This window comes from Aricia agestis, chromosome 20 (genome assembly GCF_905147365.1).
Source record: "Aricia agestis chromosome 20, ilAriAges1.1, whole genome shotgun sequence".
Lineage (NCBI taxonomy): Eukaryota > Metazoa > Arthropoda > Insecta > Lepidoptera > Lycaenidae > Aricia > Aricia agestis.
In genome coordinates, this window is record NC_056425.1 from 6198446 (window position 1) to 6486803 (window position 288358).

The following is a 288358-nucleotide window of genomic DNA, read 5'->3' on the forward strand; positions in this document are numbered from 1 at the left end:
GTTGACGCAATCAGTTTCGCTCTTCAACTCTTCCATATTCTCATAGCAGATACTTAAATATTATAATAATAAGTGGCCGGTTTCATTTCATGGTTTCAAAACCATGCCAATGGAGAATGTTACTAGGTATGTCAAATCGCTTAACATTTTTTTAAAGTAAAGCCTATATGTATACACTAGTTTTTGTTGTAATCAAAAATACCTAGTAGTTTTGATTTTTAATAGGCATTCAAAGTTTCAAAAAATATCGAGTCCCGCTAACAGTCCCGTGACCGCTTGTGACGTCATATCACTATTGCGCCGCGCGGGCCCCATACAATAAACGTGATTTTGCTTTTTTTTATCAATAACGGCAACAGGTAGGCACTTGGAATTTTCACCAAGACATTTTTAATAGTATTTAGGTATAACTTCGACGGCAAAGGCGCGCGACCACGAGCGGACTGAGTGCGCCAGACTGAGCCTGGTGTACGATGACGTCACACCGTAACCGGGAGCCCGCGTCGTACAGTTACAACTTGTTTTGCTTATAAATCGGAAAGTAATAAACTTATCGAAGTAATTCTTTCACTAGGTTTTTTTTTTTATTTTTGACAGAGAATATGGACTGCTAATAATCAAAATTAGGTAACATTCTTCATTACGCAGGCGGCAGGAGCCAGGAGTACACAAGAGCACTCTGTATTCCATTTACTCCCATAACCCAGTGGTACGGAATACCGACACGACTGGCGAAAGATCAGGTGCAGGACCGACTTTTTATATACCCAATACCCATCCGACGCATGGATCATCTTACGTCTTGTATTGTAAGACAATCACCTGATCAGCATGCATTGTCCTAACCAATCTTGGAAATAAAATGATTCCAACGCGGAAATCCAACCCACAACATCCGAATCAAGAACTACGCTCGAAACCACTAGACGACGGAGGCGAAAAATATTATAATAGAACAAAAGAAATACTTTGGCGAAAAATATGACGCGTCGCTTCGACTACAGTGTGAGTAGCCTTGTTCAAATCGTGTCACTATCGAGCATAAGGCTGCGTTTCCACCAGAGATGTGTTGCGAGGAATGTGTTTTTAAGATCCAATAGCATCGCCGCGCTGAGCGATGTCATGGCAAGCTCACGTCAATGAAGCGATTCTATTGGTTCTCAAAAACACATTCCTCGCAACACATCTCTGGTGGAAACGCAGCCTAAAGCTATGATTAAATTAAACTCTTATCATAGTGAAAGGAGAGGGGGGGAAATAAGTTATCTTCATATAAAGGCACCGCGCGCGGCTTGTATGTGTGCGCCATAGTATCAATGTGTCGCCACACGACACACAACAAAATCTCGGCGAGTACCAGCCTCTAAAACTGGTAGAGTTTTAAACTCGGCGAGTTTTAGAGTACGAGCCTCTAAAACTCGCCGAGATTTTGTTGTGTGCCGTACGTGGCGACGCATTGATACTATGGCGCACACATACAAGCCGCGCGCGGTGCTTTTGTATGAAGATAACTTACTTCCCCTCCTTTTACTATGCTCTTATCCTGTCTGACTTCATCAGCTACGTTAAAGTTATAAGTAGACAATTAGCAGAGAGACCAGCGTATCAGCCGTACTGAGTGATCGTTAACTTAATCTACACTTAAGATTGCTCTCGCATACATTAACGATTGCTTTGGAATAGAAATAGTATTCTTGGCTAGAAAAAGGACTGACTATCCTTAAAGTTCTTACTCATTAACGCTTTGTGAGTCTGAGTAAGGACTTAAATATTCTAGTCGAAATGTGTTTGTTCGAATTAATAACATTTCACCAATATGCTAAGTAATATTATAAAATATACGAAGTGTGCACGTCTATCTTTTTGACTGTCTGATTACCTCTTTACGCTCAACCGCTAAACCGATTTTAATGAAATTTGGTATTCAGAAGTTTGTTTGAATTCCGGGAAAGAACATGTGATACTTTTATCCGAAAAGTTGTACGGTTTCCAGGCGATAAATGAATTTCTGCACAACGGGGCGGGCGTCGTCTAGTGAGTAATAAAAGCTGTTTCATGGCATTACAAATTGTCACTTTTATCAATTTGTAGCGAATAACATGAGGTTATTATAACATCGGCACAGTATAGCAATATGACATATCCCTATGCTATACTGTGACAGCGGTTACCGCTAGTCCACTACGTCTATGAAAATGGTTCTATAGCTAGCAAAGCAAGAAGATATTAATTCTTTTGTATCGAAGAAGATCTGTAAATGCGTTCTTTTCACCAAATGCCGGTCTTTCAAGAAAAAAAAACGGTCGGCGTTCGCTCTTATGTGTCACTTATAAAAAGTTCACTGAAAAACACTAAAAAAAGTAGCATTGTTATTTTGTTTCGTTACACCCTACATATCGATTTTTACGGAAGGTGTTAGGCCATGTTTAATCTGTTTGGGGTCCCCGTGGACAGAGGTCAGCTTAACGGTTAACCCTATGAGGGTTCAAACGGGTAAAACATAATTGGGATAACTTTTTAATTGGAATGAGATTAAATAAAATTGAATTCATTTTAATTATTCGTATATAAGTTGATATAGACAGTGGGAAGCCATGGTACAGTCTGATAAGAAAGAGAAGATGCTGAACTCTGAAGAGTAATCACAATGTTCGCGTTTGTACATACGTTTGTTTCGTATGCATTTATTACTTTGAGTCCCGGGAAAGGACATAGGATACTTTTTATCCCGGAAAATTGCCGCGCGATAACCGAATTTTGGCGCAACGGAGTTGCAGGCGTCATAACTATCTATAATATTGGAAATGCCTGGCTAAAGGAGAGTCGGCATGGCGCGGCCATGCCGACTGTATGGGCGCCGCAGATAAAGCAGATAAAGCATCGATCGCACAAAAAGTCTGTCGTCTGCGATCTCCCTTACTCATACCAGTAGGTAAACATTAATTACATTACAGTAATAGTATAAAGTTTGTAATGACTATGTCACTAACGCCGAACTTCCGAACTATTAATTCAATCAAGGTGTACCGTACTTATAGTTCGGAGCGTGTATCGACTTACATGTAAACAACTTGCTTGGGAAATATTCGCGGTAAACTTCCCAGAGACTTTCTATGGAAAATTCTTTTGATAAATATTATAATTTTTATTTGTCACTTATATGGAATATGATCAGAAGCATGGCAGTGGTTCTCTAGAGATATTGTTACAGATTTTGCCTGATTTTTTGGAGCTAATAACATTTTATTTTACCTATTATGTTCGAAAAATGAAGGCTTGTTATAACTCGAAAAATGTACGGTCCCCGCCGATTTTTGCGCATATAAATCAAGTAGATGAAATATTTCCATCCATTATGGTTTAGCATCCTTTTGTTACCAAAAGCTCAACGTTTTCTCCGTTGTTTGCTCGCTAAATCCAGCAAAACTTCATGAAAAATAGAACATTTTCGAGCAATCTGAAAGGATAATCTTATAAAAGAATATGAAAAACGTGAGCACAATATTTCTACACTTTTGACTCTTATGACTATGTGCGATGAACCAATTTTTAAGCAGCCGAAATATTATGATCGAGAAAAACTTTAGAACTTTTTTTTCAGTTGAAATAACTTGATTTTTTAACTACCTACTCTTAATTTTGAATAAAACAAAAATCCTTGCTTTTTGTGCGAAGGACGACCTTTACTGCATATCATTATAATATGATAATAATATTATCCTATGTCATAATTCATAATAATATTATGTCCCGCCTCTATAAGAATATTAATACCAAATCACATCTAAATTATTGCTAGCAATTTAAGCGTGTAGACGAAACAGAGAGACACATTTTTTTTATAAATTAAGAAAATTATAAATAAATTAAGATTAGATGGCAGTACTTGTCACAAATGGTTTTTTTTTATTTTAACGGTGTAGGCGACGCACTACACCATAGGCCATAAGTTATGATAATTTATTAGAATTAGTTCTGTGTAAGAAACAGTGTTGACTGTTGAATGTATGGTCTATACTTAAGTTTAATAATAAGCTCTTTGTATTGGTTTTAAAATATTGCTAACACTTTGTGATTTGTATGCTTTCGTTAAATAAAGATTAGGTGCTGAAAGAGCGTTCCCACAGGAAAAGATTCAGGCCCTTAGCCCGACTCCCTGCGGGCCGGGACCCACAGTCGCAACCTAGTCGCAACCAAAGCCGCACGCAAGTCGCACGCGAAGTGACACTCAACTTATTGAACGCTCCGACGCACCATAGATTTTCTAACTCGTGGTTTTACTAAATTCCCTATAATTTCTGGTCCATACGAGCCGGATCTCGAACTAATACAATGCATCGTACAACTAGATCCCGCGCTAAATTGTTAGAAAAATTCGAAAGCGCTTCGGAGCACGTGTTGTCGCGAGAGTGTCACAAACAACCAGAATCGCGTAAAATATCTAAGTCGGACAATGTGAAAAGTGAGTCTAATGTGTCAATATCGTCATCGTCTCTACTGAGGCGAAAACAGTTGGAACTAGCGGCAGCCGAAGAAAGGGCTAAAATAGCCATGGAACTAATCGACAAGAGGCTCGAATGTGACTTAGCCTTGGTCGAGAGTTCCTCCAGATGTAGTGAACCTGCTAGCATCGACGGGAGTCACAACAACGTTGAGAGTTGGCTGGAACGTACTGAACAGCCGTCACCAGTGGCGGTAGCAACGGCAGCGGAGGTGGCGCCGGCACCTAGCGCAAACGCATGCGCACCTAGTCGGGCTACTGCTCCAGACGCCGGAGGAATTATTCAGCTCGCTCACACGTTGAAAGACATCATGATCTCGTCACAACAACATCAAGACGAACGACTACTCTCACGCATATGTACCCCACGAGAATTACCGACATTCAGCGGTGAACGTAACGAATGGCTACACTTCAAAAGCTCCTACGAGGAATCTACACAGGTATGCCATTTCAGCGACTCCGAGAACTTATGGCGACTACGCAGAGCGCTCCGAGGCGAGGCTAAGGAAGCCGTCACCGACTTGCTAATCGGCGGCACCTCGCCAGCTATTGTAATGGAGGCGCTAGAGCTCAGATTTGGACACCCAGACTTAATCGTCCAACAGCTCACTGCACAAATGAGAAAATTATCGCCACTCTCGAATAATTATCACAATGATATTATTAACTTTTCCATGAAAGTTAATAACTGTGTTGCGACGCTGAATACACTCAATCAGCACGATTATCTACGCAGTCCTGAATTACTGACGTCAATCGTCACCAAGCTGCCGAGTGTTTTAATAAGTAAGTGGTCGGACTACGCTTACGACAAGCTAGCTAGCAGCGTACCAAAACTGCAGCTACTGGCCACATTTCTAAAACGAGAAGCTACTGTGGCCTCGACAGTCGGAGTTACTCACCTGCGAGACAACCGGAAACCCGACCCGGCGCCACACGGACGAGCAAAGCCGGACGAGAAACAGAGGCAGCCTATGTACTACAATCGCCCTGTACTCGCGACGGCAACGAAGACCTTTCGACCGACGGCATCGAAAAATTGCCCGTTCTGCTCAAAATCTGCGCATCTACTTGCCGAATGCCGATTTTTCAATAGAGCAATGCGAAAGGACAGATGGAATTTTGTGAAAGCAAAATACCTATGTTTTTGCTGCCTGCAGAAGCGACACGAGAAGACCGCATGTCCCGCACCTCTGTGCGACATCGATAACTGCGGACTGTCGCATCATCGACTTCTATACTTCAAGAAGCCCCCAGTCAACAAGGAGGCTACAGCGAGCACGGCAACCTACGAGCCGCAGACGGCCGACGGCGAGTCGTCATCGTCAGCGTGCAACGAGACCGTGGCTGCTGCTGACCAGCTGGCCGCCGCCCGGCGCGAGTCGAGCGGCCCCGCGAGCCCGGCCGCCGACGTCGCCGACGCCGGTCCCCAAGTAAATAGTGAAGTGCTACTAAAAGTTGTGAAAGTCAATCTCAGTGGCCCAAAGGGCACGGTGAGTGCATTCGCGTTACTAGACGACGGTGCATCCATATCCATAATCGATAAGGACTTGGTGAGTGATTTAGGTCTTATAACTTGTCAGTCTAGCCCCATAAAATTTATTGATGCCTTTGGAATTGAAATATATCAATCTGATGTACCTAAAGTGCCCGCTACTATAGCTGGAGCTTTCGAAAATATAAGTTTTGATGTAACTCTACGTGTTGTTAACAAATTGAATTTGCCTAAGCAAAATTTGTCTTCTATTAAAAATGTTGAATGCAATCATTTGTTAAAAATTAAGGACAAAGTTTGTAACGAATGTGTAGTGCCTCGTCTACTCATAGGTCAGGATAACTACTCTCTTATCGCCCCTCTTGAGATTCTGCACGGTAACAAGCAGGAACCATATGCTACGAGATGCCTCCTAGGCTGGTCCATTCATGGCCGCATTGGTCTCGCTCACACTCCCGTGAACAGCCACACCTCTCATCTCGCTCACTCAGAGGAACACGATAGGAACATTACAGAATTAAATAATTTAATTAAACAATCATTCGAACTAGACTCGATAGGAGTATCGACCTTACGCCGCGAAAATACGGCACACTTAAGAGCAGTGCGTATGTTAGATGAAACTGCACGAAATGTAGGTAATCAATGGGAGGTAGGTTTACCCTTCACGAAAGATAAATTGGAATTTCCCAATACGTATGATTATGCGCGAAAAAGGCTCAATAACTTAGTTAAAAAGTTTAAGTCTGACTCTACGTACGCAGATAAATATCGTAGAGAGATGCGGAGACTATTTGATAACGGCTACGCGCGTGAAATAGCCGACCACGAACCCGCACCCAGTAACACCTGGTACTTGTCGCATTTTGGAGTTAAAAATCCTAATAAACCCAACAAGCTTAGACTAGTGTTCGATTGCGCAGGTAAAGTTAACGGTGTCTGCCTAAATGATTTCCTTCTTACGGGACCCGATTCGTACAATTCCCTACTAGGCATTATGTTACGTTTCCGCGAACACCGAATCGCTCTAACTGCAGATATTAAAGATTTCTTTGTTCAAATTAAAATACGACCCGAAGATCAAAATGTTTTTCGCTTTCTTTGGCAGGAGAGCCCCGATGATCGTATAAAAATTTGCGTAATGCAAACTTTGCTATTTGGAGCTACATGCTCACCATTTGTCGCACAATACATAAAAAATAAAAATGCGATCAAATATATTGAAGAATGCCCCGAGGCAGTTCGTGTAATATTGAACGACCACTACATGGACGATTGTTTGCATTCTTGCGACAGCGAAGGCGACGCTGTTAAATTAATTCGCGAAATAACCGAGATCCACAAGTCAGGTGGTTTCGAGATAACTCGCTGGTCTAGCAACAGCACACGGGTGCTGCAGACCGTACCGCGCGCGGCGCTCGCGCCCGCCGCTATCGAGTTACAAAACGGAGCTACGAACACAGCTGAGCGTACTCTCGGTTTGATGTGGCATCCGAGCGACGATATGTTCAGTTTCAAATTAGCTTTAAGTAGAATTTCGCCAAACGTATTAGATGGCACCGAAGTACCCACTAAAGCTCAAATGTTAAGTATTATAATGTCCGTTTATGACGTTCACGGTTTTCTTTCCCCGTTCATAATAAAGGGTAAAATAATTTTTCAAAATGTACATCGTAGCGGAGTCGAATGGAATTGCCGCGTTCGACCCGAGGAGCATAATTTATGGCTCAACTGGCTGAAAGATTTGAAGTGCCTGCCCTCACTTCGAATTCCACGATATTACGGCAACGCACACAAGTGGACCCATTGTTACTCAGACGAACAGATGTTTACGCACTTCAACAATACAACAAAAAATTAGTGCGACATAGTTGAAAAACAAATGCATATTTTTTGCGATGCTTCTTCTAAAGCTTACGCTGCTGTAATTTATTGGCGCTTGACACGTGCCGACGGACGTGTACTAGTTAGTTTTGTAGCTAGTAAATCTAGAGTAAGCCCATTGAAGCCGATATCTATTCCACGGCTGGAACTACAGGCCGCCCTTCTAGGCGCACGGCTCGCAGGAGCTATACAACGCGAGCACAAGGACGTTCAGCCCGCGAAACGTTACTTCTGGACGGACAGTAGCACGGTCCTCCAGTGGATTCGAAGCGATCCTCGTAGTTACAAACCTTATGTAGCCCATCGTTTAGGTGAAATAGACGAACTTACTAAATCGTGCGAATGGCGTCACGTGCCCACCGCGAGCAACGTCGCCGACGTGGCCACCCGTGATGACGCGCCCCCAATGGAGTATTCGAGTGCCTGGTTTCAAGGCCCTTTGTTTTTGAGGCTACCTGAAGGTCAATGGCCCAAGGACCGTAAGTTTAAACAGATGTTAGATGACGCGAAATGTGAGGAACGAGTTGTACATTTGGTTGCAGTAGATAACTCGACTATACCATTGCCTAATGAGAGTAACATTTCGAATTGGCTTACTCTCGTACGCGCGACTGCTAGAGTTTTGTTGTTCATTAGAAGATGTCAGCGTAAACAATGCTCACTCGACACTCTTCTAATGAAGGAGGCAGAAGACCTACTGATAAAGAAATGTCAAAACGATAGTTTTGCAGTTGACTTAAACTTATTGAAACAAAATAAGCCCCTGACACGCGATAGTCGCTTGTTGCAATTAACCCCTTACGTAGACGAGACCGGTCTCATGCGTGTAGGCGGTAGGGTGGAGGCTGTCGCTGGTGTCGAGCTTAACTCGCGAAGACCAGTCATTCTAGAGGGAAAACATAGAATCACTCGCTTACTAGTAGAACATTTTCATAGACAAGCACTACATGGTGCAAATGAGCTCGTCGTGAACAATTTGAGACAGCGCTACTGGATTTTAAAGCTCAGACCGACGGTTCGTACTGTAGCATCTCATTGTTTATTCTGTAGGTATAGGCGCGCGATTCCGCAGCCTCAGCGTATGAGCGACCTACCGGAAGCTAGGCTACAACATAATAGACGTCCCTTTAGTTACAGCGGAGTAGATTTTTTTGGACCACTCGAGGTCACTGTAGGTCGAACGAGACAAAAACGTTACTGCATGTTGTTTACCTGTTTAACTATTCGGGCCGTACACATAGAGATGACGGAGAATTTATCGACTGACTCCACAATAATGGCTCTGAGACGAATGGCTGCACGTCGAGGTATGCCACAGGTAATTATGTCGGATAGCGGCACAAACCTTCGCGGTGCCGACGCGGAGCTGAAACGTAGCTTATCTGAGCTGGATCAGGAGGCTATACGGGAGGCAGGATCCATCCGCGGTGTAGAGTGGAGGTTCATACCCCCTGGGGCCCCAGAGATGGGAGGAGCATGGGAGCGCATGATCCGAACGGTTAAGTCCTCTCTAAAGATAATTTTAAAAGAGCGCGCACCCCACACTGAAACTCTTCTAACAGTTTTAGCTGAAGTAGAATCGTTAGTGAATAGTCGACCCCTAACATATGTTTCGAATGATCCGCAATATCCCGAGGCTCTGACGCCCAACCATTTTTTGATCGGTTCCTCATCATCATTACCACAATTCGGTAAATACGATAATTCGGATTTAAATTTGAAAAAACGCTGGCGAGTAGCACAGCGACTCACTGATATGTTTTGGGCACGCTGGATTAAAGAATATTTGCCAACTTTGTTACCACGTCAAAAGTGGACTACTGAGTCCAGACAGTTACAGGTTAACGATTACGTCATCATAGTCGAACCCAATATAGAATGTAACTGCTGGCGACATGGGGTTGTGAGCGCGACCCACGCGGGCCGCGACGGACGAGTCCGCATTGTTGATGTGCGTACACGCACCGGTGTGCTGCGCAGACCTGTGACGCGCGTCGCCTTACTGGCACCACAGGACAGTAGTGCCAACTAGTTAGCACTAAGGAGGCAGATTGTAGGCGACGCACTACACCATAGGCCATAAGTTATGATAATTTATTAGAATTAGTTCTGTGTAAGAAACAGTGTTGACTGTTGAATGTATGGTCTATACTTAAGTTTAATAATAAGCTCTTTGTATTGGTTTTAAAATATTGCTAACACTTTGTGATTTGTATGCTTTCGTTAAATAAAGATTAGGTGCTGAAAGAGCGTTCCCACAGGAAAAGATTCAGGCCCTTAGCCCGACTCCCTGCGGGCCGGGACCCACAGTCGCAACCTAGTCGCAACCAAAGCCGCACGCAAGTCGCACGCGAAGTGACACTCAACTTATTGAACGCTCCGACGCACCATAGATTTTCTAACTCGTGGTTTTATTAAATCCCCTATAAACGGGATTATTATCTTTACCCGCGGCTTCGCCCGTGTGGCATTCTGAGTGAAAAATAATAATAATACATAAAATATAGACTATGTCACTGAGGAACGCACCAGCTTTCTATCGGTGATAATTTTTTTGAAATCGGACCAGTAGTTTCAGAGATTACCTCCTACAAACAAAAAAAACTTTACCTTTATTAATTTATTAGTGTAGGTTTCAATATTCCATGCATATTCCAAGTTGAGTCCTCTCAGGCTGCGGTTGCGTCAAGTTGCGTCAAGTGGAACATAATGTGGGGGAAATATGCGGACCGCCAAATATTTGATCGAGCGGAGTTTGCGCCTCGAACTGGGGTAAACAACTACCTATACCTATAGTATGATCCTTCATAAACAAGATCAGGAGCCCGATTCTCATGCCCCGAAGGATATTTCGAATGGCATGGCGCGAGTGAGACTGCAGTCTGCAAAGAGCCAAGCCATGAGAATCATGGGAGGTAACAATAGGCAGTCGATCAGAAATGAGAAAATTCGTATACGAAATTTCTGGTCGACAGCAGAAACAATTTATTCCTGTTGCATTGCTGTTGTAACACTGATCAGACAGTTATTTGTTTATTCGAATTGTGTCATTTTGTGATAAGCTATACGTTACTGGAATAGAAAAAATGCCAAATGAAAATGAAAAATGAATTAAAAATCAACCTTCTAACTTTAGCATAAGCGAGCGATAATTTCTTCGTTTTATGATCAACGCAAATTATGCACATAACAAGTACCGAGTAAAAGAAGCAAATTACTTTAAGAATGGCCTATAAAAAGGATTGCAAACATTTATTTTATGCTAACGACTCGTTTTTAGGGTTCCGTAGTCAATAAGGAACCCTTATAGTTTCGATCTGTCCGTCCGTCCGTCCGTCTGTCTGTCCGCGGTTTTGCTCGGAGACTATAGGACCTACAAAGCTGTTATTCGGCATGAATGCACATAATACTAAAGACGCCAACAACTTATAACATTTTTTAGAAAAAAATTAAGGTACGGCACATCAAGCGGGGATGATTTCTTTTTCGAATCCACCCCACCATGTGGGGTGTCGTTGGATACGTTGTTTAAAAATATTATGAGTGTTCAAAGATTATTTTCCGATTTAGGGATCCACTTGTGAAATATGAAGTTTTATAGTAGAAAAAGTCCAGTGTCCCAGGAGCGTCTTTCCCTTAGGTGCAGTGTGTGCGTTGCACACGGGCGCCGCAGTTCTAGGGGCGCCGAGCGCAGCTCGCAGGGAAATAGTTATTAAATGATTATTAAAAAAAACACAATCTTGTGTTACCTATGTTTTTCTTAATTGTCACTCTTTCCTTCCTTAAAATACTTTATACCCGTGTATAGGGCCCTCGCTTTTAATGAACTTCCCTGTCAAATGTTATCTTTTTTTAATATAATGTTGTTGAACATTGAATGTTTGTTAAGATGTCGTAATAAGAATGAAAAAACTCAATATTTGGACATTTCTATGAAGTACATTTTTATAGATACGAGTATGTTAACATGGGTACTTTTTGGGGTTTAGAATGTTAATAGAGCCAGTCAAGGGCACATCATGGTAGGTATTCAAAACCGAAAAAATCTTCAAATTTAATCTACTTACAAACAATATAGTTTGTTATGTATTGGATAAATTTGGCAGGTAACTTGTTGTTCTGTTATAGTTCGTCTGGTGGTTTCAAGATAAATGATCCGTACTAACGGACTCCTCACCCTTAAGCGGCCAGACAAACTGTACTTGTATAGTTTGTACCCATTTCATTTTGACGGCGCGCTTGCTAGAGGTCCCTAGGGTAATGTTTGCACACGGGCGTCATATGGGCTAGAGACGGCCCTGCAGTGTTCCCCCCCTTCTACCAGCTAAACGGTTGCTTCTGAAAATGTGAAAAATTCACGGGAGTAGATATATGCTGAATTTAAAAGGAAAACTATCACGGCTAAGAAGACTTCATTAGTTATTGAATAATAGACGATCAACTGAAAAAATTGTATTCGGAGAAGTATAAAGGAACTTTTCGTTCAAATTCCTGTAAACGTAACTGAGATGACGTTGTTCGTAGTGTAAAACACGTTATAATTAATGTGCATTGATTGACCATTAAAAATATTATATCAAAAACTAGCGGTACTACGGAACCCTATATTGCGCGCGGCCCGACACACACTTGGCCGGTTTTACATTTCACATTGACGAATTTCATTACAGAGGGTTCAGGGATCGAATATCCCTACAGTAAGCTTTATGTCTCACCGATCAGTTACATGTTGTTAAGGGCCCCATATACCGGAAGGTAGGTCGAATTGATCGCTGGCTGACCTAACTTGACTTTTAGCCTTAAAGGCCACACTTATCGACTTCAATTAATGATGGTTAAACTTCATGTAAATGAATTTGAGAGATAGTGTATGGAACAGGGGACTAATGCCCGTTTTCACCAACATCACCTAAGGCCAATATAAGGGGCACCTAACGTCAGTTTTGTTTTCACCGATGTGTGACACCTAAACCATTATAATAGGGGATCAATTGACAACCCCGTCAAGGCCCCATAAGCTCACCGGTGACACAATAAAATAACAATAGATTTCCAAGAATCCACGATCAAAGGATTATTAATTAATAATTATTATGTCAAAATCCTCTTTCAATTGCAGTTAATGCGGGGTTTACACGCGTGACTATAGCCTATAGGGCCCATAGTCACCCGTATAGACCCCGCATCTGTGTTCTGGACATGGAACTGAGACTGATCACTGAGAACACTTTGTAAGATAATGTTATGTCTATGTTTAGCAATAACCAACTATTCTTCTCTTTTATTATGGCTGACTCATGGCCGACTTGATAAGTAGCCATTGATGTCAGAATGGCCAATAACTTACCCTCACCAGTCACGAGTCACGACTGATGTTCCGTTTCTGAGAATTTCTGCCAGGAGTTTATCTATTCACTAGCGTTATTGATTGGTTAATTTTTTGAAGCTAGTATACAAGAGCACTCTCTATTCCTTCACTCTCATAACCCAGTGGGACGGAAGACCGACACGACTGGCGAGAGATCAGGCGCAGGACCGATTTTTTACATGCCCATCCGACGCATGGATTATCTTACTTGTCAGACAATCAGGTCCTAACCAAACTTGGAAATAACATGTTTCCAACGTGGGAATCGAACCTACGACCTCCGAGTGAAGAGCCGCGCTCTATACCACTAGACCACGGAGGCAATAACTACATAGGTCGTTGCACCACAAATTTAATAACTGTATCACGAATTTCGTTTAATTATCACACAATATACAATCGAAATCGGTTCAGAGACAATGTAGAATTGCGCTGGGGAGTGGGGACAATAAAATTATACCAATTGTCTCCTTAAGACAATTGGAACGTTCGAGCGTAATTCTCAAACTTTAGGAGTGAGACTTCCAAACAGACGGAATAATTTAAAACATGTTGAAACACTCAAATAAAAGGAGAGAATGTTAAAAGGAAAGAATAGGATGAGTAACATAATGGGCAACATTTCATATCGTTTGGTATCAAAAATCCATACTAATACTATAAATTCGAAAGTGTGTTTGTCTGTTACCTCTTCACGCCCAAACCGCTGAACTGATTTTACAAAAATTTGATATGGAGGTACTTTGATTCCCGCGCGAGAAACGAATTTTGGCGATTGATCAATTAATTTTACTAGCTCCTTTTTCTCTCTCTTTATTTTACCCCCATTGGAGTGTAATTTGAAAATATCTTTTCTTAGTAGTTATGTACAATGTACTATCAGAGAAGTTGATTCCTATGCAAATCAGGGACCTAAGTAGTTTGGATGCGTTACGTCAAACCCAGCTGACAGATCACAATTAACATTGAATTGACATATTCGACCAAATAACGTTGGTCTGTCAATTGCATAGGAATCAACTTCCTCGATGGTACATATTATGTAGATACATTTTTGGCATGGCCTATTAATGTGGAAAATCTCGCTTAATATGCTTGATTAGATTTGTGTTGGTCTTGGCAGTGACCATAAAGTAAATATACCTAACGGAATAGAGAAACAAAGGCCTGAGCAAGCGAGATGTCACTATCAGTAACACTGCATGATAAAAAGAGACGTGTGATACATGACAGCAGCACTCTTTTTTTGACGTCCAGTTGGCACGTGCCGCACGTTGACAATTTAATCTCATAGAAATCATGTTCAATCATGCTTGTGTAAGTGTATACGTACACATATTTTTACACACAGGTGAAACCAATTTCGGTTTCGTTTGACAGCTCGAGATGGTTGCTCTATTCCGCTAGATATAACTTTATGGGAGTGTGTCACACAGAGCACCGACAAAGCATTTGGATTTTTTAAATATAATTTAGTTATTGCGGACAAAAATGGCTTTTTAATAACCTCTCCAAGTCGAAAACCGGGAAGCAATGACCTAGAAGTTCTGTGTCATTGCCCTTTAACAGATTTTGTTGTTGTCGAAACAATACAATGAATCCGAATAGTTTTCATATAATAAAATATTATATTAAATTATATAAATACGTACTTAATAAGGATTATATATTAAACGAGCTTTTGCCCGCGGCTTCGCTCGCGTTAACAACTATTATTTTATACAAACTTTCATCCCCTATTTTAACTCCTTGGGGTACAAATAATCAAATTCTTAGCGGATGCCTACGTCATAACATCTACCTGCATGCCAAATTTCAGCCCGATCCGTCCAGTGGTTTGGGCTGTGCGTTGATAGATCACCATGTCAGTCAGTCACCTTTGAGTTTTATATATATATGAGCTTTTGCCCGCGGCTTCGCTCGCGTTAAGAAGTATTATTATATACAAACTGTCATCCCCTATTTGAACCCCTTGGGGTTGGAATTTATTAAAATCCTTTCTTAGCGGATGCCTACGTCATAACATCTACCTGCATGCAAAATTTCAGCCCCATCCGTCCAGTGGTTTGGGCTGTGCGTTGATAGATCACCATGTGATGTCAGTCAGTCACCTTTGAGTTTTATATATCTATAAGTATATATAGATTTTAACAGTGCAACTTTTATTAGGTAGTGAAAAGTTCTTGAAACGCGTTATTCACTTTTTTGGGATGGGTAATTAAATGTTAAACTCTTGTCATTTTAAGCTATCGCATGGCTTATATCGCGGAATTTGAAAGCGACGACCGAATCAAGAAATTCCGTAACGAAAAAACCTAACACACCCCACTACGCCCGGCAAAACTTTGCGGCGTTGCCAGACTCCGGCACGGTGTTTGTGTGCATGCGACTATGCGAATTATAATTGCCTATTAAGTTTATAAAGAATGCTATGCAATGCTTTACCGCGGCAGTCCTTGAGTGCTACACGTATTTTTTTATTACTTTGGAACAGTTTACAGTCACAAAATACACATCATACATTTGCCTGCTTACTTAATTCTACTGACAAAGTTAAGATGTTATCCACAATTAATTTTCCTCTAACAAATTCCATTATTTATTTAATTAATAATTTCCAAGCATAATAAAACTTTTAATGCAGTTCCTCAAGTTTGCGAATATAATAAAACTCAAAATTAACTCTACAAAGCTTGTTTAAGCTCTGAGCAAAAGCTCTCCTTTGAAGAAAGTCGTACGTCACTTATTTTCAGCAATTTTGAATGTGACTTTGCTGTTCACCAGGGTTGCCAGATTGGGCGACAAGTAGCCAATTGGGCTATTTTGCGGTCCTCCGCGGCTACAAAAAATTTGGAATGGCGACTTATCGCCTGTTGGGCGACACTGTTAGGGTTAGGGTGTCTAATACTTTAGTAATTAGGGTGTTTAATACTTTAGTTAGGGTGTTTATGTGTCAATTAAACAAAGTTAACTGTCAAACAGCTCTGAAAGAGATTTTTTTTCTGAATTTCTCAATACAAAAGTTTAAAAAAGCAACTCTTTTGTACTGCCACTTCACAGATAACTCTATACAGGGGACTATATTAGGTATCACTTTGTTTTGTTACGTTCTGTATAAAGCCTTGCCCGTCTACTCTACCTCATGTGTTGTCTATCGCAATTCCAAGAAATATTTGCTTCAAGTATATTGCTGATGGATTTACCCTAAATACATAATATAAAATCGAAATTTTGTTTATATTGATAAGTGCAAAATGCGAATTAACATAATACGTCCTAAAAACCTTTAAACATGAATAAACAGACGAACAATGGGAGTAAAAACAAATTGTTCAAAAACGAGGACATAATATTACGTATTTTGAACCTTAACTGTGGGGCATAAGGTCGATATCCCACAGTACACAACAGTAATCCGGCACAGGCAGTCTTAATACAGCCTTAAGCCGTTTGCACAGTACGAAGATTAAGGTCCCGACATAGTACAATCCACACAAATTAAGAGGACAACTCGCTAGAGTGATACAATCAAACTACGATACAAACAAGTAAGTAATTATTGCTTTTTAGTGCTCCGTACCCAAAGGGCAAAACGGGACCTCATAGTTCGTCGTTTTCTAAACCCATCCTCATCTTTCTCTACACTCCAATCATCAAGGGCAGGGAGGGGCAGCTGCCCCCCCCCCACCCCTTGAGATTCTAAAAAAGTTGCCAAAATTAAATATAATGCAAACAACGACCACTATAATATTAAAATCTAGTAATAGATGTATATTATAAATGCGAAAGTGTCTGTCTGTCCGTCATTCTGTCTGTTACCTCTTCACGCCCAAACCGATTTAGCTGAAGTTTGGCATGTAGATACTTTGAGTCCCGAGAAAGGACATAGGATAGTTTTTATCCCGGAAAAATGTACGGTTCCCGCGCGATAAACGAGTTTTGGCGCAACGGAGTTGCGAGCGTCATCTAGTAAATTATCATTACCAAAATCTTTATCTTATCTTATATCTTTAAACGAGCAATTCTCGTATAAGTATATATATATATATCAAAGACCAAATTTTTTTCACTTTTGTATGGGGAAACTCGTGACGCTCGGGCCCTTGCCGCTACTTTCACAGTGAAATCTCTACAGGGAACACGTACACACCCTAAAGTATTATCACTTGTTTTTGTTACACCCTGTATATATATATATATATATATATATATATATATATATATATATATATATATATATATATATATATATATATATATATAATTGAAATCTCGGAATCGGCTCCATGAACATTTTCATGAACTTTAGTATATAGGGGGTTTCGGCGATAAATCGATCTAGCTAGGAATCATTTTTAGAAAATGTAATTTTATTCGTGTTTTATCGAATAACGAGTAAAGCTCGGTCAAATAGCTAGCCCCTTATGTGCTGAAAACTAGTCGGGTAAGCAAAAAACTTTTCGGCGAAAAACTTATTTTCCTTCGTTCCATTTTTCTTACTTCGAACGAGTGCTTCTGTAAAAATGTAAGAAGCAAAATAAATAATCCTAAATACTACAAGTTACCAAACGTCTCTTGTTATTCCAAACGATCTGAACGTTTGAGTTTCCATAACAAATCATATGATTAACTTGAATATCTTATGCGCTTCCCATAAAATATACGAGCAGGCCCATTATCATAAAGGATCAACTCCATTTAACCGACATTTAGTAGGTATTTTTTATCGGTTCTTAGGATCTAATCATGGGCGTACCCAGGATTTTAGCTAGGGGGGGGCAGCATACCTGTTTTGAGAAGATGGTCGGTCTGGCATATTGAAACAAAAAATCATAAAAATTGACTTTTATTAATCTGATTGAAAATATATTTTAATCTTCCAGAGGGGGGGGGGGGGGGGGGAATGGTGCCTGCCTGTTACGTCTTCATGCCCAAACAGATAATATTTTTTTATTGATTAAATTATAAAAATTGCAAAAATAAGGTATGGAGATTTGGCACCTACTTTGAATACCGGGAAAAGATATAGATGTTTTTATGAACAAACAAAATATTCTTTATTGTGCACAAAGATACAAATTAAGGAATACAAGAAAAAGACAAAATTTTTAGGTGTCTCAATGGCGGCCTTATTACTAGGTATCTCTTCCAGGCAAAGGTGAGATTCATACGTGGGAGAGCCATGCTTCGGCACGAATGGGCCGGCTCGACCGAAGAAATACCACGTTCTCAGAGAAAACCAGCGTGAAAAAAAAAGAAGAAAAAAAAAGAGATTGCAGTAAAGAAGAGAAACGTGCATATGTTACAAACAAATGAATACAAAAAAAATTAAATGTATGTTTTTATCTTGGAAAATGTACGGGTTCTCGCGCGATAAACTAATCTTCTAAAATTTATATAAGAATAAGAATCATTTATTCAATTTATCGCAACAAAAACACTACCATTATAAAATACACAGAAGAATAACAAAAGAAGAACTTAGAAATAAAATAAAAAATAAAATATTCTAAAAGAAGTAATAAAAATCTCTAAAATTTTGTACAGTTTCAAAATGTATTCAAAGATCTTTACGTCGCGACGATGTAAAGATCTTTGAATACATTTTGATATATAAGAGTGTGTCTACATTGTAACGACGCGTCGTTACAATGTAGACAAATTCTTATTACTTCAGAGGTTATTATTGTTTCCTGAAAATCGAATGAGGGTGTGAGACGCTTGAAGGATATATTGTTATACAAAACCGATGTTTGCTGTGAATGTCGTGACATATCCGGCACGTCCTAGAAATTTTATTTCTTTTCGCAATAGCAGAATGTATTTTTATTTTTTGTGTTGCCTCTACTTAAATACTATCAGTCATCGGCCTCATCGCACTGTTGTACTGTGTTCCTTCGTTTTTAAAAAAACATCTCTTTAAATCTTATATCTTATACGTGGGAGAGCCATGCTTCGGCACGAATGGGCCGGGTCCGGACCGGAGAAATACCACGTTCTCAGAGAAAACCAGCGTGAAACAGCGCTTGCGCTGTGTTTCGCCGAGTGAGTGAGTTTACCGGAGGCCCAATTCCCTACCCTATTCCCTTCCCACTGACCTCCATTATACAAGTACGCTGGACTGATGATACTCTTTGAAATGACAGCTATTTTTTGTGCCTATTTGAAGCGGAATCAGCTCCCCCATTATTAGGGATAGGAACTAAATTTGACGTAAAAATGACGTTTGAAAGTCGCCATCATGTCGCCATATTGGCGCTGATAGCAGTAGTGGGAGTATTTGGAACTAATACTAGTGATGTACAACTGTCTTTTCTATTATCGATGAAATGTTTCCAGATTCAGATAGTGTCGACCATTAGGACAGAAATATTAAATTGAATAATACAAACGCTACATATTTGTATTACAGATTACAGACTTCCTCTCCGTAATTTAGATAGGCGTAATAAATTAACAAAGATTTCATACGTAGATAACGTGAAGTAGCAGTACCTATCTATAATCCATTTATTTTTACCAGTTATCACTACGAAAAACTAAAAACAAAACTGAAGATAAGCTTCTAACGAAAACTTTGTTGTATTGTATTTTCTAATTTAATTTCTAATATTATCAAAGTAGTGCTACAGTGTATAAAAAAATACAATGTAACAAAGCGGAATAAGTGTTCTGTGTGATTAGACCCTAACTAATCTCATCATATAATATTATAAAGCGTAAGAGTTTGTTTGTTTGAATGCTCTAATCTCAGGAACTGCTGGTCCAATTTGAACAATTATTTCAGTGTTAGACAGCCCATTTTATATATTGTTACGGAACATGGTATACGGACACGTAGTGCCATCTAGCGACAAACCAGCAAAACTTACCGAGGGAACACAGGCAACAGAAATCCCCTACTCAATACTGGATGGCGTTAGGTGCGCTAGTACATACTAGAATAGACTGTGCTCGAACTTTCTAGAAGTGTCTTGTTTACGTGTTTACCGGTTTATTTGTTTACGTGTTTATGTTTATTGTGGTACATGCTCGAGCCTCCTAGAAAGTTCCCACGGTTGTTTACTTGTTTACGTGAATCGGAAACTTTCTGGAATTCGTCTCGCCATATAAAAAGAGCCGCAGGCAGGCCCGGCTAGTCAGTTCGTTTTGAGCTTTCATCAAGGCGATTTCGGAGCGACAACAAGTGATCAATAGTGAGTGAACCAGTGAAACCTGCGACTTGGCTACGACCTTGGACAGTGATAGTGCTTAGTGATTGGACCTAGTGTGTGCTTGTGTGATTTGGACTTAGCGCTAAGTGTTGTGAACTAGTGTTTAGTGCAGTGTTAATAAAGTCTTCAAGAGAGTCACCAGGTCTTTCTCTCCAAATCCTCGAACCCTTGCACGTAACAATATTTTATCACGCTGAGACTAATAGGAGCTAAGAAATAGAGGAAAATGTGGAAAGAGCAAGGGAATGTATAACGTGAAGGATTATATAGGCTATTTTTTGTGGACCAATTTGTCTGTGTAATTAGATATTTACGTGGGAGAAGCCGCGCAGAAAGTCTAGTAATAATATAAAAGTTCCCTATTTATTTATGGATCTAGCAAGCCAATTTTTATTGATTTACTTATCTCATTTGATTTTTGGCGCTGATTGCAAAAGTGCGAGGGAAATTAAATAATTGGATAATGCGATCCATAAATGAATATGGAACGTTTGAATACATTTTTTATTGTGGTGGAGTAGGTAAGGTATTTACCTATTAATAATAAAAATATATGTGCGATACTTTAACATTTAAATATTTTATTACTTACCGTTACACAGTTACAGTCTGTCAAGAAAGAGTAGACGCTGAAATAAATTTTCCAAACATAATCACGATCAAATGGTAGTTTTGCGCCTTGTATTTTCACAGAGAACGTTTGTACACTTCAAATAGTAACGGCAAGCGGTAGTAGCAATTTTCGGATGCCAACCAGGCTTTTTAATTTTTTTCAACCATAATTCCAGTCTTCCTTCGTCAGACGGAAACCTGTCAATTATTTTAGCATAGCATAGCATGATATGTATTTGATAATAAAAATCGGTTATCGGAGATTTCAATACAATTATTATAGATATCGATAAGTTTTATCGACAGAAAACTCCAGCACTATTGAATTTTATTGTTTATCAAAAATCGGTAAAACAAAGGTAAATATGTGGTGAATACGGTATAATAAGATTAGTGCCACATTTTTAAGTGCCTATATTATCAATAAAAGTTTAATATCGTAGAAATGAGCTGTAAAAATCACTTACTTGTGAAATGTAACCCCACATCCCTTTTTGTACCGTGTTTTACATAACATCAAAATATACTAGTAATCTGTGCATAACATACACCCTTTCATAGTTTAACTATGAACTACCACCACTTATTTATATATTACTTAATCGCGTAAAACCTTTTAAAATACTTTAAAAACACGAAAACAATTCGAACGATTAAGCCATAGAGAATTAAAATACATACATGGTTATCAATGGTTACGTCAAATGGTAGTTCTCTGCCCTAATAATGGAGGCGCTGATTCCGCTTCAAATGGCACAAAAAAAAGTGGGTATCATAGATCCAGCGTACTTGTTTAATGGAGATCAGTGTCCCTTCCCTACCCTCCTCTATTCCCTTCCCTTCCCTTCCCAACCCTACCCTCCCCTATTACCCTATTCCCTCTTAAAAGGCCGGCAACGCACCTGCAGCTCTTCTGATGCAGCGAGTGTCCATGGGCGACGGAAGTTGCTTTCCATGAAAAAAAAAATATTGCATATAATTATTACTTATATTGCATAATAAAACAATAACGTTAGATGCTACTTACTCCTACAGCTTACTGTGATACCTAATAAAAAACTATACTTACTGTGTACCTTTTATGTTACCGTTAATTTACGCTACACTGTAGGTATATTATAATAATTAATCAGGCTAAGTCCGGATCGCTAAATTAAACTAGTGTACCTACGGTACTACAGTTTGTGGTTGCAGTGCAGTATGGCGTATATGCACCGTAGCGCCAGAGAAAAGAAAACACTGACTAATTTAGGGTGGATTGCACCAGAGTAGTTATAGTTAAGGTTAGGGTTATCGTCAAATATGGCATCCATTAATATGCACTTTTACTAGGGATTTGACAGTTCATTTGACATTTTGTTATGGTTAAAGTTATAGTAAAAGTAAGCAACCCACCCTTAGGTTGGGTTGCACACTTCAAAAATCTGTGGGTTGCATCAACTAACTTTAACTATAATTGTAACTTTAACTACAATGCAAAATGTCAAATCTTTGGTTAAAGTAAAAAATGGAAGCCATCAAGACGCCATACTTAACCATAACCATAGAGCTCGACAAGGTTTTAAATGCACGTGGCGAAAAAAGGAACTAACGCTGTCATCATACAAAAACGCCATTTATGAGAGTTCTCCTCATGTTCTTTTACCAGCACCGCCCCCGCCCACGTTCATTTATAACCTTGTTGGACCAGCTGTCATCTGTCAATTTCTCCGGTCAAAGAGATGGTATGGAATAATCAAACATAAAAAAGTTTAAATTCTCTTTATTATAAACCATGGCAATAAAAATGGCGGATACATATCCCGAGTCCAAGAGAACATTGTCATAAATTCATTATAAAATAATCAAACATTCATATTGTCGAAAAATCCTAAAATTTCCATTGGAACGATATCCGCGCACTAAAATACTTAGTACTTACAATATACTCTCATCTTATTTACAACAATAAAAATAAACGTACAACTAAACAGTGTGTTAAGGCCGCTACATACGGTGAGGCCGATCGTTGCGGCGAAACTGTCGCAGGGCGACCCTTTTAAAAATGCTTACGATAGTTTCGATAGCGAAGTTATATGTCAAATTTGTATGGGATTTGACATAACGCATCGCTTAATGTCATGGCATATGCGATGCGTTATGTCAAGACTCAAGTCCCATACATTTCTTAAATCTAATTTCGCTATCGAAATTAGCAAATGCATTTTGACTAAGCACTCTAGGATCCTATTCCAATGGCTCGAACGTCGATTCGAGCGCAGACTGTCTTTACACACATGAGTGTTACAGCGATCGTCGTGACTTTCAAGGCATTTTAATTAAATATAACATTTTCGACACTTTATTATTATATACAAGCATTTCGTTTTAGACTGTATTCAAAACTGGTAACTATTGTTTTGTATTATTTTTATATCGACATGCAATTGACATAATATTTTACAACATCAAATTGACAAAACAGGAATCTTTAAGATGTTTTTGTTATCATATTTTAATGATTATAGAAAGCTAAGTGCGAGTTCTTAAATCTTATCCCTTCTCTCAGGACGTTAAAAAGAATTTGTGGCATCGAAACAGCGCCCCTAGTGGCAAACATTGGTAACTAATTCGATGTCAATTGTCATACAAATTATACAACAAGTAATAAGAACCACACTCAACGCACAGATATGGGATACATACGGCAAGGTGGAGTACCTAAGGTTGAGAGCATAATGGCCTTTATTGACATGATGATAGAAGTTATTTTGCTTTGAACCTTAGTTTCTCCACCTTTTACCATCGTACCAATATTGTTTTTTTTTTAGATGATTTTTTCTATATTGCACCTGTCTCGTTCTTATTTAAGTAAACTTTTCTATCTAAAATCTTAGTAACAATAAAACACTGCGCAAGTAGGACAACACTACATTACTTTAGATGGGAAGAACAAAGACAGGTGATGTACTTTTTTCTCTCGAGAATACAGATAGAACTTTTAATAAGTTATTTTTGTAAACATGCCTATACTATACAGTGCAACTAGTGACAATTGGTATAAAAACGATTGCATTATCATAAAAAATGGCTAGAACAAAGTCAAGGAGTGTCAATAAGCCAAAACTACTACCCTATAGACTATTGCTACAAAAATTGCTTCAAAAATTGCAAATTCGTATAAGCACCGGTCCGGTCACAAAACACAGAGAAAGTACAATGATTTATTGCTCATTTCTTTCTGTCTTGCAAGAGAATATTGCTGTCTTTTTCCCACGGTTACAATATAGACCGAGAGAGCATTAAGTTTCGTGTGCGAGTGAAATAGACAAAAGATAGATCAATGTTCCTCCTCCGTCTTCCGCGACCGTATATTTATATATACGTCAATTTGATTTTTAAATCGAACTCTTCGGTTCTACAACTATTCAACATAAAGTAGCCTTAGAAATGAGCTACGTTTAAAGTTACGGTAAAATTAATAAGTGTCAATTCTAAGACCACGTATACAGAATAGTACCATCATCATTTAGCACCTTACTTCTCAATCAGTCTATTCAATATTTAAATAACTTTCCTTTAAACATAATATTATGTTAGTCCGAGCAAAATGTATCCTTCTTTTGTCTCTTATCTGTTACTTAAAAACGTAATTTTCTGAAGTCTTCGAGGCGATAAGAAACACATTCTTTCTCATTCTAGTAAACGAGCATTATATGTAAAATAAAAGGATGGAAATACATTTCTTTACCAAACTGACTTCACAGACTAAGGTCAAACACATCCTTAGTAAAACACATTCCATCTTAATATATATATTTCTTGTGTGCGTGTGTATGTGACTGAACTCCTCCTAAACGACTGGACCAATTTTGATGAAATTTTTTGTGTGTGTTCGTGGAGATTCGAGAATGGTTTAGATTTACAGTTTGGTCTACTGGAAAATGTTTTTTCAATTAATTTCTTATTTATAAGGAGTTGTTGATTTTGGAATGTTTTACATTAGATCCGGCGGACGGCGCTATCATCGCATTCAATATTATTCTATTTCAATTTTAGTTTGTCCTGACAGATGGTGCTACGATTAATTTGAAAAAATTTTTGTTATTCAATTCATGTGCTGATTAAAATATTAAATAAATAACACATAGGCTACAATTTTAACCGACTTTCAAAATGGGGGAGGTGTTATGTTCGTTTTCTTATATTCAACGATTACTCCGCCGTTTGTAAACCGATTTTCAAAATTTTTCTTTTGGTATATAGGGTATCATCCCAATTTGGTATTATATTCAGAAAAGTGGTGATCTGATGAAGGATCCATAAGTAATCGAGGGAACTCCTCAAAACTTATAGGGAAACATATGGTGACTTCGGTTTCGTGAGAAGTATTCTAAGCATATGCTACCAACAAGTAAGATTTTGCACCGAGATATACCTGGTATACCGTGGTTCGGAAGGTGCTGAGAGAATTCCTGATTCTTTATAGATACAAGTTTGGGAGTTTCGGCGTTGTTTTAAGAACAGAAAGCATATGCTACTATGCAAATTACATTCTTCATCATCATCATCATCATCATCATCACTACCATATTATACCATTTCATAGTCTTTTAGATCGAGACTCGAGTTTGTCAAGCGATAATTAAAAAAAATCTATATCTACCTAATATTATAAACCTGAAGAGTATGTTTGCTTGAACGCGTCAATCTCAGAAACTACAGGTCCGATTTAAAAACTTATCTCAGTGTTAGATAGATCATTTATCGAGTAAGACTCATCATTTATCGAGAAGGTTATATTATATTATTACTCTAAGACTAATACGACAGAAGAAACTCAGGAAAATGTGGGAAAAACGGGGGAAATATTTTTTATGGGAAAATGTACCTACGGATTCTGTAAAATTTCTAATTTACGCGGGCGAAGCCGCGCGGGACATCTAGTTATATATAAAATACTTAAATATAAGCAATACAATATACCAATGTCAACATATTATTACACTAACTTATAGCGAATATAAAATATAAACCGTATAACTATTTTTCATAAAAAATTAATAAACAATTTTATAATATCTTTGGTTTTATGATAACGTAACGTATCCGGTCATTCTTTCAAGACAATTGTTTTGATAATGTTTCGTGAGAACTTATTGCACAATTAAGACAATTGATAATACCTTAAAAAGGCTTAAATTGCTTCAAATTTTCATATTTAAAAACAGCACCTCTCTGCAATTGGTTAAAAGCAGTTAAATTCAGCATACAATTTTTTTTTTTTAGAATGAATTAGAATACGTTACGTTACGAATTAACGCTTAACAATAAAAGCGATTAAACATGGGCAAGTAAGACTCTGAGGTATGTTATGCCTGCTACAGAGAACAACGATGGAACTGCACAGTTTAGCCACAGTAGGCTAATAGTACTATATTTTCATACTAGTCTGTTCCGATCGGTACATGATGGCAAACATGAGGGTTTATACATCTAATGTAACTTCATAAAATATTAGGAGTAACGGCTGTACAGAACAAACTGTGCAGTTTTACCGTTATCGTCTGTAGCAGGCATTATAAATAACAATTAGAAAACAAGCTCCATATTAACAAAAGCGATTTCGTTAAAAATTCGCTTTCATTTACTATTTTAAAACTTTGTACTTTATAAATAATAATATAGAGCTATTGTGACAACACATCTTTTGTCATTTCATCAAGATATTTCATTTTCATTTAAAATATTACATTGTTAATTATTATCAAAATTATTTAATCATTTTCACATACCTCAGATGAAAAAAAATATTAATTTATAAAACTTCATAATCTCTATAACTTAAACTAAATAAAATTATACTTAAAACTAAACATTGCAGAGGTATAAAATTAAAGATCTATCACTGACCGAGTCGAATTCTAAGGCATCGATTCCCACACGATTCTGAAAATCATGGTAATACATCATCGAACGTTAAGAGATTCTTAACTTCATTCTCAACGTTCGATGATGGATTACCCTGATTGTTACAATTGACTTCGATCGACTACGCACCTTTATAAGTAGGTGATTGCCAACGCGAAGGTGCATTAAGGTCACAGCACACATATCAACTCGGAAAGGGATCGTCACCGTATCGCCTCGGCGTCAACCAGGCGTCAACCTAACGTATGCACGTATTACCAAAGCATATCAGTAGCGCCTGTACGTCAACTCTTCGATACTTGGACGGCCAGGGAATGCTAAGCGACAAACAATACGGGTTCCGTAAGGGTCGCTCGGCTGGTGATCTCTTGGCATACCTGACTCATCGTTGGGCTCAGGCAATTGAGTCGAAAGGAGAGGCATTGGCTGTTAGTTTGGACATTGCGAAGGCCTTTGATCGGGTTTGGCATAAAGCGCTGCTATCAAAGCTTCCATCATACGGGCTGCCCGAGAAATTATGTAAGTGGGTCACTAGATTCTTAGCAGACAGAAGCATAAAGGTCGTAGTTGACGGCGAATGCTCGGAAACTCAGTCTGTTAATGCTCTATTCATACTGCATATCAATGACATGTTACAAACCAACGGCATTCATTGCTATGCGGATGATAGTACAGGTGATGCTGTATATACCGGCTCCCCTAATATTTCTCGGCAAAATGTCACTGAGAGTCGAAACGAACTTGTGTCTAAGGTGGAGAATTCATTGGAGAAGGTCTCTGAATGGGGTGGACGTAACTTAGTCCAATTCAACCCCACCAAGACACAAGTCTGCGCGTTCACCACTTCACACAGTCACCAATGGTCGTTTATCCTCGTTTCGAGGGCACATCTTTAACCATCTCCCCTAGCATTGAGATACTTGGCGTCAACATATCGAGCGAAGTCCAGTTCCGATATCATCTTGAGGGTAAGGCCAAATTAGCCTCGAAGAAGCTTGGTGTTCTTAACAGAGCGAGACAGTACTTCAGTCCGGACCAACGCCTACAACTCTACAAGGCGCAGGTTCGGCCTCTTATGGAATATTGTTCTCATCTCTGGGCAGGGGCGCCAAAATACCAACTGCTCCCTCTGGATCGTATCCAACGACGAAGGGCTGCTCTAATTGTTGACTGCCATAGTGTTTCAAACAGCTTGGACCCCCTGGAATTACGCCGAGATGTAGCTTCACTCTGCATCCTCTATCGGTTGTATCACGGGGAGTGCTCTGAGGAATTGTTCGGAATCATACCACCTGCAACTTTTCGCCATCGTCCCACGCGAAAAACATACCATCCTCATCACCTTGATGAGTGGCAGTCTTCCACAGTGCGTTTTTCGCGCAACTTTCTGCCACGCACTGTAAAACTCTGGAACGAACTGTCACCAGCAGTATTTCCGGACCGATACGACCTGCAAACCTTCAAGAAAAGAGCGTATTCCCTCTTAAAAGGCCGGCAACGCACCTGCAGCTCTTCTGATGTTGCGAGTGTCCATGGGCGACGGTAGTTGCTTACCATCAGGTGACCCGTTTGCTCGTTTGCCCCCTTATTTAATAAAATTAAAAAAAACTCGGCTACGGCTAGGTGACGCCTCGCTTACGGCTCGCCGACCGCTGTCCCCTTCCGAGGCGAGGCGATTACGTTACGGTTCCGCTTAGTGTGCGTTGCAGTAGCCGTTTAATATTGTTATACAAACAATATTAAACGGCTCGAGGCGATACGGTGCCGATCCCTTTCCGAGTTTACGGGTGCTGTGACCTTTATACCAAAGAAATCAAATCCGCCCATAGACCGTTTCCAGACACATACGATTGCACTAAAACAAATATTTACAACAGCTACAGCACAAAATAAGGCAAATGCATCGAGGAACCACCGACTCTCGCAAATATCTCAAATATAATTAACACTCGTTTATTTTCATAATAATAGTTATAATATTTTTATCTAAATGTTAATGTAAATCGACCTAATGGATGCGCTATTATACTCCTTTATTGTGCGGTGAATAATAATATGACATTTAGGGCCTGTTTCACCACTTTCAGATAAAATGCCTAATAGGCTATTCACAACTTTTTTGACGGATTCTCCATACTTGATCTGTCAAGTTAATTGGTGGATAGCCTTATCAGGAAGTGGTGAAACAGGCCCTTAAATAAGTCGCATTACTCTTCATAGCCTCGCTCACATTTACGTCAGAAATAGTTTAAAAACAAGCCAACATGTATGGCCTTAGCCAAGGACACAAACTTAGACTTACGGCCTTAAACAAAGACACAAGCCAACAGATATGGCGATGAAAACATAAATATGCCAGAAAACCGATATGTTACTCTCCATACTGCAGTTCTATAAAAGTGTAGCGAGATAACATTTCAAGAGTGATATTTGCAACGTGTTTTAATAGCCTACAAATGTTCATGTAACTTCTATATGTATTCAACTTCAGTTAAACAAACATTAAACTTATTTTATTTCAAAACAGACGTCAGATACGAGTTTTAATTTTAAAAACTTTTTTCACATAATATACACATTTGCGTGCCTTTAAAGATAGAAAATTTACCATAACGAACAATTGACAATGTCAATTTTTTAGTAAGAGCAACGAGAAGCATAGCATCGAGCATGCAATCAACAGAGTGGTAATGTGTAAGAAAAGTTACGTCAAAACACTGCGCTGCATTATAATTGGGCGATACTATATTGCGTCTGTGCCGCACGATTCGGCACAACAGTGAATGATTATTTACAGGTTTTATATCTCGGCATTTTTGTCTGTCACATGACATTTCCAATGTGCCATACAAAGGCAAGATGACCGAGGAGTTTAGGTAGTAATAGAAACGGGTGTAAGTATTTTGTACAAAAATGGCTCACATTTACTATTTTTAATTAAACGCTCGATGTATAACTAGATATTTTAAATTCAATATTTATTCATTTTAAAATGAGCACTTTCACTTAACACCATCAAGTAATCAATGTGTAAATATTTAATTACCATAAATATAATTTAAATAGAAACTACGATGAAACTTGATTAAAAAAGCGTAAATCTAAATTACTTTGAGCCTTATGCAATGCTTATCCAATCTTGCAACAAACAAAGTTTGCATCATTGGTCCAATATTTAAAATTGAGTAAAAACATTCGATTCGAATAGTCAAAAATCTAAGTGTGATTAATAAGCCACGAAATACATACACAATATAATAAGTTAATAACAAACAACTATAAAGCGACATTTTTTAAATCTAAATTGAAAATTACTTCATTCGTCACTTTTAGTCCCACTATATTTCAACTTTCATCACAAAATACGTTTAAAACGCATTATGCTAGAGTACAAAATGTTCATATTAAAGTTAGGTAAAAGTCAGTGTCACTTATATTGAGACTTTATGATGTAAGTCAACAAGAAAACACGAACTGCCGCACTTAGGCCGGTATAAATAGTCAGTACTTTAGATGCGACCCGGTCTCAAGACGCGGTTCGGCTGTGTGATTGGTCCAAATTTTGACAGCCAACCAATCACAGAGCCTGAACCGTGTCTTGAGACCGAGACGCATCTTGAGTACTGACTATTTATACCGGCCTTAGAGACTTACTTAACTGTAAATAAATGAAGACTTTGATATAAGCCCCATACCTCTCAAACTCATTTAGATACACTTAAGTAATTAATATTCTTCTCTGAATGCGGCAGTAAGCATGCATACGTAAAACAGAAATATGCAGATCAAATCTCTCGCCCATAGGTGTGATACTTAGCATCAAATCGCCTAGCCGTTTCATATTTAAAACAGTCACGTCACATGCTATAGCATGTTCTACAACTTTCCTGGGTATAATCCAGCTCTGGATTAATGTATAGGCAGTATAGGCCATGGCCTATGAACCGCAGCGTCCTATGACGTCCCAGGGGGGGGGCGGCAGCGTCCTAGCATGGCGGCAGGGTTCGTACATAGGGGCGACAAAATTACAGTAGCCTATACTCATAAAAAATATAAATCCAGCCCTGGTATAATCCCTTGTTCTTGGTTAACCCTGGTTCCTGGTTATCCTCGGTTCCCTCACTTGTACTCGTCCAGGAACCGCTTGCACATGTGCACTAGGTCGATGAACTTGGGCCGCATGTTGGGGTCTAGCGCCCAGCAGTCTTTCATCAGATGTCTGAAGATCTCCGACGGGCAGCCTTCGGGTATTTGGAAGCTGAAATAGGGAATATAAAAATAACTTTGCATTCTTAAAGGTGAATGTCGTATTTAAGGGGTTGTGAACGAAGTATATAATAGAAATGTTAACTGTGTTAATGTTTGTGTGTGGTAAGTAAATGCGTGTTCGTACGTTCTCTGATACGTACGTCTGACGTAAAGTTGTGTGCGTACATACAAGTAGCGTAAGTAGTCCGCAGTCTACTTTTGGATCTCTGTACTAATTGAAAGTACAGCGAACATCTGCAGTATATCTGAATTCTCAAAAATCTGAATTCTGAATCAATATATCTGAATCCCAGCGGTGGCTCAGCACTGCATCAATTTGTACATGTCCACTGTCCAGAATACACTAAAAACTTGTTAACATTTTTCAATCAAGGCCATCAGTATTTGACGTCGGCTGCTACATAAAATCAGCATTTATTACTATAAAAATTAGGTCCAACTCACCATGCGGCTCGCTCGCGGGGCCGCTCGACGTCGAAGCGCGGCACCTCGTGGCGGGCGCGCGTGAATATCTCCCAGGCGGTCACGCCGTACGACCACACGTCGCTCTTGCTGGAGAAGTGCCACGGCTCCACAGCAGACTCCGGCGCGTACCTACACAGGAAGAAATTAATTAACCGCTCTCATACTTCTACTGGCCTTAGCGTCTACAGTTTTGGAACAGCAAAGTATGCTTTTTTGGACGCGCTGTAACGATTAAAAAAATATCGATGTTTTAACCGAGGGTACACGTCTGTACTCGAGTCAGTCATAGGACCAACATTATATTATGCGTATCTGATACATCAAACTAAACTTAAAAACATTTTGTTGCTTTATCATTGTTCCGACGACCTCCGATCCAAAAGCCAAGGTTAGCCACCAAAATATTCTACATACCAATTAATAGGCAACAATCGTTCAGTCTTGATTCTATAAGCGTTCTCCTCCTTAGGTATGATCCTCGCGAGGCCAAAGTCCGATATCTTCACGTGGTACTTGTTTACCACTAGGATGTTGCGAGTCGCCAAGTCTCGGTGTACCACGTTCTTGGCCGATACATGGTCCATGCCCTGGAAATTTATCAGTAGTATAGTATAACGTTAGGACAAAGATTGTATTTTTTAAGCAGATATACAAATATATCGTATCCTATCCAATGACCAGATAAATAACAACCACATAATTATTGTCTGTCAAAAAAGTGAAGAAATTAAAAAGTGGCAACTTCGTAGTGTCATCCCTTTCAAATCAATCTAAGAAAAAAGAGATGACACTACGATGTTGCCACTTTTTAATTTCTTCACTTTTTTGACAGACTATACATACTCTATTTTCAGTATTCACGCTAATAACAGCAACGGTTTTTTTTATTTGAAATGACGTTTTATCTATTTTTTTACTAACCGCAGCAACGTCTTTGGCGTACTCGAGCAACTCTTACAATGATTTTTTTCGTAATTACGTTTTTTTTTAACTCACCGTAGCAATGTCTTTGGCGTACTTCAGCAGGTGCGATATCCTCAACTTGTCTCCCTGGAACTTGAGGTAGTAGTTGAGTGAACCCTCCTCAAGGTACTCCATGACGATCAGCACGTCCGAGCCGTGGTCCCACGAGTAGCCCAGGATCTCGACTATGTTCACATGTTGTAGGGACTGTGGGGTAGATTGAATTGATATATAAGTTATTTTGTCCGTAAAATATTGATTTAATAAAAGTTGTGTTATCCCGAAAAAGTTGCCAGATTCGTTTAATCCAGACCCGCTGAGCACCAGACATTTTTTGCTTAATATGTTTGTATGCAGTACCTACTTAGCAACACTCTCTTTATAGTCGGGGCATTTTAATAGGTCACATTTGACAGTTCATCAAAATTGCACTACGTAACCTTGTAGCGACGTGCATAAAAAATAAATATTTTCGTTTTGTTATAACTGCACAATTGATTTACTCTTTTCAATTACGATTACATATTTATTGTAAATGTTTCGTCTCGTAGGGAACGATATGGAATTTCCAAAAGAAACTCGAAAAATGAATTTAGAAGATATAATCTGAATTATTACAATATTTAACTTGTGTTGAAGCGAAAGTCGCAGTTAAAAAAATGACAAAACGAAATAGTTTTCTACCATCAATTCTACAATAATTATACACGTAAAAATATCTTAAATAATCAAACGCCCGATAGATAAAAATAGCAAACTAACTATCGGGCGTGAACAGTAAATATGACCAATACGAATTATTTAACGATTTGCTTTTACTGATAAACCATTCTAAACGTAATAAACAAATTCTGATCTCAATAATTGTACGTCGTTACAATGTACTCTAGGGATGTAACTCAAATATCGAAAGCGAATAAGTAGAATCAGATGGATTGATTTCTTGTAACGAAAATTAATAACCACGTTGTAAAAAGTAACACATATTTATGGTTGGTTCAGCGATTTGGGTTTGAATGTGTAACAGACAGACAGATAGACCGACACACACACACCATCGCATTTATAATATTAGTATGGGATTTTGACATAAACTTCATACGTTTTCTTTATTAAATTAATATTAGGAAATCGTTACAATTCTTTGAAAGCGGATATTTGTTGTTTAATAAATAAAGGAGATAATGTATAACAGAAACTACACACCTTCATGATTTCCAATTCGTTTTTAAAGTCCTCGTACAAACTGCCGTTTCTCTCGGAAGCCTGTCGCGTGAGTTTCTTGACGGCCACCTCCTTCCTCTGAGATTCCTGGTTGTCGCACTCCATCCACCCTTTGAACACGTGGCCGTAGTTGCCCTGTACAATGTTTTTCAAATAAATAAATATATATATATATATATATATATATATATATATATATATATATATATATATATATATATATATATATATATATATATATATATGGGATGGGTGTTCATTTTCTGATAACAAATATGTATTTTTTTTTAATTTTTTTTTTATTTTTTTTAATTTTTTATTCTTTATTTTTTTATAATTAAAACCCTTTAAACATGATAATAAACCACATATAAAAATATTTTAAAATATTTTTTTAAATTTTATTATTTTTACCCCAATAAGCATTTGCAAGCGCGCGGTCAACGTTCTCGTGTTCCGAGTAGGTACAAACCCGAGAACGTTGACCGCGTTAATCAGCTGTTAGCTCCGGCCTACGCACGCTAAGTCGAAAGGTCGTATGCGACGAATGACGATACACTACGAGTTACGACAGAACACACAGAAACCCTAATGTATGTGGTGTCTTTTCAATTTCAAACCCATGAAGGTCACCATGACGTGGAACTTAGAACTCTGACCTCTGACCTCTCATCTAAGCTACTTGCAGTGTTAAGAGTTTAATGGTAGCTCATGTAGAAAACTGTAAGTAACTGTCTGTGCATGTGTAACAACTTACGACAGTATGGCAAACTTCTAAGATTATTAGACTCGTTAAAAAGTTCATCGTAAGTAACGAAACCTATGCGGATGAACTGTTTATCCGCAATCGTCACTTATCAATCGAAATAACAGATGATACACGAAAAAACCTCATACATAAAACTGGCAATTAACTTACGTGAAAAATGTTGAGTTCAAGTGTTCTTACTTCTTTATGCATTTTGAAAATAGTCCTTAATACCAAGCAATAAGACCAGTCACCACCAAGAACGTCAAAAAAACTTCTCGTTAACGAAATGTATCACACCACAAAGTATTTTATTACAACTGAAATAATAATCAATTATTAACACTTTACACAATACTACCACGTTTTGATACTTGAAGTAATTATTAAAAAATCAAACTTATCTCCTAACAACTCTAACAACCTATTACCTCAATGCTCAAATGGCTACTAAATTAAAAAACCTATTTTAATTTTTGAAATAATGTTCGTCGTGTATCGACTTTCGGAAGTAGTCAAAAGACACCGAACGGCGGCGGCTTGCTTTGATCGCGGCGCCGACAAAGCGCGCCGCTCTGCAGGTGCCCGACGCACGTGTCGCTAATCCATTTCAAGGACAATCTAAGTGTTGTACCCTATAAATTCAATACTATTTAGTCGATATTTAAATTACCATTAAATAATAAAAATTATAACTATTATTTAGTAGATCTCATCTCATTTTTTAAATTCGATACCTACATTATCGTGATAAAGTGATTGTTATACCGTGGTACGCGTTATGCGCGTCTAAAATACTTTAATACCTAATTAATTAAATAACTTTTAATTATTGTCGCTTTTCTTAATATTGAGTAGGTATTTGTTTATTTTTAGTTTGACAGTAATCAATACGTACTCGTATGTAAAACAATTAATACGATTTATCGATAAAAAAATTATCGATTACTCAAAATATTCACATTGCACAGGGATACATCCCTATTATTTTACAAAGTTTTTTCTTCAATTTTGTTCAGTCGGCTGTCTAACACGCGCCGTGCTGGTGTAGGTACTGTGACGTTTTTGTTTAAGTTTTGTAATTTTACGTTTAGATGTTGTCATATTATTGCTTGTTTTGTGTATTGTTAACTATTTTTTTTATGTTTGTAATTAATAACGGGCCGTGACAAGATACGTCCGATGAATGTGCGATGCTTTAAGGAACAGGTGAACATCGTCGTCGATAGACGATAGTGTGGTTTAAACCACACTATCGTGCAATAAAAAGTGTTAAAAGAATTGGAATGTCTCCTGTAATTACTTTTGTTAAGTGTTGAATAACTCTGCAATCTACATCGAGTTAGATGGATCATGGAGCACAGTTCGAACTGCATTTCATAAAAGCAGACAGCTGATCACAGGTCAGTGAACATGTTATCACGTATGTTTTCCATTGATAGGTATTGATAGGTGCAGTAGGTAACTGTGTATGTATTTTTACAGATGTGTAAATCGGATGATGATCGGATGTGAATTATGATTTCTTTTCCTTTTTGGCCGGAAGTAAAAACTGAGTATTTTTGAGTAAAAACCTGAGAAACGGTAATTAATAAATTGTAACATTTTGTTAAATCGTGAAAACTATTGTAATTTAATAATCATTACAATATTGGTGGTTTATTCACTACCTACGGGCTAGGGTATAGGGTACACCACGATCAGCTGTTTTGTCTTAACTCATGACTAGCGCAGAGCCGCGCGCGCGGTCTTCGGTGCGGGCGGCGCGGGGGGGCCGGCTCGGCCCGGGGTTTCATTCATCGGCGGCGGGCGATATTATCGCGCATTAACTGCACGCATTATACATTGCGTGTTGAAAATTTTGACTATTTTAAAAACTGGCAATTACATGAAAATTTCTTGCACCAATGGATATATCTCATGCCCTATAATAACCCCACGAAGTTATCGGAAGCGGTCTTTTGACACCCTGTATATATATATATAAAAACAGATTTCCAATTGTGTTAGTAACGCTAAAACTCGAAAACGGCTGAACGGATTGGGCTAATTTTAGTCTCAAAATATTCGTAGAAGTAGGAAGGTTTTAAAGTGACACGAAGTTCACCGGGACAGCTAGTATAATATATAATAATATAATACACATTGTTCAATTGTCATAAACTAAATCTCATTTATAATCGTACTAGACGTCCCTCTTAATTCTGTTACGCTGAAATTAGTTTATCACGCGGGAACATAGTACGCTTTATGGTGGTGTAATAAAGTCTGCATTTTCAAATTCGCCGTGTTCTGTGTCAATTCAATTCAATTCAATTCAATTCGTTTATTTGCTATAAAAGTGGTGAATACAGTAGGTGGTAATGATTATTTTCTTAAGATCTAACACTTTTAGCTATGTATAAAATAGCATGCAAATATATATTTAAATTATAATCATGTACAAAAATATGTTTTACACTAAAAATATTCAAATCAATTTTATACATATGTCGAAAAGATATTGTAGAAATAGAATAATATCGAACACCTAACTTTTAAAAGTTCCTCTAGGTGTTCCGCGGTCGGTACGCTCGAGGTGCACGCAATGCATACGCAGCGCGCTCGTACTCTGTCAGCAGTGACTAAACTGAGGTGTACTCACGCTGCCGATCTTCTTAGTGACGGTGACGAGGTAGGTTTTGCCTTGCGACACGATGCTCTCCATGAGGCGCGGCGCGCTGCAGCTCAGCTCGTCGTCGCTGCCGCGCCGCTCGCCGCGGTCGGTACGCTCGACGGACGCGCGCCCCGAGCGCAGAGCGTACGCGAGCGCGCTCATGCTCTCGAGCGACCGGGAGCTCTTGTTGTCCGCGAACTGGTGGAAAGGTGAATCAGAATTGAATGTAATGTAACATAATGTGTCTACAACTACGTGAGATACGAGGGCTGCTATTTATGTATCCGGAACTGGCCACTTACAACAACAATATTTAAAAAGTAATTACAACATTTGAAAATAGAACTCTTTGGTTGAAGAATACATTTTGTTTCATGTGACTGTCAATTATTTTTCCATTGTGGCGTCATTTTGAAAATTGCGTGTCTTCATTTGCCATGGATTTAACGCGTGAACATTTTCGTGCAATGATTTACTACGATTTTCGGCGTGGGCTAAATCAACAACAGTGCTTTATTCAACTCACCGCAACTTTTGGAGATGAAGCACCATCAAAAACCACTGTTTATCACTGGTACAGTGAGTTTAATCGTGGGCGGTCTATGCTCACGGATGAAAATAAAGAAGGTCGCCCAAAAACAGCTGTTGTCCCACAAAATATAGATGCTGTGCGGGAACTAATAATGCGTGATCGTCATGTTACATATCGCGAGATAGAGGCGTCCTTAGGCATAAGTATGACGAGCATACATAAGATATTACACGAACATTTGGCTGTAAAAAAAATATGTTCGCGTTGGATTCCGCACAACTTGACAATCGATCAAAAACGGGCTCGTGTCGATTGGTGCAAAAAAATGATAAAAAAATACAACCGTGGTACGTCAAAAGCCGTTTATAATATCTACACAGGTGATGAATCTTGTATCTATGCATATGACCCCGAAACTAAACAACAGTCAACGGTGTGGGTGTTCCAAGATGAGCCGAAACCAACAAAAGTTACTCGTGCAAAAAGTACTTTGAAGCAAATGGTCGCCTGTTTTTTGGAATTAATGGACATGTGGCTACAGTGCCATTAGAGAATCGTAAAACGGTTAATTCTGAATGGTATACGACCATATGTTTACCAGAAGTCTTTGAAGAAATAAGAAAGGACAACCGACAACGCAGAATCATATTACATCACGACAATGCTAGCTGTCACACCTCAGCTGAAACAACTCAGTTTTTGGAGGGTCAAAAGATCGAATTGACTGGTCATCCGCCGTACAGCCCTGATTTGGCACCTAACGATTTCTTTTTATTTCCATACGCGAAGAACAAATTACGTGGTCAACGTTTTTCGAGCCGCGAAGAGGCTGTTGATGCGTTCAAAATGCACGTTTTGGAGATACCTCAATCAGAATGGAAAAAGTGTTATGAAAATTGGTTCCAGCGTATGCAAAAGTGTGTCGATCATCGCGGCGAATATTTTGAAAAGCAATAAAACCATATTAAATAATATATGTGTTTTTTTAATTCCGGATACATAAATAGCAGCCCTCGTACTTAGCTTAATATTTTCTAGGTCATTATGATTATTCGTTATAAATTGACGCTTTTATGAAACTTGGACAGTGGTTAAGGCGACACGATAGTAGTTTAATGTAAATTTAAAAAGAAGTATATTTCTCCGGTGGTCCGGTGGTCAATGGCCGATTTTATCTGTAATTGACAACCGGACAATGCCCATGTATAATATTAATAATATTTTATTTTATTAATTAATAGAAAGAGATAGAAGGGACTTAGTAGAAACTAAGAAAATAAATTCTTACCGGGTTATCATACTGGTCTGACAGCGTTCCATTCATAGATGGGACACTGCTGTCCACCGATATGAGTGACTTGTTGCTGCCCGCGTCGCTCAGCTCACTCGGTATGAACCTATCACCTGGGAAAGAGTACAATAATAAAGTAATCAGAATAATGTATTAGTCAAGTGGTCCTACTCCAGAGTAGGCTATTAAATATAAACATACATTAAAAAGCCTACACAAAAATTATGAGTTTAGAATAAATAAAAATATATATTTTGAACTTACTAGAAACCGTGTCAGCATGCTCCATATGGTCCAAACTTATCCTTGGCTCCTCATAATCGTGCAATGGGACGTATTCTGTAACATAACGTTAATTAACATAAGGGATACTGCCAATATGATGCTCGAGACTCAACGCTCAACAGTTTCGAATAATAAAAACGTAGCTGGTAAAAATCAAAACTAAACCGAATCGTTATATTTATGTTACAGCTGTATGTACACTGTACATACACATACGTCATACGTATGGTCGTTGCAATGCGTGCACGTGTGCGTCTATATGTGCGTACTCATAAGTCATGTGTGCGTACGACTTTGCGTACGTGCGTGCATCTATTGTGTACGTGCGTAAGTACTATCGAATAAATAGATTCCTAGGCAGTTGACAGACCAACGTCATTTGGTCGGATCGTGTCAATTCAAGTTTAATTGTGATCTATCGGCTGGGTTTGAAACAACTGGACCAAACTACTTAGGTCCGCACTCTGCCTAGGAATCAACTTCTCTGATTGTACATTCGTTTGTATTTATTGCAGACTGCAATTCTATCACCTGTATACATCATATTCACCTCTGTGCAGCATATGGTTCATGTCTCGCATGATCTCCTGCGGTCGGAGGGGGTCGGCGCACCAGCACTGCCGCATCAGCGCCCACACCTCGCTCGGACAGCGCGACGGCCGCATCAGGCGCTCGCCCATTTCGTAACTCTGTTGAGAAAGAGAAGTTACAAACACACTCGAATTATTATGAACTGAATTATTATTGACAGAAAATGTATAGTTGTTATGGCAAAATCTTTAAATTGAAATCAAGTTATCATTAAATCAGCTGTATGTGTGCACAAAGCACACATACAGCTGCTCCTATAGCTAAATGAATTAATGATATCAAGGTTTGTATTGGTGAAGTGCTCGTAGCTAACAGGTGTTTAAACCATAAAGTTAATATACCTAGCGGAATAGAGAAACAAAGGCCTGAGCAAGGGAGATGTCACTATCAGTAAACACTGCGTGGTAAAAAGAGACGTGCGATACATGACAGCAGCACTCTTTTTTTGACGTCCAGTCGGCACGTGCCGCACGTTGACAATTTAATCTCATAGAAATCATGTTCAATCATGCTTGTGTAAGTGTATACGTAGTACGTACACATATTTTTACACACAGATGAAACCAATTTCGGTTTCGTTTGACAGCTCGAGATTGTTGCTCTATTCCGCTAGGTATATTAACTTTATGGTTTAAACGGAAATTAACTTTATAAAAAATTAATTTACTTGTTCATTATAATCAGTAGCTTGATCATAGTGCAAATGCTTTGTTACCTCAATCAACCCTGACAGCCTTAGCTATAAACACTAAACAGCCTTAGCTTTTATTTCTAAATATCTCAAACTATTACTTACCCTAGCCGTCAGTATCGGGTTAGTCTCTGTAGGCGACTGTCCGTATGAGAATATCTCCCACAGCGTCGTCGCGAACGCCCATATGTCGCCGACCACCGACCGCTTGGCAAGATTCATGTCGGAAAAGAACTCGACTGGCATCCAGTGTACGCTGGGAACAGAAAATATATAGTTTATTTCATTACAATTTTGAACATGTGAACCTTCATTTACATTCATACTAATATAAAAAAGCGAAAGTTAATCTGTCTGTGTTACCGCTTCACACCTAGACTGCTGAACCCGACCCGTTTTGCTGGAATTCGGTTTGGAGATACTTTAGAGTCCTTTCCCTGGACTCGAGTATCTCCATATTAAGTTTCAGCAAATTCGGCTCATCGGTTTGGGCGTGAAGAGGTAACAGACAGACGGACATACTTTCGTATTTATAATATAGTATGGAAGTATGGATTGTGAGTTTGACACGTAAACTTTCATCATTAAACGGCAATATAAAAACTCTGACCAGCCATTGGTTGAAGCTCATAAACAAGGCAGTTGAAATGGTCGGTACCACAGACATAGATCATGATAGATACCGCATGTGTATGTACTTCGCGTGCCATATCGTGCTCCCAAACGGCGAGCAATGCTCGTCTTTCGAAAGTCTGTTCTTAGTCTGCTAGCGGAATCGGACGTCAATCGGAATTTTAAAAATTCCTAAATGCCTAAAAGTGCCGTATTGAGCTGTAGAAATTCAAATAGAAACGTTGGCCTAGATAATGGGCACTTTTCTTATCATCGGTACGACACAAATGTGTAGCTATAAAAAAGTGGCACACTCGTTTTCAAACAAATGGAGCGACATGCGGTATCTATCTTGATCTATGTCTGTGGTCTGTACTCACTCGTGGGCGGTGTACGGGCACAGCGTGGGCCCGGCCAGCTTGACTACGAGGCGGTCGGTCTGGTGCGCGGCGAGCAGCAGGCGGTGGCAGCGCACCGCGCCGTGCACCACGCCCGCCTCGGACAGGTCCCACAGCGCGCGCTAGACTCGCTCTAGTGTGTCGGTGTACTCACTCGTGGGCGGTGTACGAGCGCAGCGTGGGCCCGGCCAGCTTGACTACGAGGCGGTCGGTCTGGTGCGCGGCGAGCAGCAGGTGGTGGCAGCGCACCGCGCCGTGCACCACGCCCGCCTCGGACAGGTCCCACAGCGCGCGCTAGACTCGCTCTAGTGTGTCGGTGTACTCACTCGTGGGCGGTGTACGGGCGCAGCGTGGGTCCGGCCAGCTTGACCACGAGGCGGTCGGTCTGGTGCGCGGCGAGCAGCAAGCGGCGGCAGCGCACCGCGCCGTGCACCACGCCCGCCTCGGACAGGTCCCACAGCGCGCGCGCTAAGCTCGCAGCAACCTTCTTCAGCTGCAGCGGTTTTATGCGCTCCTCGTTCTCCCTGGAAAAGTTATTACATATTGAGTATTTCAAGTGCTTTATGAGGCGTAAGCGCGGTTAGAGCCTGTCCCGAAACGAGCCTTTTACGTTACATTTACGTTTAGAGCCGAATTATATGCGTCCGCGTGATCGAGCGAGCTACACATCAAGATCAAAGCAGCGCGGTAGCACGGCTTTTTCAATAAATTGATGCACAACCACATAATAATTTGGGATCTCGGTGGTGTAGCGGCCGGACCGCTAGGTCGCGCGGACGCATGTAATTTGAGCCTCAGTGTGGATTGCAGTAGGGAGTCTCATACAACGAACACTGAACCGCTCGCAACGAGACCGTTAGGTATGATTCGTTGATATGTGTGCTGTGAGCATACAATATACTATACAAGGTCTGCTTATCTCTGAGTCTCTGACATATTGGAGGCGTCATACGGCAACCAAAATCAGCGAACCTTCCAAAGTTATACACTCAATATCTTCATTAGTAACAACAATAATTACCTCAAGTAAACATCGAAGGGTCCATAGGGCATGAACTCGAGCACCATGGCGGTGGGCGAGCTCAGCGTGATGCCGTACAGGCGGACTATCGAGCTGGACTGGATGCACGCCCACTTGCTCGTCAAATCTATGAAATCCTGTAACAATATATACCATCAATGGTGCTGCGATTTGGCACACTACAAAAAAAATTGTCAGAGCTCGAATGGCGTGTCTAAAGTGGCATTTATTCATAGCACCCGCCTGTGAATAAATTTCACTTACGTTTTATGGTCGGGCTATTTTTTATTATTTATGAAACAAAAAGCCTTTACATGATTATAGTTAAAAAGATGTTCACAACATCCCATTTCTAACACTAAATTACGTCAACTCAAAAGTGAGTGAAGAAGTGGAGCCTAGAACGATTTGTTATGTCACAATCTACTATCACGTCTCCTTCCTATTGTTTTTTTTTTCTTTGATATTGTACTTTTAAAAAGGTATAAGACGTTATCAGAGTGTTTATTATCAAGTTGTAATACATTTCAAATGTTTAGCGTGTTGAAAATTGCTAAAACATACCTTTAGATAATCATTGACTTTCTCCCGTTGTAACGTCTTGAAGGCGACCACAAGTTTCTTCGTCTCGTCCAATCTCCATAACGCTTTATATGTCGCCGTTATGCTGTCCGGACTGAGTTTTTCTGATCCTGCGAAAAATAAAGAAATTATTGTAAACTTGTACGGTGCGCACAATCTTATTATGATAGTTTGATATTGATTTGATGGAACGAGAGAAAGTCCGTTTTTGACACTGAAGTTGTTTATTGATCGCCTGATAGAATGATAATGAGTACGCGCGGAATTCTTGATGACCGAATGCGAACTATAAACTTATTGCTAACAATAATTACTAAAATGTAAAATGCTGATGATACAATTTTGTGTACGCGCTTGCCCGTACAAAACTAGATGACGCCCGCAACTCCGTTCATTTTTCGGGGGTAAAAAGTCACCCAAATCCTTTCCCGGGACTCAAAGTAATAATAATAACTCCCACACCGGTTTCGGTGACGGAGGCCGGTTTCATTGAAACCAAGCCAGTTACGCTGGAGTAATCTTATAGTGCTCAAGTGTGTGCGCAGTACACAAGAGCACTCTCTATTCCTTTTACTCTCATAACCCAGTGGGACGGAAGACCGACACGACTGGCGAGAAATCAGGCGCAGGACCGACTTTTTACATGCCCATCCGACGCATGGATCATCTTACTTGTCAGACAATCAGGTGATCAGCCTGCATTGTCCTAACCGAACTTGGAAATAACATGTTTCCAACGCGGGAATCGAACCCACGACCTCCGAGTCAAGAGCCACGCTCTAAACCACTGGACCACGGAGGCGACTCAAAGCATCAACATACCAAACAGCAAAATCGGTTCAGCGGTTTGGGGCGTGAAGAGGTAACAGACAGACAGACACACTTTCGCATTTATAATATAATAAACCTCGGAAAACGGGCACAAGTGAAACACACCTGTATACAGCAATATGTCTTTGTTGGGCAGACAGCGAGGGCTCTTGTTGTCTCTGAGTATTTCCTGAAGCTCCGCTTGATCGATACGCACACCTTTCTTTATTGGCTCACCGCAGAGTAACAGTTGGGATTTGTCTGAAAAAAAAATTGGCAGGTCAAAATGACATCGTAAAAAATATTTTGTAGTACTATCTGAGAAATTTATTCACAATCAGATCAAAAGTAGCTACGTAATTTGGTTAGGTTACATCAAGCCCATCCGACAGACCACGACATTGACTTAAAATAATCCAACCAAATCACTAAAGGTATTAAAATTATATGATTTTTGTTTTTCAAGAATTAAAAACAAATGAAAGTCTTCTGTAGGAGACGGTAAATACCTAAATCAATCTATACTAATATTATAAAGAGGTAAACTTTGTTTGTTTGTTTGTTTAATTGTAATGAATAGGCTCAAAAACTACTGGACCGATTTTAAAAATTCTTTCACCATTCGAAAGCTACATTATTTACACGAGTAACATAGGCTACTTTTTATTTTGGAAAATGTAGGGTTCCGTAAGATATTTCAGTTTTTCGGAAACAACCAGAAAATTTACTTATTTTGCGTACGCTGCCTAAACTATAAAAGATAGAACCATACAATGTTCTAAATAAATTTAGATCTTATAAATATCTACAAAAATGTCCGCGACACACTATACCTATCTATGTCAAGTGAGGCACAACAACCATTTTTTTATTCAAAAATCTTGATTTTTTTTGACTACATTTAAACGCATTTATTTTATTCATGCTAATAATCTTTATCAAAATAAATTATTTCATCTCTAAGTACAGTTTATGTAGACAATATTTGGTCTTTGATTGATTAAAATTGGACGTTTGGTTTAGAAGTTATGGCGAAATCTGGGGGCACGGTAGTGCCCCCGCCAAGATGAGCCAAGCGAAGCGCGCAAGGGCACTACCTACCTTTTCTCGAAACGTTTCGTCGTATTTTTGAACCCTCGTAACTTTGGTTTGAATAATGCCAGATAGTTGAAATTTTTAAGATATAGTGACATGGGTATAGTTATTAAATGCGCAAAGTTTTAATATCGTAGCTATTATACTTTAGATTTTATAGGAGTCCAAAAACCCACAATTTGGTCACTGACTCACCGATCATCAAAACTGTTAGGGGACTTCCTGAAGTCTTAGAAAGCTGAAATTTGGTATGTAACATGATATTAGTACTAAATCAACAAAAAAAATATCAAACCCAACTTAACCTATATCCGTACCATTATAGAGCAAAATTAGGCAAAAATTTGTGTTTTTTGTATGGGAGCCCCCCTTAATTTTTTATTTTATTTTAATATTATTATTAAATATTAAAATAGACATATAACTAAGGACCGTGAGAAAAATTCAAGTACCTACCTGTTGCTATTACTGATATAGAGCAAAAAAGGCCAAAAATATCGCGTTTATTGTATGGGAGCCCCCCTTTAATATTACTTTTATTTTATTTTTAGTATTTGTTGTTACAGCGGCAATAGATATACATAATTTGTGAAAATTTCAACTCTCTACCTATTACCGTTCTTGAGTTACAGCCTAGAGACAGACAGACAGACATACAGACAGACAGACAGACAGACAGACAGACAGACAGACAGACAGACAGACAGACAGACAGACAGACAGACAGACAGACAGACAGACAGACAGACGGATAGACGGAAAGACAACGAAGTCTTAGTAATAGGATCCCGTTTTTACCCTTTGGGTACGTAAGTACGTAAGTTCAAAGAATAGTTGTAGTCTTAGCATTTCTTTGCAAATATTTAATTAATAAGAATATTTCATTAATTATGATAATAATAATTAGTTACTTAACTATCAATCTATTTCAAGTTTACTTAACTTGAAACTGATTAGGAATTTTAGGGTAATTAGTATAGTAGGTCTTAAAATATATTTTTAATGCAAACAACATCGGTTTACGGTTAGTTAAAAACAAAATAAAGTGGCTTCGAAAGTTAAACGGCTATACCAAACATCTTCGCGTCATCGATAGTGCGATGTAGGTGCCCAACAGTGACATCTCTTGTCGATTAGAGTGCATTAACAACTATATGAAACTGTTCGTGCAAGCTATATCGCGATGTAGACGACCAGCAGCGACATCTATTATTATCAAGAGGAAAAAATAGCGAAAAATCACGTTTGTATGAGAGCCCCCCCGAAATATTTAATTAATTTTGTTTCTAGTATTTATTGCTATAGCGGCAACAGAAATACATAATCGATGAAAATTTCAACTCTCTAGTTCTACCGTTTTTGAGATGCATCCTAGAGAGAAATATAGACAGACGGACAGACGGACAGCGGACAGACATCGAAGTCTCAGTAATAGGCTCCCGTTTTTACCCTATGAGTACTGAACCCTAAAAAATGAACTAAATAAAAGAAAAAACAACGTAAACCAGCTTACAAAAAGAAATGAAATCCCACCAAAAACATTTTCATGTAAAAATGTTGCCAAGATGAGAACATAATAATTTTATAGTTCGTCGTGTCAAAAAGTAGTGAGATCTCATGTAGAGCCAAGTTTCTAACCTTACATACTCAGCCCTAAATCTAAAAACCTTAATTTTACACTAAAGCGCGGCAAAACATTTGATAATAATATTATAATGTGTCAGCCGCACGAGAAGAATCTAAAAACTCTACACATTAGTCAAAATCGGTGGCTTGGCCATTTTGTTATTCGTCAGGTCTTTAAACTTAATGATATTATACCGTAACTAATGATAAATGGCCAGGCCACCGATTTTAACTAATGTGTAGAGTTTTTAGATTCTCCTCGTACGGGTGACACAATATCATAATATTATTATCAAATATTTTGCCGCGCTTTAGTGTAAAATTAAGGTTGTTAGATTTAGGGCTGAGTATGTAAGGTTAGAAACTTGGCTCTACATGAGATCTCACTACTTTGTGACACGACGAACTATAAAATTATTATGTTCTCATCTTGGCAACATTTTTACATGAAAATGTTTTTGGTGGGATTAAAATATTGCGATTTACGCCCATTTCGAAGTGGGCGCTGCTACCAAGGCGGGGGCGGGGGTGCGCTCGCGGCAGAGAAGTTTAGATCTATTCAGAGTATTGACTATTGAGTAGTAATGTAGATCTATCAGTAGTATCGACGGAGAGCTGACGACCAAATCAGTCATGTAGCTTCAGCTGTGTTAAAACTCCGTTAGCTACTTCCCTGAAAAACCCTTTCTGATAATCTGCGTGCTGGCAGGCCGTGGGCGGTGGGTGTGGGAGTAGTGGGGTGGGGAAAAAATTGGAGTAGATGTAGTTTCAGCGACTTAATAGTGTTTGCGATGGTAAATGTTAATTTATAATTTTTCACATAGATAATAAAGAATAACCGGCCAAGTGCGAGATGGGCTCACGCACGAAGGGTTCCGTATTTCAGAAGTCTATCTATAGATATAAATTTAGTCGAGTAGTAGTAGAAGATCTATGAGTAAACAAACAAAGTTTACCTCTTTATAATATGAGTATAGATTAAAAACTACTGAATCGATTTTAATCATTTTTTCAGTGAGTGACATAGGCTATATATTTTTTACCCGGGGCGGGTCGCTAGTAACGAAATAAAGAAACAAAAATAATATTTAGACGTTTTTTCCCATATCGGTATTCAAGTTGTATCTGGGTTTTTTCGCTTATCAAAATTTTATGTATGCAAACACAAATAGGGATAACAATGCAATATTACGAATTATTATTTATGATTGACAACTCAGATAAGTACAACAGGAAATAAGTATGCATAAAAACATAAAAGTAATACTAATTACAAAAATATACCGATCAGCTATTTGTTTTACAAAACCATGAAAGTGAAAGTATATTTTCATCCATTCTCATTTTTCTAAGCTTGTCTATTTATGTAAGCTAGTCCCTTGTTGTAATATTCACCTCCATAAGTTTAAAATTAGTAATTACTATTGCTAACAATATGAAAGTTAGCTTGAGTTTTGACTAATAATTATGAATCTATATCTATACTAATATTATAATTGGGAAGAGTTTGTTTGTTTGAACGCGCTACTCTCGGGAACTACTGGTCCGATTTCTATACTTCTATACTAATATTATAAAGCGGAAGAGTTTGTTTGTTTGAACGCGCTAATCTCAGGAACTACTGGTCCGATTTGAAAAATTCTTTCAGTGTTAGATAGCCCATTTATCGAGGAAGGCTATAGGCTATATTTTATTACGCTAAGACTAATATGAGCGAAGAAATAGAGGAAAATGTGGAAAAAACGGGGGACATTATTTGAAAGGGCTTATCTCACGAACAACTGGAGCAATCTTTCTGTTATTTGGCACAGATAAGTAGACCACGTGAAGGATCATAGGCTATTTTTGTGGGCTAATTGTAATTAATTTACGCGGGCGAAGCCGCGCGGAACGTCTAGTCGTCTAGTTTTAGAATGGGTAACAAAAAAAAAGTTCGAACTAGGTTTTGTCCGAAACTGCAATAAACGAATTTCGACATCACGCGGAAAGCAAACACGGGAAACTCAAAATGTGTCCATATTAAACTTCATTAAGCAAACAGCCACAATACAATAGGTATATGTATAGTATTTTAAAGATTTGGGACGCGATACTTCGTATTTCAAAGAACTGACTGTTTGTGTCGCGTCGCTCCGCTGCAGCGTAGTGTCGCTTTAGTGCAGTTTCGCCTATAGAAACATATTACTCACCATACTCGGATGGTGGTATACACTCGTTGAGGAATATCCGTCCCTCGGGGTTCTGGTGGCAGTTGACCAGCCGCTCGATGCTAAAGTATTCTTCCTTGTTGAATATGTAGCAGTGGCCTTTGAACTCGATTCTGTATGTTTCTGTCGTGCTGTAAAAATAAAATAGTTTTATTTAAGGACGCTATCACAAAAATTATGTCAAAAATTAGCAGGTCAGTACGAATATCGACCTTAAGGACATTAACATAACGTTCAATATCAGCGCGCCTTGTACAGTGGCGGTTACGACGCTCGCCGCTTTCTTGATAGGGCGAAAATGTATGAAGAAATTTGAGAGCGTTTCTTATTTTTCTTATAAATGGAAATGTTATTTATTTTTATATAAAATATTTAGCTATTCGTATAGGGGACTAAATAAGCAACAATTTTTTTGTATATTTATTTTCCTTAGTTCAGTGTATTTAGCTATAATGGTACCTAATCAAACCCCATTTTTTTAATATTTTGCGATTATTGTGATGGTTAAAACGTATTTATTGTGAAAATTTTGTATGCGGCTATAAAAATTTTAAAGTATAGACGTGGAAATGAATATTTCATTTGAATGAAATCTTTCATTTGAAACCAAAATATCCTTGCAGTGTGACTCCTAATTCTTTAAAATGGTTCCTGAAAATCGCTGATATTTGTGAAAAAATGTGATAGCGTCCTTAAGTAGTAGATTTTATTTAGAAGTTAGATAAAAAAATATGTTTATTTAGTAGTTAGATGTTGCCTGGTCATTCAAGCAAACATTCATACTAATATTATAAATGCGAAAGTGTATCTGTCTGTCTGTCTGTTACCTCTTCACGCCCAAATCGCTAAACCGATTTTGCTGGGTATGGAGATACTTTGAGTCTCGTAAAAGGACAGGATACTTTTTATCCCGCAAAAAATGTACGGTCCCCGCGCGATAAACGAATTTTGGCGCAACGGAGTTGCGGGCGTCATCTAGTTTATTTTTAAATAAACCTTAAATTTTGCTGGAATAAAAACAAGCCTACCTACTTTTCCGGGACACAAACTGTCTTGGTACAAAATTTATCTGAATTGAACAATCACGTTGAGTGAAGATGTAACAGTCAGGCAAATAGGCACATTGTCGCATTTATAAAATTAATATAGTTTAGTATAGTTAGACCCAATTTCAACAACCTCGGTTTGTTAAATCCTAACAAGCCATTACTTAACGGACCTTAGAAAATTAAACAGACTGTCAAAATACTTTTTTTTTTAAAGACGGCAGGTCACTGTAGCCCTGACGTCGCTGAGACCCATGAGGATCTATTGTGACTCCTTCGCACTAGAGTATCATCCCCAACCCAATACTGCTCATAAATTGAATGATATGGTTGGGGTTGGTGCCACAAATTTTCTCTGTGGACGAGTATTCGTGGCGACCAAGGTGCCTGTTCCTGCTCTCTAGTAGAGCAGGGCAGTCGAGGAGAAGGTAAATAGGTGTTTCATCCTCCTCCTCACAGAATCTGCAAGTCGTTATACTACAAATACCAGCGACCACAAATACCCATTCTGTTTAGGTGTTTGTTGAGCTTGCAGTGCCCAGTTAGGCTTCTGGTAAGGATTCTTAATTGGTTCCTACCCAAGGTGACCACTAATTCTGATTGTCAAAATACTTATGTCCCACAGTAAAAATGTAACAGCGGATTAGTAAATGCAATGTTAAGTGAACAACGAGTGAACAACAGCTGTCTATTCGTTCGTTCTTGTTATAAAATATAAGGCGACGAAATTGCAATGTACAAGTTTAATACGACATGTTTCCTGCAATGTGTCATTTTCTTCCTTATTCATAGTGGTAATACAGTCCCATTTTAACTTTTTTGGGTATAGAACTTTAAAAAAGTCCTATGTTGAAGTGGACAATAATTAATTATGCTTACCTATTTTTCGTACAAACGTCCAAATAAAACACGTTGTAGTCGTCTTGACACTGTCGCAGAATGTAGCAGCCGTGCTTCTTGCCTCGCTTCTCTTCTAACTTTCGATAGGAGAACGCACCACTGAAAGCAAAAAGTTGACTTTGAATAATAATTTAAATAGACCATGCACATCTTTACAATAGATCGGCAAAGGGAATGCGCTATGTTTGATTCTTCAAAGATAGATAGGTATTCAACACATGCACTGTATTGCTGTTTTGCTAGTATTTTTAACTTATGTATACGTGATAGCAATACATGTAATCAGTGTGTAGAAATAAATACATACCCAACTGGTCCATGGCATTTTATTCTTTGTAGCTCCTTCAATGATGGTGTTTCGTCGTCTTTTGACAGATTGAAAGTCCATTTCACCATTAATCTGAAATCAAATTAAATATTTACCAATCATACAGAGTTTGTAGCTGTATTTTAACCGTCAGAGCCAGAAGGATTACATTTTTTAAGTGTTACATACACTACAATATAATACACCACTATTTTGTCAAGTTTTATTTTCTTTACCTGTAGTATCCATCGCACAAAGATATAAATGATGACAGCTGTTCCTCAGATTTGAATTTGAAAAACAATGGAGTCCCTCGCCTCGACACTTCCAAGCACAAGTCACCATTCCGTGTGAGATAAATCAATTCCTCTATGGTGCAAACATGAAACCACTAAAAAAAAAGAAAAACCATTAGGATAATTATTTTATACCTTTTATACTGAAATTTTACATGTTTAAATAAACAAGAATGGTGTTAGATTCACTGCATACATAAATAAAGTAAGACTATCATAATATTCAGAACATTGCAAATTACCAATTGGCAATTACAACAATCACTTAATCAATTATTGAAAATAGCTTAGTATTCAATTAAACAATCCAAAGTATATATTTGAATGTTAGAAATATAATAAAGATTTATTACATTTAATTATATTTTATTTTACACTGATGAGTTCATGGACAGGAAATTGTACGGCAAGATCTCCAGGATGATAAGGCCCTTACTATTTGTCATCATACTAAATATTTAGCCTACATTTTTTTTTAACGGGCAAAAGGCCCACCACACATTCCCACCACTGCAACTCCTGTGTCGCCAGGATCAACAGTGGTAACCACGAAAACCCTTCGATACGATCACAGGGATGCCCGAGGGACAATCTAAATCTATCTTGGGACAACGAAATTAATCAGAAGAAATTTAGTAGGAGCAGGAGGAACCTACATAGTTTAAATACTTACATCTCTCTTGTTTATGTTAAACAGTCGTATCCCCGGTTGGTGCGGGTGAAACGGTGCCACCACCACTCTAACCGGTACCACATATGTACCATTCTGCCACGTGACATCCTCAAATTCCTCTGACAGATAATTGGGAGCTAATGCATACAACTGCTGCAGATACAAGTTTTTTACATAGCTGAAAATAATTGGTTAAATGAGTACTTGCCAGCTACTCTTTGAGAAAGCAAAAGAGAAAAGTCTTTGGTTATTTCCTTATTATACACTACTAGGCCATAGTAAAAGGAAGGGAAGTAAGTTATCTTCATACAAAGGCACCGCGCGCGGCTTGTATGTGTGCGCCATAGTATCAATGCGTCGCCACGTACGGCACACAACAAAATCTCGGCGGTACCAGCCTAGTAAAACTGGCCGAGATTTTGTGGATACAAGCCGCGCGCGGTGCCTTTGTATGAAGATAACTTACTTCCCCTCCTTTTACTAAGACTAGGCTTAGCCCACATGAAACGTGAAAAGTGTCATAGTAGAATCATACATTATCCCAAATAAAAAGTAGTTTATTTATTTCTACTAGTGAACTCTTAATTTTTGCCAATTTTCATCAAAATAGGCACGGGGCCTATTTTTGAAAAGAAGTTTTGGAGTTTATTTGAAGCAAACCAACTTTATAATATATGTTTAACAATATAATAATAAAAAATAGATGAACTAAAAATATTATAATTTATTATATATTTAAAATGGATTCCTTACTTCACATTATGTCCAACAGAACACAACTGAGGTAGGTATTCATGAGCATATTTCTTCGGGAATGGTCCATGCCGTCGTACAATAACTTTGGGTATATACTTCTTATAATTACGCACAACTTCATTCACTGGTAGCTTTTCCTCCGAAATAGCTCTTGTCCTAGAAAAAAAAAACACATTTTGCAAATATTATCTTCAAAGACATGGGATTCATTAATATGTTAAATACCTACTATGTTAAGTTGTGTGAAAAATAAATTTTAACTATTATTTTTATTATTTATTCAAAAAAATAGGCACAATATTATGGTGCATAAAAAAAATTACTACACTCTTCTATGAAGCTGTAATTCTCTAACAAATGGCTGTTTCAATCCAATTTATATTATAACAAATAGAAATGTGGATTAGCTTAAGCCCCAATTTCACCAACGTCTGTTAGTGTTAACAGCTTGTTAAAATGTCATGTCTTCTCTTTCATTCATAAGAAAAATGAAAGAGGTGACGTGATTCTAATTCGAGCGTTAACTTTAACAGTCATTGGTGAAATTGGGGCTTAATATATTGAATATTTATTCTAATAATAAATTTGCCACTACCCCAAACTATAGGAAAGATCCACAGTGTATTTTTACAGCATTTTGTCCTAGTCCTATAAGTGACAAGGACATAAAATTGTTTAGCTATAATTTCTGTGTACAATATGAATTATTTCATTGATATCAATCACCATTGCATTAAAGAGATAATATATTATTTTAATAAATATGATATCACTATTTTAATATAAATGAAAATTTCAAAACAATAAGTATCACCCATTTAACAAATTTTCTAACTGCTCTATTAATGGGTAACGGGCCAATATAAATGTTTACTAATGCCTATAAATATGTATATTGTGCAATAGTAATTCTTAATTCCAAGGTCACAAGTTTTGTTTAAAATCATTACATTTATAAATAACTTATGTGATAGGATGCATTAATGCATATTGCTGTTACATATAATATGCTTATCAAGTTTAGGAAACCTTTGACATTAAAAAGATAAAACATAATAGAACAAATCAACCATGTTGTTATTCAGATAAGGAGTGATTTAGTATGAAATGATTACAATTTGTCGTAACTAATTTCTATTGTTCTATTATTATTATTATGTTTGTGTAAGGTATTCCTTGCTCACGGGCAATTAAATCCCGGACCTTTGGAAGGCATGCGTGGGGCCGAAGCCAACACGTAGAGGCCCGTTACACAGTTTTAATCTAAATGTTATGTGACACTGGCCGGCGACTCTCCCTGTCCGCACTATGGGAGTACAACCAAGGAGAGCCAGAGGCCAGTGTAGGACTATTACAGGGAATGGATATTAGAAATGATACCGGGCTATGGGGTGAGGTGCTAGTGGACTGGGTAACTGGAACTATGGAAGGACTATGTCATCAAGTTCAACAGATCCAGAAACTAATTCTGAGGTTATGGTTGAGATAAGAAAAAGGTTAAATAAAAAGTAAAGTTCCTACGAAGAGCCAAGAGGCATTGTCATTTCTTACCCTTTATAATTCTATGGTGTAATACCTCAAAGATACATATAGAAAAAGATAGTAACCAATCAGAATGAGAGTTGGCCAGTAAGCAAAAATCAAGCCAATCAGCATTAAGAATGTGCAATGTTAGTAAGGCAACTTGCGTTTTCGCAAAAAAACTAATTTAGAAAAATTGAAAAATATAAACATCATTATCTAATTATCCGTGTTTTCGCGAAATCCCTAGAATTTTCGCAATAATTCGATTTATTAAATCATCCTCCGACATATATACCGACACATATACATATAAAACTTCAATAGCACGATGCAGGAATGTTGCGCTAATTGTGGTTACCGCCACAGCTTTATATCAATAACCAAAATACTACTTTCTTTACAATAATTTAAGTTCTCTGTAGTTTTCTGGTAAACTATTTAAAAACAATATGATCACACTGAAAGTGTTAGTTTATTATTACAACAAGACTATAATCAGACTACAAATATGTATGGATATCCTTATCAGTAGTAAGCGAGAGGTTTGACAGGTCACATAGGTCACAAACATTTAACTTAATCATAATCATCTCGTAAAGGATCAATCTCACTCAATCAATAAACTTCCTTTGCAGTATTGAAATAAGAAGTCTCACACAATAAAAAGAAAAAGTTAACTTACATATCAGTTATACCGAGTCCCAACAACTCTTGCTTGTGTTCTGGATATTTTATTTCAGGTATTTTGTTCTCATTCACGTCATTTCTTGCTTGTTGAAAATAATAATCGTATGTCGTCTCATCCAACGTTACCAAGTGACACAGTCTTGGCACCTATATGAACATGTTTGAATAATGAATTAACACACTAAATATTCCAATGGACATATGAACAAACAATACGAACGAATATTACCTTGAACCGTATTCTCATTTCATAATCTCTTGAACTCGATAGAACTTTACTGTTGTCTTTGAGGAAATGGCTCGATCCCTTGATCCGTAATGCAAACAGCGTACGCGTTAGGGGCGGAATGTTATACTTTTTACATAACACTATGCACAATTCCTCGGCGGTCAACGTACAGGAGCACGGGATAACATACGGTGTGGAATCTGTTACCACCGATACCCGTACGGTCTCCGTTGCAGCCATGGTATATTTTGTTGGAGATCAAACCATAAAAAAAACAAGACGCCACCGAATATTTTTGCACTAACGTTAAATAAAATGACCGCGAGATTCAACGACGAATATGATTCCTAGCCTCTCCATTGTATTATCGAATTTAGTATACGATGCACTTTGTGAAATTAATAAAATACATAAAATGTTTATTTATAAACCCACTCGGGTCAACCCACAGATTACTAGTTTATAATTGTAGATGGGTCAACCTCGGCGACACAACCATAGACCTTTTTTTTTTTTAATTCGTCCCGGTCGGGACAGGCAAAGGGAGCGTTGCCCATACAGCCATTTCTATGTTTTCTCTATTTAATGAATGATAGTGAAGGCCGAAGCCAATTCTTTTATATTAATTATCTGAAATAGAGTTTTCATCAGGCCGAAGCCCTTTTTCATGTTTTGATAGTATTTTACTCAGGGCTTCAAATACCAGTATTTTTTCATAACGTTACTGCTTCAAAGGCATAGATAACGGTATGAAAATTTACCCGATACTAGAAAATATAACGGTAAAAATTGGAAATAATACCGGTAAATGTTATAACGGTAAATAGGATTTATAACGGTAAAGTACCTGGATGACCGAGCTTTGCTCGGTATAGCAAACACTCATTGACTTCGTGTTACTAAATAACGCCATCTGCTGGTCATTAAAACAATTAGTTGCTCACAAAACAGTATTACTTTGATAACGTTACCTTTTGTAAAATAAGTAGTTAATTTAATCAGTCAATTCAGTATGCAGTATGCACACAATTAAACTAAACGTGTCTGGTGACCAGTAGGTATATATTATAAGAAAAATGACGTCTAATGAGAAAGACATGGTCAGTAGTCAGTACTCAGTAGTTCAACGACAATATGTCAAATTGAATAAGGGACAGTAAAATTTTTACTGTCCCTTCCAATGAATAAGGAAACAGATGGAGGCGACATAACTACAAAAAAGTGTGACCGGCGCCATATTGCCAAGAACTAAACATGGCGGTCTATAGTGATGGGACACTCGGTTGATATTTGTCGAGTATAGAGATATACTAACATGTTATAAGTGAGCGTCCTGTTATATTATATTTTTTATATTATATAAAAAAAATATCATTTTTGCCTATTTTGTCTCTATGTATTATAGTACATAGAGACAAAATAGGCAAATATGTTTTTTTTTTTATATAGGGGCCTCCTTAATTTTAATAAAACTTTAATTTATTTTAAGTTTATTAATTATTATTTAAGTTGCCATTATTGATATCGGGCAAAAATTACCAAAAAATCGAACAAATACTAGTTGTACTCGCGCACGAAGTGTTTACAATTTATTTTAATTTTACCATCAATTATTATTATTATTAAAGTATGTATACAACTGAGTATTTTGTGAACATTTCAAGTGCCTATTTTTTTCGCGATATATCGAGACCGATACTGATATTTTTTCAAATATCGATGTATCGATATATCGATATTTTCTTTCAATTTCGACATCCCTATAATACGACACTTTGACAGTTTATGTACCTCGGAGAACCGGAACATAAAATGGCGGACCGGCCACAGTATTTTGATTTGGTAGAGACCATTATGCCGAGTCCACTTATAAATCAATGGTCCCTTCTTCAATTATTTGACATATTGTCGTCATTACCCATTGGTCATTGTCTTCATTGTCTTGACGTGGTCTTGACTCTTGAGTCGCATCCGCTTCCATCATCCAGCGCATTTTTGTGATGCGCCCCGGCACGCTGAGGCCCGGCCCCGGCATCGGCAGTCGGCACAGTCTGCTCAGTGCTCGCTCCTTTATTCTGCTCAGGTTTTTTCAGACAATCTGTGGTTTAGTTTAGTTATAATCTGTGTAAATTTGAATTCAATCAGCCAATCACAGCGTAGGATTTTATTCTTTGTCCGGATTTTGGATTTTTTGCTGTCATTTGGATTTTGCATTTTCGCCGCCATTCACGTCATGTTCAAGACATTTTCAAGTGAGCTGAAAGAATTTTAAGTCCAGATTCCACATGAACAGTGTTTAAAACTGTCAAGTTTTATTAAATAAATATCCAAGCTTTTAACTGAAAGTAAGTATAATTAAACTTTTTCTAACTTATCTCGAAATTTTGTACTGCGTATGCCTCCATCCTCCTTGTGACAAAGCCGGTGCAGCCATACGATAAAAACTTTAAGTACATCTTGTGCATATAATTAGCTTCCGCGACGTGTTATAGATTCATAATCTTATTTGAAAATCGCTCACTTAGTTTGGTAACTCATATTTCCCATTACAGTACTTATTCGTGGAGGTACATGGTGTACAACCTTCTTTCATCCTTATTTTGGTCTCTGAGGGTAGTTCTGAGTTTTTTTTTTTTAAGTAGCAAAATAAAATAATATATTTCTCTTTATTGTAGATAATGGACGACTGGGATGATTCTCCTGATGTGGTAAGTTTCCAACTTTGAGTTTTTATCTAATAATAATAATAACCGCCTTTTTGTGAAGCCATTATAAATACACTGAAAAGTAACAATATCAAGTGTATGATACCTTGATTCTAGTTTTATTGCTGCTTTTGTGTAGTCACTTGAGTGTCATGGAGACCTAGTAGGTTTTTACATTAGGTATAACTGATAAAAGAGATAAAAATAGAGCGTTTTAGGGTTCCGTACCCAAAGGGTAAAAACGGGACCCTATTACTAAGACTTCAATGTCTGTCTGTGTGTCTCCAGGCTGTAACTCAAGAACCGCTATAGCTAGATTTCTGAAATTTTCACAGATTGTGTATACCTATCTGTTGCCGCTATAACAACAAATACTAAAAACAAAATATAATTAATATTTAAGGGGGGCTCCCATACAACAAATGTGATTTTTTTGCTATTTTTTGCTCGATATCAATAACTACAACACATTGGTACTTGAAATATTCACGAAATACTCAGTAATATTTGTACTTAAATAATCAATAATAAAATTTTAATAAATTAAATAATGAAGGGCGGCTCCCATACAAAAAAAAACACAATTTTCAGCTTATTTTTGCTCGATTGAGGTATGGAACCCTTCGTGCGCGAGTTTAACTCGCACTTGACCGAATTTTTATTTTAGCGGTGGGTTCAGAAACTTCAGCCATTTTAAAGTTTTGAAAAAGAATATATTCAGAAAATAGCCTAATGAGGTAAATTATAAATATATTTTGGACAACGAGGACTAAATCATTTAGTTTAGTGCAAAATAAAATTAATCTATGAAGCTTAGTTAATATAAAGCTTTATTTTTTATATCTGACAGATCCAATGACATTTCTAAAAAAATTTTTAACCCACCATGTGAGAAATCTGATTTCTATACCATGATAACTAGACAAACGTCGGAAGCCTATACAAGCTTAATCTGACACGCTCGAGCTTGTCCTGAAATCCTCCCCTCCCCAACTAGTAGAAGTTTACAGTATTATGCAAAGCCCGTGTAAAATCACTTGTATGTTAGGAAAATCTGCTTCCTGTAATATTGTATACTGATATTACATTTTCAGTTTATTATCATCAAGAGTGATGTCAATATAGACATGTTCAAGAATAATATTATTATGCTTGTTACCTTTTTTGTAATAATAATTCAAGTTTGCGAATTAAGACAATGTACTAGTAATTGTTGAAATAACAGTCAATTTATTTAACATTTATGAATATAATGGAGAATGTTACCTAATTTTGATTATTAGCAGTCCACATTCTCTGTCAAAAATGAAGAATATTAGTGAAATAATTACTTGGATACGTTAATTAGTTTCCGATTTATAAGCAAAACAAGTTGTAACTATACGACGCGGGCGCCCGGTAACGGTGTGACGTCATAGCACAATACCGCCGCGCGGGCCCCATACAATAAACGTGATTTTTGCTCTATCTCAATAACGGCAACAGGTAGGCACTTTAAATTTTCACCAAGGCCTTAATTATATGTGTACTTTAATAATTAATAATAATATTATAATAAAATAAAAAATTAAGGGTGGCTCCCATACAAAAATCACAATTTTTGGCCTATTTTGCTCTATAACGGTATGTGTATTCATGAGCGAGTCCGATTAGTAAAAAAATACAAATAAATAATCGGCCAAGTGCGAGTCGGACTCGCACACGAAGAGTTCCGTACCACCACAGTGATTTTTGTATGGGAGGCCCCCTTAAATTTTTATTTTATTTTAATATTATTATTAAATAATAAAGTACACATAATATATTTAAGGCCTTGGTGAAAATTCCAAGTGCCTACCTGTTGCCGTTATTGATAAAGAGCAAAAAAAGCTAAAAATCGCGTTTTATTTATTGATTGAAGAATCTATATATATAAAACTCAAAGGTGACTGACTGACTGATTGACATAGTGATCTATCAACGCACAGCCCAAACCACTGGACGGATCGGGCTGAAATTTGGCATGCAGGTAGATGTTATAAGTAACGTAGGCATCCGCTAAGAAATAATTTTGATAAATTCCAACCCCAAGGGGTTCAAATTGGGTATGAAAGTTTATATATAACTAGCTGTTGCCCGCGACTTCGTCCGCGTGGACTTCAGTTTATAGCGCGCGATGTCAACAAAATTGGTGTCAAAAGCTTTTATAAAAAAAAACCCTGGTACCCCTTAAATCAATACAGCTGTGCAGTGTGCACACAATAAGTATTTCATTTTTTTATATTAAACTTTATATTTTATGCCAAATTTTAAAGCTTATTTAGCCCTCCAATTACACAACTTTACCTATAAACTATTTATCATTGATAGATTTAAGGTTACGTCACTGCACAGATAAAGTACTGAGTTATTTAATACCGTAGAATAGATATAACAATCGAAAAAATCGAAACTTAAATGAAAGATGATACCACGTCTTATAGAAAGACTTTTGAGCAAGCGTCAGCGCGATGTAGAAGACGCACGGCGCCATCTATTATGAATTGTTGGAACTAACTTAATTTGAACAAATTTACGCATTTTCACCCCCTTAAAACCCTTTTTTCCAGTAAAAAAGTAGCCTATGTCCTTTCTCAGGCTTTAGACTATCTGTATACAAAATTTCATTACAATCGGTTCGGAAGTTTTGGCGTTTGGCGTGAAAGCGAGACTGACAGACAGACAGACAGAGATACTTTCGCATTTATAATATTAGTATAGATTATGTGCACACTGCACAGCTGTTTTTGGGTATTTTGATTAATTAAGGGCCGCGCTACACCGGAATGGCGCTGCCATGCGAGGCGAGCACTTTCAGCGCTGCCATTCCGGTGTAGCGCGGCCCTAAGAGTGGTACCACTTACCAGGGTTTTAAAAAGTTTTTAAATTTGACACAAATTTTGTTGACACCGCGCGCTATAAACTTTTAACTAAAGTCCACGCAGACAATGTCGCGGGCAACAGCTAGTTATGAATAAAAACAATATTATATAGTAAAGTAGGTATGATTAGTTCTGTTACAATAATAAAGTAAAAAATAAACGCCATCTGTTTTCATATATTAGAATTAAAATGTTGATTGCATTGATATATTTTCTGTATGGAATATAGGTACACTCGAACTCCTTTATTTTAGAGCGCCTTCTGTTGTCAACTTGTCACATATATTAGAAATGCAGTAGGAGTTCTATAAGATAAGTATTTTCTGGATGGAATATAGGCCAACACGGTACACTCGAACTCCTTTATTTTAGAGCGCCTTCTGTTGTCAACTTGTCACATATATTAGAAATGCAGTAGGAGTTCTATAAGATAAGATAGATCGATTATTATTATACCAAGTGATAATATTATTAAACATAATATTCTAACGTATTTAAAACTATAAACAAAAACATACTAACTAATAAGTATGATTAGTTCTATGTTACAATAAAGTAAAAAATAAAACGCCATCTGTTGAATCGTATTAGAACTAAAATGTTCATTCCATCGATATATTTCTGGATTTTTTATAATATTATACATAAAATATGTTTAAAATTTTTGAAATTTTATTTTAATACGCATCCAAGACCCAGGAACATTGAAAACTTTTTTTTTTAATAATATTATCACTTGGTATAATAATAATCGATCTATCTTATCTTATAGAACTCCTACTGCATTTCTAATATATGTGACAAGTTGACAACAGAAGGCGCTCTAAAATAAAGGAGTTCGAGTGTACCGTGTTGGCCTATATTCCATCCAGAAAACTTTAATTACGCCTCCGTGGTTTAGTGGCTTAGAGCGTGGCTCTTGACTCGGGTCGTGGGTTATTTCCAAGTTTGATTAATACAAATGCTAATGTCGTTCGTTTATTGTGACTCGTTTAAATTTGGAACGCAATTTTTTTTGTTCTCAGGTAAAGATAATAATATGTCGGGGTAATTACTTGGTCTTACATTCGAATTTAATTATAACTTTTTTAATAAAAATTAAAGAAAAATTAACATTTAAAATAATCATCATCCTTTATACTAAAAAAAATATATCATCATACTACCTCTTAGGGTTCCGTACCCAAAGGGTAAAAACGGGACCATATTAATACTAAGACATCGATGTCTGTCCGTCTGTCTGTCTGTGTGTCTCCAGGCTGTACAGTTCTTACACGTGGGAGAGCCATGCTTTGGCACGAATGAGCCGGCTCGACCGGAGAAATACCACGTTCTCACAGAAAACCGGCGTGAAACAAGCGCTGTGTTTCGCCGAGTGAGTGAGTTTACCGGAGGCCCAATCCCCTACCCTATTCCCTTCCCTACCCTCCCCTATTCCCTTCCCTTTCCTTCTCTACCCTCCACTATTACCCTATTCCCTCTTAAAAGGCCGGCAATGCGCTTGCAGCTCTTCTGATGCTGCGAGCGACCATGGGCGACGGAAGTTGCTTTCCATCAGGTGACCCGTTTGCTCGTTTGCCCACTTATGTAATAAAAAAAAAACACAATTTCTCAGCCTATTTTTGCTCTATTGCGGTACGGAACCCAGGGCGCTAGTCCAACTCGAAAGTTTGGCCGATATTATCCTTTTATATTATAAAGGCGAATGTTTTTGCGTTAATAAGTTTGTATGTGTGTGAGTAGGTATGTGAATGTGTACTATGTTTGTAACTTCTTTACGTTTAAATTTTAAGCAGTTGGAGGAATTTCGATAAGCATTAATATAATAAAGAGTTAGCTGATATTATCCTGGATTAACACATTATAGCTAACTAAGTTTTTAACCGACTTTCATAAAGGCGGAGGTGATATTATGTACGAATGTGGATCTATTTTTAGTGTTACGTACCCAAAAAGGTAAAAACGGGACTCTATTATTAAGTATTCGTTGTCTGTCCGTCTGTCTGTATGTATGTCTCCAGGATGTATCTCAATAACCGCTATAGTTAGACTTCTGAAGTATTTACAGATTTTGTATTTCTGTTGCCGCTATAACAACAAATACTAAAAACGCAATAAAATTAATATTAATACACCGTGCCATACAACAAACGAGATTTTTTTAGTTTTTTTCGCTCATAATCAATAGTGGTAACAGCTGGGCATTTGAAATTTTCACACAATCCTTAATTTATATTTGTTCTTTAATAATAATTAATAGTAAAATTTTAATAAAGTGAATATTAAGGGGGGCTTCCATACAAAACGAGCGCGACCTCCCCTACTATAACCGTACGACGCGGTCGTCAGGTTACCGTGTGACTTCACACTACTATATTATTACACTACTAGCTGTTGCCCGCGACTTCGTCCGCGTGGACTTCAGTTTATAGCGCGCGATGTCAACAAAATTGGTGTCAAAAACTTTTATAAAAAAACCCTGGTACCCCTTAAATCAATACAGCTGTGCAGTGTGCACACAATAAGTATTTCATTTTTTTATATTAAACTTTATATTTTATGCCAAATTTTAAAGCTTATTTAGCCCTCCAATTACACAACTTTACCCATAAACTATTTATCATTGATAGATTTAAGGTTACGTCACTGCACAGATAAAGTACTGAGTTATTTAATACCGTAGAATAAATATAACAATCGAAAAAAATCGAAACTTAAAAAGATGATACCACGTCTTATAGAAAGACTTTTGAGCAAGCGTCAGCGTGATGTAGAAGACGCACGGCGCCATCTATTATGAATTGTTGGAACTAACTTAATTTGAACAAATTTACGCATTTTCACCCCCTTACAACCCTTTTTTCCAGTAAAAAAGTAGCCTATGTCCTTTCTCAGGCTTTAGACTATCTGTATACAAAATTTCATTACAATCGGTTCGGAAGTTTTGGCGTTTGGCGTGAAAGCGAGACTGACAGACAGACAGACAGATAGAGATACTTTTGGCGTTTGGCGTGAAAGCGAGACTGACAGACAGACAGACAGACAGAGATACTTTCGCATTTATAATATTAGTATAGATTATGTGCACACTGCATAGCTGTTTTTGGGTATTTTGATTAATTAAGGGCCGCGCTACACCGGAAGCACTTACCAGGGTTTTAAAAAGTTTTTAAATTTGACACAAATTTTGTTGACACCGCGCGCTATAAACTAAAGTCCACGCGGACGAAGTCGCGGGCAACAGCTAGTATTATACATAAAATATGTTTAAGATTTTTGAAATTTTATTTTAATACACATCCAAGACCCAGGAACATTGAAAACTTTTTGTTCCGCCTGCGGGACTCGAACCCAGGACCCCCGGGATGAGCGCTGGCCACGCGCAATGCGAATTCATTTTCATCGATATTTTCATGGAAATAAGATATTTTCCCACATCAAAATGTAGCCTATGTCCTTTCTCAGACTCTAGAATAACTGTATACAAAATTTCATTGCAATCGGTTCAGTAGTTTTGGCGTGAAAGCAAGACAGACAGACAGACAGACAGACAGAGATACTTTCGCATTTATAATATTAGTATGGATTATACGTTATTTAATAACTATTATATGATGACACTATTATATGTGTACTTTAATATTTAATAATAATATTAAAATAAAATAAAAATTTAAGGGGGGCTCCCATATAAAAATCACTGTAGCGGTACGGAACTCTTCGTGCGCCAGTCCGACTCGCACTTGGCCGATTATTTATTTGTATTTTTTTTCACGCCTGTTTTCTGTGAGAACGTGGTATTTCTCCGGTCGAGCCGGCCCATTCGTGCCGAAGCATGGCTCTCCCATGTCTAAAATAGAGAATATAGTTTATAGAGCAAAATAGGCCAAAAATTGTGATTTTTGTATGGGAGCCATACTTAATTTTTTATTTTATTATAATATTATTATTAATTATTAAAGTGCACATATAATTAAGGCCTTGGTGAAAATTTCAAGTGCCTACCTGTTGCCGTTGTTGAGATAGAGCAAAAAATCACGTTTATTGTATGGGGCCCGCGCGGCAGAATTGTGCTATGACGTCACAAGCGGTCGCGGACTGTAATTAGCGGGAATCGATATTTTTCGAAACTTTGAATCCCTATAAAATCAAAACTACTAGGTATTTTTGACTGCAACAAAAACTAGTGTATTTGTATACACACAGGCTTTACTGTGACAAAATTTCATACCTAGTAACATTCTCCATTATTATTTGTTTGTTGGGATGCAGTTTTTATAATAATATACTTATTCGATTTCAGGCTGTACCACAGAACAATTACAACTCGTACAACAATGAAGTCGATGAAGGCCACAGTCTTTCCATGGGCAGAGGTTTCACATCCTTCATAGAAGAAAATAATGGTATGTTAAAATTTAAATTTTTTCTTTGTTCTATTTTATATAGAACATTTATAAAAATACATGTTGATCCTGTTATTATACTTTTAGTTATTATAATATAATAAAATAGCCTTATTGTCTTCACATTCATGTGAAATATTTTTCAAACAATATGTTGATAGGCCAGTGATATGTTAGTACCCGAGTACATAATACTCTTCGTGATTGTCAAGTTTAAAAGTCAATAGCTGTTTTTGTAAGTGGCTGATAAAAGCAATTGCTGACAAGTTGAGAACACTTGAAAGAAAGCTTGAGCCCACACATCTTAAAAAAAGTTCTTAGAAATAACAAGTCTTTTTACTGAAGTGTGTAATTTCAAACAGATGTTGGGGCTTATACATATTGTGAGTTTTTTGTAACTTTCTAGGGTTGCAATTTGAGACACAATTAACAATGAGTTAAAAACTCAATAGTTTTTTTAATAATAAATCATAATTAAAATTGTATGTACAATAGAAATATTGATGAATTGGTTTGCAGATGTTAGAAATTGACAAGACATATTAAATGCTGTTTTATTTTTTATTTATAAATGCTTTTAAACACATTCTATGATGTTATACCATATTGTGATCAAATCCATCCAATCCATGTACCGCCATTCTATAGTAGGTAATATAATTATTGTATGTAAATGAGATGGGGTGTCCGTCTGTTATCTTTTCACACTTTAACCACTAAACCAATTTTAAACAACTTTTTCATCAAGATAAGACTGGGAAGGACATACTATATCTTTTTTATATATATATATATATATATCTTTTTTTTTATTCAAAATGGGTAGGTATCATGATACACTTTTTGAAAGTCGAACGAAGAAACTACGTTGCCTACCACCGGTTCGGGAACTACCCCGCCGAGAAGAACCGGCGTAAGAAACTCGCACGGGGCCATCTTTTGCAAAAAAAAATTGGAAAATTACAATGTTATGGCTAACAGCTATGTAACAAAATTAAAAGAAAAGTAACCTGCATGGAGCCACCCTATTCCCAAGGTGTGCTGTCCTCAAAGAAATCTTTGAATACTTGTTTTTATCACAGTAAAATGTAAAGTTTCAGTGAGATTAACTTACATACTTTAACACCGTGAAATTGCGGGTGAAATTAAGTGTAATATAAGGACTGCCCAATAGGCAAAATGATTAATTCATTTGCATACTGTTAAAATTGATGAATAAAGTGCATGATTGATGGAACTGTTGCAAAGATCATCGAAATATGTAAGCTATTAATATTTTGCAATAGTACCATTCATTTGTTATTAATGACCACAGTGGCTCGGTTGTTTGTCTCAACTCTAGGCTCAAGATTTTCTGATCGCGTTTTCAAATCCCATAAAGTGACAAAAAAGTTTTCAATGTTCCTGGGGACGTGTATTGAATGTGTGTATAAAAAATATGAATTAAATGTTATACTTTTAAGTTTTATTCTAATAAGGTTTTTTACAAGGTATCTGTGTAAATTGGGTGTGTTAGTGTAAATTAAGTGTATAGATCAGGTGTTTCGCAAGATTTTTTAGGTGGGGTCTGGATAGTGTAGGAAAAAGGTGTACTTTATCTACAGATTGATACTTGGTAAAAGCTTAATATTGCATAAGCTGCAAAAATATATGTAAAAGATGTAAGTAGATAACAAACGATATTGTGTTACATTAAACTCATTATTGTCAGCTCAATAAAAATGTAACGGCTTGCGCTTGCGGTAGCAACGAACGCGTATCTTTCTTTTGTTGATATTGAATAAAGTTGAATTACGAGTTGTAATTGAACTTTATAATAATTATTGTAACACCAGAAGTTTACAACTGCGACATCGAATTGTATCAAAATGTAAAATGATGCTATATTTAAACACTATAGCATCACTTTCCACCTCGTAACTAGAGGCGTAGGGCAGTTCCACACGTACCACAACAATACCACGACCAACGATATCAAAATACTACGTTCTAATTCTATGACCACGACCACACCACGTGGTCGGGAGTATCTATATATTAATACGTGAGCCAAAAACTTTGTGGCATACAAAGTTTGACGAAAAATGGGGAAACGTAGGTGAATGAAATTTTGCATAGTTATAGTTTAAATGGTGAAGGAGTCCATCGAGCTAATATTATTTTGAAATTATGCTTTTATCATACATTTTTTTACAAATAAAACATTACACACACTACAACACACACACAAGGAAAAATGACAGATTTTTGATTGACAAGCCTATGCATACGAATTATACTTTTTTATTAATGGTTGATGTCTGTTGACAACAAGGTGACAAATTGAAAATGGATTATAGTTTTTTTTTATTGAATCTTAGATACTATTAGACAATGCTTACACGGCCAGTCTGAGATCAGCTGAGTCCCAGAGACGAGAGTTGAAAAAAATATGATAAAAATAATATTTTTTTACAAAATATAGGTAGTAGTCCTAATGTCGTTGAAATTAAGGTCGAATTTCGGCCATTGAGCGATCTCTAGTACTTGTATTGAAAATGAATAGGACTATTCGCACGTACCACATTTTCGCGACAGTGTGGTGTGGTTGGGGTACGTGTGGGTCAAGCCTTATTCGACCTTAGAATATTGACGCCGCGAAATAATAAGCTGCAGATTTAGTGACAGTTCTAACTCCTGAGTCCTGACACAGCACGTGTGTAGTTCCCGTATTTAAATCGTGTGGCTACGCCTTTTGTTTCTTTTAAATGACTTGTCACACTGGCGGTTTGCGGGCAGAGCGGTTGCGCAGCGGTCATTAGCGTTTGACCGCGACACATTCGCCCCCTTTAACCGCAAAATATGTTATAAAGACCTTACGACATTTATCAAGCCTTGGCTGAATGCTAAACAACCTACTCTGTACATCTGGTGTCGCATACTACGGTGATCTCGTGGACAGCGCTAGGAACTTCCGTGCCTTCAAGCGTTTTTGTCACAATTACTACTGGCAACAGTCTAACACAATAAATTAATTTAGCTCTAGCGTAGTAGTCACTATTATTATTAACGTTTATTCCCGTGGTGCTTCCCCCTTCCAGTTCTTTGACTTTCGGTCACTGCAACCTTGTGCTGTCTCCCGCTTTATATGGGGAGGGAATCTGGAATTCTTCCTACTCCTCCTATTTTCTTCTGATTAATTTCGTTGCGGGTCCCAAGACAGCTTTAGCATGTCCCTCGGGCTCCCTGAGATCATATCAAAGGGTTTTCGTGGTTGGATACCGCTGTCAATCCTGGCGACACAGGAGATACAGTGGTAGGAATGTGTGGTGGGCCAAAGCCCGTTAAAAAAAAAAAAAAAGCCTTGGCTGAATTTATAAGCGGCGGCGCGAACAAGAAAATATGTGTAAATGACAGCTCGATTTGCTTGTAATTTCGTGGTGTAGCCAATAGCTACCAAACTACGTTCGGACGGGCCCATATAAATCATCAAGCACCAATAGCGCGAGACATAACGATACCGAGCTATTGAGATCCACGCGCTTATAATAATGACGTTAACTTTAAATCACACGTTCTATACCGTGTTTTGAATTATATCTTGCGGTCTCACAGTCACAGGTCAGTGAGCTTTCAGTAAAACGAACTAAAATAAAAAAAATTAACAGCTCAGGTTAATCCCTTAGACGTAGGTTACACGCTCAGTTTCTCATTTAGTATTCCATTTAGTGTTAGTGAGGTTTCAGAATAAGAACATAAGTGAGGTGTAGTATAATAATACAATATACCTATATTGTCTAGTCAACAATAAGGTTTGCATTTGTGCGATGAGCTAAGACTGCATTGATTTAGTACACAAGAAACACATACAAAGTATAAGGAACACAAGTGTTGTGTATAATTACTGTAAAATAAGTATGAATTTTCTCCAAAAACCTACAGGTACAATCTTATAGTTGCATTGTAGATTTTTGTGTTATTTCACAAACTATTTCCTTTTAAACCTGAAGTATTTTGGTATATTATGCATGATAAACACTGCACCAGAGAGGTAAATTCAAAGGCATATTACTTACTTTTAACAAGAATTTTGAGAACACCACCTTTTAAACTTTAGATGTATGTATAACATGCTCTGGATAAACATTGACACACCTAAACTACTAGAAAAAGTTAAATAATTGATAATATCATAGAATCCAAATTAGCTAAATTCTCATATAAGCACTTTTTCATTTATAACTTCTCTTGACTACAATATGATGGGAATAGTGTAAATCACTAAATTTTACTCAAAAATAAAAACCTACATTACTGTACTTTTCCAAAAAAGACTTACTTAATAAGAATTGCATAACAAACATATGGAACTTATTGTTCATAAAACATAATATTATCATAGGAACATATATTATTAGGTATTACCAAAAATACTTTTGTACCTAAGTAATAATAAAAAATAATAATAAGTATTAGTTTTATATTAAATTAAAATTTAAAATACATGAAGACTTACTATGTACTTCTTAGGAACCTATCTTAGGAGCATTTCGTACAATCTTTTGATTGCAGTAGGTCTTTGTGTTATTTCACAAACTATTTCCTTGTAAACCATGCATGATAAATGCACCAAAGAGGTAAATTCAAAGGCATTACTTTCTCAATAACAAGAATTTTGAGATACCAACCTTTGAAACTTTAGATTCATGTATATTCACGAATAAACATTGACACACACACACACCTAAACTACTAGAAAAGTTAAATCATTGATAATATAAAATCCAAATTAGAGAAATTCTCATATGCACTTTTTCATTTATAACTTCTCTTGACTACAATATGATATAATATACAATGGGAATAGTCACTAAAACTCAAAAATATAATCCTACATTACTTATAGAACTTTTTCCAAAAAGACATAACAAAAATTGCATAACAAACATACTTATTGTTCATAAAACATAATATTTTCATTGGAACTTATATTATTATTACCAAAAATACTTTTGTACCTCAATAATAATAATATTAGTTTTATATTATTACATTAAAATTTAAAATACATGAGGACTTTAGTAAGTCCTCATGTATTAATTTTTTTAAAAAGACGTCGTCTTAGGGACCTATCAGACAGAGTGGTCACGCGTTGAAGCATTTGCGTTGGAGCAGTCAGTGTGTGACTGAGGAGCAATTCTGACACATTCAGAACTCCTCCTGTGTGAGTATATAGAGATACTCACACGGGAGGCATTCTACAACATAATACAACACAAAGAACACAAAACCCTTGACCGCTCTCTGTCTGAGATATCCCAGGCAATTTCCTATAGTTGCAACTTGCAATGCAGTTTCTAATTGTTATTGGTTTGCCAAATAAAAGTCTGAAATTATAATATTGTTTTTATCTTTCATCAAAAGTTTGTATTTGAACTCCTTTAATAATAATAAATTAATATTTACACAAGGGATATTTGATTCAACTTCTTTGATTTTAAGTGACAAGAACTTGTTTAAGATTTCCGCTGTATAAATATTTTTATAAGTATAATATGAAAGAGATTTAACACTTGCCTATCTGATACTAGGTTGATAATAAGATGTAAGACAAATATAGTACCTATTGATGAAAGCTGTGTATGAATATGTATCTGAGGTATAATTAAGTGAGAAAATAAATGAAAAAACATTTAAAAACGAGTATTTATTAAATTTCTTTTAATTTAAGTTTTTGAGTGAATATATATTATCTTCCTAGGACTTCGTCATCATTACACTTGCAATTCTTTATTAGCAATGTAGTACTTAGTATCTCTCAGTGTTAGCAAATCATCCTTTATCCTGAAAAATATTTGGTTCAGCGTACACACTACTAATAATGTAAAATGCCTTACAAGGCACGAAAAGGGGATTATTAAACTTATAAATTGCATGTTTATGTTACAATAATACCTATTTGGAAGCTCAAAAAAACGTAGGTAGTTCAAGAATGAGTTCAAGTTCAACAAACTATGTTCAACTCATGACATCAACTCTGTTGTAATGCATGTAATTGTAATCCACAAGTTTGATGCATTCCTAAGACTTTTTTAAGGTTCATTATTTAGCGTAGGTATCAAATACCAATAAAGTTATCAATTTCTTGCTTAAAACATAATCTCTATAAACATAATAATAATAAAATCTAATTATCTTTTTTTTGTCTCCTTCTTATTTTTTTTTAATTGCCGACTCAGTGAATTGCTAATGTCAGAGAATTCTTTCTCTAGATCGCCATGCTTGTGATAATATAAACATGAAGGAGTGTTATTTTCTCAGTGTTTTGATAAAGGGCTTATAAAATACCATAAAAATATAAATAAACCATTTACACATACCGGTAACTATTCCTACATTGACCACGTTATATATTATAAAATAGTATATTTTATAATAAAAAAAATCAATATTTTTTTAAACTATATTTTCATCTTGATTTACATTTTTTCCGTTAGTCATTATGGCTAAGCCATTTCAATTATTAAAAAAAAAAAACAATTCCATTAGTCAAATTTGACGTTCGTTTTTGACATTTCTTTATCCAGTTCAGAGACAAATATTACAGGTTAAACCATTCAGAAGTAAAAGTGGTAATGATACCTAAACAGAACAATTCACTTTACAACTGTTTACTGACCTGCGTGGATTAACCCAGGTTTTGTCAAAGATACAGGCCCTGTTCGGAGTTCAGACCGTCAATCTGGTAAAGATTGACGCGAAACTAAACTGTCTAGTGTCTAACCCACGGATTGATGGACTGATAATTTTTATTATGCACTTTTCAGTCATCAGTCTGGCGTCAATCACAGATTGATGGACTGAACTGATGCCAGATTGACCGTGTAACCGTTGTCTTATCATCCAAGTCTTCTATCTGTTTCAGACTACAACAACAAGCCGGGCGGGGATTACGGCGAGCGGCGGGGGCGGGGCGGCGGGCGCGGCGGTTTCCGCGGCCGGGGCGGACGCGGGGGGAGGGGCGGTGGCGGCCGAGATAGGGGGGACTACGAGAACGGGGGAGGTAAGTTAACGAGCTGACACATACACCGGACGGCAAGATATCTAACACCATAAACATTACTCTTCAAAATGTATCCGACAAAACATGAGCGCTATTTCACATTGTATCGTCTTATTGTCAATACCATGTTTTCTTACTCTTATTAAACATATTTAACAGTAGTAGGATACATGCATAAGGGTATATCTATAAAGTATGTCTCACCTAAAGGGGGGGAGGGAGTCGACAAGGAGGAGGGAGGGGTCCTAAGTTTTGTGACATCATAATATTTTAAATACTTAGAAGGAAATGCCGTGGTTTGTTCCCCACACGAGGCCAAATACATAAATATGCCAGCTAGAACGTATCCAGAACTAGAAATTAGGAGGGAAGTAGCCCTGGCCACATATGTTGTGAAAATTCGATCATTCCACTTGTCACCACCAAAACGATACCTCTGGTGTTGTCATATGGAATCTCTAGTCCATATGACACCACCGACTATTAGTGATGTTACATAGTAATTGCTTAGTTGTTGATATGAAAACTCCAATTAAGTTCAAGCAGTAGGGGTGTTTACACACGGCGCCGCAGCGGCAGCGTTTTTCGCCGCCGCGGTAAAGAATCGCCGGCGGCGCCGTGTGTAAGGGCAAATAGAAACACAAGGATGAGTAAAGGCCGCCGCGGTGTGTGTGTAAACAGCCTAAAGTTTATATTTATCTGTCACTCAAATAGTCATCTTGACATCACTAGGGTGGTGTCATATGGACTAGAGATTCCATATGACACCACCGGTGGTGTCGTTTTGCGCGGTGTAACGCACAACCCAGCTGTGTTACAAGCGGCCAGGCTGTGTGTGCCGGATGGTAGACCGCTGTTGGAGGTGACGCACGTGCGCACCTCTAACTTTTATTGATTTTATTTAGATTAAAATGTATTCTAATTAGTTCGCACTTTGCAATAAGATTGATAATACGAGGGCTGCTATTTATGTATCCGGAACTGGCCACTTACAAGAACAATATTTAAAAAGTAATTACAACATTTGAAAATAGAACTCTTTGGTTGAAGAATACATTTTGTTTCATGTGACTGTCAATTATTTTTCCATTGTGGCGTCATTTTGAAAATTGCGTGTCTTCATTTGCCATGGATTTAACGCGTGAACATTTTCGTGCAATGATTTACTACGATTTTCGGCGTGGGCTAAATCAACAACAGTGCTTTATTCAACTCACCGCAACTTTTGGAGATGAAGCACCATCAAAAACCACTGTTTATCACTGGTACAGTGAGTTTAATCGTGGGCGGTCTATGCTCACGGATGAAAATAAAGAAGGTCGCCCAAAAACAGCTGTTGTCCCACAAAATATAGATGCTGTGCGGGAACTAATAATGCGTGATCGTCATGTTACATATCGCGAGATAGAGGCGTCCTTAGGCATAAGTATGACGAGCATACATAAGATATTACACGAACATTTGGCTGTAAAAAAAATATGTTCGCGTTGGATTCCGCACAACTTGACAATCGATCAAAAACGGGCTCGTGTCGATTGGTGCAAAAAAATGATAAAAAAATACAACCGTGGTACGTCAAAAGCCGTTTATAATATCTACACAGGTGATGAATCTTGGATCTATGCATATGACCCCGAAACTAAACAACAGTCAACGGTGTGGGTGTTCCAAGATGAGCCGAAACCAACAAAAGTTACTCGTGCAAAAAGTACTTTGAAGCAAATGGTCGCCTGTTTTTTTTGGAATTAATGGACATGTGGCTACAGTGCCATTAGAGAATCGTAAAACGGTTAATTCTGAATGGTATACGACCATTTGTTTACCAGAAGTCTTTGAAGAAATAAGAAAGGACAACCGACAACGCAGAATCATATTACATCACGACAATGCTAGCTGTCACACCTCAGCTGAAACAACTCAGTTTTTGGAGGGTCAAAAGATCGAATTGACTGGTCATCCGCCGTACAGCCCTGATTTGGCACCTAACGATTTCTTTTTATTTCCATACGCGAAGAACAAATTACGTGGTCAACGTTTTTCGAGCCGCGAAGAGGCTGTTGATGCGTTCAAATTGCACGTTTTGGAGATACCTCAATCAGAATGGAAAAAGTGCTATGAAAATTGGTTCCAGCGTATGCAAAAGTGTGTCGATCATCGCGGCGAATATTTTGAAAAGCAATAAAACCATATTAAATGATATATGTTTGTTTCTTTTTTTAATTCCGGATACATAAATAGCAGCCCTCGTAATAAGTAGATTAACGAGTATTTCAATTATGCCCAACTCTGTCGCAAACTCCGTCGATATATTTACGTGCTCATTGAACGAGTAACTAAGGTCACCTATTGTGTAGATAAATTTGAGTACCTTGTAGTAAGTAGTAACACTCTATTGTATTAGGTTTAAACCGTAACGATAGAAGATGTAAGTTGTAAATAAATAAATAAATAAAAATTAATAAATTAATATCGAAATTTAAAATATTGCTGTGGTTTTAATTGAAAAATAGCACATTTGTCACACTAGGGAGGGGTGTCTCACAAATGTGATCACCTGTGTGATAAGGGGGGAGAGGGGGTTTAATTCTCATGAAAATCGTGTGACGTAAGTAGTTGATGGTCCCTAAGGCTGCGTTTCCACCAGAGATGTGTTTATAAGGTCAAATAGCATCGCCGCGCTGAGCGATGTCATGGCAAGCTCACGTCAATGAAGCGATTCTATTGGTTCTCAAAAACACATTCCTTGCAACACATCTCTGGTGGAAACGCAGCCTAACGCTTTGTGTCAATGCAGGTGATAACAACTACGGTGGCGACGACGACAACAATGACCGGTCCGAGAGGGGCGAACGCGGGAGGGGGCGGGGCCGAGGGCGGGGTGGCCGGGGCGGAGGCCGAGACAGAGGCGACAGGGACGAGGACGCCAATGGCGACGCGATGGACGAAAACGGTGAAGTCAAGAAGCCCCCGGTCACGTACGTGCCTCCGGAGCCAACGGAGAATGAGACTGAGATATTCGGTAGCACCATCAGTTCCGGCATCAACTTTGACAAGTTTGATCATATCGCTGTCAAGGTAAATGTTGCGTTAAGTTTTGAATATTTTTAAGTATTGAATCGACAAAAATCATTGTTTTAATGTTAAAAAGAGTTGAAGATTTATTTAAATCAGAGATCGCCCAATGGTCGAAATTCGACCTCAAATAAAAATTAAATTAAAAGTTTCAAATTTTCACGCTTTTCTATTGATATTCTATTGTCAAAATATTGACTTTATTATTTTTTAGACTATATAGGCGACAGGCTCAGATTAATAAAGTCAACTGATGACAGACTTGCCGTGTATGGTGTAATAATTGAAGATGTGAGGGGAAGAATCGAACAAGTAACATTTCGTAGCATACGGGCAATGACTCATTTTTTCCCGAATTATTTTAATAAAACTTATAACTTATCGACTTCATAACCTAGCTAATATATCTGGCTACACTTATAATTCATAGTTTTTCTATTTCAAATAATTTTTCCGGCCCTAAAACCTCCATTTAAGCAAAAAAAACGGGAAGTTTTTTCATGTTACTTACCTTATTCTTCCACTCACGTCTTGAATTGTCATCAGTATTTAAGATTTAATAAAAAAAACCTAAAACTATTTTCAATTTGACAAAAGACTTCAACTATAGGTAAAACAGTACAATTCGTGTGTATAGGCTTGTCAGTCAAAACCATGTCAAAATTTCTTGTGTGTGCGTTGTAGTGTGTGTAATGTTTTATTTGTTAAAAAAATGTATGATAAAAGCATAATTTCTAAATAATATTAGCTCGATGCACTCCTTCAACATATAAACTATAACTGTGCAAAATTTCAAACACCTATGTTTCCGCATTTTTCGTCAAAAGGGATACAAAGTTTTTCTCTCGCGTATATATATATATATATATATATATATATATATATTATTAGTGTCAAATAAGACTTAACTTAAACAAAACATTGAAATGTTTCTTTTTCAGGTCAGTGGTGAGAATCCGCCGCGCGCGATAGACAGCTTCGAATCTGCCAACCTGCGCAAGTTCGTGCTGGACAACATACTGAAGTCGGGCTACGCGAAGCCAACCCCGATTCAGAAACACGCAATACCCATCGTCATGGGCGGCAGAGATCTGATGGGATGTGCGCAGACTGGCTCCGGAAAGACCGTAAGTTAACTAAAGGAATAACATTTTATGAGTACTAAAGGTGGTACTGATTCTACAAAATGTGACCCGAATACATGTATACTTCATGCAAAAAGAAAAACATTTAAAAAAAAAACATTGTTTAGATACATCATACAAGATAAATAAATAGTTATGTGTCACTACATGTTTGTTTTTATTTCAGGCTGCGTTTTTGCTACCGATTATAAATACTCTTTTACAAGATCCTCGTGAGCTGGTTGTGGCAGGCAATGGTTGCGCACAACCACAGGTAAAACTAAAATCTATTACTTTATTATTTTAACGTAAATGTGTTTAAACTATGGCCTGTCTGTACATGTACGTGGCCCTAATTTTATATTTTAAGAACCATGAATTGACACCACAAACATTAAAATCGGATTACATCATATTTTGAATACCGCTTCGATCGCAAGCCGTCCCAATTCGCGCAATACGCTCAGGCGCATGTGTGACACCCTGTAGTCAAAGCGAGATTAGAATACAGTTGTTGAGTTTTATTTTCATCCTTCAGTGGAATTAATACTTACACTTCCTCATTTGACTGAGCTATAGTCCGGTAAAAAAGTAAGACATTAATTTTTCTTGTTTTAGGTTATAATAGTATCGCCCACCCGAGAATTGACACTGCAGATATTTAACGAAGCTAGAAAGTTTTCGTACGGCTCCGTATTGAAGATAGCTGTTGCGTACGGGGGTACGGCTGTCAGACATCAAGGCGACATTATATCTGTAAGTATAGTACCTCAGAACAGGAAAATAAGGAGAAGTGTTATGTAGCGCCGTTTATATGGAAACCTATGTCGCCGACTTCAATGACACTATATTATCAGCATAGTGTCAACGGTACACGGTCTAGTGATGTCCGGTCTATCTACGGTGTCGATTAATTATTATTACGACGATATGGATGTATTTTGGTAGGTATTTAAATACTATTAAAAGAATGAAAGTGATAAATAATATTACAGTCTAACAAAAACAACTTAAAGGCCGAAAGGGGTTGAAATCATCCATGATTACGAAAAACTTTTACTATGGGACTAACTCAATTTGGCAACATAATCAGCTGTTTGGCAAAATCGTAACTAGGCAATAGATAAACATTCATAATATTATACTACCAGATTTTAAGTTGGAAAAAGACAAATATATCTGCGAAAACCGCATTCAAAACGGATCAGTAGTTTTCGTGTGACGCTGGAACAAACATACAGACAGACAGACAAAAAACTAGCCACAGTTTTGGCTTCTATAGCGATGCAGTAACATCCCCCGCTTATTATTTTTTGAACATCTTTAAGAAGGAAAAAAAAGCGACCCTATTCCTAAGACTTCGATGTCTTATTGTCTGTCTCGGCTGTATATCTCAATAACCGCTACACTTCTGAAATTTTCACAGATTGTGTATGTCTGTCACCGCTATAATAACAGATACTAAAACAAATTAAATTAAATATTTAAAGGAGGGCTCCCACACAACAAACGTGATTTTTTTGCTATTTTTTGCTCGAAATCAATAATGGCAACAGGTACTAGGTAGGCACCTGAAAAGTACAAAATACTCCATTGTATTTATAGGTACTTACTTGAACAATTAATAATAAAATTAAAAATAATTTAAATAATTAAGGATCCATATAAAAACACATTATTTGCATAATTTTGCTCTATTATAATAATGAACCCTTCGTGCGCGAGGGCAACTCGCACTTGGCCGATTTTTTTCATACATTTTTCGTTCTTTGAATTTTGCGTCTCTGGGAAAACTGAACTAAAAGCGATGAAGGTAATACAAATCATTCCTCAAAGATGCACTAATTATTGTGAGTTATATGAGTAAGCATTAAGCACCACTTCTTTCGACTATAAAATAAAACTTCCGCATATTTATAATAAATTTAGACCTTCCGCGCGGCTTCACCCCTGTAAATTAGGAATTTCAAAGACAAATTAGCCCACAAAAATAGCCTATGATCCTTCATGTGGTCTACTTTTTATTTATGCCAAACAACATAAAAAATTGCTGGATGGTGCGTGAGATAAGCCCTTTCAAATAATTTTCCCCGTTTTTTCCACATTTTCCTTTGTTTCTTGGCTATGAGCTATCTAACTCTGAAAGGATAGGTACTTCAAAATTTCAAATCGGACTAGTAGTTCCTGAGATTAGCGCGTTCAAACAAACAAACTCTTCAGCTTTATAATATTAGTGTAGATAATAACGCAACCGCATAAAAAATGTTGATAAAAATATCGATACCAAAATCTGCATCACACCATATCACTAGTGCCTTAGTTTGATAGTTCACGGAACATTTTTCGTGAAGAATAATTGATTTTTAAATTAAAAAGTCGTATAAATTACAGTTGGCTGTGATAGGTGATCCCGCTATTTCTGAAATTCACAGTATCGCTGCAATTTTTGTAGGTAATTATAGCACAAGTCAGCATTTTGTTCACAATTTACGGCGTAGTGAAAACGTGTAAGCCGTGGAGTGATTGACATGCGACTGATAATTTGTGCTCATACGGGCAGGATTTGGCGACATGTGACACGCTCTATAACATATCTCTTACTTCTAAAATCTGTGTATAGTACCTTGATTGACATTTTAATGCAGCAATCATGCACTTTCAATGTGCTTTGGATGCAATCTCGGTATAAAACTACAAAACACTATTTCCATACCAACATCAAACATGTTATGATTTGTCCAGAAGTGGACTTCTTGGAGTGGAGATCTTATCCTACCTGCAAATGTGATAGTGTGAATAGATAAAGCTGAGCGCACATTTGTCAGCACTGTACGCGTCGAACGCACCGCATAATACACGAAATGCGGTGCGAACGAATGTGCGAGGTTTGCGCGATCATTTTAAGACTATATTAATCGAAAAAATTGCGAAAATTTAGATTCCGTTCAAATGTTGTCTGAACACAGAATGTTATCAACAGCTATCATCATTATTGTAATTCAAACAATCAACTGTTAATAAAATTAACATGTAAAACAATCTTATTTCACTTACAGAAAGGATGTCACATACTAGTAGCGACGCCCGGTCGTCTCCACGATTTTGTGGAACGCAGCCGTATATCTTTCGACAGCGTGCGGTTTGTCGTTCTCGACGAGGCCGACAGAATGTTGGACATGGGCTTCATGTCTAGTGTTGAGAAGATGATGGATCATCCCACTATGGTGCCGAGTGTAAGTCTTTTTATAATTATTATAAATAGTACAACATTGCTACGTAGTTTTAAGGTGCGCTTATACGGGCGACTAAAATTGCTCAATTTCAATCAATTCTCGTCAATTATGATGTCACGACACAATCAAGCAATTTGCGGCAACAATATTGCGCAATACAATTGCCTGGAATTTCTGAGCCCATCAGATGTTCGTCAATACGTATCTGCGACATTGAGCGATATGTAATATCTGCATAGCTAGCACAAGCACGTAGACAAACGAAAGAAACTAAATTTTGACAGTTTTACCGGAAAAACATTGGAGTAAAAGTTTCTTTCGTATCTCGATATCTTTCGCTTTTGAAAATCTATATGTCAAGCATGACGATCCGCTTTTGACATTTAGTTTCTGGTTCTGTTTTTTTTTATTATGGCACTTGGCTATAAAACCATGGCCATTGTCGAGTAAATGGCGGCAAATTCAAAAAATCGATGTATAACAACCCTGTCTATAGCCGGAATTATGGTTTTGATCTACAAACTACGAATAATAAAGTTCCTTAGTTTTTATTATTCGTATTTCGTAGATCAAAACTATAATTCCGGCTATAGACAAGGTTGCTAGACGTCGATTTTTTTAATTTGCCGCCATTTACTCGACACTGGCCATGGTTTTATAGCCGAGGTGCCATAATTAAAAAAAAAGAACCAAGAAACTAAATGTCAAAAAAAATAATTGCCGGTGCTTTAATGGTTGCTATGGAAAGAGTTTCTTGTCTTTGTCCACTGAAACTCAAGTCGATGGGTGGCGCCATGCTCGGGAAAAATATTTATAGACATGAGAAAGAAACTGCCATTACTTTCTTCCGAAGAATCGACTGGGAAACCCCGTGCTAGCTATGCTGGAGCAATTAGAAGCAATATCGCCGAAATAATTGCCGCAATTTATTGAAATAGCTCCATATTGCTCCAGATCGGTCCATTCGTGTCGCCGGGCAATTATTGCTCGTATAAGCGCATCTTTAGAAAGCTGATAAAGTATGTTTCAATCCAATTGCGGGGTATATTTTGTATTTCTGCCATTATTAAGTAGATGACACCACTTAAACCCCATTCGTTTTAGTTAAAGTTTGGGTTAAATAACATGTCTTTTCTGTATAAATACAAAGAACAAGAGATATAACGTAACAAAGACATGAATATTATTATCAACTTTAACCCAGACTTATGCAAGTAGACCTTTAAATAATCGGCCAAGTGCGAGTCGGACTCGCGCCCGAAGGGTTCCATACCGTTATACAGCAAAAATAGGCCATTTTTTTTTATGAAATAAGGGGGCAAACGCGCAAACGGGTCACCTGATGGTAAGCAACGTGCGTTGCCGGCTTTTTAAGAGGGAATAGGGTAATAGGGGAGGGTAGGGATGGGAAGGAATTAGGGGAGGATAGGGAAGGGAATAAATTAGGGGATTGGGCCTCCGGTAAACTCACTCACTCGGCGAAACACAGCGCTAGCGCTGTTTCACGCCGGTTTTCTGTGAGAACGTGGTATTTTTCCGGTCGAGCCAGCCCATTCGTGCCGAAGCATGGCTCTCCCACGTATAAATGGTGTTTTTTGTATGGGAGCCCCCTTAAATATTTATTTTATTTTAATATTATTAATAATTATTAAAGTACACATATAATTAAGGCATTTTTGAAAATTTCAAGTGCCTACCTGATTCCATTATTGATAACGAGCAAAAAAGCCAAAAAAAATGTTTGTTGTATGGGAGCCTGTTAGATATTAATTTTATTTTGTTTTTAGTATTTGTTGTCATAGCGGCACAGATATACACAATCTGTGAAAATTTCAGAAGTCTAGCTGTAGGGGTTCTTGAGATACAGCCTGGAGACACACAGACGGACGGACGGACAGACAACAAAGTCTTAGTAATAGCACAGAATAGATAATAGTACAAGTACAGAAGTCTCACTGCTTTGATGTTCACAAATGCCGCCGATTTATGTGCCTACATAAGTATTATTAACAACGGACCGCACGCGAGCAGCCGACATTGAGCTCTCTGGCGCCGCGCGAAGGTCGACTTTATTTCACACCTTGTGTGTGTTGTTGACTATAGTCCGAAAATAGGGTTATCAAAATAAAATGAGTATAAAATACCACGCAAGGTATACATACGGAAACTGTTAGGTAAATGAATACCGAACATATAAATCAGTTTACACAGACACGACACCTGATTTTCTTTTTATTTATTTATTTATTTATTTATTTATTTATTATGGTACAGTTACAGACCACAGAATAACAACATACAGTAAAATAACATTAACAACACACGGCATTTAGACTGAGGTCCAATTACAACTACACCAGCATTGAAGGTAACAATATTAGTATAAGATTTACTTAGAGAAAGACAGGGAAAACACAAAACAAAATAGAACTAAAAACTAGAACTAAACATCAACTCGCCACAATAACAACCAAGTATAAAATAAATAAAAATATATCCTACAGTAGGTAATACAATTCTAATGACTTAAAAACTAAAACTAAACTCTGAAGGCCATCAACACATTGTTAAACATTTAGATGTTAGGGTCCTTGGCTAGATCACGTTTAAATGCAATCAGACTACAATTGAAAATATCTTTATCATGGCATATTTTATTATACGTATTACAAATTCTATGCAACGGATTATTTTTGGACACATTATTATATGTTAGTGGTACACTAAATAGCTGTTGAATACGTACGGATCGAGTAGGGACCTTAAATGACAACTGCTCTAAAAGAACAGTGTCCATAAGACCATTAACAATTTTGTAAAGAATACTAAGATCAGCAATCTGTCTTCGTTTCTCAAGGCTTAGGAGACCAAATTTATTGATCCGATCAAGATAATCCGGCAACTTCCTTCGCATACCACATCTACTACTTAGTACCCTGACAAATCTTCTCTGAACTGCTTCAATTCTGTCGATATGAACACTATACATAGGCGACCATACAGATGAACAGTACTCAAGAATACTTCTAACTAGGGCTACATAAAGTAAGATCCAAGTACAAGGGTTCTTAAAAGGCTTAGCTGTCCGAGAAATAAATGACAGCATATTATGGGCCCTGCTGCATATGGAGTCATAGTGCGACCGAAATGATAGTGCGGTATCAAAAATAATTCCCAAGTCACTTATTACTGAGACACGAGATAAAGGCTTGTCATTTATGTTATAAGTATAACTTATTATATTTTTTTTTCTTGTAAAAGTAATAATTTGACATTTATTAGCATTTAGTCCCATAAGATTGCGTTTGCACCATTCAGCCAAAACATCTAGATCTCTCTGAAGAGCTAAGCAATCACTGATATCAAATATAATTCTAAAGATCTTTAGGTCATCTGCATATGCTAAGCAATTACATTTTATGCAATCTAAGAGGTCATTTATAAACATTAAAAATAACAGCGGACCCAGAATTGAACCTTGCGGAACACCCGACGTCGCAGTGTACGGAATAGAATCATAACCACTTAAAGCGACCAACTGTGTTCTATTTATTAAGTATGATGCTAGCCACCGATGTAGATTACCATGTATGCCCTGATGGTAGGCTTTGATCAATAGTATTGAATGGTTAACCTTGTCAAACGCTTTTGAGAAGTCTGTGTAGATAGAGTCAGTTTGTTTTCGAATATTAAAAGAATTACATATATAACTAGTATAGGTAAGTAAATTTGAGTTTGTAGATCTACCTTTAACAAATCCATGTTGATTAGGACTTAACATATGTTGAAAATGGTAATATATTTGGTCATGCACTAGGCTTTCAAAAATTCTAGCAAACCGGCTTAAAATACTAATCGGACGGTAATTAGTGACATTCGTTTTGTCACCCGATTTGTAAATTGGTGTTATCTTAGATATTTTCCATAAAGATGGAAAACATCCTTCATGTAAGGATTTTTTATATATTAAAGTTATTGGAGACACTAAGGCAGACGAACATAATTTTATAAAGATAGGCGGTATACCATCAGGACCAGCACCTTTAGTTACATCCACGTTCTTTAATTTGTTGAGTAAATTTTGACTGTTTATGTTAATATTAGTTATAGAAAAATTCGATTGCCTAAATTGAGGTTTATAGTTATTATTTATAACTGTAGGGTCTTCATATACTGAGGAGAAGTACTCAGCAAATAAATTAACTATTTCTTGCCCACTTTCTTTAGTTGTGTTATTAAAAGACATCCTATTTGGTGTGTCATTTGTAACTCTTTTACTTTTGGTGTATCTCCAAAAAGACTTTATATTCATACTCAAGTTGTTTTCAATTTCATTAATATACGTTTTAAAACTAGCTTCCATCATGACTTTGAGCCTCGATCTCAGCATGGAAAAAGTATCGTAATCTCGAGGGTTACCGTATTTTTTAAAGCGTTTGTGGTATCTCTCCTTTTCCTTTACTAAGTAAATAAGAGGGCGAGAGAACCATGCCGGGTAATTATTGCGCTTAATTCGACATTTGGGGGTATACTTCTCTATTATAGTGTAAAGTTTATTGTAAAATGTTTGAACAAGTTCATCACAATGAAGATCCATTGCATAACCTTCCCAATCTATCTGTTGTAGATCATTAACACATTTTGCATAATCTGTCTTATAGAAACATAATTTGCTGGAGATCAAATTATTAAGCGTTAAAGCCTGCGATGAAGTCCCTGCCAAATCTATCTCCAGTGATGGATGATGAGCATCTAGTTTACTAATAGGATCACATTCCTTAATCAAAAATAATTCAGGAGAGTCTGTCAAAACTAAATCCAATAGTCTATTATTAGCATTAGTAACATTGTTGATCTGTCGCAAATTCGTAGTATGAACAAGATCATATAAAGATTTACTAGCATCATCGTAAAAATTCAGTGGGCAACCTGACTCTAAGGACCAGGTTAGGTTTCCCATATTGAAATCACCTATGATACATGTTTTATACTGTGAGCCATCACTAGCAACCCTACTGCACATGTTTAAGAAGGTTCTAATATTATATTGAGGCAAGTAATTGGGTAGATATACAGCGCCTAATCTTAATATATTATTCTTATTAATTTTGACATCAACCCATATATCCTCAACTAAGGAGGATTGTAAGTCAAGAAGCAACGTACTCTCAAATTGTTTGGACACAGCTATCAGTACACCCCCACCATGAGACTTGTTAAAGATCTTTTGAAACTCCCTACTCCGATCCCTACGCATTACACAGTACCTATTGTCAAATAGTTCAGAAGAAAGTATGGTTTCATCAAGCCAGGTTTCACACAGACAAATAACATCGTAATTATTACTGAGAATAGTTTTGTATATATTTAAAATTTTACTTTTCATTCCTCGAATATTTTGATAATATATTGACAGAGCCATTGGGAAAAAACATAATACGTTCCAAGGATAGCGATAATAATAATAATATACTTAGCATTAATGGTACAAGCTACTTAATTAAGTCTAGGCTGTCTCTGTTTTTAATCAAGATGTAAGGAGAATCTGGCGTCTTCCTAACAAATATGCGTCCATTCCTCACCCAAATAAATTTATAACTGTACTTTTTAGCTCTTAATCTAGCTTCGGCATGAAGAACTTTATTAGAAGGCGAGAGGTGTTCAGAAACATAAACCGACCTCTTCTCTCCCGCCAATCCTAAATGTGAAGTATTCAGTTTATCATTAGGTTTCGACTTATTGTATCTCTGAACAGCTGAAAAAAATTTATCTCGGCACATCACATCTTTAAATTTAACAACAATTGTACGAGGCTGTTTGCTCTCCTTGTTCAGTTTGGATACTCTAGTGCAGTTAATTATGTCGCCTTCATTCAGTTCAAATCCAATAAAGTTAGCACATTGATCCATAAGATGCATAAGTTTCTCATTATGATATTCTGGTATGCCATGAATTTCTATATTATTCTCGCGCAAGTGTTGCTCCAAGTTGTTTAAGCGTTCAGATACGTCCTTCACAGACTTTTTAAGCTCTTTGTTTTCAGCAACCAAGACAGCATTCTCTTTTAATATTTTTTCTGATGCACCTCTTAGCTCATCATGCATAGCGCTGACAAATTCAACTGATTTGCGCAAATCCTGGAGCTCTGCCTTTAGTGACGAAAATTCTGATTTGATGGCTTGTGAGATTAGTGATGGAATTTCTTGCTTAATGGCCCGCAAAATTTCATCTCTGATAGAGGATATTAAATTTTCATCACATGAGCAGATCTTTGATGGGCTGTGTGGATGTAGTTTGTTAGTGTTTAAGTTCGATTTGTTCCTCATAGTTATGTTAAAAGCATCGGTCTCAGGTATATTGACGTTTGTTACAGGCAAAGTAATATTATCTCTATCATTTCTAACAGGTGTGTTTACGTTCCCTGTTTTAGGTTCCTTATTCTTGCACTCATGGCACTTCCAGTTAAATTTTAGATCCTTTGTCATCTTAGTGCGAAAGTGCTTCAAAGAGATATTAGCGCACTCCAAGTCATAAATTTGCTTGCAGATGGAGCAACTAATGTTTTCATCATGTTTAATTTTCGATTGACACCCGGCACATACGACGTTATAGGGCCTTGTAGACATTTTCTTGCCTGTATTTCGCCACAAGAAAAAAAAAAAAAAAAAAAAAAAAAAGCAAGAGTACTTGTCTATGACTCCTTTGTCAACAGCAAGTGACAGCACACGTCAGTTGTCAAAACAATGCGCAAACTGTCAGCAACATATGATCGGCCAATGAACTCAAATTTGGGAAAGCCGTTTTTTAACTATTGTTATTATTGGCCAAATTCTTCTTGAAATTTTGTTTGAAATGGCTGTTATCAAATTTATAACGAAAATTTGTATACCTTGTGTCGAAAATTGTGGCAAATTTCAGGTGTTAATGACTGCAAAAAGTTATCACAAAGATGGTTGATAGTTGTGTCTTCCTTGTTCCACCGGCTTCACAGGTATTTGTTACTTTAAAACCACTTTTTATAATTATTTAACTAGGACCTTCTAAAGAGCGATGTTTATAGTAAGAATGACGTAAGTAAGTAAGAATTTTGATGTAGGTAATTAGGTATGGATTATATTATTATGTATAATGTAAGTATATGCAGCTACCACCTATTTTAAATAAGCATATTTATTATAATTAATTATAAAACATTTGTGTGTATATTATTATTGCCATAGATTTTGGTACCATGACAGTAGATAATATATGAATTTGCCTTTTTTTTCATTGTCCCAACAATCGGCTGCAATGCAGTTTTTTTTTTTATAAATTTTGTCAATTAAAATATGACACTGCGTAAGAGGCGCGCGCGTGCGCCACGAGTCAGTTCGCGGCAACCATTGAATCGCCCCGACGTCGGGGAGTCTCGTATGTACTTGTAGCTCGGCGGCGGAACGGCGGAGTGACACCCCCCTGGTTATAGGGTCCCGTATTTACCCTTCGGCTATGGAACCTTGAAAAGATAAAATAATAATAAAAAGTCTATCTATAGCGGTATTAATTATAGATACCTCCAACTATTTTGCTACTAGGCTATGGTTTTGTAGTGATAGATTTTGTAGTGAAATAAATGTCTGTATGAAATTAACTGGTTTTTTTTTGCCAGCGTTAAAAATATCTAATTTTTGCAATCAAATACAGGGTGACCGTCAAACTCTCATGTTCTCGGCCACATTCCCCGAAGACATTCAACACCTGGCCGGGCGTTTCCTCAACAACTACCTGTTCGTCGCGGTGGGCGTGGTGGGTGGCGCCAGCACCGACGTGGAGCAGGTCTTCCATGAAGTGTCCAAGTACGAGAAGCAGAATATGCTGAAGAAACTGATTGATGAAAACGGTGAGTTTCTGTTAAGTATGGTGACGGTGTACTATGTAGTGACGTCATTTACCGGCCACCGCTGCATCACGGCCGCCACACGACGGCACTGCTCTTGGAGGAAATCAGAGCTTTACACCATGGATATGTTTTGTTTATCTGTTTGTAATATTTTGCCTTTGTCTATCAAGCTGTTTTTAAGGAAATCCATGTAGAGATTTGTATTACTGAGGTATTGTAGAAAGAAGGTAAACGAGCCGACAGATCACCTGACGGAAATGACTACCCTTGGCGCTTGCAACTGTAAGTTGCAATGCATTGTCGATATTTTAAAAGGGAATACTTCTTGAGTAAATCATAATCGTTCGAAAATACCGCTACGGCGTACGACGTTCGATATTAAGTTTTGAAGTTGACTAAATTCTCATTGCAGCCGGCAAACGTGTATTGGTGTTCGTGGAGACGAAGCGTAACGCGGACTTCATAGCCGCCATGCTCTCCGAGCAACAGAACCTCACGTCGTCCATACACGGCGACCGCGAGCAGCGCGAACGTGAAGAGGCGCTACACAACTTCAAGACGGGCAGGCACTGCATACTGGTGGCCACCGCGGTGGCTGCTAGAGGCTTAGGTATGTTGTGCTGCAAAAAATATGTATTCTGTATACTGTACTCGGCGAAACGAGGCGCTAGCGGTCATTGACCTTTTTGGTTTAGGCGCTAAATGAAAGATGCTCGCACTGTATCTAGAATATTTAAGGAAAAAATTAATCTCTTATAAAAGACAGATTATTACTAATTCATCGGAAAACCTCTTGGTAACTCTAAGAATGATAATCTCCAAATTTTAATGACTTCGAAGTGACATGCTTCATAAAAAACTTGACATATTTCGCCGTTCTCTATGCAAACCGCGATTGACAAAGTGTTATAATTGCTTCTAGTCTAAGAGCATAATAAATAAGGGCATATAAACAGTGTGTATCTTTAGAATTTGTTTTACAAAGGAAGTCAGTTTTTGCAAATTACATAATTATGTTTCTGAGTTAACAACACATACAACAAAATATAATAGAGTGCTTCTTCTGAAAAGCTGAAGTAATATTCATTTAAATAGTGCTTCAATTTTTTTATTTTTTATTTGTATGTAATTGTTGCAGATATAAAGAATGTGGATATAGTAGTCAACTATGATTTGCCCAAGAGCATAGACGAGTATGTGCACAGAATCGGCAGAACCGGCCGCGTCGGTAACAGGGGAATGGCTGTCTCGTTCTTCGATTCGCAAATGGTAAAGTAATACTTTTGTCACAATAGACAGAACGAACCAGTAGGCCTATTTAAAAGTGTTCTGGATACGTTCGACATTATAGTCCTACTTATCCTACTTAATATTATAAAGGCGAAAGTTTGTTTGGATGTATGGATCAGGGATGTTGCGGATCCCTATTTTTTCACATCCGCGGATGCGAATGCGGGTGCGGATTTTTAGAGGTTCACATTCGCGGATGCGGATGCAGATGTTTCGGATCCTACAGATGCAGATGTTGCGAATATCCGCATCCGCATAGATTTGGACATCCGTATCTGCATCCGAAAAAAAAGATTATCCCCGCTTGATGTGTAAGGTCCCATAAATATTTTTAAAGATTTAATACACCATTTTGTCGACATCGTAAAAGTATTATTATAGTACAGGTTGGGATAGAACAATTTTTTTATTACTATCAAGGTAATAATTTTTCGTAAGCAGCTTCATTTTGATAAAACGAACAACAATTTCCTAACTAAAGTTGTAAAGAAAGTGGTAGCTAACAGAGATAATATGATTATGATTTGATATTTTGATGGTCCTAAAATATGGATTGTTCTATTCAAAATGCGTTTCAAAATGAAGCACGAAAAATTAGCTTGATATTAATCAAAAAAATTGTTTTTTACCTGTGTTATTATATTTTGTAACACATTAATAAAAATTAAAATCCCTGTAACCTGTTATAAACCTGAAGAGTATGTTTGCTTGAACGCATCAATCTCAGGAACTACAGGTCCGATTTAAAAAATTATCTCAGTCTTAGATAGATCATGTATCGAGTAAGACTATAGGCTATATTATATTATCACGCTAAGACTAATACGACCGAAGAAACTCAGGAAAATGTGGGAAAAACGGGGGAAATATTTTTTATGAGAAAATTCCTGAGAAAAAAAAAAAAAATTATGAGGTTTCTGTAAAATTCCTAATTTACCCGGGCGAAGCCGCGCGGGACTTTATAGTATATGTATGAATTACTTATCATAATAGTCAGGGAGCCCTAGAACAATTTTTTTTATTACTAACAAGCAAATTTTTTGTGAGTAGCTTCATTTTGATAAGACAATCAACTTTTATATCTTCAAAAAATCTTGGAAGTGGTAGCTAACAGAGATAGAAAGGATTTCATACTTTGATTGAAGGTTCTAAAATATGGATTGTTCTATTTGTAGGACAATGTTACTCTTAAATTATAGTAACTATTAATCTACCAATATACAAAAAAATTCGTTAGGGTTCCGTTTAAGGGTTCTGTAATCAACAAACTTGGTTGACTCGCTATTTGGGTGCTTCATGAGCTCACCGAACCGTGTACTCATTTGTGATTCTTTATTACGACGTAATGAAACCGAACCATTTTTGAAGAAGCTTCACTTTTCATCACAAGTTATCACTTGTGATGAAAAGTGGATCACCTACGACAAGAACGTGCGAAAAAGATCGTGTACAAAAGCCGGTCCTGCTTCACAAACGGTGGCGAAACCCGGGTTAACACGCAACAAGGTGATACTGTGTGTGTGGTGGGATTGAAAGGGTATTTCATCATGAGCTGTTACCGCCAGGCAGGACCATCAATTCTGAACTGTACTGCGAACAACTGATGAGATTAAAGCAAGAAGTTGAGAGAAAGCGGCCAGAATTAATCACTCACACATCTTTAGCCACTCAGCAAAAATAACGGGAGTTTGGCTGGGAGGTGTTCCTGACCTTGCACCTTCAGATTTCCACCTGTTTCAGTCGCTGCAGAATTCCAGGCAGTGTCAGGTTGATATCACCAGAGCACTGCCAAAACTACTTGTCGCAGTTTTTTCATCAGAAGCCTTAAAATTTTTATAGCAAAGGGGTCATGTCTCTACAAACAAGATGGCAAAAAGTTATCGAACTAAATGGCACTATATACTTTAGTGATTACTCAATTGTAAATAAACTTTGTAAAAAAACCTTTCATAAAATGCGAAGAAACTTTTACCCCAACCTAATATTACAACGCGTTGTAAATCATTTCGCTTACTTTGAGCGTAACATTTCCCAAGTATTTTTATTTTATTGTATGTAATAAGTAGTAAACCTAAAATTTCCAACGTCCTTTAACAGGACGCAGCTTTGGTGGCGGACTTGGCGAAGATACTGAAGCAGGCGGACCAGCCTATACCCGACTTCTTGCAGCATGGCGGCGGCACCTCCACATACAAAAGCAACAAATATGGTGGCAGCGATATTAGAGTGAGTATTCTGAAGTTATCTTTACACGGAGTACTGTCAATAGAATATTTTGTTGATGAAATGACGCACCTTACTACTTTGATATAAATGGGAAATTTTATACTGCGGATACGAATGAAGCGTCATTACAAAAATATGATAGTTACAATAAGATCCGAGATGTGAAATAGCACTCATATTTTGACGTGCAAATAATAAAAATCGCGACACACATTGACTTGATAACCCAACAGAATAGTGTAGCTTGCTAATTGTTCATGAATCAATTTCACCATTGTTACTCAGTAAGTAAATATCCCCTAAGAATTAGACTCTTTTCTTCTCTATTCCGGCCGTGGAGTACTAAAGATTTAAAGACTATTGACCTACGGCTGTTTGTGTTTTTCATTTGTGCAAGAAAATATTGCTAGCAAGCTTCTATCTATGGAAACAAGATAGCAAAATGTGTGTGCGAGTGAAATAGACGACAGATCAAACATGGCTTTAGTTAAACTAAAGCCTTGCTAGGTAGGTTGTAGTTAAACTTAATTATATCCTTTTCTCACAACATTCAATCAAAACACTGTTTGTTTATCGCATTCAAAAGGGAACTTCGGATGATGAGGTAAAAAAGGAATATTTCTACTGTAGTACTTGGTAGTTTTTTAGTTTTTGAATATATTGACATTACTTTGACTCGCCATTTTTTCTCGCCAGCTTTAGACCATAGACTAGACGTGGAATAGACGCTTCGAAAATATTAATTTGCTGTTTTTTCTTCAGGATTTTAATAACGCCACCTCAGCGGCCGCGGAACAGGGACAGGAGCCTGATGAAGAGTGGTGAAGAGCGAGAGAGAATAAAGTGCGAGCGAGACAGATGGTGCAACTGTTTGGTGCTTGTGACCGTGTGTGATATCGGAGGACGAACCTCATACAAAACTATTTTCTGACAAGTTTTTTACGTTTGGGAGTTAAACTATTAGTTATATATATGTACTGTTTGATAATAAGAGTTTTTAAAGTTTGTTTTTGTTTGAAATAAGATTCTCTTCTTCCATTTGAAAGCATTGTGTATCCCAGTGAACTAGTTATACTATTCTCCATTTAAAAACACTGGATTAATTTTTAGATTTGTGACAAAGTTTTATGCAATCAATCAGTATTTTCAAGTTTGATTTCGTCACAATGACTTGACCGATGATACAAAGCTTTTATTATCAAGTGGTACATTCACGCTTGCACAAAGTTCATAATGTCTTCATACAGTTGTACTTAACTATATCAAGTTTTCCATTTGTATATTTTCTTTTATTTTGTTTTATTTTATCAAAATGTAATTTTAGAGGCGAGCGAATGAAGGGGCAACTATGTAACGATGTAGCTATTGGATAAGTTTGAAAAAGTCAACTAAAAATAACGCAAAAAGTGCACAAAATCGAGAAGATTTAGAAGTGACACAAGTGCATTGTTTATTAGTATTTCCTCGTCAATTTGTTGCTTGACTCTAAATGGTTTGACTGTTCCGTTAATGTTCAAGATTATATATAATCTGTGATGTTTGTTGTAAACGTTGCTCACTTGAAATTTTAACATAGTTACACATTATATATGTATAGTTCAAAGCTATGTCGTTTTTTTGTTGTTTTTTTTTAGTCTGGGAACACAGGAAATGTCACTAGGTTTATTTGACATATTATCAAACAAGTGTTTGATAAATCCTTTAGATTATATTATTTGTAGTACAAATCTGCTTCCACAAACGTACAGTATTATCCATACTCACTCGTGCTGGCTGCGAGACATTTAAATTAAAAAAAACTTGCTCAAATAAATTCCATTTTCAAATCATATGCTAACACAAGACACGCAGCAATTAACTTGGCAACTACCTCAATACAGTTTTCTTAGAACGAGGTGCCTTGTTAATTTTTAAGTGTTATACTAACAGTTCCTAGTGCAAGTTTCGCATTTTTTTTACAAGTTATACCAGTACATGCAAAAACACTAATCTTAACATGACAACAATCTATTACATTATGTAAGGTACATGTTTAACAATAATCTGTGATGATAATTAAGTAGCATAAGAATTATAATTTAAGACACTTATTACACCAAGGTGTTAGGAGTTAAAACAGTGTGATTACAGAATTGCTAAAGATATACAAAATTGAAAATTTGCTTAAAATACGTATAAAAATAATGTTATAGAGAAAAGTTTGTAAAGCTTTTTTCATCACAGTTTAATGTGTCAACCAAAGAATTCTTAGCCACAACATTTTATAAAATATCTATGCTGATAAAATGTAACCTCTTTGTTTTGTTACAAAAGCACAGCTTTTTCTGAAATCCAATAGTACTAAAGTACTGGAATGGTGTTTTAAAACCTACCCTCAAAATACATAAGTAAAAAATACAACTTATACGAGTTCAAATGGTTGGCTACTCTGGTAAATGGGCAATCTATTTTAGCAGCTAACTGCCTCGCCAGTCAGCCTATAAGAAAGCAGGGTATATCATATATGCTACCTACCATAGAGAGAATGAAAGAAAAATATAAATGTACAAAATATGTGTAACTATGTGTACTAGTTTTTGACGTAAGACATTGTAGATTTTAAGTTACTCGTTGTTCTAAAATGAAGTAAGTTTTTTGTATTTTGTTTTTTTAATCACGAAATAGCCCATGTGTTTTTACGTTATAATATTGGCGATGAATCGCTTCGATCAGCCGCAAACGAACTTCTAAGATCTATTGCCTTGCTTACACCTACCGAGTACAGTGCAAACCACATTAAGAAGTTAGTGTATGTTTATTGTATTTGACCACAGACAGATCAAGATAGATACCGCATGTGTATGTACTTCTCGTGCCATATCGCGTTTCCAAACGACGAGCAATGCTCGTCTTTCGTAAGGCTGCTCTTTAGTCTGCTATCGAAATCGGACGTCAATCGGAATTTTAAAAATGCCTAATTGCCAAAAAGTGCCGTATTGAACTGTAGAAATTCAAATAGAAATGTTGACCTAGATAATGGGCACGTTTGTTATGGTACGCTCGTTTCCATACAAATGGTGCGACATGCGGAATCTAACAGGTGGTGCAAACAGACAATTTGGTTGGCCGAGAGCATACTAAAGCCTCGTTTCCACTAAGCAACAATTCACGCGCAACATGCTGGACAACAAGTTGCCCAACATGTTGAAAGTCAGCGCGGGACTTTTGATGAACAACGTTGTCTGTCTACGCATCTACTTTACGTCAGTCGTCGCCAGAGGAACTTGTGTTGATTTTAGTGGCAGTGGTTATAATTTTTTTTATAGTATCTGTGAGCAGTATCTCATAGACGTTCATAGTTTTGGTACAGTTCGCTTAATTTGAGCACTTGTTCGTTAGACCACACTACGGACATTGTTGCGCGCGTCTCCACTTGACGACAATTGATGCAATTCTCTTTAAACAAACAACAAGCCGCGCGTCATGTTGCGCGTCAGCTGGCAACATCGCGCGCTGTTGTGCAGCGTTGCCGTACATGTTGAGCGTCACGTGTCGCGCGCTAAATGTTGCCTAGTGGAGACGCGGCTTAAACATAATATTATCGAGTGTTCGGCCGAGGGCACGTCACTGTCTCGCTACCCTATTCGATAAGTGTAATTATTAGGCCCTATGAGTTATAAAACGTCTGCCTAAATGCCTTGATTGCACCTACCATGTAGGCGAGAGTGGCCAGACAGTGCTAACCACAGAAATAAATCAAGATAGAACGGCGACGCGCGTGCGTTGATAAGGAATCGATCGTTCGCAAATCAGATTTTTCATAAGCTAGGTGTTTATAAAGAAAAAAATTATAATTTTTAGTTGTAAAAATATTGTATTGCAAACAAATGGCAAAAATTCGTTTTCTTAATTTTTAATTTTTATAGATAAAAGTACTAGATAATATACTTAGTAGGGACGTCAACATGATCCATCCCTGCCGCCCCCCCTCGGTACGCCCATGCCCAAAGCACTGACCTCTATAATACACTAGACAGGCGATCGCTATCAATAAAATGTGCATATTTGAAAGTCGCCTTATTGGCGCTGATAAGTGCTGATAAGAAACGGAAGACGTCGCTGCAAGCCCTACCAACACTGACCTCTATAATACACTGGACAGGCGATCGCTATCAATAAAATGTTCCTATTTGAAAGTCGCCATATTGGCGCTGATTGCTATGTGAAAGCAGTGGTGAGTGTACTTGGAACTACTATTTTGCAAATGGCGGTTGTCATTTTCTATGTAATTAGTTCACCGCGGCGCTTCAAATCGGCACAAAAACTAGCTGTCATTTTGTACGGCATAGCCTGTCCCCTGTCCAGTGTATTATAGAGGTCAGTGCCTACCAACAAGATGGCAAAAAGTTATCGAACAAAGTGGCACGGTCTATATACTTTAGTCAATTGTAAATAAACTTGATAAAAAAAACCTTTTGAATTTTTATATAAAATGCGAAGAAACTTTTACCCCAACGATATACTTAACACTTTTTGTAAAGGAAAATATTATTATGTCATAGAATACTTACTGACCTATCTTAACGTCATGAATAATAGTAGCTAATCTTGGAACACAAACTAGAATTCTGTCAAAAATATTAACACTTTGTACGATAGGCGCTAGACTCGCTAGAGCCACATCTAAGATTAGGGTTATACATAATTGATAATAAATAATAATAGTACAAAGATTTCAAGACAATTTACTACAATTTATCGTGTAAGATACTGTGTAAAGATTACGTTTACAACATATGAAAATTGCACATAAGTACCTAGTAATTATGGCTAGATACGTCTTATAATATAAGGGTAATTCACGCTGATATACTTTCTCAATAATGTATAGTTTTTGTTAATTACGTAAATTTTGATCACTTAAAAATTGACAAACGTCGTTTGTTGTGTGACGTAACTCCTGTTGTTTCTAGTATTTATCTACTGGTGATGGAAATTGCTTGCTATCCGGTATCCCCGCGAATGGCAATTATATAAGAGCATGGATAGCAAGATTTACATCACCCACTCCGACGCTCAGTTTGAGTTGTTGTCAGTTTGAGTGTGGATTGAGGATGTTATTAAGCTGTAACTCGTATGACATTAAATTCATAAAGTTAATCTACCTTATATTAACTTTATGATTAAATTAGTTACAATTGTTCGCCTTAGGGGCGCTATTTCGATATCATACTTTTAGTTACAACTTTTTAAAAAGAATGCTGTGTGTTAAAAGTGTTAAATAATAAGATTTATAATATTACCTGTCATAAACAATATCCTCTGTTAATTATTTTATAAAACAATGTAATCGGGATATCAAATCTTGAGATTACAACAAAGTGATAACTCGTAACACTCGAGATAAAAGAATTTGCTTAAACCAACACCGTTTTGAGATAATACGTATGACGCATTGTTACCACTGTAAATTACTTATATCAAAATAGGTAATCCCGCTATCCGGAGACAAAAATGTCGCCGCGACATTTTTCTACAGACTGATAACTTTGTAGTGGTATTTGTATGACATTGATGATTGATAAGTGCATAGGTGTCGCGTGAGTGATGCAAAGTTCGAATAGCTACTTCAATTTTAGCAAGGAAACTTATACTCTTAACGCCGATATATGATATGGCCGTCATATAGAGGCGACTTTAGCCCGGCCCCGCCCCGCTCATACATTTTGACACCTAAGAAATTCTGATAGTGTGCGGGGTCTACAACAAAATGTATGAACAGAGTGCGTTCCGGCGGGAGTCCGAAATTTCTGATCAGAAACAGTTGAACAACCGCGCTGTCTGTTACATTTTGTACTGAGCCGAGTGAGCTCGAACTCGCCGGAAGGATATTTCGGATAGTGTGCGGGGTGGCGGTCCGGCGAAATTCAACTGTTTCTGATCAGAATTCGGACAATGTGCGGCCGGGCTTAGACGGTATAATGGTGATTTTCCTGTCAAGCGTGTTGTCACCCGCGCGCGGATCTGCGGGCCTAAATTGGTCACATTTTGCAATTCCTCAAATCAATTCAGACAATGAATTGTCAAAACTGTCAAACTGACGAATGTCAAATTAGTACGAATTGTGCGAATTATAAAAAAAAATACTATATTGTACTCGGCGAAACATGGCGGTAGCGGTCATTGACTCCCTGTCCAAAACTTGTCATTTTCTATATAAACCGTGATTGACAATGAAGTGTCAGATGTTGTCAATCGCGGCTTTGTATAGAAAATTACAAGTTTTTGACAAGGAGTCAATGACCGCTACCGCCATATTTCGCCGAGTACAGTATATACATAAATTGCAAGCAGACTGACCATTTTGCGATTAAAAAAATGAATTCAATTATATGATTCATAATATGATTCTCCAAAGCGACTATTTTAGCCCCGCTGGTCCGCATGTGGATGACAAAACGACAATGGGCGTAGCCAGGCTTGGGCTCAGGGTGGGGCAGCAGTCAACCTGCCAAAGCGGCGGGAGCGCTGCTGGTAAAGGAGAACTGTAAAAAATGACGTTTTTGTATGATGGCAGCGTTAGTTCCTTTTTTCGCCACGTGCATTTAATGCCTTCTCGAGCTGTACGGATATTATGATTGTAGTTAGTTGAATTTTTTTTTCTGTTTAGTTAGGCACCTTATAGGTCAGAGCCAGGGTGGGGCAAGCGCCCCAGTTGCCCCAGTGTGGCTACGCCCATGCAAAACGCTAGGAAAAAAATATAAGATGCGGGAAACCTTCATGCGGACCAGGTGCCTTACTCCCGAAACTGATATCAACTTGATACGAGTCTGATTTCGATTTCGTTTTTGATGTCATTGTAACGCGTACCTAGGAATTCCGAAACAAAATCGTATCAAAATCGAGATGTTGCCATGGCGTCTTGTCAACGTCGTTATGGCAACGTTGTATTGTTATTTAAAATTATTAGAAGGTTACGAAAAATATGAAATACTAGCTGTTGCCCGCGACTTCGTCCGCGTCAACATAGTATAATAACAAAGATGGATAGTCCGCTAACAAATATGAAAAAAGTAAAATATAACCTCCTCCTTTTTGGAAGTCGGTTAAAAAGTAGCCCAAGTTACACCTTACTACATCAGCTATCTACCAAAAAAGTCCCGGCAAAATAGCTCCAGCCGTTTCAGAGATTAGCCGGAACAAAGAGACAGACAGACAGACATACAGACAAAAATTGTAAAAATGTTGTTTTGGTGTATGTACCTACATACATTCATATGCATGTAGTAAAAAACGGTTCTTTCAATATTACAAACAGACTCCAATTTTATTTAAGTACTAGCTGTTGCCCGCGACTTCGTCCGCGTGGACTTCAGTTTATAGCGCGCGATGTCAACAAAATTTGTGTCAAAAGCTTTTATAAAAAAAAACCCTGGTACCCCTTAAATCAAAACAGCTGTGCAGTGTGCACATAATATTTCATTTTTTTTAAATTAAACTTTATATATTATGCCAAATTTTAAAGCTTATTTAGCCCCCTTAACTTTACCCATAAACTATTTATCATTGATAGGTTTAAGGTTACGTCACTGTATAATGTATATTATAATATTAAGTACTGACTTATTAAATAACGTAGAAAAGAAATAACAATCGAAAAAAAATCGGGACTCGAAGGCATGATGATACCACCTCTTATAGAAAGATGTTAGTCAAGCGTTAGCGCGATGTAAAAGACGCACGGCGCCATCTAGTATGAATTTTTGGAACTAACTTAATTTGAACAAATTTTCGTATTTTCACCCCCTTACAACCTTTTTTTCCAGTAAAAAAGTAGCCTATGTCCTTTCTTAGGCTTTAGACTATCTGTATACAAAATTTCATTACAATCGGTTCGGTAGTTTTGGCGTGAAAGCGAGACAGACAGACAGACAGACAGACAGACAAACAGACAGAGATACTTTCGCATTTATAATATTAGTATAGAAGTATAGATTATTAAATCTGGTAAGTACTAATACCTGCTGATAAGTAGTTTGGCATGGTTTGTACCAGCGCAACGTTACTATTGCATATTTTTAGATTAAAAAGTAGTTATTGTAAGATAATAATAATTGTAGTAGTCAGACATACGATATCGCGGACTTTTACGTTGATATTAATGTCCTCTATAAGACTATAGTACATCACTTTGCGATAAGTAAGTATAGTCTATAATTTATAAAGCATAAGCAAGAAGGAATATTTTGGTAGATTTTTCACACAATTATTAACACTTAATACGGTTCCCTTTTTTCTCTCATTAAATATAGCCTATATTCAGCAGAAATAGTGTGGATTAAAAAATATGCATTAATACTTCCATCGTGCATCGGCATCGTGGGTATCGCAGACACAATAGATCTTCAATTGTTATGCTGGCAGCCGGCTGCCGCTATTGGAGATTTATAGTTAAAGAAATTAATGAATTATAATAGCAATCAAAAATAATAGTCATTCAAAACTTATTTTAAAAAGTTCTAAAAATATTACTTTCGTAGTCATAACTTTTAAAGCTTTTTTGAAATTAGGATTATAATAATGAAGCACGATAGTCTATATCAAATCAATAAAGCAGCACCCGGCTGTCGCATAACTATTGAAAATCTATTGTGTCTGCGATTCCCACGATCGAGGTAATATTTACGTGGACTCTCCGGGCGAGTCTGTGGCACTGATAATTAAATCTCCCCCCTACCGCACGCACACCCGCGCATCGCGCCTTGACGCCCAATTCGCAACGTGCAGCAGAAATCGTAATATTTTAATTTCGCCATAACATTAAAACCAAACGTCCAATTTTAATCATTCAAAGACCGAATATTATCTACATTAACTGTACTTAGTGATGAAATAATTTATTTTGATAAGGGTCAATAGCATGATTTAAATAAACGCATTTAAATATAGTCCAAAAAAAAATCTAGATTTTTTAATAAAAAAATGGTTATTGTGCCACACTCAACATAGATAGGTATAGTGTGTCGCGGACTTTTTTGTAGATATTTAAAAGATCTATAATTACTTAGAACATTTTATGCCTCTATCTTTTATAGTTTAGGCAGCGTACGCAAAATAAGTAACTTTTCTGGTTGATTTTTTAAACCTTGCGTCCGAAAATCCCAAATATCTTACGGAACCTTATATTTTTCCAAAATAAAAATTAGCCTATGTTCAGCAGAAATAATGCAGGATTCCAATGGTAAAAGAATTTTTCAAATCGGTCCAGTAGTTTCGGAGCCTATTCGACTCAAACAAACAAACAAACAAAAAATCAAATCTTTCCTCTTTATAATAGTAGTGTAGATATAAGTATATTATAAGTATATATATATACAGTGTGTAACAAAAACTAGTGATAATACTTTAGGGTGTGTACATGTTCCTTGTAGAGAGTTCACTGTGAAAGTAGCAGCTCTGAAAGACGAACATTTTTTTTCACTTTTGTATGGGCAAGGGCCCGAGCGTCACGAGTTTCCCCATACAAAAGTGAAAAAAAATGTTGGTCTTTCAGCGCTGCTACTTTCACAGTGAACTCTCTACAAGGAGCACGTACACACCCTAAAGTATTATCACTTGTTTTTGTTACACCCTGTATAGATATATAGAAGATGTTACATAGATTAAGTATAAAATTTGTAAAATTTGTATCCCTGCATGCCGACATCAAAAGTTAGTTTTTATTTGGAAAATAATGGTCCGTCCGACGCACCTTACTTATTTATTCGTGGGAGAGCCATGCTTCGGCACGAATGGGCCGGCTCGACCGGAGAAATACCACGTTCTCACAGAAAACGGGCGTGAAACAGCGCTTGCGCTGTGTTTCGCCGAGTGAGTTTACCGGAGGCCCAATTCCCTTCCCTATCCTCCCCTATTCCCTTCCCTTCCCATCCCTACCCTCCCCTATTACCCTATTTCCTCTTAAAAGGCCGGCAAGGCACCTGCAGCTCTTCTGATGCTGCGAGTGTCCATGGGCGACGGAAGTTGCTTTCCATCAGGTGACCCGTTTGCTCGTTTGTCCCCTTCTTTCATAAAAAAAAAACCTAAGTATAAAATATAAATGCTGTTGAGATTCCTGGAAGAAAATCCAGGAATCGCAAAAGGGTACATGCGGGCGAGCCAAGCTAAGCACGATACCAAACTTAAATGGGACCGTATAGCTGTAGAGCTCCATTGGAGATGCCATCAATCACATTAAATAAGCTTGCAGGCGAGCTATATTATTATGTTAAAATAATAATGAATTAATATTTATAAATAAATTATCAACAAAAAATGAAATGAAACCATACCAATCGATACCACAGTGACCCTAAAAACCAATGAGTTTCTAAAATACTAGAGTAGCAATGTCTTACAAAAGATTCTCAGAAATGCGTAACCACTTTTTTGTTCAAAAGACAATGTCAAGTCATATATTCGTTATGTCATTATGTATGTGAGATATGCCTGCAGGCATCTTCGAAGTGGCAACGCGTTGCTACCGTAAACTTCCAATCTAGTTACGTTAGTAACATAGAATATCATTGCTAAAAACGCTTACAATACCTAACTCGGCAACAATCGATCTCAATAGATGTCGATGCCTCTGTTGCTACCGTGAATTTGACGTTTGTACACGATCTGAAAGTCGATTCTCAGACAATTTTGTTTGTCGCGAGCACCTAAAATTTCGATTTAGGGAATGTTTCGATGCTGATTAGTTCCGAAATGAGCCACAGCCCGATCGTGCGCTAGCATAGCTGTCAGGAATAGCAAAATCCATTGAGGTTGATTAGTTTCAAACCGATCCGCAGCACGATCGTGCGCTATTAGATGTCTAAAGCATGTCTAAAGTGTCAAAAACCGTTGAAATCGAAAATCGAAATCGATATCAGTTTCGGGAGTAAGGCTGATGCCGGCGATGACATGCTTGACAGGTAAAGCGCCCTAAGCACAATAGACATAACGACTATGTCTACTCTGCCCTAAGTTTTGATATATTTTGCCACGCGCCAAGATAATAATTGTAGAACTGTAGTTAGCGTTGTCTAGCGAGAATTTAGACAAGTTATCGTATGTCCCATTTATGACGATTTATTTATCTATGATTCAGGCTTCCACAGCAGTCTAGTATAAAAGAGCTATATCCATACTATCTCTTCACGTCCAAACCGCTGAACCGATTTTGCTGAAATTTGACATGGAGATACTTTGAGTCCCGAGAAAGGACATAGGATAGTTTTTATCCCGGAAAAATGTACGGTTCCCGCGCGAAAAACGAATTTTGGTGCAACGGAGTTGCGGGCGTCATCTAGTTCTCTATAAATTCTAAATCTAATCTATGAAGGTCAGTCAATCTTCAAGATGTGAATCTTTTTATGAACAAGGAAATTTATCTAGAAATTTGATTGGCGTCAGTCTGTCTGTTTGTTGCTGATTGACGTTATTTTACGCACTTCTAGAGAAGGCTTTACATTTCTCAATCGAATGTTACAATTTATTATTTACGTCCTTAACATTCGTCAGTTGTTTATTTCTCATGCAGTACTCTTACAACATAGAAAGACCGCTTTTGTAGAACTCAGCAAGCGACGCAAAGATAAAATATGTCAGATTCCAAAACCAAGGGTATCATTCACCAAACGTTTCTTCTTCTATCTAGGCCCTTACCTCTACAATAAAATTAACCTAAATGTACCAATATATGAAACAACCTTTTCCACCTGCAAAAATCTCATTCGTACCTATCTTCACAAAATGTCCTATGATGAAACTGAAAATTTCATGGTATAATGGAACTTGCATACTCAAATTATGTTTTAAATATATCTACATAATACAATAAAGTAACCACACCTCAATAACAATTGCACATAATACTCACAGACCCACAAATTCTGTCTACTCTTCCACATCCATATTATTATGTAATTTTAAAACTAAGATAAAATAAGGTAAATATTTAATTGTATTGTTATATTAAAGGTAAATAGATAAAATCTTAACTATACTGAGTCAAAATCTGTGCCATTTAGAATACATAAGTTTGTAACATATTGTAATTAAGGAACTATTGCTAATACTGTATAAAAATTGTTTGTTCTGTATTTAGGGGAAAAGAGACTGCTAGCCCTAACTACAGGTTTCCTAACCTATATAGGGTAGCAGGCGCTTCACCTCACTTGATTTTTATGTAGTGTCTAATAAATTTTATTTTATTTTTTATTTATTTATTATTGCACTTAAATATTATGTTAAACGGGGTGCAATAAAACCTTCCGGCCAAACGATATATTGATCTTTGTTAACCCATCAATCCCCAAGTGGCACCCGGCTATCGCATAACAGTATCCCACGATCGAGGGATCATAATAATAATACACGTATTTTTGGAACGAAGTTCCTTAAATTCCACAAAAGTGTCGTTGTTAGTTTTCCTGGGCGTCAACTAGATGGCGTTTTTCATAACTTCGTTCCATCAGGGTGTCCCTTGACAACTCTCAAGTTTTTTCTTTTATAATCACTCAGTACTAAAATGTTGAGAAATAGCTTTCGGAAGTTTTCCTAAAAAACTGGACACTACACGCCGCCGGGCGCGTGGCTCCCGCGCCTCCACCCGCGTCACCCCGCTCTACCCACCGCCGCGAAGTGACCGTTCTGCAACGATTTTAAGTGGGATAAAATATCTTATTGTAAAAAATTAACACCCTTTTTTGGTTAAATGGACTCTCCTAATGATACTAAGCCCTAAAAAAAATTAGACCCGTAGGTTTAATTGCACTCTGTACTTATATAGTGTTTAGAAAGGGCAAATAAAACACGCATATAACTTAAAAATAATTTATTTATAAACAATATTATAAAACATTTATACTTACAACAATATCACAATTATTCATATCAAGTCTTTGTACAGTGACTCCAATTTCACGCAATATCACACTTAAATAGTTCTAACAGGCTTTAGTTTTTTATTTTTCTTGTTTCGCAATCCTAGCAGATAGCGGTATAATATAGGCATTTATCAATAAAGTTCTTGTCTATACAGACAGGTTTTACCTAACGGGATTATGGTTGAGACAACTTGACTTAGAGCCAGTCCACACGGCGCGTTGCGTCGACGCGCGCTGCCGTTGCGTTGTTTTACATACAAATAACCAAGGTGTTCACACGGCGCGCTGCGTCGTGACAGCAGCACGCAACGCACACATGACGGACAGCAGCCCCCGAGACGAACGGGAGTGTTGAAGTTAAGAATTTAGATTTTTAGATTAGATGCTTCGTAATAACGCTGCGATGACGCAGCGCTCGTGTGGCCCGCTATGCGTCAAACGGCAGCGCTGCGTCGACGCAACGCGCCATGTGGACTGACTCATACAGGCTTAGCACGGCCATCAAAGAAAGTTTCTTTCTTTTCTGTCACTTTGTCTAAATGATAGATCACTTGTCGAACTGTTTTTGTCTAGTCTTTTCTATTTCTACTATGCTCATGCTAAGCATGCTGGTGGCTTGGACTTTCAAGGCTTAATCACACCGAAACGGCATCGGCTGGCAGCATAGGGCAGTGGCGGACTTTCCAAGTTTCATAAGCGATAATATTATGTATTACAGTAATGAAGATAAAGTTTAAAAATCGCTCGCCACTGAGCTACCGTCCGCTGCCCTTTCGGTGTGTTTTCAGCCTAAGACGCGTTGCCGAAAACCGCAAAAAGGCGGACAAATCTTATCAATTGTTTTTACGTATTGGCCTTATGTCATATAATTGACCACTAGACTTAGAACAATAATTAATTAGAACAGAAACTACACACTACACTTTAACAGTGGCAAGTCATGTTGAGATGTTCTCGATGGGTATTACTTTTCGTGGTTTGCAGCATTCGTGTATAAACAGCCCAAGTAATATGAAGTAGGAACTTTTTTGAAGGCCTAATTTCTCGGCATTCGTCGGGACCAGTTAGACACAAGATCAATTTCGAGATCACATTCATACCTTCTCGGCAGTGGTATCAAGGGTTTCGTTACTTATACCACACTCCTTGTCAAGCTTACTACCGATTTTTGAGAAGTAGTACACAAATCTGAAAACAAAAGCACATATTAACACACAGTTTTAAGATCGATAACGAAAATTTTAGGCACATCTCGCCCAGGGCACTGGTAGTGCTAAAGCATGCACTATCGAATGATCGGAAACTCTTCAAACAATGCAAAAGAAACATTTGAAAAAAATAAAATAAGTATTAATAACACAGGTCAACAAAATCGAAAAAAAAATGTTGCATGCGAACTAATAGCAGTTTCTATAAGAGTTTTGTGTGCACGATATATATGTTTCTAAGAAGTTTTCTTTCTATCAGCTCCGATTTTTAAGATATTTCATTCCAAACTACCAAAGTTTAAAAAATCTCGCATTTTAGCCCATTTCAGAATCACATTGCAGATGAAAGTATTAATTTGTATTAGTTTTGATAAATGTATGCCAGGCGATTGGTTAATTTTAGTGTTGATCTGCCTTTCAGAAACCGGGTGTAAGAGACACTTCTTATTGAGAATGTAACTTGTTTCAATGAGTTATGACTAATTTCCCCAATGTTATGACGGTTTTTAAAACGCTTTACCTAGCTCATACTACGCACAGTGTTTTAGAAATCCCCAAAATCGGACATGACTAAGTTAATGCAATGAGTCGATGGCGTCTTATATTTCAAATGCAAGAGTAGAACTCCCGTGTGCGCATTTTACTTCGTTTTTGAGAAAATCAATTTTTAAAATAGTCATTTTTTGACTCCCTGAAAACGAAATTATATTATTTAAATTAATTACGAGGGTTTGTAAACTTGTTACCCAGTTGATTAGATTGATCATTAAGAGACACAAATTTTGTACTTTATTTCATTCCTACAATTCAAGTAGTTCCTGAGATTTTAATGTTTTTAAACATTTAGACTTTATTTTTTTTTCTGCTTTCCTATATGATTTCCGCACCTTCTGTCCAAACTGAAAAATACTTTGGTATAGTCTTTACACTACAATATTTTTATTTTTTGTGAATCGCGTCTCATACCAGAGATTTACGAATTTCTAATTTTTATTCGCGCCTTAAAAATTTTAAGAGCAAAGTTCCATCAAATATTATTATTTTTTATAATCAGTCAAATAATAAAACATTTACAATTTAAATAATCAGCCAATTAAATTTTTATCAGTCAAATAATAAAAAAAAAATATTCTTTATCACCTTGGTCGTCAAAAATGCTGTCCACATGTTATGATATTTTTTTAACACTTCGATGAAACTTTGCTCTTAAATTTTTTAAGGCGCGAATTAAAATTAGAAATTCGTAAATCTCTGGTATGAGACGCGATTCACAAAAAATAAAAATATTGTAGTGTAAAGACTATACCAAAGTATTTTTCAGTTTGGACAGAAGGTGCGGAAATCATATAGGAAAGCAGAAAAAAAGTAAAGTCTAAATATTTAAAAACATTAAAATCTCAGGAACTACTTGAATTGTAGGAATGAAATAAAGTACAAAATTTGTGTCTCTTAATGATCAATCTAATCAACTGGGTAGCAAGTTTACAAACCCTCGTAATTAATTTAAATAAAATAATTTCGTTTTCAGGGAGTCAAAAAATGACTATTTTAAAAATTGATTTTCTCAAAAACGAAGTAAAATGCGCACACGGGAGTTCTACTCTTGCATTTGAAATATAAGACGCCATCGACTCATTGCATTAACTTAGTCGTGTCCGATTTTGGGGATTTCTAAAACACTGTGCTACGTGGAGTAACTATTTTTGTATGGAAAAAGAAAGTTTAGTTTTCAACTCATTTTTTTTTTTTAAAAATATACTTAATATGCAATTTAAATTGAGATCTAAATAATAGATGTGTATATTTACTAAACATATTTTATGAAAAGTCATGAAAATAATTAATAAATTATTTCAATAGTTGTAAAGTGATTCCGAAATAGACTAAAATTCGAGATTTTTTAAACTTTGGAATGAAATATCTTAAAAACCTGAGCTAACCTTCTGGCTTAATTAGTATTTTCAATATGAAAATATTCCTTCTTGCACTTTGAATTCGCTTATCTGTTGTTTCAAGAAGATATAAACGCTCTCGAATTCAGATAGCGATATCAAGATGCAAATACAAAATATCTTTTAGAAAGGACGTTATTTACCATAGATAAGATTATGCGGTTGGGTCTAAGCTTTGAGTATGGACTATAGACATAAAGGTTGACTTAAAAAAAACTGACTGTTAATTTATTTCTTAATAGTTATTAATATATTTAACGCAGTAGTGTTAAAGTTTGTAAGTAATAACTAATAAGTTTATAACTCCAAATGGCGCAAGCGGATTTTAAGAGCGACATAACTGCTGTGCGTCGACGACAGGCGCGGTCACAGGGGACATGGTCCCCCGAAAACCTAAGGTCAAATTAAAAAATCTCAATATCTTGCCAAATAATAAAGGGAAATTTCTATCTATCCCCTAACCATCACTGCGTCCGACCTTAGACAGCTGTCAACTCAGAACCGTCCGAGGGCGCAGATAAAAAAATAGTGTAGTGACTATTGAGTGAAACGCTAAAAGTGCTCGCCTCGCCGCTGCCATTCCGGTGTGAATTAGGGTTGTTGAGGAAGTGATTATGAGGAAGAGGAGGAGGAAGAGGAATTTTCACGCGCAAATTTAGAGGATGCGGATGAGGAAGAGGATATTTTTTGAGGAAGAGGATGCGGATGAGGAAGCGGAAAAGGAAGCGGAAGAGGAAGCGGATGAGGAAGAGGATGATAGGAAATTATAAATACTAGCGGACTGCGGACCCAACCCAAAAGTCTTTGTCCTGTTTGTACATAACTAGGTACATACATTACACAAAAATTTATTAAAAGGGCATTTTCCAGTGGACCAAACTATGAATCTAAACCATTCTCAAAACACACACAATAAAGAATCATCAAAATCGGTCCAGCAATTTAGCAGGAGTTCAGCAACACACAATGGCTTTATACAGCCGTAGTGAGACCGATTACCACATATGGCTGCGTAGTGTGGCAAAAAAGGCTGAACAAGTAAACTGTCGCAAAAATGTGAACAGCGTCCTGAGACTGGCATGCCTAATAATCACGGGTGCGCTTTCGTCAACACCCACCGCTTCCCTCGATGCCCTGATCAACCTAACTCCGCTTCCTCTGCTTGTTCAGATAGAGGCCAGAAAGGCGGCTCTCAGGGCTAGGACGGCGGGCAGGACGAATTGGGCCTCCACCCCATTTGGCAGCTGGAACAGTCTCTTCGTGAATCACCCATCATGGACATGTCATCAGATGCCATGATCAAGGTGCATAGCTTTTCGAAGCAATACCAGGTTCTTATACCTGCCAGGGAGGACTGGGAAGGAATAATCCTAATTGATATTCGCTCTAGCGATATAGTTTGGTTCACGGATGGATCAAGAAAAGAACCGTGCGGGAGCCGGATTCTACGGGGACAAGCCACCAAGAGGCAAACATGCCAGTTTGGGGGAGTTTGCGACCGTGTTTCAGGCTGAGGTCTTCGCAATCATCGGTTGCTTACTAGAAAGCCTAGAGATGGCACTAGTTAACAAAAATATTTTTATCCTTTCTGATAGTCAAGCTGCACTTAAAGCACTGACTGCTGCAGAAGTTTCGTCGAAATTGGTTCTGGAATGCATTGAGACGTTTAACATGCTAGGCTCCCGGGCCACAGTAACGTCCCCGGCAACGAAACCGCAGACGAACTGGCTAGGCTTGGGGCCGAGAGTCTCATATATGGCCCAGAACCGGTCTGCGGAATATCTCCCAGTACTACAAAGCAAGTGCTCGAGGAATGGGCTCGCGAACTAGGCAGAAAGCAATGGGGTGAGACCCCTGCCCCCGTAGACAAGTGGCAAAACGCTAACGCTAGCGTTAGCGTTGCTTTGCCACTTGTCTACAGGCCCTGGCCTTGAACACTCCAAGGCACAAATTCCTGGCTTTAACAAGAAACTGTCAGAAATAGTGCTTACCATGGGTAGGAATCAATTAAGAATTCTTACCAGAAGCCTAACTGGACACTGCAAGCTCAATAAGCACCTTAACATAGGTGTTAGTAGCTTAACGACTTGCAGATTCTGCGAGGAGGAGGATGAGACACCTATACACCTTCTCCTTGACTTTCCTGCTCTACTACAGAGCAGGAACAGGCACCTTGGTCGCTACGAATACTCATCCACAGAGAAAATTCGTGGCACCAACCCTAACCACATCGTTCAATTTATGAGCAGCATTGGGTTGGGGACGGTACTCTAATGCGAAGGAGTCACAATAGATAACCTGCCTTCAGCAATAAAAAAAAACATACACAACACACGCACACAAAAAAAAGATGAGTGAATGATACAATTCTCTGGCTCTGGCGTGTGCATTGCCATGATTGGATACGCGACGCGCATGCGCAGTGAAATTCCTCATAAATTCCTCTTAAATTTTGAGGAAGCGATAGCGGAAGAGGATTTTTTATTTTATTTATGAGGATGCGGTAACGGTTGAGGAACCCAAAGTTGCGGAACTTCCTCATTATGAGGAAGCGGAAGAGGAATCCTCAGCAACCCTAGTGTGAATCGGCCCTTACGACGCAACCCGCAACCTACCGCAACTTGTCCTCGTTCTAAGTATTGACCGCCAAGACCGACCGTACATAATAGTTACAAGTGTGTACCCTTGTCCCTTCCGACCTTGGCAAATCGGTATTTGCCCCAGATAAATACTCTCGTGAATGTTATCTTTAGGAAAAACCACTTACCCGAGTATCACGATACATATCATTATCAGTATCGCGCTGAGGAGATATATTATGCCGGGGAATGTAGCCAGGGTAGCTGCATATAATGGGTTGTATATCACAGGGGACAGAACTGGACTGACGCTCTGTATGGTGCACATCCAAGCGAAGACCTTGACTATGTCATCCGCTGGGACGATCTTCCGGAGATGCGTCCGCAAGATCGGTCCGAACATCTTCTTGAATAATGATATGGATAAGGCTGGAAATAACCAGATAGTTTAAAAAAACCTAAAAAACACGTTTTTTCAAAAATTTTAATAAATTGTTGCATTGTCATTGGCTCTTAATGCATAGGTATGCAAAGTTTCGGATTAATTAGACTACTGGAGATACTTAAGGCCCAGTAGTCCCTAAAATAAGCAGGTCGATGTCTGTCAGTCCGAATATCGACGTAAAGGACATTAAAATAACATTCATATCAGCGCGCCTTGTACAGTGGCGGTTACGTGCTCGCCGCGTGCCTTGATAATCTAGAAATAGGAGAAAAAACCCTTTTGTTTTTAGTATTACACAAATCAAATATATCAAATCGTTTAGGTTAGGTTACGACAAATGTACTATTTTTTTTTGTTTTTACTAGAAAGTGTGTAATCTATACTATATATACTATATATATACTATATAATATTATAAATGCGAAAGTATCTCTGTCTGTCTGTCTCGCTTTCACGCCAAAACTACTGAACCGATTGCAATGAAATTTTGTACACAGTTATTCTAGAGTCTGAGAAAGGACATAGGCTACATTTTGATGTGGGAAAATATCTTATTTCCATGAAAATATCGATGAAAATTAATTCGCATTGCGCGTGGCCAGCGCTCATACCGGGGGTCCTGGGTTCGAGTCCCGCAGGCGGAACAAAAAGTTTTCAATGTTCCTGGGTCTTGGATGTGTATTAAAATAATATTTCAAAAATCTTAAATATATTTTATGTATAATATTATAAAAAATCCAGAAATATATCGATGCAATGAACATTTTAGTTCTAATACGATTCAACAGATGGCGTTTTATTTTTTACTTCATTGTAACATAGAACTAATCATACTTATTAGTTATTATGTTTTTGTTTATAGTTTTTAATACGTTAGAATATTATGTTTAATAATATTATCACTTGGTATAATAATATCTTATAGAACTCCTACTGCATTTCTAAGGAGTTCGAGTGTACCGTGTTGGCCTATATTCCATCCAGAAAATATATCAATGCAATCAACATTTTAATTCTAATATATGAAAACAGATGGCGTTTTATTTTTTAATTCATTATTGTAACAGAACTAATCATACTTACTTTATTATATATTATTGTTTTTATTCATAACTAGCTGTTGCCCGCGACTTCGTCCGCGTGGACTTTAGTTTATAGCGCGCGGTGTCAACAAAATTTGTGTCAAATTTAAAAACTTTTTAAAACCCTGGTAAGTGGTACCCCTCTTAGGGCCGCGCTACACCGGAATGGCAGCGCTGAAAGTGCTCGCCTCGCCGCTGCCACTCTGGTGTAGCGCGGCCCTTAATTAATCAAAATACCCAAAAACAGCTGTGCAGTGTGCACATAATCTATACTAATATTATAAATGCGAAAGTATCTCTGTCTGTCTGTCTGTCTGTCAGTCTCGCTTTCACGCCAAACGCCAAAACTACCGAACCGATTGTAATGAAATTTTGTATACAGATAGTCTAAAGCCTGAGAAAGGACATAGGCTACTTTTTTACTGGAAAAAAGGGTGGTAAATTTGTTCAAAAAATTCATAATAGATGGCGCCGTGCGTCTTCTACATCGCGCTGACGCTTGCTCAAAAGTCTTTCTATAAGAGGTGGTATCATCTTACATTTAAGTCTCGATTTTTTTCGATTGTTATATCTATTCTACGGTATTAAATAACTCAGTACTTTATCTGTGCAGGCAGTGACGTAACCTTAAGACCAAATTTCACCAACGACTGTTAAAGTTAATGCTCGAATTAGTATCACGTTAGCTGTTTCGTTTTTCATATGAATGAAAGAGAAGACAGGACATTTTAACAAGCTGTTAACACTAACAGACGTTGGTGAAATTGGGGCTAAACCTATCAATGATAAATAGTTTATGGGTAAAGTTGTGTAATTGGGGGGCTAAGTAAGCTTTAAAATTTGGCATAAAATATAAAGTTTAATATAAAAAAATGAAGTACTTATTGTGTGCACACTGCATAGCTGTATTGATTTAAGGGGTACCAGGGTTTTTTTATAAAAGCTTTTGACACCAATTTTGTTGACATCGCGCGCTATAAACTGAAGTCCACGCGGACGAAGTCGCGGGCAACAGCTAGTTTAGCCATAAAATGATTTAGTTATGAAAAACAGCGTCATAACAGTCATCTTTGAGATTTTTTTCTATCGAGCAGAATTTTTCAAATTGTGTACTGTAAATTGTGTACCTTTGCGTACTTATAGGAAATTTTCTCAATTTTAAAACGGTACTTTTTTATACTTAAAAAATGACATTTTCTTTACAAAAAACATTATTTAAAAAACTCATTTTACGTAGTTGCAACAACCACAGCGCCTTAAGTAAAATCGTGCTTACAGCCCAACCTAATAAAAGCGTGTTAAAAAGTAGGTAAGTATGTTAGCTAGGTTTTCGATATAGTGAACACGGAAACAGAAAAACTAGTTAGAAATTGGTCAATATAATCTGATTTATTGCAGAGTCAACTAAATTTTAAACTTATGACACCGAGAGTGGCTCGAAGGGTATTGAGGTTTCATTGGTGATTCTATTTAAATTTGTCTACAGAATACAGTTTGTTACTCCTTTACATTCAAAACGCCAAACCTTCCTGTTCTATAGATCCTGAGAAAGGACGTAGGATACTTTCTAATACATGTTATGTTAAAAGGTCAAGTTGCAGAAAAAATCTAGTACATAGGCAGTAATATAAAATATAAGTAATAGTAGTATAAAGTTGCGCGTCCACTGCATCGGAATCGGAGCGTCGTCATTTACGAAATGCCGATGGAGTGCGTCCACTGCATTCGGATTCCGCATCGGCAGTTTAGTTATTAATGTATATATGAAATGTGTGCGTTAACGCTTTGGAGTTAAGGTTGGATTTACTATGTTCAGTTTTGATACTTTGTTTCGATGCGCTTTGACTCTGCACTAAATATATAAATTGACCCATAGACGCGGCTGCGGATGACGTCATTGGCATAAATTCCGGTCTCAGGCGCAGAAATGCCGATCCAGTGCACGCAGTACCATACAAATCAATACAAAGCAACAAATCCGTACGCTCCGTACGCTCCGATTCCGATCCAGTGCACGCGCAGCTTTAAGGTTATGACTTATGAGTTATGACTTAGGTATGTGTCAATAACTTACCCAAATACATATGCCATGTTCTAGTAGCGACCATCTTGATAATGAACTCCGCGAATAACAAAATCAGCGTCATCATTACAAACGGAATATCGTTGAGTTTGAACAACTTCTGCACCACCATAACCCCTATGAAGCCACCAAAAAAAGTCGCCGCTGTACTTGCAGCGGTATAGAAAGTGTAGTCTTGTAATGCCCATTGCAATTTCTGCCTCGTGTAGAAGTATTCGAGCACATCGGCTCCCGATAAGGACACAACGATGATGAATTTGAGCACACATATCAGTATTATTTGGGCTCGTCTATACCAGGGTTTTTTGAAACAAATCACGATTACATCTTTGACGTACGATATATTAAACACTTTTGTAAGTCCGCCCTGAAAAGCAAACAGTCATTGAAAATTCGAATCTGAAATGGATCAGCAAGCTTAGCATGGCCATAGTGGATATGCGGAGGAATTGAAATACTGACAGATTTAAGCAAGAAGTCGGTTAAAAAATCTAACAGACTGTTCTGTTTTGGAGTAAAAAAACCCTTTCTAATTCCAGCGGAGTTATGAATATCTGGGTAGTATGCTTCAGAGAACGAATTAAGTCATCTCTCGCAGTCTAGGGTAATGCCATGTAATGCAGCACTCGGGTGCTGAATCTGGTTTTCGAAAAAGTATACGTAAAAGTTACTCAATTAAATAAAAGCAGAAGATTACTAATACTACATAAGTAATATGCGTAATATTAATATGATGTAACAAGACGTGTGAAGTGCACTTATCTTTAGCATTGAATAAATAATTTGATAATAGAGCAGTTCTGCTCTAAAACCAAAGTGGATAATCCGAAACCGAACATTTTCTCGCCAATCTAGGATTATAAATAGATATTTAGGGCCTGTTTCACCACTTTCTGATAAAGTGCCCAATAGGCTATTCACAACTTTTTTGACAGATTCTCCATACTTGATCTGTCAAGTTAATTGGTGGATAGCCTTATCAGGAAGTGGTGAAACAGGTCCTAAGTAATTAAATTAAATTGCTAACGCTAAAATCTTACAAATTAAAATATGATATAATTAACATTAGGTATAAAAGGTGAACAGGTACAAACCTTTTTGGCATTGGGCAGGCTCTCTTCTATGAAGAAGTGTGTGAAAGCGTACGCTATCAATTTGAGGCCAGCAGAAAATAATAATGCATTGACTATTCCAAACGCCAATATTAGGTATGAAGTGATAAAAGATCCGACTATGGTACTCATCAAAAGCGTCGCATCTAAAATTATCATTCTGCGGAAAATATACATATTATGTAATTATGCAGCTTGTCAGAAAAGAGTACACGCCGAACGTAATATTTCCAATCACATAAATGATAAAAAGTCCAAAAATTTGTTAAATAAAAAAGGGGTTAAATACCATCCATCACAAATGCTTTGCTACCCTTAGTTTGTTTACCAAAAATAAATATTTAACACCAAAAAGAAGCCTTAAATTACAATAATACTAGTTTTTTAGTCACTAACCCACGACTTAATTTCAAAATGTGTTCGAACACCACGTGACAAAGTTAATGATAACCAAATCTTAGGGCCTGTTTCACCACTTTCTGATAAAGTGCTTAATAGGCTATTCACAACTTTTTTGACAGATTATCCATACTTGATCTGTCAAGTTATAAGGTGGATAGCCTTATCAGGAAGTGGTGAAACAGGCCCTTAGTGAGCAAATTAATGCGCTATCGCTGCCTTAATAAATCACTAACATACAATAAATCACAACAGGAAAACATCATAAGTTAACACCCAAATGAGGAAAAACTCTTCTCTATTATAAAGCCTATTTCAAACTTCATCATCGTTTAAATAAGAGGTATAGAAATAAGAACACCGTCTCCCAAAACTAATAAGCAAGAAAGATCACCTTATCGCCGTATTCTTCGGTTCACTGGTATCGATGACGTAGCAGTATCCACCGATCATGAGCACAATGTTGCCACCTGACAGGCATATCGGGATGTACACCACAACGGACCACCATGGCCCCCAGCTGTCGTCGATGGTGTAGGCGGCTGCGAAACACGCCGCCACTGCCAGACCTAAAAATTGGTGACTTGAAAATAAAAGACGGCTGGGGTGATTGTGGTATTTCGTATCTATTACATTGGCATATCCAGAGAAAATTATATTTTCATGCTTAAATGAAAAACATGAACCTTCACCGGAAGGCACTGACCTTTATGTGCCTTTACAAATGGAATACGATTTCGGCAAGCTTGATCACAACAGAATTGCGAAAAAATTATACATTGGCAGATTTTCGAGAAAAAAAAATTTCTTTGTAATCCACATCACTGTCTATTTATCAGAAAATAATCCTTTCTACAATGACCATGCTAAGCGCGCAGAGCAATATCTGGATTTTGATCCAAAAAGGACCATGACCATTTTTATATGAGCCCCGTCCCCCCCCTCCAACAGATCTTTTGTATGTGTCAATAGGTTCATAAGGATCTATAGAGAGAATAGCAACCAGTTTTAACTTCATAATCAATGGGATTTGGAAATGACAAAAAAAAAAGTTAAAAAAATATTTTAATCATTTTTATACAAAAATGACACTAATTGCACATAATAACACAGCACAACTCCCAACTAGGCACAAATAATTAATATTTCGCCCTTACACCATATACCATACAATAAATAATTTAAAAAAAATGACCGAGACATCTCACAAACAGTTACCTAATCCCAAACTAGGCCTTTGCCTAGTGGCTGGGGTTAGGGCGACATATTGATTTCAATGCACCGGCAATCAAAGTATCTTATTAAAATGCAGTACAGCACATAATATTGTAAAAATCATACTATTAAGAGCTTGGGTTACTTTTATTATTTTAAAATACAAAAATAATTAGTTCATTAGCCAATATTAATCAGCACCTATTGTAATGCTATTAAGCATTTCTGCTGGAGGATTAAAATCAATGTAACGCCCTAGTCCCATGTACCATACAATTGAGATTATATGTGCGCAGCTTCCTACTGTTCAATTTCCGGTTAGGCACGTGCAATACCAGTGAGCAATACTATTTCTTCCTGACAAATCACGATCTATTAAAATATATGACTAATAAATGCGTGTCCTCACATGTCGCGATTGTATGCGAACTCGGACCAACCACACATTTCTTTGCGGTATGTTACATAAATGTAAGTCACTCAGTTCAGTTTCTCTATATAATTCTATGTGATAAAGCCCATTGCGTAAGTGCTCCGCACAGTATGATTTGGCCAGCTTGATATGATAGCTTCCTAAGGCAAAAAGGAAAGCATCGTTTTCGGATAATCGAGGAAAATCTTCTAAGTAAGGAATGTTAGCTTCCATTGGCATAAACGCCACTCGTTGTCTATGTAGATTTTACGCGCCGCTCTTAGCTAGGTAGTAATATTTTTTTCCATTTTATTAAAATAATTGTCTATAAATAAAAACACTTTTGCTAGGTATTATTTGCCTCTATTAAACCTAGTATATTATATTTTGTATGTTTTTATCTATGTAGGAGTACTATGTACCGTTAAACATATAATAATTATTGTTTATCATTAGCCTTTAAATATCCAGTGCCCAATTTTGGATATTTACAACTCGGTCGAGTTGTATATTAATAGCAATAAAAGATGGTGTTTTACTCGGAACCCCCGCGTCTTTGACAGATGTCGCCATAGTAAAAAAAAAACGCCTACCTAAGATACTTAAACTGAGATATATTTCAAATCTGTTGGTCGATGTTTGTTTTGGGGGGACGATTTGACACACCGTCCTTTACTTACCCAAGAACGGCCATATAAGTAGTGGCCTTCGTCCATACGTGTTCGACCAGACCCCTATGAAGGTGGACAATATCGCGGAACCTAAATACTCTAACATGGAGAGCACTGTTAGGACATTCGAGGCGTACTCCTGCACATCTTGCTCCAACGCGCTGGTTTCGTTGGTCCTGATTGGAGACAGGAACGACGCGCAATCCTCCTTAGAATTATTGAGAGCGTGCTCGCACGTCCTGTGCAATATTATGTTTTTTATTGCGGTCACTAAAATGGTAATGAACATGTTAATTTCAGCACATACATTTTGGTGTTGGTGGCAGATTCCATTTAAATTATGCCAGAGTATACCTACGCAGTACGCACTCTTTTTTTTTTTGCTCGAACTCGGGAATCGAACCCACGATAGAAACACAAGTGCCACCAGGACTTGATCAGCTTCTTAGGGAGTTAGGTTTGTGAGTCCAAGAGGCGGTATCACTTCACATTTATTTTCTAATTTACTGGTAAATTAATATTAGAAATAATTTTTAAAGCCTTGTAAAGTGTAACATTACATTTTCAAAAAGTAACATTAATTTTTCAAAAATTCTCCGTGATGATTTTCTAGGGTCTAATTTTAATAATGAATTTGCTTACCAATTATAGCATTGCCGACCAATCCTATGAAAATAGGAATTTCAACTGTAGTCCTTATAGACCATTTCACTGGTTTCACTTTGTCCGCACACTCGCTTTGGTCCGCCATTCTCACTCATAAGTCTCTCGCTATTCTGAATAAATTAAGGACTTGAAAGCTACAAACTGATAAGTGGGATAGACGTTATCAGTAATCTTATCAGACGCGTTCAGCCGCGCTTGTCTTAAGGATCTGAGCTTGAGCATCTAACCGACATCCCAGAGACATGCTCTGACATCCTTTTTATACTTTCCAATTCCGAGACTTGTTTTCGTTACGAAAAAATGTGATGCTTAGTGTCCAAAATGTTGAAACATAAATTGGAAAGGAGAAAGCTATGGGTTCTTTCTTTTAAAACCAGCATTCTACATTAATATAATAATAATATCTATGGACGCTATTACACCACGTCAGTCTAGCCCCGTGCTAAGACTTGTGTTACGGGTACCAAGCAACGGAAATATATTTAATACTTTTCTATACTATAGATAGTGAATAGTCTATAGGTACATATATTTAAGACTAGATGACGCCCGCAACTCTGTTGCACCAAAAATCGTTTATTGCGCGGGAACCGTACATTTTTCCGGGATAAAAAGTATCCTATGTCCTTTCCCAGGACTCAAAGTATCTCCATTCCAAATTTCAGCAAAATCGGTTCAGCGGTTTGGGCGAGAAGAGGTAACAGACAGACAGACAGACAAACAGCCAGATAGATAGACACACTTTCGCATTTATAATATCAGTATGGATTTGCAAAACTAATTTGTTTTTTCCTTATTTATAAAGTCGCGTTTATTTGTTTGCGATATTCTTAAAAACTACTGAACGGATTTTCATGCGGTTGTCATATTCTATCGACAGACTAGGTACTAAGCCACGTTTAAAGATATTATAGTATGCCATTTTTTTAGTTTTTTTTTTTATATAAAAGATTATGACGCTGGTAAAAGTCATAGGCAAAATCTAGTTAGGTTTAGCCCCAATTTCACCAACGACTGTTAAAGTTAACGCTCGAATTAGTATCACGTTACCTCTTTTGTTTTTCTTATGAATGAAAGAGAAGACTTGACATTTTAACAAGCTGTTAGCACTAACAGACGTTGGTGAAATTGGGGCTTAGGTTCATATGTATCTACTTACCAAGTTATCTCGAAGAACCAAACAACTTCTCAAACGCAAATATCAAGTTAAACTTTATTTAGGACTCTCCGTTAGGTTTTATACCGAGTAATACTTATTTATTTTTGCAACAATGTAACTCCTGAGTATGAAGACCGGTTTCCAAACATTAAACACTTAATCAATTGAATGGGGTAATATATTATAACTTATATACAACGTCAAAAGAGGTTGTCGAACGAATGCGTGTTTTCAACATAATCTATACATCTATAGGTAGTAGGTACATATAAATAAAATTGGAGTGTCTGTTTGTAATATTGAAAGAACCGTTTTTTACTAAATGCATATGAATGTATATAGGGTACAGACACCAAAACAACATTTTTTACAATTTTTGTCTGTATGTCTGTCTGTCTGTTTGTTCCGGCTAATCTCTGAAATGGCTGGAGCGATTTTGACGGGACTATTTTAGGCACATAATCTATATTCTATATAGGTATCTGTATTTTTAACATTTACTTCCTCGGAATTTTTTACAGTTATATCCTGACTCTCCTTTAAGAGGATACACCAGGGGCTAGAGAAATGAAAAAAAAGTACGTGTAATATCTGTAGCTGTCTCCCTTACCTCAAGCCTATACCGCAGAACACGATAGAGACAACTGCAGAAAATCCAGAAAATCAACGATTCGTTGTCCCCTGATTCCTTCTCCAAAACTTAACCGATTTAAGTACTTTTTTCATTAAAGATTAAAAAAAGGCTTGAGCTGTGTTCCTATGTTTTGCTTTTTTTGTATAATCTAGCCAAATCTGTTTTCTGGACGTTTGAACACAGTGGAAAATCTGGCCATTTTTTTGGGTTTTTGAACGTTCATATCTTATTTAATAATTAAATTATGAAAAAAAAGAAAACATAGGGACATTGTATTAGTGGCCGTAGATATTCAGGAAAAAAATTATAACTACTAGCATTATCCAGGGAGGAAACAGGGGACAACGTTTGTATGGAAAAAAGGGCGGTGTGGAATCCTCTTAACTCCGTTGCACCATTCGGTCATCGTGCTATACTATAATGTGGTAGGTAATAGGAAATCGGTTCGCCCATTCCCTATCACCCCATTCCCAAACCCATTTAGGAAGTCCATTTTTGCAGGGTAAAAAGTATCCTATGTCCTGTCCCGACTCCCGAGACTCAATGTTGATTCAGAGGTTTGAGCGTAAAGAGGTAACAGGCAGACAAACACACATTCGGATTTATAATATTAGTACCGAGTACGGATATTATGTCACCGCGCTCATCCGCGCTGGTACAAAGGTCCTATCAAACAAATAACAGAGCGAGGCCATATTGCCGAGGAATAACGTACACTTTCCCGCAGTTATAGTATATCTTTCTCTGTGGTCTACTCTACCTATGTCTGTGCCAAGTTCGTGAGACTAGCGCTCTTAACTCATAACTACTACGTACAGTTGTCTAGTCTAACTAAACTACTAGATCTAGAATCTAGATGAATGACGGCCACAAGTCGCAAGTCCGTTGCGCAGAAATTTCGCATTCCGGGATAAAAAGTATCCTATGCCCTTTCCCGGGAGTCGGGACTCGGAAGTCGGGACACAAAGTGTTCCCCCATTTTTTATTTTTTAGTATTTTCCCATTTTTTCTACATTTCCACTGATTCTTCGCTCCTATCAGGCGCCTATTTAACTTTTTGTAATGGATAATCGAGCAAAAAGGCTTATATTATAAACACTAGATTTTCCTCGCGGCTTCGCCCGCGTAATTTAGGAATTTCACGGAAACCGTTCATTTTCCCGCAAAAATAGACTATGTCCTTTCACGTGGTCTATTCGTCATGTGTGCCAAATAACATAAAAATTGCTCCAGTAGTTCTTAAGATAATAAGCAATTTCAAATAATTTCCATTTTCCTCTATTTCTTCGATCTAGCGTGATAAAATATAGCCTATACTCTATAGCCTTCCTCGATAAATGGGCTATCTAACACTGAATGAATTTTTCAAATCGGACCAGTAGTTCCTGAGATTAGCGCGTTAAAAAAAAACTTCCGCTTTATGAGTGAATTTTCTACGACCTAGAAAATTCACTCAGGGTTAGGTTAGAGGTAGGTTAGGTTACAATGGTACTCTATATTACCAGTTTTATCTATTTACACACTTGAATTTTGATAAACTGACGTCAAAATGTATTCGGAAAATTACTAGAAATACTAGAATTGGTTTTGTGGATATCCTTGTCACAATTTGTTGACCAAGATTCGTGTCATTACTCATTGCCAACTTCCTTACAAGTTTTACGTTGTGTAGGTATAACTCTATGGTTATCTAATGGTTAAAAATATCTTTGAAAAAAAAAATCATTTTTTATTAAAAAAAAATCGTCATACATTGCTGCGATGCGACAAAAATAATATGTTATTAATTTATATTCTATAGGTACGTTATAAACCAAGTATATTCTCTGCTAATAGTTTAAAACTACAGTTTTGGTTTTGATGTGATTTGGATTTTGGAGTTAACATAATGAAGAAGAGTCGGGAAGCAGTAACATGTGTCTTAAAGTTGAGGTTCTTTAAAAAGTATTGTTCCCGTGGGTTTTTCTTAGCGGACACAAAACGCCGGGGAGCATCGGTCATTCAGTATTATTTAAATTTTCATGTTAATGAAATCGCATACACCTACGCCATCTATTATCAAACTATGTTAAACAAATTTTACTATGTAGTGATAGTGTTAATAGGACAAATAAACAATAGACAATGTAAATAAATAATAATATATACAGATATTTACAACTTGAGATATAGTACTTTTCAGCTTATCTCTTCATAATATATTTTATCTTCTGATAACTTTCCAAATGTTACGCTCCTGAAAATAAAAACAATTACATCATAATATCAAATCGGAAAAGTGTTCATCGTGCTTTTTTGTAAGGAAAACTATTTGATTAATGATTACACAAAAAATGCTTAAAGTTGAGACCGCATGTAACGTGCAATTTTTTAAGGAAAACTATTAGATACACAAAAAGAGGAATTAAGATGTGACCACACTAGCTTTAAAAACTACGGTCTACGCTGCAGACTGCATCGCGTCGGAGCGACGCCACGACGCGACGGCGAAACTACATGACTAAATATTCTTTGTACGAAAACGTATGAACTAAGCCGATTTAGCCGCTCTAAGCGGTAGTCGAGCCAGTGCCCGATCTAAGGGGCATGAGCCGGGCATTTGCCCAGAGCGGCAAAAAATGTGGGGCCACAAAATAAAATTAACTTAATCCTAAAGTGCCTGATAGATGTACGAACTTAAAGCACGCGGGTTTTAAGTTCGCGAACTTACTCGGCTCGCGTCGGTGACACACGAGAATCGCTCACACTGGATTACCATGCCCCCTCGCCTATGTGTCAGCAAAGAGCTCGCGGCTCTTTGCTGACACATAGGCAATTAAGATCGTCGAGCCATAAGTCCGCGTACTTAGTCGCACGTCTCTCACCCCCTTATCTTCCAACCTAGCTATAGCCATCCACTACCTAATTTAGAGAATTTTACCTGCCAACCTACTCCAGGTTGGATAGTGGAAATGTATTTTATTTCTATTTCCAACAAAATTAACTAATGACTTATATAATATGGTTAACTGTTAGTAAACGGCGGCGAAAATTATTATCTTCGCCCGGAGCTAGATAGCTAGGTCGCGCCCTGAGGAGCATACGACACGAAACGTCAGTAATAGGTAGGGAACGTGAAATGTCGCGTCGTTTCGCTGCAGCGTCGCCTAGTGCAGTCTCACCTTTGTTCTCTTATTTCGTACCTAAAGACTCAGATGTTATAATTGGACGCTGTTAAGCATTCGTGCACTAACCCACAATAAAAACATATTGAGCTATGAATATGCATTTATGTTCTTTAGATCATTTAGAACAAGACTGCGCATTCTAAATTCAACAAAAAATGTGGGTAAAGACTTAGGACACAAATGCTTATCAGCGACAAATTAAAACTACGCTTATTTGCGTCTTTTGTGCGTGAATCAGCTGGCCGTGCAATGCAGATTAATTCACACTTTAATAAAAAAACGGGCCTCAATTCCCTATTAGATCTGTATTCTGTGTCCACACTTCTTTTTGGGTCTGGCATCACAATTTTGGATTTGTATTTTAGGTTGCACAAAATTTAAACATACCTGCTATATCTTCCTGACTTTGTGCATTGATGATTCGTTCATAAGTTGGCAAAGACGAATTCTTCCATGAGAAGCCAAAAACCACCCTAGAAAAAACACACATTTTGTTGCATGAGTTGATATTCTCCCTATTTCTTTTTTTACCTAAATAAATGAAAACTAAACTAATGCAATTATTAGAACTAAAATTAGCTACATTGCATCGGTCCAAAAGCTCTCAAATTTTTATCAAGACAGCAGACACGGAAATTTTCACGATGCGTTCTGCGGCGTCGTAGATTTATACGATGCGACGCCGCAACGCAGTGTTGTGGCCTGGCCCTAATACCTCGATCGTGGGAATCGCAGACACAATAGATTTTCAATTGTTATGCGGCAGCCGGCTGCCGCTTGGGGATTGATGGGTTAAAAACACTTACGCCAGAAGAATCGCAGAGAATGTAGCCAGCATCGCGCTCAACAGATATATAGATCCGGGAAAACTGCTCACTGTCACCGAATACAGCGAGTTGTACACAACCGGTGTAATGATAGGCGCTAGACTCTCGACTGTGCACATGAAAGCGAAGACTTTAGCTATATCTTCCAATGGCAGAAGCTTTGTCATGTACGACCGAGTTAGGGGCCCGGAGAGATTCTTGAACATGGATACAAAACAACCTGAAAATAATTAATTTAAATTAGGAGGAAGTGCGCGGATGGGTTAAAGTTAATCGGATTTAATGTCGTGTTATCTCTCACATTAATGTGAAGAGATGTTACGATATTACACAATATTATACCATAGGTAGCAACTAGTATGCAAAGAAGGCTTGCCTTAGTCGGCCCCTAAACGAGCAATTTTATTGTCAACTAGATGTTCCGCGCGGCTGCGCCCGCGTAATTTAGGAATTTCACGGAAACCTTACATTTTTCCGCAAAAAAGAAACCTATGTCCTTTCACGTGGTCTATTCTTCATGTGTGCCAAATAACATAAAAATTGCTCCAGTAGTTTCTTAAGATAATAAGCAATTTTAAATAATTTCCTCCGGTTTTTCCACATTTTCCTCTATTTCTTCGCTCCTATTAATCTTAGCGTGATAAAATATAGCCTATAGCCTTTCTCGATAAATGGGCTATCTAACACTGAAAGATTTTTTCAAATCGGACCAGTAGTTCCTGAGATAAACGCGTTCAAACAAACAAACTAACAAACTCTTCCGCTTTATAATATTAAGTATAGATATAACGTATTGCGTAATATTATTGGCCGTCTAGGGTTGATATTGAACATCGCACGCCTTCAAATTTCAATCTAATTGTCAAATAAACTGTTCAATAAAATTGAAGCGTAATATTGACAATAAAAGTACAGGGGCCGGCTTACTCTACTAAATAGAATGTTCGGTATGGTAAATCATTTTTATGTACACAATATTCCATCGTGTGAACTGACTTTAACTTGTAAAGTGTGCATCAACAGAACCTACTTATATACATGTCAAAAGCGTTCTTCGCATTCATCTTGATAAAGTATTCGCCCGCCGACGTCAGTATTGCCACGATCGAGAACATAATATCTCCCATTCTGAACAGCTTCTGCACCACGATGATACCCAGGAAACCGCCGAAAAACGCCACCAAAGTGCTCACTGACGAGTAAACTGTGTACTCCTGGAGGTCCCAATTCAGGACGTTTCTGGTGAACAAATATTCCAACATGCCTGTCCCGCACATCATGACTATGGAGAGAAACTTGACAAGGGTGATCAAGATTATCTGCGCTCGGCCGAAATTAGGGCGTTTCTTGAAACATTCACCGATCATTTCCTTGACGAGAAGTAGATCTAGAACCCGCGTTACGCCACCCTGAAACATGAAAAGAATGAAATAAATATTTTTATTTATCTACTACTTCTACTAGATATTGCTCGGGACTCAGCCCCGGATTTATAAATAGGCCGTTATAGGCCGCGGCCTAGGGGCAGCGTCCATAGATGCCCTACAGATTACGGGGCCGGGGCGGCGGAAATAAAGTGGCCTACACTCATAAAAAATATAGTGCCAGGACTTGGCATAAATGGAATGCTTCAGCAGATCAGCTTTTTAAGATTCGGCCTTAATATATAGATTAAACGCCATCAAAATTGACCAAGTCTTATAATATAGATTCAAGTAGCTCATTTTGACATTACCAAAAACTTTGGACCATAGTAGTACGTACCGTTCAATTTCAACATTGTTAGAGTTTGCCTTTTGATATCAGCTGATTATAAAAGGAAAAAAAATATAACACAGCTCGGGACAACGATTGACAGTGTAGGTTACATGAGATGAATCCGATCAAGATATTGTATATTGTGACATATCTTTAATGCAACAATGTACACTGATAAATTTAACTTCGGAGTTCCTAAGCGGGCCCCTAGAGGCCTAGACGATCAATTTTATTGCGCAATATGACGTATTGTACGATTTTATTGACCGTTTGGGGTTAATATTGAACGCGCCTACCTTTCAATCTTATTGTCAAATAAATTGTTCAATAAAATACTGTCAATATTATTGTAGATACTATTGAACTAAGAAAGGGTATAATATATGCCTTTGCCCTGTCAGAAAGCGGGGCCACGATTCTCCAGTGCGGTGCGTCGTTGGAACGATTTAACGCATTGTATGATAGGAGCGTTGCAACAACGCACGTCAACACAATAATAATATAATAATTAAGGTGACGCAGCATTAAAGTAAAAAATCGTTTTGGATATGTTTTAGATCGCTTGTTTTCTATGAGAGGCCGACCCGGCCTCTCATAGAAAACAAGAAATTAAGCAGCAAGAAATGGAAAGGGCGTAAAAGACAAAAAAAATTTTGGAAGCTTAAATCACTCTCCTCTGTTGGCAAAATTAGAATCCCTGTTTTTATAGAGGTATTTTTGATTAATTATTCTGTGTTATAAAAGTTGACCAATCGTGTTATGCTATGGGTAGGTAATTCAAAGATAAAGACATGATGGACACTGACAATGAACTTTGATTTCTTAGCTTTAGTCATTGTTGAGAAAAATCGATATCGCTGCAGCCAAATTATCGAGGCGTCGCGCGCCTCAAGATTAAACAAGTAGAGTAAGAGATTAAAAATGTTGCTTCAATTATTATGACATTCAGATATTTAAATCAGTGAGTAATTCAAATTGCGTATGATCATTGATAAGATTTAGATTGAACATTATCTACAATAACGTAGATAATGTTTAATCTAATAATTATATTAAAACATGAGAGGATCGAGTAAGTAACTTTGATATCAGCTAACTTTGAGACAGCTTTGCAACATGAGAATCATGGCCAGTAGCGGCGTTGGGGGACAGGGGAGAAGTTAAGCAACCGCTCAGGGCGCCGAAGGCAACAAAAAGGGGCGCCGCAGGCATGAGGCAAGGCAATCCTTTTGGCTTCGTTGTAATTTGTAACAAAACGGGTTGCAAATTTATTTAAAATACTTTCTAGCTAATATAAAATATGACATAATTTCAAAAATTTACCTGCAAAGCGCCAACTAAGGATTCAACAATGCAAATGTGAGTAAAAGCATACGCTAATACATTAAAGGAAGCAGCCAATAATAGTAAATTCACATTTCCAAAGGCTAATATAAGGTAGGAGCTAATCAGGGAGCCAAAAAACGAGCCTAATACTGTGGTCGCATCTAATATTGTCATCCTGTTAACAAACAAATAAAAATTAAAAATAAATATGCTTAATTTTTATAAAAGCAAATTGTACAGAGGGCTAATAATTTTGTTTAAGACTATGTCCAGTGAACTTAACTTCAGCTGATTATCACTCACTCTAGATAAAGCGACACGTGTAGTAAAGGCTTATAAAGTCTTAGTTTAATAGGATTGGCAGTATTATCTGCCTTTGATAATAATGCAAATTCTATATAACACTATTATTTCTATTATAAAATGTGTGGCTTTATTCTTAAACAGACAAATGACAATGTATTAGGATTATTTATAAGTAGGTACCTATTATAATATATTGTAATTATTGCAAATAGTTTAACAATTAAAGAAATATTATGTAGTCTATCCGGTATACTATGAGTGATAATCATTTTGTCATGAGTACAAAATTGTATTAAACATTGTATTTAAGCACACAATAGCACTGCGCAGTAAAAATACCCAATGAAGTAGTTTTATCAACCAACATAAATTAAGGGTCTACACAGACGGACCGCATTTCAACTGCAATCCAACTGCAAATTGCAGTTCAAGTGCAGTTTGAATGCAGTTGACACAACTGCAATATGACTGCAATAGAACTGCAAACCAAACGCGCAGTCGGATTGCAGTTCAGTCGCAGTCGGCATGCAGTCGTGTGAACTGTTTGGTTTGCGGTTCTATTGCAGTCGTGTCAACTGCATTCAAACTGCACTTGAACTGCAATTTGCAGTTGGATTGCAGATGAAATGCGGTCCGTCTGTGTAGACCCTAATTATTCATGCCTATACTTAAATTATATTAAAGGTAATATTACTCTTATTGAATGAATGTGTGACATAATATCCTTGGCACCATGACTACATGAAAGGATGGACGAAAGCATATTATGTGTATTATAATAACAAAGCAGTAGCAAGTTACTAGACTCTTAATTAAATGCAAAAGTATGATTTTTGCCTCCACCCCATTTTTACCTAAGTGACGTATTTTCGGGTGTACTTATATCACTGACATAGCAATATGCTCCAGTGAACAATACAACAAAACCACCGCTAAAGGAGAATGGTACAACAGTCGCTATAAACCACCATGGACCCAGGGCGTCGGTCACACTGTAGACTACATGAAGCAGGCTCGTTATAGAAAGACCTTAAACATTTTATAATTGAAAAAGAAGATAATGCCAATATCATAAATAAAAAATATGCAAAGAGCAGGTTTTACTACTTGCGCAGTAGCTACAAACAGGGCTGTACTAAGTATAAGATTATAACTTACCAAATATTGGCCACACTAGTAGTGGTTTTCTGCCATATGTATCAGACCAAACTCCAAGAAACAACGATAGGATTGCTGGTCCGATGTACTCTAATACTGTTTTAACTGTTATAACAAATGCAGCATATGCTTGTACATCTTTTTCAAGCCATTGTGTGGCATTTGATTTTATTGGAGACAGGAATGGCTTGCATTCTTCATGGGTGTGATTCAGTGAGTGCAAGCATGTGCGGTATAAAATAACATTGCTGAGTGCGGAACCTGAAATGAGAATAATGAAAACTGTTAAAGCAATAGACATCAACAGAACTTTGTAAACATGTTAAGCAATTTTATTACTAAAACCAGAGAATGGCACTTCAATTTTTGTTATTTTAGATCCTAAAATTATCATACGGAAAATGTAACAGGTGCTGAAAATTTGTAAAAATCACAGGAAAAACAAAGACAGACAAACTATTTTAAAACTATTAATTGTGAATGTGATAGAACAAAGTAAGCTAGTCAGGGTAAGCTAGTATAAAAATATTGTAAGAAAAGCAAAGAAAATGTCTTGAACAATTTACCTGCAACATTTATTGCTATGATGTTCATTAATATTGGCAGTTCTATTGTGGTATTCATTGACCTTTTCGTCAGCGCACTTCTCGCTTGTTCTCTATCGGCCATAATTACTGTTTTGAAGCACTTTGTTGGTGAAATCTATATCCAATTTAGCGCCTGCCTATTGTCTCAATTATTTACAAAGAGATATTAAGGAATTGATAGACGAGTAATAATATGTAATCTTACTGCCCCGAAATTATAATTTGCACAAATATACGAAAAACAATAGATATCACTTACATTTTAATTAAAACTTATGACGTAAAAGTTTTTTGTTACTAATGTGAGTCATTCCATGAAGAACAACTAAACTCAATACAGAATTTTCATTTCTGTATCACACGACGACACTGTAATGGGATATATTTTAAATATTATAGTTTTTACAGTAAAATGGCCTTGAAGTCACAAAATTTTGTCGAATCCACTTTTGTACAAAGAGGATATAAACTGTAACACTTTTGTAAATAAAAATTGAAAACACCGCCTTGGCCGATGGCCCTTGTTAGCTGTCAAGTTGACAACTTATGCTGTCAGCTGCAATTGTCATTTCAGATTTCCATAGAGTTAGAGTTTTGCCGAGAATATGAAAGTGTGATGTTGTGTTTTTATATTATTTTCCTAAAATTGTGTTATCTGCGTTTTTCATGTGTAATATTGGTAGGATATTAACCATTAGATATTCGTTATCGTGCACAAGTGTAGGAAAGTGATGTAATAACCAGAAACGTGCTCTTTTGTGTTCCCTCCAAAACTCCATCGAAAGTTTCAGTAAAGCGTCTACCACTTTACTGAATCGACCGACTTGACTTCTTGACTGTATTGACTTTATACTTAGACTTTGACTAGACTTTAGACCTGACTGACCTGATGATAGTATAGAAAAAATTGTACTAAAGAATATTGTTTTCCCGCCATAATATTATACTATGATTATACTCGACACTGGCCATGGTTTTTTTTGTTTGTTTGTTTGATTTTTGGCACTGACACCGGCGGTGTACTTTGCCATATACCTGGCCATGGTTATAGCCGAAGTGCCATTAAAAGAAGATTTCCATAGTTTTTTTTTAATTCGTCCCGGTCGGGACAGGCAAAGGTTTCCATAGAGTATGAATGTGACACAATATTTTTTGTGAATTATGGTGCCGGTTGGCAGCGGGCGACATGAAGCGGCAGCAGACGACGTGTCGTCGCGACACTACTGGTTTCTACTTTCTTATACATAGAAAGTAGCTGTTCTTGCCAGTTTGTGTGGCCCGCTGACAATCGGCACCTTAATTCATAGAAGTACGTCATAAAGTTATACCAACATTTACACAAGCATTTAAAAGCATGCTGCAAACATTTGGATGAAAATACAAACTTTCAAGCCTCCAGCACCCCCCGATCTCATGAAATAAATTTTTTGCAGATGCAAAGGAAACTGTGGAAGCATGTGTGGCTGCAGAAAAGCAAGCCTGAAATGCTCTACAACTACAGTATGCCTCCATTGTTCTGGCGAAATATACAGTAACATGAAAATTTTCTCACATTTTTGTTTAAAACTTTTTAATTTTTTATTTAGGGTGAAAAGTTATATAAACTTATTTGTAGGCAAAATAATTTGCAACAAATTTTGATTTTACAAATTTTTTGTAAGACGTATAGTTTCTAAGGTATCGCGAAAATACTGTTGTCACCCCTTTTTCCAAGATGGCGGCCGGGGGACAAGAGTGGCAACTGGCAACCCCACAAACTTGAGGTTAAGCTTCTATTGTCCCCCCTACATATCTCAAAAATAAAATTGTGTCCTCTAATAAATGCAATATTCGGTCCTTAAATTGTAACATTTCAATGGACTACTTCATATTTGTACCTTTAAAAAACTTATTAAATGTCATTTTTTGCTGAGGCTGCTGAGTGCCGAACTGAGGAGTGAAGACTCACTACTCAACATCCAATCAAATCTCAAACGCAATGACGTTATTTATTAAATCTGATTCCATGATAACCTAATGAAACAATAGAAATTATTTAAAAGAAACACACCTTCATTAACTAAATTATTTTTTATTACTTACAAATGTTGATATAATTTTACATACGATGCAGTCCATTCCTTATCATTCGTTTACTAAATATTTTATATCACAGTCTTTTATGACTTTCATATTATTAGATACATATTATTCGTAATTTATTTTATTTACTTACTACAAAATTAGTTAAGAATCGGACAAATATTGCTGAAATAAGTATATGTAGTATATGGATTGATTGGTCGAAATAGGTTAAATAATTAACCTATTTCGACCAATTAAGCTTCGAAGTACCTAAATTATTGCATTAAATACAGTTTGTGACATTATTGCACCAAAAGTTATCTTTATTATAAGTTACAACCAACCTTATGAAATAATATTTTATTCTTTTTTTTATGAAATAAGGGGGCAAACGGGCGAACGGGTCACCTGATGGAAAGCAACTACCGTCGCCCATGGATACTCGTATCATCAGAAGAGCTGCAGGTGCGTTGCCGGCCTTTTAAGTGGGAATTACGCTCTCTTCTTACATTCAAGATGAGAGCGTATATATATATAGGTCCGGTATTCGACTTGACTATTTTCTTTAGCTCACTTAGGCTGACTTAAGTCTTACGCTGACCGCACGCAAACCGTCAGCCCGAGTATCGAGATGTGTGTTATAACTTATGACTAGGGTTGCCAGACGTATTTCCCGGAATGTCCCGCATTTTAGGCACAGTTTAAAATGTCCCAGCGGGACTGACTCTGTCCCGTATTTGAACCGTACTTCGTTTTTTCATTATGAAATCGATCCAAATATTCACACATGCAAAGCTCGTAAAACCTACCTACTGTTTACATTTCTGACTCGGCTCGACTCGAGCGACTGTGTAGTGTGTTGTTACTAATATGTTAAAACAAATAAAAATATGTTAAAACTGACTCGATCCTCGGAAAAATATTAAAAAAAAAACACTAAATAATTTTACTGTCCTGGGTAAACAAATGAAATCCCATATTTTTATTTTTTTTAACCATTTAACCATTTGTCCCTTATAGACTAAAAAAAATCTGGCAACCCTATTTATGACTCTACAACTAGCTCCACAATCCTGCATCGCGCTATCAGAGTATTCTAATTGCCTTGTCATATATACGACAGCTGAACTCTATCTAGCGGGCTCCGGCCTGACCGAGCATACCACCTCGCTCGGTCGGAAGATAATCAATTGCGGCCTCCACGGATATCTCCACAACATTCTAGGAAGCCTAGCGCTTGAATAACACGTATATTCTGCGCTGATGTTTCATATTATATTTCGGTGTCGGCGCCGACGGTCAGCGAGCGGTCAGCTTGAACATTTTGCACGAATCCAGGCTGCAGCATTTTTAAGGTTAACACAAATATGATTGAGGATACATTGTAAACTAACCCTAGAATATATTCTACTTAAAAAGTTATTAAAGGCACTATTCGATATGCTGCTGTATAATATTCACAAACTCTTTGTATAAAGTGTACTCAACACAAAACTGTATAAATAATTTATAAAATATAAAAATAAAAGTGCCAAAATTGTCTTACAAAATGATTATAACTACTCCATAAGAACAACAGAAAGAGACAAACGATGGGTGTATCTTTCACTCGAATGTATTGCTAATATCGCGTTTCTACAGGTACCTATGCAATACATTTCAAAATCATTCTTGTCAAATTCCTATTTCAAAATTCAAAACTTCCTAGCTTGACGTCTTAAATCTGACGCCATATTGTGCAGTGTCCGACTGGAGTGCTCATAGATAAAGTATTATAGTATAGATGTAGACTTAGCCCGTCATCGCGTGGCCATTTTGTGCTTATTTTCATACAAGTAGTGTCCGTTTATTTTCTTGAATATTTCTATTTGTCGATTATTTCGAAGCACATTATGATACAGGAAAGAAAGTCAATTAGTTCATGATATCGATTAACTATAGTTCAAGTGATGAGAATCCGTAAACACACATAAAAAGCTATGCAATTTTTATAGCCAAATTATTAATTGATGTGACATTTTTAGCACTAATGCCTTATATAGCACGAATAAGGGATTAATAAACTTATAAATTATCTTTTTAGCTTACAAAAATACCATTAAAAAGCTCAAAAAACGTTCAAAACTTACGTATTTAATGTTAAATCCACGTGTTTGAGGCATTCTTTGGCCATTCTTATGGTTTATTATTTTGCGGAACTACAAAACTCAACAATATCTAGCATTCAATGTTCACTAAAAACCTTTATTAACACTTTTAATACATGAAATGTGCAGACCGACTCCTTGTTATGTCCTACTAAGTAGGACATAACATTACACGATTTTGACGCTTATACACCGTTAAAAGGCTCTCTCCAGTCTATAGTACCTCAATGGGAGTGCTACTGGTAAGACAAGTGTGACGTATTACTTTGACATCCCTACAAAGTCATACACGTCAATGCACTGGCGTATATTTCGGAACAAATCAACAGTATGGCATCGATTCCAGACGTTATGGGCACATGCCATACAAAAGCATTCCGAATTCCGAAATGTATCCCACATTTCGGAAATTGGAACTTACCTCTATTATTAGTTCACGCAAATATTTTAAGATCGCGCGGCAAAAATGGAAGAATGCGCAGTGTTCGATATTCAGGTCTCTTACCCCGTAACTAATAATATTTTGATTTACGAGTCTGATTAGTTCCAAAATGAGCCGCAAGTCGCAACACATTGTTGTGCTAGTATAGCTGTGGAGTTCGAAAACCCGTTGAGATCGAATTAGTTCCAAATTGAGCCGCGACCCGATTTTGCGCTAGTTTATATGTCGGAAGTAGCAAAAGCTGTTGGGATCGAGCTGATTCGATTCTCGATTTGATTATGATTTTGTCAGGAGTAAGGCAGCTGGTCTCATTGGGGAGACAAGGAATGAGCGGGGCGGGTGCGTGCACGGGGACATGCTATTTGTAGATCATTGATCAGACTGGTCGCTATTGGTGGATTACGATCAGACTGTGACACGTTATAGTTAGATACTTATTGCACAAATGCGTTGCCCCTCCAGTTATGCCAAACGATCTTAATCACAAAGTAATTAACTTCTATTACCTATTAAGTTTGCAATTGCAATGGTAGTACAGTCAGAATAATAAAAATACGTGTCGCACTCAGAAACTGCCGCGGTAAAGCATTGCATAGCATTTTTATCAACTAATGCAATTATAATATGCATACGTCTAGTCACATGCTCACAAACACCATGCCGAAGACTGGCAACGCCGACTGATTTGGTCTGATTGGTCGCCCGCGATAAAAGCTATGCATTAGCTTAAAAATATTTGTCAAATTACAATTTCAAAAAACACCAAACCCTTATAAATACTTACTTTTATAAGTCTACAGTTCATTCAGACTTATTTTACCTCTGCAAGATCATTATTCCGTCAGCATAGGGGTCATAAAACTAACAATATAGCTATATATATAAGTCGTAGAATCCTTTTCTGAATCATCACGATTCATTAGTCACGTTCACGGCCTCGTATTCGATCGGTGGACTCCTCCATCGTAGGTACTGCGCGATTCTGGAAATTGAGAATATTAATTATTATTTTAAGAAAATTCCATCCACTTATCCATAAAATAGTTTTACCTAAGGTCCAAACAAACATTGCGACACACAAAACTTTAAAATTTTAGCGGCAAATTGAATTACATTATATTCGGACTAACTCTATATTTGAATACAGAACAATACTGATTACAAACAACAATAATTTTAATTTCCGCACTGAGAGGCGAATATTAGTTAATGGGAACTATATTTTCTATCACCAAAATTTATATTTGTCATCAAGTTGTATCACCTAATAAATAGATCTATCGCCACGAAATATTTTCGTTCTCAGATAAACAAAAATTGTTCCCAGGTATGAATTATCAAATTAATGTTAATATATTATGTGTAAAATAAGAGATCGATAACCAATAAAATTATATTGCATTACATAAATATAAACTTCGTTCTTACAATAACAGTTTTGTTACTTATATAATAGCTCTGTGCTCAGAATGGTAGATCTGTCACCAAATAAATCGATTATCGATCCCTGACTACGACTCCTTTTTATTTGATATTTTGTCACCAATACAGTAGTAACATTTTATTTCGTTCAGATATTAAATTAATAGTATTCGTTACCAATTTAATACATCAATTTATAATTTTAATGAAAAAATAATCAAAGGGGCGGAGACAAATTGGCGCGCTTTAAAAATTGACCAATCCGGCCTCAACGATGGGTAGTAGGTAACTAGGTTCGATTTTTTTTTTATTATTTTAACTTTAATTAAGTGTTTTATCTACTATTCTGCTAGCCATAAGCCAGCTATTTTAAACCAGCGCTGATTGTTCAGTGGTAATTATTTTAAACAATAAATATTGATTATTTTGACTTTAATTGTTTTATTTACTACTCTGCTAAAAATTTTATTTAAATATAATTTATACTACCAGTGGAAATTTAGAACCTTGGGAGTCTAGTTAAGTAGCAGAATCTTTTGGTTGAAACGATGATGACAACCCTAATTTTTTATTTGAACTTATGAATGAATGAATGAAAATACTTTATTGCACCAAAACAAACATGACATACAATACTTAATAACTATAAAAGTAAAAAGTACAAAAGGCGGCCTTATCGCTACAAGCGATTTCTTCCAGACAACCCTTATTGTAAAACTATAAAGTAACAGTAGTAATAGATGGTAGGTGACTACATAGACAGCTAAGTGTAAACTTTTTAAAATATATAAGTATATTACAAATACATACATACATATAATATAATATATATACATACATACATACAAAATAATACATACAAATAAAAAATAAATAGAAATAATACAATATCGGTAATTATGAGTTAATATGGACTAATTGTGACAAAAAATGTTCCTTCACGCCATTTTTAAAAACGTATGAGGACTGAGCACGTCTCAAAGATGTGGGTAATTTGTTCCACAGACTGACAGCACGAGCTGTGAATGAAGAGTCATAAAATTTTGTATTACGAGTGGGTAGTATTATGCCCGTTGCAGACGATGCACAGTAGCTTGCGCGAGTACTTGCGCAGGTACTTGCGCCAGCGTTCAAACGTATCGCACTTTCACTAAGCAAAATGCGTTCACACGATGAAAATATATGCTTAGTATTAGTACTTGCGCAAGCTACTGCGCATCGTCTGCAACGGGCATTAGTGACAAATTAGTGTTTCGAAATGTTTTAACATTGTCATCTAAATATGTAAACCTTTCTTTTAAGTAGGGTGGTGTCTTAGGGTCATATAAAATACTGTATAAACACGACAGTATATAACTTAATGCAATTTTCTAGTAACATAATATGATTTATTGGTGATCTCTTTAAATTGGTTTGCTTAAATACTTATTAGGACACACCTATAATAATACATACAAAAACATTTATTTGGTACTAGACCTTATATCTCAGGATTTTAGGTGATTTATTGTGGAACTGATTTTGCATTGTTTGGTGACTACATTTTGGTGACAGATCTACTATTTTGAGGACACACCCTATTATTTAAGAAACACAAAACTAATTAAATTGGTGATAGCTTAAATGATACCCTTAGTTAATTCATTGTAATTAAAAAGATTTTGACATAATTTGTCAATCTCTTCATTAAATATCAAGGAAATAACATATCTACGCGTCGCGTTGCGGTCTGAATTGACCCATAACGTACAAGTTGGAACCGAGCGACACGCGACAACTGCAGATGACGTCGTCGCGACACTACAGGTTTCTATGTATTTTTATGAAATACCCTCCGCAGCTAGCGACACGAAGCTAGCGACACTTATTCATAGAAATACATAGAAACCAGTAATGTCGCGACGGCACGTCGTCTGCAGTTGTCGCGTGTCGCTAGGTTCCAACAACTTGTACCTTTAGACTCAATATACGCGGAATGAAATGGAAGCGACTTTTTGTAACGAAACTGTACATATAGCACAATTAACTTTATATTAACAGTATAAGTTTTATCACACAAATATGAGCCAAAACTTGAGAGGTGTCAAGGACATCTCTTCCGCGGAATTCTCGAGAATTCTTCGGTGCCGATTCCCTCGTAATGGCAAAATTGACGCATTAATTCCGTTCCATTCCGCGGCGGTGTAAATTGAGTCTTGCCGCTTTTTGACACTGTACCATTGTCACATTGCCAGTCGTCACGCAGACAAGTATTGTATTATGAAGCATTTAGTTTAGGTAAAAAGGCCAACAATATTAAGCTACAATCTAGATTTTCCTTTTCTGAAACCTTGAATTTAAAATACCTGTCCTCATAATGAGGACGTTGTCAATAGACTTTGTTTATTTCCATCAATTTCATTACATCCCAACTGAACACGTGTAATCCGTAGGTACTAATGTAAATAGGTACTAAATAGGATAGACTATGTAACTATGATTGTGTATGTCTGTTGCCGCTATAAGAACAAAATATACTAAAAATAATAAAGTTAATATTTGAGGGGGGCTCCCATACAAGAAACGTGATTTTTTGGCCTTTTTTGCTCGTAATCAATAATAGTAACAGCGAGGCACTTGAAAATTTCACGAAATCCTTAATTATATTTGTTCTTTAATAATTAATAATAAAATTAAAATAAAGTAATTGTTTAAGGGTGGCTCCCATACAAAAAACACAATTTTTTGTCTACTTTTGCTAAGATAAAAAAAATATATAAACAATGAAATTTTTTGAAATCTCTATTATCAATATTATTAACTATTTTATATAGAATTTAAAAAAATATATTACTTTGACATTATTATTTTTTTTAATACTTATATTTTTCATCGGTCGAAAATACCCAAATTTGAGGTTTTTCGAACCTTTAAAAATTCATATCTTTAAAAATATTAACTTTATCGTAAAAAGTCATAGGACCTTTTTATTGGTATTTCAATAAAGAATATAAAAAAAAATTGTTCGGTTGAAAAATAACAATTCCTTGCAATTGTATAAACAATGTTTTTTTAAACAATATGGCACCGGGTTGCGCCCTGGCAACATGCATTTATATCATCAGGAGGGCAATTTGAAGAGGATCGCATAAAAAAATTGAGGTGGAATAGTTTTCGGTACTCATGCGCCGACTCGTGCTATAGTCTAGGAGTGTTGTCTGTCTGCATATTATCTATTTGTCTGTTACCTTTATTTATATTTAAATAAGTAAGTAAAATAGAGGAAAATCGTCGTGAAATTTTTTCCACTTCTCAATCGTTTATTTGCTATTATAATAATATTTTAACCCTAAGGTTGTGGCCCGCGACGTCAAGACCAAAACGTGTTTGTGGCCCGTATAAAAACAGGTTGAGTACCACTGCTTTAGAGGTTATTTTTGTGTTTAGTATGGACTATGGAGATTCTTCAAATCCCGGGAAACGACAAAGAACAGTTTACACACTCGGAAACTGTCCAAAAATATTAGAAAAGTTGTTGGAAACAAAATAACACATTTCTGATTAGATATTATTTCTTATTTTATATTTTTCATACATTGTGACGTAAATAAAAACGAGCAAAGATTAATTAACGGATGGCTTAGCAACTCTACAAACTCTACAAACTCTTTATACGTGGGAGAGCCATGCTTCGGCACGAATGGGCCGGCTCGACCGGAGAAATACCACGTTCTCACAGAAAACCGGCGTGAAACAGCGCTTGCGCTGTGTTTCGCCGAGTGAGTGAGTTTACCGGAGGCCCAAACCCCTACCCTATTCCCTTCCCTACCCCCCCCTATTCCCTTCCCTTCCCATCCTTACCCTCCCCTATTACCCTGTTCCCTCTTAAAAGGCCGGCAACGCACTTGCAGCTCTTCTGATGCTGCGAGTGTCCATGGGCGACGGAAGTTGCTTTCCATCAGGTGACCCGTTTGCTCGTTTGCCCCCTTATTTCATAAAAAAAAAAAACTAAAAAAAAACAAACTGGTTTAGGATATCCAAGGCTCTATGCATTTAGAAACCTGTTATTATGCGCTTAGGTACCCTGAATAAAAGCGCAACATGAAACCGTCGTGAACTCCGAAACTCATGTTGCTTGCATCTACGATCTACCTAACCTTCAATAAAGTATTTAAACTTTATCGAAATATATCGGTATAAACCTCTTTATCGAAAGTTACACGTAGGTACGCACACCCTAACGTATTACAACTTTGTTTCGTTACACCCTGTATATTCTTATGATAGTACTTGGTTGCTACTTGCTATAATATTATGTACAAGAACAGACACAACTCAAAAGCGATAATGTAATCAAACGGAAACAAGGACAGAAAAGAAGGTTAGCATTCTAAAAATATCATAGAGCGTTTTCTATCACAAATTGTATGTACCATCGAGGAAATTGATTCCCAGGCAGTCTGATAGTACATTAATGTATGATAGTAATAGCAGCCCCACTAGTGCAGCCGTTCTCAAAGTGTGCTCTGCACAGCCCTAGGGCTCTGTTAAGGTCTTGTGCCCGCGAACGATACATAAATTGTTTTTAGAAATGTCATCAGACACCAGCATAGAGAAAATTCATTCAAAGACGATACTTTTTTGGGGGGTCCGTCAAAAATGACTAAAAAGGTTCCGCCACCAAAAAAGTTTGAGAGCCGCTGCACTACTACAAGTAGCGCGCGAGCAAAACAGCATGTCGAAATATGAGAATTAGGCCCATATTTATCCCTTGGTCGTTCACCCTAACGGGTTCAATTCGATCAATGCCCTAGAAGGGTCCACTTTAGGTTCCATTAGTCTCTTTTTGAAAAGGACTAAAATCTAAAACAAAGAATTTAATTGCCAAATAAATTATGTTAAAATGTCATCCATATTTTCCCTATCACTGAAACAAATGTAGATTGGTGATTAAAATTATAAACCCGTCTTGTAATTATTAATGTTTTTGTTTAAAAAAAAAAAATTGGGCTTTAATAAAAATATTTACGCTGCGTATTTCAATTATTTTCAACCACTGTTTTTGTTCCGCCTCATGTGACGTTTCTAATAAGAAAGGTAAAGACAGACTTTGTTCAATTATTTTCTATGAAAATATTTTTTTAGTAAAGGGGTATGATTCTATAACAATGCTTGATTTACACGGGTGACTAAAGCCGCACGATTTACGCCGCACGGCAAAATCGACCGCCTAAATGGCAATTCGACTACGCCGCATGCGGCTAATGGCCGATTTACACGGGTGACTAAAGCCGTAAATGGTGCTTACGCCGCACGGCGAAAATTGACCGTGTAAATGGCAATTCGACTACGCCGCATGCGGCTAAAGTCGCAAGCTCTAAAGTCGTGCGGCCAATGGCCGCATGCGGCTGGTGACTAAAATCGACAGTGCAAACGCTCAGTCGCAAGCGATCGCTTGCTGCGAATACTACTGTCGACTAGTGACTTGCGATTTGCGATTGCGGACAGGCGATTCGACTGGTGACTAAAATCGACCCGTTAGTCACCCGTGTAAATAGGGTGGCGATTCGACTGGTGACTTGCCGGGTGACTAAAATCGACCCGTTAGTCACCCGTGTAAATCGACCATAAGAAATGTAGATTGATGTTGGCAAAACGTTGATGATTGTATGTCATTAAATGTTTTAAGATATATTTCTAGTTTTTCTTAAACAAAGAAATTCTTATAGCTTATGCCGACAAAACAGTATACCTTTCTCTCATCTCTCTTTTCTACATCACTGCTGTTCATAGATAGTAAACGCATCAGGCGATCGTTTACTCGTTTCAATAAAAAACGATAGTAACATATTGTCTAGCAAAAGGCTAAACTAACAGAATATATTACAAAAAATTAACTCACCCTGAAAACACAGCACATGACGTAGTGATACCAGCGCTCAAAATGAAAATTGCCCCCGGAAACGCTGACAGAGTATAAGCGTACAGCGAGCTATACAATACTGGTGAGATCAGTGGACTCACTCCTTCTATAGCGCACATCAGAGCAAATACTTTAGCTATATCTTCTGGAGGCAATGTCTTCGATAGATAAGATCTTATTAATGGTGCGGAGAGACCCCTGAATATGGTCACACCGGCGGCTGAAAAAAAAGTTGAAATAAATCAAACGTTATTTTCGAATGAGTATATAGAACTTTCCTTGGGCTAAGCAAGTATTTTTCCAAAGTAAACCTTTGCAATAATGTGTGCCAACAAAAAAATATTTGGGGGCAATCAAACCACCATTTTTGCGAGCGTCCATGGGCGACGGTAGTTGCTTTCCGTCAGGTGACCCGTTTGCTCGTTTGCACCCTTATTTTATAAAACCAATTTGGAATTTTAAAAGGCCAGTGGTTGAAAATGAAGATATTCTCAAAAGGCGCGGGCAGAAACAAACGCTCTAAAATTTCCAGCTGCCCTTTCAGATATACTTTATGAATGAACAGAGTGGACTGTGGACAGCAAATTAATATCGGTCAGTTATTTATACTCACCTAAGTACATATGCCATGATACTGTAGCGAACGCTTTGATAATGTACTCTATGCTCTGCGACGCAAAGGCTATAATTGCAAACACCAAATCGCTAACTCTCAAATACTTCTGCACCAAAATCACACCGAAGAATGATCCAAAGAACGACGTAGTAGTGTGCACCGCAGAAAAAGTGGAGTACTGTTTTATCGCCCAGTGTAACTTCTGTCTACAGTACATGTAGTCTAAGCTTAGAAGACCATACAGTATGAATATTGACAGGCTGTTTGCGACCGTCAAAAATAGGATCACTGCTCTTCCGTAGTTGGGTCGTTTCTTGAAGCATTTAACCATCATCTCCTTGACAAGTGATAAGTCTAATAGACTTTTCAGGCCACCCTTGAAAAAATAGCTTAATTATTTTTTAAGGTTGAGATTCAAAAGAGTATGTACTCTTTTAAACAAGTGTGTATAAAAACTTTATATATTGAAAGAGTCAGACCAAATTACACCAGGCGCGGTCGCAACCTGAAATTTTGGGGGGGTCACTCAGTAGTCACTACACAATTTTTTTTTATCTGCGCCCTCAGACGGTTCTGGGTTTTATTTTATTTTCAATTTTACCTTAGATTTGGGGGGGGGGGGTCATGTCCTTCGGACCGCGCCTGAATTACACAGGTTCGCTATCTGCCTGAATCAACTTCCTCATAGTATAATCTACTGTAAACTTACCGGCGTAGCGTTGGGCAGAGATTCTGATAGGAACACGTTGGTAAACAGATACCCTATGACGCACAGCGAGGTTGATATCAGCAGTAGATACACATTTCCTACCGCCCTCAGGAGGTACGAGCTCGCTATGGATCCAATGACACTCCCTGCTGACACAGACGCCTCTAGTATTGTCATCCTGTTGATGTAAAATTATCTAAGTACTTCTACATAAAACATACGTATAAATATAAAATTGAGCCGTGCTGCCGAGCCGAAGTCTTCCGAACTGAAACGACATTAGACGAATGTCGTTTCAGTTCGGGAGACCCTCCCTTCCCTACCCTGCCCTATTCCCTTCCCTTCCCATCCCTACCCTCCCCTATTACCCTATTCCCTCTTAAAAGGCCGGCAACGCACCTGCAGCTCTTCTGATGCTGCGAGTGTCCATGGGCGACGGAAGTTGCTTTCCATCAGGTAACCCGTTTGCTCGTTTGTCCCCTTATTTCTTAAAAAAAAACATGAATACTCTGAAATTGTGAAGCAATTGGCAGGCTGAGGGACCTATCAAACAATGAGTGACCACGCGGTCGAGCGTTCAAGCGGTCAGTTTTGCGTTCATTGTGTGATATACGGTCCGCGTTCAAGCGTTTTGCGTTCGCATTTTGCGTTCGAGCGGTCAGTCACACAGGGGCAATTCTGACGCGATCAGAACGCCCCGTGTGAGTATCTCTATGTAACGAATGCAACGCAAATAACGCAAAACTCACCGCTTGAACACTTGCCCGTGTGACCGCTCTTTGTCTGATAGGACCTATCAGACAAAGAATGTTGAAACTATTGATCATGACATCTAGATCAAAATCAGTCAACCCTTTAAGGAGCTTTTTCTTTGGGGGTTGATAATATATAATGTGGTAACTGGTAAGGTACGAAAGTTAGGCAATTTTCAGAAATCGTTAGGACCAGATCGATTCTTAGCAAGCTTTTGGTGCCTATTCGATTCGCAGATTTTGATCTTTGGCAAAGCGTATACACAGGCAAAGAGATAGGCTACTTTTGACGCGGGAAAATGTACCATTATACCATATAAATGTACCATTGCGAGCAGAGACTCGCGCAACTTTTAGTGAAGTATTATTATTAATCCAGAATTCTAGTACTAACAACAACAAAGTTTTGAAAATACAACAAAGAATTGAAAATAAATAATCTAATATATAAAATTCTCGTGTCACAGTTTTCGTTGCCATACTCCTCCGAAACGGCTTGACCGATTAATATTCTCATGAAATTTTGTGAGCATATTGAGTAGGTCTGAGAATCGGCCAACATCTATTTTTCATACCAAAAATTATTTATATGGCAAAACAACGTTTGCGGGGACAGCTAGTAAATTATAAATTAATGTTACTGTAACATTATCTTTATTGTGTTAAACTGGTTAGGCGAGGGTAACCATCCAAGAGGTTTTTTATTTAGGTATGTATTTTATGTCCACATTCAGCTTTTATTTAATTTGAAATGTGTGTAGGCTTTTAGACATCTACGCCGCAAACCACAAAAGCGAAGACAGAAGACAGATCTGCTGTCTCACACATCATATTATGGAACTGCATTATTAGGGCTGCCATCACCTTAATTGCTGTTGCCGGTAACTTGAAATCTATAATCTATAAGTATATGCTTATCGAGATTTTATCTGTCGTTTATTGCTGGATGACTAAAAAGTTGGATTTCTCTCGACAAAAGTGGCCTGACACCAATTTCGCCCTGACACTTTTCAAAACCGCCTGGACGGTCCCCGGACGCGCTTCAAACTAGGACAAATCCGGGAAAATCCGGACGGTTGGCAGCCCTAATCATATTCCATCTTTTTCTATGAATTCTTGGTGTCAGTATGCAAATAGCCTATAAAAAGTACTTGATAGAATTAGAAAGCAAGTTTTATCTTACATCAGCCAATATACCTAAGTGATCTCTTTTCTGACGATGTGATGTCGCTCAAATAACAGAAGGCTCCAGTGAATAATGCAGTGAACCCTCCAGACATGGACATCGGAATGGAAGAGATGATATACCACCAGGGTCCTAGTCCATCCAGCATACAATATACAACTGTCATCACACTGCTTATGGACAAGCCTAAAAGTTCAATCATTTATTTAAGATGTAAATTTGCAAAAGCCTATGACAAAAGGCACTTCAGCCATAAAATATGAATATTCTTACAGAACTTATAGGATTTTAAATAGTTGTTTATGCCCATTTGCAAAGGGGTTCATATCTGCTGCTTATAATATAAAATACAGTAATACCCCGCTTTACGCGACCCCGTTTTGCGCAGTTTCACTATAACGCGAAATTTAAATTTCTCGCTCATATCATAGCGCTACTCGAAAAAGTGTGTATAAACATAAAATATTATAAACAATGATGATAACTGTGTCTTGACCGTGTAAGCCGTATATCAATTGCAATCAATTGAAAACAGTATAGGGTGTTTAGTCGTATTTTACAAGAGCGTAAAAAAATGCTACCCAAAAGACAATATATATTTTTCCGAAAAATCATTAATGGTGTGTATAACATAAAGTGCCTTTAGAATTTAAATTATTCGTACGTTTTTATTAAATTTTGACTAGTTTAAACATAAACCCCCATATACGTGAATTTCAGTTAACGCGATTTTTTCCAGAACGAATCCCTCGCGTAAAGCGGGGTATTACTGTATAATAATAATAAAGAAAATAATAATTATGATATTAAGATATGTATCCAGGGTTAGTTTTAATCAACATTTATACACATAAAACCTATATAATAATTATGTTACTTAATAATCTTATCACTGTTTGAAGCTTGTTATGAGAAGTATATTAGATAAATAGTATTTTATCTGTAAATTGAGCTTCTTATTTACCCATCAAAAGTAATTACTCTGTAGCACTTTAGATTAGCTGAATAAACTAAAAATAAACTTTTATAAAGTAACATAAAGGATTATAACTAAGTAATACATAGGATTATTTATATTTGTTTACTCACCCAATAGGGGCCAAACAACCAAAGGCTTCCTTCCATGTCTATCGGACCACACTCCTAGAAACAGAGAAAGGACAGCAGGAGCCAGTGACTCTATCATAGTCCGAACCATAGTAACAAATGTTGCATATTTTTGGACTTCTTTTTCCAAGGGTTGTGTTGAATTATTTCTGATAGGCGAAAGAAATACTTTACATTCTTCTTCGCTGTGATTTAATGAATGAACACATGTCCTGTACAGAATAATGTTGCTTATTGCTACCCCTAAAATGCAGAAAAAACAATATTATTTTTAAATACCACCTTCCAAAATACAAACCTAGAAACAGTAGAAACATTTAATTTACTCGGAATAAACATTGATACACACATAAACTGGAAATCTCACATAGAAAAAACTAAAATAAAACTATCAAAATTTACCTACGCACTATATCATCTAAAACACAGTACGGATACAAAAACAGCTCTTTCAGCATATTATGCATACGCATATTCTTGGTTGAGATACGGAGTTATTTTGTGGGGCAATAGTGTGAATAGCAACGAACTATTTATATTACAAAAAAAATGCATCCGAATAATAGCCCAAATAAAAAATCGAGACAGTTGCAGACCATATTTTATAAAATATAACCTTCTAACACTCCCTTCAATATACATCCAGGATATTTGTTTATTTGTTTTTAAAAATAAAGATCATTTCACAAAAATAGAAGAGACTCACAACATCAATACTAGACACAAAAACAAATTACACCTACCCTTCTCTAGAATAAAAATGCTTAACAAAAGTCCCTATTATATGTCCGTCAAAATTTACAATAAATTACCAGATTTCCTAAAAAAAGAAAATAAATTACCCTCGTTTAAAAGAAAACTAAACACATATCTAATAAAACACTGCTTCTACTCATTAGAAGAATATTTTAGTATTGATTTGAGTATCTAAGTTAAGTTCATAAAATTTATTAAGTAGGTATTATTAATACTTTATGATAATATAATACCACTGTGATAATACTAATGAACAAGATAATTTAAAAGAATACCATAAAAATAAGATTATATATTTATTTGAATAATAATCACTAAAATTATAATTTTGTAATTGTTTTGCAAACGCCCGAACAAGGCATAAGTTGTATATTTTGTCAATGTATGTTGATTTATATATGTACTTGGTTGCAAATAAAAATTTGAAATTTGAAATTTAAATTAAGACCGACACATAGATTTAACATGTACCTGTTAGTGACACTGATAACATAGTTAAAAACAGTGGAAGTTCCATGGTTAATCTAGAAGGTCTTGAACTACTAACAGCCCTCGTATTTGAATCATTATCACCATTATTAATAGATTCATTTTCTTCAGACATTGTTTGAAACAATGTACCCAAAAAAATATATAATTTATAAGAAATAGTGCGATAGTAGCCAGGCAATCAATATAACGTGCGACTGATCACTGCGGCTGGTTTTATGCAAATAGTTTGCAAAGACCTAATTGTGCGCATTTTATAAACAATTTGTAAATTTTAAAATACATACAATGACAAGTAGGTACCTGTATTAGTGTTTTTGTTTGCATTTTGCTGTCAAGTGTCAACAGCTGTCAAAAGAGAATTGAAATGTCAAAGTCAAAAAAACCATAAGCAAAAATATTTTTTCACACAATCTTGAAGTTCTTGATGCCTCAAACTCAATCCAAGTGGAAATCCAATCTCGTCAAACGTATTTCGTTACGGAAAAGCTAAGTCTTATTCTTATGCCCAAGCCGCACCTGCGTAGTGTTTCGTGCTTAAAACGATACCATTGGACGATCTTTAAATTTGTTTGTATACTTGGTTTGCAAATAAAGTATTTGAATTTGGTTTTGCAACTTGCAGCCTTGCAGCCGGCAACGACACCATTCACTATCTTGCATAACGGACGGCGCGGCAAGGTGGCCAGCCGTGAATGGGCCCCTTTATAATATAGCTAGATTTGACGTGTTCCATTGTACATTTTATGATTTTCCTTTAGGGAAAAGGGGGCTAGTCTTGACTCTTGTCACTGGCCACTGCTACCTTATTTTATACGCTACATTCTACAAGCGGCAAGCTAGCCGTAAGCAATGGCCGCAAGCAAGAAACGCCGCAACTCGTAAGGCGCAAGCAACTATAGCAAGCCAATAGCCATGCATCTTAAAAGCGTTAAGCGCTTATTCCACTTGTCCTATTTAGAAGTCCTAGCTAGAATCCTACACTTTTTATTCCACTTGTCCTAATTTAGTGACTAAATCAGTTGTCATTTTGGTCAAACGTCTTCTTAATGGCTCCAGTTCTATCAAAGCAACAAAAAATTGGTCTTCTCATAGGCTTAGCTGTTGGCTCAATGAAAATAAATAAAAGGCAAAAAAGATGGTTGAAAGAATATTTGCTCCACGTAAAATTATGAATTATGAACTTTCTGAACTACTTGGAACCAGCAGAATTACCTACGAATGGATTCCAGATCTTATAACATAATATAAATTGACTCTAGTTCCCACTACAGATAAAAGGTTGAAACCATCTGGCAACACTGATTTAGTCATTCAGGAGCCACATTTTTTTCCGATTTAGGATCCTAGCTAGGATCCTAGCTTTCTAAATGTTATTCCACTTGACTAAATTTTTTAGGATTCTAGCTGGGACTTCCTAAATAGGACAAGTGAATGAGTGCTTTAAGCTATGCACTCATCAAGTCAGCACTATGCATAATGCAAATTGCAAACAAAAAAAAACTTTGTCTATGACGTTTTACCACGATTACGGGGAGCGTTGTGAATTGCGATTTTCGGTTTAAAATTTAGAAATTTATAGCTAATCTACAATAAGCAAGATAGCAATTATTGGAACAGCAAAAGATTTGTAATCTTAAAGGTAAATAATCCATTTGAATACCATATTCATTATAAAGTTGTGCTAAATAAAAAGTAGCTATGAGTCGTCGACCGACTGTCATGATTTCCATTCTCCGTTGGCATTTTATTATAAAACTGCGGTAAATAAATAATAATTACCATTCATTACGAAGTGAAATTCATGGAAACCAATAAAAAACTTTAACACGGAAGGGGATCTGTGCAGCGATTGATAGTTTCGTATTGGACGAACGGTGTACTATTTTTAGTTGACTCTTTTTTTTGGAAAGTTGTATCCTCATTAAGAGCGCCCGAATTAATATTTCAGTTATACTTTCGTCATGGCAGTAAACGTTTATTCAACAAATGTGACTTCGGAGAACCTTTCGCGGCATGATATGCTCGCTTGGGTGAACGACTGTCTGCAGTCGAACTTTGCTAAGATTGAGGAACTGTGCACCGGCGCCGCATACTGCCAGTTCATGGACATGCTATTCCCAGGAAGTGTACCTATGAAACGTATCAAATTTAAGACAAACCTGGAACATGAGTACATACAGAACTTCAAAATCCTCCAAGCGGCGTTCAAAAAGATGTCAGTAGATAAGGTAAGTCTTTTTCAGAATTAATAAGTTTAATCCAAATCATGAGAACTTGTTGAGATTTTTTTAATTGTAAGAAATATTCAATTTCACATTTTATAAATGTGACTCATTTTGAAGACTATAATTTCATAATAATTATCAGTGACAAACATTCTACATGTCCTTAGTATCATGTACAGAAGTACATCCATAACAGAAGTGTGAATGATTCATGTAAATCAGTTTTCCTTATCTGGCCAGTAAGTGCTGACTATAAATAATATTATATATGTATGTAGGTCACTCTTGTAAGACTGTACATGGTTTTGTTGCTAAATAATTCCACCTACTTAAAATCTATTGATAAATTTTCTTAATGTGGATATTTTACATCATCTTCAAAATAGTATCACTATCTTCTGAGTCCTAAAATTTGTAAACTAACATGTAAGAATGTTTTCTTCTATAATATTGACAATGCTTGGGACTAAACTGATAACATGGTGAAACAGTTGGTGATTCAGAGATTCCTGGCCATTGCTGATTCTCTATACAGAGAATTTAATTTCATAGAAGTATTTAGAATGTCTTTTTTCTACAACGGTCGGTAGGTTAAATGTTCATAAAAGATATAACAATTTTGTATGTATACTGTCACATACAGACTACAGTATGTATGTATGCATTATGTATGTTATATGTGAAAATAGAATTATACCTATTTTCATATGGATGGGTTTAACAAATAAACAATTTTGTCTTAATTATTTTGTGCATACATTTTGTAGGTAATACCAGTGGACAAACTTATTAAGGGCAGGTTTCAAGACAACTTTGAATTTTTGCAATGGTTTAAAAAGTTTTTTGATGCAAATTATGATGGCCGAGAGTATGATGCTTTTGAGGCCCGCGGTGGATTTACTATCGGGTCGGGGGCGTGCGAGAGTGGTTTGCCCCTGTGTACAGGGGCCGCTCCACCTCCGAGAACGACAAGACGAGCTGCCCCTTTGCACCACTCTGGCAGTATGCATACTATATCAAATAAAAGATGCCATTTTTATTTGGATACACTTGAAGCCTTTTAATAGTTATCTTTTGTGAATTTAGTATTTAAAAATAGCATCGCTTTATGTAACTGACAATCAGATGGGTTTTAAAGGTGTCCAGTAAAGATGACAGTTCATGTTTATCCAGTAGGTACCCCTATGTTCATTCATTTTGTTTCATTTCCTTTTTTTTATACTTTGTGTTTTCTTTCATAGATTATACCAATCGACAGACTGGTGAAGGGTCGTTTTCAAGATAACTTTGAATTCTTGCAATGGTTCAAGAAATTTTTCGATGCCAACTACGGTGGTACAGAGTATGATGCTGTTGCGCAGCGCGAGGGCTTGCCCATGGGCCACGGCTCCGCCGGCGCTCCGCCCCGGGCTATGGCCCCCTCTGTTAAGAAACCCATGGCACCACCCGTCGCCAAAGTCGCTGCGAGACCCCAAACCAGTACTTAATTTTTTTTAAATAATTGGCAACTATTGCATAAGTGGACTGACCCAAACTGATTTGCCTTATTTGGTTCTTGAACAAGATTATGTTACAGTCTCTAAAGTGTAAACTAAATACTTATTCCTCTACTAATAAAAGGATCTTTTGTACTTGTCTGCCATTCAACTTTTTGAACATAAAAGACAAACCATTCTATCCATACTAATATTAGTAATGCGAAATGTCCGCCTTTTGGGCATTTTCAAAAAAACGTGTACCCTTGCAAAAATATGTCTATATTTTTTAAGGTCATTTATTTACCTTTTTTTGAATGTCATATACAAGGAAAAATATTGAACTAATGGAATAAGTTAAAAAGAACGCTGAAAACGTTATATTATTCTGATATTATTGAAACAAAATCGAATTTTCGACGAAACAGATTCCGTTGTGCGACTAAATGTAAAATATAATTTAATACAAAAAAATACAGCAATAAATAGATTTCTTCGTTAATTTAATCTAGTGAAATGCATATTTAATTGTTTATTAAAAAAAATTTAGATAATTTCAAGGATCAACAAGAGTAGCAATTATTTTTAATCCATAGTGTGACTATGTGACCCAACCACTAGGTTATTTTTCATTTTTTTACATGAGTAAGTAATATTTAACATATTTAAAGGAGTTTTTATAACACAAAAACCTTTTATTTAAACATTTTTATTGTTGCACTACTTATAAAAGTAAAAAATTCTTTGATTTCATAGATTTAACTTCAATAATTAGAGGGACGAACATCTCATAATCATAAAGATGTGTTCACATGTCTACGAATTCCTAAGTTATTAATGACATCGGATTATATGCACGATCAAAGTGCCGAAATATCCATGCAAATATGCACGAAAAATGGTCGAAATATGCACAAAATATGCACAATCAAAAGTCACTTAATATTAAAATTTATTATTTTTTTGAAGACTTTTCCGGTAGTGACATTAATAAAAGCGCCAATTTTTATAATTTCATAAAATCCAGGATCTTTAATTTCTTGAAATAAAGACTTTTTATTTATTTATTATACGCCAATAATAATTTTCTACCAACATTTTCCGATTGCAATCTTAATGCCCATGGAAGTTAAACTACCGAAATATGCACTATCAACGAAAAATTGCCAAAATATGCACTATCGCCTAAAAAGTGACATTATATGCATTTGCATATGCAAGTATGCAAATGCATATAATCTGATGTCTAGTTATTATAAATCTGCAAATATCAACGACACAAAATGATTTTCAACTTTACTGATAGAAAAGTAGTGGAAATAAAATCAAAATTTTTAAAAAACATAAAACTTTTAGGTACTTAAATTTTAAATAGTATATTTGTTATTGTTAAGTAAAGTCGACGCCTTTATGATTTGGCTGTAGCGATATCGATTTTTCTCAGCAATAACTAAAGCTAAGAAATTAAAGTTCATTGTCAGTATTTATCATGTCTTTGTCTTTGATTTACCCATAGCATAACACGATTGGTCAACTTTTATAACACAGAATAATCAATCAAATAGACCTGTGTAAAAAAAAAGGATTCCTATTTTTCCCTACAGAGAGTGATTTAAGCTTCCAAAAATGTACATGGATTGGTTCAAGCATACACTTTAATTTGCCCATAGCTTATATGAAATGTATTTATGGTTTTTAAATTACGCGACAAAACTATTTTGTCGCTTACGCCCTTTCCATTTTTTGCTGTTCCATTGCTTGTTTTCTGTGAGAGGCCGGGCCGGCCTCTCACAGAAAACAAGCAAAAATAGCAATCTAAAACATATCCAAAACGGTTTTTTACTTTAACGCGGCGTCACCTTAACACATAAGTAATAAAAAATATATTTGTACGTTAATCGTACCAGTTTAAAAATCTCCAATTTTCTTAATAAAATCTGTGAATAAAAAAATAATTTATTTAAAATGTGAACTAAGCCTTATGCTTTCCGCCTGTTGTGACTTGTCCGTTCCATTATATGTGACCATACGAAAAGTCACAAGTCGGAAGTCACGTAATATTACTTTCTTTTACTTTTAAAGTGTTTGTAAATAACCGATAATAGTTATCACAATTTCATTTTTTATACTAAATACTAAACTAATTTTGCAACGTGTCAACAGTAAAAACAGTTGGAGAAAGTATAATAATGCTTACAAAATATGGTCACTTATCTGAACAAATAAACCGTTCCTGAAGAACCATCCAACCTGCGTCCGCGTCTTGTAGCAGATTTTTAACTACTAAATTTAAATTGAAGTTTCTCGATGTACAATGAAATATAGTGCTATCATTTAGTGCCGAAAATATTTTTGTAGTATGTTTATAAAACTAAAAAAAACGGTCACTAAACCGAACATTCCGGCCGGGTTGTTTTTTCATGATTATAATTTTAATTAATTTGTAGTTAAATTATGTTAGATTTTTCAATAACAAGACACTCAATTGATACATTAAGTATTTGAGAATCTAACATATGTTTTTTTATGTAACTTACTTTAAGAAAAAAAATAGTTATTAAAGATTTTGTTACAACTTCTGGGAAGGGGACAGGTGAATTTAATAGGTTTCGGTACTTAAAAACCCTTATAAATCTCATACTAAATAAAATTATATACAAACGTGAATGTATTTTAATAAAAGAAAACTTGTTTATGCTCCTACATTAAAATTACAAAATGTTAGTATGTCATTTTTTACAAATAATCTGTAGCAAAGTCAAGGGACAAGGTAAAAACCAGGGGTACACATTTTTTTGAAAATGCCCTTTTACCTCTTCACGCCCAAACCACTGAACCGATTACGAAATTTGGTATGTACATACTTTGAGTCCTGGGAAAGAACATAGTATACATTATCCCGGGAAAATTTACGGTTCCCGCGCGATAAATGTATTCTGGAGCAACGGAGTTGCGGGACTTTTCTAGTACACAGGATCTTTTTATTACTTAAAGACTAAGGGCCTGTTTCACCACTTCCTGATAAGAGCCGAATAGGCTATTCACCAATTAACTTGACAGATCAAGTATGGAGAACCTGTCAAAAAAGTTGTGAATAGCCTATTCGGCATTTTATCAGAAAGTGGTGAAAAAGGCCCCTACAAGATTGTACAAATTGGCGTCATAAATTGTTTTACTTAAATAGCTGTTTATAAATATTAATCAAATAAGTAATTTAGCTACAATATTGAATTATTAATATATTTAGAAGATTATATTATTACTAGCTGTCCCGGCAAATGTTTCTTTGCCATATAAAGTATTTCGTCCACATTATTTTATTGAAGTGACTAAATAAGTATGTCACCATGGTAACATCCATCGCTATCCCGTCGCACAAACAACCCAAGCAGCAAATGGACGTGCTATAATGGTCGAGAGCACGTTCTTGTTTTCGCTTTAAGTTCTATAAAAGTTCTTAAAACAGTCGAGTAAAAGTGCTGTAAACGTTTACTCGACGCGAAAAAGGCGCAAATTATTCAGACTAAAGTCCTATTAAAGTGGAATAAGCGCTGAGTAAGCAACAAAAAGATGCTGTAAGATTTGAGTAAAAGTGGTAGAAAACACTAAAAGAGTTTTAAGAGTAACCAAAATGCGTATATAGGATATTTAGTTCAATAAACGCAATTGATTTGCTATTATACAGATAAAGTGTGCTATAATAGCAGACGAATTGCTTTTATTCTCCTTTTTAGTTCTATAACAGCGAATAGAATGCTTTTACTCGACAAATTAGTGCTGTAAAGAGTGCGAGCTTGTGTGCTACATAAATTTAATGCAAAAAAATTATAGTTATTAAACTACATCTCAATCCTTATTTATATTATCAAGTTTTTGAGAAATCAATATGTGATTATTTTTACTGTTCGTGTAGCTACTCCAAAACATCATGCGCAACAAGCTTTATTGATAAACCCAAAGGCATTTTTACATAAACATTCATGCGCTGCCTATTTTCTTAAATTTGAAGACTAATTAATATAATTAAATTTACTTAAAATATATTTTTTTACTGCCATTGTCCACATTGATAATCTAGTTGCAGTTACAGCTGACTTATTCCATTAAAAGTCGAGTAAGAGTGCTGGTCACCACATTTATAGCACAAGGTGTCGCCATGATAACAGGATTTAGGGTTCGCTTCGTAAATATCGTATAACAGCTCTTAATTACACTACAGCTCCTATACGAACGTTTTTAATTCTACTATAAGAGTTAGTCTGTAAGCGTGCAGTAACAGCAGCAATGTTGCCATAAGCAATTCGATTGCGTTTATAGAGCTTTTATAGAAACATAAAAGATAGCTGAGTAACGGCTGTATAAAAGCACCCAATTCAGCGAATCATCTATTCTACAGCTATTATACGACTGTTAGAGATCAAACGATCGAATAATGAGTATTTTAGCCATATTAATTCAGCATCTGCTAAAAGGTGGAGTAAAAGGGCTAAAACATAGTGCTGTAAACGTTTATTCGACGTCCTTAAAGCACAAATTAGCAAATATTGCCAAATAGTCGAGATAACCGCTATTATACGATAAATAGGTGTTTTATGAACGGTTACCCGGCTCTTATACGATTAAAGGCTGAGTAAAAAAATCCTTATTCGACTGTTTTGCTGCTTGGGAATGGTCGCCGGCAGTCTCGAGTTCTAATAATTTACTATTATTTATTCAACAAATGCACTTACCAATATAAAATGTACCCAGTTGCCGATTCTCAGACCCACTGAATATAGTATGCTATCTAACATTGTGACACGAGAATTTTATATATTAGATTAAGTCAGTATCGTAGCTCAATTTACTTTTTCAATGATTACACTTAAACAACAAACATTATAATAAACCAGAAAAGGCAATGAATAACTGTAATAACAGTTATTTTGTTGTTAATGGGTTTGACCAACTTATGTGCTTAGTACTCACAAATATTGGTAATATAGTATATTAACTAAAATATAGCTTGCCAAATTAACAAAACTTACTAAATTGTATACAAAATAAATAATAACGCTTTTATTGGTACAAATGATTAAGTAATTTATAACATTTCTTTTTTCTTTCTTATACTTACATGATAAATCTTTTACTACTATTTCTTTCTTATACATTTCTTTCTTTATATACTTATGTGTTTTAGACTTTTGTGTTTTGTTTTTTATTGAAATATTGAATGGAAATTGCAAATATTTAAAAACATAAGTATATTTTTATTAAGGGGGCGACTAACCCCAAAAATCAAACATCGTCCTTCTCTCTTCACACTCACGCCCGTCTTTCATATGCCAGGTGAAAAAGAACGACGCGGATTCATCGCCAAATTAGTTTTTTCTCAATAACTCGATAAATATACAACATTTTAAAATTCCGCTAGGTCGATCTCTCAATGACAGAATTTTATACAATGTGTTAAAATATTAACTTAGTTCAATGCACGGTTATGGCAATAAATGAAAAATTCGTGAAAATTAGATGCATCTTTGTGATTTTTTTCTATCGAGAATATTTTAAGATATCGTGTTTTTGCTCAGATCGAATTCTCGGAAATAAAATGTAGTATCTAATTTGAGAAAATGAAACAAAATCGACACTTTAGGGTTAGTCGCCCCCTTAATGTTATTATATTCTTCTTCATACTGCTTCATACATTTTCTATTGCTCATTTAGAAATAAGTTGAATACAACTTTTGGAAATGATGCAGTATTTTACTTTGGATTGTTTTGTAATCAAAATTTATTTGAATTATAGTTTCTAGTAAGAATATGTTTCACTACAAATAGTAATGTTATTGCATGATCTTTTTTATGATATTGAGTTTGGAATTCGACAATAAATATAAAAAATATATATATTTCTAGGTCATCCATAGAGTATGTCACACCTAAATAAGGGAGAAGGGGTTGACGAAGTGTGACAAGGAGGGGGGAGGGGTCCTAAGTTTTGTGACATCACACTTTAAATTTAATAAATTAAATACGAAAATAATTTTGAGGTGGTTTTAATTTTTAGATGTATAATTTTAAAATGTCGTCACTCTAGGGTGAGGAGGGTCTCACTGTGACAAGGGGGGTTTAAAAATCATGGAAATCGTGTGACATACTTTATGGATGGTCCCATAGTATGTTGTTTGTGGAATATTTATTATGATGTTATATTCTAATTTTGTTTCACAGTGACCTCCTACAACAATCAAACGCAGGAAGGACATTCTAGAAGTAATTTACTGCACTTTCCATACTCTCATTAACATAAAATTATACTCTGTTACGATTCATTTTAATCTTAATGTAAACAAGACTCGGTTAGTGGTTACTCATAAATAGTAACCCACTTACTAATAAATATATTTTGTCCTTGTCTAAGACATTGAAAAAGTTGCTCGAGAGACAAAGACAGACATTGTATTCATTCATTGGGTAACATTTTTTTATTAGAAAAGAGTTTTAATTTACATACAAAATGAATCGTAACAGAATATAGACACATTGTTCATAAAACTTAATATTTTTCAGTTGGCAAAGCTAACAACACAGTAAGATCTCCCCCAGTCAACTTGTCAAGACTAAATCAAAGTGGAAAAGGAGACTCTAAGATGATCGACGAATTAAATCTTCAAGTAATTATTTCTAGTATTTCTTTCAATCTAGTTGTATCCTCATGACAGAAAATCTTTAATTGGTAGAATTCTCATCGTTCTCTTTTTGAATTGGTAAAGATTTTTAAAAATAGTACAAAAGTTTTGACTTTGTTGCTCCAATGCAGTGTAGTTTTGTCTATAGCTCTCTCATTTTTATAAAAAAAAAATGTGCTGTTTAATTATTGGATCCATAAAAGTCTGAAATTATTTATCTTACTATACTCCACTCGGGCTAACTTGTCGCTAGCGGTCATTGACTCCCTGTCAAAAACTTGTCATTTTCCATATTTTTATATGGAAAATGACAAGTTTTTGACAGGGAGTCAATGACCGCAAACCACAATAAAAATATCTGACACTTCATTGTCAATCGCGGTTTATATGGAAAATGACAAGTTTTTGACAGGGAGTCAACGACCGCTAGCGACAAGTTAGCCCGAGTGGAGTATAGTAGATACTCTACTAGTAAGATAAATAATTTCAGACTTATTGTGTCCAGATCTTAATTTTCTGTAATAATTATATATTTTTTATTTAGATTAACGAATTAAAAGCGACGGTAGACGGTCTGGAGAAGGAGAGAGACTTCTACTTCGGTAAGCTGCGTGATATCGAGGTGATCTGCCAGGAGATGGACGAGCAACACAACGGACCCATCATACAGAAAATCCTCGACATCTTATATGCGACTGAGGTGAGATATCATAATGCGCGGGAACAGGGTTGCCAGGCGTCCGGATAAAGCCGGACACGGTCAGGCTTTTTGGTTGCCTGTCCGGCCAAAATTAATAGGTGTCCGGCTTTTGTAGAGCTTTGAATCTATAATTTTACATGAAAATCCTTCTAATTTCAGACGGTTTTACATCTAACGAGACGTAATATTTTATCAATCAGATGTTAAATTGATTAAATAAAACAGAAAATTTGTATAGGAACGTATTGCTATACTGTGAATTTAGATTGTATAAAAGTTTCCGGCTGTCGATTCTGTCCGGCTTTTTGGCTTAGCGACCTGGCTACCCTACGCGGGTACCGTACTTTTGTCCGCATCAAAAACCCTTGTCCTTTTCTGTGTCTCAGGGTACTTTCCCTGTCATCAGGGCGGGCGAAGCGAGCCCTAGTATATCCCACACCCTGAGTACTTTTGTGATACACTTTACGGAAAAAATATCACGCCTATTGATTTGTGCTTCAACATAGTAATTTTTATTTATAACATGTAGATGTGTTATCATTGGTTAGTTGAGGTTTCGTTACTATTAAAATATTAAAAAAAACTGCCTTTATAAAGATTATTACCACGCAGAGAAACGAAACGAGCTCGGCTTTTAGATATTTTACTGCTTTTAATACTCTCATTAACATAAAATTATACTCTGAGATTAATTTCAATGTAAATGTAAACGTGACTCGATATGAGCAGTTACTAATATTCTACTCGGGCGCTTTTCCTGTCATTCGTGTCGTCACCCGCGCGCGGTTGTCCGCATGCGGATGACTGCTACGGGCCGCCCGTGTTGCCCGCATGAAAGGGAAATCATCAATCTATGAAAGAATAGGATGCGGGCACCAACGATATCAAAATACTTAGATACGACGTATGCCGTCAAAACTGTAGCAATGTTTTTGCATGCAAAATGTGCATCGATAAAATATTGTCGTCCTTTTTTGTCTTACAGTAATATCATATACTACTTTCTCTTTCGCTCATTTTACGCTTCGCTTTGATTTTTCTCTTAAGGAAGACAATAATTTAAATATTAATAAAATCTTAGTAATTACATGTGAAATATTACACCTTTGGCTTTATTTGTATTCCTCGTTTTGTTACTGCACTGTTGGAAGGCACATGACGGCATTCTGGAGCGAAATGTAGCGAAAAACAACGCGGGAATTAATGAATTAAACACGTCCGGCTGTTACCGCGTCCTAAAGCACACTGCTTTCAGATGAGTGAGCTCACTCATTTCGAGGGTGACACATTTTCGCGCTGACGATTGTATGGAATGCCTTTTCTAACGTTCTAATTCTATGGCGGGCACTGACCTCTATAATACACTGGACAAGCTATGCCGTACAAAATGACAGCTATTTTTTTGTGCCGATTTGAAGCGCCGCGGTGAGCGTACTGTGAACTAATTACATAGAAAATGACAACCGCCATTTGCAAAATAGTAGTTCCAAGTACACTCACTACTGCTTTCACATAGCAATCAGCGCCAATATGGCGACTTTCAAATAGGAACATTTTATTGATAGCGATCGCCTGTCCAGTGTATTATAGAGGTCAGTGGATGCGGGCAACCTGCACGGGGAGTGGGGACCATATCAGCGCCCGGGCGATGATTATCAGGAGGATGATTTCATCAGGAAAAAATATGAACCTGCATGAAAATTATGCTTATATAACGTTTAACAGTTTTGATATAAAACGAGGAAGCATTATTTCGTCGGCGTAAATAGCGATAGGTCAATGCTTGGATTCGGACAATTTTTCTAAAAGTGATAGAACGGATTGCTTTAAATACGCAAAAATTTATAAAGGCAGAGCGGAAATATACTTTCTAAATTGTTTTTACCACTTCCGCATCTAAAATCTTAATACAACCTAAATAATCTCTACCTACGAATATGTAGGTCATTACTGTAAAGTCGTTTTATTACGACGACGCCCGCATCTCCGTTGCGCCAAAACTCTTTTATCGCGCTGGAACCGTACATTTTTCAAAAAGTATCCTATGTCCTTTCCCGGGACTCAAAGTCATCATCATGCCTTTCAGCAAAATCGGCTCAGCGGTTTGGGCGTGAAGAGGTAACAGACAGACACACTTTCGCATTTACAATAATATTAGTATGGAAGTATGGATATTTGCTCATTATTTTTTGTATTTGAAATCAGTGCTGTTAAAATAACACATATCCATATTAATGCGAATAAGTGTCTCAATTTGTCTGTTGCCACATATACCGCTAAACCGTTTTTGATAAATTCGTACATACGTTTTCCGTATACGATTTCCTAATGTTGAATTACGATTTGGAATTCCGTGGACTAGCGCAAACGTTGGTTTTTTTCACGCACGAACGCGCCGGCTTGCGCTTGAAACGTACGTGCTGAATTCGTTCCGTTCGGAAAAAAAGCGAACGTTGTGCCAGTTTATGAATTTTTTACGGATTCCATGCTTTTTGCATTTCTAAATATGGAAAACGAATACTGAAATTGAATACGGAAAACGTGTGTATTCGGCCAGCCTAAGCCCGGGCGCGCACTAGCGGCCAGGTCGCAGCGGCCAGGTCGCGGCGGCCATCAAATGTATGGTGTGGCCGCTGGCCGCGTTGCGGCCAGGTGCGCGTCGTCTATGGCGGTTTCATAGTCAGGTATCTATCTCGATGGCCGCCGCGACCAGCCGTGCTATCATACGCCAACGAGATATCTCACTCTACACGTTTTCTCGATGTTAACTGGTTTATCTCTTCATCTCTATTGACCCTAACATGACATACATTTTTTCTCGTACGTCTGTCGTCAAAATTAGAGATAATTTTGTTTTTTTATATGTGCTATTTTTGTCTATATACTAACGAACTATAGTGGCATTTTAATTGAATTTTTCGGAACGAAAAAAGATCGGAACGGCACCTTAGGTTTATTTCCACAGTTTGTCCATACTTTCGCATTTCCGCTGGTCGCCGTGCTAGCACTACTGGTACCCTATAATATTATTAAAACAAAAAGTTACATAAGTTGTTTTTTTTTTCAGGACGGCTTTGCACCTCCAGAGGAGATAGACGGTGACAATCCCCACCTGCCCGAAGAGGACGAGTATTAGATACTGTCGTAACAATGTGCTCTTTGTATTATATAAATTAAAATTATATCGCTTATGATCAAAATCGTGTGCTTGGTATTTCACAGCCAGTACAGATCTCGCTATCAGAGCAAATGCAGTCTGAATCCTAGAAATAACATATACCAATAACTGTTATGGTGTCTCTTTCGTTCTTTGTATTAATGTAAGAGAAAGGATGATGTTTCTAAAACGAACGAACTAACTGTGTAATATTCGGACTTAGACTGTTTATACTCTGATGGCCTTAGTAAACTAATGTTGGAGGCCCTAAAATAGCTTATGAATGTTCCTAGATACATTTAGACGAAATATATAAATTAGAATTCATGCAATTTATAGGCATCACCAAATTTTTCTATCCACCATAAATGTATAATTATAGCTGTTGTACATCATAATTCATAATCTATGTATATAATTATGTTAAATTCATATTATAGTACACAGATGGCTGTGTTATACATAAGTGCATTGAGCATGGACCAGTAAAGCAACCAAAATCAACAGTCACAAACTACAGCTTGGCTTGAGGTTTTAACTTTTAAGTAAACAGAAAATGCAACCCTAAAATTGTATCTATGTGTGGTAAATATGGTAGAACAATCTAAGTTATAATATTTAATGACATAAACTAAATTAACTAAAAAATATTGCATTTATAATATTTAAAAATTAAGTATTAAAATTTGGGGTACCAGTGAATTATGTGAATGTTATTTAATTTTGTGGTAATTGTTTAAATCGGCACTAGGTTTCTAATTAAAGTGCCAGCTGTAGTATGAAAACTATTCTCAAAAAGTGAGAAAAAAATTGGTTGTTATCTTGCTATAAGTTGAATGCTAGCTGGCCCTCTTTGTCTAAGTTTTTCTGTTGACTGGGTTGCTTTGCTGTTACTAAAATTATACGCTGACATGTCTGTCTAATATGAAATTCTTTGTTCATAAACTTTGAAATACATTTAGTTTGTAAATGTATAACCATCGTAAGGTGCAATGTGCTGGACTATTAGGCCACTTGAGCCTGTTTTATGCATTTAATAGTTTGTTAAATATGAAAGAGAATTTAATGTTACTCGTTTATTCTGTTAAGACAAAATTTTGCTGTACATTGGTATTTGGTAATAATCCTTATAACCGCAGATCTGAAATTATGTGACAAAATTAACGTTTATTGTATTAGTTTTAACAAAAATTAACGAAGTTTGCCTTAGCTACCGAGCACTTCCAATTAGTTTAGCGGTTTTATTTATAAGGGACGAGAGCACTTTTAAAATATTTCAAAATAGATCATTAGATACAACTGTACTGGTTGAAACAGTACTAATGACTGTGGTTTAACATAGGTTTCATTTACATGGCTAATTTATTTACTTTCAAGCATTTGTGAATTGCCTTACCTGCAAAACCTCTCATATCAGATTCTGAAAGTCTTATTGAATAAAATATATCCATACATAATAATTTGTCATTTATTACATGAATTAAGAAGCGAATAATTTGCTCTTACTAATTATTATTACACTGGATCGAATTATTACAATGGAGGTCCCATTATACAATGTATAATCTCCTACCACTAGACCAGTCAAGAGCCGCGCTCTATACCAATAGAGCGCGGCTCTTGACTCGGAGGTCGAGGGTTTGATTCCCGCGTTGAAAACAATGTTATTTCCAAGTTTGGTTAGGACAATGCAGGCTGATTACCTGTTTTTCTGACAAGTAAGATGATCCATGCGTCGGATGGGCATGTAAAAAGTCGGCCCTGCGCCTGATCTCTCGCCGGTTGTGTCGGTCTTTCGTCCCACTGGGTTATGATAGTAAAGGAATAGAGAGTGCTCTTGTGTACTGCGCACACACTTGGGCACTATAAAATTACTCCTGCGTAGCTGGCCTGGTTTCAATGAAACCAGCCACCGTCACCGAAACCGGTGTGGGAGCTCTTAGTATTATTTAATGGAGGTCAGTGTACTAAAAATAATAAAGATTAAAGATATTGCAAATCATGAATACGCAGGCGCTTTTTTAATATGCCATACAAAGACATTCTCTTTGCAAAGACATGCAGACATTGTATGGTTATCTTATTAAGTGAGGGGGAAAGAGAATAGGTACACCCGTATACATTGTATTTATATGTAGAGTCTGGCTAGCGAAAGATGAGACTGGAAAAAGGCGGCAAATTAAAAAAAACGACGTTTAACAACCATGTCTATAGCCGGAATTATAGTTTTGATCTACGAACTACGAATAATAAGGTTTCTTAGTTTTTATTATTCGTAGTTCGTAGATTAAAACTATAATTCCGGCTATAAACAGGGTTGTTATACGTCGATTTTTTTAATTTGCCGCCTTTTTCCAGTCTCATCTTTCGCTAGCCAGACTCTAAGTTACTTGCAAGTTGCAGCAGAAGAAGGACATAATATGAGGATATTATCCTCTGTTCTAGAATATGGTTTTATTCATAGACATAATATATACTATGTCTATGGTTTTATTCATAAGGCTATATTCATGCTATATTATATATAGCCCAGGCACCAGAGTTATAAAGTTAGCTTCAGGTAAGGAGAAAATATAGAAATCTTTGGTAAGGATATCTATGGGTAAGGAGCACTAACCTGGCTGACGCTGGTTCTCTATGGCTTCTTGCATTTTGGCACTGCATAAAAAAAATATGACGTTGACACTTGACATCCATTAAAAAGGAGAGGAAGAAGTCATATGGGAATAAATAAAAAAGCATGCTTAAAAATTGCAATTTGCAGTTGTAATATTAATTATTATAAATAATGGCATTTACTACACGATTATTCGTAGGTAATATCCCAGAAAAAGTTACAGAAGATGCATTGCGGAAAGAATTTTCGATTTATGGAGACGTAACCAATATAGACATAAAGACAAAACCTGGCGCCGAAAATGATAAAAAAGTGTTTGCTTTTGTTACTTTATCCGCTAACAATTATAACGTTGAGTCTTGTAAGTATTTACCGTTTTCATTTTACTACATTATATCTAGGCAAAGTGTAAAAAAAAATTTTTTTTTGGAAAATTACTGTTGTCGGGACAAAGTACCTATCAGAAAGAATTTTACTATTTATTAATTTTGTTTGCTTTTAAAATAATATTATGTAATTAGTTTAGTGTACAGGTACATATTTATACTATAGTTAACGCAGCAGTCTCCCATTTCAGGCATCAAAAAGTTTTCTGAACAAGACTGTTTTGGTCAAAGGTTGTATGTCACTCGAGCACGGGAGAGTTTCCTGGAAAGATTACAAAGGGAAAGAGAACAAACCCAGCAAAAAAACAGCACAAACAGCCAGGTACATGATAATTCCTATACAATTATTATTTCTTGTTTTTTAATACATGCTTTTTAATTAACATCTTTCTGGCTTTTATTACTCATGACTATTTTAATAGTACATATTATGTATATCTATTCTTTAAAATATTACAGGATGTTCAAGAAACTTCACCATCAATACATAAACCAGTTAAAAATCATATTAACAATATGAATAAGAAAAGAAAATTTGCTGAGGATGAAAATTTTGATGACTACAAGGAATTGAAAACCGAAATACCCAGAAAAGAAGTTTATAAGCCCAAACTACAAAATGGAGATATCAAACATGTACAAAATGTGCAACAAGACAGCAAGAAACTTGATTCAGACCAAAAAAGGCTGGAATCTATTAAAAGGAAAAGACAGGAATTTAATCAGAAGAAAAACATTATTAAAACTGGTCTTATTAGTATTGTAAGTAGAAACAAGAAAAATAAAGATACATCTTCAAAACTTCAGTTGTGTATTTATTAATATTTTTGCAGGATAAACAAGCAAATAAAAAAGTAATATTTTCTGATGCTGAGGATGACACTACCGAAGACAACAATAAATACTTAAATGTAACAAATAAAGAAGCTTCCAGTTCAAAACGTAAAGATTTGTTTGATGACAATGAAAGTGATGATGAAACAAATTTTGATATGAAGAAACAATTTGAAGGAAAGAAAGGTCAAAAGGTATGGCCAGATAATCTGAAGAATACAATATTTCCAAAATATAGGACATTTTCAATTTGGTATATTTTTTAGGTTCTGGAACTACAATCAAGGTATAAAGCTGATAAGCGTTTTACATTGGATGAACGATTTGTTGATGATGAATCAGACAATGATAACCAAGGAGAAGAGGCGGTTGATTTGGGCCAGGTTGATGAGAAATCCAAGCAGCTGAACATACTCCAAGATGTGCTTGGTGTTACTATAAAAACAAAATCCAGTGATGACAAAGATAAGATGAAGTAAGTTATAATAATCTTTTCCTAGGATCTTTAAGGTTAAAAGTACTTGGTGAATTATGGGATTTTTTTAAGACAGATAATAATCCAAAAGTGTCCTTGTAACATTTACTGACTGTTACAGTATGAGTTAAGCGAGTGATTTGTGAACAGCATGCTGTCTGTACACAATTATTATTATCACCCTGGTTCTGGAAAGCCACGGACTTTTGAAAGATTTTGTGATACATCTATTATAAATTGGCTCATAAAATATATTGAATTTTTATAAGAATATTTTAATTTTTTCAGAGCAAAACCAGGAATGTTACGATTTGACCCTAGCAAACCAGATCATTCTAAATTCTTAGCGCCAATGGAGCAAAAGCCGGAATCTAAGAAAGCAAAGAAAAAGAAGAATAAAGAGTTGCAAGAGGAAGTACAGGAACAACCTGAAATTGTAGTAGAAAAAGTTGAAGTGTCAAAGGATCAGTTTTATAAAGTTAGCGATACACTGAAAGAGGCTATGGCAGAACCTAAAGAGTTTAGTCTCAGAAGTTTATTCGCTAATGATAACAATGAAGAAGAAGGTAAATTTGCTTTTTCTTTATTTACCAGTTTAAATAGATTAACAAGATATTTAATGGTCTTATAATAAAATTTCGTAATCGATATATAAAATTTTCACTTGCCTCACTCATAGCTTTACCCATAGTTTAAATAGTACAGTACTATTTAAACTACTTACTAAGTAATTGGCAGTACTAAAGCCAATTCACACCGGAATAGCAGCGCAACGGCAAGTATTTTCAGTGTCATATGATTCTAAACTTTATCTTCATTATTGTAAGACATAGTATCGCTTGAGAAACATAGATTACAATAATGAAGATAAAGTTTAAAATCATATGACACTAAAAATGCTTGCCGCTGCGCTGCCATTCCGGTGTGATTCAGCCCTTAGTATTATTATTGTATGTTTGTTTTTATAAGGCTGATATGATATTATAAATTATAAGATATATCTACAGGTTATCTACTTATTTGAGAGGTTTAATTAACTCTTTTTTTTTAAGACACAACAGAACAAAGTGCAGATTATATTTCATTACAAAGTAATAAGGACAAGAAAGTAAGAAATCCTTTAGATCCAGGTGAAAAGAATCCCTTTGTCTATGATTCTTCTGAGTCAGAGGATGAAGAGGAGAAAACTATAAAGGAAACAAAAACAGATGTACAGAATGTGGAGCCAAAAGCTGTTTGGCGCGAAAACTTCTTTTTCAGCGAAAATGACGACAGATTAAAAGGTATTTCCTATGCTTCTTGAGAATAGCTACAGTATTATCTCTAGGCTATGCTCTAGAAGTTTAGAATGTTAAAAATAAATATACAATAATTTTTTGTTTCAAAATACTACATTTTTAATTACAGATGGTTTGCTTTTCTTTACTCAAAAAATTGAGTCAGAACCTACAAAAGATAGAAGAGAACTAAAATCATTAATGAAGAAGAGGATCTACAATAAGGAAAGGAAGAATCAAATGTTCAAGAAGAAAATTGGTGGACGAAAGAAATCTATGAAAAAATCTTTTAGGAAAAAAAGTTGATTAAATAAAATAAATGTATGTGAACTAATATCTCGTTTTTATTAATTATTATCTAGTAAACATGTAAATTATCTCTTCTTCCATGTTGGCTTTTTCCTGGCACCCGGTTGACCAGGCTTCTTACGTTCTCGCCTTCGGTGGTCTCTTGTCAGTAGACCTGCCACTTGCATGGACTCCAACATTTGTTTGTCGACGAAACTACGTAGACCCCATGCTATTCCCCATCTAATGGCTCCAGATTGCCCGGACGGCCCTCCTCCCTCTATATTGCATTCTACATCAACCTGGTCTTGTAAGCCAGTGAAAATGAGTGGGAAGATTACTTGCTCCCTGGACTGAACATCTTCAAAATACGTCAGATCTTGGCCATTGATAGTAATCTTTCCTGTGCCCGGAGACCTAATAGTCACATCACCTCTTGCTTTTTTGCGTAAACATTCATATGTGGTTATGTAAGCTCTACCATTTTCATCGTAGCTCGGTTTCGGTATTTCTAAAGCAAACTTTTGGATAGCAAGAGGATTCCTGTATTTCTCAATAAACTCCTTACATTTGTATGAATAAGGCATAGATGACAATCTTTCCATGACCAGCTTAAAGTTATCATACTCCAAGTCACTTATTTGTTCCACCAATGCTTGTTCGAGTTGATCTTTAGTGAACCAAACACTAGATGTGAAATCTAAAGACCCATTTGGATCAGCGGTAGCCTTCTTTCTCACTACTTTTTCACTGAAGGCATACAAATTTTGAATGTTTTCTGCTGCATCATAGAGCAGTTTGAAGAAATTTGGTTTTCCTGTATAGAAGAGGAAATGGTGAGGTCTACCGGCTTCATCGAATTCTGCTGCTTTTCGTGCTGGGAACACTTCTTCCGGTGGCTTCATCATTGGCCTAGCGGCAGGGTCATAGATGCCACTAGGGAATAGATACTCAATGGCTCGATCGACATCCTTTTGAGTGAACGTTTCGGGGTCTTCCCCCATCATGTTAGCGAGGTGCCTCTTGCCTATATCGAATTGAAGCTTTTCTTTTTTCATAAACTCGTCGTGTTCTTTTGCTCGCTCCAAATACGCTTTCATAGCTTTGCTGATCTTTTTCTTCTTACTTAACGTTTCCCAATCCGTAAAATCATTCAAATTCTGATCACTGGATTTTACTTTGGAGCTGTAATTGGAAATCTGTGTAATCCTGTTTTGTATGATGGGATAAAACACTTTCGTGTATGGGAGGGCACATTTGATGCTCATCTTTATAGCGAGTGACATCTTGATGGATTTACTTACAAAGTTTATAAAAAAGATAGCTAGATCATTTTAATTAAACTAATTTTATAAATAAAACCCAAAAACTAAAATAACCTCAAAATTGAACTATTTTTCAGTTTTGACTTTTGACAGCACTGAGTATTTTGAGTTTTGACAGCTTTGACGTCAAGAAGAAGAAGGAGTACAAATATTTTTTAAGGACTTGAGGACTGAGGTAAAACTTAAGGAGACAACTCCACGAATAATCCTTATTAAGCGCCTGAACCGAGTTAGATAAAATTTGGTATGGAGATACTTTGGCTAAAAGTCAATTCACGTCTCACTGCTCACACTGGCGAGTGGCGCAGAGTCAAATCGTAGCAAGTCGCGTTCGACGTTTTTCGAAGCATATTCAACTCTATTGTTTTATTATATTAATTATTAAGTACCTATATACAGTTAACAGTGCTAGCGCGTGTAGACGCTGCAACTCTGCGCTAGTGCTGTGTGAGAACTTGAGCTTATGGAAGACGGCAAAGGACATAGGTTGGTTTTTGTTGCAAAAAAATTTAGTTTTCGTCCGATAAACGAATTTCGGTGCAACGGGGGTGCGGCCTTCATCTAGATTCTAGTCAATTCTTATAACATATAAAAATAATAATTATTATTTTGATATGGTATCAGCAAATTGGCGAAAATGAAACTACAAATACGTTGATAATAAAGCTTTGTAATTAACTACTTACATCCAAATACAGAATAATCAATAGTCAGATTAAAAAATACTGATATTAAAACTAAAATCTCGAAAACTCTTAGGCACCTTGCAGACGACGGGGCGGGGCGGGCTTTTTGTCCGCGAAACAATAAAGACCGCGTCTGCCCGTCGATGTCTGCGGCTGCCCGCGCTGCGTACACAAAGCACACGACGGGCGGAGGCGATCAGTTCAGTACTGCAGGAGTATAAATTATTTGGCATATTTGGTACCACAATTTCTTTTTTTCGTTATACATATTAGCGACCTTTTCTGCACTTCCGTCATATCTACATCAATGACATCCATCACTAAAAAGCGCGGACTGAGCTAGCCGTGAGCCGCCCCGCGCCGCCGTCTGCGTTACTGCATGTAAACTGGTTTGTGTGATCCTCATCCACGGCGGGCAGCCGCGGACATACCGCGCCGCCAGTGCCCGCCGGGCACCTGTAACGCGGTCTTTTTGCCCGCCGTGTACGTTGGTGATATAGGATTCCCTTTGTGCTATCGCTCGCGGCGAAATTGACCGGCCCGCCCCGCCCCGTCGTCTGCAAAGCGCCTTAACATCATAGGAAGTGATCATTAACTAGATACAAAACAATACAGTGTAACACAAACTATTTTATATTTACAACTTCCAATCGTGGAATGATTATTTTCTTAGCGAATAAGCTTTTAGAAATGCTATACACGTTATACTAAAAAGTAAGACTAGTGCACACCCAGTGGCCAAAATTAGAATCATTGTCAAATGTGTAGTCAAACAGTGGTTAGCTGCTCATGAGACCCACTTCCACCGGTCTTGATCACTCGTTTATGTTAATATTATGCCATCTTTTTCATACACAAAGAAACAACATTTAAAGCACAATCAACTTTCACCCAGACTGGTGGAAGTTGGCCATGTTATGTCAAGCCGGTGGTTAGTTCAACGGTGGTTAAACACAGATAAGTCCTGTTGGGCCGCATCGCGCCGCGTGGGTTACGTGAGCTCATCAGACGACATCAAAGCTTCCGATTGCTCGTCCAGTTCCGAGATATTTCTTATTTGTCTGAAAAAAGAAACGATGATTATTATTATTAACTAGATGTCCCACGCGGCTTCGCCCGCGTAAATTAGGAATTTTACAGAAACCGTACATTTTTCCATAAAAAATAGCTTATTATAATAGCTAAATACTCCCTTCACTTGGTCTACTCTATATCTGTGCTTAATATTGCCATAAAAATGGTTCCAGTAGTTCGTAATTTCTAATACTTCCCCCGTTTTTCCCACATTTTCCTGAGTTTCTTCGGTCGTATTAGCCTTAGCGTGATAATATATAGCCTATAGTCTTACTCGATAAATATGAGCTATCTAACACTGAAATAAGTTTTTAAATCGGACCTGTAGTTCCTGAGATTAACGCGTTCAAGCAAATATACTCTTCAGGTTTATAATATTAGGTAGGTATAGATTTTTTTTAATTATCGCTTGACAAACTTTCGTCTCGAAACTCCCAAACTTGCATCTATAAAGAATCAGGAGTTCTCTCAGCACCTTCCGAACCACGGTATACCAGGTATACCTCGGTGCAAAATCTTACTTGTTGGTAGCATATGCTTAGAATACTTCTCACGAATCCGAAGTCACCACATGTTTCCCTATAAATTTTAAGGAGTTCCCTCGATTACTTATGGATCCTTCATCAGATCACCACTTTTGTGAATATAATACCAAATTGGGATGATACCCTATATACCAAAAGAAAAATTTTGAAAATCGGTTAACAAACGGCGGAGTAATCGTTGAACATAAGAAAACGAACATAACACCTCCCCCATTTTGAAAGTCGGTTAAAATTGTAGCCTATGTGTTATTCTGATGTATAAGCTATATTATTGTAAAGTTTCATTAGAATCCGTTCAGTAGTTTTTGCGTGAAAGAGTAACAAACATCCATACATCCACACATCCATACATCTATACATCCAAACAAACTTTCGCCTTTATAATATTAGTAGGATTAAAAAAAAATAACATTTTTATTTTATGAAACGCTATTATAAAACATCCTAATGGAATCATGTTATTATTCACATACATAATTTTCACGCCATCTCAATAAGTGATTTAAGTGAGTAAATCAGTATTATACAGCTCCGAGGCCATTTACACACAGACTGCTAAAATCATAACCTTTCATTCCTCCGCCGCAGTAAACACTTACGTGAACCCATCAGAATTCAGAGTGTATCCTCGTCAGCAGCCTCGGTAGCAGCTGGCGGTCGCTGGTTCCTTCGCTGTATTTGGACAAACACTTACGTGAACCCATCAGAGCGTGTCCTCGTCAGCAGCCTCGGTAACAGCTGGTGGTCGCTGGTTCCTTTGCTGTATTTGGACAAACACTTACGTGAACCCATCAGAGCGTATCCTCGTCAGCAGCCTCGGTAACAGCTGGTGGTCGCTGGTGGCAGCAACCCAACCAGCTGCAGCTAACACCGCGGCTGCCGCGCTGCCAACACCTGTGGTGCCACGGTACACGGCCACTGCTGCTGCTGTCGGCAGCGTTAAAGCCAGCGCGCCTGTTGCCGTGCGGCAGGAGGTTAGAGATCGGCCCCTGTGAATGTGAGTCAGTTATAAGCCTCGACGATTTGAATTTGGAATTGTAGAGGTAAAACTTATCCGAGTTGAGACTATTGTTTTGAAATAATAGTAAAAAATTATAAGTTTTTTCAACAATTTGCTGTCTCTGAACCATTTGTTTCCAAACTGTTCGAACTGAACTCGAGCCATGTTCGTAGCTAGGTTACATAACCATCTTCACATCAATTATTATCACCCTAACACGTACCACAGCCACAGCGACTCTATCAGTAGCGGGCCCAGGGCGGCGTCCAGCAGCAGCCAGCTCCAGAGTCTGGCGGGGGGCAGGTCCGCGCGCTCCACGCCGCCCAGCGCCAGCGCCCCGCCCAGCGTCCAGGCCACGCACCCGCTCGCGCAGCCTACTACACCTGGAATATAGAGGTTTTTACTTAGGCTGGCCGCATACCTACATATTTTTTTCGTATTCGATTTCATAATGTGGAATTACGATTTAGAATTCAATGAGACTATTGCATTTAAAACGTAGTGTACGGAATTTGTTACATTCTACTGATTCCATGCATTCGGATTTCCAAATACGGAAAACAAATTCTTGATAACGGAAAGAGAAATTCAAAATTAATTTTTAAGACAAAAAATACTACTACTTTACTATATTTTATAGACATACATGGTTCTATACACTTGCTATAAGGTTAATTACTCCCTATTTTTTTAATTTCTTACTCTTACGAACTACGATTTTTCAAAACTTTGCTATTTTTAAAACAATATTTTGCGAAAAACGAACAAAAAAAAGGTATCTTAACATTTACATTTGTAAATGGAATAAAACTTTCTACTTACCAACAAGAAGGAAAGAGTTAATTCCATTCCCTTTCCTCAGCTCTCTCCGAAATAGCATCAAATGTATAGAATAGAACAACGCAGATCCCAAAGCTGCTAAAACACCGGTCCAGTTACTCTGATGGCTTTCCGTTATACTTAGAACTACCTGTAACAATTTATTGACAAAATTAAAGTAAATTGTTAACTGTAAACGATTTTACAATAAGGCAGCGTAATAAGCGAGTCCATCAAAATATGTCGTTCTGTCAGTTTGAGCTTTATCGAAAGCGGTTCAGGCGTAATGGGTTTAACGCGTAACGTTTAGGTTTCGATGCATTTTGTATGGTTTTGAGTAGCAGAAACGCCTCCGTAGTCCAGTGGTTTAGGGCACATGGCTCTTGACTCGGAGGTCGTGGGTTCGATTCCCGCGTTGGAAACATGTTATTTCCAAGTTTAGTTAGGACAATGCAGGCTGATCACCTGATTGTCTGACAAGTAAGATGATCCATGCGCCGGATCACAGATTGGCATGTAAAAAGTCGGTCCTGCCTCTGATCTGTCGCCTGTCGTGTCGGTCTTCCCTTGATTATGAGAGAAAAAGATAAAGACATCAACTTTAAGAATAAAATACTCACCAGTCCAGCTGCAGTTAGTATGACGGCCAAGCATTTTGTAGGTGTGAATCTATCGTTGGGTACTTGAGAGAAGAGCGCACCGAACGTCAGCGTAAACGCCCCGGTTGTTGATGTGTACAGCGTCGCAGAATATGTTGTCGTGTGCAGCAGACTGAGCCGATATAGGTAGTTTGATATGAACCACTGAAATAGAGACAAATATTTTAGTGTAATTGCGAGTTCCTCACGCCAGTACTTCTCACCGGGTTAGTTTCCAAACAGGTGGCAGGCAAAACCGGTGGCGGGAATAAACTTTTCATTAAGCATTATTTTGAAACCAATAATTCTGAACACATTTCATTTCATTATTTAAAATATCACCATATAATTGGTCAGATACCTTTTAAGCTGTTTAAAATTGTGTTAAGTTGGCAGGATTATTTATATTAAAAACCGCAGTAAGGCTTTCTTAAGGTGCGTCCACATTTGTATCAGTATTTTCGATGACATTTTTTAGACATATTTTAGATGGCTAAAGTGTCAAAAAACCGTTGAAATCGCAAATCGAAATCGATATCAGTTTCGGGAGTAAGGCACCAGATCTCCGTCACGATCATTGCGCCGTATCAAGTATGCGTATCATAGTGTGGACGCCTATTAGATCATTCTGCCGATCACGCGCGTATTTGATACGACACGTATCAGATACGCGGTTAATAGCGATCGGGGCGTATCATGCGTATCATTTTGATACGCTTCGATGATACGCGACGGAGATCTGATCGCGTCTTCCTAAATCTATGTTCTTCTTCTTCTGTACTTTCGCATTTCTATTGTGGCTGTGCTGAGGCTGCAAATACAACATACCGGCACACAGAACACCAGCGCCAATCTAAGATGGCGGCGCGTGGCGGCGGCGGCGGCCTTGCGCTGCGCGTGCTCCGTCGCCCGCAGCGACGCCGACCACGACAGCCGCGCCAGCAGCGCCTCGCCCGCCATCGCAGCTGACATCACTCGCACCTGTTGATTTTACAACAACTTTTAAGCTATTGCATAATAGCTTTTGTCACGGCTTTGAGCGCGGCGGCCTGTATTTGTGAGCGTGCGACGTATGCGAATTAGGGCCAGCGCAGATAGAACGAAGCGCAGCGGAGAGGATTTTATTAACGCACTTGAAAATAAACTTTAAGAGGAGTCCACACCGCCCTTTTTTCCATACAAAAGTTGTCCCCTGTTTCCTCCCTGGATAACGCTAGTAGTGTTATAATTTTTTTCCTGAATGTCGGCCACTAATTATCTTTTTTTTTCATAATTTAATTATTAAATAAGATATGAAAGTTCAAAAACCCAAAAAATGGCCAGATTTTCCGCTGTGTTTAAAGATCCAGAAAACAGATTTGGCTAGATTATGCAAAACAAAAATACATAGAAACACAGCTCAAGCCTTTCTTTAATCTTTAATGAAAAAAGTACTTAAATCGGTTAAGTTTTAGAGAAGGAATCAGGAGACAACGAATCGTTGATTTTCTGCAGTTGTCTCTATCGCGTTCTGCGGTATAGGCTTGAGGTAAGGGAGACAGCTATAGATATTACACGATCTTTTTTTTGATTGAGTATGTGGACCTGTGCTCAATGTTTTGTACAACTTCTCTGAAGTTGATTCCTATGCAAATCGGGGACCTAAGTAGTTTGGTTGCGTTACATCAAACCCAGCTGACAGATCACAAATAACATTGAATTGACATATTCGACCAAATAATGTTGGTCTGTCAATTGCATAGGAATCAACTTCCTCGATGTACATCTACAAAAGTAATTGAGAAATACTTATAAGCATAAGTATTTCTCAATTACTTGTTAAATAAACATTAATAAGTACTTAATGTTATCACATTATAATGTCTTTTAAGAATCTGTATACGACATGCACTAATGAGTGTGATTATTCATTTACAACATGTTAATAAACAATCATTAAACTTATCAAATATTTTTGTGTATTGTTATTTGTTAGTATTAATATATCAATAACTGTAAAGTTATTTTCTTAATCACCGGGGACTGAAGATAAGCTATTTATTTGCACAGCAAAACTACAGCATAATTACAGAAAAAGTAAAGCTCAGTGTGATGATCTGTGGACTCAGTGGATCTATCAGCAACTTGATCATAGTTCTTGGTCTAAGTTTAAAGCTATAGTATTTTTCGATACGTGATACCGACTACCGTAAATTTTAGTATGACAAATTTTACAGCTTCTCTTACTTGCGGAACTAAAATCGCCATACTAAATATTTATGTAGTCGGTATTGAGTATCGATAAATACATTCCCCCTTACTAATAAACATTGTATAAGCTTTGAATAGTTATACAGTGTTTTGTTCCTGTCACACAAGTGACATTTTTAATTGGATTGAAGAAAACAAAACACTGTATAACAATTCAAAGCTTATACAGCGTTTATTAGTAAGAGATTATAGCTTTAAACTCATGGTAGAGCTACAGAAATAAGTAAATAATTAATATTACCTCTGCCACTTTATTGAAACGCACAGCTCTGGGGGTAGCATCGTCGCTGTCTGTTGTTTCACCAGCACGCACCGGGATGAATGTTGAGTCTCCCTAAAAATGAAAAGCGATGGAAATGTGAATTGATTTTTTATTAATAAAGAACAGCAACGTCTAGTCTATAATATTTTAGTAGAAAATTCATGCATATTAATGAGCTTAAAACAAGCTAGGTTCAAGGTTAAACTTGAGCTTTTAAGCCCACTTTTTCTATTCTACTATATTAAAAACAGCTGTAATAACCCTCCTGACAGTCGGGTAAAAACATAATGAACAATTCTCAAAAGTCAGAAATACAAATTTTACAGATTAATATTAAGTTTTACTTATTCATTTTTAAGCTACTGAATGTATCTTACTAAGCTAGTGCTGTTATCGTTGCAGAAGCTGTCATCATCTGTTTCAGCTGTTGCCTCCAAAAGTTGCTGCAGAATTTAAAAAAATAAACTTAGTACCACGTAACAAATTTATTAAAATAAAGGAAATTATATGTCTATCACTCATAAATCTTCTGAATTCTCATACAGTTTTCTGCAATTGATCTGAACTGTCTATTTATTAAACAACTAATATAGGTAATACTATCACACAAATATAGATTGCTTAGATAGTCAATAGATTACAATAAGGCAAAAAGGGGCCTATCTAACATGTAACAAATAGTCAAAAACATTTTACCGTATAGTCAGCTGGTTGACAGGGATCTTTTGTTGGGGGTGTGAAGCATAAAACTAGTAGATACACAAACAGTAGTGAACTTCTAATGTATGTTACAAGAAAGGGCCGATCTAGTTTTTTCTCTGTGTAAATATACTGCAAGAAAAAAACATGGTGTTGAAAACGCTTAAACAGTCATAAATTTTCAGTAAATTATACAGCGAAAAATTATACCTTTGTCACCTCTGAAGACGCCACCCATAAAACAGTGACGAGAAACAAAATAAATAGACCAAATATATATTTTCTTTTACTGAAACTCTGTGTTCCATCCTTGCAGTTTTTGTTTTGCGACACTCCAAAATAGTTATGACATAGGGTCAACATGAAGAATACTTATTAAAAACTGATAGTGAAAAAGTGGCTAGTCTTTTTGCGGAAGATAAAAGACATTGATACAAAATTATATCTCAGTCAGTACAGCACTTAGTATTATGGAAATCTAAATACGACCATCGATTTACTTATTGTATGCTCCCTCTTAATTATCATAAAAACCTCAATTCCGGCTTTTTCTTTACAAAACTAATAAGAATCATCGGTCTTCACAAAATTCACAAATCTAAATAAAATTTTTGACAGCTTCACTGTCTTTTTTTTCGCTGTCATCTTGTCTTTTTTATCTATAATTATTATAAGCAAAGGTCACAAGAGTCATAAAGCTTTTCTTTTATTATAATTATTATAATTTAACAGAATTATTCACGTATATACATAATATAATTGTACCTGTAGCCTGTAGGAAACAAAAACTTGTTTTATCACAGTAGCTACTCTCGTATTATTTATTTATATAGAGAACAGAATTGCTGGACTCTGATGCATTAAGCATTTTGGCGTTTTCATTTAAATCGTCGAAAAAAAAAGTCAAATCTACCGATTTGTTGATATTTATTATAAAATTCTTATTTCTAGGCAAATAGTTTAATTTATTAAATAAAATATTTATTACTTTTAATAATGGACGTTATAAAACAGGTTGGCAAGTATTTAAACACTCCAGTTGGAACTTTGTGCTATAACACTGACAAAGTATGTGTAACAGAGGTTATAACTTATAATATCCACAATGTTTTTTTTGTATTTATTCTTGTGTTTGTAACTTTGTACATTTCAGGTGCTAACTACTTCTTTAGATAAAGTAAACGTTGAAGGATTCGCTACTATAATATTACGATTAGCAGCCAAAAGCAACCAATCCATGAACCAAGAACAGGTGTTATTAAGTTACCAATGGCTTGAACACATCTCCATGTATATGAATCAAGCTGCAACGAATCCTGCATTTGCTAAAAACTTTTTGTTGGTAATTTTTAACATAATTTATTTATTTATTAAAACAAAAAACCATTGATTTTAAGCAGGACCCGATCTAGCCATTTAGCCGCTCCAGGCAAAGATCATTTTCGCCGCCCTTAGGAAACATATTGGTTGGGGGAAAATGGGAGGAATATTTAAATAAAATACTCAAATATTTCCACTAGCAAACTTAAAGTAAGTTAGCTGGTAAAATTCTCAAACTTAAGTGGTGGATGGCTAGGTTGGAAGATAGGAATAAGTCAATTTTGCCGCTCTGGGCAAATGCCCGGCTCGCCCCCCCTTAGATCGGGCCCTGATTTTAAGGCCGCACTTAATATTGGGCCATAAACTATCATCATTCATCATGTAGATTGTAGCCCATCATGATTGTGAATCTGTTGTGTATATATTTTTTTGTGTTTGTCTTAGTCCATTAAACAAACATGGAGAGGCTACAAGAGTTAAATCGAATATACATACATGCAAACAAGCAGTTTGACCGCACAAGAAATTGTGATATTGTTCATGGTGTAGCGGCCAAACTGCTTTTTTGCATAGATGCTGCATATTAAAATAGAGCTATACAATACCCAATAAGTTTAAAAGCGATAAACCATTTAGTATCTCAAAATATTCTGTTACAAGGCTTTTATGTAACATCTTTTTTTTTTTTTATGAAATAAGGGGGCAAACGAGTGAAAGCAATATCCGTCGCCCATGGACATTGCCGGCCTTTTAAGAGGGAAAAGGGTAATAGAGCCTCCCCTAGAGACGGGAAGGGAATAGGGGAAGGTAGGGAAGGGAAGGGAATAGGGGACGGCAGGGAAGGGAATAGGGTAGGGGATTGGGCCTCCGCTAAACTCACTCACTCGGCGAAACACAGCGCGAGTGCTGTTTCACGCCGGTTTTCTGTGAGAACGTGGTATTTCTCTGGTCGAGCCGGCCCATTCGTGCCGAAGCATGGCTCTCCCACGTATAAAATCTACTACAATACTACTTTATTAAACTTATTCAATGATACCTCTGTTACAGGGTCTCAATAGAACATTAGAGAAAAACTCATATCTCACCGGTAGTGCTTTGACCATAGCCGATATTGCTGCCTACTATGTTCTTCATCCTATAATTGTAAGTTAATATAAGTTCTGATGTATGTTGATACAGTAGTCATGGCTTCCTGCCTATCTGAAGTCTGGATTAGGGTTGCCAACCTTTAACTCTCAGGATTTGAGCTTTACTGCTACCAATGCAATAAACTTCAAAAACAGGACTCAGTAGTAGACTTGAGGAGTTGCTTTAACAGAGCCGCTTGTTTAATTACCAACTAGTAAAAGTGAACATTATTAAAGTATAAAAAAATAAGGACACTGCTTAAACACTATCCAGGATGTCTCAGGATAGTACAAAAATTAGGACTTGTCATGGCAAAACAAGATAGTTGGTAACCCTAGTCTGTATTCCAGTGATGAGTGCATTGTATTCATTTAAACATAATACATTATTATGATTAAGCTATGTAGCCTGATATAAATAAATAAATAAATAATAAAAAAAATAGTCTTACAATATCCTGAGACACAGTGGACCGATGATTTGAAGAAATTAGCAGGTCTATTGCTGAATGTAGGCCTCCCGCAGGCCGCAACGAGCACTAACCATCCCTAGCGGCCAGGCCTCAACACTGTGTTGCTTTTCAAGGTTGTTTTTGCGATGTGATGCCGCAACGCAGTGTTGTGGCCTGGCCCATAGGGATGACGTAATGGTTGGCGCTCTTTGAGGGAGGCCTACGTTCAGCAGTAGACAGCAGTTAGCTGATGATGATGACATTTTTCTTAAAATAATTATACTGAGTAATAAAAAACCATTTGCACAATATAACATCACACACCAATAAAATGTTTGTATTGTTTGTTTTCAGGAGCGTCTCTCATTGAGTGAACAAGAGCAAGTAATAAATGTATGTAGATGGTTCAAGAATGTACAGGCACGACCAAAAGTGTGTGGCAGTAAAAAACCTGTACAGTTAAACACTTTGACTTTATCAATTTTAGCACCGGCTGTACATTAATTTTTAATTCCATTTTCAATTATGAACGGCAAATAAATTATGTATATCAAAATGATTGGTATGAAATTGTATGTGCTTATTATGTTTTGCATTACTGGATATGATGTGAGTATTGAATAAATACAACAAATTGATATTCTTTGTTTGGTTTAACATCCATACTACAATACAGTCAAGATTTGGTTTCAGAGTATTGAATGTACCAGCTTGCACTAATGCTGACGGTATAAAGTAAATTGCATAGAAATAATAATTTTACCCGTAAAAATTTGAAATTCATTTTTTTGTCTAAGGTGACTGGTAAACCAAACACTGTTACCCTCACATAGTATGTTTTATGCAAGGCTATCTATGATGTAGAGATGGATCATAAAGTATTATTTTAAACTCGATGACGCCCATGGGCATAGCCCACTGGGGCAAGCTGGGGCGTTTGCCCCACGGAGCTAATTAGCTCCGTGGTTTGCCCCACCCTGTCTCTGACCTATAAGGTACCTAACTAAACAAAAAAAAATTTTTTTCAACTACAATCATAATATCCGTAAGAAAGTTACACAAAAAATTAGGCGACATGAAAAAAGTTTGATCAAAACAAAAAGTCCTCACGATTTACGCGCGCATTGCAGCGGTCTTTTGAAAGCGAGCCGTATTAACGTAAAATAATTGAATATTCTAAGTATTACATTTAATTAAAACGCGTAATTCATAACACCGACTAAGTATTCATAAATTAAACTATCTATCCTGTGTGTAGTTGTTTATTTTCTGTGGTGGTGTACCTATCCTATGTCCTTTTGAAAATTAGTTCAGCAGTTTGGGCGCGAAAAGGTAACAGACTGAGCTGACTGACAGACAGACAGATCCACTTTCGCATTTATTAAATTAGTATTGATGGACAAACATGCCAAAGGTTTGTTGTTGGAATCTGGACTTTTAAAAAAGGTTATTCTCAGGCGCAGTCGCAGCCTGAAGTTTTGGTGGGGGTCACACAAAAAAAATTATCACTGTTATAGGATAAACTAGAAATTTCCTTTTTATTATTTGGCAAGATTTTGAGATTTTTCAATTTGACCTTAGATTTTGGGGGGGGGGGGGTCATGTCCCCTGTTACCCCCCCCTTCGGACCGCGTCTGGTTACTCTTACTGGTTACTCTATGTGATGTTTCTTTCACGTTGAAGTAATTTGTTTCAGAGTAGACGTATACCACCGTCAGAGATAGAGCCGCTGCCCCCTCAGATATTCCCCACCGACCTGGCCGGGCTGCTCGACCTGCAGAAACCGTTCGTGTACCACCCTCAGCCGTTCACCTATCCGCATTATCCTATTGTTCTGTACATATAGATGTAATGAACGTATGGGCTTTTTATTTTAAATTGCTAATCGGACTTTGTCTGTGGCCTGCGTGAAGTTAAAGATAATATTAGTGAAGATTAATGGGCAAGCCATTACGTGGGAGAGCCGTGCTTCGGCACGAATGGGCCGGCTCGACCGGAAAAATACAACGTTCTCAGAAAACCGGCGCGAAACAGCGCTTGCGCTGTGTTTCGCCGAGTGAGTGAGTTTACCGGAGGCCCAATCCCCTACCCTATTCCCTTCCCTACCCTTCCCTATTCCCTTCCCTTCCCTCCCCTATTACCCTATACCCTCTAAAAAGGCCGGTAACGCACTTGCAGCTCTTCTGATGCTGCGAGTGTCCATGGGCGACGGAATTTGCTTTCCATCAGGTGACCCATTTGCTCGTTTGCCCCCTTATTTCATAAAAAAAAAATACTTATATTTTTTTTACCTCGCCTGAAATTTTTAATTTATGTGCATAACTACTGTGTTTGCTACTTTTTTTTTAACCCAAAAAAAAAAAATTGTTGCGGACCGCGACACTAAGACCAAGGCGTGTCTGTGGCGTGTATGAAAAGGGTTGAGTACCACTGATTTAAAATTGTCAATCGAAGCACAAAACTCACTACTTCACACAAATTACCAGCACCCTGGGCGCGAAGAAATTTCGCGCATAGAATAGTAAATGATACATAGTACTTGCATAGTATAAGGAAGTTGATAAAATAATATAAGATATTAGTTACATATTATGATCTATGTATATTAGGTTTTCCTCGAACGCTAATGTGTACTTACCTACTTCATAATATATTTTACTAGATGTTCCGCGCGGCTTCGCCCGCGTAAATTAGGAATTTTACAGAAACCGTACACTTTCCCATAAAAATAGGTTATGTCCCTACTCCCTTCACTTGGTCTATTCTATATCTGTGCTTAATATTGCCATAAAAATTGCTCCCGTAGTTGGTAATTTCTTATATTTCCTCTGTTTTTCCCACATTTTCCTGAGTTTCTTCGGTCGTATTAGTCTTAGCGTGATAATATTTAGCCTATAGTCTTACTCGATAAATGAGCTATCTAACACTGAAATAAGTTTTTAAATCGGACCTGTAGTTCCTGAGATTAACGCGTTCAAGCAAACATACTCTTCAGGTTTATAATATTAGGTAGACCGTAAAGATTTTTTTTAATTATCGCTTGACAAACTTGAGTCTCGATCTAAACGACTATGAAAAGTACCAATAGCAGGGTCATTATAGGCTCATAAGTCATAACCATGGGACGATGCATGGTATAATATGGTAGTGATGATGATGATAATGATGACTGTAATTTGCATAGTAGCATATGCTTTCCGTTCTTAAAACAACGCCGAAACTCCCAAACTTGTATTTATAAAGAATCAGGAGTTCTCTCAGCACCTTCCGAACCACGGTATACCAGTATACCTCGGTGCAAAATCTTACTTGTTGGTAGCATATGCTTAGAATACTTTTCACGAAACCGAAGTCACCACATGTTTTCCTATAAATTTTGAGGATTTCCCTCGATTACTTATGGATCCTTCATCAGATCACCACTTTTGTGAATATAATACCAAATTGGGATGATACCCTATATACCAAAAGAAAAATTTTGAAAATCGGTTAACAAACGGCGGAGTAATCGTTGAACATAAGAAAACGAACATAACACCTCCCCCATTTTGAAAGTCGGTTAAAATTGTAGCCTATGTGTTATTCTGATGTATAAGCTATAATATTGTAAAGTTTCATTAAAATCCGTTCAGTAGTTTTTGCGTGAAAGAGTAACAAACATCCATACATCCACACATCCATACATCCATACATCTATACATCCAAACAAACTTTCGCCTTTATAATATTAGTAGGATTTTATTGTCGATTTAACATTGGTGGTATAATAATCAGTTGAATATTATTTATTAATAATAATATTAATTATACTACGTGTACGCAATCTGTTTGCTTTTAGCAGTTCATGTAAACCTTGTAACATACATACTTAGCTCATTTTTCGGCGACAGACAAATTCGCGTTGGTGACAAACCATTATTATATGAATATGACGTATCATAAGACGCGAATCGGCTCTGTGATTGGTCAAAATTTTGACAGCCAACCAATCACAGAGCCTGAACCGTGTCTTAAGACCGAGATGCATCTTGAGTACTGACTATTTATATACCGGCCTAGATGACGCCCACAACTCTGTTGCGCTAGAATTCGTTTAGCCCACGAGAACAGCGGGGCTAAAATGGTCACATTTAGCAACTGTCAAACTGGCAAATGTCAAATTAGTACGAATTACGAGACATGAATAATTATTGCAAGCAGACTTGCATTTTGCGATTTAAAAAAATGAATCATAGTATGATTCATAATATTATGATTCTTCAAAGCGACCCTTTTAGCCCCGCCGTACATTAGTATCTCCATACCAAATTTTAACAAAATCGATTAAGCGGTTTGGGCGTGAAGAGGTAACAGACAGAAAGACAGACACATTTTAGCATTTATAATAATATTAGTATGGATATAATATTATGTAAGTTGTACCATTTAACTAACATAGATCAATCAATAGACTAATATCAGTATTACTATTAACAAAAAAAAATTAGACAGTTATAATAGTGTTGTTAGCATTAATTTTTCTGTCGGAGAATCGCAGCATCAGACAGCGTTCGAGTTTGTTCGAATAGGAGCAGCCGTTGTCTTCGGACTCTGTAAAAAAAACACACATACTTAAGGAAGACCACGTATCATTTTAACTATAGTCCCATGTTTCGTACTATACCTGTCTGCATCTCCTGGAAGCAGGCTCTGATCTGGTCGCGGAGTATGGCCCGGGACTGTTGTGACGTCACTGCTGTCTCCACCTTGTTCCATAGTTGCGCCTCCCGGGGAATCCCGTGCATGTCGACCTAAAGGTGATCGCACATTTATCAGCACGCAAGCGCCGTACGCGCCGCAAATTTGACCGACTTCCAAAAAGGAGGCTACGTTCGGCTGTACAGTATGTATCTTTTTTTTGTATGTTCAACGATTAAACAGCCGTTTATGATCCGATTTTCAAAATTATTTTTGTGTTGTATAAACACAAAAGTGGTGATCTGATGATGGGATCCATGAGGAATCGAGGGGACTCCTTGAAATTTGTGTGGAAACATATAGTGATTTCGATTTTTTCTGAAGCATTTGAGGTAAATGCTACCAAAAAGTAAGATTTCGCACCACGTTAAACCCTGGATCCGAAGGTACCCAACAGAACTTTTGAAACCTTATAGATACAGGTTCGGGGATTTTGGCGTTGTTTAAACAACTGAAAGCATAAGCTATTCCAATATATCAATTTGATTAATCATTAAGTATCATCATAACCATTCTTTTTAAGTCGGTACTAAGTCGGTACTAAGTTCTATGTCAAGTATCTCAGCTGTATCGTCAGCTGCCCGCCCCCGCCACCTCCCCCCCTTGCCTCCTGGGTACACCCATGGTGCGGCGTGTTCGACGCGTACGGTGCTGACAAATGAGATCAGCGGGGCTAAAATGGTCGCTTTGGAGAATCATATAATTAATCATAATATGATTAATTTTTAAACTCCACTTTGCGTGCAATTCGTATAGTGATTCGCTTAGAATCTAAGCGAATCAGCGGAACCAATCATTGATCTAAGCCTTAGATCAATGATTGGTTCCGCGAGCGGCGCTCACGCGCGGCGACCAATCATTACTCGAAGCGAATCACTATATGAATTGCACGCAAAGTGGAGTTTAAAAATGAATCATATTATGATTCAATATATGATTCTCCAAAGCGACCATTTTAGCCCCGCAGCTCTACATAGTATAGCAGACTATTACCTACCCCCATTCCACGCGGATCCCGCAAGATGCCCGCTGGGATTACGTTATTACTTGTGAAGTTGAAGATTATAATACTGAAGAATTAATGGGCAATTAAATATTTTTTGTGATCTCGCCTGAAATTTTTGTGGCCCGTATAAAAAAAAGATTGAGCACCACTGTTCATTGTTCTAGCTATTTGTAAAAAATATGGATCCATTAAACTTACCACTTGCAAGTTGGCGAACACACATTGGCTGAGGCACTGAAAAAAGTTATAAGTATGAAGAGCACAGTATTCTACCAAGCATTTTGAACTTGTATGTTATGTACAGGTAAGAAATTCTAAGACCTAAGTCAATACCTAAGGGTAAACCACAAGTCATTAACGCTAATAACATGTTGAGTTTACACAATATGTTGTTGATCGTAAATCATATAATTCATAAGTGTTCACTTGCATATTAATTAAGTTTTAAAAGAACATCTTTTGTCATTACTGCCTTCTGTGACTCATACAACATAGTATGTTTGTTTGTAATCATTTTTCCTCTATGTTGTATGATAGTGATTCATATTATGGAATTGTCATAAGGACTATAATAGTACCTGTTAAGTGTAAAACTCAATGGACAATACTTAGATATCGTAGCACTTAATCTTAAGTAGTTATTTCCTTGTGCATCTTCCTTAAGTTTTTCCTGATTAAATCATTTAAATTTTTTTTATGAAATAAGGGGGCAAACGAGCAAACGGGTCACCTGATGGAAAGCAACTTCCGTCGCCCATGGACACTCGCAGCATCAGAAGAGCTGCAAGTGCGTTGCCGGCCTTTTAAGAGGGAATAGGGTAATAGGGGAGGGTAGGGAAGGGAATAGGGTAGGGGATTGGGCCTCCGGTAAACTCACTCACTCGGCGAAACACAGCGCAAGCGCTGTTTCACGCCGGACTTCTGTGAGAACGTGGTATTTCTCCGGTCGAGCCGGCCTATTCGTGCCGAAGCATGGCTCTCCCACGTATAAAATTAATACCCACTTTCTAGTCATGTTTTTATATTACAAGAACCTTGGGGCTCTTGGAAGACATTGTTCGATTGATCGAAACGATCAATTGCAAAGGAGAGATCCTAAGAGGGTACCTACTAAAATACGTGCAGCTCTACATAATAATGATTTTTATTTTGCTTCAACCCATTAAACATAAGAAACAGTGGATGGTGCAATGCCGGATTTATATTTTTCATGATTATAGGCCACTTTATTCCCGCCGCCTCATGTATGAAATCAGCCGCCCCTAGGACGCTGCCGCCCCTAGGTCGCGGCCTGTACGGCCTATCTATTGGCTGGGACGGTGTACCGTGTACGGTGTACCGTGTACGGTGTACCTAATAAGTTTTATGCTTGTGTGTGAACATCTTACCTGATCAGTCTCTTTACTAAACAGCGATTCGCTTCTCTTAGCTCTATAGTTCGACGCATTATAACTGTGCCCATGTACCGGTCTAGGTATGTGGTTGATGAAATTATCATCATAAGCCCGACCATCTTCAGGATACGAACCGTTCAGAATATTAATTTTGTCCGAAAATGTATTGTTTCTTCGCTCGTGGTTGTACTGGTTTCTTTCAGCTCCGCCATCTATTCTTGGTGACGAATCAGAATACCTGTTTGTGTGTCTCGTTTTTCTGACAGTTTCCCGGCAACTTTTGAGGGCTGCAGCTATATCTTCTTCCATCAAATGTATGTTCCCTTCACCGGAACATAAGCAGTACGGAAGGATGAGGAGAAGCAGCGCTATCGAGTACATTATGCCTACTTTGGTATGGGTCATTTGGATGGTGCTCTTACGGTGATGATGGTGCTTTTATTCGTTTCGGGCAGGATGTGATGTTATTATCTGTGACAGCTGTGTCTGTTGGGTCATTATTGGATTACAAAACTGACAAGGTAACGTCCAGTCCAATACCTAGTCTGTATATGTGTTTCCTATTCATGGTATTCGGTAATTAATATTTACGTTATGATATCATACCTATAGATAAGAATGCGTAATGCATCTTTCATTAGAAGAGCTGCATGTGCGTTGTTTACTTTTAAGAGGGAATAGGGTAATAGGGGAGGGTAGGGATGGGAAGGGAAGGGAATAGGGGAGGGTAGGAAAGGGAATAGGGTAGGGGATTGGGCCTCCGGTAAACTCACTCACTCGGCGAAACACAGCGCAAGCGCTGTTTCACGCCGGTTTTCTGTGAGAACGTGGTATTTCTCCGGTCGAGCCGGCCCATTCGTGCCGAAGCATGGCTCTCCTTGTGCATTATTCTTATCAATTAATAATAAAATAAAACAAAGAATTTCAAGGACAAGGAGGAATGCACGAAAAATTCTAGTTTCCAGCACCCTATGCGGATGATGATGATTATGATTATGATTGATGAAGCACCTATTATTATGATGAATCAGGAAAACACTTAAAACGTTTTAAATATTTTTATTTATTACTTTCAAAAATACTTTTTCAACACAAATGCAGTAATTCGCTCATTAGCCTTTCCCATAATGTCCCCATCTTCCGTTCCCCCATCCTCCCCACGCTGGTGCCCGGTTACCCCCATAAATTTTCACCCCATCATCATAGTACGACCCGTAGCTGCTTCCCGCCAGTGCTGACTTCCCCCTCCCTAAAAGTCCCGTTATCCCCGAAATCCCAGCATAGGTGTTCCCAATCACCCCCGTCCCATATCCCCCAAAGTTTCCATATGACCCCGTCAGTTGGAAGGTTAGGGGGATGTGGACTTCACGCTTGATGGACCGGAGACCAGGCCAGAACGTTTCAGATGCTTCTAGATCTGGTTGCTCTGTTGCTTCTTCTTCTGCAAGCACAAGACAATTGAAGACATTAGTGTATAAAGAAGGTAAGTTCATGCTAAGTACTCACATACGGTTTTGCTCGATAGTTTTACTCCAAATCGATTAAACTGTGTGGACTGCAATTTGCAGTCCACACAGTTTGCTCTATGCAAGCCTTCAAGCTGTCAGTTTTGCAGTCTGCATCGAGCCGGCTTGATGGAATTAAATATATTGATTTAGAATAAAACTATCGAGCAATGCTGAATGTGTGGACGAAATTCCGAGCCGCAGGTTTTGCTCGACCTGTGTGCTCGACGTTATTGCTCGATTGAGCAAAACCGTATGTGAGTACTTAACCGGTTAGAAAAAAATGTAGATTTTATCTATAACGGATGACCAAGTAGGTTACAAGGTTTGTTTAAATTATAAACGGCGAAAAATGAGTAATTGTCTAATGTTAGTTATCAGGCCATTTAGCCGAAACTTTTTCGTTTTCGCTTCGTTATAGGATCGCCGATCAAAATGTATGGAATTGACATAAGACGAGTCGAACGTCAACGTCATATTAACGAACGCTTATGTCAATTGTATACATTTTCATCGGCGATTCTATAACGAAGCGAAAACGAAAAGATTTTGGCCCACCCCCCTGGTTCTTTAACTCGCGCCTTTAAGAGGGCGACTAACCCCAAAAATCAAACATCGTCCTTCTCTCTTCACACTCACGCCCGTCTTTCATATTATGCAGGTGAACAAGAACGACGCGGATTCATTGCCAAATTAGTTTTTTCTCAATAACTCGATAAATATACAACATTTTAAAAATCCGCTAGGTCGATCTCTCAATGATAATTTTTTTTACAATGTGTTAAAATATTAATATAGTTCAATGCACGGTTATGGCAATAAATTAAAAATTCGTTAAAATGAGATGCATCTTTGTGATTTTTTTCTATCGAGAAAATTTTAAGATATCGTGTTTTTGCTCAGATCGAATTCTCGGAAATATAATGTAGTGTCTAATTTTAGAAAATAAAACAATTCGGGGCTTATTTTCAAGTATAAAAATGAATTATAAAATCGACACTTTAGGGTTAGTCGCCCCCGTAATATTCTATAATTTAAGATTGTAAATAAGAAAGTGTATCTATCTATCTGTTACCACTAATTCACACTTAAACCAATGAACCGATTTTACTGAGATTTGGTATGGAGATACTTTGAGTACCGGGAAAAGACATATTACCTGATATTACTAAGATACTTTCCATCCGGGAAAAATGTACGGTTCTCGCGCGGTAATCGAATTTTGGTCACCAACTGGTATGTAATGATTCTAAGAAGATAAATAACTTTTTTGTCCTTGCTTAGTAGTACACAAAAAATGCATAGAGTTTTCTAACAAAAGGCTTGAATGATAATTATATCAACATGTAGAGTTCAAAGACCGCAGTCGTTGAGATTGGAGGGTCAATTACATGGTACACCTAAATTATTAACGATGAAAAGGTTAGGTTTTGTCAAGTTTAAATATTGATTGTGAAACAAAATACAAATGATTTTTGGGCTTATTCAACCATTCAAATAAAGGTTTTTTAAAAAACTTGCATCGATTCGAACTCTATATCATATGATTTGACGAGGAGAATAAAAAATAAGGCGGACGGTTGATAGATGTTGGTATAATATAAAGATTATAGACTACAGCCTATATGTACAGTAGAGGTATTTGGATTTCTATAAAATATGACGACTATGGATATAAAGTATGCATTTATGAATAGAGATAAATTTATGTAGCCGTAAAGGCACATTTATAATTGCCTAACTCTATTAATAACTCTTTGGCTTGTTATTGCTATTGTATTCAATTTATTGTCTGCCCAATAAATTTACATAAAATAAAAAAAATGTACCTAACCTCGTATTTTTAGAACATAGGTACTTTTACTGAAATCTACCACCAATAATAAATGTTTTACTCAACAAATAGGACCGCGTTCCAAAACGCTTAAAATAGGAGGCATTTTGAGCGTTTTTATCGTTTTTAACGCTAAATGGAATGCGGGGAACAACTAACCTTTTACAATCTCTACTTTCGGCGTATCTTCCACTGGCTCCAAGGCCCTTGCACTCTTCAACCACTCTGATGGCTGGTCTCTGCTGATCGGCGGACTCGGCAGGAGGTATAACGCTGGATCCAGCACTGCACATTCTATTGATACCACCGACAGGAGGAGGAGACTCTGAAATGTGATAATACGCAAGTATTAGCCAGTGCCCAGTAGCCACTGTTTTGAAAAACCTTTGAAGCGGAGGAATTCTGGCCGACTGATGTGGTCTACCGAAGGTTCCGAGGGAGACTCCGGAATGAAGCGCGCGTCACGTCGCCGATAACATCGTGATAAAGGGTAGTTATTAAGTGTATATAATTTATATGTATGTTAGTCATTAAGGTATATATTGTATGGGCCTATGTAGCCCATACATAGGCCCATACAATACAAATAAATAAAATTAATTCAGGGATATTATAATATATTTAGGGGTTTTACTATTGTAAAACCCCTACAGTATGCTTGTCATATCGTTAACAAATAACCGCCGTACTCATGGACATTTTATGATTAACCTTCAATTTAATGAAGAGTTCGACAGATAATGTATGGGGCTTATGTCAAAATTTTGAATTAATGAGAAAGTAAATGAGATAATAATTACTTATGTAGATGAACAAAGTTTAACAAAACTAAGTAATTATAGTTACTTACTTAATATTTTAGGTTGTGTATGTCTCTTATAAAATCGGCCAAGTGCGAGTCGGGCTCGCGCACGAAGGGTTCCGTACCGTTATAGAGCGAAAGTAGGCCGTTTGTTGTATGGGAGCATCCCTTAAATATTTATTTTATTTTAATATTATTATTAATTATTAAAGTAACAAATATAGTTAAGGATTCTGTGAAAATTTCAAGTGCCTAGCAGTTGCCATTATTGATTACGAGTAAAAAAGGCCAAAAAATTGCGTTTGTTGAAGAGAGAATACACAATCTGTGAAAATTTCAGCAGTCTAGCTATAGCGGCTCTTGAGATATAGCCTGGAGACAGACGGACAGACATCGAAGTCTCAGTAATAGGGTCCCGTTTTTACCCCTTTTGTACGGAACCCGAACGAAATAATTTACAAACATTACACTTACAATTATACTAAATTTAATTTTACTACTATTTTATTAACAAACACACTTAACACACAATTGACACACAAATATACCCTTATATTAATTATATAATATATAATTTACTCTCTACTTCCTTAATCTCTATTTTTTCCTATACTAAATTATTCATCTGTGGTCACCGATATTGGTTTTACATTTAGTAAATATTATAATTGCATACTTTACTAATATTCATGTAAGACTGTTTGGAGACCCCAATATACGAAAATAAAATAAAATAAAATAAAATAAAACCCTAAAAATAAGTCACCGTGAAAGTAGCAACGTTGTAAGAGTTATTTGATTACGTTGTGTCCGAATCGCTCGAAATCCCAATGTTAGCAATTTGCATTCTTTTAGGGCTGCTGCTATTTTCATAGTAAACCCTACATAAATAAAGAACACCTAAATCACAATACAAAAATTAAAAAAAAATAGCTTACCAGCATTTTTGACTCCGTATTGACGAAGTTCACTCTGTTATCTCTATATATGGACTGGACGCTACTGTATGTCCGTCTGTCATAAAAGAAAGACTTTCTCCATGGTTCAAGGACACCAACGTTGGTCACTTGGTTATGGGTGTTAACTGTTACGTAATGAACATAGATGTAAAATTACACCTAGATTGAGATAGAATTACACCAAAACATGTTTTTGGAGTTGAAATATTGGCTGTATTGAAATCATGGTGTGTTTCAAATCAAAACCTTAGCAATATTCAAAAGTTGAGAAAGTATTTTTCTTTCTTCTTTTTTTTTTTTTTTTAGTAAAGTTTTCTTCTAGTAATTCTAGCGTAATTTGGTAACGGCCGTTCCCAATATTTGATCTATCTCTGGTTTTGCCCTACTAGAGATGGGAATAGCTCACAATTGACATAAAATATATGTCTCTAATGTCTAATGTGAGCCATTCCTATCTCTAGTAGGGCAAAACCAGAGATAGATCAAATATTGGGAATGGCCGTTAGTGGTATTCTTTTTGAAAATTGTGTCTGTCGATCACTCTTGTTATGGTCTTTAATTTTTTTTAACATTCAAGGTTTTATGCTTAAATACTTTATGGTCTTTACTATTTTTAGTTCTATCGCATCGCATGAATTTAAGTAATAAAAAGTGACCTATTGGTCACTTTTGACTTTTTTAACTATCTTGTATAATATTTATTTCATAATAGTCTCATTTACTTATTGTTTTAATTTGAGGTTAAATATATTATCTAAACGCGTTTTACTAAAAAGGTTGTTGTGAATAAAGCAGCTAGTAAGACTTCTAAAAATGATTTTCGAAAACTAAAGAACATAAATCTAATCTAGTATTTATATATCAAGTGCATTGAGTCCCATAATCCAAAGCTTAACATTTTTCAATATTACTTAAGTTGGATTTATTAAAATTTCTCTAAATTTCTCCTTTTGAAGGTTAGCTTTTTAGGGTTCCGTAGGCAAATGGCAAAAAACGGAACCCTTATAGATTCGTCATGTCTGTCTGTCTGTCTGTCTGTCTGTCCGTCCGTATGTCACAGCCACTTTTCTCCGAAACTATAAGAGCTATACTATTGAAACTTGGTAAGTAGATATAGTCTGTGAACCGCATTAATATTTTGATACAAAAATGGAAAAATTATTAAAAATTTTAGGGGTCCCCATAGGTACAACTGAACTTTTCATCTAAGTTATGCGTATTTATGGATAGGTCTTAAAAAACCATATTGAGGTTTAAAATATAATTTTTTTCTAACCTGAATGGTTTGTGAGACTCTTCCAAAGTGGTAAAATGTGTGCCCCCCCCTCTAATTTCTAAAGTAGGGGCATGATAAGTCTAAAAAATATATATGATGTACATTACTATAAAAACTACCAACGAAAATTGGTTTGAACGAAATCTAGCAAGCAGTTTTTTTTATACGTCATAAATTTTACCTTAAACCAACAAAAAAAATTTTTTTTCATCTAACCTAAACGCGTAGGTTAGATGAAAATTTTTTTTCTATGAATAGGTCTTCAAAAATCATATTGAAGTTTCAAAAATATTTTTTTCTAGCCTGAATAGTTTGCGAGAGAGACTCTTCCAAAGTGGTAAAATTTGTGTCCGGGGGGGACACAAATTTTGCCTCTTATTTCTAAAGTAGATATATATATCAACGAAAATTGGTTTGAACGAAATCTAGCAAGTAGTTTTTTTATACGTCATAAATGGTAAACCTTAAATTCACTTTCATGAAATCAACTGAAACATAAAAATAAATCAAAAACCTTTAATTTCATAAAAAAATAAACCTTATTGTTGCTGCGGAACCCTTCATGGGCGAGTCCAACTCGCACTTGGCCGGTTTTATATTGTAAGTTTACTATTAATTTACAACTAATATTCGAATTTCGATAATTTCGACAACGAAATTAGTAAGTATAATTTATTTTGATTGATTTCTACTAAAACGGCCAATCACATTAGAGCCTTTAGGTTGTAAGGTATCACTAGAATCTCCTTTCATGAAAAAAAAAATAGATCTAAAGAGTAGGAATAACAAGACTTTTTTATTCACTTATACTTTTATTGTCACAAAACACTTCCGGTAACATTTTTTAACCCCTCAAGTGAACGTGCACTTTCTAACCCCGCCATCCTCCACCTCTGCCCCATCCGCCTCCATGACCCCATCCTCCACCGCGACCCCATCCGCCCCCATAGCCTCCGTGACCCCAACCCCCATAGCCTCCGTGACCCCAACCCCCATTGCCGTAACCACCTCCCCAGTGACGGTTTTCTGCGAGCTCCAGAGACTCCAAAGTCTCGGGTTTAGCTTCTAGAGCCCCATCATGGGGTGCCAGAGCGGGCAACGCGGCTGCGTAGGCAACGCACACCAACAGTAAAACGTAGATTACCTGAAGTAAGAGATAGTAGAATTATTTTATAACTTTTCTTAATTGTTTCGTGTTTTCCGAAACACACACTTACTTATTATATTATAATTTATGTCTTTTGTCACGTTTTATTAAAACAGCTAGCAAAGCTCGGTCTTCTACTAAATATTAAATGAAAACATTTTTAAATTGTTTGATTATTATTATTTAAACCCAAATATATATAAGTAATTATTAATTATGTAGCATTTCGTTTAATTAAAATCAAGCATAGGCAAAAAACTAAAAAGTTAAGACATCTTTTTAATTTTTTTTTTATCTTATTAAGTATTTGAAATTGAAAATCGGTATAAATTTTCTTTGTCATTAACTTTTGTATTTCAATTTTAAAACATATTGGATTCTAAAAAAAATAAATTATGGGACACTACTTGTGGCATTTAAAAAATCAATTTACCTTCATGTTCGTCACTTTGCAACACCAAGAAACTTGTGAACTTCGAGGTGTACCCGACCTGTTTATATGTACTTATTACACATGACCACCCATTCAGGTGTTCATATAGTACCTATATACGTTTAGTACATACCCGGTAAATCAGCAATAATTATTACATAAAGGTATAATAGTTGTAGACCAAGAGCCAGAATACGTATGTGTTGTAAAATACTGCATGCTTCTACGCATGCACATGGTGCGATTTTTTATACCGGGAGACAGCCGCGATTATAGGCCATTAAAATAACACATTTGTTACAAAATTCGAAAAATAGGTACCTAAAACAATGTTTTTTAATTTCATTGTCCTTTGTTTTATGAGTACGTTGGGTAAAATATACAAATAGACATGCGCCCGCCGCGCGCCGTATCTCTAAATGGCATATTAAAGTAAAGACAGTTATGAAAGAATTTAATGAAAATATTCGCAATATGGTTTACTGTATAATCCACAGGTATAGTCGCACCTATTAAACTCTGTTTATTTGTGTTAAAAAATAAATAATTGTAATTATTGCAATAATTGTAACATACCTTGCGATCAAAGGTTCAAATTCTACAGTATTAGGCTAGTTATTAATTTCACCTTTGCAAATATAACTTTGTGTGAAAATGATTAATAATCATTTTCACAAAAAAAAAAAAACAATATTTGAATATTTTAAACAGTAGAAACCCATTAAATGTTGAATGAGAAATATGCCTTTTAAATGACACCGAAGTCCGAAAGTACTGTGCGCCATAGTATGACGTCATATTTCTTGTAACTATTTTATACTTTCTTTATTGATTTTTTTTATGTGCTAATAAACGTACGAGCCTAAGAGTGCCAAAAAAGAAAAGAATTAAATTATAAGAAATGTGAAATCAGTTGTAATGTTGAAAACATTTGGAGAAAAGTTTTGGCCATTTTATTTCCCAACTACAGTAAATGGAGATAATATTATATAAACCGATATTTTATTTGAATTATTCAAGAAAATATATTTTACAGATCTTTCTAGGCTTATTCTTATTATTTATCTACAGATAAACAAATATTAAATGACTAGACGTGTGATGATGTCACATCCAAATCGGAAGTACTTATTTACCGCAAAAGCGTTTTCGTCAGTACAGATAAAAAAATATCAAATCATATTTTCAAATCTTCTTTATTTATTAATAATAATTCATAAGCTTTTATTTCATGATAAAGGTAAAATACGGTTTCTTAGGCCAAGTTCTACTAGAAATATGCATTTGTTCAATGTAATTGAATAAGTATAGGTCAAGTAACCTATTACTGAGTACAAATTTTAGAAGATGCTTTAAAATATTATTGCGAGTCGGTAATCGGTTCCTCGACCGAGTTAGTTCTGGTGAATTCCAAAATTATAATTTTGAAACCGATTTAGAAAATAAAAATATTCTTTTTGCATTTTTTGTCTCTCAGACTATCCCCACATTTACCTGCTAGGATGAATCAGTAAGTTTACGCCTCCAAAGGGCTTAGAATGACTTAAGGTTTTTGAAGGCTATAATAATTCTGAAGGTGCACAAGTTTTATTTATTCAGATTTGAAAATAATATGTGACAACTGACATGAATAATTAAATGAAACTTCTAACGGCCGTTCCCAATATTTGATCTATCTCTGGTTTTGCCCTACCAGAGATAGGAATAGGCCTCTTGGATATCTCTAGTGGCGCGGCGAGTGGCAGATTCAGGCAACACGTGGGTGTCAGAGTGCGATCAGCTGTGAAATACGGTTTACTAGTTAAAAATGAAAACACGTTGAAAACGTTAAAAAGTGCTCTGCTCTGAATAAGGAAAATATGGGCGTTACGAGATCAAATAAACTGTTGTGTTGTAGGGTGCAAAAATTCCCAATCTCGGATTCGTATATTAACGTTTTATTCGTTTCTGAGACGGAATTGGGAAACGTATCGAAATCAACATGCCGATTATTAATCATGCTTAAATCTAAATCTCGCATGAATATTTCTAAAATATCACGTGCAAGTTATTTTTAATACCATTGTTTTATGTATAACAATATATATTGTAATTGAAAAAACGATATAAATAAAATTATTGTCGCTTCAATATTTATTACTAATTCCTTCAATTCCTTCAATATTCACTTTCGCATTTATAATATTATAATACTAATATACTAATTAATGATATTACTAATTTACTAATAATATTATAAGTGCGAAAGTGTGTCTGTCTGTTACCTCTTAACGCCTAAACTGCTGAACAGATTTTGCTGTTTGGCATGGATAACTCCATAATATATTCTTAAGAGTCCCGAAAAAGGACATAGACAGTGGCGTAACTATAAGATCCGGGGCCCGTGGCAAATTGATGGGGCTCTATCAGTAAAAATCGTCACGTGTATAATAAACAATATTATGTACTTAAAAATTTTTGCCCATTTGGGTCGGGGGCCCGTGGCATTTTGCCAGCCATATATTTACGCCACTGGACATAGGATACTTTTTGTCTCGGGAAAATGTACGGTTCCCGAATCCCGCGCGATTACTTCGTTGTGCAAGAGTTATGGCACAACGGAGTTACGGGCGTCATCTAGTAAAATTATACTTATTACATACTAGCTGTTGCCCGCGACTTCGTCCGCGTGGACTTCAGTTTATAGCGCGCGATGTCAACAAAATTGGTGTCAAAAGCTTTTATAAAAAAACCCTGGTACCCCTTAAATCAATACAGCTGTGCAGTGTGCACACAATAAGTATTTCATTTTTTTATATTAAACTTTATATTTTATGCCAAATTTTAAAGCTTATTTAGCCCTCCAATTACACAACTTTACCCATAAACTATTTATCATTGATAGATTTAAGGTTACGTCACTGCACAGATAAAGTACTGAGTTATTTAATACCGTAGAATAGATATAACAATCGAAAAAAATCGAAACTTAAATGTAAGATGATACCACGTCTTATAGAAAGACTTTTGAGCAAGCGTCAGCGCGATGTAGAAGACGCACGGCGCCATCTATTATGAATTGTTGGAACTAACTTAATTTGAACAAATTTACGCATTTTCACCCCCTTACAACCCTTTTTTCCAGTAAAAAAGTAGCCTATGTCCTTTCTCAGGCTTTAGACTATCTGTATACAAAATTTCATTACAATCGGTTCGGAAGTTTTGGCGTTTGGCGTGAAAGCGAGACTGACAGACAGACAGACAGACAGACAGAGATACTTTTGGCGTTTGGCGTGAAAGCGAGACTGACAGACAGACAGACAGACAGAGATACTTTCGCATTTATAATATTAGTATAGATTATGTGCACACTGCACAGCTGTTTTTGGGTATTTTGATTAATTAAGGGCCGCGCTACACCGGAATGGCGCTGCCATGCGAGGCGAGCACTTTCAGCGCTGCCATTCCGGTGTAGCGCGGCCCTAAGAGGGGTACCACTTACCAGGGTTTTAAAAAGTTTTTAAATTTGACACAAATTTTGTTGACACCGCGCGCTATAAACTAAAGTACACGCAGACGATGTCGCGGGCAACAGCTAGTTATGAATAAAAACAATATTATATAGTAAAGTAGGTAGGTATGATTAGTTCTGTTACAATAATAAAGTAAAAAATAAAACGCCATCTGTTTTCATATATTAGAATTAAAATGTTGATTGCATTGATATATTTTCTGGATGGAATATAGGCCAACACGGTACACTCGAACTCCTTTATTTTAGAGCGCCTTCTGTTGTCAACTTGTCACATATATTAGAAATGCAGTAGGAGTTCTATAAGATAAGATAGATTGATTATTATTATACCAAGTGATTATATTATTAAACATAATATTCTAACGTATTAAAAACTATAAACAAAAACATACTAACTAATAAGTATGATTAGTTCTATGTTACAATAAAGTAAAAAATAAAACGCCATCTGTTGAATCGTATTAGAACTAAAATGTTCATTGCATCGATATATTTCTGGATTTTTTATAATATTATATACATAAAATATGTTTAAGATTTTTGAAATTTTATTTTAATACACATCCAAGACCCAGGAACATTGAAAACTTTTTGTTCCGCCTGCGGGACTCGAACCCAGGACCCCCGGGATGAGCGCTGGCCACGCGCAATGCGAATTCATTTTCATCGATATTTTCATGGAAATAAGATATTTTCCCACATCAAAATGTAGCCTATGTCCTTTCTCAGACTCTAGAATAACTGTATACAAAATTTCATTGCAATCGGTTCAGTAGTTTTGGCGTGAAAGCAAGACAGACAGACAGACAGACAGACAGACAGACAGACAGACAGACAGACAGACAGAGATACTTTCGCATTTATAATATTAGTATGGATTAATCATAAAAATCAAAGAAAAATTTCTTTGATAATGAAATACATCTGCATTTTCCATTTTTATTTTGCATGTATGATTGAAAAGTTGCTGAAAATATATTTGTTTAGATTATTCAATACAATAGCTCCACTTTCACGTCGTACAGTCGATTACCTACTCTGGTCTGTGGTATTACTTTTACACGGATGATTCGTTCTCCATCATCATGGATTTCGAAGACTTCATGAACATGATTGCTTTGGAATTAGTTTGTGCTCTATAATTTTTAATGAGTTAAACAACCTGTTTTTAGTAATAAGTAGTAACTAAGAAGATGATCTTACAAATAAATAAATACAAAGTAAAAAATTATATTCAATGAATTTGAAATAATATTTCATGATCGTGTATATTTGTAAATATAGCTTTCGATAAGTACTGATTTTCCGCGAAAAAAGTCTGCGGAAATATTATGAAGTCCACAATCACTAATAACTTGGCTCATTACTTTTTATTGTGCTAAAAATATAAACAATTACCAAAAAAGTGCAGTGACTTGTATGAGAATCATATGAGAAAAGCGCCCGTGAGTTTCCGCCGTCAACCGACCCGCGGCGTTGCCGTAGCTTAGCAACGATATCCAAGAGGCCTATAGCTCACAATTGACATAAAATATAATTATGTCTCTAATGTCTAATGTTAGCTATTCCTATCTCTAGTAGGGCAAAACCAGAGATAGATCAAATATTGGGAACCGCCGTTAAACGATGATTTGTATAATATTATGGCATTTTTAACAACGAGAAAGGCTGTTCCGCATTCCGCGGGGATCGGGGATTCCCAATGCAGATTTGTTAAAGGTAAGTTGTTACCTTACCCATTCAGCGGTACTCCAACCTGCCAAGGCCACAAGAACTCAAGACTCCTCACTCCGGAGATGTGGCATTTCTATAGAACTAGAGATCGCCCAATGGTCGAAATTCGACCTTAGTTCAACGACATTAGGAAGTCCTAATCATATATTTTCCATTTTTAAATCGTTAGTTTTGAAAAACTTTTAGTACGGGAGCCCTAGAACATTTTTTTTTTGATTACTAACAAGCTAATTTTTTGTGAGTATGTAGGTAGATTCTGCACTGAAGCCTTTAGAGGCATCCGCTGGCAGAGTCGCGGTTGTGTATTCCGCGTATCCCGTGGCTCTGCCTTAAGCGGAAGGGCAGGAACACCGTTGGGGTTTTAGTGGGTATGCCCGGGCGCGGCCCTCCGCCCCCAGGGAGTCCCACATACCCCGGTAGCCCTCCCCAGACTGCCGGGGATGCGTAAACGCATTTCCCCAACAAAAAAAAAAGATAGCTTCATTTTGATAAGACGAACAACATTTTTATTTTCGAAAAATCTTGAAAGTGGTAGCTAACAGAGATAGAAAGGATTTCATTCTCGTACTTTGACTTGATGGTCCTAAAATATGGATTGTTTTATTTGTAGGACAATGTTACTCTTAAATTATATAACTATTTACCTATCAATATACAAAAAATCAGCTTGTGAGGGTTCCGTTTTAGGGTTCAGTAGTCAACCAAGTTTTGTTGATTACAGAACCCTATAACGGAACCCTACAAAATTACCCTAATTTCGCTTCACCCTTAAAAATTAATTATAACAACCCTGCAGTTGTGCCAACATAACTGCAGCGTTGTTAAAATTAAGAGCATTTAGTCATAAATATTATGAAGGGCTGAATATTATGATGAACTGACTTTCTGATCACGCAGATGTTACCATAATGACAAGCCTTTTTAGGTATCACGCTAGTTGCTCCATAACTTTACAAAATATGATTTTTTAATATAACTTTATTATATTTTAGCCCAGGTTCCATGGCGCATTTACTATCTAGCTAATTTTCCGTGAGTAGCTTCATTTTGATAAGGCGCCTAACAATTTCCTGTGCGAAAATTCTTGATTGCGGTAGCTAATAGAGGTAGCAAGGTTCGATTTGATGATTCTCAAATATTTACTAACTGGATTTATTTTTATTAAATTTTAAGCTAATTTTAAGATAATTAATAATTATCAAAATATTTCGAAAACATCTTTGACTTAAAAAATTTATGGTTTGAGCAAAGAGTCTCCTTCTAACGTGTATCTTCCTAATCTTTTAAAAATGATTACTAACAATAGCTGATTTCTTAGTAAATACTAATTAATTTTTATTTAGCAGTTATATTGTCCTACGAATTCCGTGGTATGTTATCTCGGTCCTACGATACAAAAGTAGAACTATAGCTCTACCATGAGTTTAAAGCTATAGTATTTATCGGTACTCGATACCGACTACCGTAAATTTTTTGTATGGGAAATTTTACAGCGCCTCTAGCGGTTACTTGCGGAACTAAAATCGCCATACTAAATATTTACATAGTCGGTATCGAGTATCGATAAATACTATAACTTTAAACTCATGGTAGAGCTACTGGCCTTCATAGCTACACTGCCATCTTTAAAGTATGAAAATAAGTTTTTTTTTTTTTTTTTATGAAATAAGGGGGCAAACGAGCAAACGGGTCACCTGATGGTAAGCAACTTCCGTCGCCCATGGACACTCGTAGCATCAGAAGAGCTGCAGGTGCGTTGCCGGCCTTCTAAGGGGTAATAGGAGAGGGTAGGGAAGGGAATAGGGGAGGGTACGGAAGGGAATAGGGGTGGGTACGGAAGGGAATAGGGGAGGGTACGGAAGGAAATAGGGGAGGGTAGGGAAAGGAAAAGGGTAGGGGATTGGGCCTCCGGTAAACTTACTTACTCGGCGAAACACAGCGGAAGCGCTGTTTCACGCCGGTTTTCTGTGAGGACGTGGTATCTCTCCGGTCGAGCCGGCCCATTCGTGCCGAAGCATGGCTCTCCCACGTCAAAAGTTCCCAGATATTTTTTGAATACCTATACTACATATTATTTTTGTGTAAAATACCAACATTTTACGTTTCTTTGTCATCAAAGCAGGTTTTGGAGATAAGATCAAAACACTGTATGATTATTGTAAGCAGGTACTTACAATGCGGAAAATGGTGCCTTTACTTATGTGTACGTCGGAATATAAAAAATACTAGAATATGTTGCCTCCGCGATGCGACGTCGCGTCGTGTGTACAAACCGTATTTTTTACGACAATAATAATACACATGGGAGAGCCTTGCTTCGGCACGACCCGGCTCGACCGGAGAAATACCACGTTCTCACAGAAAACAGGCGTGAAACAGCGCTTGCGCTGTTTCACGCCGAGTGAGTGAGTTTACCGGAGGCCCAATCCCCTACCCTTTTCCTTTCCCTACCCTCCCCTATTCTCTTCCCTTCCCATCCCTACCCTCCCCTATTACCCTATTCCTTCTTAAAAGGCCGGCAACGCACCTGCAGCTCTACTGATGCTGCGAATGTCCATGGGCGACGGAAGTTGCTTTCCATCAGGTGACCCGTTTGCACGTTTGCCCCATTATTTAAAATAATAATAATAATAACAAGTAGTTTATTTTCATGTATGGGTGATGAATGAAGTCACATAATCCATACTTGATATTATAAATGCGAATGTGGGTCTATCTGTCTGTCTGCCTCTTCTTCACGCCCAAACCGCCGAACCGATTTTGCTGAAATTTGGTATGGAAATACTTTGAGTCCTAGGAAAGGACATAGGATACTTTTTTATCCCGGAAAATGTACGGTTTTCGCAAAAAACGAATTTTGGCGCAACAGCCGCAACATACATTATAGTCAGACCACAGACGGTATTTTATTAAAATTTTGATTTAGGAACAGCGTTGCCAGATTTTTTTATATGCCAAGTCGGGACTTTGGATCTTTTTGAATGAAAAAGCGGGATTCTTCAGTCAAAAGCGGGACAAAGTAAAAAAATGTATAAAATAAAAAGTTTAAATAACGTTTACGTGACAATAGATAGCAAAAGAAGTACAGCACGCTGCACGTACGTTCGGGCTTTCCCCGAAAAGCGGGACTGAGCCTATCCCGCGCGGGACATATTTTAATTTTGATGAAAATATCGGGACGTCCCGCCAAAATCGGGACGTCTGGCAACGCTGTTTAGGAAGCTCCTCACAACTTCATTGTCCAGCAATTCGTGTATGAATTGTACAGTATCCCAATATCGCTTCAGCGAAGAAAGATAATGGACCGACAGACCAAAAGACATACACGCGTACTCATTTTTAGGGTTCCGTAGCCAAATGGCAAAAACGTAACCCTTATAGATTCGTCATGTCTATCTGTCTGTCTGTCTGTCTGTCCGTCCGTATGTCACAGCCACTTTTCTCCGAAACTGTGAGAGCTATACTATTGAAACTTGGTAAGTCGATGAAGACTGTAAATCGCATTTAGATTTTGATACAAAAATGGAAAAAATATCAATAATTTTAGGGGGAAACAAAAAAATTTTTTTTTCATTTTGCCTATGCGTGTGGGGTATCTATAGATAGGTCTTTAAAAATCATATTAAGGTTTCTAACATAATTTTTTTCTAACCTCAATAGTTTGCGAGAGAGACTCTTCCAAAGTGGTAAAATGTGTGTCCCCCCCTCTAACTTCTAAAGTAGGGGCATGATAATTCTTAAAAAAATATATGATGTACGTTCCTATAAAAACTACCAACGAAAATTAGTTTGAACGAGATCTAGCAAGTAGTTTTTTTATACGTCATAAATGGTAAACCTTAATTTAACCTTCATTTAATCAACTGAAATATAAAAATAAATCAAAAACCTATTAATTTCATAAAAATAAATCTCATTGCTGTTGCGGAACCCTTCATGGGCGAGTCCAACACGCACTTGGCCGGTTTTTTTATTTTTGGTGTAAGTTATAGAGTAGTAATAAATATAAAATCACTTTAAGGATAATTTTATTTACTTCATATTAGGACTTAGGTTAGAGGTAGGAAAGGCAAAACAATATGTTGCTTTATGATAATATTATATCTTTTATTATAATTTATAGGTAAGCTTAGTTTAATTATGGCATTTTTGTCATGGCCTAACTTGAAGACATTTTGTTATAACTTCAGACGATGACTTGTGGGCAGAGTAAAAAAAAAACGTTTATTTTGCTAAGGAAATCTATAATAGTTCCTGGCATTTTTGGCAGGGCGTTTAGTTAAAATTCATACAATTAAACAAACAATGTACGAGATTTGACATGTCAAGCCATGGTCAAGTCTCATAAATATTTGCTCAAAGCCTCGATGTTGATATCGCCAAACGCATTTTGACCAAGATGCAGCTAATCGATATAATAACATAATTCTGCTAAGGATTTGCTATAAACTACAATGGCAATACTGATTTCATCACAATCTTGGACAAATAATAAACTACATTCACTTTATTTCCCGAATCCTATACCGCCCCCTACACCGAAGCCGATACCACCCCCATGGCCTCCTCCATATCCACCCCCATAGCCTCCACCGTAGCCTCCTCCATGTCCACCCCCATAGCCTCCTCCATGACCACCCCCATAGCCTCCTCCATGACCGCCCCCATAGCCTCCTCCATAGCCACCCCCATAGCCCCCTCCATGACCGCCCCCATAACCTCCTCCATGACCGCCCCCGTAGCCTCCTCCATAGCCTCCTCCGTAGTTACCCCCATAGCCACCCCCATGGCTTCCACCCCAACCCCCATGCTTGAATTTTCTCCAATGTGTCTCTTCTGGCACCAAAGACTCATCCGTATCGGATTTCGTTTCAACAGTTTGTATTAGTTGGGGCTCTAATGCCTTAGCATCTTCTAGAACGGGCAACGCTGCTGCAAATGCAAGGCACCCCAAAAAGACGACGCTTGTCACCTGGAAATAAAGAAGTGAAAAAGTTAATTTAAAAGTAAAATAGATTGTAAGTCGCTACGAGAAATTGCTATGTTATTTTAAGAAGGCTTTAATATAATTTTTAATTCACAAATGCTGAGTCTGTTTCACCACTTCCTAATAAGGGCTATCCAGTATCCACCACTTAACTTGACAGAGGAAGTATTCAGAATCTGTCAAAAAAGTTGTGAATAGCCTATTCGGCACTTTATCAGAAAGTGGTGAAACAGGCCCTAAATGTATTAACTTTTTATGATGGTGACAATAATGTGTAATCTTAATTACATGGACCCCACGATTTCATACTCTCAAATGAAATCCGAGGCATACATTTTAATGCAATTTTAATTCATGAAGCCCATAGCCTTTTTATGCCCCTCTATATGTCTTTACTTGTATCAAAATCGGTAAAATTTTTTTGATCCTAGGCAAACAATTAATGATAAATCACATTAGTATGAATAATAAACAAAATACGCAATTAAAATTAATTGTGAGATACAATTTACATGAATACTACAAAAAGTTTATAAACTTTAACAAGGTTTTTGTGCTATCTCGTAATTTGATACAGTTTAATTTTGTTCAAAATATTGACAGGATACTATTAAAATAATTATAATATTATTTAATACATTTTAACTACTAGGTAGTTTCAGTAACACTTGTGATTAAACTTCTGATTCTAATTTCATTTTTTTTAACATAAAACCTTACCTTCATTTTGAAAATTCCAGCTCCTTTTTTTTTTATTTGGAGCTCTGAATCGCACTTGGTCTTGACACACGTTTGCGATTAGATCGAGGATGGTCGGAATATATACGTACTGAATCATTGTTTCATTGTAGGCGTCTACAGCGCGTCCAGAATTATTTTTCCTTTGATATAACCTTTATGCCTTCACCTTAAGGGTAATTTTTATACAATCTTGGAAACTAACGGACTCTACATAGAGCAATTTGCGAAGGTCATTTACACGTAGCAATTTAAATATTATAGTTTTTATGATAAATAGATATTTAATGTGAAACAATTATGAGTATTGTTCATGTCATCAGTAATCGTTTGTGTGCTTCCGAGATTATTGAGCTTTTATTACTAGAATTAATAGGAAATATAGTATGTCACAATGTTTATACCTATATTATCAAAATGTTTTATACAAAGACATTTTGGTATTCATTGGACATAGCTAGTCAGGGGCAGGCTACGTTGACAATGGATCGAATAGATAGGACAATATACTGGGTGTAACAAAACTAACTTATCATACTTTAGGGTATGTAGATATGGGTTATAATATAATATAGAGTTCGCTGTGAAAGTAGCAGCGCTGAAAGATTTTTTTTTTCACTTTTGTATGGGGAAGCTTGTGACGCTTAGGCGCTGGCCCTTACAAAAGTGAAAAAAATTGGTCTTTTAGCGCTGCTAGTTTCACAGTGAGCTCTCTACCAGGGACACATACACATTACACATCCTAAAATATTATCTGTTTTTAACCGACTTCCAAAAAGGAGGAGGTTATAATATGTTCGGCTGTGGATATTTTTTTTATTTGTTTACACCTGTAGGCTGTGAGGTTGTACCTGGGCAAATTAATTTTTGTGTATGTAAGCTGATTTTAAAAATTCTTCTATCAATAGAGACCTAGGTTTCTTGTGAGTGTTATAGAGTCACAGCTAGGCTTTAGTTACACTTTTATACTTGATAACTCTCTTACTTTGGACTGCTCCCGTATGGCTCCCTAGCTAAGCAGCTCTGGATTTATGTATAGGCAGTATAGGCTATAGGCTGCAGCGTCCTATGGCGCCCTAGGGGGGGCGGTAACATCCTAGGATGGCAGTGTTCGTAGGGGAAGCAAAATTAAAAGCCTATACTCATAAAAATTACAAATCCGGCAAGTATAACAAAAAACTTTTAAGTTTGATTTGGTCTTTACTTCTTACAAACCATTTTTTACTTAGTTACCTTCCATGGTATTCTATTTCGAAGATTTCAGATAATATAAGTAACATTTTAGAATTACTATACTGTACTCGGCGAAACATGGCGGTAGCGGTCATTGACTCCCTGTCAAAAACTTGTCATTTTCCATATAAACCGCGATTGACAATGAAGTGTCAGATGTTGTCAATCGCGGCTTTGTATAGGAAATGACAAGTTTTTGAGAGGGAGTCAATGGCCGCTACCCCCATGTTTCGCCGAGTACAGTATAGACCGTCTACTAAGTAAATTTTATAGTTATATAATATTGTCATTTTATGAGGAAAATAAATTGATGATCATTAACTAGAACCATCTCGATGAAGTCAGGTTTCAAACAAAAAATTCGTCCATTCTTCGGGCATGACATTGCGCTCATCATGTACTGTCTTTTGACTACTGTATAGTGACCACGAAAGAGTTTGTCGGTACAGTCAAAAGCATAAAAGCATAATACCATTAAGCCCGGCCGCACATTATCCGAAATTTCTGATTCATCAGAATTCTGACATGTCAAAATGTATGGGCGGGGCGGGGCGTCCGAATCTTTCTGATCAGAAATTCGGATAATGTGCGGCCGGGCTTAGACCTTAAATAATAAATAATATAGATAATAATATCTATGGACGCTTCACACCACTCAGTCTGGCCGCGTGGTAAGTACCTGAAGGACTTGTGTTACGGGTACCAACTACCAACTACCAACTACTAATTTCCTTTGGGATGAAAAAAATGAAAACAAAAAAGTTTTTTTATGAAATAAGGGGGCAAACGAGCAAACGGCTCACCTGATGGAAAACAACTTCCGTCGCCCATGGACAGTCGCATCATCAGAAGAGCTGCAGGTGCGTTGGCGGCCTTTTAAGAGGGAATACGGTAATAGGGGAGGGTAGGGAAGGAAATAGGGGAGGGTAGGGAAGGGAAAAGGGTAGGGGATTGGGCCTCCGGTAAACTCACTCACTCGGCGAAACACAGCGCAATCGCTGTTTCACGCCGGTTTTCTGTGAGTGGTATTTCTCCGGTCGAGCCGGCCCATTCGTGCCGAAGCATGGCTCTCCCACATCAAAAAGTTACACGATCTCTATCAAAACGTAAGCTGGAGAGAGAATAAGATAGTAGCAGGAGAGGAAGAAATATCCATCGGGCTTCAGCTCTCTTTCTATTCCAGGCCAAAATGTATGCCTGCTAATGCTATTTCGTTTCCACTTTTGCAGGCACTTCCGCGTCTGGAGTATAGCTCATTGTTTTATTTTTTTTTCTTAATTGCATGGAATAATCGATGACAGCTAAACTTTTTTTTCCTTTTCATTTATTTGATAGTAATGCTAATGACTAATGAGCAATAATATTATATCTAACTTATAATATTCTTATACAGTAATGTACTATGTATACCTGGAATAAAACAATAACAGAATTTTAAATTAATAACTTCAGAGTATTCAAAGACTAAGTATTCTTGTCTTATTAATTATCAAATTTTATTTTTGGTACATTACAATAACTCTTCTGGTTTGCAACACGAAAATTTGATGATAAACATTTTAAATAAAAGGAAAAAGAAAACCCAAAAGTAGTAAAATAAAAATATATTATTATTAAAGCTTAACATTTATTCGAATCACCAGATGCTTCCGTAGCTGATACTGATGGGGACACCGTATCCGTAGCCGCCATAGCCGAGTCCGCCGTAACCGTAGCCGTTACCGTAACCGTAGCGGCTGTAACCGTAGCCGTTGCCGTAACCGTTACCGTAACCGTAACCGTTACCGTAACCGCCCCAGCCGTGTCTGCCCCACCTAGACTCTTCGGGCTTCAGGGTCTCGTCAGCGTCAGGAGTGGGGAGGGCCGCTGCGAAGGCGACGATGGCCAGGAAGAAGAGGCACGTACGCTGTAAATGTCATTATAGTGAGAATACAAACTGAAACTTTTAATTTGGAAATTTGAGTTTGACGGAACTTTGAATGTACTGATTAGGGACCATCCATAAGATACGATTTTCATGATTTTTAGATCCCCCAACCCCCGCTCCCCCCTAGTGTGACATCTTGAACAAGGGATTTTTATATGGAGCCTGGTCAACCATTTTGTTTTTTTTTAAATTGCGTTCTAATTTTTTTGTATTGATGTTAGCTATCCATTTTTGAAAGAATTATTCGTGAACGCCATAAAAAAAATCAAAATGACGGACAAGTAGGTCGGCCAAAATCTTCATACCCCTTTACAATTTTCTTTCTAAAAATTAAAACCATCTCAACTGATCTCAACATTGTTATAAATTTTGCAATTCAATTTATGGTCCCTTATTTCTCCTCCCTGGTATTTAGTAATCTCTGGTGTTTCGGAGGGATTTATTTGAGTATTATCAAATTATGGGGAAGGATTCTGAATGTTTCTCTACAGAGTGTAACAAAAATAAGTGATAATACTTTAGGATGTGTACGTGTTCCTTGTAGAGAGTTCACTGTGAAAATAGCAGCTCTGAAAGACGAAAAAATTTTTTCACTTTTGTATGGGCAAGGGTTCGAGCGTCACGAGTTTCCCTATACAAAAGTGAAAAAAAAATTTGGTCTTTCAGCGCTGCTACTTTCACAGTGAACTCTCTACAAGGAACACGTACACACCCTAAAGTATTATCACTTATTTTTGTTACACCCTGTATAGTCTTATTCCAATTATCCTATAGGCCTCTTGGATATCGTTGCTAAGCTACGGCAACGCCGCGGGTCGGTTGACGGCGGAAACTCACGGGCGCTTTTCTCATATGATTCTCATACAAGTCACTGCACTTTTTTGGTAATTGTTTATATTTTTAGCACAATAAAAAGTAATGAGCCAAATTACTATTCAGTTTGGATTTCGGAATATTTCCACAGACTTTTTCCGCGGAAAATCTGTTTATCGAAAGCTATATTTACTTAAATATACACGATCATGAAATATTCTTTCAAATTCATTGAATATGATTTTTTACTGTGTATTTATTAATTTGTAAGATCATCTTATTAGTTACCTATTACTTATTAGTTATTACTAAAAACAGGTTGTTTACCCAATTAAAAATTATAGAGCACAAACTAATTCCAAAGCAATCATGTTCATGAGGTCTTCGAAATCCATGATGATGGAGAATGAATCATCCGTGTAAAAGTAGAGAACCACAGACGAGTAGGTAATCGACTGTACGACGTGAAAGTGGAGCTATGTATTAATTGTAAAATTAATTAATAGTTGAATAATGTAAACGAATATATTTTCAGCAACTATTCAACCGTACATGCAAAATAAAAATGGAAAATGAAGATATTGTATTTCATTATCAAAGAAAAATTTTAATATGTAATAATATATTATACATATTTACTAGATGACGCCCGCAACTCCGTTGTGCCATAACTCTTTAGTCGCGCGGGTTCGGGAACCGTACATTTTCCGGAGACAAAATGTATCCTATGTCCAGTGGCGTAACTATAGGGCTGGCAAAATGCCACGGGCCTCCGGCCCAAAAGGGCAACATTTTTTAAGTACATAATATTGTTTTATTATTAACGTGACGATTTTTACTGATAGAGCCCCATCAATTTGCCACGGGCCCCGGATCTTATAGTTACGCCACTGCCTATGTCCTTTTTCGGGACTTTTAAGGATATATGGAGTTATCCATGCCAAATTTCAGCAAAATCTGTTCAGCAGTTTAGGCGTTAAGAGGTAACAGACAGACACACTTTCGCACTTATAATATTATTAGTAAATTAGTAATATCAGTAATTAGTATATTAGTATGATCCTACTTTCTACTATCCTACTAATATTATAAAGGCGAAAGTTTGTTTGGATGTATGGATGTTTGTTACTCTTTCACGCACAAACTACTGAACGGATTTTAATGAAACTTTACAATAATATAGCTTATACATCAGAATAACACATAGGCTACAATTTTAACCGACGGGGAGGTGTTATGTTCGTTTTCTTATGTTCAACGATTACTCCGCCGTTTGTAAACCGATTTTCAAAATTTTTCTTTTGGTATATAGGGTATCATGTCAATTTAGTATTATATTCACAAAAGTGGTGATCTGATGAAGGATCCATAAGTAATCGAGGGAACTCCTCAAATTTCATAGGGAAACGTGTGGTGACTTCGGTTTCGTGAGAAGTATTCTAAGCATATGCTACCAACAAGTAAGATTTTGCACCGAGGTATACCTGGTATACCGTGGTTCAGAAGGTGCTGAGAGAACTCCTGATTCTTTATAGATACAAGTTTGGGAGTTTCGGCGTTGTTTTAAGAACGGAAAGCATATTATGCTACTATGCAAATTACATTCATCGTCATCATCATCACTACCATATTACATTATGCGTCGTCGATTATGAGCCTATTATGTGTTATTGGTTTTCATAGTCTTTTAGATCGAGACTCGAGTTTGTCAAGCGATAATTTAAAAAAATCTAATTATAAACCTGAAAATATGTTTGCTTGAACGCGCTAACCTCAGGAACTATAGGTCCGATTTAAAAACTTATTTCAGTGTTAGATAGCTTATTTATCGAGTAAGGCTATAGGCTATATTATAATGTGTATCTTAGCGTGATAATTCACGCTAAGACTAATACGACCAAAGAAACTCGGGAAAATGTGGGGAAAACGGGGGAAATATTAGAAAGGGTTTATCTCACGAACTACTGGAGCAATTTTTATGGCAATATTTGGCACAGATATAGAGATATAGAGTAGACCACGTGAAGAGAGTAGGGACATAAGCTTTTTTTTATGGGAAAATGTACGGTTTCCGTAAAATTCCTAATTTACGCGGGCGAAGCCGCGCGGGACATCTAGTAATAGTATAAATGCAAAAGTGAATATTGAAGGAATAAGTATTGTTCTGAAATATTGAACCGACAATAATTTTATTTGTTATTTTATATTTATATCGTTTTTAAATTACAATATATTATTATACTTAATGAAACAATGATATTAAAAATAACTTGCACGTGATATTTTAGAAATATTCATGCGAGATTTAGATTTAAGCATGATTAATAATCGGCATGTTGATTTCGATACGTTTCCCAATTCCGTCTTTTTCCGTGGGAATTTTTGCACCCTACAACACAACAGTACCTCGTACCGCCCATATTTTCCTATTTCAGAGCATTTTTAACGTTTTCAACGTGTTTTCATTAAAACTAGTAAACCGTATTTTACAGCTGATCGCACTCTGACGGACACGTGTTGCCTGAATCTGCCACTCACCGCGCCACTAGAGATATCCAAGAGCCCTATATCTTATATCTTTAAACGAGCAATTCTTGTATATATATATATATATATATATATATATATATATATATATATATATATATATATATATATAATTGGAATCTCGGAATCGGCTCCAACGATTTTCATGAAATTTAGTATATAGGGGGTTTCGGGGGCGATAAATCGATCTAGCTAGGAATCATTTTCAGAAAATGTCTTTTTATTCGTGTTTTATCGATAATCGATAAACTGAAAAATATGACTCTTCCTGACATCTATTGGCGAATAATAATACTATTTTGTAAGCAACTAATTGTTTTAACGACCAGCAGATGGCGTAGTTAAGTAACACGAATTCAATGAGTGTTTGCTATACCGAGCAAAGCTCGGTCATCCAGGTACTAATTATTAAAATATTATTCTTCATAATACGTTACGTTTTTCACAAGTAATAAATACATTTGGGTCTGTATACATAAAAAAATATTAGTCGCAGAATTTTTACTCATTTAACTGCCGCACCCAGAGTGGAACATTAATTACTTAAATTCAAAATTTTGACATAAGCCCCATACATTTTATCCGTCAAACTCTTCGTTAAATTGAAGGATAATCATAATTAAATGTCTCTGAGTACGTCGGTTATATTTTTTACTGACTGTACCTGTCATATTTTAAGCTTGAGGAGCTTAGGTCATCGAACCACATCAAAACTTTGCTAGTGGGCATGATTTCGTACTTTTCTATCATGCACAGGTCAGCTTCTTTATTTAACACGAGGATAATTATTTAGTATCTTCGAAATAAATAAAAAATGGAATGCATTGACCCCGGCCTACCATTTTACTATGGTATTTATATACTGTAGTAAAATTGGCCGGGGTCAATGCATTCAATTTTTTAGTTATATTAAATGCTTATGCATAAAAAACCGAATTTATCTGTACGGCTTAAGACAGGTCCGGATTACTATTTTTGATCCTCGACGAAAAAAGGGGAATGTAATAAGATTGACGCATATTCTGTCTGTCTGTCTGTTGCACAAAAGTTGCACAAACTAGCCCGCTGGAAAAGGATTTATCTATTTCATGAATGATTTTATAAGCAACTTCTAGTGATTTGATCGGTTCGATATTATGTATTCTGACACTTATTAGCGTTTTTTTTTAATTCCTAATTTAATATTATTATAATGAACCTCATAAGCAAGAAACAAGGTGTTAAACCAAATTGTGCTTAATTACAACCTCTTTAGTCATTACTACTGTTTAAGCAAGCAAAGAATTTATCTAACCGTACGGTTCAACGTGGTTTCAAATTTGAAACTTATCATCAATAGATAAAGTCGAAAATTGGTAACCGGCTATGTCTCCGACTGTACATTACGCACACAAAAATAAAGGCATTAATAAACACGTTATTGGGGATTTCCCCGGTACGTGTTGTAAGTGTAAGGTCACATACATTACGCAGATCCGCCAGGACCAAGCAGGCGTGGCCGAACGTGTTTAGCCGACCAAAAAGAAAGAAGTTCTTGTGGATTTAACTTGTATAATTTATTTAAATACACTATAATAATATTATATGTATATAATATTATTATAGTGAATTTAAACTTTTTTTTTCTCAAAAATGCAGAGTCAAAGAATTCAAAACTTAGAGTATGGCAACACTCACCAGTGCGTCAAGTGCGCGTTCGATTAACAGAAAAATGTTCTACAAGAAAGATACTTATGGTATAAAATGCCATTAACTCAAATACCAAACCGTACCGATATAGCTGTATTTTTTGGCCACGCTTATTGCCTAGATATTTTTATATACGTCTATCATTCAATTCCATAATCATTGATTTCTTCAAGAAAAACAGAGGACAAAAAGTAGAAGAATATTAAGTCAATGACCATGTAACAAAGGAAAAGCTTTTTCTTCTCTACCTATTTAGGGGGGTCAAATATTATGTGGATAAAAAATCTTAATGGCCGATTTACATTATTCCAATCCAGTGGTCCAATCCAGCACTCGATTACTATTATAATAATGTAAACGAGCACTGGAATGCTCTTGAATGCAATAAAAAAAAACCCTGGATTGGATCACTGGATTAAAATAATGTAAACCGACAATAAAGAATAAAAGGAGGTTGTATATAAAGTCTGACGTCACTACTACGATGCGTAGAATATGTAAATATCTTATTTAAGGTAAATAAACAGAAAGAAACCAGTTTTTATATTGAACCAGTTTCAAACCAAAAATCGATTAAATTAGTCACGGACCAAATTATATTTGCGAATTGCGATTATTATTCATGTTTTTGTCACCTTCAGAAGTTAAGTTATTTGATTAATGTTAATTTCAAGGCGAAGGGGTGTGGTCATTCGTCACCCTGTTTTTAGGGTTCCGTAGTCAACAAGGAACCCTTATAGTTTCGGTCTGTCCGTGTGTCTGTCTGTCTGTACGCGGTTTTACTCAGAGACTGTAGGACCTACAAATAACAAAGCTGTAATTAAGCATGAATGCAGATATTAATGAAAGACTTTTACTTAATGATGCCGACAAAATGGTGTATAAAATTAAAAAAATATATTTTTTTATGGTACCTCCCCTACGGATCAAGCGGGGATGATTTTCTTTTTCGCGTCCACCCCACCGTGTGGGGTGTCGTTGGATAGGTTTTTTAAAAATATTACGAGTATTCATAGATCATTATTCGATTTAGGGATCCATTTGTGAAATATGAAACTTCAAAACGGAAAAAACCGTTAGACTCCAGTGTCCGGGGTGGACACTGGAGTCTCCAGTGTCCACCCCTTCTACTAGCTAAACGGTTGCTTCTGGAAATGTGAAAAAATTCATGGCAGTAGGAAATATGCTAAATTTAAAAGGAAAATTATCACGGCTAAGAAGACATCATAAGTTATTGAGTAATAGTCGATCAACTGAAAAAAAAAATTCGGCGAAATATAAAGGAACTTTTCGTTCAAATTCCTTTAAACGTAACTGAAATGATATTGTTAGTGGTGTAAAACACGTTATAAATGTACATTCATTGACCATACAAAAATTATCAAATACTAGCGGTACTACGGAACTCTATATTGCGCGTGGCCCGACACGCACTTGGCCGGTTTTTTATTATTACTAGAGATCGCCCAATGGTCGAAATTCGACCTTAGTTTCAACGACATTAGGACTACTACCTATATTTTGTGAAAAAAAAATTGACTTTATCATATTTGTTTCAACTCTTGTCTCTGGGACACAGCTGATCTCAGACTGGCCGTGTAAGCATTGTCAGTATCTAAAATTCAATAAAAAAAAAACTATAATCCATTTTGAATTTGTCACCTTGTTGTCAACAGACTTCAACCATAAATAAAAGAGTATAATTCGTATTTATAGACTTGTCACTCAAAAATCTGTCATTTTTCCTAGTGTGTGTGTTGTAGTGTGTGTAATGTTTTATTTGTTAAAAAAATGTATGATAAAAGCATAATTTCAAAATAATATTAGCTCGATGCACTCCTTCACCATATAAACTATAACTGTGAAAAATTTCATTCACCTACGTTTCCCCATTTTTCGTCAAAAGGGATACAAAGTTTTTGGCTCACGTATTAATATATAGATTTTTTCAATTTAAGGCAATCTCCATTTGGTCCTTACATCCTTAGATTTGTCTGTAAAGCGGTATATTTTGAACGGTTTGAACGGATTCACATGGATATTATGAAATATACTTAATATTATTGTTAGTATCCGAAAAGGACTTAGGTGATTTTATGACTGGACACCTCTATTATATACATCAACACTTTTATTTTATTTTTACAAATTACAAAATTTTTAATTTTACATTTTTCTGTATTTTAATTATTATTATTATTGGTAAGTATATGGCTTTTAATATGGCTATATTTTTTAATTTCTAAAGTGAAAACAATAACATTAGTTGTTCTTAAATGAATTAAAAAGTATTAAATAATTCTTACTCACCATAGGCAGCTAGAGACCACCAAACCCCATAGGTTCAGGTGTAAGTGAAATTATTATTAAAAAAAAATTTTTTAATTTAAAAATAAAAAATTAAAACCGACTTCCAAGTGAAAACAAAAACATTACTCATTCTTAAATGAACTAAAAAGTATTCAATAATTCTTACTCTTTAGTAGTGCCTCTTTCAGAATTTGCCTAAGCCTCAACTATTTTTGTATACAATCTTCATAATTTTGAAGTCGTTTTAAATAAATTGATTAGCGGTTTTTGGATTGGATTTATTTTTAATCCCTAACCCAAAATAATTTAAAAATATAAAAAATGATATTTAATAAATTTGCTAAGTATATATGAGTTAAATAAAATTTTATTTTAACTTTACGAAATAAAAACACTAAAATTTAGAAAGAAATACAATAAAGATGATTTTACCAAAACAAAAAAAATATATAAAAAATACTTACAAGACTCATGTTTATATTTTTATAGGCTGGAGGATGTCACGACAAACTGTAATTTTTATACTAATTTAAATTATGGCGAGCGCCTCTATTTATACGAAAATTATTTTCGATACCAATAAAATAACGGAAAAGGGATACTAAACATTTGGCGATAAACATTTAAATACCTTGTTTAATATTCAACTGATTATAATAATTTTAATATACCGTGCAAAAATAATCGTAAAATGGGTTCCTTTTTATATTTCTTTTTTGATAATCACGTACCAGGGATGATTTTCTTTTTTTTTCATTTTTATAATCTTAACGTATTTATTAAATTTTTTATTAATAACTTACATAACTCATACATGGAGCAGGTGCGAGAAATACATCATCATCAATATAAATACATATACTTAAGTATATAAAAATATCAAGTATTTAACTGTAGGTACATTTCCCAACTATTCCAGCTGGTTACGAAAATATATTTATTGTTTGTAAGTGAACGAGGACTTTTTGATTACTGTCTCCCACAATTACAGAACCCTAAACGGAAACCTAACCAGCTGATTTTTTGTATAATTATAGGTTAATAGTTATATAATTTAAGAGTAACATTGTCCTACAAATAAAACAATCCATATTTTAGGACCATACAATCGAAATATTAAATCCTTTCTATGATCTATCTCTGTTAGAGCCTACCACTTTCGAGAATTTTCGTAGAGGAAATTGTTGTTCGTCTTATCAAAATGAAGTTACTCACGAAAAATTAGCTTGATAGTAATAAAAAAAAATGTTATAGGGAACCTATAGTAAGTACTTAGGTGTCCAAGAAAGGTTCCGTTCTAGTAGTTGAGGATAGTAGATAAGTAGGACGAAAGACATGAGAAAATACTAGGGTTCCGACTACCGAGACTGAACTGCGGAACCCTAGTGCTCAAGGTGATGTCATTATTTTTAAAGTATTATAATTTTGGTCCCTTGGACTTTATAATTCACGCGCAAGAGCTTTTGATCAGCTTTTCCTTGTTGTGAAGAATTTGCTTTTAAACTTGATTCTCAAATTTAAATAATGTTAATTTTTAGCCAAATATAAAAAATAGTATGCAAATGAATATTTGAAACTCAGTAAATAGCGCTACATATATACGTACGTTGTAAAAAAAAAGTCCTCATATTTTAAGAAAAAGTAACGCATTTAAATTATGTATCGATTTGGCTCTTTTTTTAACCCCCGACAAAAAGAGGGGTGTTATAAGTTTGATTTTAAATTACAGTTGGTACAAAATAAGTAGCAAAAAATATTACACATACTCAAATCCGCGTTGGAAGCTATTTAAAAGTTAAGAATATACATCTTTATGTTAATTAAGTATTATAAGAATTTATTACTATTGCTGCCTCTAAATACCGGTCTAAATGAACTGATATAACTTGTTACAATGTTTATATTATTGTTTTAGATAAATTATATTAGCGTCATTTTGAAAATCCTCCTACAATCGCGCGCGTTGAAGGAAAACCTCGAGAGCTTTTTTGTTATATTATAATATTTTTAAATAATAGTTTTAATAGTATATTTTTATTTTTTTATATTCGTTATTGTTTATTTTTATATTATTTACAGAATACTTTTAGCGACGTGTTTGTCCATAAAATGAGTAGGTATAATACGAACATTGTTACAATAATTATTTTTATTATAATATTATAATTGCCAGTGGTAGGTACTAGCTGTACATCATTTTACGTTTCAAACCTTATAGGTAGGCTGAGACCAGAGTTGGGCAAAAAGTAATGAGATTAAGGATTACAGAATTACAAATAGTACTTTGTAGTTGTTAATCAGATTACAAATTAATGAGATTGATGAAGTAATTGTGCACCTGAAAGTTAATTAGAATGTATTTAGATTAAAATGTATTGTAATTAGTTTGCAATTAGATTAATAATTATTAGATTAGCAAGTATTTCAATTATGCCCAACTCTGGCATGCCTTTACCAAGGAACTAAGGAGTAATATTAGGCACTTTTCACCCACGCTTCTTATGGAGTACCTATTTGTTTGTTGTTTCAATTTTACATGCAGTGCATGATCATCTGCACAAGATCCACCATTGCAAAATTGCCAAAATGTTGACCTCATTTTTTTCAGCCAATAACACCCATGAATGTCTTAAGAAGTTTTCACTTTAAAAACCAAATCAAAGAGTCAAAAATCAAACAGAAAAAAATAAGAGCAACGTATTCGCAACGTTATCGAATGTTGGGCATTACTTTCATACATTTCTACTTATAGTACTCCCAAATTAATAATGCGAATGCAAATCTTCGCTAATTGTCGTAATCACGAAAACACCCGAATCTATGAAACGTAAGAGCCCCAAACAATGCACTTGCATTTTGCACCTTGTTCAAAGGAAATAGAAGTAAATATCGTATAGCCGGTGGCTGTCCGCTGTCGCCGGTCCGTCAATAAGATGGCTTCCCGGTGCTATAACTCAACGGGAAGCCATCGCGTCGTTACCATGGTAACGTCCAAGCAACGTCAGGCTCCTCTACGTCGCTGCAAAGCGCTGTTGTCCTTAAAGTTAAGTTTAAAACAGCGCTTGCAGCGACGTCTTCCGACGTTCGGGAAATACGATCGTTGCCGAAAAATTACGAAAATTTCTATGCGCATTATCACTTTTTGGGAGCACTGTAAATGTTACAAAATTAATACGCAGCAGTTTCTGCTAATCTTACCAATTTACGTAAAGATGTACCTACTTCATAACATCTCAGGTACTTGGGGAATACCCTAACGTTAAACTCTAACATAATTATAACTTGATGGCCAGTTGATTCATAATTATTAGTGATGATGACAAATGTGTTATTGATGATATGAAAATGTCATCATCCATTAAAATACGTCATATTAAATATTGCCCACTCTGCGTGTGCGCAGAAAAAAGGAGAGAAACTGTGAATCCATACCAATATTATAAATGCGAAAGTGTGTCTGTCTGTTACCTCTTCAGGCCCAAACCGCTTAGCCGATTTTGCTGAAAGCTGGTATCTAGAGTCCCGGAAAAGGACATAGGATAATTTTTATCCCAGAACAATGTGCGGTTTTCGCGCGAACGAATTCTGGCGCAACGGAGTTGCAGGCGTCCATCGTAATCTAGTTTTCAATAATTTTGCGCATTGTCCTCTGCGGGGCTAAAATGGCCGCTTTGAAGAATCATGATATGAATCATAACATGATTCATTTTTCTAAAATCGCAAAATGCAACTCTGCTTGCAATTCATTTCTGTATTTTTGTACTGATTTGACATTTGTCAGTTTGACAGTTTTGACAATTCATTTGCTGAATTGATTGAGAGGAATTGCTAAATGTGACCATTTCAGCCCCGCTGGTCTACTCTAAAGTTACGAATTACGCCTAATGAAAACCGTAACAGTAGTTTAAAATTGATTTAATGTATATTATAAATAATATTTAAAATAAACTTTAATTTCCAGTTTCCAGAGTTGAGTGGTTTGCCTCGGAGAGTCAGCAGAAAAATGATATAATTTTTATTCACCATTACCAATAATAATTATAATAAATGTATTGGCATACCCTAAGGCCTAATCTACGTGTGGCATATCTTTAAAGCTAAGTGAAGTTGAAAGTAAATACTGTTACACCGAAAATTGTAATGTATATTTTTGGCAAAGCCTTTCTATTTGTCGCTTATTAATTATTATAAAGGAAAAAATCGAAATAATATAGATATAACCTACGTAAATCACAAATGATGTCGAGGTAATCGACATAATATTATGTATTTTAAGCTACGAATAATAAAAACTAAGGAATCGTAACTCCCATACTATTACCGTTTTAAATTTGGTTCTTTGATCTGTCATGTAACGTCAGCCTAGTACCGCTCAAGGTCACCTAAATATTGCAAACACTGACCTCCATTATACAAGTACGCTGGACTAATGATACCCTTTGAAATGATAGCTATTTTTTGTGCCTATTTGAAGCGGAATCAGCTCCCCCATTATGAGGGATAGGAACTAAATTTGACGTAAAAATGACGTTCGAAAGGTGCCATATTGGTGCTGATAGCAGTAGTGGGAATATTTGGAACTAATACTAGTGATGTACAACTGTCTTTTCTATTATCGATGAAAATATGTTTCCAGATTCAGATAATGTCGACCATGAGGACAAAAATATTAAATAGAATAATACAAACGCTACATATTTGTATTAAAGATTACAGACTTCCTGTCCGTAATTTAGATAGGCGTAATAAATTAACAACGATTTCATACGTAGATAACGTGAAGTAGCAGTACTATCTATATCCATTTATTTTTACCAGTTAGCACTACGAAAAACTAAAAACAAAACTGAAGATGAGCTTCTTACAAAAACTTTGTTGTATTGTATTTTCTAATTTCATTTCTAATTTTATCAAGGTAGTGATAAAGTGTATCGTATTAAAGCTGAACAGAGCTGAACAAGTGTTCTGTGTGATTAGACCCTAACTAATCTATACCATATAATATTATAAAGCGGAAGAGTTTGTTTGTTTGAACGCGCTAATCTCAGGAACTGCATGCTGGTCCGATTTGAACAATTATTTCAGTGTTAGCCCATTTTATATATTTTATCACACTGAGACTAATAGGAGCTAAGAAATAGAGGAAAATGTGGAAAAAACGGGGGAATGTTAATAAAGGATTATATTATAGGCTATTTTTTGTGGACCAATTTGTCTGTGAAATTAGATATTTACGTGGAGAAGCAGCGCGGAACGTCTAGTAATAACATAAAAGTTCCCTATTTATTTATGGATCTAGCAAGCCAATTTTTATCGATTTACTTTATCTCATTTGATTTTCGCCATTTTGGCGCTGATTGCAGAAGTGCGAGGAAAAGGAACTAATTGGACAATGCGATCCATAAATTAATATTGAACGTTTGAATACATTTTTTTTATTGGGGTGGCGTAGGTAAGCTATTTATAAATAATAAAAAATATATGTGCGATACTTTAACATCATATTTTATTAGTTACCGTTACACAGTTACAGTCTGTCAAGAAAGAGTAGACGCCGAAATAAATTTTTCAAACATAATCACGATCAAATAATAGTTTTTGCGCCTTGTATTTTCACAGAGAACGTTTGTACACTTCAAATAGTAACGCTCTGACAATTTTTTTTATTTGCGGTAAGTAATAAGGTTTTTGTATGAAATTTGACGAACGACGCACTACGAATGTACATAATTAGTCTTCTTTTTTCTAATTTCCCAGATACGGAGAGTGTAGGCGTGACCATCCTTGTTCTAGATACAGAAGGTGTAGGAGAAACATTTTTTTTCGGTACTGATTGACCTGTTATATTTTTCAGCATATTAAGTATTAGCTTAGCAATGTACTTGTGACCAATGCAGAAGTACTTACAAGTTACTTACTTACGGCACTGCTACAGAACATTGTAGGTATACTGCACTTTTTCAAAGTAGTGTATGAGGTAATGTGTTTAATAAAACAGTCACCAGAAAAGTGTTTTGAACAGATGTAATAATATGTTTTCGGATGCCAACCAGGCTTTTAAATTTTTTTCAACCATAATTCCAGTCTTCCTTCGTCAGACGGATACCTGTCAATTATTTTAAGAGCATAATATGTATTTGATAATAAAAATCGGTAATCGGAGATTTCAATACAATTATTATAGATATCGATAAGTTTTATCGACAGAAAACTCCAGCACTATTGAATTTTATTGTTTATCAAAAATCGGTAAAACAAAGGTAAATATGTGGTAAATACGGTATAATAAGATTAGTGCCACATTTTTAAGTGCCTATATTATCAATAAAAGTTTAATATCGTCGAAATTAGCTGTTAAAATCACTTACTTGTGAAATGTAACCCCACATCCCTTTTTGTACCGCGTTTTACATAACATACACTCTTTCATAGTTTAACTATGAAATACCGCCACTTATTTATATATTACTTAATCGCGTAAAACCTTTTAAAACACTATAAAAACACGAAAACAATTCAAACGATAAGCCATAGAGAAATATAATACATACATGGTTACCAATGGTTACGTCAAATTTAGTTCTCTACCCTAAAAATGGGGGCGCTTCACATAGGCACAAACAAAAAGTGGGTATCATAAGTCCAGCGTACTTGTATAATAGAGGTCAGTGATTGCAAATGTATTGAAATGTGTACCTAAGGTACACTTTTTTGACAAGTAGTGTGGAGCATGTTTTTTGACGGAGTTACTTTTCCTTAGTTTTTATTATTTAAGTAAGTATTTTAATATTTTGAATATTGATCCTGAAATTTTAACTTCAATAGTTTATTGCGACTTTTATAATGGCTACAAAATTAAATATTAAATTGTGTAAAATGCGTTAATAGTGTCTAAACACACCATGCGGAAGATACGCGGCCGAAGTTTGGCAAGATTACGCCTCAATGTATTTTAAATTACGGATGACACATCATGCCGAAATTATGTCGCGTTATAGCGCACAGCTGAACTTCGGTCGATACTCGAGCGTAAGTTCGGCAGCGATTCGGCGGTAATGTTTTTTTTTCGGCGTCAATTCATCGGCTTTCGAGTGTACTCGAAATACTCGGACAACGCAATACGCAACTGAATTTCCGCCGCGTAATTTCGGCTCTTATCGTGTGTCATATCAGCCGAATGCGTCGGAACGTAATATCGGTCACGGAATTTCGGCCGCGTATCTTCGGCATAGTGTGTTTAGACACTTATGTGCTAAAAAAAGTGTATTTTTTTTTAATGAAATAAGGGGGCAAACGAGCAAATGGGTCACCTGATGGAAAGCAACTTCCGTCGCCCATGGACACTCGTAGCATCAGAAGAGCTGCAGGTGCGTTGCCGGCCTTTTAAGAGGGAATAGTGGAAGGTAAAGAAGGGAATAGGGAAGGGTAGGGAAGGGAATAGGGTAGGGGATGGGGCCTCCGGTAAACTCACTCACTCGGCGAAACATAGCGCAAGTGCTGTTTCACGCCGGTTTTCTGTGAGAACGTGGTATTTCTCAGGTCGAGCCGGCCCATTCGTGCCGAAGCATGGCTCTCCCACGTATAATTTTTTTGCACCACTGGTTGAGTAGCTCTGTCTATTAGGATTCCCCGGGTCAATACACCTATTTCTGATATTAGTTATAAGTTACAACTAATCAGGTCACAATCAGGTTTAGTAAATATATTTTAAATGAGAAATAGCATTAGGGAAATATATAAAAATAATATTATATAGAAAATATAAACAGGGTGTAACAAAAAAGTGATAGTACTTTGTTTGTATTGTCCCATTGTCCCATACACGCCTGCCTCCTTCCTTCGTCCTTTAGAGTTCACGCTGAAAGAGCAACATTTTCTGTGACTTGTATGTGCATTGTGCAAACTCATGGCGCTGGGACGCCTGCCCATACAAATCACACAAAATAAATCGGCCAAGTGCGAGTCGGACTCGCGCACGAAGGGTACCGTACCGTTATAGAGAAATAGGCGAAAATTTGTGTTTTTGTATGGGAGCCCCCTTTTATTTTTTATTTTATTTTAATATTATTCTTAAATATTGAAGTAGACATATAATAATTAAGGCCTTTGTGAAAATATCAAGTGCCTACCTGTTGTCATTATTGATATAGAGCAAAAAAGGCCAAAAAATTCACGTTTGTTGTATGGGAGCCCCCTTTAAATATTAATTTTATTTTGTTTTTAGTATTTGTTGTTATAGCGGCAACAGATATACACAATCTGTGAAAATTTCAGAAGTCTAGCTATAGCGGTTCTTGAGTTACAGCCTGGCGACACACAGACAGACGGACAGACGGACAGACATCGAAGTCTTAGTAATAGGGTAAGGTCAGTGGGCTTCGGCCTGAGTCAGGCCGAAGCCCACTGACGTCAATTCAAACGTTGTACCTGACCGATCATGTTTAAATCTTGCTCGGTCAGAAGATCTTCTTTTTCGTCCTCCATTCACATCCGTAAATTGGTGACCACCGACAAGAACTGGAATTATGGAAGGTTGAATAGGTGGACCGCTGGTGGAGAGTGTTACTACTGGGTATGGTCACTGTTGAGGTTATCATCCCGGTCGTTGTCGGGCTGGGATGGTGTCCTCTTTATTGATTGTTTCTCAGTTAGTTTACTGTTCATTGGAGACCGATTTAACAGTGGGAGAGTCTTGCTTCGGCACGAATGGGCCGGCTCGAACGGAGAAATACCACGGGCTCACAGATAACCGGCGTGAAACAGCGTTTGCGCTGTGTTTCGCCGAGTGAGTGAGTTTACCGGAGGCCCAATCCCCTACCCTTTTCCCTTCCCTACCCTCTCTTATTATCCTATTCCCTCTTAAAAGGCCGGCAACGCACCTGCAGCTCTTCTGATGCTGTTAGTGTCCATGGGCGACGGAAGTTGCTTTCCATCAGGTGACCCGTTTGCTCGTTTGCCCCCTTATTTCATAAAAAACCCGCCTATATTTCTGATTGTGGAAAGTTTTTATTCCAAGGTAGAAGAAGATAAAAATCCTCGTTAAAAACAATTAACATTCACAGGTCTAGCGACCGGACCGGAAGGGATGCATGACCGAGATTAATACTGTTTGTTTTTCTCGGCTTTATTAGCGGAAGAATAAAGGGACCTTACCCTAAAAAGGAGGGACCTCACCCCTAAAAAGGTGGGACCGATCCTTAAAAAGGAGGGACCGAACCCTTTCAAAGGAACTAATGGTAAGTGGTAAAGAATTATTATTACCCCAGGACTCTGGAGGGTACCAATAGCTTGAGAATCCCTCCCGGAGCCCACGGGACCAATTCGTTAAAGGTGATGATAGTAGAGGTCAGATAGGCCTTGATACTTCAGAAATTACTGATCAATTCGTTAGACCAGATTATTTTAGTAATAGGTGAATGACAAGCGGTAACGCTAATATTAGTAGTGCCTCTGGCGCTATTAATTTGTCCCAGGAAGTGCTTTCGTTACATGCTCTTGGCGCAACTGTTGAGAGTACAGAAGACGGCTCTAAAAAAGGGCAGTTCTGCTTGCGATCTTCGTGCAGCAGTCCGATTTGTAAATGTGGCGAATGGCGATGGATGAAATCGCTAGACGTAACGTGGTAGATGCAAAAGCTGCTCGACTTGAGCCCGAAAATGCAGAATTACATAGTCAAGTCTCAATTCTTACTGAAAAAATTGATTAACTTGCTGCAGAGCCATTCGTTCTTCAAACTTGCGTCACACAGTGGTAGCTCCTTCTAGAGCTCCATCTGCTAAAGCTCCCACCCGAGCGGTGGTTTGTGGCGCGTCATACTGTGCTCTATGTTTATACTGTCCAACCTGGGGCATAGCGACCGAACAAACAGAAACCATTATGTCACGCAGTAAATCAGCTGCCGAATCTGCATTGCTATTGGTCTCGCTAACGTTTTGCGACCAAGGCACTGTGGCGGCTTAACATTTATATGCTTTGTAGACCACCGACGATTTATTGCTCGCTCTTTGTTGATTCAGTCTCCTTAAGTCGGCACAGTTTGTAGGTACATCAAAATATAGTAAGTGTCGAATCGACACGTTACTCTTTCTGACCATCGATTCTGTCGATGGTCAGAAAGAGTAATCAACAATCTTAGTAACAATCTTTTACGCAACCCTTGGCGGGCTGCGGAAAAGATCCTTCCAGCATTCGAAAGGCATTAGCAGGCTTTTAGGCTTCCAGGAAATATATCTTTGCTATACTCCAGCCAATACGAAGACTTGAGGTCGGTCTTAGCTTGTTAATAGTAGTAAGAGGACATCAGAATCAGAATCAGAATCATTTATTTCAGGAAATTGGTACATAAGGTGTTATTATTTATAGACATATTGTGTATCACAATTTCGGCCTTTGGGCGTAGAAATATCTTACCCAGATCGTACCTAAAGAGGTCGTACCTAAAGAGGAGAACATCGAATCTCTTCCGTTTTAATAAAATTAATATGCACCAACCCCGCAGTTAAGACACATTACATTATAATTACGAGGAAAATACGTTTAATTGTGTACGTCGAATTTTATCAATTTTTTACACAAGAACAAGAGGTCAGCGTCGTTAGTTCACTATAAATACTCGAGAGCATGCTCAATTAATTATATATTTATCAAACTTTGAGTTCGACACACAGCTACCAACATGAGTCTTGTAAGTATAATGTAATTTTAGATATAATATAAAATAATAATAGTATAATTTTCTTAAGTTTAAACTGCATACGGGTTCTTTTGTTCTTAGTTTGAGCTCGGACATAGTGACAATTAATATAGCTGTAGTGCTAGTTAGAGAATCATAATATCCTCTTTTAACTCCCGACAAAAAAAGTGTTTGTCTATTTGTCCGTCCGTGGCATCGTAGCATACAAACGAGTGGACCGATTTGATCTAGTTTCTTTGGTTTGACAGCTGATAATGCTGACATTATGGAGCGTGTTATCTATACTAATATTATAAATGCGAAAGTATCTCTGTCTGTCTGTCTGTCTGTCTGTCTGTCTCGCTTTCACGCCAAAACTACCGAACCGATTGTAATGAAATTTTGTATACAGATAGTCTAAAGCCTGAGAAAGGACATAGGCTACTTTTTTACTGGAAAAAAGGGTTGTAAGGGGGTGAAAATACGAAAATTTGTTCAAATTAAGTTAGTTCCAAAAATTCATACTAGATGGCGCCGTGCGTCTTTTACATCGCGCTAACGCTTGCCCAACATCCTTCTATAATTGTTATTTCTTTTTTACGTTATTTAATAAGTCAGTACTTTATATTATAATACAGTGACGTAACCTTAAACCTATCAATGATAAATAGTTTATGGGTAAAGTTAAGGGGGCTAAATAAGCTTTAAAATTTGGCATAAAATATAAAGTTTAATTTTAAAAAATGAAATATTATGTGCACACTGCACAGCTGTTTTGATTTAAGGGGTACCAGGGTTTTTTTTTATAAAAGCTTTTGACACCAATTTTGTTGACATCGCGCGCTATAAACTGAAGTCCACGCGGACGAAGTCGCGGGCAACAGCTAGTTAGCTATAATTAAACATCACCAGCTGCTCAGTGCTAAAAAAAATCTCTTTTGATCTACTTAATATTTTTGAATCGGGGGTTGTGTTTTCTTAATTTAATATAACGTTATTGTTGTATTTAATACCTACTTTATGTAGTTCTAAGGAGTTTTAAAAAGGATAGGCTATGCGCCTGCGCCTGATTTGACATAAGTAGGTAGTTCAAATCAATATTTTTAGTTTTGCTTAGCGTTTTAAAATATCGGTGTTTCTTTTTTGCTAAATTTAATTTAAAACAAAAATATAATGTTACATGGAGTAGACCACGCGGTAGGACGTGGGTTACTTTTTAAAACGGAAATCGTACAGCTACACGGGATTTCATTTTGCGCGGGATGTCCTAGGAATAAAAATTCTATTAACATTTAGACTTTAGTGTTTATAGAATTTTATTCCTAGGATTGTAGAAAATGTGTACTCCAAAGACACTATCAAAATTCTTTTATTCGTTGTAAATAATTGAAAAGACAACTCTTTTTCGTGTACCCTCTTAATAGTGAGGGAGCCCTAGAACAAATTTTTTTCTGTAATCAACAAAACTTGGTTGACTTCTGTACCCTAAAACGCAAACCTAACCAGCTGATTTTTTGTATATTGGTAGGTTAATAGTTTTATAATTTAAGAGTAACCTTGTCCTACAAATAAAACAATCCATATTTTAGGACCATCAAGTCAAAGTATGAAATCCTTTCTATCTCTGTTAGCTACCACTTTCGAGATTTTTCGAAAATAATAATGTTGTTCGTCTTATCAAAATGTAGCTACTCACAAAAAATTTGCTTGTTAGTAATCACAAAAAATTGGTTCTAGGGCTCCCGTACTATATAGATCATATTGAGATGATTTCCTTTAGATGTAGAAATTGTCGAACAAGCAACTAATTAAGTGCCCTTTATTTTCCAGCGCGCGCTTTCCATTTTCCTGCTGTGTTGTGTGGTGTTCGTCGCGGCTATGCCCGCTGATGAGAGCCTTGTAGGCGCAGAGTCCGCGCACCCTGGTGGCGGATGGGGCAACGGTGGCTATGGGGGCTATGGGGGCGGCTATGGGGGTGGCTATGGAGGAGGACATAGAGGTGGCAGGGGAGGCTACGGTGGAGGCTACGGCGGAGGCTACGGTGGAGGCTACGGTGGAGGCCACGGTGGAGGCTGGGGCTGGGGGCGTTAAAGTAGTAAACACAAACGGCGAGTGACACAAAACTTCATATCGTCCTTTGTATGAAATTCTGTGCCCTGAATCGAATGTTTTGTAAGCTCTAAGGAAATGTACCTAAATGATTTTTTATACCAAATAAATGATTGTCTATATATTTTTTTTATTTGCATATAGCTGAAAAATTGTAGAGACGTTAAATACACCATTACAAATAAAACGTCAAAAGTCCCGGCGATCCTCCTTGTGCTAAAATTTTTATTCAAGGTCATTTTGTACGAAAATGAGGGTTTTTTTTTCACGGAGCTAAAACAAAGCTTTGTTTTAGCTTCGTGGTTTATACCTTCCCATACAAAATGATAGCACGCATAGACGTCACACGCTTCTAGTTAGGACGCATTGCTGGAAGACTTTGTTCGATAGGTATGTTATGTTGCGATTATGAAGGTGGTTTCATAAGGAAAATTGTTATAAATTGCATAACTTATCGAATAGTATACAAATATTTACAAATTTTATTAAAAACAATGGACTTGACTACCTAACTTTGAAGGCTCATAAGTCATAACTCATAACAAAAAAATCGGCCAAGTACGAGTCGAACTCGCGCACGAAGGGTTCCGTACCATTATAGAGCAAAATTAGGCCAAAATTTGTATTTTTTGTATGGGAACCCCCTCTAAATTTTTTATTTTATTTTAAAATTATTATTAAATATTAAAGTACTTATACATATTATAATTAAGGACTTTGAGAAAAATTCAAGTACCTACCTGCTGTCTTTATTGATATAGAGCAAAAAAGGTTAAAAAAATCACGTTTGTTGTATGGGAGACCACCTTAAATATTAATTTTATTTTGATTTTAGTATTTGTTGTTATAGCGGCAACAGATACACATAATCTGTGAAAATTTCAATTCCCTAGCTATTACCGTTCTTGAGTTACAGCTTGGCGACAGACAGACGGACAGACGGACAGACAACGAAGTCTTAGTAATAGGGTTCCGTTTTAACCCTTTGGGTACGGAACCCTAAAAAGAAACTTCAATAAGTAACGAAGTTGAAATTTTGGAAATACTTATTTTTTACTATTATGTATATCTTTGTTAAGAGCTCTCCTGACTCTAGAAATCAAACATCGTCCTTCTCTCTTCACACTCACTCACTCTTTCATATGCCAGGTGAAAAAGGACGGCGCGGAATCATCGCCGAGTTAGTTTTACTTGAATAAAAGACGAACTATAATGATTATGAAAAAAGTGTTTTGAGCAAATTTAGGTTTTATCAATACCTTTTTAGATATTAAAAAATATTAAAGAAAAGACAGCAAACTTCGAAGATCCAAGCAAAAATGTGTCTAAAACAAGGTTTTTTGTAAAAAAGAAACTATCGAGCATTTTTTGAGTAATCGTGTTTTCGTCTTGAGCATTTAATCTTCATGAACTGAAGTTACTTGTGTCAAAAAAACAGTTTTCTAGACCTTACAGATTTTGAGATCTAGGTTAAAGTATGTAGTCAAGTTAGGGTCTTAATAAAATCTGCTAATAATTGACTTTGGCAACATCCCTATTAGAGTAAGACGCCCGGAATATAGCATGGTTTAGTACCAGTTATAATAGACCTGTAATTATGTTTCCTAAAAGTATGTTTTAATGTGGCCAAAGTCAGATTAAGTAACGTCGTTGGCATCTTGTAGAACTTGAGAGAAACAATAATTATGTTTCTTCAAAGACCATCCTCGTATATCCCCTTGTTTTTTTTTTTAATTTTCTTTCTTCCAAGCAGTAGGAAATCTCCTCGTAGTGACTGTACGTAGACACTATATAACCCCACCCCCGCGGGCGAAAACAAGGAGGGTGAAGGATGGCCGCAAGGCCAAGGCCGCGAGCCTCCTCGACTAGGGCAGAGAGCAGGAGTTGCGATGAGGAGGGCTTCACACTTGTGGAGAGAAGAAAGAGGAAGCCCGCCGCCCGCAACCACCGCGCCACCGCATCTTACGTACCCGAGCTGCGTCTGCGCAGCGAGGTGCCCGCGACGCCGCTCTATGTGTCGCGCCTGCACTGGTCCATAGAAGTCGAGGACGTCGCCGCCAAGAAAGACTGCGTGATAAATTGATAATAGTGTGAACGTGAGAGTGTTGTGAGAATAATAATATGCTGTAGGATAAGACTGTTCGGTGTGCATCCGTTGTCTGATTGCCACAACACAAGTTCAACTTAACAACTTAACGTGATAGAGCCATGCTACGGCATGAATGGGCCGGCTCGCGGAGAAATACCATGGGTTCACAGAAAACCGGCGTGAAACAGCGCTTACGTGTTTCGCCAGTGTTTCGCCGAGTGAATGAGTTTACCGGAGGCCCAATCCCCTACCTTATTCCCTTCCCTATAACTCTTCCCTATTCCCTTCCTTACCCTCCCCTATTCCCTCTTAAAAGGCCGGCAACGCACCTGCAGCTATTCTGATGTTGCGAGTGTGTATGGGCGACGGAAGTTGCTTTCCATCAGGTGACACGTTTGCTCGTTTGCCCCCTTATTTCATTAAAAAGAAACTTAACATGGGGTTAGACGACGCGCGACGTGATGTACATTGTACACTGCCTAATTTGTGCTATTGTGTATTATTGTATGAGTATAATAAAGCATTTGAATTTGAATACACTAAAACTCTTTCAAGAAGGCGACTAAAGCAAAATTGACGATTTTATAATTCATTTTTATTCGTCAAAATAAGCCCCAAATTATTTAATTTTTTAAACATACATACTATACATTATATTTCCGAGGGTCTGACCTAGCGAAAACACGATATCTTAAAATATTCTCGATAGAAAACAATCACAAAGATGCATCTTTTCAAGGATTTTTCATATATTGCCAAAACCATGCATTAAATTTAGTTAATATATTTTTATTTTCTAATTAAAGTCTATCATCGAGGGACTGGCCTGGCGGATTTTTAAAATGTTGTATATTTATATCGGGTATAATTATTATGAAAGACGGGCGTGAGTGTGAAGAGAGAAGGACGATGTTTGATTTTTTGCTTTAGTCGCCCTCCTAATATACTTAGTACATTTTTTCTAATATTTTTTTTTCTGTAGCGGTCATTACTCCCTGTCAATAAACTTGTCACTGTCTAATGTCTATACAAACCGTGATACAATTCAAACCATACAAACCGCGATTGACAATTAAGTGACAGCTGATGTTTATAGTCGAAGGGTGATAACCACGTGATAACTGATATCGTATTTTGCATACACAATGTGAACACAGTATAAATTATATCATTTCAAACTCATAAATAGTTGGAGATTATCATACGAAGAGGTAATCAAGACGTTTTCCGATGAAAATAAAATAATCTGTTTCTTTACAAGAATTCAATTTTATTCTTAAGTTAACAGAATGCAGTGCGAGTATTTTTCACAAAGCTCCTAGGCTAGAAAGGTCAATGACCGCTGGTGCCACCTTAAATTGTCCTGACTATAAGGCAGTAGACGCCAGAGCCCAAGCCTTCCCTGGAATGCTATCGGGACCAGCAGCAGTATTTCGTCTCCTCAAGCGTAATACGAGTAATATGGCACTTTGCAGTTTGTTATCAATCAATCAATCAACCAATCAAATCATTTGTTCACAGAATGCAGTATACAAAGGTGTTATCCTGTATCTAGTTTGCGCTTTCATTAGAATGGAAGCACAAACTAGATATAGGATTTACACAATATTTTAATGGTAGAGCAATAAAATGGTGTTTGAAACTTATTTAATAAATATAGGTCTACCAGAATCTGATGGCAAAAAGTGAGAAAATAAATTGACTCTATCAATACCGGGGTAAATGGAATAAAACATTTTGATCCTTTTTTTCCTTATGGCGGCTGATTCTGTGTGTTAGACATGCAAATATAAAAATTTATCCAATGATCAAGGGTATTTTTGAAAACAGTAAATTATAAATTTTACGGTAATCGTACATTCTCCTCAAAAAATTGCTTATGTCCCATCACGTGGTCTACTCTATATTCAATTCGAACGAGTAGTTCTTCAAATTCTTCTGCCTTATAATGTACGAGTAATTAGTAATAAAGTAGATTATGATTTTCTCAAACTTTAAACCAGAGGGCCTAGACAAGCGGCAAGCTATTATCGTAAACGCCAACGCCGCAAAATGTATGGGATTTGACATTAGTATTCGCTAGCGAAGCGATGACTTTTGTCAAATCGCATACATTTTGTTAGCGTTTACGACAATCGCTTGCCACTTGTCTACTAGGGCTGCTATTTATAAGGAATGGTAAGTCGCACGAAATTGATATATTAATAATTTGTACAAAATTCTTTGATCTACAATATTGTAAGTACCTATTTTTATGACAAAATGTACCGTTTGATGAAAAAACCAGGAAAAACCTCATTTTCGTACATTTGATCTTAAATAAAATTTTTAGCACAAGAAGGATAGCTGGGACTTTTGAGGTTTTATTTATAATGGTGTATTTAACGTAGAGACGTTAGTAGAGACTTTTTAGCTCTATTCAATTTATTCCTAGGCCGAAATTAGAATTCCTCGGTTACAAGCGCATTGACAAAAACCATGGCTTCCAAATAAAACATGTTTTTTTACAGACAATAATTTATTTAGTATAAACAAAAATCAATTAGGTACATTTTCTTAGCGCAAACAGGAGTCTGGCTCTGGGCACAGAATTTTATGAAAAATTTTATGATTTCTATAAAGTTCTGTGTCTATCGCCGTTTGAATTTCATACTTTAACGTCCAAATCCCCAGCTGCCACCTCTATATCCGCCATAGCCGCTTCCATAATTCCCATAGCCATAACCATTTCCATAGCCCCCATAACCCCCATAGCCCAAATAGCTGCCTCTACCTCCATAACCCCCATAGCCACCGTTGCCCCATCCGCCACCAGGGTGCGCGGACTCTGCGCCTACAAGGCTCTCATCAGCGGGCATAGCCGCGACGAACACCACACAACACAGCAGGAAAATGGAAAGCGCGCGCTGGAAAATAAAAGGGCACTTAATTAGTTGCTTGTTCGATAATTTCAACATACATAATCTTATATGTATATAAAATTCTCGTGTCACAATGTTAGTTACCGTACTTCTCCGAAACGGCTTTACTGATTTTTACCAAATTTTTTAAACATATTCAGCAGGTCTGAGAATCGGCTACTGGGTACTTTTTATATTGATAAGTGTATTCGTTTTATAAATAATAGTAAATTAAACACAACTCGAGACTGACGGCGACCATTGTTTGTGCGACGGGATAGCGATGGACGTTGCCATGGTGCCATACTTATTAGTTATTTAGTCACTTCAATAAAATAATATGGGCGAAATACTTTATAATATGGCAAAACAACGTTTGCCGGGACAGCTAGTATTATGTAAAACTCTATGGTCTCTATGAGGGTAAAGGAAAAGAGCGTGGTCTTTTAAATTATTTACAACGAATGAGAGCATTTTGATAGTGTCTTTGGAGTACATATTTTCAACAATTTTTAGGACTAGGACTAGAACTTGTAAAGTGCAAAGTTTCCGTTTTAAAAAGTAACCTATACGTCCTTTCGCGTGATCTACTCCATGCGAGTACAATCAGAGAAATTGATCCAACCAGATGACAGATCTACCTAATTTGGTTGGGCTATGTCAAGTTAAAGTCAATGTTAGTCGCGATCTGCGGGATGTCTATTAACAGGTAAACAATATATATTTTTTATTTTAAATTTTTGCAAACTCCTATAGGTACTTTAAAACGCTAAGCAAAACGTTAAAAAAACATGATCAACTTAATATTATGTCCAATTCGGCGCAGAATGCAGATAATATTATATATGTATATAGGTGTTAAAAACCACAATAATAAGAAAAAAACAACCTTCTATTCAAAAAATTTAAGTAAATCAAACTCTTCAGCACTGAGCAGGCTGATGATGATGAATTATAGCTAAGAACACTATCAATAATTTTGTCAGCTTTCAAACAAACAAAAAAAAATAGATCAAAATCTGTCCACCCGTTTGGATGCTACGATGCCACGGACGAACACACAAACACCCCTCTTTTTGTCGGGGGTCAAAAAGAGCATTATGATTCTCTTACTCGCACTACAGCTATATCAGAGAGTTGTCACTAGATCAGAGCATTTGACTTTCGAACTAAGAAGTATGCAGTTCAAAGTAAAAATATGTTACTAATATGTTATTAATTTAAATTATAATATACTTACAAGACACATGTTGGTAACTGTGTGTCGAACTCAAAGTTTGATAACTATGTAATGAAATAAGCAAGCTCTCGAGTATTTATAGTGATTTGACGCTTAGATAAGTACCTCCTGTTATTGTGGAAAAAAAAATTCGACGTACACAATTAAACGTGTTTGGCTCGTAATTATAATTTATGTGTCTTAATTTCGGGGTTGCTGCGTCTTAATTTTAGGTGCAAAAGATTTTGAATATATACCTTCTATAAATCAGAGCTTCACAAACTTTTAAGATAATAAAACCTTAATCGGGTTAGCTAGCAATAGTCGGGACTGATTGCAGTAAGGGGTGAAATTCTTAAGGGGTTAAAATCGTGTTTTTTGTTTTCAGTATTGAAGCAGTCGGGTTAATCGAATTTTTTTGACTACTTCAGTTTACATTAGCAGTAAATCAGTTTCTAAGTGAGTTTCTTTAATTTGAAAATTGATCTGCAACCGCGGTCATTTGTTGTAAATTCACCTCAACTATGTATGTAGAAATTCTGAGAAAAAAGTATCTCATACTTCATAAAATTTAGTAGTATTTATATTTTAGAAAAAAAAAAATGCACGGAAGTCAAAACGGAAGCTTAAAATAATTTTTACATACAGTTCTTTCATATTTTGTGCTGCAACCCCTTTTTTATTCGACACGCGTGGTACCTACAATAGAAGAAAAAGTACAATTTTTAAAACCTGTATAATTTTGGCAATAGCTGTGTCAATGTTTTACGCATTGAGTTACAAATATATTATACTAATATTATAAAGTTGAAGAGTTTGTTTGTTTGTTATTTTGACGCGCTAATCTCAGGAACTGAAAAATATTATTCCGATTATCCGTCCGATTTGAAATATATTATTTTAGTGTTAGATAGCTCATTAGTCTGCATTTATTGAGGAAGGCTTTAGGCTATAAAGGCTTTTAGGCCAAAGCCTTCTTTAGCTTAAGATTATATACTTATACTTACTTAATATACTTATAGATTAAACTATAATTTTAGATTATAGTAGGTATATTCTAAGATTATTATATCTTAGATTATCTTGGATTATAGTAAAATGATAAAGTTATTATCACGCTAAGACTAATAGAAGCGAAGAAATAGAGGAAAATGTGAAAAAAAGCGGGGAAAATTATTTTTTATAAATAATTTAAAAATTATTTAAAAACTGGAGCAATTTTTATATTATTTGGCATGGGCGTATATAAGGGCGGGGTCCTGGGGGTCCGGACCCCCCCATTACTATCCATCTTACTAATTGTCCAATCGAGGTACATGTATTTTTTTTCTATTTACAATATAATAATTAATATTATACTGCGGAGCGTGTCCGTAGGCAGAGTAGGTATTTAGGCTGCTGCAGAACCCTTCATGGGCGAGTCCAACTCGCACTTGGCCGCTTTTTTACGTTAGGGACCCCCCCCCTTATCAAAGCTATATATACGCCCGTGTTATTTGGCATAGTTAAAAAGTAGGCGACGTGAAGGATTGTAGGCTTTTTTTGTGGGTTAATTTCTCTGTGAAATTCCTAATTTATGCGGGCGAAGCCGCGCGGAACGTCTAGTTATCTATCCTTGTTATTTTTTATTTTATTAGTTAAGGAAAAAACAATAACTTTTAACTTAATATTGCGTGTTCTTGAGTTTCAATGTCATAGGTTCGATTCCTTCTTGGGTACGCCGTACGTGACAAAAAATGATCCCTTGAATGACGGGACCTACGAATAATAAAAACTAAGGAATCGTAACTCCCATACTATTATATTGTGCTATTATCGTTTTAAATTTGGTTCCTTTTGATCTGTCATGTAACGTCAGCCTAGTACCGCTCAAGGTCACCTAAATATTGTTTACGTTGTAAGAAGTTAGAAGTGTAACAAGGTGAGAAACAATCTATACTAATATTATAAATGCGAAAGTATCTCTGTCTGTCTGTCTGTCTGTCTGTCTCGCTTTCACGCCAAAACTACCGAACCGATTGTAATGAAATTTTGTACACAGATAGTGTAAAGCCTGAGAAAGGACATAGGCTACTTTTTAACTGGAAAAAAAAGATTGTAAGGGGGTGAAAATGCGTAAATTTGTTCAAATTAAGTTAGTTCTAAAAATTAATAATAGATAGCGCCGTGCCGTCTCCTACATCGCACAAGCGCTTACTCAAACGTGTTTCTATATGAGGTGGTAAGGATGAAGATTCCTTTCGCGGTTTTTTTAAAGCATGAAGAAGAGTTGATGTACGACTTCGACCCCACTCGGCACTCCCCAATTTTTAACCCCCTACGCCAAAATAGGGCCTAAGGGCGTTTTATGTGTGACGTGTCTGTAAAGTGTAAGCATTGAAGTTTGAAGTAAGCGTACCGCCGACCGCGGAAGCACCTCTGTCGTGATAGCCTACATGGTTCAACGGGAACTACCTACTATATAATATAAGTTACTCTATGACGAGAGTCGAGAACTACCGCGCGCTATATTATGCTGAAGTCCACGCGGACGGAGTCTCGGGCAACAGCTAGTATTGAATAAATTAAAAATCTGTCAAATACCCTGTTACATACTAATTAGTACCTACCTAGCTAGGTACACACACCAAGTGTAACATTTTGTCCTTTGGACCGCCCTTACCGCGCACGTAATAAGAGTTTTGAAGTGCTTCTGTTACACCTGACGTGTGATTAATTATTGGATATTTTGTATAATGTATTCGAAATTTCGAATGCGTCTTCATTATTTTAATCCTTCGATCGTGATTCGTGGATTCTTGGAAATCTATTGTTATTCTATTGTGTCTCGCTCACCGGTGAGCTTATGGGGCTTGATGGGTTAGTTAAATTTTTAAATAGAGAACTAAAATCATCTTAAAATAAAGGTTCACGTAAATATCTGGCAGTACGACATAATATGTACTTAAATATAACACGCTGATTAAACAGATTAAAATGATAACATTTGCATTACAAGCACAATATTTTATTTTTATTTTATTTCCCGTTTCGTGGCAACCCTGGCATGTCTGCTCGGTACCTGTCATCGGTGGCGGCATCGTGCGACATCATGGCGTTTCGTTACTGTAGGGACTAATATTGCTATACTGTGACCTAAGGTACACTTTTTTGACAAGTATTGTGGAGCATGTTTTTTGACGGAGTTACTTTTCCTTAGTTTTTATTATTCGTAGATTGGGACATAATAATAAAATCGGTCAAGTGCGAGTTGGACTCGCGCACGAAGGGTTCCGTACCATTATAGAGCAAAAATTGGTAAAAATGTGTTTTTTTTTCTATGGAGCCCCCCTTAATTTTTTATTTTATTGATACATGTTATTAATTATTAAAGTCTAAATATAACTGAGTATTTTGTGAACATTAAATTTCAAGTGCCTACCTATTGACAATACTGATATCGAGCAAAAAATAGCAAAAAAAAAAACATTTGTAGTATGGGAATTGGGAGCCCCCCTTAAATATTTAATTTATTTTGTTTTCAATATTTGTTGTTATAGCGGCAACAGATATAAGTACACAATCTGTGAAATTTTCAGAAATCTAGCTATAGTGGTTCTTGAGATACAGCCTGGAGACAGACGGACGGACAGACAGACGGACAGACAGACGGATAGACAGACGGACAGACAGACGGAAAGACAGACGGACAGACCGACATCGAAGTCTTAGTAATAGGGTCCAGGGTACAGAACCCTAATAATATCCTGATGTCCCTCATAATATTGCTTGACCAAATTATGGAGATGAGAAGATGTTAAAAATATTGTAATATTATGGTTATTCTTAATTTGATTAAATTGTTCAAGTCATTAACTAGATTTTGCCTGCAGTTTTGTCTCATTACTTAGTACGGAGACAATTTTAAATAATATATTCGTCATAAAATTAGTCATAGCAATCTTAAACGAATAACAAAATAAATCACAAAGTAAATCAAAATAATAAATGACTCAATACAAGAAAAACATCTTTAGGATCCTGCGTTTCTACAAGTGTAACAAAACATAGTATCTAGTTCTACCAGAATCTGATGGCAAAAGGTGAGAAAATAAATTGACTTTCAACTACCCCGGTATTGCTTACCGGGGTAGTTGAAATAAAACATTTTGATCCATTTTTTTCTTATAGCGGCTGATTCTGTGTGTTAAACATGCAAATATAAAAAATTATCCAATGATCAAGGATATTTTTTGAAAATCTGCTGTCAAAAATTGCCATGATTCTGGTAGACATTGAAAGAGCAAAAATTTTTATGTGATTTGGATGGGCAAGCGCCCCAGTGTCATGAGTTTGCACATACAAAAGTTAAAAAAAAAACTCTTTCAGCGCTGCTACTTTCACAGCGAACTCTTTATATAAGGGATCCATACATAGACACACCCTAAAGTATTATCACTTAGTTTTGTTACACCCTGAATAATAATAAAAGTATTATTGCAACTATGTGCATTTTAACCTACTATAGGCAACCGCAAGGCGCAATCTGACCTGACCTGATTATTGGTTCAGTGTGATATTATACTGTATACATTATCATGTCAGGGTGCGGTGTGGTCACCTAGTGGTCCTTTAGGGCAGTGTTTTTCAACCTGTGACCTTCGACCACCTGGGGCTTCACGAAGCTTCTGTAGGTCGTCAGAGGTCAGCAGAACTATTTCACTAAATTTCAATAAAGATAAAAACATTGATATATTATGTAGGAGAATTTAAACAAAATGAATATTATGAATGGATATGGATATTAAGAGTATAATTATATACAGTTTGATAAAGAAGCTGAGGTTGGTGAGTCGCGAAATCATAAAAAATGCTGAAAAACATTACACTGCTGATGCATCTTTTAGCACAGAATAGATAATAGTGCTTTTAGTAAAAGTTTTCTAGGCTTTCAGGATTTATTTATTAGGTTATTTAAGTGAAATTATAATAGTAGGGGAGGGGAGGGTGCTAATTTTGTAGTCACTCGAGCGTCATGGAGACCTAGTAGGTTTTTTACATTAGATAAAACTGATACAAAAATAATAAGTGCGTTTTTATTTTAGCGGTGGGTTAAGAAACTGTAGCCATTAGTTTTGAAAAAGAAAATATATTCAGAAATCAAAGTAAATTATAAACATATTTTAGACAACAAGAACTAAAACATTTAGTTTAGTGCAAAATAAAATATCTGCGAAGCTTAGTTACGAAAATATAAAGCTTTATTTTTTATATTTTAAAATGTCCCTACAGGCTTACCTAACCTTTGAATCGTCAGTGCTTTATATGAAAGCTTCTTTGGGGCTTTAATCTGACAGATCCGATGATATTTCAATATTTAAAAAATAATTTAATCCACCATGTGAGAAATCTGATTGCTATACATAATAACTAGACACAATATGTCGGAAGCCTATACAAGCTTAATCTGACACGCTCGAGCTACTCCCGAAATCCCCTCTTCCCCTTCCCAACTATAAACATTAGCAAAAACTTAAGAAATGTGTACCCAATCGCTTTCAACTCGTTCTTTTGAGAAAACCGTCCGGATTCCACCTTGAAGGGAGACTCAAATCAAGCATGTTTAGTAGTTGTTATTGTAGTTTCTTATTGAGCTATTGCATATGCTTTTGACCTAAACCTAACACACCCTACTCGGATCGACACCGTACCGCTGCACTGTGCCGCGGCCGGTCGGTGCGGCGTTTCCAGACTTCGCACGGTGTTTGTGTGCGTGCTACTAGACGTATGCGAATTATCATTGCATAAGTTGATAAAAATGTTATGTAATAGCTTCCGCGGCAGTCCCCGAGTGCCATTTGTTTTTTTTTATAATATAGTATATTATCTCACAAAATTCCTTCAATTCATAATATAATATTTAATATTATATGCATACTATAAAATATGAAAATATAATAATTAATATTAGCAATAGTCATAAATAAATAAATTAAAATAATTTTGATCAATGCAAGGCCTTTGGTTAGTTCTAATTTTGGTACCACGCAAATTCATACTATACTACTATTTCCTGTATGTATTATCATTATGTAGCTCATATTAGGCACCTCATAATTAAAAAATTAAATAAGTGTACTCTTAAGGTGGCTATTGTGGGGCTATAGGTTTAATTTTTCTCTACGCCACTATACAGCATGACTGGTGAGACATGTTCAATACTTAAAGAAAATGTGCTCGGTACTCGATCAGTACAATTTAATTGCCAAATATCACGTCCTCGAGTATTGAACATGTCTCCAGTCTCACCAGTCATAGCGGAGGCAGCATGGGTCGCTAGAACAATGTCAATAGAAAATGAAACCTATAATTTAGGATGTAAAGTGGCATTTTGTTTGAATTTTTGTCGGTCGCGGTCGCTTACGGCAAAGATCCGAAAGCCACCTTTGGCTTTTGTCTACGATTACCAAATTAATATTGTGCTTATCAAGTTTAAAGGTTGGCTTAGTCTTTCGAGATACTACAAAAAATCTGAGTAAGTAAAAAAATTTTTATTCCTTCTAAAATTAATCTCAATTACTTGTAACTTAAAATACTGTCAGTTGGGGAAGGACATTATACATTAAACAGCATGTAAAAAACAAAGTGATAGTATCTAAAAGTAGCAACGGTGAAAGAGATTTTTTTTTACTAACTTTTGTATCTAAGGCAAATTCATGACGCTGGGGCGCTTGCTCATACAAATCACAAAAAAATGCTCTTTTAGCACTGCCTACTTAGGGCCCTTCCACACGACGTATTTTTAGGGTTCCGTAGCAAATGGCAAAAAACGGAACCCTTATAGATTCGTCATGTCTGTCTGTCTGTCTGTCTGTCTGTCTGTCTGTCTGTCTGTCTGTCTGTCTGTCTGTCTGTCTGCCTGTCTGTCTGTCCGTCACAGCCACTTTTCTCCGAAACTATAAGAGCTACACTATTTAAACTTGGTAAGTATAATATGTAGTCTGTGAACCGCATTAAGATTTTGATACAAAAATGGAAAAAAATCATCACTGCACACTCTAAAATATTATCACTTTCTTTTGTTACACCTTATCTCAAAGTGAAAAATGATTTGTACCCAATCTGACCTTACACAATAAACAAGTTAATTGGCACTTAGCCGATTTTTATCCAACCGATTTTCAGGAAATGAAAGTGTTTGCTGTTTGGGTCCATGTCTTCTAAATCTTCTGTTTCCGAAGACAGCTGTCGAGGAGGTACGGATGCTAGCATCATGCATATTAAAAACACGACAAATATTTTCTGAAAAAGAATAAAAATATTAGTTAATTTTGGTGAATTGAAAAATATAGTTGAAGAATATATCGTTTTAAAGATTAAATATGTAGTATTGAATGTTACATACTACATTATATCAATAAAAATGGTAAGATTTGTAGGTAGATCGTGATATATAAGTTTTGTTTGTAAAAAGAAAAAGGTCAGATGACAAATTGACTAAACATAAAAACAATGAAAGGTACCGATCGAAGATCAATTCAATTAAACCACAGAAGTTGAGGTCCCATTACCAAATTTTGTTTAATGATTTTAAATTCTTTTTTTAGAATATAGAAATAAATAGCCAAGTAAGTAAATAAAGAGAAACTTACAAAATTCATGATTATTTTCTAGCGCTTTTCAGTGCGAAAACAACCAAGTATAAAGTAACAATAACCTGTTTAACATTATATAGAGTAAATGTTGCAAATTTTCATTTTATTCCAAGGTAATTTACGTAAGATTAATTTTATAAAATTTTAATTGTTCGGAAGAAAGTGAATGGGGTTTTGCCTAATATCGCGAAAATTTGCATATCCTGTGTTTTAGTTCGACCTTTGATATTTTTATGCCATACGAACTTCGATCACATAATATATATTAGTGATCGAAGCATACGAAGTTTTGTTATAATAACTTTTTTTAAACTTAAATAGAAGTAGCATAATATTTGAAGCTTGGTAGTTTGTGAAATTGGAAGCTCCTATTATTAACCCATCAAGGTTAAAAGTTACTAATTAATAATTCTCGTAAATCGTAATATACTCGAAAAACTTAACCCGTATTCGGGCAAGTTATTGTAATGTAGAATTAAACTTTTATAATATTTTGTTTGATAACATCTAAATAGCTGCTAATCTGAGTAGTATAAAGTACTAGACGTTCCGCGCGACTTCGCCCGCGTAAATTAGATATTTCACAGAGTGAACAGACAAATTATTCCACAAAAAATAGCCTATGATCCTTCACATGGGTCGTGGTCTACTTTTTATCTGTGCCAAATAACAGAAAAATTGCTCCAGTAGTTCGTGACATAAACCCTTTCAAATAATTTGCCCCGTTTTTTCCACATTTTCGTCTATTTCTTCGCTCCTATTAGTCTTAGTAGCGTGATAAAGTTCAAATAATCCCCCCCCCCCGTTTTTTCCACATTTTCCCCTATTTCTTCGCTCTTATTAGTCTTATCGTAATAAAATATAGCCTATATACCTTGCTCGATAAATGGACTATCTAACACTGAAAGTTTTTTTTTAATCGGACCAGTAGTTCCTGAGATTAGCGCGTTCAAACAAACAAACAAACAAACTCTTCCTCTTTATAATATTATAGTATATATTGATGAGCTTTGTGCATTTTTGCACATTAAGATTTTCTTTTTTTGCAAAAATAGTTAATATGTAAGCTCGTTAATGATTCATTTCAGTAAAGTGTTGCACAAAAATAATTATATATCATTAAAAAAATATAACGTCAATGTCAGGTACAAAAAATGTTATGTTACATTATAATTTATAACCTCAGTAAATTACTAACCTCGACAATAACAATCCAAAATTACTAAATGTTGTTGTAAAAAACTAAACTAATATGAATTTCCATCAAACCCTTATTAGACTTATATAGGAACAACATAATATATTTATTCATATGCATATGTGTGACTGTTATAAAGATGGTTTGTAGATTATTAATAAAGAGTCAGATTGAAACGAAATTAGGACAGTAAATAAGCTTTATTATAATAGAAAATTATTGATTTCAGGCTTGAAAAACAAAAGGAAAGAAAGACGTCGAAAAAGGAAACGTAAAAGACAAACATTTTGTAAAAAGTTAAGACGCAGATTCTGCCGTTGGTTTTGTAGAAAAATCAGAAGATGCATTAAAAGGGCTATTTTTGGTGATCCCGATCCAAGTTTACATGATATTGAAATTGCAGGTGTTAATTTTGGAACAGCAAGAAGTAAAATAAAGAATGTGAAGGATAAAATGAAGATTAGAAAGTCTTTTAAACCGAAAAATAAAAGTACTGATACCCATGTCGACAAACAAACTTCGATACTTACTAAGTCCATAGCTATTAAAAGCAGCAAATCCAAAATAGGAGTAAGAAAATTGAAAAGTAAACTTAAAAACAAGTTTTATAAAAGGTTTAAAGGATTAAACAAAGAAATCGATCTGAAGAAAAAACCTTCGATTTCTACTATTTTTAAAAGAATACCTACGATTTCAAACGTTTTTGAAAGATATGATTTAAAAGCTAAATCTATTTCTTTGATAAAGGTTGTTCAAAGTGAAATTGATAAGTATTCGCTATCAGATACTTTAAAAGACCTTAAAAGTATAACTGGCATCAGTCGTATTCTATACCCCGAAGACCCCAAGGTTGAAAATAGCAATGTAAAAAAAAAAGATAAAGAAATTACCCAAATATTCGATAATTCTAACTTCGTCGAAAAGAAATCAGAACAAAGTCTTTTTAAATACTACAAAATTAAAAAATACAACTCAAAACAGAAAAGCGATCATGTGCCTTTTCAAAAACAATCTATGTTCAAGCAACTGAAATCAGACTTGAGGTCGAAAATTGGTTTCCTTTAAGAGAACAGTAATGGAAGTTTTGAATTAGCAAAATTAATAGTTCTAGCATAAATTACAAGAAGAAATTAATGAAACATTGAAATTTTAATGGGATGATAAAAATGCATGCCTATTATTCTGGTCTACTCGTGGTTAGTCAATATTTTTAAGTAATATTTTTTTATTGTAAAGATTTTTAAATATGATTTTTCGATTTGGAACTTTGTAGTTAGTGTTATTGGCCATAATTTTTAATTTTTACAGATTCTCGTCTTGCACAAAACATTCCAGCAAGAGTGTAAATGCAAAAAAGCAGCTCGACCAGAGGCTCAAAAGAATAATGAAGGAAGAGTAGACACACCTAAAAAGAAATGTTGCCCGTATAATTTCGATGGGAAATCTTGCAGGTACGTCAACGATCGCCTACTCTGCGGCTACAATCACAACGTAGGTGTAGATAAAACTGACGAAGCGGTTCCATATGGAAACGATTGTAGATTGTATAAAGGTCGGATCGAATGTGGATACTTTAAGCCCCCTTTTACCGGCCTAAGGCGTCCTACAGAAGGATATAGCGGGAACGCACTGAGAGCTAATGAAGATGTAAGCAAAGAAATCAACGACAATATAGTACCAAAAACCAGCGCGGAAAATTCAAGAAGGTTCGCATATAGGCACTTCGAAGTAAATTCGCAAAGTAACACGAAATGCGTTGAAATCAATGGGAATGTCGTTTGCTTGTAAATATTCATAAGATGTGATTAAATATATAACAATAACGTATGTGTTTTGTAGTATTTATAATATTTATTATCTAGCTAGTTAGTATTTAAAATATCATCGTTACATTAATTAGGTAGATTAAATAGGAAATTACCTCAATTTGGCTCAAGCATTAATATTTTTTTATTTCGAATTGTTATATATTTACCGGTTATTAGGTTTTGTTTTATGTTCTACGTTTGCATATTTTAAAGCCCCTATGGTTTTATTTCTAGCAATATCAAATTCAAATTGCTACACAAAATCAGCAGGCACAACAATTAAAATTTTATCTGTTTATTAATCATGGGCGTATATAAAGGGGGTTGTCCTGGGGGTCCGGACCCCCCCCATTACTATCCATCTTACTTGTGAAAATAATTAAGTACATATTATTATACTGTGGAGCGTATTAAGTACTTTTTTTAATAAATATATCAACATTCCGTTTAAAAAAATATTTTGTTTTCCTAAACACGTTACCTATTTGCTGCTGTGGAACCCTTCATGGGCGAGTCCAACTCGCACCTGGCCGTTTTTTACGTTAGGGACCCCCTTCCTTACCAAAGCTATATACATATACGCCCGTGGTTCATTTCACACTAAATTTAATAACATCGACTAGTCAATGTATTTAAATAACAATACTTACTCGTATTACAATTTAATTCTTTTGACCTTTTTAATATTACACCTACTAAATATGTCCCTTTTTGAACAAATCGTATATAATATATTATTACAACTTATGGATAAATACTTATTTACTGTCACTGAAGCATAGTAATAATAAAGTGCGAATACTTATAAAGATCTTCTATAGATTCTTAGTTTACTAATAATATTTTTAGGTATTAGGTACGACGGTCGTCCTTTAGATTTTAGTGCCTAAAAGAAAATCTGTAGCAACGTTGGAGTTAACGACGTCATTATCTAATAGAAATAAGACGCAGAAGCAACTAAATAATTAAGAATGCCTACTGGGTGGTCCCATAACATGTGCATATATTTATATCCGGTGCACCAGAGGGTGGCAAATATTTAAATTAATTATTTCCTTTTAATTTAAGAATTTTACTATTTTATTATATTTTACTATACTTTAATAGATTTCTATTGTACTATTCAAGTTATCAATTCTGTCCTATTTTTTTGTAGCAAGTTACGAAGGTATGCCATCTGCATAATATTATGAATCAACTTATCTGATAGTACCTACTATATTATCAGAGAAGTTGATTCATAGGCAGATTGCAGATCTATGTAATTTGGTCGCGTAATAGTTGAGGAGGGGATTTCGGGACTAACTCGATATATTTTCTTTTTCACAACTTTAAATTGGCCGCAGTTTCTGAACCCACCGCTAAAATAAAAAACGCTCTTATTATTTTTTTATCAGCTTTACCTAATGTAAAAAACCTACAAGATCTCCATGACGCTCGAGTGACTACAAAATTAGCACCTTCCCCTCCCCTACTATAATGTCAAACGTAGCCAACAGATCACGACAAATATTAAATTGACATACCTAACTAATAATTGGCATAGATCCTCCATCATAATCTGACCAATTAACATAGATCCTCCATCTGCCTAATCAATTCCTTTGATGGTACCTACATATAAAATATTATATAGTGACATATAATTGCACATAACCTAATTTGTGGTGATTGTTGGTCGGTGATTATGATAATGATGGAATAAGGTAGATGGTTTCATATTTGAGGCAAAAGTAAATAAAATACCAAACGAAACATAAATCAAACATTTATTATCGTGTTCGCTTCGCATTCGACGCTCCACCAGCGTCGCTTTCACTTAGAAATTATTGGAAAATGCATTGGTAAGGATCGCGCAAGTGTCGGCGCGTGGCGGGGCGTGCTGGGGCGGGTCGGGGCGCAGCGCAGCGCAAAATGCGCTATAGCACACTATTGCCGGGTCGGGTCGCATCGCATTGACGGATTTTAACGCTCACTGTGCCGGGGCGGGTCGGCGCGCAACGCATTGACGGATTTTCAGCCGAGGCTTGCCGGGCCGCATCGCATCACATCCGCGCGCCGCTTGCTATAGCACACTGTTGCCGGAGCGCAGCGGGTCTTGCCGGGGCGCAGCGGGTCTTGTCGGGCCGTGTCGCATTGACGGAAATCCGCCGAGCAAAAATCCGCGCCGATGCGCCCCGGCACAGCGTTCGATACGCGCTTCCGCTTCCATACAAATTGTATGGAGGCGTATTTTTGCGATGCGTCCCGGCACGCTGAGCCCCGGCACGACCCGTCTCAGTGTGCTCACTCCTTTAGGCCGCTGCATGGAGTTGAAGAAAATCTGTACGAGAATGAACCCAAAACTAGTCGAATATTTTATCAATTTTAACCCCCTGCCCCTTGTCATGATAATCTTGCATATCTATTCAATGTACGGTTCGGTTTAAAAATACTATTACACACATTCCTAAATTGCAAAAAAGTAGCTAACCGCCCAAAAAATCGGTAGATTTTATGAAACTCCTGAATAATATTACTTTTAGGTACGGTAATTAATAGTTTTGTATTTCGTATAGGTATATTCTATAGACTACACTGAATTAAATTCTTATTACCGTAGTCTAACATAAAATGTAGATTATAATCATCTCACACTAATATTACAATAGCAAAAGTATGTTACTTATTTAAGACATTTAAGTATTAATTTAGGATCACTGAATTAACATAATATTGGTTACTTTTTGTCTCTTCAATGTACTTATTATGTTTCCTTGGGATATTGTAATGTAGTACAAAACCCCAGCCTATGACCAGTCATGCAGCTGTTATAGATCAGGGATGGTGCTAAGGAATCTTCCTTAGCACCATCCCTGATCTATAACAGCTGCATGACTGGTGAGGCATGTTCAATATTCGAGGACATGATACTTGGCTATTATATTAGTTGAAAAAAAAAATATAAAAAAATAATATCAATTGATCACTGAGTAAATGTAGTTTAAAGTTAAATAATTATTTACCCAACGCATGGACACCGCACGCGGGAGGGGTAGCGCGCGGCGCGGGGCACACGCCGCCGCGCTGGCCGCATAGTAATTTACTTATGTCCATGATTCATTTATTTAAAGGGAAACTTGGTCAAAAATAAAGTACCTAAATTATAATAAAGTACCGGGAGCAGGCATAGAGCAGCAGCTTGCGGGAATAGAAAGTAAAGTAAGCGGTTTAACTTGTAAAGACTATTGTATTATTTTTATAGGTGAAACTGACTTTCTAAAGACAAATAATTATTTTAAAATTGTGAAATCAATGCAAGAAAAGCTGATGAAATTGCAACATACAAATATCATAATTATTCTACCAACTTTTAGGATAAATAATAGAGCTAATCTGTATAACTATAGGATTGAAACATTTAATAATCTACTGTATCTAAATAATATGCCATACAATTACGCATATTTATTAGATTCCAACCACACTCTCTACTATAGTAAAAAACATTTTTCTTTCATAAATGGTACACTTAACAATCTGGGACTCAAAAATATTTTCTTACGTCTAAATACACTGCTCATAGACATTGATAAATATAAATCTATGAACTTTGAGAATGATAATGTAAATAATGATAAAAGGCAACACATATGTGCAATACTTATGGATATGACGAGTGCTTTCGACCACGTATCACACAAAATATTATTATCAAAGCTCTATGCCTACGGAGTTAGGGGAATAGCGTTTAAACTATTTGAAAGTTATTTAAGTAATAGAAAACAATATACGGCTATCTCCAAACTTTGTACGAAAACCAAAACTAAAAAAGAGTACATGTCAGAATGTAGAGACATAGAGTCCGGAGTTCCACAAGGAAGCATACTTGGCCCTTTACTATTCATTATTTTCATAAATGACTTTCCAAATTCAATTGATTATCCTTTAATATTATTTGTAGATGACAGTACAGCAGTAATTAAATGTAATAAAATATTGACCTACGAAAATGAAATTAATAACGCAATGAATAATCTCAAAATATGGTTAGAAAGAAATGAATTAATACTAAACCCGAAAAAAACTAAAATTATGCACTTTAGACAAAATACTTCAATGCCGAATGTCACAATCAAATACCAAGAAGAAGTTATTGAACCTGTCGATGTTACCAAATTCCTTGGTTTATACATTGATTACCAACTCAACTGGAAGCCCCATATTTAAAATGTATGTAGCAGAGTAAGTAGTTTTCACTTTGCCCTAAGTAAGCTGTCTAAAATAGCCAGCACAGAAACTGTGATAACAGCATATCGTGGTTATGATGAGTCTGTATTGCGTTACGGAATTATCTTTTGGGGCAATTCAACTAACAAGACTCTACTATTTAAAACCCAGAAGAGATGTATTAGAGCTATGAAATGACTTAAGTCAACTGAGAGCTGTAAACCAATTTTCAAACAAATTAATATCTTAACCTTGCCGTGTTTATACATTTATGAAGTAGCACTGTATGTATTCCAAAACAAACACCGATTTGTGTCTTTTCCTGAAATGAATCTTAATAGAAAGCACAGAAATGAGCATAGAATATGTGCCTTATCATGTAGAACGGAATTGTTGAATAGTAGTTTCTTCGGTATGGCACACAGAATCTATAATAAAATTCCGAATGAAATGAAAACTTTGCCAATCCAGACTTTTAAGAAACGGCTATCATTATTACTAATTGAAAAATCGTATTACTCAGTGACTGAATTTTTAAATGACGATGCCCTGAAATAATTTGACATGTATTTTCAATTGACACCAAACTAATAATTATATTGTTATTTTATCTATTCCATATTGACATTAATTGATATGAAATGTTTTAATTATTTAAGTAATATTGTTAGTTTAAGTAAAATCGTGATGTACTTTGAAATATTTGTATACCTTGACGAAAGTGGAAATGTAGTGAAACCATTATTAATTTTAACACCTGTTACATGTATTTACCTGCATTTCACAAATAAATAAATTCTATTCTATTCTATTCTAAAAAAATTTATTAACCCTCAGTTTACCCGGCGGATTTTTAGTACGTAATATACCTCCTGTGGACCCAGGGACACACTCATATTAAAATGGCTCCAAAACTACAGTTAAACGCTTTTACAGTCTTGTAATCAGCTTTATTGTCAAAACAAGTCCTAACAATAGAATTATTACACATAATTAAAAGCGAACACTTTTATAGGAACTATAAATCAAAATAACAGAACTTTTCATATAAAATAACAAGTGTCAACTTCTGACTTGAAAATCACAACCTTCTTGTAACTTTACTAAATATTTAACTTAAAAACTTAAAAAAATGTATTTTAAAAAACACAAAAGAACATGAATTAAATGTTTATATCTTAACAAAAAAAAAACGTGCAGGGGTCAATGATTGGTCTTTTCGACGCAGCTCGAACATTTCTTTTTGGTGCAGCTTATAGGCATACTGGCTTTGAACAGCTGTGACACGGGTATTCAGTCCTCCCACAAAGACGACAAGGGCAAAGATGACAAACTTTCCTCTCGTTTTTGGTCATTTTTTGTGGCTTCAGAAGGCAAAAGAACTTGGATTATTTCCGATATGATGGCGAATATTACATTCTTCGTCAGAATCACTTTTATCGAGATTTCGTAGCCAATTAGCAACAACTGACTTTGCATTATCGTCCAAGACATTAATTATATTGTTATAAGCAATTTTGTACACTAAAAAGAAAAGAAAATCATATAAAAAAATACTGTTAGAAACAAAAACAGTTACATACTTACCCCGCAGTTGTCCCATGGACACACTTGGAGCTAGTACAAACCGATCCAAGCCGCGTGGCGACACGTCTGCTCGCCACCGCGTTGGGCGTGAAAAATAATGAAGGTACTGAGCCGCGCGACACCAACGGAATAAACCGAAAAAAGTTACGGGCTCAAAATAGGGGCCAGTGTATCCCACGGACCAAGGAGGTAAATTAAGGGTTAAGTACATAATTATAATGAGAATCGAGTACCGAGTACTCTCCTTAAGTATTGATCATGTCTCTCCAGTCATGCTGTATAAGCTTTACGTATAAATCTCAGCTATCTGCTCCATTTCATTATCCTCCACATAAGCACTGAACAGCTCCTTCAAAATCCTGGTCTCAGTATCATCCTTCGGGAACACGTAGTCCAGATACTCCGTAATCGTATCCGAAAGGCTGTAGCTCTTCATTTCGATTTCGAATACGTTTTCAAAAATCTCCTGAATGATGTTACACTCGCAAACGTGAAGGTACGCCAAGAAGATCGGGATCACATAGCATATCCGATACATGGTATTCTGAAACACAAAATAGGTTTTATGTTAGGCACAGCAAGCAGTCATAATGAAGAGAAAACAAGATAAAATGAAAATAGGAATAAAATAATAACAAAAAAAAAACGTGTGGTGCCATTCGGAGACTGCCGCGGTTAAGTTATTGCATGGCATTTTTTATCAACTTATGCAATAATAATAATTCGCATTATATATGTCCAGTCGCATGCACACAAACATCATGCTCGCTATAAAAGCTATGCAATAGCTTAAAACAATTCCTATATAGTATGCATTAACACCTCCGTGGTCTAGTGGTATTATAGAGCGCGGCTCGTGGGTTCGATTCCCGCGTTGGAAACATGTTATTTCCGAGTTTGGTTAGGAGAATGCAGGCTGATCACATGATTGTCTGACAAGTAAGATGAGCCATGCGTCGGATGGGCATGTAAAAAGTCGGTCCTGCGCCTGATCTCTCGCCGGTCGTGTCGGTCTTCCGTCCCACTGGGTTATGAGAGTAAAGGAATAGAGAGTGCTCTTGTGTACTGCGCACACACTTGGGCACTATAAATTATTATTATTATTATATAGTATACAGAAATTGTTTTAAGGCTATTGTGTATACGATACACGATAGGTACTATTAACGCGACCTGTTAAGGACGCTATCACAAAAATTATGACAAAAATTAGCAGGTCAGTACGAATATCAACTACGCGGCACGACACACTAGAATTTTCTAGTGTGTAGTGCCGCGTAGTTGAACATTCAATATCAGCGCGCCTTGTACCTACAGTGGCGGTTACGACGCTCGCCGCGTTCTTGATAGGGCGAAAATGTATGAAGAAATTTGAGACCGTTTCTTTTTTTATTTTTATAAATGGAAATTTATAAAAAAAAGAAATATTTAGCTATTCGTACAGGGGACTAAATAAGCAAGAATTTTTTTGTACTTATATTTATTTTTCTTAGTTCATTTGAAATCAAAATATCCCCGCAGTGTGACTCCTAATTCTTTAAAATGGTACCTAAAAATCGCTGATATTTGTGAAAAAATGTGAAAGCGTCCTTAAACCCCATCCGACCGATCGGTCACAGCTAGCATTGAATTGACATAAGCCATACAAATGACGTATGTCCGTCAACTGCCTAGGAATTAATTTCCTCGATGGTACATACATGGCCAGCTGGTAAGAAAACTATATTAAAATGTGATCGTCTGCTTGGAACTTAAGACACTATCGACAGATTTACAATTGCTTCAAGATTTTCTTTACAATAGTAAAAATTGTGTTTTTTGCTACGAATAATAATAATCACTACCTCCTTTTTATTATTTTCTATGGAAATAATATTAATAAAAATATTTATAAAATAAGGACAGTGGATATCATACAATGTTTCGTCCTTGGCTGACACATTGGAAAAGCCGCCAGACAGGCAAACACAAAAAATGTATAGCCTATTATTAGGCTATACATTTTTTGTGTTCGTCTGTCTGCAAAATAATGATGCCAAATTAAAAAAAGTTACACAATAAGTAATTATTATTTATTGGGTACTTTTTTTAATTTGGAGTCATTATTTTGAGATATTATAATTTATAGAATACATTTGAGTAGATTCTAACATGGCCATGGGTATATTTATAGTAGGTATTTAAAATTGCTCAAACAAAATTTATATTTTCCTCTTACCTTCAACACAAATCTGGTTCACTGCAAGCTAACGGTCTTGACCGTCATTACTCATTATAATAATTAACTATTATCCACTGACTTAACTATTTCAGTTATCGTAAAACAAAACACTATTTTCTTCAATACTCGATCTTTATATTTTGGAGTAAAACATCACACCCTCCCTATTGTACTAGTGTTGTCGATTTTTTTATCGATATTTTTACGACATCAGTTCTGACGGCCACAGTCAGCTGTTTGTAACTGAAGCGTGGTACACACACCCTACAGCACTTTCTCGATAAGACCGAGAAGTGTGATACGCGGACCGAGCGTTTGGCGATTCGCGATATTGTCAGATGATTGAGCTGAGTATTCATTGAAGATTTTCTTTGTATAATTTCATAATATAAATATAAATTATGTAATTATAATAATACAATTAAACATTTATTTAATGTATACTTACTTCAGTAATACATCAACGATTGCAATAATTCTCCTAATTTTTTCGTTAAAAGTTTTAACTAAAAAATTAGGTTAGGTTAACTTAAAACATCAATGTAAAGTATGGACTTATCTCTAGATAAGCATAAGTAGAAAGTACACAATATTTTTCTCTGCTGTGTTTAACCTACTGCCGGTATTTTTTCTTTTTGACTCAAGCAGGCATATACATTTAAATGCAATCATCATCTCTGATGCAAAGTAATAAACAATGAGTAAATAATGACAAAACTGAAAATACATAAATTAAAAAAAAGATTGAGGAGTTGCAGTGGTGGGTCAATTGACACCCATTTTGCCCGTTAAAAAATTATAATAAAATATCTAAAAAGAAAGTACACAAAGAGTAGAATAGAGACTCAAGAGTTTCTTCTTTGGAATGCAGCCCTAGTATAAATTGCTCGCTTTCATCCGCATATACAAGGCACTAGTCTTATGTACAGCGGATATAAAGTATTAGCATTTATTACGTTATCTGTTACGGGAAAGGTATTGTTGGTTCTCTTAATCGCTGTCTCACGAGGTAAAGACAAACATCACCAAATAAGCGTTTGTAGAAACTTCTTTCGGTGTAATCGCATTTTGTATATTTGCACCTCAGCGTAAATACTCCAGTCAAGTTAGTACAATCGCATTACAAATATAATATACTTTTTTAACTGGTGACTTTTAGAGAAAATATATATATATATATATATATATTATTAAAAAAAAAATAATATATATATATATATATATATATATATATATATATATATATATATATATATATAAATATATATATATATATATATATATATATATATATATATATATATATATATATATATATATACATATATATATATATATATATATATATATATATATATATACATATATATATATATATATACAAGAATTGCTCGTTTAAAGATATAAGATATGACCTGCGCAAAATGGAGTGGATGTATCATATAAGTCATAACAATAGACGATGTCAAAAGTACGATTTTTAGGCGTTAGCACTAGTCTAGGAAACTACATTTTACTTGGTTAAATGATTTCTTGCAGTGAATGGTACAAAACAACTTAATGGAACATAATTACATAGAGAAATTAAAATAATAAATTAAAGAAGAAAAAATTAAATAATATATTTAAGCGAAAGTACTTGGAGCATGATTTTGAATATTTTATAGTAGTTATTAAAGTTAGTGTTAAATTACGGTCTAGAAAACTAAACTTGTTACAGTTATTTGTTATTCACAATCATATTAATAAATGTATAATGTAACTGATATACTATAATGTAATAGGAAAATTATTGTGTATGCTTGAACTAATCTATGTACATTTGGAAGCTTAAATCACTCTCGTCTGTAAGCAAAATTAGAATCCCTGTCTTTTTGATTAATTATTCTGTGTTATAAAAGTTGACCAATCGTGTTATGCTATGGGTATTTCAAAGATAAAGACATGAAGAATACTGATAATGAACTTTAATTTCTTAGCTTTAGTCATTGCTGAGAAAAATCGATATCGCTACAGCCAAATTATCAAGGCGTCGCCTTAAGCACAGTATAGCAATATGACATATTCCTACAGTAGTGAAATGAATGTACATCGGTGGCGGCATCGTGCGACATCAAAGGCGTTTCGTTACTGTAGGGACTAAAATTGCTATACTGTGCCTTAAGTGACAACAGACATTCCGCATCTACAACACTATGGATAAAAATTCTTAGCAATTAAATAATTCTTAGCAATTAAAAAAGTCGACGTAAATACGTCGACTTTAAAGGCTCCCGCAAACAGGCGTGATATATCGCGCGTTCCTTGCACACAGCCGCGATTTTATCGACCGATTTAATTTCTTACGAGAGAGCGCCGCGCCGCGCCGCGACCTGTCAACACAGGAGAAAATTCCTAAAGCATCTTCTAAACTACAGTCCCTGTTTAGAAGATCGATATAACCTTTATACCTTACTTTATACCGGTATACATACTTGTTTACCAATTTGATTCATATTATGATTCATATTGTAAATCATATTCTGATTCACAATATGAATCATAATATGAATCATAATATGAATCACAATATGAATCACAATATGAATAATAATATGCATCAGAATATGATTACAGTATGACTCACAATATGAATCATAATACGAATCATAATATTAATCACAATATGAATCATAGCATGAATCACAATATGTATCTCAATATGAATCATAATATGAATCATAATACGAATCATAATATTAATCACAATATGAATCATAGCAGGAATCACAATATGAATCATAATATGAATCATAATACGAATCATAATATTAATCACAATATGAATCATAGCAGGAATCACAATATGTATCACAATATTATGATTCGTATTATGATTCATATTATGAATCATAATATGTTTCACAATATGATTCATAATATGATTCACAATATGAATCATAATAAGAATCACTATATGAATCATAATATGAATCAGAATATGGTTTACAGTATGACTCACAATATGAATCATAATATGATTCATAATATGAATCACAAAATAATGATAATATGATTCACAATATGATTCATATTATGAATCATAATACGAATCATAATATTAATCACAATATGAATCATAGCATGAATCACATTACGTATCACAATATGAATCATATTATGAATCATAATACGAATCATAATATTTATCACAATATGAATCATAGCATGAATCACAATATGTATCACAATATGAATCACAATATGAATTATAATATGAATCAGAATATGATTCATAATATGAATCATTTTTTTAAATCGCATTAGTACGAAGTACTAGTAATTCGTACGAATTTGACAATTATTTTGTCAGTTTGACAGTTTAGACAAACGATCGGGACCTGTAGTTCTTTTTTGAAAAAGAACTACAGGCTCCCGCAGACAGGCGTGATATATCGCATAAACTTATAATATACATCGCGCGTTCCTTGCACACAGCCGCGATTTTATCGACCGACGCGGCTCTCTCTCGCTTGAAATATCAAGCGAGAGAGAGCCGCGCCGCGACTTATGTTGCCAACTCTTTAAAAATTTTTCTTCTAAAGCATCTTTTAAACATACGTATTGATGTATTTGTATGGGCCCGAGCGTCACGAGTTTCCCCATACAAAAGTGAAAAAAAACGCTGCTACTTGTGAAAGTAGCAGCGCTGAAAGACCAAAATTGTGTTCCTTGTGTTCCTTGGAACACGTACACACCCCTAAGTATTATCACTTTTTTTTGTTAAAGTCTTATTATTATTAAAGCCTTATTATAAGTATTTAAGCTGTAAAAAATTTGCTTCCAAAAATATCCCCAAAAAATTTTAGCTCACAATATTTATGTTTTCCCACTAAATTAAAAAAAAAAAATCGTACATCTGGCAATACTGCGTTCTTGCGATATACTTCCATTGCGGCGTTATTATCGCAGCAGTGTGTAACTACATGAGCGTCCTCATACAAAATGTACTGAAAACGTATATCGCGATAAATCGCGCGATATATCGCACCTGTCTGCGGGAGCCTTAATAGTTTCTATACTCATATTTTTATATAAACTCATATTTTATTGTTGACGTTTAATTTGCGTGCTTTCTAGCCATTAATATTCTCCATGCCACTTTCGTAGTTCCGACTTCCGACTAAAACGAGTTTAGGTACGCAGTTAACGTATGGCCGAAATACGACGAAAATGGAGACAGTATGACACGATTACTCTTATTATGGTACTATAACTTACGCGCGGCTCCACCTGCATAAATTAGGAATTCAGCACAGGGCCTGATCTAGCTAATTATCCGCTCCGGGCAAAGATAATTTTTGCTGCCCTTTACATACAGAAAACCATACAAGTCATAAGCTAGTTTTGTTGGGGGATAATGGGGGAATATTTAAGTATACTGTAAAGTACTTAAAATATATTTCCACTATCCAACCTTTTTTTTTTTATTTTTTTTTTATTAAATACAACAACGGGGGCAAACGGGTCACCTGATGGTAAGCAACTACCATCGCCCATGGACACTCGCAACATCAGAAGAGCTGCAGGTGCGTTGACGGCCGTTTAAGAGGGAATACGCTCTTTTCTTGAAGGTTTGCAGGTCGTATCGGTCCGGAAATACTGCTGGTGACAGTTCATTCCAGAGTTTTACAGTGCGCGGCAGAAAGTTACGCGAAAAACGCACTGTGGAAGACTGCCACTCATCAAGGTGATGAGGATGGTATGTTTTTCGCGTGGGACGATAGCGAAAAGTTGCAGGTGGTATGATTCCGAACAATTCCTCAGAGCACTCCCCGTGATACAACCGATAGAGGATGCAGAGTGAAGCTACATCTCGGCGTAATTCCAGGGGGTCCAAGCTGTTTGAAACACTATGGCAGTCAACAATTAGAGCAGCCCTTCGTTGGATACGATCCAGAGGGAGCAGTTGGTATTTTGGCGCCCCTGCCCAGAGATGAGAACAATATTCCATATGAGGCCGAACCTGCGCCTTGTAGAGTTGTAGGCGTTGGTCCGGACTGAAGTACTGTCTCGCTTTGTTAAGAACACCAAGCTTCTTCGAGGCTAATTTGGCCTTACCCTCAAGATGATATCGGAACTGGACTTCGCTCGATATGTTGACGCCAAGTATCTCAATGCTAGGGGAGATGGTTAAAGATGTGCCCTCGAAACGAGGATATACGACCATTGGTGACTTTTTAGTGGTGAACGCGCAAACTTGTGTCTTGGTGGGGTTGAATTGGACTAAGTTACGTCCACCCCATTCAGAGACCTTCTCCAAAAGATCTCTAATCTAATCTTAACCTAAAGTAGATTGGAAGGTATAATTATTTTCAAACTTGGGTGGTGGATGGGTAATGGCTAGGTTGGAAGGAATAAGTCATTTTGCCGCCCGTCAATTTTACCGCTCTGGGCAAATGCCCGGCTCGCCTCCCCCTTGGATCGGGCCCTAATTCCGCAGGTAGTAGGAACCGTACATTTTCCAGCAAAAAAGTATCCTATATCCTTCCCCGTGGTCTACTCTGTGTTATATAAGACTAGCTGTTGTCCGCGACTTCGTCCGCGTGGACTTCAGTTTATAGCGCGCGATGTCATCAAAATTGGTGTCAAAAGCTTTTATAAAAAAACTCTGGTACCCCTTAAATCAAAGCAGCTGTGCAGTGTGCAGATAATATTTCATTTTTTAATTAAACTTTATATTTTATGCCAAATTTTAAGCTTATTTAGCCCCCCAATTTTTTTTTTCATAAAATAAGGGGCAAACGAGCAAACGGGTCACCTGATGTAAAGCAACTTCCGTCGCCCATGGACACTCGCAGCATTAGAAGAGCTGCAGGTGCGTTGCCGGCCTTTTAAGAGGGAATAGGGTAATAGGGGAGGGTAGGGATGGGAAGGGAAGGGAAGGAAATAGGGTAGGGGATTGGGCCTCCGGTAAACTCACTCACTCGGCGAAACACAGCGCAAGCGCTGTTGCACGCCGGTTTTCTGTGAGAACGTGGTATTTCTCCCGTCAAGCCGGCCCATTCGTGCCGAAGCATGGCTCTCCCACGTATGAACATACGTACAACGTATTACACAACTTTAGCCATAAACTATTTATCATTGATAGGTTTAAGGTTACGTCACTGCATACTGCATAGATAAAGTACTGATTTATTTATAACATAAAAAAGAAATAACAATCGAAAAAAATCTGAAACTGAATGTAAAATAATACCACCTGTTATAGAAAGACTTTTGGGCAAGCGTTAGCGCGATGTAGAAGACGCAAGGCGCCATCTATTATGAATTTTTGGAACTAACTTAATTTGAACAAATTTACGCATTTTCAACCCCTTACAACGCTTTTTCCAGTAAAAAAGTAGCCTATGTCCTTTCTCAGGCTTTAGACTATCTGTATACAAAATTTCATTACAATCGGTTCGGTAGTTTTGGCGTGAAAGCGAGACAGACAGACAGACAGACAGAGATACTTTCGCATTTATAATATTAGTAAGTATAGATTCAAATTGGTACTGTAGTTTGTGAGATTATTGCGTTGAAAGTCAAACAAACAAACTCTTTCGGTCTTACTACAAAAGATTTAAACACCTTTTGAACAGTTGATTAGAAAAAAAATCAGGATGTAATGCACATAATATACTCCTTCTTAGGTAAGTGTAGCCTCAATTATTATTTATGCCATAAATACAAATTAAAATAATGCTAAAATATAATACTTATCTAAAAATATTTATAACTGTTCCTTCTAAAATCTAAGGAATAACAAAATCGAATTGATTTTTTGATCAGAGATCTCTAGCGATTGTCATAAACAATAATAATATTATTTTCCTTAACCCAGATTTCATTGTAAGAAATGATAGCGTGCTATATCGTTTTAAAATTCAGATGTCTGATATTTTCACGAAAGAACAATTAAATTGAGATTTTATAAAAAGAACCCGTTTGTTCATTGTTAAGTTAGTGGAATTCTCTTCGTCAGGCAAAATGAATTATTTTGTTAAGGTAATTTTGCGTCTCAATAAATTAATAAAAGATTAATAAAGGGCCTAAAATTTTAAAATTACAAAAAAGTTTTTTGACTGTGTGATTGGCATAGCAAAAACGACCGCATAGTTTTTGCTATTTGCTAATCAGTATACTGTGCTGATATGTGCTGATAGTGTGTGTGTTAAAAGTGAATTTTACTTTATCACAAGAAAAAAACCCAAAGTGTAAACGACTCGCACTGATAAGCGTAGACAGTTTTTTTCTCTTCGTACTTACTCTTAGTTTCAATGCTTATTCTTGTGAGAGTATGAATATTGCCAGATAAACTGTTTATAATATTATTGTAACAGTGTATTAACAAAACTGGTAATAACTCTGAGTTATTACGAGTTATTAACTCATAACCTTAACAGATAGGTGTTGAACTAAAAAGGTCACCACTCTTGTCTTTTGGTAACAACCAAACCGCCGCCACGTAATCTGTAGGGCCTCTATGGACGCTGCCGCCCCCCATAGGGCGCTGTCGTCCCTATAGGCCATGGCCTACAATGGCCTATTTATGGTCCTAGTCACTGTTATTTTTCAGATATTTATACTCTACTCTATGTTACAAAACATAGAGGGTAAAGCGCTGGCTGGAGTGAAGAAGACGTTTCAATTCCAACTTGTGCCATTTAAGCATTTCTCCGTATTCCTGGAACATATCTCTCCATTTGGGAAATTTGAGCTGAAACATTCTCTGGAGAAACGGGACACGGTGGAAGAACCCATCGCGAATGAAATACCCGTTGCTGTGGAGGAGAAGAAAGTTGTTCTTACTAGTGTTGTTGGTAAGTATACAATACACAGATACGTTTAATGAATTTGACAAAAAATGTATCCAGGAGCTCTAATAGATAGATAGATACTTTATGGCTCACATTAAATTAGATACAATCAAGTTACTAAAATAACATACATAAATGTGGGCAAGGGCGGCTTTAGCGCTATAAGCGATCTCTTCCAGGCAACCCTGCAGGAGAGGAAGATTATCTTATATATAAAATTCTCGTGTCACAATGTTAGGCCCCGTACTCCTCCGAAACGGCTTTACTGATTTAGAATCGGCTACTGGGTACTTTTTATATTGATAAGTGCATTTTTTTGAATAAATAATAGTAAATTATTTATTCAAATATTTTTATTCAACAGGCGACCATTGTTTGTGCGACGGGATAGCGATGGACGTTGTCATGGTAACATACTTATTTAGTCACTTCAATAAAATAATATGGGTAAAATACTTGATTTATATTATGGCAAAGCAACGTTTGCCGGGACAGCTAGTTTAATCTAAAGATAGTGTGCGGGGTAAAGAATGTAGTTTAATGACAAAATAAAAATGTAATTAAAAAAAATAAGTTAAGAGGGCGACTAACCCCAAAAATCAACAATCGTCCTTCTCTCTTCACATGCCCGGTGATAAAGAACGACGCGGATTCATCGCCAAATTAGTTTTTTCTCAATAATTCGATAAATATACAACATTTTAAAAATCCGCTAGGTAGATCTCTCAATGATAGAATTTTATACAATGTGTTAAAATATTAACTTAGTTCAATGCACAGTTATGATAATAGATGAAAAATTCGTGAAAATTAGCTGCATCTTTGTTTTTTTTTTCTATCGAGAAAATTTTAAGATATCGTGTTTTTGCTCAGATCGAATTCTGGAAAATATAATGTAGTATCTTATTTTAGAAAATGAAACAATTCGGGGCTTATTTTCAAGTATAATTGAATGAATCGACATTAGGGTTAGTCGCCCCCTTATGTAGTCCAATGTCTCTATGTACAGCCGTTTGTCTATTATAGCATGCACAATCCACGTCGACTTTTGGCAATCGAAGGCCCTATGAATCATATTTGCCACTTTGATTGAGAAGCTATACTCCACTCGGGCTAACTTGTCGCTAGCGGTCATTGACTCCCTGTCAAAAACTTGTCATTATGGAAAATTACAAGTTTTTGACAGGGAGTCAAATCGTGGTTTTATATGGATAAAACCACGATTGACAATATCTGACACTTCATTGTCAATCGCGGTTTATATGGAAAATGACAAGTTTTTGACAGGGAGTCAACGACCGCTAGCGACAAGTTAGCCCGAGTGGAGTATAGCTGTCTCTATCACGAAGATTAGGCAAGTATACTTAGGCAACGGAAATCACTTACTATCATCCTGTTGTTTCGACTTTTAGGGGACCAAAAAAAGTCGCAATCTTTGTCGTTTGTTGGTTCATATCCTAAACATCGATACAAGTAAAAGATAATTCGTTGGGTAAAGTAGCCACAATAATGTTTAGAGAGTACAATATTATTATAGTTCATACTTGAACGATACCGTGAAAGATTGCTGCCATAATAACTAGATAGAAATTAGTAAGGTAGTACTTTTCTATTGTTTACGGGTATTGGTTTCTATGGTTCTACCAGAATCTGATGACAAAAAGTGAGAAAATAAATTGACTCTAGCAATACCGGGATAATTGGAAAAAAACATTTTGATCCTTTATTTTTCTTATAACGACTGATTATGTGTGTGAATTTTTTTTTATTAAATAAGGGGGCAAACGAGCAAACGGGTCACCTGATGGTAAGCAACTGCCGTCGCCTATGGACACTCGCAACATCAGAAGAGCTGCAGGTGCGTTGCCGGCCTTTTAAGAGGGAATACGCTCTTTTCTTGAAGCTTTACAGTGCGTGGCAGAAAGTAACGCGAAAAACGCACTGCGGAAGACTGCCACTCATCAAGGTAATGAGGATGGTATGTTTTTCGCGTGGGACGATGGCGAAAAGTTGCAGGTGGTATGATTCCGAACAATTCCTCAGAGCACTCCCCGTGATACAACCGGTAGAGGATGCAGAGTGAAGCTACATCTCGGCGTAATTCCAAGCGGTCCAAGCTGTTTGAAACACTATGGCAGTCAACAATTCGAGCGGCTCTTCGTTGGATACGATCCAGAGGGAGCAGTTGGTATTTTGGCGCCCCTGCCTCTGGGCAGGGGCCCCAAAATACCAACTGCTCCCTCTGGACAACAACAACTGACTGGTGAGAACAATATTCCATATGAGGCCGAACCTGCGCCTTATTGAGTTGTAGGCGTTGGTCCGGACTGAAGTACTGTCTCGCTTCTTCGAGGCTAATTTGGCCTTACCCTCTAGATGATATCGGAACTGGACTTCGCTCGATATGTTGACGCCAAGTATCTCAATGCTAGGGGAGATGGTTAAAGATGTGCCCTCGAAACGAGGATATACGACCATTGGTGACTTTTTAGTGATGAACGCGCAGACTTGTGTCTTGGCGGGGTTGAATTGGACCAAGTTACGTCTACCCCATTCAGAGACCTTTTCCAATGAATTATGCAAATATAAAAATTTATCCAATGATCAAGGATATTTTTTGAAAATCCGCTGTCATAAATTGGCATCAGATTCTGGTAGACCTATATATCCGATAAGTGCATCAAGGTTTTATCACACAACATCTTGTGTGATAAAACCTTGATGCACTTATCGGGCGTGCATAAACGAATTTTGGCGCAACGGAGTTGCGGGCGTCATCACGCCCGCAACTCCGTTGCGCCAAAATTCGTTTATGCAGGAACCGTACATTTTTCCGATGCCAGACTGACCGTGTAACCGTACTCTTAGGTATGGAAAGGCTAGTGAATAATCGTTCTTTCAAAGAACCTCAAAACCGGGCATACGAGTAGAATAGTGATAATTTCTTGCTATGTTCTTATTCATTAAAAAAATAATTTAAAAGAGCGTGATAGCAATTTTAGGCGGGGAATAAACTCAATCCACAACGATAACCTTGCACACAACCAAAGACCAAGCGTATACGCATCGCAATAAGATTCATTTTAGCTTAGCATAAAACTACAGTTACTCGGGCGGATCTTCTCTATTTTTCATGTTTTTTTAAATATCTTTGGAAATAAACATTAAGAAACAAAATTGTTCGGTTAAGGGCATTTTAATATAGATTTATTAACTAATTTATTCAAATAAAATGTATAATTATCCTAGTTAATACTTATATTTCGATGAAATAGATTTTTATCGGGGGTAAGTTTGTAAATTAATTACAGCCAAAGTATTACGTTTTATTAAAATGTTTATGGTTTAAGGTATTTTAAATATTGTGCTATATATCTCTTTTAACACTTCGTTATTATATTGGAACTAGGTAAACCGGAAGTCGCGGAATAACAAATTGGGCTTTATCCTCGCCTTAATAAACAAATCTTTATTTTCAACTTAAATTTTGCAGGATTATCTTAAACAATCAGTAATCACTCACTGATCTCCACACTAGGATTCCCTGTGTCGTGGAGACCAGTCTCTTCCATCATGCACAAAAAAATTAGTATAATAAATGAGAGTCGTTTTACTTATTCTAACCTGCTTAAGACATAATATTTGTGAGAACCATCACAAAATAATTAATAAAATTTGAAAACGACCTTTGGGTTAAACTGATGACTACTTATTACCTTATTTAGCTTCAAAGTTAGCATCCACATGCGAAATAACCTCAACATCTATTTACATTGCTATTTTCAATGAAACTAGCAGCAGTTACACGTAAGTGTACTTTTTGGCTATTAATAAATTTTATCTTCCATGTTTCACGATATCCATACTAATATTATAAATGTGAAAGTGTGTCTGTCTGTTGCCTCTTCATCCCCAAACCGCTAAACCGATTTTGCTGAAATTTGGTATGAAGATCCTTTTGAGTCCCGGAAAGGTCATAGGATACTTTATACCCCGGAAAAATGTACGGTTTTGGTGCAACGTAGTTGCGGGCGTCATAATATTATAATCTTATTTAAGTAAGTAAGAATATCGTAAAACATGTCTTATGAATAAGATATCGTGAAATTAGAGTTTTTCGTCTAAAGCAGGGAATTGACTATCGGGCCGCCCGCTACGGGCCGCCCGTCACGGGCAGGTCTGTCGCATGTCTGCTCGTCAATTCCTAGGTACGGGCACAGACTCTGTGCCCGTACGTTAGGACAATAGTTTTTAAATTTTTTAATTGTAATTTGTAAATATTATCTAAGTAACTCTTATATGTCCGCCCGTAGCTGGTGAGACCATATGGAATATACGAGTCTGCCGATGCAAAATAAAGCATTCTCTTAATTTTAAAAGGGATTTTATTTTTGAGAATTGTTAAGTTTGCGAGGTATAGAATACGTCAATTCCTAGGTACGGGCACGGACTCTGTGCCCGTACCTAGGAATTGACGAGCAGACATGCGACAGACCTGCCCGTGACGGGCGGTCCGTAGCGGGCGGCCCGATAGTCAATTCCCCGCTTAAGCGACAGGCACAAAACGTCCGATAAATTTTTATGAATTATACATATTGTAATTTCTAATTATTAGATCGTCCAATTTATCATGAATCGTATTTTTTATGTATTAAATGTTACGTTTCCATTATATTTAAAGAAGGTCGAATATGATCAAAATCTAGAGGTATTCAGGGTGCAACAAAACTAAGTGTAAGGCGCTTTGCAGGCGAAGGGGCGGGGCGGGCTGGTCAGTTTCGCCGCGAACGATAGCACATAGGGAATCCTGTTATATTACTAATGCGCACGGTGGGCAAAAAGACCGCGCCGCAGGGGCCCGGTGGGCACTGGCGGCGCATGTCCGCGGCTGCTCGCCGTGGATCACACAAACCAGTTTACATGCAGTAACAAAGACGGCGTGTGTTTTGTGTATGCGGCGCGGGCAACCGCAGACATCGACGGGCGTACGCAGCGAAGTTGACCGGCCCGCCCTGTCCCGTCGTCGTCTGCAAAGCGCCTAAGGGTCAATTCAAACCGCAACGCGACGCGCCGTTGACGCCCCATAAATTTGTATGAATTTGATAGATTTCAATTGCGTGCGACGTCTTGTCAATCTGTTAAATCCATATAATTTTAGAAATCAACTGAACTGAATCAACCAGTACTTTAGGGTATGTATATTGTATGTGTCCATTTCTAAAGTTTATTGTGAAAGTAGCAGCGCCGTTTTGTTACACCCTGTATAGTGACATAACCTTGAATATTTTGTTTTTGCAGCACCCCCAGTCGAAGTGGCGCCCCCACCAGAACCGGTACCGGTACCAGAGAAAAAAACAGAAGTTGTCCCGTTCGTGATCGAGCTAGCACCAAAAGTGGAGGTTCCTGCGGTACCCGAACTGGTCAAGGAACCGGTACCCGTGGTACCGAAAGTTCCAGTCATGTATACCGACATTACACAGCTGCCTCTATACAACTTCGCGTATCCCAAACCAATCCCCATCGAAGTTCCTTATCCAATACACATAGAGGTTCCCGTGAAACCTGAACCGGTTGCTGCGGTTCCTGTCGAACCTGTGGTTCCAGCAGAACCGGTTTCCGTAGAACCAGTTGCAGCACCAGTCGAGCCAGTTCCGGTACCGGTCTTCACTGAACCACCGGTTGCGGAAGTTCCGGTTAAGCCTGAGGTGGTGGAAGTGAAACCAGTCGCTCCACCGCTACCCAACTATTTGATCAAAGGTTCCCGTCTCATCATATTTTTTGGCTCCAAGATCCTGCAAATGCTGTCGCAGTTCGTCGATGGCAAGTCATTTGCTGAGTTCACACTACCTCCCCCACCTCCGTTACCGGCACTAGCGAAGAAGAAATAAAAATTTGAATAAGGAGTCTGTTTTATTAATCACTTATCACAGTCATGGTATATTAGCGTCTTCCGAAACCGCCACCAGGTCCAAATCCACCGCCGAAACCGCCCTGTCCTTGGCCGTAACCACCCTGTCCGCCCTGGCCGAAACCTCCTTGACCGAATCCACCGTTTTGACCAAATCCTCGCTGGCCGAATCCTCCTTGTCCTCCTCCGCGCCCGCCGAAGCCCCCGCCCTGCCCGCCATAGCCTCCGCCCCGTCCGCCGTAGCCTCCGCCCCGTCCGCCGTAGCCTCCGCCCTGCCCGCCGTAGCCCCCGCCCTGCCCGCCATAGCCTCCGCCCTGCCCGCCATAGCCTCCGCCCTGTCCGCCGTAGCCTCCACTCTGCCCACCGAAGCCCCCGCCCCCTCGTCCGCCGCCTATTTGAGCAGACACCGTGGACATGGCGGCGGCTAAAACGACCACAACGACGAATACCTGGAACAATTGAAATGAATTAACAAACTATCTTTTGTATTGCTACAAACGCCAATACAAAAGATAGTTTGTTAAAATTTTTCGTCAAAATGACAGACATCTTATATCTTTAAATGAGCAATTCTTGTATATATATATATATATATATATATATATATATATATATATATATATATATATATATATATATATATATATATAATTGGAATCTCGGAATCGGCTCCAACGATTTTCATGAAATTTAGTATATAGGGGGTTTCGGGGGCGATAAATCGATCTAGCTAGGAATCATTTTTAGAAAATGTCATTTAATGCGTGTTTTATCGAATACCGAGCAAAGCTCGGTCAAACAGCTAGTAATATTATTATAAAAACAAAGATAAGAAAAACCCTATTTATAAAAAAATTGGGTAAGTACTCAAAATATTATGAAATGCGGTGTTAGGATATTTCTAAAAAATTGTTAAATATTATCTAGTCCAGCTATCCCCAACCCGCGGCCCGCGGGCCGCATGCAACCCGCCGGGACTTTATTTCTGGCGCGCGTGATGTTTTGAAATTCACGCCTACCGGCAAAATAATGTAAAGTCGTCGTGAAAGTAGAGAATTTTTTTCTACTTTTAAATCGTTAATTTTGAAGAACGTTAATTTTTAACCCTAAAAATATTTGTTGCGGCCCGCGACACCAACACCAAAACATGTTAGTGGTCCGCATGAAAAAAAGGTTGGGACCACTGATCTAGTCTTATGACCGCACTCTAATGAAGAAAGGCCAAAAAGTGAATGGAGTTTATGTCAAAACATTCATTAAATTAAGGACGCTATCACATTTTTTCACAAATATCAGCGATTTTCAGGTACCATTTTAAAGAATTAGGAGTCACACTGCAAAAATATTTTGGTTTCAAATGAAAGATAATATATTCATCTCCACGTCTATACTATAAATTTTTTATAGCCGCATACAAAATTTTCACAATAAATACGTTTTAACCATCACAATAATCGCAAAATATTAAAAAAAAATGGGGTTTGATTAGGTACCATTATAGCTAAATACACTGAACAAAGGAAAATAAATACACAAAAAAATTGTTGCTTATTTAGTCCCCTATACGAATAGCTAAATTTTTTATATAAAAATAAAGAACATTTCCATTTACTTATAAGAAAAATAAAAAACGCTCTCAAACTTTTTCATACATTTTCGCCCTATCAAGAAAGCGGGGAGCGTCGTAACCGCCATTGTACAAGGCGCGCTAATATTGAATGTTATTTTAATGTCCTTAACGTCGATATTTGTACTGATCTGCTTATTTTTGTCATAATTTTTGTGATAGCGTCCTTAAAGTTTAAAATCTTTCTAAAGGCAATCGTTATAAATTGTATTTTAAAAATATAAAACCGACTTCAAAATTGTAGGAAACTAAGAATTAAAATTGCTTTACTTATATCAAAACTACTGAATCGATTTTGATGAAAGTTAATGTGTTCCCTAAGTTGAACAATACCAGCTAGTACAACAAAAAAATAATTACTTAAATCGGACTTGTAATTCTGGAGATATGCGAACACAAACAAAAAAATATACATACATGCATACATACATACTTACATACAAATGATACATACATACGATACACTTTTGAAATTTTGCACATTTGTTCAGACACTGAAATAGACTTACATAAACATAATAATATACAAATACTGGGCAGTTCTGGAAATATTACAATATACATACGTGTCGAATTGACAACCTCCCATTTTTGAAGTCGATAAAAATAAATGTGTAAAAGTTCTTTGATATGCTTTGAAACAATCGAAAATAAAAAATTAACTACAAAGTGAAGAAATAGACTTACTTTGTACATCATCTTGATAACTGTAGAACACTGCGGACAACTATCGTAAGTTCGCTTAAATATACCACGATTTTGGGAATAAATAAGTATTTCCAGTCATTAACAATAGTATGTGATGTTTGAGCGTCAAACATGTTTACTATGTTTTTTGTGTGAGTGTACTATGTGTGTGCGATTTATAAATGTCCGAGAATTCCCAAAAAAGGCATGAAATTAATTACGATTTATCAATTTCCGTATGAGATAACTTTTTTTTTACATAGTCAAGAAAGATTATAATTTAAGTATACAGTGCGATTGCTCACGATTTTGTTTGCACATAATCAGAGCAAGAATATATATCAGAGGTAAGCATCTCTGATATATATTCTTGCTCTGACAATCTGAAATATTTCCTGATAAAAAAATGTTTGTGAATAAAACGTTTTATAGGGCACAAAATCTTTGCAATTAATTTGACAAAAACTTGATTTTCTGACCTTTCACCTAAGTTTTCTGCAAGTCGCATACACGTTGTTTTATGTAGGTTAGGAGTTAGGACAATAAAGTTAATGTACTAGCGGAATAGAGAAACAAAGGCCTGAGCAAGCAAGATGTCAATATCAGTAACACTGCGTGGTAAAAAGAGACGTGTGATAACTTACCAACTTTTTCCATTTGTATGATGTCCAGTCGGCACTTATCGGCACGTTGACAATTTAATCTCTTAGATGCTTGTGTAAGTGTACACATATTTTTACACACAGACGTAAATCAATTTCGGTTTCGTTTGACAGCTCGATATTGTTGCTCTATTCAGCTAAGTATACGAGGGCTGCCTTTTAAGTTCTGTCGTTTGTAAACTTCCTGCGATCGTTGAAAAAAAAAACCATATGGGATATTAATCTCCTTGTATTTGGATTTCAAAAACAAAATAAATTATTCAGATTGGTCGAATAGTCTTATTGAATCGTCTAATCAAAGGTGACAAGTCGATTGTCCATTTTTACAATCGACTTGTCACCTTTGTGTTAAAGAAAAATTTCCGTGCGATAATTTTTTACAACTAACGAAGTTGATTATCGCGACTTCGGCGTTTTGTGGAGATCACTTCTGTACTGAGTGCTGAGTGATGCAGGACCATGTCTTAGGATTATAGAACGCTGGTATTTAGAAGTTTAAAGTGGACACCCTAGCCTCTGTGACCAGCCACGTGATGGTCGTCCAAAAACCGTCGTAACGCAAGAGAATATTGAAGCCGTGCAGCAGCTAATCCTCGATGATGTGATATATCGCGAAATAGATTCATCAATGGGCATTTCAGGGACCACTGTCCAAAAAATCTTGCACTTGGAGTAAAAATGGTGATTTCTCATTAGATACCTTGTTTGCTTAGCGACGACCAAAAACAGCCTGTGTTAGTTTTTGTCGCAAAACTCTGCAGCGATTCAACCGAGGAGAGTCAAAGGAAGTTTATAATTTGCTCAATAGTGACGAGTTTTGGATATATGCTTATGATCCAAATTCTAAGCAGCAGTCTACTGTCTGGGTCTTCTAGAATGAGCCTAAATCAACCAAAGTCATGAACTCACAGAGCACTTAAAAAAATGTTTGCCTCCTGCATTGTGATAAAGGTGGTCACATCGCCACTATTATACTCAAAGATTGTAAAACGGTTACCGCTGACTAGTATACCACAGCTTGTTTGTCACAAGTCAGCACCGAATTTCGAAAAAAAAAAACGATTCAAGACGTCGTATGTTCCTGGCTATGATAACGCATGTTCGCACATCGCCGGTCAAACAAAGATGTATTTGTGAACCCAAAACGTTGAAATTTTAGATCATCCGCCTTACAGCCCTGGCTTGAGCCCTAAGCATTTTAATAAGTTCCACAAAATTAAGCAAAGTCTTTGTGGCCAACGTTTAAGCTCACCCAAGAAGCTAATTACGCGTAAAATTCGGCCATTTTGACTACCCAACTTTGGACTGGAATAAATGTTTTAAAAACTGGTTTTAAATATTGCGAAGAATTCTTAAAAAAATAATAAATGGTGATAAAACTGTTAATCTATTAGATTGCCTGTATTTATTCCAAACGACAAAACTTAAAAGGCAGCCCTCGTATTAACTTTATGGTTAGGACTTTAGTTTAAGGCCATCCCCCGAGCAAACGACCTTGACCATACATTTGCCGCGTTGCCGAGATCGCACCAAAATCCTATTTTTTGTACTTATCTTAGTTCAAAAATGACTAAAAAATTCAAACGGGGAATGTGTAGTGAATTAAATTATTGTCGATCTATTGGCGTGTGTTTTAAATAAACGTAATTTGTAAATACTAGGGAGATACTGAATGTATGCTTGAATTTAAATAATTTGGGAAAAGGAATGTTCATATACTAAAGATTATTGCTGTATTTTTATTATAATTTTGCTTTGTTCAAACCATAAAACTAATATACCTAGCGGAATAGAGAAATAAAGGCCTGGCGGCCTACCACGACCTTTCCTAAAACTTACATGTTTCCAGAACACTTTGTTGTAAGATTACAATAACCTTACTGTGATTCGTACCATGAACTTTTTAAAGTGTATGAAAACAATCTTGTTTTATTCCTGCTAAGTGATGGGAAAGAACGAACGATATCAAATTATTTGTTTACATTTATCAATGGGTGGAAGCGAGATAGCAGCTACAAAGCGCTTTGTCTCTCTCACACGATTGTATAAACAAATGAATTGTCATGGGTGGAAGCGAGATAGCAGCTATAAAGCTTTTTGTCACTCTCACACGATTGTGTAAACAAATGAAGTGTCTAATTAGTCTAAACATATGTAGAAAAAACTTATTAGTGACTGTAGAGAATTTGAATGGTACTAAACCAAAATATTTCAATAAATTAAACCGATTCAGCGCTAAATTGTTAACAATAAGAATTAAATCAAATAGTGAAATTGTTGAAAAACCAATGCTGAAACCCAAATATGACGTGAAGTGTTGTTGTGGTACGCTAAAACAAAAAAGTTTTAAGTGGTGTGTGAGTTGCGCGACTTTGAAGACTGTTTCGATATTTTCTAATATAAGGTAAATAGAAGGTACGTAAATATTTAATTCATTGGTTATCTCATTTACGTTGTGGTAGGCCGCCTGAGCAAGAGAGATGTCACTATCAGTAACACTGCGTGGTAAAAAGAGACGTGTGATACATGACAGAAGCACTTTTTTTTGACGTCCAGTCGGCACGTGCCGCACGTTGACAATTTAATCTCATAGAATTCATGTTCAATCATGCTTGTGTAAGTGTATACGTACACATATTTTTCGCACAGATGAAAACCAATTTCGGTTTCATTTGACAGCTCGGCTCGAGAGTAAATTCATTGAAGTTTTTGAGGCAAGATTTCTTGTAATTTTTTAATTTCTTGTAATTTTGCAAAACATGCAAATATCAAAATTTATCCAATGATCAAGGATATTTATTAAAAATCTGCCGTCAAAATTTGCCATCAGATTCTGGTAGCCTATCTGATTAACGGCCATTCTCAGGTTTGGCATTATTTGCCTAATTACCGTTACCATTTTTTTTCTTCGCTAATTTGACTTAAACTCATTAAAATATGAAAGTAATGAAAAATACGAATACAATAATAAAATTAGCGTGGTACAGTTAATTATAGTTTTTAGATAATAAGACTTAAAATTTTTATGGGTACGGTAATTAGACAAATGTAAAATTTTGTGTAACGGTAACTAGAAAGCATTATCTTTAACTCGTTTTTCTATGATGTAAAACATCATAGAAAAACACTGATTAATAAGTTGCACATGTATAATTGTCACAAAAGGGGTAGAATTAACGATGTCCTATACGAGTACAACCATAACCTGCCAATAGTAAGAAATAGACACTTTCAAATAAAATCTGAAAAATGAGAAAATAATAAAAATAGTTTTAATCGGTAGATATTTATTAAGATCCAGGTACGATAAACCTAAAAATAATTATATTCTAAATCTCTTTGGACAGAATAGCAACTCAAATGTAGCTTTTACAGCTCAAAATTTACTTAATTTTGTTTTCTCGTAGTTTTACAAGTTCATCTCTATTTATGAACACTTATTTCTCGATTTTTTTTCCATTTTTTCTTTTCTTTTTGTCTTTTGTAAAATTATATATATCACAAAGGGACTACCTGACATAGTGATGTATCAACGCACAGCCTAAACCACTGGACAGATTGGGCTAAAATTTGGCATGCAGGTAGATGTTATGACGTAGGCATCCGCTAAGAAAGTTTTTTTATTAATTCTACCCCCAAAGGGCTATGAAACTTTGTAAATTTAAATGATAATAATAATAATAACCATTTATTTCGGATCACAGGAAATCCATAGTGTTAGTAGAAAGTACAATTAAAATAATTAAAAAAAATTAAAATAAATGTTAGTACACATTACATTGCAATTCTTATAGTATAAAATTATTTATTGTGAATGGTAAGGCATTGGAACTATTAATGAAACTTAATTTCTATCTAACATGCACCTCTATCCAATGCCTTATCAAACCATCAAAACTGTCAGTTAATACCCTTAGAATGTTGTTATGACTACTTCTGACACGCTGCATCAATGACGCCCCTCGTTTCCTTAGTATGGCGTTACAGCCATCAGTGCGCATTTCGGCAAACATACCTGAGGCACTACAGTACCTCGGTAGTCCTAACAGCATTCTAAAGATATTATTGTACTGAACACGAAGAGCATTTATCGCACGCTGGGTGTAGCTCGCCCATAGATTGCATGTGTAAAAAGACTGACAGTAAGCTTTAAATAAAGTCACTTTCACCTCTGTAGAGCATCTTGCAAATTTACGAGCTTACATGTTCCCACGTACGGCCAACGCCTTTCGCTCCTTCTCAATGTCTACTTCGTCAGCAAGCGTGTCAGTTACCCAATGACCCAGGTATTTGAATTTATTGACTTTAGCAAGTGGAACTTCATTTAGAAACACGGGTTGTATTTTGCTAACTTTGTGTTCACGGGGTTGAAAAACAAGAAGTTAACTTTTCTTAGAGTTATACCTGAGTCCTTGGGCCTCGGCATACGCTTGACACTTGCCTGGCAGTTTTCTGAGGCCACTGATTGAGGGACTGAGCAACAGCATGAGAGCAACAGCATAACTAATGTAGTTCAGCCGTACTCCGCCAATGGAACAACCGACATTAGTGCTGCTCAGCTCCTCGATCAGCTTATTTACGTAAAGGTTGAACAGACGAGGAGATGTTAATCCACCTTGTCGAACTCCACACCTTAATTTATACTCGATTGAGAGAGCCCCAGACCACTTTATACGTGGGAGAGCCATGCTTCGGCACGAATAGGCCGGCTCGACCGGATAAATACCACGTTCTCACAGAAAACTGGCGTGAAACAGCGCTTGCGCTGTGTTTCGCCGAGTGAGTGAGTTTACCGGAGGCCCAATCCCCTAACCCCTACCCTATTCCCTTCCCTACCCTCAACTATTCCCTTCCCTTCTCTTCCCTACCCTCCCCTATTACCCTATTCCCTCTTAAAAGGCCGGCAACGCACTTGCAGCTCTTCTGATGCTGCGAGTGTCCATGGGCGACGGAAGTTGCTTTCCATCAGGTGACCCGTTTGCTCGTTTGCCGACTTATTTCATTAAAAAAAAAAAAAAAAAACTTTACGACATAATTTTAAACCGATCGGGCTAATACTTTCCATGCATAAAGCTACTATGACGTAGGCATCCCTTAAGAAAGGGTTTTGATAAAAAGTACCTCTAAGGGGATAAAATAGGGGAGGAAAGATTGTATATAATAATACTTTTTAACGCAGGCAAAGCGCGGGCAAAAGCTAGTATTATTGAAGACATGATAATAATAATCTATGAAAACCGCGAGAAAACTTCAATTGATAAAAAAGTACGTATCAGTTTTTCGTACAACGGTAATTAGGAAAATATGGTAATTAGTATACGGTAATTAGAAAAAGTTAGATTTTCTTGAAAAATTTAAAAAACCGACTCAGTTTGCAAAACTTGCTTAGGGCAAAGTACGTAGGCCAAATTACTTTCTAGATTGACATGATCAACATACAATCTTATTTAAAAATCAAGTAGCAAAATAAGATTACGGTAATTAGAAAAGTTCTTTACCAAAGCTACGGTAAGTAGATACTCTCGTGCTTCATCGGCGGCACACTAACATTAACGGCGTGGGACCGCTGATTGGCCGTGGAACACGCTAAGGAGAAGTGACCCGTGCACTTGTAATGTGCCAAATCCTTTTATTTTTGGGTGGGCACCCGAAAACAGCATGCATTACGGTAATTAGAACTTTTGATAGGACAAGCGATTATTTCATGATAACTATTTATAGGCTGAGCCTATTGAGTCGATATTTTCCAATAACCAATTTTTATGAGCATTTAAAACGATGAATAGATCATGGTTAATATGTATGTTATAAAAATTACAAGCAAGTTTCGAGATCAAGTCGGCTCCCCACGCCGACTTGATTTAGAAACTACGTCACGGTAATGAGAAAAACATGATTTTTGAACACGACTTAAATTAATTTAGTCTGAATTACTTAAATTAGAAGCCTGTGTTTAAGTTTGTAGCTAGTTACGGTTAATGCTATCTACCGTTTAAAAATATTGCATACTTGAATAAGATAATATTACAAGCATACAAGCCCGGGACACTTAAATTTTGCTCTCTTGAGATTGGCCGTTAAATGGATTTTGGATTGATTGGATGTAAGTATATTAAAATATAAATCCAATCAAATTTTGATCTTGGAATTTTTCCGTCAATTTACTTATTTAAATTAGCAGACTTATACGTACTTACCTAATACCTATATTATTTTTATAAAAAAGTATTTTATAATATCTTGAAGTACAAACAATAATTTTAAATACAAAGATACAATACAATACTTACACTTTATTGCACACCATAAAATACAAAATAAAAATCATAATTTCATATCTAAACTTCGAATCAATTATTGTTAAAGATACACAAAAAATTACATATTGCTAATACTTAATGTTTATTATTTATAAGATGTTGATAGATAAGTTCTTAATAGGATGTTTAATAGGCATAATAATATATTATGTAAATTAAATGATGAAGTCATAACTTGTCTAAAAACGTATTTTCCGAAACGTCATTACTACTAAATATCTTAGAAATGTTTGCTTGAATGAATCTTTAGATCAAATATTATTAAAAGTTATAAGCGAATACAACAGTATAATATTATGTATTTATCAGTAAAATTAACACGAAATGAAAGATATACAACGTTGTTAAATCTTTTATTAATATCTGTTTATTTGATGAGAAATAAAGTAGGACCAAGCAAACGAAGAGCCTATACTTAAAATATTATAACATACACTTCCATTAAACATTTGTTTCTAATTTATGAAAACAAAACAGTTTTAGCTCTTAAGACAATCATAATCACAATTAAGAACCTTGAGATTCTTTTCCTTTTTTGTCATTTTTAATGAAATAAGACGGTTCTGGAAAAGCCCCTATAGAGTGATAATGTGGATCCCAGTAATAAAATGGAAACGTATACAATCCTGGATAAAACGGCTTCTCATTATTGACAAAACTGAACTTGTCATCAGGCTTCCTTCCAGGTTTACCAACGCGGTCGTCAAACGTCAAAATAGGTTTCCATGGATTCTGTTCCTTTAATTCTGTATTTATTTCTCCATAATGATCGCCAAAAACCACTCCCAAGAAAACTACAATCAAAACTGCGACTCTATGCGTATGCATTGTGACTGTTATAATTGTGACTACTTTGCTTGGCTTTAAATAGTTGTCTTTGCAATTACTCTTATCGGTATTGTTTCCTGTAATTTAGTTGCCCTTGTGTATTTGCTGTAAGAACATTAGGATTTTCCAATAATTTTCTAGAGCACTTACTTAATATATCAGTGTAAATGTTGAAAACATTCAGCAGAATTAGCAAACTCATTGTAAAAAAGACTACCTTACTGTAACTATAAAATATAGAAAACTATTTGTCCCGGCAGACGTTGTTTTGCTTGTTTTCCCAGTTTTCTCTTGAAGTCTGAATTTTTTTTCTATAAACCTCACGGAGCTCGAGACCTTTGCAACGAATGCAAAACAGTGGAAATTGGTCCGTGCGTTCTGGAGTTATAGCGTCAAGAAGGAAAATCCGACTTATTTTTATATATTAGATAAAATTCCCCACTTATATTTATAAGCTAAAAGAAAATAGCCGGTATTCTTCTAATCGAAAAATAAAACGATATTATGCGATCAAAATATATTTAATAAAAATTACAAAATTAACATTAATTTGAAATTTTTATCAAAATTTATTTAATATTCTTCTTTTTTGTCATCTTCTTTCTCTTCTCCCTTGCCTCCGAATATACTGAAGATACTGAAGAAGAGTTGTATGTATTTGTCAGGGTTCAGTTCTGACAAGCCGTAGTCTTCCTTTTCATCGCGTGCTATTTCACTGTCAATTTTGTCTGACCCATGAATAGTTTGAGTCAGAAACAGCACAACGCAAAGTCCAATGAAAATTACCTTTAACAAACACAAAAGTGCGTTAACATTGTTCCGACACAGAGCCATTGGCCAAGACTTTTCTTTATCGCTTTTTTTATGATATAACGAGCAAACACGTCACCTGATGGAAAGCAACTTCCGTCGCCCATGGACACTCGCAACATCAGAAGAGCTGCAGGTGCGTTGCCGGCCTTTTAAGAGAGAATAGGTGAGGGTAAGGAAGGGAATAGGGAAGGGTAGGGAAGGGAATAGGGTAGGGGATTGGGCCTCCGGTATAAACTCACTCACTCGGCGAAACACAGCGCGAGCGCTGCTTCTCGCCGCTTTTCTGTGAGGCCGTGGTATTTCTCCGGTCGAGCCGGCCCATTCGTGCCGAAGCATGGCTCTACCACGTAAAAGAATCGCCGATGAAAATGTACATGGGATTGACCATGGGTTAATAGTTAACTTACACTCGGAGTCGATCGTCAACATCATATTATTATTATCGAATGCTCATGTTCAATTCCATACATTTTGATCGTCGATTTTATAAAGAAAAAAAGGTTAGGTACTAAATAGTTACTATACAGGATGTAACTAAACAAGGCTAGCTTGAGGCTCTCTAGGCCCTATATTATAAGTGTCCCTTAGGGAGATCCAGGGCCGTCTCTAGCCCATGTGGCGCCCGTGTGCAAACATTACCCTAGCGCCTAATAGCAAGCGCGCGGTCAAAATGAAATGGGTACATAGTACAAGTACAAAACTTACGGCCGCATAAGGGTGACGACTCTATATTAGTATGGGTATAAGATAAGGGTGCAAACGAGCAAACGGGTCACCTAATGGTAAGCAACTGCCGTCGCCTATGGACACTCACAACATCAGAAGAGCTGCAGGTGCGTTGCCGGCCTTTTAAGAGGGAATACGCTCTTTTCTTGAAGGTTTGCAGGTCGTATAGGTCCGGAAATACTGCTGGTGACAGTTCGTTCCAGAGTTTTACAGTGCGTGGCAGAAAGTAACGCGAAAAACGCACTGTGGAAGACTGCCACTCATCAAGGTAATGAGGATGGTATGTTTTTCGCGTGGGACGATGGCGAAAAGTTGCAGGTGGTATGATTCCGAACAATTCCTCAGAGCACTCCCCGTGATACAATCGATAGAGGATGCACAGTGTGAAGCTACATCTCGGCGTAATTCCAAGGGGTCCAGCCTGTTTGAAACACTATGGGAATCAACAATTCAAGTGGCCCTTCGTTGGTTGCGACGATCCAGTGGGAGTAGTTGGTTATATTTTAGCGCCCCTGCCCAGAGATGAGAACTTGGCGGGGTTGAATTGGACTAAGTTACGTCTACCCCATTCAAGGACTTTCTCCAATGAATTCTCTATTTTAGACACAAGTTCGTTTCAACTCTCAATGACATTTTGCCGAAAAATATGGGGGGAGGCGGCATGTAGGGCATCACCTGTACTATCATCCGCATAGCAATTAATGCCACGTTGGACTGTAACAACTAACATGTCAATTGTCATTGATATGCAGTATGAATAGGGTAGGCGAAAGCACACAGCCTTGAGGGACACCAGCATCAACAAACTGAGTTTTAGAGCATTCATCGTCAACCTTTATGCTTCTGTCTGGTAAGAAACTTGTAACCCATTTTTATAAAAGCTTTTATAGCAGCGCTTTATGCCAAACCCAATCAAACAGCATTAACTATAATAATAAAGAAATTGCAGTTAGGAACCTTAGGCTTGGCACGACTTTGTCGAGATTTCATTACTGTTTAGAGAGAAGCAGCTCCAACGAGACTTGGCAAGGTTTTTTTTACAGAAAGTTTTTGGTGGGATATTAATTATATTGTAAAAGCCGAGCCGCTCATGGCGCGCCTCGTTTTGCTGTAATTCGAATTTCGACAAATATAAGAAGAGCTCCGGATGATACACAAAATGTATGCAAACTGGAGTTCTTTTTACGATGTCATTAAAGCGCGGCGGCCGGCCAACGCGGGTGCGCGCCGGGTGGGGCTCCGTTGTGAGCGGCGCTCGGCGCCCCTAGGACCGCGGCGCCCGTGTGCAACGCACACCCTGCACATAAGGGAAAGACGCCCCTGGGGAGATCGCACAAAAAGTCTGTCGTCTGCGATCTCCCATACTCGTACATACTACATACCCTAGAGCAAGGGTCACCAATTAGTTTCGCTCGGGGTCCATTTTAGGAAATGATCCTTTGCGGTCCGCACATTTCATAAAAAAATATTTATGAAACAAAGTTAATTTCGGAAATTAAAAAGTTATTTGTTTATCAATGAGAGAAGTGTTTAGTAAGTAAGTTTAGAGTCAAAATGGTGCAAGCTATTGATCCTGGAGATGTTCATCAGTAAGTCGAGACCGACATTTATTTTTAACGAAGTTTATCTTCGAAAATGCTTGGTCCGCACACAATGGGTCGGCGCGGCGGTCCGGATGCGGACCGCGGTATGCCATTTGGTGACCTAGAGTCTTAGCCCTAGGGTGTTACAGTGTATGTGTCCCTTATACAACGTAATTTTCCTACTTTTAATTAACGCTGGCAAACCCTTCCCACCACCCGGTCAATTTAAACATTTTTTTTGGGTGCATAGGAAGTACAGAGCAACTGTTTGGAAATTTTTTTAAAGTTGCTGAGCCTACATTTCTTTTCATTTTTTCCCCACCCCAATACACCCACAGTCCACACCCACCGCCCACGGCCTGCCAGCACGCAGATTGTCAGGAAAGGGCGTTCAGGGAATTAGCTTACGGAGTTTTAATACAGCTGAAGCCAAATGACCGATTTGGTCGTCAGCTCTTACGGCCGTTCCCAATATTTGATCTATCTCTGGTTTTGCCCATTTGCCCAGAGATAGGAATAGCTCACATTAGACATTAGAGACATATCTTAATGTCAAATCAATGTTAGCTGCGATCGGTTGTATGCCAAACCAGAGATAGATTGAATATTGGGAACGGCCGTTAGACAATCAAAATAGACAAGAAAAATCACAACCCACTGCGTTACCAAAGACTGGGAAATATACAAGACATACCTTGGTTTCCATTTTTGGTGCACTTCGTTCCAATATATACTGCACACGTACTGTTCCGTATTTATACTTACATTGTTATCAATTATTAGCACCACCCGTTTCTTAATTGTTTCATTTCGTTATCAAAAGTACTATAGGACATTATCAATGTTTAATTTGCAAAGAAATGTTCTTGTTTCTGTTAGTAGCTGGTATACCTGATGATAACGAAATTTAAATGGTATCTTAATATAAGTTATAAGTATAAGAATGAAAATAACACTTATTTCTGTTTATTGAATAAAATTCAGGTGGTTAAATATTCACGTGAAAAAATATATTTTGTTCTAGATGATTCGGTGAAGTTTGTATCACTTTCCTCGTAATATAAACCTTCCCTGGACTTTCAAGAATATTTCAAGAGTAAAATTAGCCAAATTGGTTCAGCTGTTCTTAAGCTCTTAATAGTTATACGCCTTCTGTTTCTAAATAGCAACAGCTAATAATATTTACAACCATCGACAAATTAAAAGTTTAAGTAATCTAAATATTGATAGTTTTTATGTAGGTTCTTGCTTCGTTATTTTATCCATAATTCATTCACTTTACAATAAACTTATTATTGTATTTGTTTTATGTGAATTATTATTAGACATCTGACATAATATGTACTTTTGACATCATTCAATTTATTTATTGGTATTTAATATTATGCTTTTTGACATATTTAGTGATTGAATTCGCAAACAATGATTGACTGACTGAGGGTGCTTCCAATGTTAGACCATTTGTGACATCTGGTGTGCTGAAAATAAAAATAAAAAATAAAAACTAAAGTTTAACATTCAAATCAAGTACCTAGTACTTCAAACAATTAAAGATTACAGATAATTCTAAGGGTTACCTGTATTGTCTGCACCACATGCAAAGTCACTCAAAAGGTTTTTTGATGAGCTCGACATGGCTCTCCTATGGTTTGGGTGCTAAAAATATTATAGACTATAGTAAATGATGAGAAACACCAAGGACCATAAAAATAAACTTATTAAAAAATATGTAGTACCTTACCTATCACGCGCACCTCTAAGTCGAGCTATAAACGAATCATTGTATGGGATGGAATAGCTCAATGATTTTATATTAATTATCGTTTTCATGCCCAAAAATATGTTCAAATGTTGTTTATTATGATTTCATGAACACTATTTACGCATCCACATCCGCTGACATTATTTTTCTTTTTTCTTCTTCTTTTCCTATGTCATGTCGTTTGTTCTTTATATTTATAATTTTGACATATTATTAAGTAAGATAGAAATTATTAGGCATGCATTTATTAATAATTATTATGACAAATTATATTTAAGAATGTATCCTAAATTAACATTTGCACGTCGAGAAAATTGACAAAATATGTGAAGCACTGTTAGAATTATAGTAACACCTTATTGTACCATATTTATGCAAATAAAGAATAATATTATATATTATAACTAATTTTGCCAAATCTACATCTATATTTAACCAACCAACCTAGAGCATCGAGTGCTCCCCGCGGCCCTCAGACAGAGTTCATACGAAATCTTTTTCCTCGTTACAGTACGATAGGAACGGTGCTAACATAGTAAAAGGATGGTGCTAATTCAAATCTCATATTATTTGTAAGGGTCTACACAAAATATTATTAATGTGTGTCTATTAAAAGTAAAAAACTACGAAGATAAGATTGGTGACGTTCGTAAATTAAACTTTGTATGAATTGTTTAAGGGAAGATTATCAGCCTAACAACTGAAACTTAGGCAGAGGCGTAGCATGCCATTTGGTGGGGCCTTGTATGAAAATTTGTTTGGGAGCCTCTACGCTCTTGTGGCCCGATGCAAGGGCGTCGCCAAGGGGGGGCAAAGAGGGGCATCTGCCCCCCCTAGAGTTTCTAAAAAAGTTGCCAAATATAATGCAAACGACGACCACTATAAATTAAAATCTGATAATAAAAAAAATACAATGTTATTATAACTTATTTACAAGTTTTTTATTGCATAGTCAAAAGTTCGTGCTCGTAGCTTTACACATTGGACTCTGTACTGTCACAGAATATATATTTATATGGTACTACAAGACTACTAGTGACTAGTGTTTTTACAATCGCTGGCTGGCTGGCAGGCTCGTAGTACAAGTGAAAAGCTTCATGTGCTGTCGACTATACCTACAATTCATACCTACTTTTCTCATTCGTAGAGAATGAGAAAAGTATGAATTGTAGTAGGTAAAGTCAACTTGCCCCCCCCTGCCATCGGCTGGCGACGCCCTTGGCCCGGTGCCCGTATAATTAAAACCAACCAATCAAGTATACATAGCAGCCGTTTTGCTGAGGCAATGCGAATATTCATCTGAAGTTAGTAACAAAACAGCCGAGCCATACATATTTACTGATATTGTATGGCTGGTCTCTGATATTATGTAGAATTTGTTTAAGTTAGGTTAGTAGAGTTAGGCCGTGTAGATTCAGAAGCTTGACTCTACATGAGATTTCAAATCTTTTTTTTTACAGGGTAAACCTTATGTGGTCGTATCGGCAACATTTTACAAGAAATGTTTTTGTGTCCACCACAAACCAAATCCGCCACAGTGGGATTTCAGTTCTTATTGTAAGTTGGTTCTTGTAAGTACTTATTTTAAGGTTTTTTAGTTACTGTCCCACGTGAGCCGTGTGAGTGAGCGTCCGTGGCCTAATGAGTAGACCTTTGGTTCGCACTCGTAGAGGGAGCAGGTTTGATCCCGGGTGGAGGCGTGTATCAGTGTGACATTTTCTGATCTCAAGTACATAATACGGACGCTCGTACGGTGAAGGAAAACATCGTGAGGAAACCCGCACATAGTTGGTCCCAGACGTATTGACTAGTTCTTCCCTCTGGACTAGGCCGACTATAGAGATTGCCGTAATATGTACACATACATATAAATCATGTCTCAGGCACTTCAGTATTTGAGGAGTGGTTACTTCGCTCTGAATATACTGTATAAATCATCCACCGTTGTGGATGATTTATACAGTATTTTTTGCAAAGGTTTTTTTTTATATACAGTCCCGTGTAAACTCTTAATGCCCTTATTCATAAAATTTGTTCAAGTCACATATACACCCCACCCCCCATTTTAGGGAATAGGGCGAAAGTTATAAGTTTATGAATTGTTTTGTTGGTTGTATACTAAACTTAGATTATATATAAAATTTCAGCTCTAGATAGCTTCTTGCACTTCAGGAAGTAGCCAAACATTTTGACGTGTCAGTGAGTCAGTGACGAAATCGGTGTAATTTATATATCAATAAAATCTAAAGTATTGCTGTTCAATTGAGAATTTGTATGTTAACTGTTAAGTCTATTATTGACATCATATCCTGAGTATATGAACTATCTAGTACATCGGAAACCAACTCTATGAGGATGCATAGAAACGAAGAAATACTTCGAGAAAAGGTAGGTAGTAGTTGAGGCGGAAATGTCTACTTTCATCGAAGACGTGAATTAAAAATGTTACTGGTTGAAAATAATTTCATACAAGTTACTTGCATGGATTTATTTATATTATAATGATTAAAGTATATAGTCCAATATTAATAATTATTCTTTGGGGAAATATTTTTATTTACATACAGAAAAAATAGCAGCGTTTTACCCTGAAATAAAACGCTTATTAAATACTTACCTTATTTGAAGCATAATAATTGAGATAGGCACTTCCGTTTCCGCAGATTTTACCTCCTTTTCTTTCCTGAATGTTGGTAGCTCTGTCAACCTTGGCGCCATCATCGAGCAGGTAGAGGGAGAATTCCCGCTCGACTATGATCATTGAGTCGAAATTACACCAGGCAGAAATAAAGTTATGTTTCAAATAAGGTAAGTATTTAATAAGCGTTTTATTTCAGGGTAAAACGCTGCTATTAAACACTTGACCGTTATTTGAAGCATAATAATTGAGACGTGTTTGTTATCGCCTGGTGATGATGTACGCCAATGTGACAAAATAAAAGTAAGACGCCAATGTGAAAAGAAAATGTAACAATATAAAATAAAAATAGTAATTCCTTGTGGGAATACTTCTATAACTTTATAAATGAATATATAGGTGATATAAGAGTGATGGAATAGAAAATCCAGTGTTCAAACACTTTTTTACACAATCATTACACCAAAAACTGATTGACAAATCAAAAATACAACTTGTAAAAGCTTTGATATGGACATAATGAAATCAACTAAAGGAACAAAATAATTTCTTAAATCGTTAGATTTAGATTAAAGTACTAGTTTTTTGTACCGATTTTCAATAACGGCCCCAAAAGTATTTCATGAATGGATACATTGTCTATCCAACTTTCAGCCATAGCTGAGCGGACGTTACCTGGTGGTGCAGTTGTCTCAGACAAGTTAGTTTTGATACCGCCAGCTAAAGGCGGCAGATGGTTTTCCTCGCAAACTCGTAAATAAATTGCACATTTAGCTTCGCTAATCGCTACGCCTGCGATGAAAAAAGTGATTACAGCATTGAAGCCAGTAAACAGCAAGGTTGCTTATTACTGGGATTGCTTAAAATCTTCCAGCTAGATTGCCTAGAACTGTTCGTTTTAGTTATGACTAAATAAATTAATCACATTAAGAATTTTAAACCACTGTATTCTTACAGTGTGTAAGATCATGTACACGTCTGCCCGACGAAAACAAAAGCAAAATATCTGTATGTCTAGAAAATACAAATAAATTACTTGCATCAACTGGCGTCAACGGTAGAAGACTTCAATAAGTTTTTAATTTATGTTGTACAAGCTTTTTCAATGCAATAGATTTTAACATGTTTTACCAAACCGTAAGAACTTAAAGGGCCAGAAATCTCTGTATCAGACATGAAAGATATCTACTTATGTAAGAAAATAGTGTTATAAGAGAGCTTAATCTATTAAAAATAGATAAGCTAAGAATTTTGCAAGGACTGTGGCCGTTGGCTTGTTAGCATTATAGCATGACATCTGTGAAACTTACACCAGAATAACCATCTATACCAGGCAACTTTATAAGTTTTGAGACCTTCTAGGTCGCCATGATAATAACAATAATTTTATATGGTTATCATCTCAGCCTCAGAAATTTTACAATTTCCTATACTTCCAGGGTCATTTCCTGATCTTTGGAAGAGGGACCCCCGCTGAAATGTCGATTGTGTATTTCTCCAGATCGCGAATCGTATACGGTGCTACTATTGCACTCGACTTGAGATCTGCCCGCCAAAATACTCGTTCCCAGCGTGGAACCACTTGGAGATAAATTCTTTGAGCCTGATTTAGGTGAGCCAGGACTTTGGGTATTAATTAAACACCTAGGCTAGGGGGTACTCCTGAGAAAAGGCATCGTGATAAAAACCTGCTTGATCGGTCAAGTCGAGAGTTACATAATTAGTCACTACATGAGCTTCGGCGGAAGCAAATACATCGGCCACACAAGTAAGCCGCATTTTCTGATCTGCTCCGTGCAAGAAGTTAACAGATTTGGGAATGATCCAATAACTCGAAAAATCTGAATGGTTATGTCCATCAGGGCATCTGACCTGGTGCGACTTTCGTCCCAAATATAGGTTATAGCTGTTCGATTGTCGCTCTGCCAAAGAACTGTCGAGCGAGTGAGAGTCTGGTGCTGACTGCTGACCTCGGAGAAGCAGAGCGCTAGAAGCTCTTTCTGATTGTAATGCATGAAATTTTCTTATGCTGAAAATGTCCCCGTTAAGGAAAGGTGGTCGAGTTGAGCACCCCAAGCTAGGTCCGACGCATCTGTTGCCAAGCAGTGCGATGGTGAGCCCCAATGAATGGAAGTTGATAGATGATAACTTTGCAACCACCACCGAAGATCGTCGCTAAACGTAACGCTTGTCTCGGTAGAGAGCAGCGATTCGGAAATGCGGACTTATACAAGTCTATGAGAAGAGACAAGAGAGCTCGGTAATGTAGCCTTCGGTACTATGAAACTGGCGAAGTTCAGGAGACCGAGGATGCTCTGCAAGGTCTTTAGATCTACCAGACTCTTTGTCAGGACTCAGGACTGGTAAAATCTTTTGATGAATTTTAGACATTTTCTCGCCTTCGTTTTGAAACGTGTTCCAACGAACACCTAGAAATACCAGGTCTTGTTGAGGCGTAAGTAAAGCCTTTGAAGCAAAATGTGGACATGCTTCTGTAGGATGATTTTGTTTTAATAAGCAATAAGATAATCGTCCTAATAAACGATGATACGCAGAACTTGCTCTCTGAGGGTTTGTTTAACCCAATTGGTCAGGGAAGCAGGTGACCAGAAAATAAGGAAGTAATTTGCAGCAACTGTCCCTTGTATACAGACGTAGGAGCCGTCAGTGCGATGGAGCGACTGCCAGGTAAAATAAGCTTGGGACAGGTATATTTTGCAAAGCCAATCGTCGGGTTGCAAAACGAAACTGTCATTAGTTGAACATTTATGAGCCCGAATGGCTAAGTCAAAACATAATCGAATAGAGTGGAAAGATTAAAAATAGGACGGCAGGACCCGTCGACCTTAGGGACCAGAAACATTGTCGAAATAAAACTTGGCAAGGGGCTGGCAACTTCTAATACACCCTGGAATATCATTTGTCGAATTTGGAGATACATATCTTCCGACTCTGTGGTAGAAAAATGATTTTGGTTTAATTTTGGTGGTTTCTCCATGAATGGTACCCTTTTAGAATCTTTATAATAATAACCTGGAGCATCTAGGCGCTGCCAACGAGAAACGGCGGTAAAACTTCAAAGTTTGACCCGCTCTGAATGTTTGATTGTCAGTACTTACGTTTCTGGGCATTCCCGAGATCCCCGAGATTCCCGAGATCCGAAAGAGAAGCGGCATATTCACGGGTACTTTTGCCGTGGAAGTTCGCTCAGTTGTGCAATCGAGCTCCTCACGAGTGAAAGGAACTTCGTGCATTGCCAGGCATTGACCGTGGTTCAAAATTATTTCTTTGTCCCCGTGGGGTACGATTGTATGAACAGCCTTGCACAGGCTGGTGATCATGGGAAATGTTCGAGCTAGCACAACATCCATGAGACATACCCTGCGCGGGTATATAATTCTTAGTCAGCCTCTGCGGGGGTAGGCTAAGCTCTCGAGTGAAAAGAACTTCGTGCATTGCTAGGCATTGACCGTGGTTCAAAATTTATTGTTTGTCCCTGCGGGCGACGATTGTAAGAACAGCCTTGCGCAGACTGGTGAGCATGGGAAATGTGCGAGCTAGCACAACATCCATGAGACATACCCTGCGCGGATATATAACTCTTAGCCTGCCCCTGCGGGGGGCGGCGAGTCAATCTGTTGCTCTAGAACCCGCTTGCGCAGCGGCAGCAACATTATTCTGACTATTCGCAACAAAGGTTTTGCGAGCTCCCTCAGTCTTTTCGAGTAGTGACACCAGCAACTCGGAATTAACATAGATAAAATGATTGCCAAAACTGGGTCATGAACGAAATTGATAATTGCATTGCGTCTCATTTGAAAACCTCATAGATCTCAAAGCCCAGC

The 288358-nt window shown here is 36.7% G+C and overlaps 19 protein-coding genes and 4 long non-coding RNA genes across 30 annotated transcripts; 10 read left to right on the forward strand and 13 right to left on the reverse strand.

Moving 5' to 3' along the window:
- The first annotated feature begins 7661 nt into the window (after positions 1-7661).
- Positions 7662-10270, forward strand: LOC121737359. Its single transcript, XM_042129025.1, has 2 exons — positions 7662-8393; positions 8838-10270. Exons 1-2 carry the CDS (start codon positions 7882-7884, stop codon positions 9913-9915), a joined length of 1590 nt encoding a protein of 529 aa, XP_041984959.1. The 5' UTR covers positions 7662-7881; the 3' UTR covers positions 9916-10270.
- Positions 10271-16212: 5942 nt separating this feature from the next.
- On the forward strand, positions 16213-23700 carry LOC121737362. The gene is made up of 3 exons (XR_006037134.1): positions 16213-16224; positions 19695-19696; positions 23638-23700. It is a non-coding gene; the product is annotated as an uncharacterized LOC121737362 (long non-coding RNA).
- A 6897-nt stretch (positions 23701-30597) lies between these two features.
- LOC121737357 (tyrosine-protein kinase hopscotch) lies at positions 30598-55902 on the reverse strand. The gene is made up of 22 exons (XM_042129023.1): positions 55472-55902; positions 55238-55389; positions 53029-53187; positions 52276-52453; positions 51543-51697; positions 51307-51399; positions 50979-51098; positions 49036-49184; positions 44252-44386; positions 43298-43425; positions 42734-42870; positions 42039-42236; positions 40808-40958; positions 39971-40109; positions 39400-39474; positions 39133-39248; positions 37301-37510; positions 33891-34043; positions 32718-32891; positions 32136-32308; positions 31701-31850; positions 30598-31245 (listed from the first exon to the last, which is right to left on the reverse strand). The coding sequence occupies exons 1-22, from the start codon at positions 55709-55711 to the stop codon at positions 31107-31109; spliced, it is 3324 nt and encodes a 1107-aa protein (XP_041984957.1). The 5' UTR covers positions 55712-55902; the 3' UTR covers positions 30598-31106.
- Positions 55903-57658: 1756 nt separating this feature from the next.
- Positions 57659-93987, forward strand: LOC121737358 (ATP-dependent RNA helicase vasa). Its single transcript, XM_042129024.1, has 14 exons — positions 57659-57816; positions 58147-58179; positions 65380-65482; positions 72387-72524; positions 75319-75599; positions 76538-76723; positions 76908-76994; positions 77339-77476; positions 79777-79953; positions 87637-87832; positions 88245-88442; positions 88971-89101; positions 91220-91348; positions 92111-93987. Exons 2-14 carry the CDS (start codon positions 58150-58152, stop codon positions 92171-92173), a joined length of 1857 nt encoding a protein of 618 aa, XP_041984958.1. The 5' UTR covers positions 57659-57816; positions 58147-58149; the 3' UTR covers positions 92174-93987.
- Positions 93988-104672: 10685 nt separating this feature from the next.
- On the reverse strand, positions 104673-119474 carry LOC121737371 (proton-coupled folate transporter-like). 2 transcript variants are annotated; one of them, XM_042129039.1, is made up of 8 exons: positions 119225-119474; positions 118042-118175; positions 117409-117669; positions 115496-115670; positions 114685-114862; positions 113582-113957; positions 110169-110409; positions 104673-105429 (listed from the first exon to the last, which is right to left on the reverse strand). In XM_042129039.1, the coding sequence occupies exons 2-8, from the start codon at positions 118148-118150 to the stop codon at positions 105336-105338; spliced, it is 1434 nt and encodes a 477-aa protein (XP_041984973.1). In that variant the 5' UTR covers positions 118151-118175; positions 119225-119474; the 3' UTR covers positions 104673-105335. The 2 variants fall into 2 exon arrangements, with proteins under 2 accessions (XP_041984973.1, XP_041984972.1); XM_042129038.1 differs by lacking the exon at positions 119225-119474 and having other exon boundaries at positions 118042-118435.
- Positions 119475-121647: 2173 nt separating this feature from the next.
- On the reverse strand, positions 121648-129495 carry LOC121737373 (proton-coupled folate transporter-like). Of its 2 annotated transcripts, XM_042129041.1 has the most exons (9): positions 129261-129495; positions 128967-129102; positions 128401-128661; positions 128097-128271; positions 126934-127111; positions 124883-125261; positions 123832-124072; positions 123413-123498; positions 121648-122094 (listed from the first exon to the last, which is right to left on the reverse strand). In XM_042129041.1, exons 2-9 carry the CDS (start codon positions 129067-129069, stop codon positions 122087-122089), a joined length of 1431 nt encoding a protein of 476 aa, XP_041984975.1. In that variant the 5' UTR covers positions 129070-129102; positions 129261-129495; the 3' UTR covers positions 121648-122086. The 2 variants fall into 2 exon arrangements, with proteins under 2 accessions (XP_041984975.1, XP_041984974.1); XM_042129040.1 differs by lacking the exon at positions 129261-129495 and having other exon boundaries at positions 128967-129249.
- A 4783-nt stretch (positions 129496-134278) lies between these two features.
- On the reverse strand, positions 134279-146867 carry LOC121737370 (proton-coupled folate transporter-like). Its single transcript, XM_042129037.1, has 7 exons — positions 146562-146867; positions 145317-145577; positions 144239-144413; positions 142290-142467; positions 141578-141956; positions 140944-141184; positions 134279-134622 (listed from the first exon to the last, which is right to left on the reverse strand). Exons 1-7 carry the CDS (start codon positions 146692-146694, stop codon positions 134550-134552), a joined length of 1440 nt encoding a protein of 479 aa, XP_041984971.1. The 5' UTR covers positions 146695-146867; the 3' UTR covers positions 134279-134549.
- On the forward strand, positions 146616-162270 carry LOC121737375 (microtubule-associated protein RP/EB family member 1). Of its 4 annotated transcripts, none has more exons than XM_042129044.1 (7): positions 146616-146621; positions 148531-148810; positions 150049-150286; positions 156499-156540; positions 156838-156941; positions 157501-157656; positions 160724-162270. In XM_042129044.1, exons 2-7 carry the CDS (start codon positions 148544-148546, stop codon positions 160790-160792), a joined length of 876 nt encoding a protein of 291 aa, XP_041984978.1. In that variant the 5' UTR covers positions 146616-146621; positions 148531-148543; the 3' UTR covers positions 160793-162270. The 4 variants fall into 4 exon arrangements, with proteins under 4 accessions (XP_041984978.1, XP_041984977.1, XP_041984980.1 ...); XM_042129043.1 differs by lacking the exon at positions 146616-146621 and adding an exon at positions 148091-148221; XM_042129046.1 differs by lacking the exons at positions 146616-146621; positions 150049-150286; positions 156499-156540 and adding exons at positions 148091-148221; positions 149575-149809.
- LOC121737374 (28S ribosomal protein S9, mitochondrial) lies at positions 155477-168071 on the reverse strand. The gene is made up of 2 exons (XM_042129042.1): positions 166758-168071; positions 155477-155492 (listed from the first exon to the last, which is right to left on the reverse strand). Exon 1 carries the CDS (start codon positions 167974-167976, stop codon positions 166777-166779), a length of 1200 nt encoding a protein of 399 aa, XP_041984976.1. The 5' UTR covers positions 167977-168071; the 3' UTR covers positions 155477-155492; positions 166758-166776.
- On the forward strand, positions 163534-166733 carry LOC121737369 (probable RNA-binding protein CG14230). Its single transcript, XM_042129036.1, has 8 exons — positions 163534-163791; positions 164008-164138; positions 164276-164578; positions 164650-164844; positions 164917-165125; positions 165414-165691; positions 166178-166408; positions 166533-166733. The coding sequence occupies exons 1-8, from the start codon at positions 163602-163604 to the stop codon at positions 166706-166708; spliced, it is 1713 nt and encodes a 570-aa protein (XP_041984970.1). The 5' UTR covers positions 163534-163601; the 3' UTR covers positions 166709-166733.
- A 1186-nt stretch (positions 168072-169257) lies between the features above and the next one.
- Positions 169258-176579, reverse strand: LOC121737270 (solute carrier family 35 member F5). Of its 2 annotated transcripts, none has more exons than XM_042128894.1 (10): positions 176199-176579; positions 175986-176120; positions 175667-175732; positions 175269-175361; positions 173606-173758; positions 172760-172942; positions 172143-172290; positions 171544-171703; positions 171103-171309; positions 169258-169762 (listed from the first exon to the last, which is right to left on the reverse strand). In XM_042128894.1, the coding sequence occupies exons 1-10, from the start codon at positions 176349-176351 to the stop codon at positions 169693-169695; spliced, it is 1368 nt and encodes a 455-aa protein (XP_041984828.1). In that variant the 5' UTR covers positions 176352-176579; the 3' UTR covers positions 169258-169692. The 2 variants fall into 2 exon arrangements, 1 of the variants encoding a protein (XP_041984828.1); XR_006037114.1 differs by having other exon boundaries at positions 169719-169762; positions 171015-171309.
- A 361-nt stretch (positions 176580-176940) lies between these two features.
- LOC121737118 (eukaryotic translation elongation factor 1 epsilon-1) lies at positions 176941-180747 on the forward strand. 2 transcript variants are annotated; one of them, XR_006037101.1, is made up of 5 exons: positions 176941-177056; positions 177142-177330; positions 178356-178451; positions 179242-179496; positions 180584-180747. XR_006037101.1 is itself a non-coding variant. In XM_042128671.1 (4 exons), the coding sequence occupies exons 1-4, from the start codon at positions 176985-176987 to the stop codon at positions 179389-179391; spliced, it is 507 nt and encodes a 168-aa protein (XP_041984605.1). In that variant the 5' UTR covers positions 176941-176984; the 3' UTR covers positions 179392-179525. The 2 variants fall into 2 exon arrangements, 1 of the variants encoding a protein (XP_041984605.1); XM_042128671.1 differs by lacking the exon at positions 180584-180747 and having other exon boundaries at positions 179242-179525.
- A 2621-nt stretch (positions 180748-183368) lies between these two features.
- Positions 183369-186454, reverse strand: LOC121737173. Its single transcript, XM_042128765.1, has 4 exons — positions 186019-186454; positions 184829-184864; positions 183551-183677; positions 183369-183477 (listed from the first exon to the last, which is right to left on the reverse strand). The coding sequence occupies exons 1-4, from the start codon at positions 186427-186429 to the stop codon at positions 183371-183373; spliced, it is 681 nt and encodes a 226-aa protein (XP_041984699.1). The 5' UTR covers positions 186430-186454; the 3' UTR covers positions 183369-183370.
- Positions 186455-187067: 613 nt separating this feature from the next.
- LOC121737146 lies at positions 187068-191323 on the reverse strand. Its single transcript, XM_042128715.1, has 3 exons — positions 191104-191323; positions 189523-189688; positions 187068-187465 (listed from the first exon to the last, which is right to left on the reverse strand). Exons 1-3 carry the CDS (start codon positions 191107-191109, stop codon positions 187137-187139), a joined length of 501 nt encoding a protein of 166 aa, XP_041984649.1. The 5' UTR covers positions 191110-191323; the 3' UTR covers positions 187068-187136.
- A 1850-nt stretch (positions 191324-193173) lies between these two features.
- Positions 193174-194116, reverse strand: LOC121737147 (neuropeptide-like protein 29). Its single transcript, XM_042128716.1, has 2 exons — positions 193981-194116; positions 193174-193544 (listed from the first exon to the last, which is right to left on the reverse strand). The coding sequence occupies exons 1-2, from the start codon at positions 193984-193986 to the stop codon at positions 193272-193274; spliced, it is 279 nt and encodes a 92-aa protein (XP_041984650.1). The 5' UTR covers positions 193987-194116; the 3' UTR covers positions 193174-193271.
- A 9203-nt stretch (positions 194117-203319) lies between these two features.
- On the reverse strand, positions 203320-205018 carry LOC121737165 (glycine-rich cell wall structural protein-like). The gene is made up of 2 exons (XM_042128753.1): positions 204936-205018; positions 203320-204200 (listed from the first exon to the last, which is right to left on the reverse strand). The coding sequence occupies exons 1-2, from the start codon at positions 204939-204941 to the stop codon at positions 203736-203738; spliced, it is 471 nt and encodes a 156-aa protein (XP_041984687.1). The 5' UTR covers positions 204942-205018; the 3' UTR covers positions 203320-203735.
- Positions 205019-207822: 2804 nt separating this feature from the next.
- Positions 207823-215986, reverse strand: LOC121737402 (keratin-associated protein 6-2-like). The gene is made up of 2 exons (XM_042129076.1): positions 215937-215986; positions 207823-208092 (listed from the first exon to the last, which is right to left on the reverse strand). Exons 1-2 carry the CDS (start codon positions 215943-215945, stop codon positions 207823-207825), a joined length of 279 nt encoding a protein of 92 aa, XP_041985010.1. The 5' UTR covers positions 215946-215986.
- Positions 215987-226095: 10109 nt separating this feature from the next.
- On the forward strand, positions 226096-228372 carry LOC121737246 (ctenidin-1-like). The gene is made up of 2 exons (XM_042128860.1): positions 226096-226156; positions 227975-228372. The coding sequence occupies exons 1-2, from the start codon at positions 226148-226150 to the stop codon at positions 228233-228235; spliced, it is 270 nt and encodes an 89-aa protein (XP_041984794.1). The 5' UTR covers positions 226096-226147; the 3' UTR covers positions 228236-228372.
- Positions 228373-236567: 8195 nt separating this feature from the next.
- On the forward strand, positions 236568-259598 carry LOC121737300. The gene is made up of 3 exons (XR_006037122.1): positions 236568-236679; positions 255362-255366; positions 259587-259598. It is a non-coding gene; the product is annotated as an uncharacterized LOC121737300 (long non-coding RNA).
- Positions 243282-244731, forward strand: LOC121737299. The gene is made up of 3 exons (XR_006037121.1): positions 243282-243435; positions 243523-244489; positions 244602-244731. It is a non-coding gene; the product is annotated as an uncharacterized LOC121737299 (long non-coding RNA).
- Positions 259599-260733: 1135 nt separating the features above from the next.
- On the forward strand, positions 260734-266847 carry LOC121737403 (protein app1-like). The gene is made up of 2 exons (XM_042129077.1): positions 260734-260962; positions 266258-266847. Exons 1-2 carry the CDS (start codon positions 260737-260739, stop codon positions 266845-266847), a joined length of 816 nt encoding a protein of 271 aa, XP_041985011.1. The 5' UTR covers positions 260734-260736.
- Positions 266848-266899: 52 nt separating this feature from the next.
- LOC121737404 (glycine-rich cell wall structural protein-like) lies at positions 266900-269193 on the reverse strand. Its single transcript, XM_042129078.1, has 2 exons — positions 269182-269193; positions 266900-267316 (listed from the first exon to the last, which is right to left on the reverse strand). The coding sequence occupies exons 1-2, from the start codon at positions 269191-269193 to the stop codon at positions 266900-266902; spliced, it is 429 nt and encodes a 142-aa protein (XP_041985012.1).
- Positions 269194-281464: 12271 nt separating this feature from the next.
- On the reverse strand, positions 281465-281982 carry LOC121737302. Its single transcript, XR_006037123.1, has 3 exons — positions 281855-281982; positions 281691-281769; positions 281465-281591 (listed from the first exon to the last, which is right to left on the reverse strand). It is a non-coding gene; the product is annotated as an uncharacterized LOC121737302 (long non-coding RNA).
- Positions 281983-288358: the final 6376 nt, after the last annotated feature.

Coding starts and splice junctions, on each gene's coding strand:
- LOC121737118 (XM_042128671.1), top strand. CDS start 176,985: ATGGACGTTATAAAACAGGTTGGCAAGTATTTAAACACTCCAGTTGGA. Junction 177,057..177,141: donor TGTGCTATAACACTGACAAA/GTATGTGTAACA, acceptor TGTACATTTCAG/GTGCTAACTACTTCTTTAGA. Junction 178,452..179,241: donor ATGTTCTTCATCCTATAATT/GTAAGTTAATAT, acceptor GTTTGTTTTCAG/GAGCGTCTCTCATTGAGTGA.
- LOC121737270 (XM_042128894.1), bottom strand. CDS start 176,351: ATGTTGACCCTATGTCATAACTATTTTGGAGTGTCGCAAAACAAAAAC. Junction 175,362..175,666: donor ACGATAACAGCACTAGCTTA/GTAAGATACATT, acceptor TTTCATTTTTAG/GGAGACTCAACATTCATCCC. Junction 171,704..172,142: donor TAACTCTTTCCTTCTTGTTG/GTAAGTAGAAAG, acceptor TCTATATTCCAG/GTGTAGTAGGCTGCGCGAGC.
- LOC121737403 (XM_042129077.1), top strand. CDS start 260,737: ATGTTACAAAACATAGAGGGTAAAGCGCTGGCTGGAGTGAAGAAGACG. Junction 260,963..266,257: donor TGTTCTTACTAGTGTTGTTG/GTAAGTATACAA, acceptor TTGTTTTTGCAG/CACCCCCAGTCGAAGTGGCG.
- LOC121737370 (XM_042129037.1), bottom strand. CDS start 146,694: ATGTCTGAAGAAAATGAATCTATTAATAATGGTGATAATGATTCAAAT. Junction 145,578..146,561: donor GTTATCAGTGTCACTAACAG/GTACATGTTAAA, acceptor TCTGCATTTTAG/GGGTAGCAATAAGCAACATT. Junction 142,468..144,238: donor TCAGAAAAGAGATCACTTAG/GTATATTGGCTG, acceptor TTACATCAACAG/GATGACAATACTAGAGGCGT.
- LOC121737359 (XM_042129025.1), top strand. CDS start 7,882: ATGCATATTTTTTGCGATGCTTCTTCTAAAGCTTACGCTGCTGTAATT. Junction 8,394..8,837: donor CAGATGTTAGATGACGCGAA/ATGTGAGGAACG, acceptor ACTACATGGTGC/AAATGAGCTCGTCGTGAACA.
- LOC121737373 (XM_042129041.1), bottom strand. CDS start 129,069: ATGGCCGATAGAGAACAAGCGAGAAGTGCGCTGACGAAAAGGTCAATG. Junction 127,112..128,096: donor CCCGAAAATACGTCACTTAG/GTAAAAATGGGG, acceptor GTTTGTTAACAG/GATGACAATATTAGATGCGA. Junction 123,499..123,831: donor TTCTCTGCGATTCTTCTGGC/GTAAGTGTTTTT, acceptor TGTTTTTTCTAG/GGTGGTTTTTGGCTTCTCAT.
- LOC121737371 (XM_042129039.1), bottom strand. CDS start 118,150: ATGGCGGACCAAAGCGAGTGTGCGGACAAAGTGAAACCAGTGAAATGG. Junction 117,670..118,041: donor GGTCGGCAATGCTATAATTG/GTAAGCAAATTC, acceptor TTACCATTTTAG/TGACCGCAATAAAAAACATA. Junction 110,410..113,581: donor AACATGGCATATGTATTTGG/GTAAGTTATTGA, acceptor GGTTATTTCCAG/CCTTATCCATATCATTATTC.
- LOC121737357 (XM_042129023.1), bottom strand. CDS start 55,711: ATGGCTGCAACGGAGACCGTACGGGTATCGGTGGTAACAGATTCCACA. Junction 49,185..50,978: donor GACGTTTGTACGAAAAATAG/GTAAGCATAATT, acceptor TTATTTTTACAG/CACGACAGAAACATACAGAA. Junction 42,871..43,297: donor AAGTCAATGATTATCTAAAG/GTATGTTTTAGC, acceptor ATATTGTTACAG/GATTTCATAGATTTGACGAG.
- LOC121737173 (XM_042128765.1), bottom strand. CDS start 186,429: ATGACCCATACCAAAGTAGGCATAATGTACTCGATAGCGCTGCTTCTC. Junction 184,865..186,018: donor TTAGTAAAGAGACTGATCAG/GTAAGATGTTCA, acceptor AACTTTTTTCAG/TGCCTCAGCCAATGTGTGTT. Junction 183,678..184,828: donor TGTTCGCCAACTTGCAAGTG/GTAAGTTTAATG, acceptor GATCACCTTTAG/GTCGACATGCACGGGATTCC.
- LOC121737374 (XM_042129042.1), bottom strand. CDS start 167,976: ATGTCACTCGCTATAAAGATGAGCATCAAATGTGCCCTCCCATACACG.
- LOC121737375 (XM_042129044.1), top strand. CDS start 148,544: ATGGCAGTAAACGTTTATTCAACAAATGTGACTTCGGAGAACCTTTCG. Junction 150,287..156,498: donor CGCTGCGAGACCCCAAACCA/GTACTTAATTTT, acceptor TTTGTTTCACAG/TGACCTCCTACAACAATCAA. Junction 156,942..157,500: donor TCGACGAATTAAATCTTCAA/GTAATTATTTCT, acceptor TTTTTTATTTAG/ATTAACGAATTAAAAGCGAC.
- LOC121737358 (XM_042129024.1), top strand. CDS start 58,150: ATGGACGACTGGGATGATTCTCCTGATGTG. Junction 65,483..72,386: donor CTTCATAGAAGAAAATAATG/GTATGTTAAAAT, acceptor TATCTGTTTCAG/ACTACAACAACAAGCCGGGC. Junction 79,954..87,636: donor ATCCCACTATGGTGCCGAGT/GTAAGTCTTTTT, acceptor AATCAAATACAG/GGTGACCGTCAAACTCTCAT.
- LOC121737369 (XM_042129036.1), top strand. CDS start 163,602: ATGGCATTTACTACACGATTATTCGTAGGTAATATCCCAGAAAAAGTT. Junction 164,579..164,649: donor AAACTGGTCTTATTAGTATT/GTAAGTAGAAAC, acceptor ATATTTTTGCAG/GATAAACAAGCAAATAAAAA. Junction 166,409..166,532: donor AAATGACGACAGATTAAAAG/GTATTTCCTATG, acceptor TTTTAATTACAG/ATGGTTTGCTTTTCTTTACT.
- LOC121737146 (XM_042128715.1), bottom strand. Junction 187,466..189,522: donor GAAAGTAGAGATTGTAAAAG/GTTAGTTGTTCC, acceptor TTGTGCTTGCAG/AAGAAGAAGCAACAGAGCAA.